This window comes from Agelaius tricolor, unplaced genomic scaffold (assembly GCF_023055355.1).
Source record: "Agelaius tricolor isolate 1412-34295 unplaced genomic scaffold, bAgeTri1.0.p SCAF_4, whole genome shotgun sequence".
Lineage (NCBI taxonomy): Eukaryota > Metazoa > Chordata > Aves > Passeriformes > Icteridae > Agelaius > Agelaius tricolor.
In genome coordinates, this window is record NW_027269264.1 from 46,237,906 (window position 1) to 46,526,263 (window position 288,358).

The 288,358-nt window shown below is 36.6% G+C and overlaps 3 protein-coding genes and 2 long non-coding RNA genes across 15 annotated transcripts; 3 read left to right on the forward strand and 2 right to left on the reverse strand.

Moving 5' to 3' along the window:
- Window positions 1-379: 379 nt before the first annotated feature.
- CPLANE1 (ciliogenesis and planar polarity effector complex subunit 1) lies at window positions 380-59,764 on the forward strand. Its single transcript, XM_071425522.1, has 54 exons — window positions 380-634; window positions 1,430-1,565; window positions 1,751-1,870; window positions 2,707-2,933; window positions 3,263-3,369; window positions 5,040-5,196; window positions 5,948-6,051; window positions 6,210-6,392; window positions 7,757-8,006; window positions 9,099-9,251; window positions 10,496-11,253; window positions 13,591-13,775; window positions 14,644-14,724; window positions 15,575-15,739; window positions 16,602-16,775; window positions 19,629-19,857; window positions 20,097-20,230; window positions 21,750-21,967; window positions 22,290-22,454; window positions 23,457-23,595; window positions 23,929-24,038; window positions 25,097-25,258; window positions 25,411-25,519; window positions 25,878-26,184; window positions 26,618-27,551; window positions 28,717-28,880; window positions 29,877-30,010; window positions 30,571-30,653; window positions 31,489-31,557; window positions 33,743-33,825; window positions 34,690-34,758; window positions 36,772-36,961; window positions 39,015-39,272; window positions 39,443-40,192; window positions 41,043-41,209; window positions 42,413-42,542; window positions 43,468-43,522; window positions 44,619-44,723; window positions 45,206-45,298; window positions 45,944-46,056; window positions 46,310-46,508; window positions 46,782-47,023; window positions 48,406-48,499; window positions 49,140-49,307; window positions 50,254-50,367; window positions 50,736-50,766; window positions 51,987-52,118; window positions 52,970-53,135; window positions 54,775-54,836; window positions 55,265-55,429; window positions 56,768-56,880; window positions 57,212-57,295; window positions 58,606-58,775; window positions 59,185-59,764. The coding sequence occupies exons 1-54, from the start codon at window positions 554-556 to the stop codon at window positions 59,323-59,325; spliced, it is 9,732 nt and encodes a 3,243-aa protein (XP_071281623.1). The 5' UTR covers window positions 380-553; the 3' UTR covers window positions 59,326-59,764.
- Window positions 59,765-70,616: 10,852 nt separating this feature from the next.
- Window positions 70,617-217,781, reverse strand: NIPBL (NIPBL cohesin loading factor). 11 transcript variants are annotated; one of them, XM_071425524.1, is made up of 47 exons: window positions 217,564-217,781; window positions 169,194-169,337; window positions 166,552-166,717; window positions 165,277-165,407; window positions 155,414-155,513; window positions 153,705-153,856; window positions 152,491-152,651; window positions 149,561-149,654; window positions 139,528-140,160; window positions 125,669-127,189; window positions 111,896-112,078; window positions 107,330-107,527; window positions 107,075-107,146; window positions 106,896-106,985; window positions 105,636-105,739; window positions 104,374-104,460; window positions 101,940-102,171; window positions 101,121-101,272; window positions 100,336-100,416; window positions 99,135-99,235; window positions 97,949-98,087; window positions 97,685-97,767; window positions 96,492-96,624; window positions 95,439-95,582; window positions 92,891-92,980; window positions 92,430-92,644; window positions 92,226-92,328; window positions 91,261-91,359; window positions 91,023-91,169; window positions 89,289-89,423; window positions 87,845-87,943; window positions 86,272-86,325; window positions 84,996-85,104; window positions 84,288-84,424; window positions 82,969-83,109; window positions 82,557-82,650; window positions 82,292-82,446; window positions 81,931-82,021; window positions 78,821-78,994; window positions 78,084-78,274; window positions 77,232-77,339; window positions 75,738-75,938; window positions 75,277-75,423; window positions 73,406-73,701; window positions 72,943-73,117; window positions 72,176-72,361; window positions 70,617-71,608 (listed from the first exon to the last, which is right to left on the reverse strand). In XM_071425524.1, the coding sequence occupies exons 2-47, from the start codon at window positions 169,255-169,257 to the stop codon at window positions 71,243-71,245; spliced, it is 8,334 nt and encodes a 2,777-aa protein (XP_071281625.1). In that variant the 5' UTR covers window positions 169,258-169,337; window positions 217,564-217,781; the 3' UTR covers window positions 70,617-71,242. The 11 variants fall into 11 exon arrangements, with proteins under 11 accessions (XP_071281625.1, XP_071281629.1, XP_071281632.1 ...); XM_071425526.1 differs by having other exon boundaries at window positions 71,468-71,608; window positions 72,135-72,361; XM_071425527.1 differs by having other exon boundaries at window positions 71,511-71,608; window positions 72,107-72,361.
- LOC139589449 (uncharacterized) lies at window positions 215,582-219,557 on the forward strand. The gene is made up of 3 exons (XM_071425916.1): window positions 215,582-215,734; window positions 217,776-217,995; window positions 218,092-219,557. Exons 1-3 carry the CDS (start codon window positions 215,582-215,584, stop codon window positions 218,541-218,543), a joined length of 825 nt encoding a protein of 274 aa, XP_071282017.1. The 3' UTR covers window positions 218,544-219,557.
- A 3,817-nt stretch (window positions 219,558-223,374) lies between these two features.
- LOC139589267 (uncharacterized) lies at window positions 223,375-229,706 on the reverse strand. Its single transcript, XR_011678978.1, has 3 exons — window positions 229,621-229,706; window positions 226,803-226,954; window positions 223,375-224,947 (listed from the first exon to the last, which is right to left on the reverse strand). It is a non-coding gene; the product is annotated as an uncharacterized lncRNA (long non-coding RNA).
- On the forward strand, window positions 226,951-239,375 carry LOC139589268 (uncharacterized). Its single transcript, XR_011678979.1, has 3 exons — window positions 226,951-229,069; window positions 230,653-231,009; window positions 238,319-239,375. It is a non-coding gene; the product is annotated as an uncharacterized lncRNA (long non-coding RNA).
- Window positions 239,376-288,358: the final 48,983 nt, after the last annotated feature.

A 288,358-nucleotide genomic window follows, 5' to 3' on the forward strand; every position in this document is an offset into this window, starting at 1 on the left:
ACGCAGCTCCTCCCGCCGCTCTGCCCCGGGGAATGAGCCCGCCCCGGGGGCCGCCCTGAGCCGGGCACAGGCAGCGCAGTTGCCGCGGGTGACGCCCGGCGGCGGCGGGGGAAGCCTGTGCCGCCCCTCGGTCCCCGCGCCAGGCCGGCGCCCCTGCCCTGGGGTTCCCGATCTGCCGCCGGACGAGGCTGCAGGACATTTTCCACGTCTTGTGCATTTTGGAGTTCTTAACGATGTACTTGCGGCTTCTCTCTCTCAATTCCTTCTGAGCGAGCGTGACCCGCTCCGCTGAGCAGCACATCGCCCGTGAGCTGCCTGAGGAAGATAGTTTGGAAGTACGGTTAGCATCAGTGCTCTTTGTGTTTAGCAGGAAGCTGATAGAGATGGTCAAGACTTTCCGTGTAAATTCCTCTCCTCTGCACCTACTCCCAGATAACAAAACCTTCTTTTTTTTTTTTTTTTTTTTTTTTTTCTTTTTTCAGTTTCTCTAGAAATGTGTGGAAAAGCCACTATTTGCTTTTCTGTATAATGGTTACCTAGAGGCTTAGTTAGAATGGAGATTAAGCTAGATGTGCTCGTCTCTACGTGTATCCAGCAAAGAAAACCGTGGCCCCGCATATCATGGGTTGGACAGGTAAGTGTAATAAACTCTTTGAGTTTCAATTGTATAATACTTTGCAGTTCCATTTGCTTTAGGAGGTTTTAAAAACAACCTCAGGAAGTCTTTTGAGTAACGTTAAGAGTTATAAAATAAATAACTTTTATCTTACTGATCTGAGTCTGGAGATTTAAAATTTCTCAGGGAAACTTTGCAGAGCCTTTTTTTTTTCCTACCCCAAAGACTCAGAAGAGCTTAGATGAGATTGTTGTTTTGATGATTATAGTTTTTCATAACATTTTTTACAATACATGGTGGGAAATGTGAATGATTCTTTTTCCCCATTTCATCCTGCATTTCTGGAAAGACACACTTTCTTAGACTTCTTTCATAAAATCAAACTAAATCTTTTCATTCTATGATTTGAATTTAAGTAGGTAGCAATTGAATGCTGATTTTTTTTCTATTGAAGTCACTGGCAATTACCTCACTAAATTAAACAGTACAAGACAAGATAGCTAATGTCCAATTTTTGCAATTTCAGCAGGTAGTTTAGCAGAGCTACCTTGAATAACTTCTTAATAATAACTGTAAGACCAGTTTGCTGTTTTGAAACCTGTGAATCAAATTCATCATCACTGTAGGTCCATGCTGGATATAATATACTGTAAAGCAAATATGCCAAAGAATGAAATTAGTATGGCAATTGCTGCGTTATTGTACTTTTAAAAATTATTTTTTCCCTAATATTTTTTCTCTGCATTATTCTGTATGCCTCTGTAGAAAATGGAATTTTGAAAAATTAAATGCTTTTTTTTATTCTTTCAATAGGAAAAAGAGGCTGTTTTTCTTCTAGATGGTAAACATATAAATGAAATTAACTTGTCGTCAGGGAAGACAAAGAAGAAAATCCCTTCGCTGCAGTCTTTGTTGAAAAATGTGGTTGTCTTAACAACATCAGGAAATGGTTAAGTATAATATCTTATGTGCAATAAGCTCAGGTTATTTTATTTATATTTGTAGCAGTATAAAAAGGCAGATATCTAAAGGATCTGCCAGTTCACTTAAAACTGTGGCTAAGATGGAAGAGAAGTAATTTTAAGTAACTTCACAGTAATATCCTTCAAAACTTCTCTCCCCCAATGAACACAGCTGCTTGGTTGGCAGGAATACTTACAACAGGAGAGCTCTTTCTTTGGAATAAGGATCGGGACTGCTTGAAAATTGTACCAGCAATCGAAGAGTCGAAAAAAGTAGTAGCAGGAGCACAAGGTAGGTTTTTTCAATTAATCCTGTGAAAAAATTGAATAAAGGGAAAGTTATTTTCCTTTCTTTAACAGCTATTACATGAGTAAAACTGTAGTCTTACATTTTTTGCATTTGTATAGCTTGTTTGCTAGCTAAACTTTGGCAAATGTCATTTGAGTGATACAAGTTTTTCATTTAGTAAGCCCTTGTAAATAGTTCATTTTCAGATACTGTAAGTATTTTTTAATGGTTTATTTTGACTGTAAAACGTTCCCAACTAGGTTATCAATTAGGACAGATGTACATTTGATGTAAACAATATATGGATAATTTGAAGCTGATTCTCTGGGTGGGCTTTTATGGAAAGCATGCTAGCTGGAAAGAATAAAGTACGGACACATATTTGCAAACTTAAGTATCAACTATTTTCTTGTATAGGATAGCATCACTGATACCAGCTTCTATAGTTAAGTGTTGCACAAGAAATTCTGTCATTTCAGGGAAGATCAGTAGTATAGATAATAGATAAAAGTAATTAGATAAACCTAATAGATAAAAGTAATACATAGTAGAGCACTTAGGCTGTCTCAGGAAACATTTCTAATGGTTGTGTGTTGTGGGAAAGATAATTCATGGGATGCATAGAGATGAACATCCATCTGACTTTACTGCTGCCCAAGGTCTGCTATCTGTCAGAAAGCTGGAAATTACAGATACTTAACATGACGGCTTGGATTTCTAGTTATAGATGAGAGGAAAAATTTACTTTCTCTATTCTTTTTAATTCTATGTCTAACAAAGGAACAGGAACTATCCTGGCATGTTGTTGTGGTTTTTTGTTGGTTTTTTTTTTTCTCCAGAGTGTTTAATGAGATTGTACTTGTATGTATCTGGAGATGGCAGAAAGGTACTGTTAACTACTCCTACAGCATGTACCTTTTTGTGGGAGAGTACAGAACGTGAAAATACAGCCTTTGGTAAAAACTCTCCTGGGCGTTGGACACAAGTTTTAACTGATGAATCAGTCATATTGCCTTCTACTGAAGAAAAAGAAATTGGAGTGGATGCTGCGTTCATACAAAATGAGGTAAAAAATAAACCCCAAGGCAATAATTTTATTTCCTAATTAAATTAGAGCCACAAAAGCTACAGTGAGTTTTGAAAGCAATGTCTGCCTCTTTGGCATTTTGCATAGGCTCAATAGTTCATGTTATATTTGATGACAATGTAAGAACAGCCATACTGGAGTTCTGGCCCACTTACATTCTTGCTAGCCTTTACATTTCTGAATGACAACATTGTGTTATTTAATTGGATTTGTAATAGCTATTGATCTAAATATGTAGATAATTAAGGAGAAATTTGAGTGTGACAAGCCTTTTGGGGTTGTTTTGATCGTGTTCCCTTTTTTTACAGGTGCTAGGTGATTGCTGCTTGTGTTCTTTTGTATTTTACTCTGGAGAGTGTTTGGTGCTCACATTTCTGATTCTTCGATGGCATGAAAATACCTTTAAAAATGTTAGGTAAGTTCGAAGATACCTGAAGTTACAGCAGCATCAGGAATATTTTATTATTTTTTAGAACTGGAATTCAGAAATGCAACTGAACACATTTACATGGATGTTCCATTAACCTATGGTTATAAGCACCTATTTATGTTTACATATGGATGTTTATAGTATGCCCTGTGTCATTTTAAAGCCATTCTCCCCTGTCCTTTACATGTCCCATGTAAAATGTGTGTTTAATACAACAGCATTTATTTATATATTCCATACTTCATTATTATCTTACACCTAGATAACACTGGGAATATTTACTGGGTAGCTATGTATGCCTGTTGACATGTGTTTTAGTTTCATTGTTTTTTGCATGACGATTATAGAATGTACTTTTCTTGTTTCTTCTTATGTTGCTTATATATATATTTATTTTCTTATATTTCTTGTACTGTGCAGCCATGAATGCCTTGACTACCTCTTCTTTATGTGGGTTTGCAAATTTTATTGGTTTTCTGTTACCCTTTTCATTTCTTTTGTTTGATGTGAAAGTGTGTGTGTGCATTTCTTTACCTGGATTGGGACCAAGTATTGCAATACTGTACTGATTGTGGTTTGTGGTTGTACTGATACAACCACTTAAAAATGCTGTTGAGTAATAATCTGGAGCACATGTATAGTCCATTCCTCTTCCTGGGTGACACATATGTCTATGAGTTTAAATGGATATGCCCTCTGCAGGTGTTATTTTAATAACTTGCCAAAATTTTGCCCTGCACATGATATGGTACAACTTCTTTTGTTGCATGAAGTCCTTTTTATACTTAGTAATGATGTCCTACTTGACCTAATCTTCAGTTTATCAGTGGCATGGTAATTCCTTTCTGATGCTATACAAAAAATGAAACAGAGCATAATGTACCAGTGCAGAAATGCATATGTATGTATGTATGTAGCTAGCTATCCACACCATAGTAATGCAGCCTGAAATTGTAGCTACATTTCTCACACGTTACTCATATTTTCTTATGTCAACTTGCGCTTAGTTTCATTGCTTGCTATTATTTAATTCATTTTTGCATATTAATGCTTTTTTTTTTCTGTCAGTTAGATGGCATACTTCAAGACAGATTTTGTCTTGTGTTTTCTGTCATGTTTTGAATTTTTATGGGATCACAGAATGGTTTGGATTGAAGGGGACCTGTAAAGGTCACATAGCCCCTTCCACTAGATCAGGTTACTGGAAGCATAGTCCAACATATCATTGAACACTTCCAATGATGGGTCATCCACAGATTTTTTTGCTCAGAGCCACATACTGTTGATTTTCAAATTCTGAATATTCCTGTGGCGAATGGTGTTACAAGGTCTGGGGAAGCTGCTTCTGGCTAGAATGCAAGTGCCTCAATTATATGTCATTGATCTGTATATTTTTGCATGTTCTAGATTTATAAATCCCATAAAAGTCCCATTCCATAAAAATAACTCTTAGTGCTCATACATAATTTTTGAACTTGTGTAAGTACAAAATATTTTTTCATTTGTAAGGCATTTGAAGAAAAACAGGTGGGTTTTTTTTACTAGCTCATGCTTTATATGGTTTTGTCTTGCATGGTTTTTTACTGTATAGGAATAATCCCATTCTGCAAAATGAGGTAACCACTTGGTTTTGTTATCTTTTTGTTGGTATTCAGTTCTTTGCCATACCAGATCCAGTGGGTACAGCAGACTTGTTCTGTTGTCAATTTGGTTCCTCAGTGTGTGTCTGTAAAGTCAAGAGGAGCTCTGCTATGTGCATTTGCAAGAGATGGGCTTCTGCTTGCAGTAGCTGTAAATCAAACTGATCCAAAGGTATGTATGACAGTGCATCATTTAAGTTAAGAGTTCCGTTTGAATGAAGTGGTAACAAGGATTTAAAAACACAGTTTTGGGATGATTTTAGCACTTACAAGGGGACATGAAATTATATTTACATTGATATCCCCAGCTAAAAACTTCCACTACAACTCAATTGTTTATGTGTGGTGTTCAGTTAGAAGTTGGTATGAGATCCTGTCATTTCTAAGCTCTAATAAAAAAGAAATTAATTTCAATTACTGCATCATATCTGCAAAGATTCTAGGTGATTCTCAGTCAAGCCTCAGCCTGACATATTTTGGACTTCATGATATTATTCTTGTTAATATCTCAGAGGTCAAATTCTAATGTACTTTTTAATGCTAATGATGACAGAGAAAATTGACCTGTTTTTTTGATGTACCGGACTGGCATGATGCAATCCTTCAAAGCTCCACTTGTTAATTATTAGAAAGACTAAAGAAGAGTGATCTTATATTGAGTTTTAGAAAAAAGTTACATTAAAAAGAATATGTAATTACATATTAAGTATATAATAGTCCTTACTTATATTTCAAGTGTAGAATAATGTGTAGAATTCAATAAATGTTCAAATAGTAATAAATAGTGAAACACAATGTCATTTCCATGTATAATGGTGTTACCAGTCCACCAAATATAATGCATAATTTAGTAGTAGACTTTTTTTGCAATAATGATATTGTAATACAAACATTTATAATGTCTTTATTTTTTTTTTTTCTAGGCAACTCAGGTTTTGTTTCTGAACACTTTGAATTTTGTAACTGTTTCGGGTAGCCTGAAAGGTTGTAGTAGCAAAAGCAGCGTGACCCCATCCAGGTTCATCAGGTCAGTAAATGACAATGTTTCTGCTGCTGTTGTGGGTCTTTCAGTTTTGTGTTATAGTTTGTTTGTTTATTTTATAACCTGTTTGTTTATGTTATATCCTAACCCTCTGATACTGAAGTTTGACAGAGAAAAAATATTTTTTTACCTGCCCAATTTAGATCTTACTGGGTTGGCGATATGAGTTGGACTCCTGATAGCCTTTTCTTGGCTTGCATGTTAAAACGTGGATGTTTGGTTTTATTGACATGTATGGGGGAATTGCTGACCTTAATTGCTTCTGGATGCTCTGTAGAATTTGGACCAGCACAGTTTATTCCATTTCATCCTCTAATAACATACAGGTAAAAGGGTTTAAAAAGGTTTATATGTTTCTGTATTCTGGTCTTATCTTACTTTCTATCATATTTATTATAATTTTGCATAAATGTTATCTTTCAAATTCACACTCTTGCTTTTCATGCGTCTTTCCAATATCTGTTTCTCATTCATAGTTCTCTTCTATTCCTTATAATGCATTTGTCGTGATGAAAATTGACATTGTGACAATGTAAGTATACATAAAGTGATTTGTTTTCCTAAAAGTGTTTGAATTTATTAATAACTAAATTAGCATGTTTTTTGTGATATAAGAAGAAACTAAACTTGCTGAAGTCCTAAAAGTGCAAGTTTATTTTAATACAGTGCTATTTCTCTGCTCGTTCCTTAATTTTACATATAGAATCTGATGTGAGATATTGTAAATAACATATTTGCATGGACAGAAAGTAATTGGTTTTTAAAGTGTTGTTTTGGGATTCTCTGGATCTAAGTTCTGGGATTATGCTGCTGGGTTCATGAGAGAGTAGAAGGATCTTTGATAACACACTTTAGCATAAACTGAAAGTAACACAGTCTAAATACAGAAAACCAAATAGGGTCTAAACTTTAATTTTTTTAATCTTATTAACTTTGCATGCCTTAAACCAAATAGTGTTTAAATATAAAAGCTTGTGAAGACATTCAAAGCAGTATATTACCTTCTTACCCTATCTGAAAAATCAGATACTAAATTATATTAAATCCATGAATTATGATGATACATTGAATATATGTAGCCACTTTTTCTTTTTTTTTAATAAACCCAAACAGTGTGTTATGTGGCTAATATTGGAATACGTGTATTATACAGTTTTCTGGAACTCAGTAAGGAGGGATTTCTGTATAAGAAAAACCATTCTGAAAAAGATGTGTGTGTTTATAAAATTTTTCTATTGAGTATCTGAACTGGTGCTGAAATTATAAGATTCAGATTTTCAAGGGGTTCTTTTCTTTCATATATTACTTTCTTAGCCTAGCCCTTCAAATTTCATCTTCAAGCATTTGTCATACAAAGTACATGCTAGATAAAAAAGTGTGATATAGAAATTTAGACTCTAATTATGAAAAAATACAGTTACAACTAATGAAATAATACATGGATACTTAAAGCTGGTTTTAATTTATTTAAATTGAAAAAAGTTGTGGTTGTAGTAAAATACTAGCATCTTGCAAGCATGAATAGTTTTATCCAGAGTGCTCATCCTGCCAAAGGGTAGACACTTCCCTAGGATTCTGAAGGGATTTATTTGGATAGTAGATTGAATGGTATTACATGTTCTGAAATTATTCTGTTCATGATTATTACATATGATAGTTGCTTCTTAATTTTGATGTATTTCTGTTTTAGACAGCACCATTCTTGTTGTCGAGATTCCAGCCAGTCTCTTGGTTCTTCAGATTCTGAACGTGACCTCCTGAGACAGAGATTCTCTGTTGCTTCACACCCAAGACTACCCTACCTCATTGTTTCTGATGGATACATGATAACACTGCTAAGATTTCCTAACAACTTTTCACCATCAGGATTTATGAGATCCCTTTTGCTTGATTCAGCCCAACAGCTTGAAAACATCCGTCAGAATTTGCTGAACTTCAAGGTAGGGTTTTGAGCTATTTTGTAGGTTTTTAAGTGAAAAATTTCAGGTACATGAAAAAGTGTAAATTGAAGACCAAGTATGTTTGAATTATAAAGTTGATTATAATTATATATATTTTTAAATTATATATAATGATATATAATTAATTATATATAATTAATGTATTTATAATTTTGTAATTCAAAGGTACTTGGTCTTTGTGTTTATAACCACATTGATCTGCAAAGCAATGAATACAGATTTTCTGAAATTTTATTCCTTCGATGTCTGCGTGATATTTCAGTAAAATGTAGAGTGGGACAGTCTGAGCTGTCACTATATTATTGTTCTGAAACTGTGAAAGAAACAGGGATTTCTGTATCTGTAGAGTTGATTTGGGATGTTGACAGGTGTTATGCTGCTCTTGTCAACTTTCCGAGTGATGCAGAAAGAGTTTGGAAATCCTCTACAACTTAGTCTCTATGGTAGTACATAAATTTGTCCACTAGGTCTTCAGTCAAGCATGGCAATTAAAGCTTCTGTTTCATTTTCTGTCACTTCTGAATTGAGCTAAGTCTGGGAGAATAGAACCAGGTCCCTTCCTTCCTTTCAGGGAAGAGGTCCTGCAACTGTTGCTGACCATATAAGATATAACAGATATTTAGTTCAGAATTTCTGGTTTTGCTGATAAAATGCAGCTTTTCTTCTAATTCAGTTTCTATTCTGATTTTTGGAGAAGTGAGCTATCATGGTGTTCCTGCATAAGCTAGAATAGTGAGCAAGGATTTGAGGATTTAAAGAGATATGTTACTAGTAAAAATGCAGAAAAACCCTACATACAGGTAAATTTCTAGGGCTTTCTTAGGCATCAAGAAAGCAGATTCTCACAGTACTAAAGCTCTCTGTGTGAGAGAATTCTGCTTCCCCAAAGCACGGTCAAATGGTAGTTTGTTCCTGTGTAGCAGATGCTTGCTGTCCTGTTCTCCCTGTCCGTCTGGGACTTTTGAACTGAAGCTTTTTACAACAAATTAACCAATTTCCTTGACTTGTTTAGAAACTATCTGTCTTGCAAGAAACTGATAATATGTTTTCTGTTATTGTTATTTCTTTTAGTGTAAAAGGAGATCTCGGTACTTACAATCGCTGTTGTCTTTAAAAGCCAGTCTTTTAAAACAAGTTCAAAATCAAAGTTCTATCTTTTCCACCATTCCGAGATTCCTGGAGGAGAACACAACAGAAATGAACGAGAAAACCATGGATTTACTGGTACTTAATAGCATTTTTCCACTTACTATGAAATTATGTACGTTTAAGGTATTCTAAATGGAAATAACTGGGAGTTTTGAAAAAAAAAATAATAATAGGTTTATTTATCCTAACTAGTGTTTTAAAATCATTCAATATTCTCATTTTCTTTATAGACATGAGGAATATGCTTATTTTCTCAAACTGGTACTTGATTTTTATTTTTAAATAAGTTATTTTTTTCAGCACATGTTGACTTTTTGAAGAATATCTGATGATATACATATATATCGGTTTGTGGTGTTTCAATACATAGAATAGTTTATGTTGGAAGAGACCTTAAGGATTGTCCAGTTCCAGCCCCCTGACAGAATCAGGAACACCTTTCATTAGACCAGACTGCTCAAAGCCCCTTCCAACCTTGTCTTGGACATTTCATGCATAGGGCAGCCACTGTTTCTCTGGGCAACCCATTCCAGAGTCTCAGCACTTTCACAGTAAAGAATTTCTGCCTAATATCTAAACCCGCCTTCTCTCAGTTTAAAACCAATGTCCCTTGTCCTATCACTATGTGTCCATGTCAAAAGTCTCCTGCTCCCTTGTAGCCTCCTTTATGTAATGGAAGGTGCGATAAGATCTCCCTGGAAACATAATACTTTAGCTTCACTTTATAATAAAATGTAACATTAGCTATTAGATGTACTGCGGCTGTAGACTATTTTAATAACAGTCTTAATAAATATGATTCTTATCTTTATCCTGGGTTTTAGAGGATTCTTTAATCAGTTCCAAAATCTGTATTGTCTTTTGGAAGAGTTGCCCTGTGATCATAGTTCCTGAACAGCCTTTCCCAACTTCATTTCATGCTTTTGAGTTTTGGTTTGTTCTTTGAAGCTTTTGAGCTTTTCTTGAATGACTTTTATATCTTACAGGAATCTGGCAAAATCTCTGTCTTGTACTTTAGGTTTAATGAAGTATGGCGTTTCACTTTCTGGTATAAAATCTGCTGCTGTACTGGCAGTGTAATTTTGTTTTTAGGTAATTTAATTTGGCTGCCCAGCTGTTCTGCAAATAACACTTAATTTGAGATTGAGATGAAACTGCAGTTTATTAAGCGTACTAGCATTTAAGCAAGGTAATTAAGCATAAAAACTTCATTTATGAGACTGACTAAATGCTGATTCTTTGCAATCTATATGTGCTCTCTCTGTCTCTCTCTCAGTAAACTTGAATTAAGCTGTTGATTTTTCGCTTGTCTGATTTAGGACCTTGAAGAAGAATCAGACAATGAAAAGCAGTTTTACAGTACCACTTCCAGCTTCTATAACCAAAGAATCTATTCATCTGTTGGTAAAGCTGATGAAGGCTGCTTAGAATTTGCATCAATGTTTGATACCATCCATGCAGAAGATGATATTGAAGAGAAAGATAAATCATCATTGGAACTATATTCCATTCAGAAAAACCTCCTTGGTGCATGGCAGATAGGGATTTCAAAAAATATGGAAGACAAGGATGCATTGCTGAATTATACAGTGAACTGCATTATCCATTTTTTCAGCATTGTTCAGTTTGTGAAATGTACTTTGCTAAACCAGGATGCATCTTTAAACAAGTCTGTGAAGAATACTCAATGGATGCATTTTGTCCTGAAATATTTTCAGCAGTGTTTGACTGTCTTGTACTGGCATTCAAGAGCCAGTGTGACTGGGCATGTGGCAAAGCTGACATTAGAAACTTTAAAACTGATGTTTATACAGCAACAAGATCAATTGTTCTCAAAAAACCTTCTGGCATGCTTCTGTCTTTTGAAAATGGTTTCTCACATCCTAAGCAGAGTATGTGTACTACAGTATGAGAATTTTTTTGCCTCTCCTGACAGTAATACTCTTGTGGAACTTGACTCTCTCACAGTGCCTGTTTTCTTAGTTCTTGATGACAATACTACTCAGCAGTTTAGCTCACTGAAATCTCTGCTTAGAGAATGTCCTCAAGTAAACCATGATGCAAAAACAGAAAAAAGGTATGAATAAGCTTTGCACGGGGAAAAAAATGTAAATTAAAACCAGGTGATCAGGCCTAGCCATCACAGGTTTATGAAAGGCAGATCCTGTTTAACCAGCCTGGTCTTCTGTGACAGGTGACCTACTTGATGGATGAGGGAAGGGCTATGGATACTGTGGATATTGTCTACCTGGACTTCAGTAAAACCTTTGACATAGGCTCCCACAACTTTCTCCTGGAGAAATTGTCAGCTCATGGCTTGGATAAAAGCACTCTGCTGGGTTAAAATGAATTAATGGCTGATGGCTAGGCCTAGGAAGTGATGATGAATGGAGTTACACCAGCTGCAGCCAGTTAGTTGCTGTGGTGTTCCCAAAGGCTCACTATTGGGGGCCAGCCCTGATTAATATCTTTATCAATAATCAGAGTGAGGGGATCAAGAGCACCTTCAGTCAGTTCATAAATAACACTCAGTTGGGTGGGAGTGTTGATCTGCTGGAGGTCAGAAAGGCTCTGCAGGAGGATCTGGACTGGCTGCATTGATAGTCTGAAGCCAATGGTGTGAGGTTCAACAAGGCCAAGTACCAGGTCCTGCCCTTGGGTCACAACAGCCTTGTGCAGCCCCACAGGCTGGGGTAGAGTAGCTGGAAAGCTGCCCAGCAGAAAAGAACCTGGGGATGTATGTTGACAGCAGCTGCACATGAGCCAGTGTAGGCCAAGATGGCCAAAAAAGGCCAATGGAATCCTGGCAGCAGGACCAGAGAAGTGACAATTGTTTTGTACCTGGCACTGGTGAGGCAGCACACCAAGTCCAGCCCCAGGCCCTGCAGTATCTGAAAGGGTTGTCAGGCATTGGACCAGGCTGCCTGGGGAAGTGGGCTGAGTCTCCATTCCTGTGGGTATTTAAAAGATGTGTAGCTGTGGTGTTTAGGGTCATGGTTTAAAAGTGGGATTGGCAATGTTAATGGTTGGAGACAATGATCCTAAGGGTGTTTTCAAGCCTAAGTGGTTCTGTATGGTGGAACAAAAATTGTATGAGTTAAATTATAAGGAAATATCCATTTGATTTTTTTGCTGCCTTTTACTCCATGGAAAGGCATGATAAACAAAGCAGGCAGATTAAGGCTCAGACCTATATTTGAATATAGTTTGGTTATGGTGACTAAACTATAACTGCAAACCAGTTTGGAGATAACTGATGGGTTGACAGCTGACACCAGGCCTGGTAGTGCAGCATCAATCCAGATATTGAAATTTAGATGCTTTAACTGTCTCTTGTGTGTTTCGCTCTTTCCTAGTTGCAAACTTTATGGAGCAAGAGTCTGCTCATATGCAGTATGTCAGTGATGTCAGTTTAGTCAGCAAAGTTTATATTCATTATGGATGTGGTGTCTCAGAGCAATAAGAAAAACACATTTGTAGAAACTAATTTACTTAAACTGTCAGAGCTGTTTCTCCCCACACATAAACTTGACTGAAGTGTGCTGTCCAACTTCTGGGAAAGTATACTGTTATCACTGGAGTATTTCTATTCTACGAAACTCCAGTGAATCAAAGTGTGCTGTTCACATGAGCAGGCTTCTGCTTTCCAGAGATTTAGAACTTAAGTAGCATTGTAACTCACAAATTAATTCCTACTACAGTAAAAGGTATTTCTTCAATTATCCTTAAATATAGTAGTATGTTCACTGCAAATCTGATAGGCAAGTTTCAGTTGTCTCAGAGAAGATAATCCATATTTTTGAATAATTGTGCTCCATTTACTGAGCACTGTGCATCTGTGTTAATTATGAACCCAGTAGTACTTCAAGATACAAATGTGTTGCAGTTTTCTGCAAGCTTTTTCAAGTCTCTAGCAATATGTATTTGCTCGTATTGTTAAACTTACTACATATCTGAGCTGGTACATCTAATAGGACTGTGCTAGGCAACAGGGACTTGCCAGTCCTAAAACTGTATTCTGTAATCTTGTTTCCTTTTCTTTGCTTTTCTGTGTTATGCTTTAATTGTTTTTTAATCAGTCTTGTTTAAAAAGATACTCATACCTGTTCTGAGGTTTCTCTGTCTGAGATTATTTCATTTCCCCATTGTTTAGCTAGCAAGGGGATTAATTTTGGGGGTGTTTAGGTTCTTAAGGTAGATTGCTGTGCTTAAGAAAATTCAGAAGAAATAATGTTTTTTAGTCAAAAATGAGGCAAAAAGGGCTTCATTTTTTCCCCTCACCCAAGTCAAGAAAGTAGTTGATATAATTTAGTTTTTGGGAGCATAATGCAAAACTAAAGAACATAAGAAATTGATGTAGGCAACTTCGTTAACTCTTGCTTAATCTCATAATATTGTACTTCTTGAATTACAGGTTGGCTGTACTATGGCGGTTATTGTATAAGAAAGTGGTTTGGTATCAGGTGCAGCTAAAAAGAAAAGTGAGCAAGAATGCAGAAGAGGTTTCTGTTGTCTCATTGCTTTTAAGTCATATACAAGCAACCATCCAGTCTTCAGGAGTGACATTAGAACAACATCTGAGGATTAATTCTGTATCTGGTTAGTAAAATTGTTAATTGAAAACTAGGAAAATTAGGTCCAACTCAACAATCTGTAACTGACTACCAGATTTTTAAAAAGTGATCATTTGGACTTCTCTTAAATGCTTATCATTAATTCTGTCTTAAATACTTAATGTCCTGGTATGTTTGTAGATTGCATTATAATTTTTAGAGTTTGTTAAGCTAAATTAAAAGACTGAATTTACTCTAGTTTGCTTTTAGCCATGTCCTAAAGAACTGAATGGTAGATTTTAATTCTAATCTCCTGTATTGTTTCTTCTGAAGTAAATCACAATGTGTCCCTTACTGGATTTCTGTGTAGAAAGATTGTTCACTCCCTGTGATCGTTGTGGGCACGATCATGTTATATTCTCAAATGTTGTCAGCTTCAACTAAACATCTTAGTGTAACCTAAGGTGCTTGGTAATCTAAGCATATTTATTTTCCAAACAGTATACAGTTGTAGCCTAATTTCTTACACTTTACTTACCTATGTTCTACCTTTTTTTGACTTATACACTGCTAAGCCCAGCTTCCCATTTATGTCTCCCTTTACAATTCTGTTTTCTTGCCATGTTCTTGATCTCTCTCCCTTAAATGACAATTCTAACTCCTCTTCCTACAGTGCTCCATACAATACATTAGCTCCTCCTGGAGGAGAGCTCATGCGTTACCTCTCCTGGCAAGGAGTGTTCAAAGTCACCTTCTCTCAGATGCTCAAAACTTGGACTTAATTGTGAGAATAGAAGTTTTCTGGGAGCTAACATATTTTGTTCTGCTTTCAGTAAATGTCTGCTACTGAAAGAAGAGTGTATTTTTAAATATAAAAGTAAAGCTTTTAATTTGTTAATATGTGACTTTTATAGGTGAGGAGCAGTTCCTTTTAGGCTCCTACAGAGAATCTCTGGATATTTGGAAAAGATCTCTTTGTGAACTCAAGACAAATGGTAAGGAATAAAATCTTTGAGGGTGGAGGGGGTAAGTTGTATAATCATTTTACGTTTGTGACTCTGTTCAGAAAGAGGGGGTGAGATGCGTAAAGGGTGTGTATTTGAAATTAAGATGGGATGAATTGACACCAGTCAAAACTTAAGTCTGGTTGCCCTCTGAGAAAATTTCTATGCATTTCTCTTTTAATACCAGACCTTCTTTGTGATTAAGTACTTGGTACAGGAAAGCTCTAGACAAATTTGTGAGCAAGAAAGAGACAAAGAAAAACAGATGAAGAAAAATCAATTCCTTAAGTAGCTGTAAAATTAAAAGAATTAGTGTTTGGAGAGTAACAAAATAAAACTTGCCTCAGGAGTTTTTGTAAGAGTTGATTTGAAACAGATATACCACCGTTTCTTTTCCAGGCATCATGAGAAAATTTTCTGCTGGTTATTAGAATAAAGAATACTACATTGAGGAAAAAATTCAGAATATTGGAGGCTTGGTGGGTGTCTAAGCAACTCCACTGTGGTTCAGCTACTCTTTCTTTGAAGGCTAGACTTCCTTAAGCTCTCCTGACTTTTTCTGTGACTTAACAGTTATGCATAGTATTGCTTTGAAAACTGCCATATGTCTTGAAATAAAAATGTTGTGGATGAGCGTTAACTTACTAGGGACTTAAGAGGCTGTGTAGAATGACCATATCCTAAAGGAGCTGCTCCTGGTTTCTACTCCTCAAAGTGTATAGTTTATATAGATGTGTTTCTGGAGAGAAAAGAAATAGTACTTTCATTTGCTACATCTCTTTTTGTGTTTATTTTTTCTCTTCCACTTGCACTTGTACCTTTTTTTTATCTTTTAATGCAGGAGGAAAAAGAGCATGTTTCCTTCAGCGTAGATACTACCTTGCCATATTGTTTTGTCACCTGTATCAATATAATGTGTGTGAAGCTCAGGGACTCTGCGATCATCTGGTAAGAGAGATTCTAAGGCGGTCACAGCTCTCCAAAGGCGAGATGGAAGAATTTTCTGGTATGTTTAATTGCCTAAAAGTGTGATAAGGTATGTTGACACTCTTTGAAGAGCTTAGTGTCTAATTTCTGTGCCCTCACATGCACACCTGATAGATTTTGACACTTTTCACTGTACACTGTTTTCAGTGACTTTTTCTGATCCTCAGATGATATTTCAGCTGCACTTGTTGGAATATGTGTTTAGACAACGCTCATTGTCTACTAGTCACCTGCTAAATATTTTTAGACTCAAATAATCTCAAAAAAGGAATTTGAATAAGAAAAATAAGAGGGAAATTATGTGATTTGATTTTTAATAATAATATATAATACAATATTTTTTATTATTATAATAATAAATATAATAATATATTGTCATTTATATTATTATTTATAATATTAACATATTGTTATATTAATAATATATAATAGAATAATATAATTATATTTATTTTTTCTTTTTTATGATACAACATGAAAAAACAGGAGATTCTAGTTTGGTCACCAGTCCTAATTTGACAGTGGGATGTTTTTGCAGATTCTTGTAAATTTTTTTTTTTTTTAACAAAGTCTGAATCTAAGTGAAATCTGAATTTCCAAGTTTGAAGAAGCAGTTTTTTTTTACTCAGTGCAGGTCTAAATTTAGATGCTAAAGGTCCATCTCCAGCCATTAAAAACCTAGTAGAAAAGTCTTGTAATATTCATATAATGTGTAATTAGTGTAAAAGATTAAGCTCTGTAAATTCTGAAAGTTTGTCAAAGAATTACATAAGTTTGCTTGTTTTAAAAAAATATTTTATAACCTGTGATTAAATAATTTTAGCATTCAAATTTAAAATATTTCTTATTGTAATGTTTTAATTTGATTTTTCTTTTTTTAGATATCAAGTATTTTCAGCATGAACTATGGATGGTAACCAGCATTCATACTGACACTGCTATGGCTGTGATTCGGTCCATGGCACGATTCATGGCTGCTTATTTCACAAAGCAGCTGCTCTATGTCTTTCCTCCCCACAATGTTGACATCCTTCATCCTCTTCACATCAAACAAGGTATTTCCTGTACAAGCTGTTCTAGTTGCTTAAGTCTTACAATTTTTTTCACATGTATCAATGATGTTTGTTATGCTTAAACTTGATGATCAAGTTAGCTTTTCAGTGGAGTAGGAGACAGAAAAAAAATAAGGATGTCTCAAAAAACTGTAGCCGATGCAATTTTTGTTCCAATAGATAGGATCATTTAGGTTGGAAGATACCTGTGTTCAGCCATTAACATTGGCAAGCCCACCACTAAACCATGTCCCTACACACCACAGCTTCACATCTCTAAAATACTTAAAGGAATGGAGACACAACCCACCTTCCTGAGCAGCCAGGTCCAATGCTTGACAACCCTTGTAGAGAAGCTATTTTACCTGATATGCAGTCTAAACCTCCCCTGGCATAACTTGAAGCCATTTCCTCTTCTGTCACTTGGGGCTTGGGAGAAAAGATGGATCCCAACCTGGCTACAGCCTGCCTACCTTCAAGGAGTTGTAGAGTGATAAAGTCTCCTCTGAGCCTCCTCTTCTCCAGGCTAAACATCCCCAGCTCCCTCAGTTGCTTCTCACAAGACTTGTGTTCCAGACCCTTCCCCAGCCTTGTTGCCCTTCTCTGGACATGCTCCAGCACCTCAGTGTCTTTCTTGTACTGAGGAGCCCAAAACTGACGCCAGCATCCAAGCTGACCTCACCAGTGCTGACTACAGAGGGACAATCGCTACTCAAGCCCTGCTGGTCACACTATTCCTGATACATACCAGGATGCCCTTGGCCTCCTTGGCCATCTGGACACACAGTGGCTCATGTTCAGCTTCTGTCAAGCAACATGCCCTGGTCCTTTTCCACTGGACAGCTTTCCAGGCACTCTTTCCCCGGCATGTAGTGTAGGCAGGGGTGGTTGTGATCCAAGTGCAGGACCTGACACGTAGTCTTGTTAAATACCCTACAATTGTCAATTCAGAACCCTCTGCAGAGCCTTCCTGCACCTGTCATAGAAGGAGATCAGGCTGGTCAAGTAGGACCTGCCTTTTTCAAATTCCTGCTGGCTGGGCCTGATCATGGTTGTCCTGTCTGTGTCTCATGGTGGCTCTCAAGATGATCCATGACTTTCCTCTGCCTCACAGTCAGGCTGACAGGTCTGTAGTTCTCCAGACCCTTCTTCCAGCTCTTCCTGTCAATCGTTGTCCCTTCTGCCAGCCGCTGGTCAGCTGTACCTCCCTGGTGAGCCAGGACTGTGGGTAATGATGGAAGCTGGCCCAGTGAGTATTTTCTCCAGCTCCCTCAGTACCCTTTGGTGGATCCCATCCAGCCCAAAAGAAGTGTGCATGTCTAAGTGGTGTATCAGGTTGTTGATCATTTTCCCTTGGACTGGGGTCTTCATTCTGTTCCCCATTCCTGTCTTCAGCTCAGAGGGCTTGTTACTCAGAAAACTCATTTTACTATGAAATAATGAGGAAAGGCATTAAGTCCTTCAGTCTTTTTATCATCCTTTGTTACAATTTTGCCTAAAGATCTGGCTCTGACTGGTTTTGATCCTCACAAAAGTGGGATAACAGCAATGCTGAAGAAGTACTTGAATCTGTGATCTGGTGTGACCCCAGCTGAAGAGCCAGAGGAAAACATTTTTTGCTTATCTGACAGTCAAAAATTCCAAATCCAAATGCTTCAGACACCATATTGTCAAAGCAAACGGGAATGCCAAGTTGCTTGGCGTTGAATCCAGTAGTACTTGGTAGTTTAAGTCCTGCTTCTCAGCTTATTTCTGAGAATTACTGTTCATCACAGTGAGTGGTTTCAAAGAGATTCCATTGAAAGATTTCCTTTGTTATTAAATTTTTATTTTCAGAGCTACTTTTTCAAATGTTTGTGAGAATAAAGATTTGTTTGGAAGCATTTTAAGTACCCTACCAGTAAGTTGATATTGTAATGCCACATAATTTTTTACAATAGTAACTTACTTTTATTGATTAGGTTTTCTGTAGTGTATTTGAATACATTGAGTATTTTTAATGTTTCTGTACTACAGCATGCCCTGGTATCTACTTCTTTCTTCATGGTCTCTTGAATGCTTTATTTGGATAGCTTTCAAGATAAAACCTATAAAATTAAACCTTGATTTTAATACTTGATTAGGCAAAGATCAATGTACATGGTGAGACAATTAGCGTAAAATTACATTGTGCAAGTTGGATTAGTGTGAATAATTACTTAATCTTCTAAGTAATGCCACAGTCTGAGCAAAACAGAAGCTGTGAGAGAAGCAAATAACTCCTTAGAATTCATGTTGATCAGCACCTCTCCAGGAGAACCAGGAAGCAAAACCTTGAAAAACAAATCTAAATCTGAACAAAAAAGGAGATAGTAAATTTTCCTGAACTTTGTATCTATATACTATCTTAAAATCAAAGAATCACTGAATATCATGTACTGTTCTTTCTCAACAATGCATTTTAACTTTCTGTCTTCTGCAATAAGCACAGTGTGTACAAACAATATGGGTACATTAGTAAAACTCTAGGAATTTCCATTTATCTCATGTGTACCCTCTGGTATACCCTACAGATATGAAGAATATTTGCAAATGGTCCGTCAGTGTGATTAAGTCTTTAAGGTGAAAAAAAACCAACCCCACGAGTTTTGCACTTGCTTTTATATCCAACATTATTAAGCAGGAAAATAGCCTATTCTGAACACACTCTTATACCATTGCACTTCCATAGTATACCTCTAATAAAAGTAAATTAATAATAAAAGCAGTTGTACACTGTAACTAATCCACAAGCAATGTGAGCAAATGAATCCTAGATTGTTCATCTGATAGCATGAGGATTTATGTAAACTTTAATATGTGCCTTTCATGTCACAGACTTACCTCCTCGTGTCATTCCACTGCAACACTGTTTGGTTACAAGAGCTGTCAGGGACCAGAAGCTTTCATCTGTGTGGACAGCTGAATATGCTCTTGATTTGTTCTTTATTGGTGGACTTATTCCAGAGGCTGTGTGGCTAGCACAGACACTTGGGGACTGGAAGCTGTCTGTGTCAATTGCTCTGGCCTACCAGCTGTATTGTGAGAACCCCGAGGAGCTCTCAAGGTAAACTTGCAATTGGAATTAGTATACTATTTTTTGTTACATAGTTATTTCCTTGAAGTTTATTGTGACAAGCTATATATATAGCCTCAGAAGTTCATATTCCCAGATTCCTACTAGGTGTAGAACTTAAGGTGTTATGATTAGTTATTTTGGCATAGATATTAGTTTAACAGACCTTCATTGTATTATGTATGGATATTACTTTTTTATTCATGAGCAGTTTCTTGTTATACTTTCAGAATGAAAAAACCAGAGTGTCACCTGCCATTAAGCTTATTACCAATGCAGACTTTTCAGGAAAAGTTACAGTCTTTGTTAGGACAGCCAGTAACTTCTGAAACATCAGGACATATTAAATACAAGAAGTTCACAGGTACTTCAAATGAAAAATAATTGTGGTTATTTTTCCATGTTATTTGACTACATATACAGTGTTATACACTGAGAAAGAAACAATTGCTTTGTCTTCTCCAGTGTGTGTATTACTGTTACAATATATTGAAGCGCTTTATTTCATGAGGGTGTATGTTTTGACTTTGATAATTCCAGAAATGAAATAAATTATCACTCTTGTCTTCTCATTTGTATTGTCTAAACCATATTTGATATTAACTTATTTGGAAGAAAACCGAATCTTCATTCCAATAAATAAACAAAAGAATTTATGTGTTAATAATTATGTGAAGTATCATCACACTTGAAATTAGCTATAATAAGAGGTTTCATTTTGCTTTTTCCTTTCTGATAAAGTGAATCCCCAGGTCCAGCAGCTAGCAGGGCTAAGAATGTATTCCCAGTAGGCACATAAACGGCATCCATGTAGGACTGGTCACCTACAGACCTGCTCAGCACTCACACAGGCAGCACCAGCAGTCCTACCATCCTTCCCTCTCCTGTTGGTCAGGGTTAAGATTGGCATATAGTACAGTGTGTGTCACTCCAGTAGCTAGGCCATTGGCAAGACCACTAGCTAAGTAGATGGCCAGCTGACCCAGTCGCTGAGTGTCAACGTAGCTTATGTCTGTGTATGTAAGCCCCCAAAGCCCCAGCCTCTCTCTGCTTTCTGGTACTCAGAAAACTCACAACACCCACTCACAAACACCCTCTTCCCCCACACACATACACTGTCCATGCACCCCCACAGCAGCTGGCCTGGAGCATATAGTCCTGGCAGTATATAGGATACAGCAGAGTTGGTCTGGGCTCCTCAGCCTGTCCAGGTGCCTGATCTTTAGAGACACGCACATACCAATGTACACACTGTATTTCTGGCATGTGGTTATGGCTCCCTTGGTCTCCCCTTGTCTTGTCCTTAGAGACATGAAGACACAAAAGCAGGTCTCTCACTTATCTCTCTGTCTGTTGGCCAGGTCTTCACTGGACCCTACAGATACTGTGAGCTCCTAACTTAATATTTAAATGCTGAAATTCACAGTTAGCTAGGTCAACCTGACCTTATTTATATTCTATGGAAAGTTTACTTGCACAATCTCTATATTTTATTCTCATTTTGTCTGAAAGCATTTTAAGTTCTTGTCAGCAGGTGGACCGACTTACTGATTAAAGAGTTGCTTTAGTCATTATTAATAATGTACCCACTTATGCCTTTTTGGTAAGAATGATTTGCCAGAATGTTGTGCCAAGCAAATGCCTGGCTAAAAAGTTCCGTTGCCTACCTAGAAAGGCAATAGGTGTCATGGTAATGGGGCAAAACTTAAAATTAATAATTGAATACTAGTTTTTAATGCATGAGATCTTATCTTAAAGCAAGTAGATGAGGTCACTTGTAATATATGAATGCAAATTCAGAGAACATCACTTCGTGATGTGAGACTGAAGATCCATGTATTGACTCAATTAATTTATTGGTTTCTGGGCTTAATATTTTATAGATCCTATTGAAGAGGAAGATGCAGATGTTCTTTACAGTTCAATACAGGAACTACTGAAAGCAGCTGTTATGGCAGATGTTGATATTCTCTCAGAGACATTTCAGCTTTTGATGGATTCTGCGAAGGATCTTTGCAGAAAGTTTTATGGTTTGGTTCCAGCTGGGCTCTGTCTTCCAGCACCACCATTGTACTGTCCTCAACCAGCTTCTCTCAGTGAAGTAAGTCTGTTTCTAGTGTGTTTGTTTCACAGTAAATACTGTGAATACTCATGAATAATGAGCTTTATTCTGGTTCTTTTGAGCTCATTTTTGTTTTCTTCCATGTCTGCTCATTTACCTAAGTAGTAATACTTTAAGTAGTAAGTAGTAATTTACTAAGTAGTAATACACAAATACTTTCTCAGTGATGAGAAAGTATTTGTGCCTCTGTGTTTTTTCCATAAATGATCTATGCTATAAAGAAGATGGGATTAGGACCAGTAACAACATTTAGTTATATGTCTTTTCTAATTTTGAGCTTTGTTTGTCTTTGCATTTTCAGGAAGACAGTGATGACATTCTTTTAAAAACAGAGAAAGAAGTCCGTCAGAAAGTGTCAGGAGTTCTTCAGCGAATTATCTTGCTCTTCCGGGCTGCTCATTGTTCTTGCTCTGCAGCACAGTGGTATATTACACAACTGAAGTGGGCAAGAAAAGTTATGCAGAAAGTAAACATTTAACTTTCTATTTTTAACTTGATTATCAGTTGTAAATATTACTGATAAGTTTGCAACTGCAGAAGCATTCAGTCTCACCTTGGCTTTGATGTCATGCTTTGTAAATGTCATCTTCTAGTTTTACACTTCATTTTTATAGGAAACCAGAACTTAAAGATATAAGATATCTACATCATAAAGTGTTTCCTTTTGGATGTCTTTCTATACCTACTTGGTGACATAGGAATTAATTATTTTCCATTAAAAGAAAAAAGCAGACTTTAATTGGGAGTTATAGCTGTTAGCTGGAAATATGCTCCAAATCACTTAGGGTTGAATATTAACAGAGAATGTAATGCTCACTTCAGGTAAAGGGATCTTAGTGCACAGAACTTGTAAAATCTCATTTTACCTTTGTGCAATTTGTTTGCTCAGAAGCAAATTCAGAATAAATTGATTAAAAGAATCAGTCTTTTCTTTTGTAACATAGTTACTTAAAGAAGAAGAGAGTGTGTATATGGCTCTCTCTTCCCACAATCCCCCTGCACCAGCATTAATGCAGTGATTGAGATCAGGAACTGATCTGACGGAAAAGTATTTACTTCTGTTTGCATGGTCACATGCCTCGTGTTGGCATGGGGAGCTGGTCAGACATTCCAACTGAAACTGGAGGCAAAGCTAGTCAGCCTTGGTGACAGCAACCTGTACTGTGTTGAATCAGTCTGGTTTCTTGATTGTGATCTTAGTTCTTATACTTTGTGTTACTCTTGTATTTCATGGTAATCATGAGTACCGTTCAAACAAAACCGTTCTTTGTGCCATAGTTCATATTAAACATATCCCTTTAAATGAATTTTCAGAATAGTGATTTGAAGAAAATCAAAAGCAAGCTTCAGGCAATTTTACTGATCTTGGCAGTATTCTAATAACTGAGAGGCTGTGCCTTTAGTATATATGTAAAATGTTAACTGATTTTTATTTCCATTTTGATTGTTTATTTACCTGTTGTTATAGATCCGAATGAAAGGTTCTCTTCCTTTGCTGAGTCCATTCCCAGAGACTTTGCTTTGTTACTGCAATTTCCGCACTGCTCTCTATGGATCTACATCTTCTGGAGCCCACCAGTTTGATGACATTACCTGTAAAATTTTAGGTCTGTATGCAGTAACATAAAATAATTTAGAGCTGGAAAAAAGAACGCCAGTGAAAATCCACAGCTGGTGTATTAGGTTGAGTTGGTATATTGCAATGCGTCAGGAACACATTTCATTTCCAGCTTTTTTGTTAGTTATTGAAACTCTTACTCTAAAATGTGCTGTTCTGGATTGGCTGTGGGGGTCGTGTTACAGACCTGATAGATGCGAAAGAACATGAACACTAAGTGTGACTAAGGAGCTGTAGCTCCAGAACAATACTGAAAAATGTCAGGCTACTCTATTTAACTTATTTAAATAGAATCGCATCATACTGCATTTTTGTGTTGTAGGTTGGTTCAGAGAGTTCTGTGCATTGTGTTGGATGTTTCATGTTCGTGAAAAATTATCTGACAGCTGTAGGCGGTACCAAACTGCAAGGGAAAATATTAACAATATCAAGGTAATTGTATTACTAATATAGTAGAGATACATCTTAATTGCATGAAGCTATGAGAAGAATTCTGAAGATATGCTGTATATTTCTGTGAGAACTTCTATTTACTTAACAGAACAAAATGAGCACAGTGTTTGCAATGTGAATTATGTATTTGATGCTATGTAGCAGTGTGCTGTGCCTGTGATCTCCATCTTCCTGACAATATTTCTGTTAGGCTTTTGCTTGGTATTTGAGTCGGAAGAGCTGCCAGGAAAGCAATAGCTTCTACACTTGTTAACCTAAGAATTTACTTTCTGGCTTGTTTTTTTGCCTATTTGGTCAAGGTATTTTGAGAATTTATTGAATAATACATACTTAGTACACCAAAAATCGGGTTTATGGTGTGTTAAATATACATGGTTGTCAGAAAGAGTAATGAAAAAAATTAAAATTTGATCATGTTTTCTCTACTTATACCTTCTCAATTGATGTCAGAGGTCCAGGAAGAAAAAGAAAAAACTACTAACGTATTTGTCATGTATTCTGTAACAAGTCCAAGGTTTTTCTTCACCAGAAAAACCCAAGTTTCAGATAAACAGGATGGCTCTGTTTCAAATGGTGGATTACTCTGATTTTTCTGTACTTTGTCTGACAGTGACAGATGAGATAGAAAATACTATTCAAAATAAACCAATCCATCTTAAAAGCCTCTTGCAAGGCTTAATTATCTTGCTAATAAGAAAGAATTTATGATCACCTGAAGTCAAAGTAGAATAGCTTACTTCACAGTTTAGGCAAATCCTAAGGTTTTACTTGTGACAGTAAACAAACTCTTCAGCTGTGTGCTAATGGAATTATTTCCTAAGCTGATTTTAAAAAGCCCTTTTTTTCCTCTCTCTCTTATTTTTTTAATGTACATTATGATCAATTACAATGTTGATCTGTTTCCTGCCCTCATATACTGCTCTGCTTGCAGACAAGTTAGAGATTTTTATTTTTAAGAAGCATTACTATTTGAAATGTATGAATCATTTTGCTGAAATACATTGTTCATAGTAATTAATTTCTGGTAATTTTTTTAGGATCCGAATAAGAATGGATATGATGCCTACACAGTTGAGCATTGTCTGAATGCAGTGGAGTGGGCTTGTCGAATGCTTCCTTTCTGCAGATTCATGAATGTTGAAGAATTAGTTCAGGATGTAATTTTAAGTCTGCTTGGAGAATTGCCACCAGTAAAAAAGGTAGAAGACCTTAAAACTAGAATAAAAGCTTATAAAGATTATCACAAATATTTCCCCTCCTTGGAAAACCTACTAGTTAGATTTTCTCATGGTGTAAGGTACATGTGATAAGACGATAGCTACTGGAAAAGATGCTTTCGTTTTTTGTGTAGGTGGCAGAGATTTTTGTAAAAGCATTTCCTAATCCTGAAGATGTAAGAGTTCCACTTAGAGATAAATATCATGGACTTCAGCAGCGGCTCAGACACAGTACTGTTAAAGGTAATGTTCATCATTCTTCTGGAAATTTTCAACAAGCTTTGTTTTTTATCCTAGTTATTAGCTTGTGACAGTAATTTTTGTCATACCCCATGCAAAACAATTATTGTCATTTTCAGCTGGAAAACTTTGAGTTTCATCACAAAGTCTGTGTTTTCTTTCTGATACATACGATTTCTATACCATTCACAGGGTATCATGGTTTTCAAAATGTTGATGTTTCTTCACTTTATCACAGTTTCTTGTTGAATTTATAAATGGCTCTAATTTATGATTTTAATTGAAATCTAATTCATGTCTCAATTTGAGACTAAATTAAAACTGAAAATTAAGACTAAAAACTTGGTTTTCTTTCTTTCAGAAGGTCCTGAAAGTGAAGAAATGATGTCTATTATACAAGCTGCTGAAGAAGAGAGGAAGAAGGCCTTGAGACGTGTAGTAAAGAACATAGGCCCTATTGAAGTTAATATTTGGGAGCCAGTAGAAGAGGCAGCATCAAATGATGAGGAGCATTGTTATGACAGATTCTCATTAGGCACTAGTCTAAGCACAAGCACTCTTACTGACGTTGGGAATCCTCAGGTATATAATGATGCAGACGCAGCAGACACACTTTCTGATGCTTTGTTTACTGAAGAAGCAAGACCTCAAACACCTTCATTCCCAAGGTATGACAAAATTGCAGCAGAAGGCTTTTGATTTAAATTGGGGGGGGGGGGGGGGGGGGGGGGAAGTTGTCTCCCACTGATCGAGTAATCTCTTGACCAAACAGGTTAATTGTCACTATGGATGATTTATCAAATGAAGAACTACAGATTTCCCAAATTGTAGAACTGCCAATGGTATATCAGTTAGTATGTGACTAATAAATTATTGAAGTGTAAATTACTATCAGCTATGTCTACATTCATATATGTTACTGCCTAGTTTCTGTCTATGGATTTTGAATTTGATTAACTTGCCACCTATACATTGTCCTAATGTAAATTTAGGGGTTTTGGCTGTTTTTAACTTCAGTGGAAGATAAAGAACTAATGTTGCATGTAATTATTTTTAAAATTGATTTGAGTATTAATGGTTCTTACATCTATTGTCTTACAGGGGAAGTGAGCTCCAACAACAAAGGGAAATAGGTAACAAAAATACCACACACAAGATAAAAGCTCCTAGCTGTAAAACAAAACATAAAGACAAAATGCGTTGGAGAGACAGGCTTAATCAACATAATTTGCCTGTAGTTGGTGCATGGGAATTTGAACGTGATGATGATGAGTATGTTAGATTTTTAGAACTCTTTTTGAGTTATGTCCTTGAGAGAGACCTGATAAAGTACAGTGACCTTGGAATTCCATTTCTCACTAGCTTTTCTGGGCTGCTTCGAGAGCATGAGTTGAACTCTCTCTTTTTTGATGTTCACACAACACTAAAACGTCGACAAAACAAAACTAGAAGTCAAAGTGTGTTTAGAGCAGGGTCCTGCTATACTGTCACCCTGGCATCCTGTGATCCTGGAAAAGTATCTGCCTATAATGAAAGCAAAAATATTTTGGAAAAACCAACAATTGTACAGACTGTTGGGCAGACAACAGAACCTTCTGTGTGTAACCTAAAAAAAGGACTTAAAGAAGGCTTATTTGGTTTAAAGTACAAATCGATATACAGAGCTGAGACTAACAACCAAGGAGTCAATGTTGCACAAGCAAGCCAGACTTTTCATAACCATACTTCCTCTACCCTGCAAACTCAGGCAATTCCTAAATACGTTTACAAAACTCTTGATGTAGTTGGTATTGTACCAGCAGAAGAAGTGCCTATAGATTTGATGGGCAAATTGAGCAATATTTCAAAATTGCTGGAGTGGATGATCAGATGGTCCGATAAAAGACTGTTCTGTGGATCCAATAAACAAGATTCCTTAGAAGAGACTATTCCAATGATACATCTGAAAACATCATCGGCAGCCATCCTTACATCTTTTTGGTTGTTAGAACAGTTATATGGAGACAGATCTCAAACAAGGAGCATAAAATGTAAGGTAAGAAAAAGGATGGGACAAGTGTTAGTGAAGTGTGTGAGTGAGTTATGCCAGTAGGGAAAAATCACATACGTGTTTTACCTTATAGTTCTGTTCTCAGTAAAACACAGAATATTGACTAATAGCCTTTCTTTTAAGAGTTGCTAGGAAAAGGGTAAAAATCCAGAAATACTGAAATTCTGTCAGGAGAAATACTTGAGTTGGAGATGAAAGTTCTATTTGGAAGTTCAAAATATAGGTAATTTATCCAGACACCACATTTTTTGCACAGATTCCTGTAAGTTTGACCACTGTGTCTAGTTTTAGACATCATCTTTGAAAAAACATACTTCTAGAGAGAGAACATGGCAAAGCAAGGCAAAGAATAAAGAAATAGTCCTCTTGCAAGACTTTAAGTTCATTTGTGTTTGAGGACAGTGCAGATACAGTCTGACTGGAGTATTTTAACTGGTTAAAGACCAGTGAAAAATGACTAGTACTGTTACAGAGGTTTGGAGTATATGTGTGGATAGGAAGGAGGAGATTTGCCAGAGAAATCTGATACATATTGCTTTAGTTTATACTTCAGAGACAACTGGATCACTTAGCTTCTTTAATTAAGAATACATAGAGTCAGAGAATACATGAAAGATTTTGAGGGAAGAAGGTTGGGGGATTTAGGTTGAGAAGGCTTTTCTCCAGTCTCAAAAGAGATTTTTTTCTTACTTTTGGTTTGTATTTTCTGTTTTTTTTGATAAGTATTTTATTTGCAACTTAGAAATCTTGTGCATGCATCTAACCACAAAGTTATGTATCTCTTTTTGCCTTTCATACTGTTTTCAGTGGAAATTTGAGAGTTCTATATTGTCTGGATGAGGCCAAATCTTACTGTTTATATTTATCTTGATTATACTGTCATGTAGTGTCTTTGACAACTCATACTCAGTTGACACTGAGAAACCTTTCTTATATTTCCTTTGGATAATTCAGAGGACCATTCTTCAGTTAATGCAAAAAGGGGAGAAACGCATGTTTCTGTAAATCTGTAAATCCAGGATTTCTTGGCTCTATAATAAAGAAAAGGATATGAATTAAGTATAATCATTCTATATGAAAGCATTGTAGTTTTTTTAAAAGCACCTGGTATTTTTTTTAACTAGTGAATTTCAATTATCATTATTAATAGCATCAGGAGGATCAACATCTGAAAGAAATTGCATCTCTATCAGAAGCCCAGTCTAGAACAGAGGAAGAAAGCAGTATGGATGAAGGCTCTTTCACAGTGGTCAATTCTCCTCTTGATGTCCAGATTGTACAAATTTATGATAATCTTTGTGAAAGAGATTTAAGGTAATTTTTTTTTAACCTAAGAACCCTAGTTGGTCATAATTCCTCTACTGAGCAGCATGAAGAGATCTACTGTAATATATGTATAATATACATATTTATATTTATGTATTATATACATGTTTAATTTTGTGCAAGAAGTCAAACTTGGGCATATTGGTTACAGCTGCATGAAGCAAATTAAATATTCTCCATCAGCACATGTACATAAGGTAGTTGTTGCATATTAAGTGAATTGTACATGGTTGTTTATAAGCTTAGTCATGTGGAAATAGAATCTAGATTTCCAATATAACAGGTGTCATGGCTTTCTCAAAGAATTCAGATAACTTCCCCTCTCTTCAGTGTAATTTTCTTTGATTTGAAATGAGTGGTTCACAATGTTAGTTTATTTTCTTCTGGATCTGTAATCTAGCTATGTTCATATGCGTGCATGTCAGAAAAAGAGATGGAAAAAGCAGTAAATATTTTTTTTGTTAATATCTTGCACTATCTTGAATATAAAGAATCCTTAACCTGAATTCCTCTGAGGCATTTCACCTTATATTGCAATAAGAAAAAAAATTGACCTCTCGTATTAGAATATATATAGAGAGTGAGTTATATAGATCTCTAGTATTCTGAAAATAATCTCAAGTATTTTGAGACATGATTGTATGTCTTGTCTGACCATTTCCTATTTTTTTCAATAAACAAAGTTCCTGTGAGGGAGATAAATGTAGCCTTTACCAGATGATTTTAAAGACATAGCACAATTTGTCTGGAAACACCTGTCTGAAAGAGTGTACCATTAATGGCACTAAAACATTACAGCTATGCAAAAAAAAAAATTAAGCTTGGTTTAAGTTGTAGTCAGAGAGAAAACCTAAATGAATATTGGTTTTATCACAAGTGTTTATTTTACAGTTAGGTACTAGCCTGCCGTATGAAAGGAACAGCATACTTGAAGTGAGCCAGATACTTACGTTGTTAATTATGTTTTCTAATCCCTATTACCAGAATGTCTACAAAGTCAAAATATTTTTATAAGAAGAAAATTAATCAGGGAAATAATTCTGTGCCTCATATAACTGAAGACCTGAATGAAGTGGAACCATTTGTTCAGCAAGAGTTGGATGTAACATCAGAACAAGGTTTGTTTTAATGGTATATCCTTTTATTATGGTCTGACATATAAAGCAGTAGGAGTTTTGCATGAATACGATTTTATGTTCCTCTGTTTATTTAGTCAAAAAATGCAAAGGTCTTCATAGTTGTATTGGAATTATTTTATCCAGTTTATATTATAACTAAATTATATAAAATTGTATTATCAAGACTTTCTGATCACTTTTTCGCTATGTCACTTTTTTCTATAGAGATAGAAGAATGTATGTTAACATGTTCTATTCTCTCATATACTTTTACTCTGGAAATATTCACACAAATGTGCAAAACACTTTGCAAATTTTAAGAGCTGAGTATGTATAAATTATCATATTTGTACACTTTACATAAGCTGGGGATTTTTTTACCGCTGTCTTTGGGTGCATGCATCAACACTAGTAAGAGCACAAATTTTGAATTTGCAGAAGCAACTCTGAACTCCACACTATGGAAAAAATGGATTAATATGACCTGCTGTCAGAAATCATGTAACAGTACTATAATCTATGTAGTTTTCTAATATAGAGTAATTGTGTTTATATTGTAGAATTCTTTGAGGAGCCATATGAAGCTTCAAAGAACTCCAATAGCTCTGTCAAGATCAGACCTGTAGAACATCAAAGAGAACAGGCAAGTTGCCCTACAATCATCAGAGATCATAGAAACATTTGGGTTTGGAAGGGATGTTAAAGATCATCTCATTCCAAACCCTCTGCCATTGGCAGGGACACCTTCCATTAGACCAGATTATCCAGGACCCCATCCAACCTGGTCTTGAACACTTCCATGGATGGGACACCCACAGCTTCTCTGGGTAATCTGTTCCAGTGCCTTATCTCCTCACAGTAAAGAATTATTTCCTAAAATGTAATCTAAACCCACCCTTTTTCAGTCTGAAGTAATTCCCCCCTCACCTGTTACTATTGTGCTCTTGTAAAAGGTCCATCTCCAATTTTCCTGTAGGCTCCTTTAGGTACTGAAAGACTGCTCTGAAGTCCCCCTAGAGCTTTCTGGTCTTTATGCTGAACAACCCCAACTCTGACAGCCTTTCCTCATGTGAAAGGTGTTCCAGGCCCCTGAACACCCTTTGTTCTGGACTTGCTTTAGCAGGTTTATGTCTTTTTATACTGGGGGACACAGAGCTGAACACAGTGCTCCAGTGAGTCTTCTGAGGACAGAATAGAGGGAGAATTGCCTCCATCAATATGCTAGCCATGCTGCTCTGCATGCAGTACAGGATATGTTTGATTTGGACAATCTCTCAATATTCCTCACCCTGTACTTGTTTTGATCCTCTGTAGGCTTCATTTTTGTGTTTGACTTTGTCCGAGAACTCCTTGTTCATCCATGCAAGCCTCCTGGCATTTTTGTCTAACTTCCTCTTCATTGGGATGCATCCCTCCTGAGGTTGGAGGAGGTGGTTCCTGAATATTAATCAGCTTTCTTGTGCCTCTCTTCTTTCCAGGGTGCAATCCCATGGGACTCTACCAAGCAGATCCCTGAAGAAGACAAAGACTGTTCTCCTGAAGTGAAGGTCAGTGAGCTTTCTGTGTGCCCTCCTCACTGCCCTGAGGAACTCAAACTTCACCATTTCCGGGCTGCTGGAACTAAAGCTGTCCTTGAACTTCGCATTGCCCATCAGCTCTTCCTTGTTGGTCAGAAGGAGGTTCACCATAGTACCTCTCCTCACTGCCTGTTCTGTCACATGTGGAAGGAAGTTATCATCAATGCCTTTCAGAACCTCCAGAATTGCTTCTGCCATGCTGTGTTGCCCCCTCAGCAGATACTGGGATGGTTGAAGTTCCCTGTGAGGACCAGGGTTTGCAAACATGAGGTTGTTCCTATCTGCATATAAAGGACCTCATCTGTTTCATCTTCCCTAGCTGGACAGCCTTTTATCAGAACTCCACTGTAATGCCACCTGTCCCTGCCCTCCCTGTAAACCTGAGCCATAAACTCTTGGTCAAATCCTCATCCATCCCTAGGCAGAGCTCCATGCACTGCAGCTAGTCACTGACATAGAGGGTAACACCCACTCCTCATCTCCTCTGCCTGTGCTTCCTAAAGAAGGAGCCTGCATACATCCATTCCAGCACTCCAGTCATCAGAGCCATCACACCACATCTGCAATGCCAGTAACATTGTACCTGGCAGACATACACATTTCCAACTTTTTTTTATTCCCTGTGCTAGATATGCTTGCATAGAGGCCCCCGATGAAGCTGAGTTACTGGCAGGAGTAGTTGTAATTCCTTTGTGCAGCTCTTCAGGTGCTCTGTTGGCAAGCAGCTCCTCTCCAGGCATCTCTTTCTGACTCCCTCAGAAAATTGCCCCTCCCCTGACAACTTTAGTTTAAAGGCCTCTTCCCCCTTTCCAAGACTATGACTGAAGGTGCTCTTCCCCTTCTCTGATCGATGAACTCCATCAGCCCTCAGCAGACCAGGCTCTCAAAGCAAGTCCCATGGCTGAAGAAGCCATAGCCCTGGCTGTGGCCCCAGTCCTGTAGCCATTTGTTGATTCACCAGATTCAAACTCTTTCAAACCCCTTCCTTTTGCCTGGGAGGATTGGCTGCACTCCAGAGCCCTCACTCCCTTCTCAACCTGCTCATGGATGTGTCACTGGTGCACATGTGAGACAACAGCAGCAGGTAACAGTGGGCTGTGCAGGCCTTGGTTGTCTCTCAGAGACATCCCTGACAGGAGCCCCAGGGAAGAAGTACTCCAAGAGAGTGTGTCAGGTTAGCAAATGGATGCCTTGTTACTTCTCAGAAGAGAGTTAACTCCTACTGCCACCCATCAACTTTCCTTAATTGTACTGGTTGTAACACAGAGAGCAGGTCTGGCTGCCTTACTCAGCTCCAGCATTTCTCCTGATGTGACAGGATATTATATGGAAACATCGAGTTGTTATGAATACTGTTTTCAAAGTATCCTGAATTCATCAATGTATTTGTGAACTTGAGGACTAAATTGTTTAGGGTTGGTGAATCTTTTTTCTTGCCTAATAATGAAATTACAATTAAAAGGTAGTAAAGTGAGATCTGCTCTGAGCACTTTTGAAAATGTGTGTATGCTTTCATATATTTATATGTAGTATATGTATACATAAAATTGAATTTTTTTTTTAAAAAATACATCAAAATGTTTATTTTGCTTCTGTCTGAAAACTCAGTCTGGATTTATAAATAAGCTTACTTTTTCCATGCATCATTTTTGGTCATAGGTATCTTTTCTTTGAAAGTGGCTAAGGGCAGGGCTGCTATGCTTTGTATTGTTGTCTCCAATTTTTTCAATACATTTTACTATAGTGAATCTATGGCATGTACAAGATCCTACATTTGTTTCATTTTCTTGTTTTATAGATAGTTTGTGTATATGCAATGGGATTGTTTCCAGATTTTCCTCTTTACTAGGGGGTCTGAGATTAGCAGAATATATATCCAGGGTACTACATGAATATGAATTTGGAACTAAAATCTTATAATAATGAGATTGTTTTAGGAAAGAAAGATTCTGAGGTAAATCATTATATCTCTTTGTTGCTGATCTGTAACCATCTTCTGATAAGTATGTAATTTTGATTATTTTTAGTCAGATTTTTGTAATTGGATATTTAATCAAAAATACATTTGTCATAGGCTAAAAAAACTTGTATTTTATTGAAGCAGGAGGGATAGAAAAAATTGCAAGTTTAGATCTTTTTATCTTTTTATATTTAGGAGGTTGCCATTTCAGCTGTAGATAGTGCTCAAGAAGATCCAAACGTGGAGGAAACAAAGGAAGAAAAGGCTAAGCAGAATATGTAAGTGACTTGATTTTTTAAAACTCTTTTAAATCTTTTAACTTTGCTTAAAAATCTAAAGCAGTTTTGTTAATGATTGTATCCAGTGATGTCTTGGGTTCCTGCTGTTGCTTATAGCAACAAAACCATAGTTTCAAGCAGTTTCAGTCATCTCCTATTTCATGTACAGGCATTTCACATATATGAAGGGCTGGGTTGATGAATCATTATTTTAGTCATGGTCTAATAAAACAAGCACAGTTTGTGAGAAGGTGTATTTTATCTAGGAGAAAGACAGTAACTGAAAAAATAGAAACTCTTATTACAATAGCATATAAATAAATGTCCCTATGTATACATAACATTTGTGAAAGACTTTAAAATGACTTTTAGAAAGACTTGAAATCCTCTACTTTTTAAAATTACATGGTTTTGTTTTAACTGAATGTAAGATGCCCCTCAAGAATTTATTATGGTATTGTTTTTTCTCTTCTAGAGATGCCGATTATAGTGATATTAACAGTATTAGTTAAATTGGATTTTCTCTTCCTTTGTCTACCAGAATCAACCTTTTCTTTGCCTGCTGTCTTGAATAGCTGGAACTTTTTCAGTGCTTTTGTTTGAGTCAGTTTCTGATTGCTAGGGGAGACAAAACATGAATGTCAATATTTGCCAGCTCAGATTGCAGTGTAATGCAGTAATTAAAGCAATGTAGATCTGTATAGCTTTTATCGAGTGACCTGCAGGTACTTTATCTCATACTAATTAAAATACTTTTTCAGGAGGTTATATGTATATTTATACACATACATGTATATAAAATGGAAACATACAGCATAACAAATTATTGTAGTATTTGCAATACTATTTTTTCTCCCTTTATAGTATGACTGAAGTTGTTAGTAGCACCGTTTCGTACTCATTTTCTATAAAACAAGATGCAGAAGTTCCTAGGTAAGATAAACCTATGCTATTTTATGTAATAAAACAATATTTGTGATTTGAAGTAATATTGATGTGTAGTTTTGACTATTTTGACTGCAAAATATTTGCAGGTAGAGTGTATTGTACCTACAAACTAAGTAGCTTTTTCTGGAACTTTTTTGTACTATAATCCTTGTGGATCATATACTCTCATGTGTTGTCTGGAATATCTCATGACTCAAATGTTGATTCAGAGCTACCAGATTTCAAGAGACATGATAGTTTTGTTTTCTGGGTCTGGACAGAATTCATTATATAATATTACTATGGAAGATACTTGATTATATAGAACACCTGAACAATTATATTTTTAACTTATATACATTTTAAGTAAAATTATTAAGATGCAGCTATCCTATGGCAACTAATAGATTTACATAAATATATGCAAAATAAAGACAATGTTGGAATTGGGAATAGGAGTCAGGAGTCAGTCTCAGGCTTTCAGTTCTGGAACAGTCCTATATGAGGCTTTTTTCAGTTTAGAGGAAAATATGAACTACACATACTTTTGGGCTCCATTTTTATGTGTATTTAATCTCTCTTACTTCTTGAGTTTCTCATGCCAACTCTTAAAAAAAAAATTTACTCAAACTTTTGGCATTTCAAGTCATGCTTGCACATTCTAATTGCCTTCCTAAAGATTTCATATGCCCCTTCACACATATTACATATCCAAAACTACTCATTATCCATTACTTTATGATCCTGTTCGTTCACATGCTTGGAGGCCATTCTGTACAATTGTAAGACATTCTCTAAGGGTTGCCTGTATCCATAGCAATGTCAGCATTTTTCTTAAACAGTGAAATGTCTTTTGGGTTGATTTCTGTTGGTGCAAGTAAAATCCTTCAGTTTCTTCATAGCTTAATGTAAATCCTAACCATCTCTTCTTCATGTAAGGAATCAACGTACTTAATACTCTTTACCAACTAAAAGATCTTATTATCACTGTGGGAAAATGTAAAGAAAATAATTTAAAATTGGAGTAACATGTACAATACATTACTCTGAAATCTCCTTACTTTTTAAGCCCAAATATCTAAAGGAACTTTGTAAACGGCTGAGCTCTCCCAGAGCTGTTTGGGTCCGATCTGGCTGTCTCTGGACCCTTGGCCCCTTGCAGCCTTTTCAAGGACAAAAGTAAAAGACACGAGGTGCTCTTCTCCTCTGGGCTAAAAAATTATTAAGAAGCGGTGTCCCAGGGGAGAAAGAGGGCAAATGTCTGATGGTGGGAGACTTTTAAACCTGGGGGAATGGGGGTCAGAGGAAGAGGACCACAGCCAATGGGATACAACTGAGGAAGGGGTGAGGAGAGGAGTAAACCTAGGACAAACCAATACCACGGGGGCTTTTGGGGGGAAAAGACCATGTGATCAGTGCAAATTACCAAACACCCAAAACAACAACTAAATAAACTATTTAGTGCAATACAACACCTCACCCTTTTCTGTTAAGAAAAATTAAAAGAAAAGCATCAGCCTATTCTGATACAGATTATGAATTCATCCACCACTCATGATTTGTCAGCTTGTCAGTTTGCTTGAACATTACTTTAAGTCAAAATGAATCTGCCTTCTTCCTTATTTCAACTAAAAATGTCCCTCTTCATTTTCCATCGGCTGTTTTTCTTTATGACTAACCAGGCCTTTTTTCTGTCTTTTTTGTCAAATCATTGTTTTCTGCCTGTATCTCTAGTGATAATAATATTTTAGATACACTTGTGGCTACAAAATCAGATAGAATTACATCTTTACAGCTGTTTTTCATTCAGTATTTTAAGAAGTGTTAGGAAATATGTCCTACATGCTCTCTGGTCAAGATCATGCACTCACTGTTAATTATTCAGTTGCTCCTACAAATTAATTATGTTTTTTAAATACACAGGTATCTTAAATTTTTTTCTGGATTGATTTAAGACAACCTTGTGTAGGTGTTTTGAACTCTGAATGTTTTTCATAGTTGGTTCTTTTCTTTCTTAAGTAGTGCAGACACTGTAAGTGATTCTCAACCTTCTGAGACTGCTGTGTCGACTATGTCAAGTCTTGCCTCCCATACTTCTGTTTTTGCAAAGAAGCAAGAAGTCAAGGAAGAAGTCCCTAGAGAAGAGAAAGCAAGCACATCAGAAACTGTCAGGCAGATGCTGCAAGATGAAATGTTTAAATTAGTTCAGGTGAGAGCATCTAATTATTTTTAGTAGTTTTCTTGGTACCGTGTTGTTTAAAAAATGGAAATAGTTACTGTTTTAAGGTCTTTCTGTGTGTGGTTGGTTCAGTGCTGGCTAAATGCCAGTGCACCCACTAGAATATACCTACTCATTTCCTGCTATGAGATAGGATTAAGAAGAAGGCAAAGCAGGCTCAAAACTTTAAAAGGGTATAAAGAAAATCTTTTTGACAGTAACTCAAAGAAAGAATAATAAGAATCAGAATAAAACCTTTAGAACACTTCTCTTTCCCCTACAACCTTTTCTTTTTCACTCACAACTTACAGAAACAATTCAGTCAGTTTATCAGCTCTAGAATAGTCTTCCATTCCCTTAGGGAGGGGAGTTGCCCTTGCCATGCCATTGACTTCTCCACAAGAAACAGTTCTCTCATGGTTCTTAATGTCCATGAATAGCAGCTCCTCAGAAATCTGCAATCATGGAGTCCCTCCCATCTTTTGCAGCCTTCCCAAAGCTGTGTTTATGAGCCATGTCAACTTATGGGGTTCAAGAGCAAAGGCTATCTTTGTCTGTCTCTGAGATCATCATCTCTGGGAACAGAGGTCTTCTTCTCTCCCTTGGGGCACTCTTTTCTTTCTCTGTTCAAACTTCTCCTGGGATCACAACTACTTCAACATCTGCTTGCTTTAGCATAGATGCCTGTGCTTATATCTACAATTTGAACACTTCATCCCCCCATACTTTCAATAAGTTACAGGGAAAAAAAGTCTGATGTATCAATTATATCTTCTCCATAGCCTTACAAGAGGATTTCAACACAAACCTGAAGCATCTCCTCAACCCTCTTATCTAGGACTTGACTTCTTCTTACTGATCTTCATGTCTCATGTTGTTCTCTACATGTCTTTACTCTGTCCTTTTCTCTCACCTGAGGGAGTATTGAAGGTCTGCAAGTGTTATCTATGGCCTAAAAGAGTTAATATCTCACCCAGGGCCTGCAGATGCTCACAGGATCCCTGCCAAGGATGTTCATAGTGCTCATGGTGGTGGATTTCAGGCCGCACTGGGGCTGTTTCAGAGTCTCGGGGGGCCCAGGCCAGAATGGTGGTGGCCGCTCTGGCTGTTTCCCGTCCCTTGCTACGTTCAGTTCCAGCCACGGGGCTGCTCTCTCTGTAGACTACAGAGCTGCCTCTGGGGATTTTTTTGGCTGCCATGCTGGGATCTCGAGCAGTCCCCGGGGCCTGGCCCGGCCCTCCCCCAAGTGCCCCCGGGCCGAGCGGGCCTGACCTGGCCCTGCAGCAGAGCCTGCCCAGCCTGGCCTGGCTGAGACAGGGCCAGGCCAGCCTTGCTACCTGTTCCCAGGCCAGAAGGGAAAGAGAATTCTCAGGGTTTGTTCGTTTTTACATGTGTGTTCACAGAGGCAGGTCTAGTTTTTAATTGGCTCATTAATATTCTCATTCTCAAAGCTAACCAGCAATTGGTTTTGCTAGGCACAGAGGAAGCTCTCAGCAGCTCCTCTCAGAAAAAATCGCTTCCATGGGTGGCTTCAGTGCAAAACCAGCACAGGTTGTTTTCCTTAAAGAGATTTCTAATTCCATGTTAGCCCCTGTGAAACTTATTTTAGACTGAACTCTTGCTTTTAATTCAAGAAAATGAGTGGTATAATTATAGATCTTTGAGTATGTTTTAGCTCACATAAGTCAATGTCCTTCAACAGTTTACACTTGGAAAAATTCTGATGCTGTAATAGCTTTTCAACTGTGCTAGGATTTAAGTGGTTGTAGTATGTTGAGCCAATTCTCTATGACTTTACATTTATTGAAACTTCACAAAAAATTGAAGGTATTTGTTTTGCTTTAGCATAACCTATGGCAGGTATTTGTTGTACCTTATAAGGAAGTCCAAAACAGTAAACAAGTACACAAATTAATCATTATTGAATCATCCCATTATGTGTTTTGTCACCTCAGTGAACAGCTCTAAGATAGCCTAGACCTTTTTGCTAAGACTTCTGTTAAAGTTATTGGCATTTGTTAACTTTGTTCATGTGTGTATTCAGCTCCAGCAGATCAACTTCATGAGTTTAATGCAATTAGTGCAGTCGTCCTTTACCAATGTGCCTAATGTGCAACAAGTATTGCAGCAGCATCGGTTGGTTCAGCTGGCAGGAAGCCAGCCTGCACACACTGCTGAAAGCAATGCTTCTCCGAAAACACAAGTGCCCACTCAAGAAGAAAAGGGAAAAACTGGTCAAGAGAGCTCTGTTTTTCAGCCAAGGAAGAGTATAGAAGATGAAAGCAACAATGGTCGAATAAAAGTAGGTATATCAAAGCATGGTTCATGAAGACTGTTCAGTATATCTGGTATGTTATCTATCCTGTTGAGTTAGGAAATGTGTCAGTGTATTGGTGTAGACAGAACTATTTTTGTGAGTATTTAGTGCATGGTTGATATGTAACTACTGGTTTGTTTGCTTTTCTCATTTAGAATCATCTGGATAAGAGTGCCTCTTTGACATTATTTGAAAGCAACAGCAAGGAAACAGGATTAATGTCACTATCCCAAGATTTGCATTCTTCAGTGCCTACTAAACCACTTCATCTCCTAGCTTCTTCTTCAGGCATCCAAAAAAAAGTGAAGCTTATTCCTGTTGAAAAAAAAACTAGTTACTCAAATGGATTTCCTTTGCTTAAGCTGGAATCAAGTTGTCATATCAAACCAGCATTTTTACATCCAACAGAAATGTCATCAGCGTTTGCCAAGCTACCCCCAGTACCACGAGTAGCTTGGAGTTCATCAGATTCCTCATGGGACCATCATTCATCATACGCACCGAGAAAGAGTAGGGCAGAGGAAGATTTCCACAGAAGTAGATACAACCCTGAGATTTCAAGACAAAAGCATGAGGAAAAGGAGAGATGGGCAGAAACAGTGTGTGAGGGCCCTCCCAAATATCTGAATTCAGATCAGTGTGAAGGACAGCAAGAAGATTCGCCTCAGCTACAGTTCCCTGAAAATGTGAATATGTTCAAAGCACCACGCACTCAGAACCTAGCTGCTATTCCACTGTTGCACTTGCAACTTGACCCAGTGCCTAGAGTTCCACCAGCTGTAAGGCAGCCAATCACTACTACTTTAATACCTGTTAAACCTGCAGCAAAGGATGCTGACTCCAGAGAAACACAGTGGGATGCAAGAATGTCACTACTTCAGATTAATTTACCTCAGAAAAAGAAGGTACTGGATTTTAATAATATACTTTTCTAAGTTGTAATGTTTTGTCAATTTCATGGTTTCTTAGTCACCACAAGTAATTTCATCTTTACAGACTTTGAATTTGAAATTGTTCAGTACAGATGCCAGGAGGGATCTAGAACTAAGGGTACCTGCTTATTGACATGTCAATATGAGACAGACTGCAAGCCTGAAAGTGTTTATAACTACATTAAATTGATTCTACATTCCATAGCTTATCAATGTTCAGCACACTGGTAATAAGTGTGAAGAATTTACTATCTAAAATACTGGACAATATTTGTATGGTAAAAAAATAGGGTTTTTTCCTAGAGAGATTATAATAGAATTACTTACAGAAACAGAATGTGGTGAAAAATCCTGTTTTGCAGGGCAGAAATAGAATGGTAAAAGGCTTGGTAAGAAAATGTTATGGATGCTGAATACCCAATGTTTGGAAAAATGTTATTTCTTATGGACTTACATGCTTGCATATCCCAGTTGAGAGGAATGGAAATGCTTTTCCTTGAAAGGTGGTTCTTCGGTACTTGTCTACAGTGGATGGTTCATAACTTCACCCTGAACTACCTACATAAGAAATGCAAATATTAGTGAAATATGTTCTGTGGAGAAAATTCATACCTTTTAATTTTCAGAAAATAGTTTACACATATACATATTGGCAGAGGTTCTGTTCTGATGCTATTAATACTCCATTTCCATATTCTTTACAAAATGTTACAGGAGTTTTGTTTGTGTAACTGAAATCCACACTGGACTTACTTTCTTCATCCAATCTGACTGGAGTTCCCCTCCCCATTTTCTGTCTTTCTCTCTTTCTGAACCCTCTTAGGCACCAAATCTCATCCCACTTCGAGATCTCATTGCATTTGAGCAATGCCACAAGCATCATTCTGTGCCCAGTAGCTCCTTTGGACAAGACCAAACCAAACCTATCCAGCTACTAAGAACTGATGTTGAACCATTTGAACTTAGAGATGTGAAGAACAAAAGAAAAAGGCAAGCCAGATTTTTAAAGTGGAACTTCATTTTGATAGATTAACTGGTAACTTGTACTTTCTAGCTTTGGCATCAGAGGGAGTGTATTCTCTCTGCAGAGAATAAAATAGCAAATGCTAGTAAAGATACAGCAGAAGTGTATCATCAGGATGTGAGGAGTTCTTGCTCTTAGGAGATTGATAGGAAGAAGATTCAAGTGGAAATGTTTTTCATTCCACTATCTGTGTTTTGAAGTCTTGTTGTCTTCTGAATGTTTGCTATACACTCTTAATGAAATGCTCACTCCTTACACAGTGAATATTACACAGCACTTCTGTCTGGGCTGCATATTGTCACTGTCATCTTCAAGAAAGAAAGAATTATGTGCTCTTTCAATGTAATTAAATACGTAGGCTGTTTTTAATAGAGACAGTGATTAACAAAATTCCTGCTGAGCCTGAGTTGTAGGTTTTTTTGCTAGGTATGTTATTTATAACTTACAAAATTTGATCTATTTGATGTTAATTGATTTCACAAACAGTTGGAACAGTTGTTTAAGCTGCTTACATATCTTTACTTAGTTCTTATAGAATGCTGATAGAATGTTCTGGAATAGAATACTTGGTTTCTTTCAGTTATGTCATTTTGGAGCAGAGGCTGAAGACGAGTTTTTCACTATTGAAGTGAAAACTTGCCACGCAAGTAACTGCAGATACAGTTAGAATACATTTTAATAGTATCTGTATAAGTGCTTCAAGCTGTAGTTGCTGTCATATAATCTACTTGTCACATATTAAAGAAGAAGCTATAGTTGCTGTTGTGTAATCTATTTGTCACCTAGTCGTAAGAAAATTACTACTGTGTCATTGAAGTTTGCTTCTTATAGATTCCTTATGGGCATTTTGTGCAGTAATTATTAATTATACACAAGCTACAGATGTGAAGTATTATGAGGTTTGTTATATTTAATAGTAGTCTATTAGACAATTAGTAGATTTTAGTGTAATTGCTGGTATTTCTATGGGTTCCAACAACATTTTCAAGTAGTTTTCAAGCAGGCAGAAATTGTGATTTAAACCGATCTATATGCAGCAGCTGTTGATCTTTTCCAATCTTTATTTCAGAGTTTATTTCTTAATAGTAATCTTTCCTAGAAAACAACCATAGGTATTGTTATTATTTCAAAGCACTTCTTCTCTTTACCTGTAATTAATATGTTGACAGTAAAAAGAGACGTGGTAAGAAGCAACTGAAAGAGAAGGAGGAAAAGAAGAAACCAGGCGTGTCCTTCTGTCCAGATGACTCCATCATCAGTATTAGTGACACAGCAGTGCCTTCTGAATCAGAGACTGGGGTATAGAATTACAGTTCTTTCTTAGCTCTTATCTTTTCCACTCAAGTATTAGCAGAAAAGAAAGGAGAAAAATATAAACTAAACAATAATATACTTCTCTTCCAGGCTCTAGCCTACAAACAGTATGCATATTTTTAATTCATATACTTGCATTTTCTGTAAACTGGAAATTGATTTTTATAAAAGGTTCCAGAGTTGCTGTTTTTTTTTCTGGAATGTGAACTTGTTTTGATAGGCTATAAGTCTGCATGTACATTTATAGTAAATACCTATAAAAATGTTAAAAATTAAAAAAAAAATTCCTAGTAGTGACAAAGTGACCCAGGCATTATTCTTTCCATGTAGGCCTGGATGTATGACAATATAAGTGTAAGGATGTGCAGCACTGGAATCTCAGGTTTGTCTCAATCCAGACTGAAAAAAAAAAGCCTTCATCAAGCTGGGTTTTGATTAGGCCTTTTTGATATCTTTTGGAGGTTATCCTAACAAGTACCAAATTTCAAGCTTAGAACACTACCAATTTAATGCTGGATCACTACCCAGAACTGTGTTTCTAGTCCATACCATACTTTCTCTAAGACTTCACTGCAGCACTGCAGCTGGAATTGAGCAGGTCCTCAGCAGACCTGGAGATGTTCAGGATTCAGCAGGGGTAGGATAGACTCAAAGAGGAATAAGGAATTTATGTTACTGCATGTCACCCTTAGGTACCTAAGAGAATGTTACATAGTCAGTAAATTCCACTAAGTTGGAATAGATCAGAGGAATTAAAACAGGCATTGAGGAAAGTAAGTGACTGTTATTTCTTTTTTTCTCCCAAATCATTACTCATATGAGGTATATTGGATAGTTAACATCACCAAGAAAGCCTTTACTCTGCACTGGAACTATTTTTTAAAGATATTTCTTTTTTTCCTTATATTAGGATCACAAACAAAAATTGGCATCTTACGTTCAAGATGGTTTTTTCTCGTCAGTGGGCAAGTACAAGTCTTTTTAATGTTTTGAGTATTCAAAAAAAAAATCAAGGAACATTAGTCTGTTAGAATTCACAGTCAAACTCTACAATAATCTCCATGTTAAAAACTAGGATAGTGTGCTTTGTGGTCAGTAAAGCTTTCTGTCTTATGGGATCTCTCCCCAGACCTTTCAGGATGTACAACAGGTGTCCAGATCCAGAATTTTTGGGAGATACTAGTCTTTTTTGGGATTGGTATGAAGAGAGGTGCAGGCAAATTTAAAATCTTGTGCAAATTATCTGAAGATTCAGAATAGTTTTCACAATAATTTTAGAAGTATTTTGATTTTTCTTCAAAATGAGTGATAATCTTGTATTTATGTTTATAAACAATAGAGTTAATGAAATAATAGCAGTATGTCAAGTTAATTACCTGTGGTTGACAGTGACTTCTGTTCATGTGATTAATCAAAATAATTCTCTAAACATTTCCATTCCTAAATTTTTATTGTATTTTAAAAATATATTATTCCAACATTATTTGCCTGCATATTCTAATTACACAAAATTTAAGGCTCTTGTAAAAGAAACTCACTACATGCAATGTTTCTAGCCTGCAACATGAAGACCAGACCTGTGGAAAGATTACCTTCTTTATATAATATGTTAATTCATGACAATATTCAGTTCTGTCATAGGACAAAATGCAGTTCATTCTCTGAAGTTTGGCCTTAAAGAAATGCAAACTTTGTAGAAACAACAATAAAGAAATGAAAACATATGTGTCATAAATATTCCTCCCCTCCTTTTAGAATGTGAAAGACTGTTACTGTTCAGCGTATTAAAATATTTAATTTAAAATCACATATCTAAACTGAATCTTGGTTGTAATTCAGTGTAACATTGTGTCAGTTGTTTATTCACATAAAATTGGTAGCATGAACTTTTCTTGGAGTAATTTTTGAGGTATACTTAGAGACAAGTGAAAATTATCTGTCATAAATACAAGTAAGAAAATGTTGGAGCCCATAGTTGTGAGTTAGTATCATTGCTTTCAAATATGTCAATTTTTTTTTTTTATCAGTAATAGACACCTATTTTGTATTATCCCATTTTAGATGCAATGGATAAAGCAAGTATTACCTCAGCAGATCTACATTATTTGGCTTCTGTAGGAAAAAAAACAGCAGAAACTCAAGATGCAAGTACAAATACTTGTCCCGGTAAGTGCTACACAGGTAATCTACAGAAACCAACTGTTTCTGGTGTTGATCTTGATTAGTTGTGCTATTTGAGTTTTCAAAATGCAGCAAGTTTGTAAAGAGAAAGCAGGTTTTTGTGCAGTTTTCTTGTTTCTAAAAGAATTAAACTAGAAAAAACCAGAATATAAATTATAAAGCAGTAGTTAAAATAATTATAATTAAAAATATTACTGACACAATTATGTAAAAGCCTCTTCATGCTTCCTGTAAGTCAGCTCTGCTGCAACTTTTTCTGAAAGCTTGTTTTAATTTAACTTGACTTTATCTAAATGCATTTTAGACAATGTTTCACACTTGACTGAAATTGCTTCCTTTCCTCTTCCCCCACTTTTCTTTGACTGTGAACTGGCAAATCAGAAATGTACACTCAGATAATGCCATTGGCGTCTTTTCTTTATGTAAACTCATACATTCTGGTCTTCTTTTTTTTTTTTCCAATCAAGAGCTCAAATCACATCAGGATCATGGGATCAGTGGTGGAAATGAGGTTTCCAAAGTTCAAGAAAACGAGCTGGTCACATCTGTTCCTGTATCAGGTGTGGCTGCAGTCTTTCTCCACTTCATTTGTTGTTTGCGAAGTCTATAAAAGTGTTCTAACATGGGTTTTGTATCTGAGACAGCTTAATGCAGGGTGCAAATAACATGCTAATTTATCTGATTTTCTGAAACCCAATCCTCATTTTGTGGATTTTAGCTTGATTTTTGTGCTCATTTAATCTTTAGATTTAGTGTAATGTAGAACAAATGAATTGATCAGTAGGATGTTAAAACAGATCACACAAAATTGAGCCTGCAGTAGCATTGTTCCATAAATACATTACATAGATTTCAGTACCCAAATATTTTCCCTTTGGTACCAAGACAGCATACTAATTTTTCCATTATTGTAAAATTCAACAATGTTCTTCTATTTGAAGATAATTTCACTACATCACATGACTCATTTGCAGATAGTTTTATTAGAGGTTTCTATCTGAGTAATCTAATTTCTTTGGATTAAGTAAAGATGCAGATTTTTTTTACCTAAGTAGGAGGGACTTAGATATTAATAGCAATCTAGATGGCAGCTTAGTCAAAGCTTTTCTTATCTTCTAGAGAATGCAGAGCTGTTTCTTAAAAGTCTGAAGTTTTTTGTGTCTTTTACTGTAAATATAATACTGACTATTATTATTTCCTTGTAGAATCATCCAGTTCCTCTGAGATACTACTGCCAGACATGTATTTAAACCTGAATTTCCCCACTGAAGTGAATGAGAAACCTTTACCATCCCTTCTGTCAGATGCACCTGATTTGGTTAGTGATCTAATGTACATATGGCTTAAATGCATTTTAAGTATACTGTTTGTCTTCATGAATTTAGGTTCTTTGTATCTGCATGAGTCAGTTGTGTAGTGTGGTAGGGAAGATTGTATTTATTTTGTTCCAAAAACAAAAAGCCTTTCATCTGCAAATGTCAAGAGGTAAACACAGGAAATGGTGAACAATGCACTATAAGCAGCTCATTCCAAACACATACTGTATAATTCTTCATTATCTTGTTGTTTAGCATAAACGGGAATATATCAGTGTGATTGACATTGAAGACAGTGACATCCTTAGCAATTTGCCCACGAAACCTGAGTCTGCAGAAGAGATAGCTGCTGAACAGCAGAATGAGAGGCTTGAAATTCCATCTACTGCAAAACTTCATCACACAGCAGCTTCTGTTACTAATGCAGTTCTACCTGGAGCACTTCAGAAGCAAGGTAAACCATTTCAGTTTTAAATCCAAGAAAAAGTAATATTCTTTTGATGTAATACTTCCACAGAAAATCTGCAGCCTTTTCCCAATTAACCTCAAGGTTTTTTAGTCTTAAACATCAACCTTGATACATTTAACTTCTTTTGTACTGATTCTTGCCTTCTAAAACACCCTATTAGGTATGGCACATTTATGCCTAATTGCATGTAGTATTTAGGTGCTTGTGGCTTATTCAATGATACTGGTGTATTCTTTTTTTTTTAAATTTTATTTTAAGATGATCAGCAGAAGAACGTGTCAAACAAATTGCAAAAGGAAGATAAGTCAGATTCTGCTACAGATATTGTAACTTGGAACATAGCACATGAAGATGGAGGAACTCTTCCTTCTTCAGGGCTTCCACCCAAACTAATTGAAAAAGAATACTTTTCCACAAAGCAGAAGGAAATGGATATGCAATTACGGGTACTAGAGAACATAGTGGAAAATATGGAGCGGGATTTCAGAAATAGCAAAATGGTAAGTGCTAACTGTTGGTTTTTAAACAGTTTATTTTTTCAACAAAAGACAAAACTTCCATTTTGGAACGATGTGTTCTCAAATCTGCTGAAAGATATCTGTTGAAAGATATATATATATATATATATATATTTATTTATTTATTTATTTATTTATTTATTATATATTTGTAACATTATATATAATATATAAAATATTATCTATATTTTAATACAAGTTTTACATATATGTATATACATTCTTTCATATTTAGTGCTGCATTCTTTCATATTTAGTGCTTTCTTTCATATTTAGTGCTGAATCTGTTGGCTGACATGGTTGCTTACAATGGACCAAATGTTGGCCAGAATGGTGATATTAGTGAATGGGCAGAACATACTTAATTTCTGTGTAACTGAGTTCAGGCTGAGCAGGAGACCTTTTTTTGTCAAAGACTTCTGCAGTTGTACCTCTGCAAAATAGTTTGTGACTATTTCTGGAGCCTGATCCAATTTGTTTCATAAAATACTTGCATTTTTGCCATCTTTATAAATCCTGGAATATGTAATTAAAATAAAATTGGGCTGTGATGGATTTTTTAGGTCTCTTCTAACTCATGGTATTCTATGATTCACAGAAATGTAAAGACCTCATTGTGTCACTTACACACAGTTATTACACTCAGTTGGATTATTTAATCACTTACATTCTTCATCAAGGTTGTTATTTAAGTCAGATTTTTTTAAAAGCCTGTAGGGAAAAAAAAATCTTGATATATCCTGTATTTGTTTCAGCATTTCATAGTGCCTGGGTTTTAAAACTTCTGGGTATCTCGCCAAATCCTAAAGAAAAACCCTTTCTTGGTCTTTTTTATTTAAAGTTCATACTTGTTGGTCATTCCTTTTATAACAATTTCTCATTACTGATATGTAATATCAGTTTTGAGATTTGTTCTTTTTGAGACTAATGGTCAGTAAAATGTATCACTCTGGGTTAGTTTTAGTTTTCCTTTTCTAGTTTGAAACTTCAAACTTATGAAGACAATGGAAGTATTTTAATATCTGTGGGTTTTAGATAAAATATATATTGGAAAACTTCAGCTACTTTAAACATAATGTGATTGGTAGAAGTAAAACTGTTCAAACAAATAATAGAGTTTGTATGTATTTTTCTCAAAGTAAGTATCCAGAAGATTGTAATTCTTACATTAAATTAATCTACTTGAGCTACTTTGATTCCTGAACATTTTTGTTTGTTTTCAGTCAGAAAACTGCATTAAAATGTTCAAAAGCTTCTGACGAGAAAAATATATTTAAAGTGGACTTGGCATAAATATGTGTGATATAAATCTCAGAATACCTTGAAGGAAGTATCATTACCTAGTTTTTGGGTTTCACTTACAGTTAGTGAAGCTGATAGAAGATTTTGAAATGGCTGCTGATTCAGACCTTGGTGCTCATCCTGCAGTCTCTGAAGCTGCTGGAGTCATTGGTGCTGGTATGTGTCCAGTGAACAGAAGGATAATAAATTTACCATGGAATATGCATATTAAATAACTTCTAGTTACCACAGACATTTAATGCAATCCCTAAAGGTGTTACTGAAATATAAATCAAAAATACCAGAGAAAGAAATAAAATGAAAGGTAGCCAAGCTGAGTATTGAGTTATCATATCTACTGGTTTTATTAAAATCTTACATCAGCTTAACTGTTTACTAGAGCAGATGTATTGAATGATATATTGTTTATCTAACAAATAACTATGTAGTACCTACTTATAGCTACTGGGCTGTGCCAAGAACATTGTCTAATCCACTTATGGAGTTAATGCAAAGCCAAGTGGTGGAATCAAATCATGGCTATATCTGTAATCATACGTAAGACAATATTTAGGATGTCCTTTAAACTCACCCAGAGCAACTCCTGGTCCAGTAATTTTCTTTGTGTGTGCAGGACTGGTTCACGCAGCACAGCCCAGGAGGTGCCCTTCTCTAGGGAGGCACAGCTGATCCAGGTCCAGGCTGTTGTAGGTGACAGATAGATTAAAAATGCCACTAACCAAGATATACGATAATTTCTGCATTTTGAGGATTAGCCATTGATCCGCACTAAGTACAATTTTGTTTTTTTCCATAGAATCAGAAGATCATTTGATGGGCATGAGTTTTGAAGATGTTATAGATGATCAAAAGGAGAGCTTAAACTTGAAATATCCTATGCCCAGTTCTACTACAGTGGATGCACACTCTTCTGCCTCTTCAGCCTTGGCGTCTAAGTTTCCCAGTGGCCTGAAGTCACCTTCTGGTATAATCTTTATTGTATATTTTTCCTCTTTGCATCTTTTAAAAATAAGTAAACCTTTTCTTCATGCTGTAGTACTTCCTCATGGCTGTTACACAGGATGTTACATAATGTGAATGAGCTCATTAAAGTCAGGCATGAGTCTTTCTAGATTGCATTATTTAGAATGCCTTCATTGATGTGTGATGATGAGTTTGTTACATGACATAACAACATCACTAAGTTTTGAAAACAGTTCAGTACTGAATCATACTTGCACTCAAATTCACTCTTACTGAAAGAAAATAGTCAGCATCGGGTCTGTTTCTGAAACCCATCACTGTGCTGATTTGTACTTATTTACCTAAGTGAATATAAATGATTATGATATCACAGAACACTCAAAGCTTCCTCCAAAAGCTGTCTTGATCATCTCTGTCATCTACCTCTGTCTAGAGAGATGATCTCTCTGTTAAATCCAGCCTACATTGGCAAAATCAATGGGTTTATTTCTCTGTACAGTAACTACTGTCTGTGTCCTAAAAGATCATTGTATGAGGTCTAGTCATTTTGAAAACTGAGGGTAAATTGATTTTTGCAATTACGAAGACTACAGTAGCATTAAAAGGAGGATGAAAAATCATTCTGCTGGCAACCTGTTGCCTGAGGTTAAAAATGCAGTTGTATTGTTTTCTCTGTGTATTGCCTGCACTGCTTGCAGTCAGACTCCCAAAAGTGGTATGTACTTTGTACATGTGAATGTGCATTTGATAGCCACATTTACAACAATCTGTCTTAAAAGGTATTAAAACATGGTTCCTGTGTCTGTATACAGCACTAGTGAATCTCAAATAGTAAACACACCCAGTTAAGTTTTGAAAAGAGTAATCAAGTTTTCTAAGTATAAATTTGTTATTTCCAAGCTAAGAAAACTATAGGTGATACTAAGTTGCAACTATAATTTTTTGAGATGGAGAGATTAGTTTAGGAGAGGAAGCAGTGTTCTTCCTTCCAAGACAACCATACTGCTCTTCAGTTGCATCTTCTGAATTCCAAGCTTCTTCTGAGTACCTGGATTTCTCAAGTAAGTGTCAATCATTAATTTTCCAAGAAACACTTTATAATTAATTGGAACAGACTATTTCCAGTTAGTTGGTCATGGCAGAAAACTGTGAACAGTGACAATATCTTCCCAGCCAAACTACCCACAAAAGCCAGGAGCTGTTAATTAATGCTCTCTGGAGCCTCTGTGCTCACCTGGCAGTCAATGATGTGTTGTTTCACAGGCTGTTAAGCTTATGTACCATATTAATTTATTTTTAATGTCAACTGTCAAATGTCAATTGTTCTTGACATGTTTCTATATTTTATCCCACGGGCTGTTTAACATACATATGATTAGTGTGTGTAAAAGGGCAGAGATATTATTAACAAGGACTGTTTCTGTTTCAGGTGCTCACATAGGCAGAGATCTATGTCCTGGGTATGTATTTTGAGACTGGTGTTATTGACAGTTCACCAAAAAGGTGACTGAAGGGATGGAATCATCACTTTATAAAAATTGAAGCATTTATTTTCAAACTGAGTAAAATCCCTTTTGTTAGCTAATTTCAGGCATTTACTCTGACTTTGGTGGTGCCTGTTAGATTTGCTTCACGCAAAAGCTCTAGAAGCATTCAAAGTTCTTTACTAATTAAAAGTATTGGAGCTGTTAATGTAGATGGTGCTCTTGTCTGTGTGCATTTGTTATTTCTCCTATTTGTAAACGACTTTTTCAGCAAAATACATGCAGCTGCTGTGGGTAGCTTTCCACGAGGGCCAGCTATCACCAGAAGGTTTTTAAAATCTTACTGTGTGAAAAGTGTAAAGCAACAGACTGAAGATTTCAAAACTGGGAAGAGCCTATGCATAAAATAAAATGGTCTGACATATATTATCACTTTTAGCTACTGTTAGTCTTCTGTATCCAGTAGAAAATACTAGCTGGTTTCCTTTCTTCCTGGTCATTCTGCTCCATTACCCATCTTTATTGCTTTGCTTTGCTTGAAGCATAGCTGTAAACTGAATGGTTTATCCTATTTTTCTGGTATTTTAAGTGGAACTAGTTGCTGTGACTGAAGTAGATTGGGAAGTGATTACATTAGGTGGAGTATGGGTGTAAGGCAAAACTTTAGCAGACACTTGATGGCTTGCAGTCCTAAATTATGAGATTTGTTTTTTACTGGGAGAAACTGATTGAAAGAGAGGAAAGAATTTGAGAGAATATAGGTGAAGCTGTGCTCTCACTGACACTGATTCTTGCTCAGAAGGTCATTGAGATTTGGGTACCACTGAAACTGGTGGCACCCCATAACCTTATCTCCTCATGGGCAGCAATACAAACCCTGTGGTGCTCCTTCCTGCCAGGCTCAGCCTCCTGTGGGCCAGCCATATTCACACACCACAGCAGAGCTCAAGCATTTCAGTTGTGGATTGTCCCTCTGTTGGGACAATCAGGTCTTGCTCTTTCTGTCCTCATCAAAGCTCACTCAAGTGTACTAACCTAGTGGAGATGTGGGAAAAGAATATTCAGTCCAAAGGCTCTATGTAAAACAACCTGGGTATTGTTGTTTTAAGTATAAAAGAAAGGGGTTTAGCTTGTTGTTTTTACAGGAATGTTCTACATTAATTTAGTAACAGGTTTTTTTCCTACCTAACATCAAGCTCTTTAGAAGATCTCCTGCAAATTACTGGTCCAAGTGATGGTACTGATGTGGTGAATGATTGTGTGCTAGAAAGTGACACCTCTCTGCTGGAGCTGGGCTTTGCAAGAACACAGGCTAAGAAAACCTTTAGGTAATACCATGGCTGGTTTTTGTTGTGTGTAGCTTAAATCATTTTAACCCTGTTTTTTCCTGTGGTCCACACCCTGTAAACAATGGGAGCAAATATGTGGTTTGGTGTTAATGGGACTAATATTAGAGCTTGTAATTGCCAGAAATCTACTGGTCATTATTGTCAAATGTACTAACTGTTTTCTAGTATTCTGGTTTTGAAATTCTTTCCTTCCTATTTGCTTGTTCCTTCTTCTGCTAGGTATAGGCTAGAGCACTGGTTTTATACAACTGGTTTTATACAGCAGATTCAGTTCAGACCTTCAGGTCTTTTAAAGCAGTTCTGAAAGACAGAACAGAAATTTCTTGCCAGTGGCACAGCAGCTTCAGAAACTTTGAGCCCCAGATTCCAGCTTGTCATGCTCCTCTCCCTGCTGGAGATTTCTACACCTTCCTGACTGTCAGTTATAAAATCAGCTGTGCTCTTTCCTGAGAGAAGTCAAAATGACAGCTGTTTCCTGCTGCAGTTTCTGATATCAGTTGCTGACAAGACAAAAATATGCAGCTGTTCAAGTCACCAGTCTGTTGCATTAGTGACACAGTTCCCACCAGTTTAAGCTCTAGTTCTATTATCTGAATGTAGCTGACAAGTAAAAGAATAGTTTTAGGAAATGTCTTGGAAATTACTTGTTTACCAGGATTTTATTTAGTAAAAGTTTGCAAAAGAAAATTTCCCCTCTTATTAGTTACTTATGCTTCCAGCTGTGTCAGTATTTGAAAGGGTTTTCAGTGTTTTTTGTTATATCATGTAGTTGCCATTGTTAGCAATTTACAGGATGTGCTAGATTATTTCCTGTTTACATCTGCCCTCAGGGTCCTTGATTCTGCTTCTGGGTATTCTCAAAGAACAGAAAAGGAAAGGAAAGAGATCCAAACATGGATGAAAAGAAAGCAAAAGGAAAGAATGAAAGAATATTTGAAGAAACTAGATGAACAAAGACAGAAAGAACATCATCCATTCAACCTGAGAAAGAATGTGGTAAGAATAACAGATGTATTGAAGAGTAACTGTTAGTTATTATACAAGTGTTGATTATTCAGGTTAGATAATGTAAAGGCTGGGAGTGGTGGGGGTTTTTTTCCCTATTGTAATGTAGGGTTTCTACATGTATGATTTTATTTTACTGGAGCTGGCCATAGTTGTGTCAGGTAAGTGAATACACCAGTGTTCTCCAGAGGCTGCAGTGGTGACCATTGGCTGCGGGTGGCTATTAGAGAGTAATGCAGGTGGCCCTCGACTGTGATGGATGCAGCTGCAGCATTCACTGATGAGAGATGAGTTTTCCGGGGAGCGATAGCTACAGCAGTTCTTAAGATATGTTTACACCTTGTTTCATCTTCCCACATGCCTCCCAGAGAATTTAAAAAGCGGCATTCATATGCCAGCATCCTTTACAAACATGGCAGGATACTGAGGGCAGCTGTCACTGCCATTCACCCACACAGGGGTGCATGCAAAAATCATTAGGGATCAGCAGAGATACTAGAATATGCCAAATATGTCATCGTATCGTACAAAATATTTTGTTGAAGGCTGATTTCAATGAACAGTCCACTCTCAGAAATTTTTTTGCATTTTAATTTTATTAGTAAAAACACATTTATGGCCTGATCTGGAAATTTTTCTGTGCTGGAAATAATAGAAAATTTTAAAAAACCATATAAAAGCAGTTCAGAAGACTGATTTTCCAATTGGTATTTACTCTTAAAATATGCATTCACCATCTGGATGCCTTCAGGATCTGAAAAGACCCTCCTGAGTTACAGGAAGCTCTGGAGTTACAGGAGATAAGACCTAACAACACCAAATATATTCCTATACTTTCTACTTGTTGAATTCAGGATGTGCTGGCTTCTTGCAGGCTGAATCTCTACTTGTTTTAACTCCCAAGCAGCAAATATGTAACATACACAAGTTCCCTGTGACTAAATAGTTCAACTGTATTCACTTTCAGAAAGAGGAACAGATCTATGTGAAATAAAGTATTTCCCCTAAAAGATTAAACAATTGAACTGGGGTGTTCTTCTGCACATGCCTGGAGAGAAGTGATTTAAGAAAAATGGGTCCTGCTTCTCTCCCTTTCCTGTCAGCCCATTAATATACACTTGATGCTTTTGCTATGGGCTTTTCTCCTGAAATCATTAGTGGAGGGATTCTCAGCTTTCAGTGGGTGGTTTGGGTTTGGTTTAGATTTTTTTTAAGAAGAATTAAAGACTTCAAATTGTACTCTAGAAAACACAGGTCAAAGTGCAACCTTGTTCTGTTTTATATATGAGTTATTAGGAACACCACTGATTTTTAGGAAACTGGAGGTAAACCCATTTGAAACTTTGAGCTTGACTGTGAGGATGTCTCCTTAGGAATGTTATTATTTTAAGCATGTGAGGTATGGAAGATGTGACTGCAGGATTTCAGTATGTTTTTTGAGACTGGAAAGTTACAGAGACAATCTTTCTTGAATTTCCTGGTTGGACCATATGCTTTCATACTGTGTTTTTTTTCTGAAGAGTTTCTTAAGCAGTAACTTTCAAGTCAAGTAAGTACATTTTGAGAGTGAGAGACTGGAATGAGACCACAGTACATAATTAGTTAAAGATTTTTATACTTTCTTCAACAGCATCACAGTCCTACTTCAAAGGATATTAGAGTCTTCCAGAAAAAGAAAGAAGAAAAAGACAAGTAAGTTGCTTTTAAATCCTTATTTTTGTATTAGTTTTCCAGTCCTGAGGAAGATGTAGAAATCGTTGTAACTATATTGCTTATGAAACTTCAGATATGAATGAAATTTCAACCAAAAGCATGAATAATTCACATTTGCTTTTCACATTACCATTTAGGGAAACTCTGAACATTTTTATCCTTTAACTATATTTGTTGCTTTCCAAATATTATTGTTTGTTTTCTTTCCCCAACATTTACTCATTCATGCTCTCAAACCCTTCAGTAAGAAATGTTCTAACATTTTGCTAATGATCTCTTAAAAGGCTTAGTATATTTTCTGTGAAATCTTGTAAAAATGTTCTTCATGTAGCCTTACAGGACTCATAGGCCAGCTGCAGTGAAGTGAGTGATAGCATGAGGTAATGTGTTTTATTATTTCTCTGCAGAGCCCTGCTGTCTGAGCATCACAGAATCAGAGTATCAGAGGCACTTTCTCTGATGAATGAAATGTTATCTGAAACAGTGGCATCACCAGCAAGTGATCACAGGACCTTGTCCAGCACAAGATCAGCTCAAGCTTACAGAAGGAGGAAGATGGCATCTAGTACAGGGTAACACTTTAAGCATTAAACCTGCTCTGTTCTACTGGTGTCTTTACTACCCTCCAAATTTTGTAGCAAGTTTAGACAGGAATAGCTTGAGAGGAAAGTCATATGCTGGTGGAATCAAAGATACAATTTGTCTGGATCAGAGATTCTCAAGTCCCTGTTCCAGGCTTGATAAAACCAGTACTGCAAATCTTGGAGGGAACCCTAAAAATGCCTTTTAGAGCACTGAATACACCAACTCAGGAGTTGGGCTGTAAGCAGTGTTCTAACCCATTCTACTGACATCAGTTCCTTTACAGTAAGGGTGGTTAAACACTGAAACAGGCTGCCCAGGGAGGTGGTGGAGTCACCATCCTTTGGAGGTGACTGGACATGGAACTTGGGGCTGGGGTCTGGTTGACAGCTTGTAATCCCACCAAAGGCTGTACTTGATCTTGGGAGGTCCTCTGCAACCTTAGTGATTCCATGAGTGCCACTGGACTATAAACAGCAGTCTAGGCCCAAAGAGCATCTAACAGCAAGCAAGAGGCAAATAAAAATTCTACTGTGCAAACTCTAGACTTGTTCTCTTTCTTAATTTTTCATTACTTACGATTTTACTTTTTCTGACTTTTGCACTGTGTTTATTGCCTTTTGGGGAGATGAGGGTATCTGAGTGTTGTGAACTGATACATTTACTCAGTTTGATGGTATTAATGCTACATGCGTATGTATCTAATACAGGTGTATATTGCATTGTAGTTTTTCTTCCTATATATATAATTTTTTTGCTTTTTATAGGAGAGATATGGAGAGAACTTTGGGGAACTTTGTACTTACAGGGTAATAGGGAGAACTTTGTACTTACAGGGTAATCCTGTAATTTAATATTTCTGCTTCTCTTTTTCAGTACAGTACCTTTTTTGGTTACAGTTTCAGCACACAACATTAAACTGAATGTAGTCAGTGCTGTGCAGTGCCTGCTGGGTGTGTTCAAGAGAAGTTTAAGTGCATCAGCCCAGCCAGAATCAGACATGCTAAGGAACATCACGCAGGAATCCACTTAGGAGTGGCAGGAGCTACCAACTAAAAAATTTTGTTGGACCTAAACTGGCTCTCTGTGAAGCCAGTTTGATGTGTCTTCACTGTGATCGCAGCAGTTCTGATTCTGGTGAGGCTTACTGGCCCCACAAGCAGTGTGTGATGCTGGTCCTCAGCTCACTGGGCTGAATGTGATTCCTCTGGCTTTTATGTCTCTTCTGAACATGCCCTGTGAGGTCTGACCTGTGTGGAGGAAGGGTGTATGGTACACAGTAGCAAGTATTTAAGCTTTGTTGCGTTGGTCTTTTTGTCTTGTTGCAGAGGACATCTGCACAGTCCTGTTCTGGCAGAAGGGAGCAGAACTGCTGCCAAACCTGGCTTTGGTCAAAAAGTTCAACGTTTCACCCCAGCTCTTGGTTTAACACAGTCCAGGGGTAAGAACAGAACTTTTTTAATGAAGGCACATACTGAAGAGGATCTTCAGGTGACTGCTGGATTTTTGGGAGTGATATCCGTGTAAAAAAATCAGATTTATAAACCTGGATGTTTCCTGTCTTAAGGCTTTTGCAGTTCTGCTGCTATTGTTTTGCTAAATGATGAGAGTTACCTTTTCTTATCACTTCTCTTTAAATCCAAAGTAGTTTAAATTGCCATAGCAAGAGTACCATGTAATCCAGGCAGCAAACTTGTAGATAAAAATTTTAAGCATCTTTGAGTATATTTGATCAGCATTTAAAAAAGAAAATGCTTACTTTCTCTTTACAGGAAATGCCTGTATGCTTCTTCAGAAAAATATCTCCAGAAGAAGACTGAGAAATGCTACAAATGGTCCTGTTAAGTCCAGACACTGTAAGTTACACAGAACAATGGCATAATGCTGCATAATACAGGGGGTGAATAAGATGCAGATACAGCATTTGTTTAGAAGAATAAAATTCATTAATTTTTCTCCACTTAAAAAACCTTTTGATTGGAAACTTGTGAAATATTTTAATCATCTCTGTTTACCTTCTGAATAGTTTTAGTCAGGTGACAGTTTCAAGATTACTGAAATAAGTGTGCTAGATTTTGGTGAACTCCTGAAACACATGTTGTGAAATCACAAGGGACAGAGTCTTTTATCTTTCAATTCAAACCCACTGAGAGAAAGTTAATTGCAGATCAGGACACAAGAATTATGCCTCTCCCTTACCTTTCTATGCTGCTGAATCTCTGAGCTCTTTAAAATAGGAATTGTCTTTGTTATCTCTTTATACAGTATCCATCTAATATATTATTTTGTCATAATTCCATGTTAGCACAGAAAAATTTGACTAAGCTTACAAAAAATCCCCTTTGGATTTTAGTGGTACTTTGTCCCATGCCTGTCTTTGTAAGACTGGATCCAAAAAAGATTGTTCCTAATCAAATTCTTTAACAGATACAGTACTTGTTAACAGCAGCAGAATTTCTGATCAAAGAATGAGAAGTGAATCAGTCTGAGACTTAGGAAATGCTGTGGCCTGATTCTATTCTGCCTTACACCAGACTTACACTATTGGCATAATTTGGACAGTCAAAGGTCAGTGTATTTGACTTGCAGTATAGGAAATTGAGAGAAGTAATGATAAGCAGAAAGACACATTTCCTGAATCGCCTCTACTCATGTGGAAAAGTAATTTTTCTCCATTCCGTATATTCACTTTTTAAACTCTATATTCAGGTTGATCTTTCTCTGGTTTCCTGGTGCCTTCTTATATTGTTTTTCCAGTATATCACATCACTGCTAAGGGTTTCATCAAAGTTCCATGTCTTCTGAAGAGGCACAAATTCAGAATTTATTTAGTTTAGTTCTCTGCCAAATAAGGAAGCAATGTGCTTTTTGTGGGGGACAGCGCCACACAGCCTGGAGGCACCACACAGCCGTAGGCACCATGGATAGTCCTGTTCCACTTTGTGTTCTGCCCTGGGAAGGCAGTTCAGAGCAGGAGGCTGGGAGGAACCAGCAGCCTTTTCTCACCATAAACTCACATCAGTTCTAGATAACAGAGCTTGCTGTTTTCACAAAGATTTACACACAGCTTCAGTTCCTAGAACCTGAAAGCTTCTATTCCTGAAGGCGTTTCAAGAGATTGAGATGAAAAGTGCAAGAAGTGTTACAGGGCCTGTTTTCTCCTCAGCTGCTGAGTGCAGAGTCAGCAGAAGCTCAACACAAAAGCCTCCTCGAGTTGCCACTGCAGTTCAGACAGAGGCTGTTGATCCTGACACTGATCGAGATGTGGTGAGTCCTTGGACTGTGCCTGATGATATCCAAAGAATACTTCAAGATACTCATGACTCCATCTTCCAGGTAGAGTACCTACTTACTCTATAAACTATTTGATACTTGCCACTTAACACTTTGTTTACTTCTGCTTTATTTAAAATGGGGTTCTCTACTCAAACTATGTGGGTGAGATAGATACAGAGGGGCATAAATGGTGGGGCTTCAGGAGAACAATGTTTTGGTTTTTTTTTTTTACAATTGCAGTCATTCTTGTGAGCCTTGAAATTGAATGTTCTTTTTAACAACTGTAGAGGCACATTGCCTGCCCAAGCAACAGACACCAGCGGGAGGGCATTAACAGGAAAACAGATTGCATTTGTTGCAGAATAATCAGACACATCACTGGATTTGGACATGTTTTAAAAGAGTGGAATCATTTCTGCTGTCCATGAATGAAGCACAATGTTCAGTTCATCCTCTCTTGCCCCAACAGGCCTCTGCAGTGCACAGCATGAGCTTCTCTCCTCTGGGCAGCATCAGCACTGACAGTGCTTCTGAAAGCACAGGCAGCATCCTCAGCAAGCTGGACTGGAATGCAGTTGAGGCTATGATAGCAGATGTGGAAGACAAGTGAATAGTTCAGAGCCACTGTGCTCTTCCAAATACTTGCTGGTGTTCGGGTTTTGGTTTTTAAAATTAGTAATTGTTCTACTTAAAATGGATTGAGGCCTGCATTGGTTTCCTTCTTAAGCAGCATGGAAACTCTCACTGTTTCCAGCCTTGCCTAGATGAAGCTGAATTCCTTAAAATGTAGGTTTCCTTCCATATGTCTTCAGGTCAAGAAGAACTAAATATAGTTGGTAAAGGCAGACCCACAGTCTTAAACAGGTCTGGGTCAGCTGCTTTATATAGAAATATATATAAAACACATACAAAATGTTCTTTTATTTTAAAAGCAGTGTACAACTGTTTTGTATTTAATATTTAACATACTATGAAGTTATTTTTATAACATAAGGGTTGTGATAAACTTGTTGAATAAAAGTGATTTTACTTATTTCTGCTATAAGTGATTTACACATGTAGCACTATTAATTATTGCTGTGTACCACTAGGACTGTATGTGTAAATGTGCACTACTGTCATATTTTAAACCCAGCCTATTTGTGCAGTAGTTTTGAAGATGTTAGAGGAGTTTGAGTAATTGATAGAAAGAGGTACAAATAGTCAGAAATGAAAATGAAAAATAGATTTTTGTTAGGAAAGTCAGGCAGCAGAGTGAGACACAAAGGGCAAGTACTTACTGGGGTAAAAACAATATCACTGTTCCTCCTGCAGGATGCTGCTGTTTAGAGCTCCTCCAGCAACCCCCAGGGGTTTGTAGAAAAATCTCCCCTGTGCTCAGTGACCATCAAGCAGTTGTGATGTCTTTTGCATCATCACAGATGCAGCTGTGGTGGCTTTTTCCCAACAGCTGTAGTTTTTATTTTGTAGTGAAGAAATACAAATTTCTCATGGAAGTCAAAGGTGTATTGATTTCCAGTGGTTAATTACTGTCACCCCAAACTGTAATAGTTAAAAACCCTAAAAATTTCATGTTTCCAAGTGAAGCTGCATCTTGGCAAGCATCAAAAAATAAAGTTCAGAGGGAGACTGTTACAGGATTACACACATCCTGGGATAGAACTGACAGTTCCTGTAGGCTCAGGGGTCCAAACTGGCCATGTTTTTTTTTTTAGCAATCCTCAGAATCTGCATCAGCTTTTCCTACAGGGCTGACCAGAGTGCAAAACTCAGGATTGGGTTTGATCATCTTCAAGTGAAAGGGGCCAGTGCCTTTGAAGAGCCAATCGAAGCATGAAACTGTGACTTTCCCCAAAGTGTAATACTGTGTTTCTTCAGAGTGGCAGCAAACAAATCATCAGGAAGCACTTTCTGTTCCTGGTGGAAAAATACTGTGAAAAATACTGGTTTAGCCAAGTGTGGAAATCTCATTATGCCCATGGCCATCTGTAAGAAAGAAGAGAAAGCATTCAGTCCATCTCATTTTAACAGTGGTAAAGGAAATGCTTTCTTGATGTGGCTCCAGATCCCCAGCATCACAAATCAGTAACACAAGGGCGGGGAGGCTTCAAAGACCTCCCAGTCAGGATGTCAGCACTGAACTCACACCCTGGGCAGGCAGAGCTGCTCCTGCAGAGCCACAGCAGAGAGAAAAAGCACTTGGGACACATGAGAAGATCATCAAGAGTGACCTCTTAACCAAGCTTCTTCCATGGACTCAGACTTTTTTGCACTTTCTCTTCTATGATACCTCTTTTAGGGCTGAAGAGAAGGAAACAGTTTGGAAGGTCTTTTTCTAAGAGAAGCAGATAGTCATGTTAATTTAAAGAAATCTTGAAACAGACATTAAAACACCCTTGAGGAGGTCTGCTGTCATAGAAGTTATGAGGATCAAACTAATAAAAATCTGTTAAGTCATTGCAACCTTTTATAAACAAATTTTCTCTAATATCTTAGTAAAGGTAGTCTAAATATAACTGTATATGTTTTATTAATCCAAACCGGTTTACAGTTTAATTGCTTAGTTTTTCAGGGCTGAAGTTTCTCTTGCAAAGCTGAAAGAGAAGTTAATGCTTATGTTCAAATTTGAACATAAGATTTTCCTCAAGCACAAAATTGCAGAACTTGAAACTTTGGAAAAGGAAGATATTGGTAAATTTTTTTCTTTATTCAGCCTGCCTCATTTCTGCTATTCCTTAGGGGTTTTTTGTTAGTTTTTGGTGGTTTTGTGATCATAGCCTCTCACCTGGCTGTGACTCACTCACTATCTTCAACAGAAAAAAATTCTCTATATCTAGCCTGAGTTGATCTTCTTTCTGTTTAACTCATTGCCCCTTGTCCTACCACTCCCTGCCCTTGTAAAAAATCCTTCTCCAGCTTTCCTGTGAGGCCCCTGCAGGTACTGGAAGGAGTTCTACGGTCCCTCCAGAGCTTTCTCTTTTCCAGGCTGGATAATCCCAACTCTCTCAGACTGTCCTTGGAGCAGAGGTTCTCCATCCCTCTAGTTGTAAGACTCTGTGTCTGGGTGGGCTGTTTGGGTCCAGTCTGGCGAGCTAAGGACCCCAGCCCACGCAATCTTACAGGGACAAAGGCAAAGGACCAGGAGCGCTCTTCTCCACGTGGGCACCAATGTCCTACCTCATTTTCCAAGGTGGGAAAGAGGCCAGCCACCTTCCTCTAGAGGGCTTTAAGAGCTCGGGAAGGGGCTGGAGGAGAAGGACTACAGCCAATGGGATACAAGTGAGGAGGGGCGAGGGGAGGGGTAACCCAGGAAGAGACCCCCAATGCTGACACTTGCCGGGGGGAGGGAAGAAGGGAGAGACTGTGTGGTCATAGGATACAAATCATGTGAACAGTGCAAATTACCAAACACCCAGTGCAAACGACTAAATAACTGCTTAGTGCAATACAACATCTAGTCATCTTCATGGGCTCCTCTGGGCTGGCCCCAGCAGGTCCCTGTCCCTCCTGTGCTGGGAGCCCAGGGCTGGATGCAGTGCTCCAGGTGGGTCTCAGCAGAGCAGAGCAGAGGGGCAGAATCCCCTCCCTGCCCTGCTGCCCACGGGGCTCTGGGTGCAGCCCAGGACACATTTGGCTTGCTTTTTCAGGAGTTTCCAGGATTCCTAAAATACTCAACATTCCCAACCATATGTGTGTTTATACTTTGCAGAGAATAAATGTTTAGAAACAAATTAACTTTGTTTCTCTTAATTTTTGGTTGGTGGCTGGCATGGGAAATCTTCAAAGTAGCCTCTTTAGGAAAATTCTTTAAGAAAAGTGAAGAATAACATCGCCAGACACAAAAAAAATCCTCATTTTTTAGTTACAGTGTCCTCCTCAATGTGTTTGTCAGTGGTCTGGATGCTGGAGGTGAGTGCACCAGTAGCAATTTGCTGATGATCCAGACTGGGAGGTGCTGTGGATTCTCTTGAGGTACAAGAGGCCTTGCAGAGGGATCTAGATAGATTGGAGCACTGAGCAATCTTAAATGGGGTGAAATTTGTCAAGTCCAAATGGTGGATTGTGCACCTGGGAAGGAGTGACACCGGGCACAGGGGTGAAGTGGGAGAGGGGTGGCTCAGGGTGGGTCAGCAGTGCCCGGGCAGCCCCGAGGACAAAGCCCATCCCAGAGCACGGAGCAGGGCACAGCCAAAGCCCATCCCAGAGCACGGAGCAGGGCACAGCCAAAGCCCATCCCAGAGCACGGAGCAGGGCACAGCCAAAGCCCATCCCAGAGCACGGAGCAGGGCACAACCAAAGCCCATCCCAGAGCACCCAGCAGGGCACAGCCAAAGCCCATCCCAGAGCACCCAGCAGGGCACAGCCAAAGCCCATCCCAGAGCACGGAGCAGGGCACAGCCAAAGCCCATCCCAGAGCACGGAGCAGGGCACAGCCAAAGCCCATCCCAGAGCACCGAGCAGGGCACAGCCGGCCCAGGGAGGGGATGGGCCTTGCCTGGGGTCTGCTGGGCCATGCTGGCAGAGAAGGATGGGAAGGTCCTTCCGTGCATCCTGAGGAGGGAATCAGAGCTGGAACCTCCAGTGAGGAGCAACTGAAGTCTTTGGGCTTGTCCACTTTGGGGAAAAGGAGGCTGAGGTGTGACCTCACTGCTCTCCACAGCTTCCTGAGGAGGGGAAGGGCACAGGGAGGTGCTGAGCTCTTCTCCCTGGCATCCAGGGGCAGGATGCATGGGAATGGTTCAGAGCTGAAGCAGGAGAGGTTCAGACTGGATACCAAGAAGTATTTCCTTACCACAAGGGTTGTAGGTGGTCACATAGGAGAACAGGCATCCTGGAGAGGTGGTTGATGCCCCAAGTCTCTCACTGTTCAAGAAGCATTTGGACAGTGCCATTAGCAATAGGTTTTAACCTTTGCTCAGTCCTAAAATGTTCTTTGGATTAGCAAAAAGGTCTTTGGAAGTGGCAGTTGGATTAGATAATTGTTGTAGGTCCCTTCCAACCATAGCAGTTCTGATCTATTCTATTCTATTCTATTCTATTCTATTCTATTCTATTCTATTCATTTCTCTACTGTGATATTGAAATGCCAGGGTAATTTTGTTAATGAAGCAGTGAGAGAGCAGTGCAGCACCTGCCAATTAATGGCAAGATGCTGGGAGAAGTGATGAACTTTTACACCAAGGATCATTATCCCCAGCAGCTCCTTGGCATCTTTTACCACAGTCACTATGCAAGAAACCTCATTTTAAACATTAAAATCCTATTTTCTTCCTTGCACAAAACCATGTAAAAGTACAAATTCTCTTTTGAGTTTTAAACCTGCATATCTGCACATCTGCATGTGCATATTACCCACTAGGTACAGGATCTCCCAGAGGTTTCTCAGCTGTGTTTGAGTTGGTGGCTCTCTGTCAGCTCTGTGGCGATGCAGGGGCGCTGTGCAGGCAGGGTGGCAGCAGGATGCCTTCTGTTGTCACACCTTGGCAGATGCTCCTCAGGGCTGGCGGGGCAGCAGGACCACGACAAGCCCAGCTCAGCTGCCCCTGACAGGGGGCAGATGGTGCCAGGACGGTGCCAGGATGGTGCCAGGATGGTGCCATGGCAACCAATGGCTGCCAGTGGCTGCCAAATCTGCGGCCCAAGGCTGCTGCCATGGATGCTTGCACTGAGATGCTGCTGGGGCTGGGTGCTGTGGCAACCAGCCCCTTCCAAATCTTTTTAGGAATCTCATCCAAGGAGACCTGAACTTCCTTTAGCACTCTCATAGCATGGCATTTCCGTCTGAACGAAAGATAGGGAAGCTTCACAGATTAATCACATGATCACTTTCTTTAGATTAAATCATATATAGAGGCTGTGTTCTCTATGCATTTTACATTTTAATATGTTTTGATCTTTGTTTTCTGTAGTGTTTTCTGCCGGAAAGCTTTAAAAAGTCAAAAGCAATTTATTTCAGGAAAAAGCTTTCTTGCAGGAAGTTTAAAAAATAGCAACAAAGCAAAAATAGAAGTAAAACCAAAAACAAAACTAAAAAAACTCCACCAACAAAACCATGAAAAGAGACAACACCCAACACCAACTTGGAGACAACACCCAACACCAACTTAAAAACCTGAAAAAATACAAGAATTAAAATAAGACGGAAAAGACAAAGCTACAAAAGTAAGAACATACTATTTCAACTATTTTGGTTCTTTAATATGAAATCTTGATTATTAAAGGACTCAGGCAGTAATAAAGTCAATGGTACTTACCATGTAAGTACCTGACACGAGCACCTCCAGCTGAAGCCAGAGCTCTGGCTGAGATATTTAAACTTAGACACTACTAACAAGATGTCAAATTCTGTGAAAAGAGAGATTAAGATACACAGGGCTGTTATTTGTGTTTTCTCTTCAAAACCCTTGGCTAGTGAAGAAACAGAAATAGTTTGGTTTCAAGAGGAACGTGCAAGGGAAGAGAAGGGAAGTTTCCTTTTGGGCTCCCTGTCTCCTCAAAGCCACGCTTACACCTTCTGAAGATGGGAGAAAGGGTCTCCAGCTGTGGAATTTCAAGGATCCTACTTAGGCTTCAAGAAATTATTTGTAGCTTTGGAATGTGTACACAAGATAAATCTGCACTACAATTTGTAAAATTTTGTAGGAAAAAGGAACAAAACTTTATTACTATCCGAACAATAAACACAACTCTAAAACTTCTTTTGAAATAATTTTATGAGTTTGAGATAACACACAGGAGGTAAAGCACCAGAAGACAACCCTGAGCCTCACCTGGGAACTTTTCAAATACACTAAAATAAGGGAAGTTGATCTAGAAAGACACAACTAATAGATGGAAGGAAAGTTCAAAAAGTTCTTAAATTTGAAAAGGACCTGCCTTGTAATTATGTGCACCCTCCTACCACCAATATCTAGTATGACATTTAAAGAAGTGGCCAGAGTGGGTTTCCTAGCCAAGACTTAAAGGTAGGAAAAATTTATACTAACCATGGGGGATTTTGTAATTGGGATCAGTTGTCCAAAGGAAAAAACTCAGTGTGTAGAAGCCTGTACATGGCTGGTCTGGAAAGTTTGGTCTGGATGGCTCAAAGGCTGACCACAGACTTAATAACGACTTCTGCACCAATTATTTCATGTGGATTTCAACACGAAGGGAAGGGATCCTCTCTCTCTTGAGTGGAGCAACAGCAGTACTTTAGGACAGCAAATAAAAAGCCTGGATGAGGAGTGATCCAAATCACCCAGAACTTGGTATTTTGTGAATCTGTCCTGCAGTTTGTCAGTGCAGATGGAACTGCAGGGACTCATCACACAGGTGATGTTCAAGGTTGACCTTGGATCTGAACATGCACCTCCACATTCAAAATAAAAAAGCTATTCAAAATAAAAAAGCTCTCACAAATAAGAAACAAATAGATTTTCTCAAGGATTCATCACACTTTGCCTGTGCTCACAGAATACATTTAGTCTACGCAGGAAACCCACTAAATGTCTCCCTCCACACATATATTTCTGGCTTTCAGGAATTTAAGTGCAGTGAAGGAGTATTTCTGTACAATCACGAATGCCAACAAGAGAACAAAACATGCAAAATAAGAGACTGAAAGAAGACTTGTTCAAAGAAAATGCAAGTCTTCAGTCTGTGCTTGTGGAGTCAAAATGAAAAGCAGATGGCCCCCTATATGGTTTCTCCAAAATAAATTACATGTAGTGACAAAATGGGGGTGTTTCCAGCAAATTTTGTAGCCTTTTATACTTGGGAAGAAAAATACAAATAAGGGATAGGTAAAACAAATTCAGAAGCCCTGAATTTGAGAGAAGAGAAAGGAGGAAGTGCATTGAAAGTGAGGTGATGGACAGACAGTGTGGGGAGTGAGGTGCAGCCAGCGCCAGCAGTGACCCACCCAGCACAGCTCGGCGCTGGTTCTGCAGCTGCCGAGGGGCAGAGGCTGCAGGCACAGCTGCAGCGCCCTGCCCATGGCCGATGCCCAGGAAAGTAGGGTGAAATCAGATCAATCACCTTTCCAGATTTTAGGAAGCAGGATCTTGTTTCAAAACAGAAATATGGGCCTTTCAACACAGCCGCACAAAACCAGTGATGGAGAGAAGCTCCTTTGAAGCCCAGCCGGGTTGCTTTAGAGGAGAGGCCGCTGAGGTACGGAGTGACCCGGGTCACTCGGTGCCAGACTCTGGTGATGTCCCGCGGTCACTGCGTGCAGGAGCCCCTCCCTGGGATGGCTGCCACGGGCACAGCGCACATTGGTTCGCCACCCGGCCGGGGGTGCCAGCTCCGGTCCCCGCAGGACAAACCCTCCCCTGGCCCGCCCGCGCCCCGCACCGGCCCGCCCGGCAAGGAGCGTCTGTCTGGGGGGATCTGGGCAGCTGTGAGCGGGGCATGCAGCTGAATGGCGCAGAAATTAGAAATTATGTAGTTATGTCTGATGGGGGGAACGCAGACTGGCAAGAAGTCTCCCAGAATAATCCAAAAATGTATTCCCTGGATGATTTACAGGTGCCCAGGCATAATTTGAGCACTGTGAGCATAGTGAAAAAGGGATCAACAAAGTGTCTGCACATTCTAGGATTAAAAACTTCCAAGTTTCATTTTGGAAGGGTCCAGACTGAACTCTTAAAACATTTATTTTAAATAAATGAAATATTAAAATACTATGAACTTATTTGTATATAACAATAACACTTTAATATTTAGTCAAGGAACCATGAGATCTAAAAATTTGCTACTTACATTAAGAACTCACCCATTACAACTGAAAACGTCAATGATAAGATGACAAATTCTCTGAAGGATATGGAAATGCTCATATGACCATGGTGTGGCTCTTTGGTGAGCAGAGGAACACTAAGATATAGGAATTGTGGCTTGCACTCCTGCTGTGCATACGGCATGAGAGCTCCGGAGTGCTGGGACACAGGAAAGCACAGAAAAGGTGTTTGTCTGAATTCAGCATCACTGTGATCTGCCTGGGGCTCAGAATCAAAGCAAGGATCAGCTGAACTCATCCATTTGTTTCCCTGGAATGTCATTAACACATGCATGTGGCAGAATGTCCGGCTGTTAACCAGCACCAGATGAGCCAGACCTGATTAAAAACTTTTTTTTGACATGAGCCACAAACACATTAAAGAACTATTTCAGGGCTGCAAGGTATTTCAAGTTAGAGCTACTGTTTAGCACAACCTAATTATTCCACAGTAACAATATTCTTACTAGTGACACCACAATAGCAAAACAAAGGCTAAAGTTTGAGTCAAATTTTAAAAATTTAAATATCTTTTTTTTTTAATGGCCACACCTTACTAAAATACTTATGCTGAGTATTTCCCATGCCTACTTTTGTACACGTTACAGTTGTTAATATAAGCAATAAAGAACCTCAAAAATACAAAACGGTGTTACTGAATCATTTAAAAAAATACTTATAGTTCTATCAAAAACTATTGTGATCTTGAAAATATTCAAGAATTATTCTGCAATTTTACAGTATGAAGTGGAAGATTAAAAAGAATAATTTCATTCTTATTTAGATTGTGGAAGTGTCTGTGTTTTCTTAAATAGTACAATATGGCTAGTCTTAATTCAAAAAGCTTGGTACTCCTTTGTTAGGTAAGCTACTGCAACAAGTTCCATGTACGGATCCTGTACTCAAAGGGAGAAAGCAGGAAGGATAAAAAATTCAATAATCTTATATATGTAAAAATCTATAACCATACAGTGAAAAAATACTACAAAGCTATGTCAATACAAAGGAGTAAAATTGTGTCACCGGATCAATTACTGCACTGCAGCACTTTAAGAATAACCAAAACAAAACCAGACATTTTTTCACACAGAAAAATTCTAATGTTGGTGTGTGCTGTTGCTGCTGAGGTGGTTCCTGGTGGTACCACTGCAGCTGCTGCTCAGGGGCCGAGCCCTGCACTGATGCTGCTGGGGTTGAGACTGGCACTGACTCCACCAGCCTGAGTCTCACACAGCAAACTGGAGTTTGCTTCCCAAAACAGGGCACTGCCACCTTTTCCCTTCACAGCTGGTAACCAGAGTTCTTGTGACGGGCAAAACCAGACTGGGCATCACTCTGTGTACTTCAGGAGGGTAAAATTCAACTCTTTAACTAGTAAGAATCATATTCAATTTATTTAATCATCTATAATCAACTTTATAACTGTAAATTATGTAACAACCATCATATCCCATCAAGGAGCATGTATGCCACTGGCATAACATACAATATAGTAATGGTCTAAATCCTCTCAACTAAGACAACTTTAGACTTCAAATTTAAACTTATATTGTTCAATTATAACTTCTTTCTGATAACTTTATTCCAATAAATACCAAGCAAATTGAAATAACCCCCCATCTTTGCTATTGGAAAAGCCACATGAAATCAACAAGGAAATATTTGTATTACCTATTAAAAATAAGATGCTTTAATATAATTGCATCAGAAATTACTAACAGCCAACTTAATTTTAAACTGCAACTGTATGAAATCCTTGGGCTTATCACTTGGGAGTTCTTGGTGAAGTATTTTCAACTCTGCTTATCAATAATATCTGACATGTCATACAACCCCTCTAGTCTCCAAGTATGAGTTTGCCAGTGTAAAGGCTGCTCTTGGCCCTGAGAAACATAGTCTTTCATTGTTTGCCACAAAAATGTCCTGTTTCCAGAGCTGCAGAGGACTGCCTCCTGCTTCTCCTACTTCTCCCTCCTTTAACAATATCAGTCTTAGCCCAAGAGGTGGTTTTTTGTATGGTGAAGAGACCACTATCAACACTACCAAACAAAGAGGTGCTAAATCATATCTGTTCAGAAAAATTCCAGTGGTGAAACAACAAAAAGGCATTCCCCAACAATTTACTAACTGGATTCTGAGGAGTTATTAATAATTTGTTTAATGGGTTGTTTGGGTTTTTTAACATATCAATATTTTGAAACACTGTTACTATTCCTCACAAATTGAATAATGTATTAGAATTCTGCAAGTTAGTTTCACAAAAACAGCCCCCTATCATATATTAATTTTTAAAAGAAACAAAACGTAATAGAAAAATAACTATGTTGAGGAACACCTGTTTTCGATAAATACATTTGAAAAGACACCAGGGTTTAATAGACTCCTAAAAAGTTTAGCTGTTTTTAGATTTTTTTACTGTTTGTAAACATGCTGCTTTTCTTGCTCTCTAGGAAGACAAACTGCTTATGACATGTTGTGGCAAGGCAGTTGAAGCAGATACTTCCGGAAGATTTCAATAGCATTTTTTCAATTTATAAAATGTGAAAACATCTTTCAATTAGTAAAAAAATTAGTCTAATATACAAACATTTTCTTAAAAAATTCGTCTGTGAAGGAATGTAGTGTAATTGCCCAGACTCATACCCATTCACTCCTCTGACACTGGTAGCTAGCTCCTCTTGACACAAGCCTCTCTACATTAACCCAGAGAAATGCATACATGGCCAGTTCGCCCAAGCAGAAGAGTCATTCAGCCTTCCCCAAATCTGAACTATCATAAATTACCACTTGGACAGCATTAGAAAGAAATTGAAGCATACAAGGAATAAACTATAGTTTCTTTTTATATCAAAATGTACTCTTGAAAATGTGTTTGGCACAGTGCTAAATCATATAGTTAATACTAAATATTGCAGGATACAATAAAACCCTGGAGTTAACTTGTGTTTACACCCTTCTAGGGATAAAAATAAAAAGATACCAATTATTCAGAAGTCAGCCTATACAAACTGTATAAACAATACTTTATGTCTTGTTTTGAAAACCACTGATATAGTAAATTTTACATAAAAGACTGCAAAATAATATAAATGGATTTAAACAGATCTTTACAATAAGAAATTCAAATGGAAACAGACAAGTAACAAAGAGAAGTAAAAAAATTTATTGCAGTATTCGTTCCACCAGATTTGCTGGGGATCCCTTTTCTTGTATTATTTCAGGGTGACCTAATACATCAAAATCTACATTTACAAAAACTCCTCCTGCAGATAGGTCATAGATACTGCATGCTTTTTTTCTTTTTTTTTTTTTTTCTTCAACAGAATAAATTATATATCCAGGAGATTCTGCCACTTTACAGCCTGGAAAAACAATGCTTTCCTGGAAACTGGGCTAAGCTAAAGAAAGCCATCCGCTGCTAGGTTAAACTCCAAGAACACTTTATTAAGAACATTAACAGACTAATTTCCAACATTCACTTGTTTATTTTTTTTAAACAGAAAGGTTTTTTTTTCAAGATATAAACAATTTTTTTGTTAAACTATAATACAGTGGGAGTAAAAATGAACTGAGAAGTTTCTGCTGCACAACAGCGAAGGAAGCTCCCACAAAAATGTTTACCAAACATTTCCTTCTTTTTTCCCCGCGTCCCAGGTTCCATTCTTACTCTTCATTTAACTGATTTTTTTTTTTTGCCAGAAAGTTGATATTTCAAGTTTTTTCTGTTATTTCAATTCCTGTAAATTTGGCTGCATGTACAAATTCATTAGCTGGAAGTTCCATCCTTGGCGGCATACAGCGATCGTAAAGTCTGCACAACTTTATTAGTCAGCTTATTAGCACTCGTTAGAGCAATTTTTTTGTAAATAATGTCTGACTCTTTAATAGTGTCTACCCAAGGCACCAGTTTGCGGCCATCACGGCGCTTAGCCTCAGTCCAGGAGCCACTGTAGGAGCCTGCCATCCACTGAACACTGAAGCCATTGCTGGTTTTCTGTACTACTCTTGCAATTTGTGGTCGGTCTTTGTACTTTGGACAGCAAATAGCGATGACATCCATGACATCAACACTTTCATTCATCTGTGCTGCCAACTCCGTAGAGTCTGAATTTCGTTTTGACCTTCTCAATGACTAAAACATTGGGGGGAAAAAAGACCAAGTGTTACACAAAAGAACTTTAGTGAAATTATTGCTTTTATTGCTTTTAATCCCTTGACGCCGGGAGTTGGGATTCCCCGGCACACATTCCATTGCCGGCAATGAGACGCACCGCGACCGCCAGCGCCAAGGGGTTAACATATCCTTGTAAAACCACATACTCTTAATTTGTACCCGTGTCTTTATCTCTTATTGATATATAAAATTATATATACACATGAATCATAAAGCTACATAAAAACTTGGCAACAATAAAAAGGATAACACACAGTACATTCCAAAGGAAAATTAATAACTTTTTATACGGGATAAATCTCATTTTCTAGTTTGGTTTTTTTTTTTATTGTCTTTTCTGTTAAACTTTCTACAAAAGTTGTATAAACGGTTAAGTAGAGAATCTCTATCTACAAAATGCTTTTTTTTTTCATGTGGATTACATTACTTGGTGTACATTTAATATAATAAACTGACATTTATAAGCACATAAAAATCATTTTACGTAATACGCTGCGAAATACGTTGACTCCTCCTCCGCCTCACCCCTGAAGTGCCTCCTCCTCTATCCTCCCCATCACTTTCATCGTCCTCTGTCTCAGCTGCATTGTTTTTAGGGCTGCCTCCTCCAAGCAGCGAGGTAATTGCTTTGTTCCGAGCATTTGTGCTAGCTGACACCTCTCCATCTTCTTCCTCTTCATCAGGATCCAAATGTTCCATAAGGAGCTTGAACTATTAAAAGAAAAAAGATCAGTTCACTTTGTAACTTTAAACATGGACATTTATATCACATTACATTATATTAGAAATAAGTAGCAAAGTAAAGAAACAGGGTAAAACAAACAACAAACTTGAACAGCTTATATTGTATTCTACAAACTTAACTTTCCGTTTTTGTTTTTGGGTTTTTTTTTTTTTTATGGTAGATATACAAAAGCTTTCTTCCTGAGTTTTCCAAATGGCAAGTTTTCTCTATCTGTTATTGGTGCAGGGTGAGGGACAGTTAACAAACCACAGTCTCTGTTCCCATGATGGAAAGAGTCAGGAATAAAGTGAACAAGTAATATGGGAGAGGTATACACCATTGATATCAGAAATTGGAAAATACTCCATAAAGATGAATACCCTTAAGCTGAAATTAATTATCATTGAGTTTAAACTTAGAAATCTTTGAAGTACAGTCCTCTTAAACATCCTGAAAGGAAGATCCACACATCACATAAGGTAACCAGGAACTTAACATTTTGAAATGTACTTTCAAGTTTATACTGTATTAAAAGATTTCAGACTTTCTGCAAAGCAACTCTACTTACATCTAAGTACTGTTTTACTATACTCCTCTTCACTTCTTCTGTGATCTTGGAATTAGCCATATCACTCCGCAGAAAATCCAAAGTTTGTTTTGGATGGAAATGCACTCCTGTCTTCCTGTTTATAGCTTTATCATAAACTTTTGCAGATTCAGATGGAGAGTATTTCTGAATTTTACTGTTTGAGGAAAATAAAAGAGAAGACCTTTAAAGAAAAGTCCAGAGTAATTTGAACAAAAAGCTTTTAAAACCTCCAATATAAGTATTTCTCTTTGGATCATTCCATATACAATAGATAGCCTGGTAAGAAATCAAATAATTGCGTTTTTTAAGCTGAAGTTCAACATAATAATTTATTTTTTCTCTGTTACACAAATGTATTGCTTAAACAGGTAGTTACAATCAACTTAAACAAATGGAAAAATGTCACTGCATAACAAGTGCCCTATTATCTAAACAGCCTTACCTATCAGAGAATCCACAGAGGTTCTTTAGATGCTGTTTCAGCATCAGAAGTAATAATATGCCTTGGGACACATTAGCAAATTCAATTAAAGGAGCTGAATTTTCAGGTAAACACTTCATCACTGCATTTATATCATTTTCTTCATCAGAATCTGAATCAGAGTCCACTCGTTTCCGTAACCTCCGAGGCTTAGAAGCTTCCGCCTCACTTTCACTCCCGCTGCCACTGTTACTGTCACTTTCGGACTCCTCCCCCGATGAAGGCTTTCTATCCTTTTTTTTGTCTTTCACCATAGACTGCATGAAGAGAAGTTAACACACATTCCAAAATTAGGACAAGTAATATCATGTATGTTCCTAAAATAATCTGTCCAAAATCATTACTATCTTAAATTTAGGAGAATTTGTTGAAGAATATTATTAATTTATAACTTGATACTCTTAAAATTATTTATGGCAAAAATATACTGAAAAATTTATCCAACACCCAGATTTTCTTGCAAGTTACATACAGAAGGAACTGAAGCAACAAGCACTCCCCTGCTATGTTGTCATTAAAAGACTGCTGAAGTTCATTAACAGTGACAGCAAAATACAGTAGAAGGCCAAATGCAATTAACCGGGAAGAAAATTCTGTTTTTCTTTCTGAAAGACACTTTCTGTGTCTCATGGAGATTTCCATAAGTACTTTGGTGTCCAAAGTGGTTTTAAATCCTTGTCTCTTAAAATTCTATGACACTAATTACAGTGCTGACCAAAGTGATCATATTAATAATGAACTGATAATGATTAATAATAATCAGCTGCCGTATGCCTGGCAGTGTTCAAGGCCAGGCTGGGTGGGGCTCTGAGCAATCTGGTCTAATGGAAGTGTCCCTGCCCAAAACAGAGGGTTGGAACAAGGTGATCTTTAAGGACCCTTCCAATCCTAGCCATTTTATGATTAGTTCTATGATTACTTCTAGATCTACAGATCTGATTTCACATATGCATTATTACTGCATATAGTACGATTTTTCAGGACACAGACATAAAAGCAGGATCTCATCCTTTTGGAGCTGGGTGCTACACACTGGTTCTCAACCTGAAGAATGTATTGTCTCTTTCTAGCAGATTAAAAATCAACTTTGGTAGGGTGAGAGTTTAAAGCACAGTACGTTTCAGGCAGTGAACCTTCAGGCATCAACTCTGACTTGTGTTCATTAGTCAAATTGGACATCATAGAAACTGCTTCCTGAAAATTTGCACCTTTGACTGCAACAGTTCTTCAGGAAAGGAAGACACTGAAGTGTTTAAGCAGCAGAGGCCTCTCACTTACAGGATTGTGTGTTGCCATAACGACAGGTACTCTGTCATGATTCGGGTTCTTACCGCTGCCTTAAGAAATACTGCCCACTCCTCTCTTGCAATAAACAATGTATTTTAAATCTCTCAGGCAACACAAATGCAACTGCCATCAGCTACTTGACAACAAAATAACTGCCAACTGGATTTTATTGTTAAAATTTTACAAACAACCACAACAAACTAGCATTCCACGATGATACCAGGTTCATGTGCTTTCAGATGCATACAATTAATTAATATGGCTGTTATTCAGCCATATTGGGAAATTATACAAATTTGATCTCAAAATTCATCATTATTTTTTAATAATATAAGCAGCAATGTAAGAAGAGTTTTTGACTAGTGTCTACCACATAATGGTCAGAACAGACAGTGTTGCTTGTTTTTTGACTATTGTTTACATGCCAAGTAATGCAACTGGTTCACACAATAATAATGGTACTGCATTCACTGAAAAATTGACCACATTATAGAGAAGCTTATGTTTCCACCACCATAAATACACTAAGATATAAATGCACATACCTCTTTAAATGACTGTAGTAGGTTGCTACCAGAAACTGATAGTGTAATGTCTATATGATGCATTATAAAGAGTGGCTCTTCCTGTGTTTGGTAAGGAAAACAGGCTAGATTGTCTGCTATGTACAAAAGCATATTCACCTCTGTTTTCTGGAAGTTAAAGAAAAAATTACACATGAATACATGTAGAAATATCCTGGATTCATACACTTCTGCTGTGTCCCTAAGAATCTAGGGCAAAAAAAAAAAAAAAAAGACCACAATTTTTATTCTATATAGCCCCCCAAAACCACTCTAAACAACTTCTATACAAAATTTAGTCATACCTACAGATACATTATTTCTAATTAGTCCAAACTGAGTATAAAAAGGTACAGAGTGATACAACATATCATAAAAGGAGAACTTAAGCTTTTAATGCTGCATTTTAACTTGTTTTTAAGTGAAGGAAATGTGGTGCTTACTGCAGTATCGTCAAACAGGTTGAGTAAAGAAATTAGAAAGGCTCGTCTGTGTTGACGGTTCCCTCGAATCATGGAGTAGAGGTGTGAACACAGTGCACTGGATGATTCATCGTGTCTAAAACCTCTCACAGGATCTTTTGGGCAGGTATTAATTGCCTGCTGTACTTGGTAAGACATCTTCATACCAGCCACTGCTTTCATCTGAAATGGAAATATATCTCTTTTTATTGAAAACATTGCTTCCAAAACAGTACAACTGAATCCTTTTAAAGGGATGCTCATCTGAAATTTAAATCAAAAATGTGCACTGAGGCAATACTACCTTTTGAGATGGTAAACAGATTTGAGCTATCAAACAGAACCTGTGGCAGAGATCAGAATGTCTTGTGAACTGCTTGGACTCTAAAGTCTGCTAGGAACATACAGCTAATCTGTTTACCCACTATAGCCAGGTATTTCAAGTTAAACAATTTTCAAGAACATTGAAATGTTTTCATACATGAACAGAATATTCTACCACATGTATATGCTTGGTATCCCCTGTAGTGAAAGAAAAAACTGAATCTATATGAGTACAATAGGACTAACAACAGAAAATTAGTATGCATTTTTTGGGGTTTTTTTGATATATCCAATAATTTCCAGTTGATTTTACTCACTTCAATGGTCCTGCTCTAGTTTCAGAACAAACTCATTTTCTAGTTAAGCTGCATAGCCAACTGTCCTCATAGTACCTCTGCTGCTGTGCAGCAAAGTTGTCAATGTGTCTATACACTGTCTTAAATCCTAGCTGCCTAACACAGCAAATTTCAACTGCTAGCCTTCACTTAATGGATGAGTTATCTGTTTGGATGCCATCAACAGTACAATGCTCCAAAGGCACTGGAGTACAAAGAAGGACATGAGAATATACACAGAGAACCTAGACTGGGATCTTCGAAAATATGGAGAATGCTGCAGCTTCATTTTAGATCTTAAGCAGAACTGGCACTATGCCACAACTTCACATCCTCACATAGACTCTAGTTTTTCTTTTCAACAAGATTCATCAGACATAAACAGCTTCTTATGCTTCCTCTGCTTAGATTACAATTTACAAAGCCTTGGTGACTTGCACACTCTAATATATATATTCTAAGGACTTCTATTGAGTGTTACATGGTGTTTTCTTTTTTAGTCCACTGATAGAGGAAAATCAATGCTAAATATTATGAAACACTTGTCCTTACCTCTTATCAAATAAAGGCTTTTAAACACTATTTAGTGTGGAAATTATTACTCTGAATCATAAATTAAAGGACATTGTGGACTAGAAGAGACACTTCAAATTGTATTATCCTTTTTATTTTTCAGGGGAGTCATCTTTACAACTGCTTAGTGTTATTGTTTATTTTTTTACTGTGTACTCTTTTTCTGGAGCTGAAGCACATTCAAGTGTTAAACCACTAGAGAACATAACAGTATTTTGTAAAACGTTAAATTAGAATTACTTACGTGAATGAACCCAGCATATTTTTTGTCTATTTCCACCAACTGTTGGTCAGCTTTATTTCGCATAGAGGGCTCTGGATCTGTGCCCATAGCAATTAAGTATGGCACACACTTGAAAAACAAATGAAATGGTTATTCAGAGGCATTTTACCTCCTTTTTCTCAGTTTTTTTTCTTTCTACTGCAGAAATTAAATAGAAAGGTCTATGCAACTTACTACCCTTTCTTCAAGTAAATAGAGCAAAATACTACGAGACACCAGCATACTAATGAAGTTGTGAGGTTTCAGGTAGTATTTCCCTTTTTCTCAACTCTAAAGTGAATTTGAAATACAGAAAATTGCATTTAAACCCCCCTCCCCCAAAAAAACCACTTATGACTGAACATGTGCAATGGTTGCAGCATCAAAAATTAATTACAAAACATTATGTAAGCAAAGAGTTATGGAGATGATGGTTGAAACTCTGACACTGACTGTGTAATTCCATAGTGCTTGGAGAATATAGAGATTCAGATGGAAGCAAGCTGACACAAGATAAAGAGCTAAACAAAGAAAACATTTTGGCATATACCTCAAATTCGTAACAGAGTTATGCTCCAATGTACATATCTACATGCTCTTTAGGTACTGCCTGGGCTTTTACATCTTAATCCAAAAAACAGATAACGAAGCATTTGGAATCTTGTGGGCAAACAACATAAAGCAGATTTCAAAATATGCCTTTTGTAAAGGCTTCTGGCTACAGTAAGAAACTGCTGTAACGTAAGTATAAGAGAAGACCTGGAAATTTACGTAGCAAGTTCGAAAACCTCTAAAAACATGAATAGAAGAAAGTCCCACAAAAGCCTATCATACCTGAACAGGATGGATGAGACCTTGGTTTAATGTCAGTGCAATGACATTTAGAGCAAAGTGGCGTACACTGGACTGGTTATGAAAGAAAGCCTCAAGGACCTGTTTGAGATATAGCTGCATGATGGAACTACTCATCCCTGAGGAAATATCACCCATTTCTTTCAGGTCTTCCTGTTTTGCTACTTTTTTCCCTGTAAAAAGGATAAAAGCAATAGCATACTCATCATAGTATAACTACTTATTTTGCCATCACTTGATATATGCTTATCTTTCACAATAAATACATACTTCTGCTGTCTTTTAGAATAGGCTTATGATCTCATGAAACACAGAACAGTCTAATGTACAAAGATATATGAAAAAATAGGGAGACAAAATTTTAATTCAAGTCTTAATTCCTTAATAAAGTATTTTTTTAAAATGTTGTACTTATTATTTTTTTATCTACAAATTAAACTTAGAGGGTTTTTTGATAAAAAATATTATTTCCATCATTACAGCAATTATGAATTCTGGATTGCTTCCAGAGTCTGTATTTGTATATCTTGGAAGTAAATAATATGCATATACCTCTTTTCAAATAATTCTAAAATACTTTGGGTACAGTACTATTTTTTTTTAAATTGCAAACAGTATCTGTTTACAATTTTAAGTGATTCAGCACAGGTATATAGTAACTGTATGCAACAAAGTCGGGTTTTGCAAGGCTCATGAGCACAGAAGAACTCAGCACTTACAGTCTCTGTCTGCCTGCTGCATACGTGTATCTTCCTCCTGCAAGTAGGTCTGGAGGTTTTTTAACACCTGGATTTTTAAGTTTACTGAACAGTTCTTATCTGAAAGAATATTGTTGTACAGAGTCTTCACTTCTTGTTCAAACATTAAACTTGGGTGCTGTATAAATGCAAATCCTAAGGGTGGAGAAAAGAGGAAATTGTTTCTCATTATTATAATATAGAAATTGCATTTCTGCTTTTTAGGTTCTTCAGAAGAAAGGTATGAAATGTATCTCCTCCCAGCAGCTTTTTCTAGTCCAAACAGTATCACACTTCCACGTGGACATCACCTGCTGCTAACAAGGAGCTGTGATTGCCATGACAGTTCTATTAACATGACTCTGTTGGATAAAATTGAGTGACCCAGGCAGGGCAGCTGCACAGAAAGTTGATAAAATACCAGTTGATAAAAATTGATAAATACTATAGGTATTTAACATCACAATAGAAAAAATAGTCACCAGGGAACACAGTAAAATTTGTACCTCTTGCTGTCATTATGCATATACTTCTTGTAGTCTTCACCTGAAGATCATCTGAAGTGTTCCCAAGGCTATGTGTTTTGCAAGACACACACTACAGAACAGTTCTTAGCTGTAGTCTTACCCTTGCTAATGAACTGGCTGTTCTTAAGTCTGTATTTAATAAAAACTTTTCTAAATTATTGGCAGTATATACCATTTTAGATAATGTTTGTAGATTTAGGAGTGCTGCTGACAAAGATACTCTTATGGAGTAACTTCAAAAACTGTAATGGGAACATAGCATCCTGATTTAATTTACATTTAAGTAATTAATAGTTTTTAAGACTGTTTAGGAAAAGCAGAAATTAAATGCATTTTCTATGACCACAAAAATTCAGATTTTAAATGAGCACATAGAAAAAATAGGAACATAAAAGAAAAATGGGGGAAAGAAATGAAAGCAAATAAAATTATGCAAGAACTATATATAAGGATAGCTGTAACAGAGGGAAAATTTAGTCAAGTTTTTGAAGCAGGCTCCACACACAGACAAAGGCAGCTTAGGTAAAGGCTAAGTCCAAGGTAAGCCCCCAGTGTGTTTCAGATCTCATTTCAGTCCCAAAACAAAAAGCAGAGAAGCAGGTGAGAGAAAGGGAAAAGAGAAGAAAAATAAATTAGGGTGGTTTTTGGATTATGTGGTCTATACAAGTATATATTGATGTTTGTAACTTGACCACCTCTGTGCAAAGTCCAACCCATTTCTTATGGTTAATTTTAAAAATGAAAAGCACATGGATGTATCTGTAACAGCTCATAAAACTTTTTCTTCATTCACTTTAAGAAATCTAAACCACCAGTACTCTCAGGGAAAATCGTACTTTTCCATCCCCAACTAACTGGAGAAGAAATCTTACTTGGCATAAGAGGCTGTCATAGGAGATGAAGAAAGGCACCTGCTGTATGTTTTTGTAAGGACTGAATTCACATCTCAGAGATGCTGTCACACCATTTCTATTCATACCTTTGTTTTCACTCTGTTAAGAATCTTTAGAGTAAGAACTAAACTTGGTTGAGTAAAACATTAACTATTAGGTACTTAAAAGTTTACCTAAATTTACTAACAAGTTTATATCCTCAACTTGTTTTTCAAGTACGCATCTGGAAGAGAAGCATAACCATAATAATTAACATTAGGATTAGGCGTAATCCCTCAACAGCAGTGGCACATCCTGAGGCAAAGGCTGAAACTGCTGAGTGTCCCTACTAAAGTGAAAGGCTGATAGGAAAGTACATTCTTCACATGACCCTTTTCACCATAAATAAATGCTGAGTTAGCTTGCTAGTGCTTTTCACTGTACTGCTGCTCACAAACATTGAATGAGTTCAACAACTTTGCTCAGTGACCAGCCTGAGGTGGAAATTTGCACTGTCTACCATATCTCCCTACATCCAGCTATCTCCAGAATCAGTACTTGGACGAAATCAATATATCACTAAAACCAGTGAGGTTTAATTAATATAAAGATAGATATTTTTACAGGCAGAAAAAAAATCTGAAGAATGACTACTGACAAAACAGATCACAGTTTAGTCTATAATTTAGAGACATTTTTGGCACATGTGACATACTCCACATCCATGAACAGAGTAATCATGTCTGTGGTCAGGAATACAGACTCTACCCCACATGATATTCTGTAGAGTGCAATTAAACTGGACTGGACTACAGGCAAGTATCATCTACCTTGACATAATGCCAAGAAAAACTGCACAGAAGTAGTCCACAGAATCACAGTACTGCTAATGCAACAGAGGCAACTCCAACACCATTAATTCTGCTCAACTGTCTTGAAATTGTTTCTCACAGAATATAAAATGATTATTCAGTCTTGATCCTTATCCTCAGAACCCCCCCTAGCCTGTATTAGAGTAGGATATCTGAAAAGTCACCTAAAAAGCAACATAAAGAGGCAAATTCTTGTCCACAGTTAAATCATACAATGGAGGCTCTCGGGCCTTGGAGACAATTTATTTTAAACCAAGCAATAACCATGAATTGAGCTCTTCCAGACACCAAGACCTATCTGCCCAAACAAGATTTCCTTGGATGTATGATTTCTGTCCCTAAGTGAGTGGCAGTTTATTTTCTACTGCAAGTCACTGAAATGCCACACTAATCTCACAAAGGCCATCCAGCTACTATAAACAGCTGTTCTCTTGACTCCTTCAGAATGCCTGCTCCTACCCCTAAAATGTTCCAAGTGTTTCCATAATTTTTTACCTTGTGGACTGAAAAACAAGGTTTGGAGTTACAACATACTTGCATGTGGAGTAAAAAAATCGTGTCTTCATTACCTGGGAAATCATCTGTCCTCTACAGCTTGGTGACACATCAAAAGGCATGCACTGTCACAAGCACCAGGCTGCTGCACATTTCTGGAACTAGCAACCCTTTGACAGCTTTGCTACAACCATTTCTCAAACAAAATATGCCATAAATTTTGATTTTAAGCAAACTCTACTGTGACTTACACAAATATATGATTTCCTACTGATATACATGAATTTCTACTAGAGCAGAAAAAAAAAAAAATTAGTATTTCTTACCAAGACCAATAATGGCTTTTGTCTGTACTTCTTCATCTGAATGCTTTGTAAAATACATCAGCAGTTCAAGGACTTTATCCTTAATGTTAACCTGGGCAAATTAAAACAAAATTAATAGCTATTTGAAGATGAAACAGCTGTTTTTAATCTCTTATAGAAAGCATATATATAAAAAAGGAAAGGAGAAATACAACTTTACTGCACAGTCCTTGCAAAATCATGTATTTAAAAACCAGAAAGCTATACCATATGCATTATGGAAAAATATATACCTTTGGGGGATTAGGAATAATGCGCTTTCAAAATTAAGTGGAACAGTCATTATATCTAAGATATGGAGAATAAATGAAAGTTATTTTACCTTACTGTTGCCCTTAAAATCTTCCTGATCAAAATCAAAATGCCGGCACAGTGCTCCAACAGTGAAAAGTGATCTAAGGAGTGCTGGTTTATTGGCAGTAAGTATTGTACTGTTGGGGTCTTCTTGGTGTTGATTTTTTAATTTAGAAAGTGCACCTGCAGTAAAATAAAAGTTTTTATCACAGAGTTTAATTGTGGTGTATTCCTCAGATAAGACTTGTACTCAAAACTGAAAAGTGACAATTACTTGTTATGATTTTGCTTACCATAGTATCTATTAAAACAGGCCCACACAAATTTATAGTTCTGGGTGACCTTGTTCACAACAGCCCCAAGGCAGCTCACACAGTGCTGAACAACCTAGGAACAAGAAAGAACAAATAAGTTATCTTAAAAAAAAATAAAGTTTAAATGGAGATTATTGTGAAGTTATGCACGAAAAAAATATGCTGAACTAAAATTAACAATCTAACAGATATAATGTAATGTCCCTCCCTAGACTACTCTGAAAACCTACTCAAACAGATTAAAATACAGCAAAACCACGTGGAAACCCTGGTAAACCCAGTACGCTGATTTTCATGACTTAAAGGTTATCTTCATAATGAAGACAATACTGTCTTTAAACCAAAGTCATGTGAAATGGAATCAGTAGAACAGTAGCAATTAAAAACTTACTGTCATGCCATATTTGATGATGAGTTTCATGAGGTCCTCCTCAATAGTGGCAAGAAAGGTCTCACTTGGGTGCTCCATTAGTGGCACTACAAGCTCCAAGATTTTTGCAACATTGCAGATCACCATGAAATCATTCTGGGTCTGCAAGAACAGCATTTACAGTATTTAATACTTCTGGCCATGGACAAACTAAGTACTACTAATATGCACTGACAGTTAAAAACTAATTAATTAAGTTTTAAGTTTTTAAGTTTTAAAAACTAATTAATTAAGTTTTTAAAGTTTTTAACTTAATTAAGATGTTTCATAAACATCTAAAAGAATATTTAGATACTTTACATCTGCTATTAAATTACATATTGTTATTAAATCTAGTTCTGTTTACTGCAGGCATTCTGAGGAAAAGAAGTCTGGATGAGCAGAATTACCCTCTTATCAAGGCTGTGTCACACCTGAAAACCTTTGGGTCTGAAAATTTTCTGGAGTCTTACAAGAAATCTAGGAACTCTTCCTGAGATATGCACACTAGAGAAAACTCAACACCTGAAAACAAGGTATCAGCAACAAAATGAAGTTGTGCTATGACTTAATGCACCTTAAACAAAAGGTAATAATGTGCGCAAATGTAGAAATCACAAATAAAATTACTACTGGTTTGTATTATCATAACTATATGGAATCTATGGAAAACATCTGCTAAAGAGACATGCTGCTAGAAATTGAATTTTGACAAATCCAGGTTGCTAATCAGGATAGTATAAATCCTGAATGCCAGTACTATTTGACATGTTCAAGCTGTCAGTGGTAATTTTATGATTCATCTCAACCATGTGTAAATACAAAACAAACCATTTGCAATCCACTAAATGAGCCACAACAAGTAAATATTTAGAGAAGTCTTTCCTATACTGTTTGTTCAGAAGCAGCTCTAAGAGCCTGTTGTAAATGTGCCTAGAGAACATGGAAAATGCCTGCAAAATGCCAGGCTGTATCTACAATCTAAGTTGGTAACAATTACCCCTTAAGCCTGCCCTATTGAAAGGCACTGCTGCCATCCACTCATGCTCATCATCCTTGAGCAATGGGTGCGTTTCAGTTTCATTTGGCTGCAAAATACGGACATAGAATGTGAGGGAGAACATCTTAAAAGCTACAGTGATCTTCAAAAGGATCTAGTAACTTCCAAAGCTATGACACTCATGAAAAAATTCCACAATTTTAAATTTCCTTTTCCTATCTTAAATTTCATCAAGTATACAAGACAGACGTTCATTTTCTTGCTCAATTATCTAGGGAAAAGACTGTATGTCTCTACTTACACTACATTTAGTGGTCAGGTATGGCTGCATGGTCATGGCATGTTTGACCATTAGTTGGGGCCTTATTTTGCTGAACAAGAACAAAGTGGTTATGCAAGCAACCAAGCGACCGGAATTCACACCTTTATTGTCAGAATCTGCAAAAGATTAGAAAACACAAAAAGGACAGTAAGACCAAGTACTGTTTAAGCAATGAAAAACATATGGTCGAAACACTGTTTGAGTATCTCTTTCTGCATCTATTTAAAGATCCAAACAGAACGTTCTTATTAGAAATGGGAACATACTGTGTTAACATTTATATGTGACTACAAAAGACTTGAAAAAGAAGGAAAATGCATCAAAGACATCACCAGCTTTTATACTCCTTACTATAAATGTTAGATTAGCCCAGCCAATGATTCCTATTACAAATATAGAACTACTAATGCAAATACAATTTGCCATGATAGCTTTGGTTTTAGTGATCTGAAAGTTTGAACCAGCTACTTTAATAGTTCTATGATTGTGGTTAGCTAGTGAAGATTAGGGAAGTTTTATTATTACACAGTACTTTAAATTTTATCACTTAAGAACCATGATTTATTACAATCAGCTTTTAACAGGAATTCCAGAACAGTAACTTTTTGCAATAAAGAGATTTCAACAACTGTTATAGAATTATTAAAAAAATTCAAAGGATTTTAGCTGAATTTTAAATAATATTACCTGATAAAGATTCTTCATATTTAAGAATGTGCTCGACCAAATTGTCAACAAGTTGAGTACAGGCTTTCTTCACAGGTTTATATGAGGCATCCTCTTCTGACTTCAACAGCTATAGCAGATGAAACAGAAAATGGTTTCATGGTAAAGCTGCATTCATTTGCATAGAGTATATTCTGGTTTTATAATAACAATTACTACAGATACACAAGGATTTTAGACTACAAAAGTATTTAATTCTCCATAAAACTTCCATGGTGAAGAAAAAATGACAGGAAGTAAAAAAGCAATATAAGTAAAGTAAGTATATTTAAATATAAATAAAATTTGTAATAAAAATCCATAATAGTTCTCCTTATTTTTTTGCATCAGGATGGAAGCTGTTTTATACTTAATGAAATAATGCAGAAACTAGCAGGAGTTAGAAGATTTTTAAAATACTTAGAGAAATAAAGTGCAAATTCAAAACAAATGTTTTTGACACTAAGGTAAAATACCAAATGAGGATCTAACATAGCTGTATATCAACACTTTATTTAAACTTTTTACATATGAGTTTGGGTACTAAGATTGTGTCCATTAAGATTCTTCTAATATCTAAGAAGGACTGAGACCATATTACAGCCTCTTCTTTAGAGAAGAGGCTCTTATTGAAAAGGCTTTGATTTACTTGATAACCTATTTTCATTACACTCCCGGCAAGAGAAGAATCAAAGGATTTTCTTGCTTGAAAATTAACCAGTGCATGCAAGATGTAGAGAATGATAACACAGGTTAAGAGATATAAACAAACCAAGATCAATTCTTAGAAATATTGGTATTAGATATAAATAGAATATAATGCAGAATTAACTTATACTCTGAAGATTCAATGCTTCCATAAATTGTGTAGAAAATACATTGGATGTGAAAATACACTTATCTACTGTTTAAAGAAAACCTGACATCACTAGATACCTTATTTCAGAATTAAGTATCTTGACTGTGGACTTTGTGTTATGTGAGTTGTTTCTGAAGAACCAATGAAATTAAACAAACAAATGATACTCCTTCCAAAATCAAGAAGCATTTTTAATAGATCACTTGCAAGGACAGAAAATAATGCCAAAGAAAACTGCACCAAGAAGGATAGAAAAAAAGGTCAGCTGTTAAAGAGCAGGAATGGAATTTGTCTATTGTAGGACTGCTCTTGGAGTTCCCATTGTATGTGTTTTAGAAGCAAAAGGAGCACTAACATTCTAACAATGATTGTACTATACATTAAAAATTCATTACTTACATTTTGAAGAAGCTGTTCGAACCAATCATACCCTGTATCTCTACAAGCTGCAACCTATAAGTATTTTTGAGAATAAACTGATTAATAAACAAGGCATCTGAGGAAAAATTATTTCAATATAAATATCATCTCAAAAGACCAGCATATATGCATATATTTCTATATGCATTAAGAATAATGGAGAGCAGAAACAGTCTTCTGTATTTGAAAAATAGCTCCCACCATTTTAGCGACTCTAGAATTTGTATTTCATACAACACAAAGCCTACATGCTTTACTGGAGATTGCTGTCCCTAGCGCAAGATAAGCTTCCATTTTGTAGAAAATTTTGCACAAATTTATGCATAAATACAATTCAGACACTTTGAAAGTGGACACGCATGTATATCATAGAACCACAAGAACTCTTGAGTTGGAAGGGATCCACAGGGTTCATCAAGTCCCACCCTGGGCCCTGCACAGGACATCCCAAGAGTCACAGAGCATTGTCCAAATCTTCTTGAACTCTGTCAGGCTGGTGCTGTGACCACTTCCTTGGGGAGCCTGTTCTAGGGCCCAACCACCCTCTGGGTGAAAAACCTTTTGCCTTTACCCAACCTAAACCTCCCCTGACACAACTTCAGGTCATTCCCTTGTGTCCTGTCACTGGGCACCAGAGACCAGAGAAAAGTACACACACGCACACACATTTATATAGGTGTGTGTGTATATATATGTACATGTATACACACACACACACATTTTATATAAACAGAACAAGCCTTCACTGGTATCATATATCAGGAACAGCACACAGGTGGTTCAAATTTGAACTTGCAAGAGAACTGAGAATTAAACAGAAGTCAAATTGACTGACTTTTCAGACAGGAAAAATGCAAACTAGACTATAACTTTTTAAAAATCTGTAAAGTAAAATGAGGTTTAAACCTATAATTTTAAGTAATTAAGTCAGTTTTTAAATTTGAAATTTAGTCCTTTGAATAATTTATATTAAAACACTTCTTCAGCACAATGGTTTTATACAATGTATTTTCACTACAAATTAGAACATTTTTATCTTAAATAGACTTTGCTATTTGGGAGATATGCTATTTAATTTATTACTCCTAAATAGTAAGATACAATTATGCAGACACCAGTTTGCTCTGAGTAAAAACATGACCCTGTATTTATTAAAACAGCTCATTAACTTTGCTAAATAAAGGTTATCAATTGTTTGAGGAAAATTTTCTTTTAAGAGACAAGTTCTTAAGCAGGCTTAACTATACGCTGCCAGCAATTCCTGTAGAATGTTACATACAATAGAAATAGGTTGTGTTTTAACTGAACAAGTACTTAATAGAATTTAAATGTAGTGTGGTCACAGTTATTATTGCCAGCAGATTAGTGAGCATTTAAGATTTCCTACAGCCTGCTCAACCACATGGATATTTTTGATGTACATTTCATGCCAAGAAATATAAAAAGGGAAACCATCTGACATATTATTGTGTTCAAAAGAATACAGAGAATGTTTCTAAGATACTAAAATCAAAACTGAATTTTGCACACAATTCAAATTTGTTTAACATACCACATCAGTGATGTTTAGTATTTTCCTTGTCATTGCTTCTTTGTCATGGTGTGGAGTTGGAGTAAACCAGAGCTTCTGGAATGTCTCATTTACTAATTTCTGAAGGAAAATAAAATATTAACAGAAATAAATAAACCTACATTAGTATTATTTCTAATACATCCATAGAACAGATGTGCTGATGATCTGTGCCTTTTCATAAGGAATTATGAAAATGAGACTGTAGTAGGAAATGTTATCTGAGACAGACCCAGATCTACTGTTACAGGACTTACACTGACCTCATGCCAAACTTCAGCAAAATGAAACAATGGGAACTGATGCTACAGAAAATAAAGTTACCACCTTCCTGCATTAATTGGTATTCCTCAGAAAAACATAGCTGAGAAGCTGAACAAACCATCCCTTCAGCAGAACTGCAGCAGCAGCAGTAGGTTCCTTTAGTTTACAAAACAGCTGTGGCAAGGTGGGAAAGAGAGAGAAGCCAAGTCTCTACACTCAAATATAGGAAGTAGGTTACCTTCCAATGTTTTTGAATGGAGGACAATATAGAATAGAATGCAAGCAAATAAAAATTATTCCGAAATTACTTCTCTTTCATGGAACTGTTAAAAACACATTGAAGTTTATGCCTCCTTTTTTCTTATTGTTAGAAAGGTAAGAGTCAGGAGGGGAGAGAACATGGTCATCCTCCCTTTCCAGCAGCACCTTGGCTCTAGCTGCTCATCTGGTTGTTGATCAAGTCTTCTCAGAAAGCAACTTTACATTAACATACCTCAAGAGGTAAAAATATCTGCTGCAGCTTTAAAATTTTTAAATTTTACTGAAAGTGTGATACAAAATTACAACAGCTGTGTCCCTAATTACTCAACAATTTTTAAATTATTTTGTCAAATTAAGCAAAATAATAATTGTCGGCTTTATGATTTAACACATTATATTAGATTTGTGCCCTTCTGCAAATACACACTGCACAAAGGGTAGATAATGAGCACATAAGCAACATTTCAGGGGGCACAACTGCCTCACTGAACATTAGCACAGATTAATACTTTATAACTTTAATAATTACACATGGCATATATTAATGTCAAGTAGTTAATTTTTACTTAAAAACTATTGATTTGCAGAAATCAAAGTTTTATATGCCAATTTCACTTGTTAGAAAAGAGAAGTACCAGAGAAAATACTTGCAAGAAGAAAAAAAATCTCAGGAAAATATTTAAAATATTTTGATTGTCAGCAAGAAGATACAGAAAACAGAGGATAGAAAGGAAAGAGAATTAAGTCAGAGAGAATTACAGAAAGCTAAAATATCAGCTCTTAAAAATTCATAACTCATAAATATTACAAAGGAGAAATGAAATACTTTTTTAATTTTGTCAAAATAGGGAAATCCTGAAGTAACAATAATTAAAATTCTGAAGGATATGTTTCATTCTACCTTAATGCCTTCTTCATCATTGACTCTCCGAATCATTTTCACACACATTTCTGTAATTTTGGGAAAAGTTGGTTGCTCAATGCAGATATCCCTAAGTATTTTTATGACTCTTTTTCTGACACTGATACCAGTATCCTGTGAAGAGAAAATAATTACACTCTTGAAAACAAATCAGAAACATTAATTTATGTTCTATATATGAATTAATATTTGAAGATCACCCAATTTGACTTGGAAAATTTATTTAGAAAAGGCAACTAAAATCTTCTGGAATTCATTTATACAAAAACTCAGCATAATTTGTTTTAAAGGCTCTGGTTGAGCTCCCAGAATGCTGAAACACTTTCTCCATCTATACCCTCCCATCTAAGAGCTCATGATGTTGCAATCCACTTATTCACTCAAGAACTTACAAGCCAGTTATGGTGATGCTTTAGCTACTTTATTGGAACACACAAGATTCCCTGTAGATTCGGATAGTAGTACTTTAAGCCTTTGGATAAAGATTATGGATAAGATACATGCAGGCAGTCATTTCCATTTTACTAGGCTTCATCTAAGGAGATAGATGAGGAGCTTCACTTCATTTCACCTTGCTCAGAATCTGTTGAATCTGAACATCAGGTTCAACTGCTTTCTGTAGTATTGTATGCACATGACCTACTTCTCTCCAAAAGCCTTCACAAACTTATTTTATCATGTAACTATAGCAAATGTGTAGTAGTTGACTAAAATCCTGACACAGATACTAGAAGCTAATATTATCCGACAGTTAAATTAACATTGAACATCTAGACAAAAAACCCACTTTTTTGTAAAAATCTCATAAACCTTTCAAAACACTAAAAACTAAAAATAGCATAGAAAAGCTGACCTCAATGATCCATATTTCAGACCTCAAAAATGCAGCAAAATTCCTTATTTCACTTTGTCCTGGTTAAAGCTAGGGTAGAATTAATTTCTTCTCAGTATCTGTTACAGTGCTGTGTTTTAAATTCAGAATGACAATAGTGTTGATAACACACTGATGTTTTGGTTTGGCTAAATCAAGGACATTTTTTTCCCTCCTTGTCTCATGTTCCGCCAATGAGGAGGTTGGCAGAAGAAGCTGGGAGGGAGCATACCAGGACAGGTGACCCGAACTGGCCAAATGGATGCTCCACATCACAGAATGTCATGCCTGCTATATAAACTAGGGGGAGTTATTAGAAAGCACAGCCAATTTATGTTTGGGAACGGGGCTCTGGCATCAGTCAGCAGACAGGGAGCAACTGTTTTGTGCATCAATGGTTTGTTTCCTTTTTATTATCATTATTTATATTTTTATTGTATTTTACTTTGTTTTCAATTATTAAATAGTCTTATCTCAACATGTAAATTTTAGTTCAATCCCCTGGTTCATTCCACCAGGGTGGGGGTAAGAGATGTGGGGGCTGAGTGAGGAGCTGCATGATGTGTGCTAAACTTCTACTTGGGCTTAAGCCATGACACAGTTAATTTGAGCACTAATAATGGAATCAAAAGGAATGTAGCCCTGGTCCTGATGCTGTATGACTTTCTGTAGAAGTTCACCTTTCAACGTAATAAAGGCTCCCTAGAAGCATGTGGCACATTTTACAAGGCTGTCCTTAAAAGCATCACCATTCAAACAATTCCAATTTATTAAACAGGCTCAGTTAAAAGCAAATTTTCCAATGCCACTTATTTTACCATAAATACCACAAATCACCGTACCAGTATTCTTTCAATCAGCATGTCATAATACTGCTCAGCAAGCTGAGGACGACAGAGCACAAATCGGCCAAGCAGCTCCACAGCTGCTTCTCGTACACTAGTGGAGTTATCCATTAGCCGCCCATGAACTCCTCGTTGCATATCCAGCTAAAAAGAACAGATGAAACAAAAATTCAGATTAAGAAATAAAGATATATTTTAAGGGTGATATGTGCATGGTAGGTATTTTCATTTTTACCCTGGCTAGAATGCTGGGGTCTACAGCAACAACCTCAGACAAACACTTCATGGCTTTTGTTCGAACAGCAATTGCATTTTCACCAAGTACACGCAGAATCTAGAAGAGAACAAAAACAAGGATTCAGTTGTTTTGGGAAGGTACCAAATAATAATTAAGAGAAAAAATGCAGCACAATAACATACAAATAATACTACTAAAATAGTAGTAACTAAAAGCTGAATTTATCTTCTCAGAGAATAAAAAGGTGCATGTAAGTGATGTTTCATGGCACTGAAAACTGAACATGGGTGTTTACCATGATTTTCTACTTCTCTAAAATTGGTTATAAGGCTCTTAAATTTAAATTCTACTTTTGTCATTCAGGTGTGGCTTTCGCCATGGTTCTTATAAGAGCAAAGTTGGACAAAGGCACTCTAAGAATGGCTCTGCATGGAAATCAATTTAAGTAGTGCAACTTAAACTAGTACTGAATTTCAAACATGTCAGTGTGCCAGTGTTAGTGCCCTTCTCCAAGAAAAAGCAAGAAACTACACTGGTCAAACAGCAGGTTCCAAAGTGACAGCAACAACTGGCAATCTGGCTTTTACTTTCAAATCAAATTAAGCTCCATTTCATGAGTTAATCTTACCAAAGGAATAAGCATCTTACAGAAGCTGTGAAAATTATTTCAACACTTTGCAATGATCCTCTTACTGTGTGCATACAGTGATTTTGCCATAACCATATATGAATAAATAAAATCATGTGTGCACATTGTAACTTACAAAACACTTGCAAGGAAACAAAACCTAATCACTTTTGCCATCAGTACAGAATATGAAAGCACACGGTGTTATCATGACCTGTAAATACCTCTGCTTAACAATGGACAGATAGTAACATAGAGCTGTGAAAGTGTTTGGAATCAGAATCCAACTGTGTCTCACTATACTAAGACTCTAAGACTTCCAGTCACAGTTTACCTGTGTCAAATAAATATCGAAGCTCTGGGCAAACGGCCTCATAGAGGCCAAGTAGCGAACAATCAAACATGCATCTTCATAGTCCACAGTATCAGAATTCATCCTGAAACAAATTCCATGTGTTAATCAGGATATGTTCACAAAAAAATTATTTAAAGCATCAAATGCATGGCTAATAAAGAAGAAAGCGGTACAGAAGCATACTTTAATGTGCTGAACTGAGATGGAGCAGTTTTAATGATGCTGCGAAGAAACTTTTTGCGACTTTCTGCTCTATGCATGATTTGTCCTGTGGTCTCAACATCTTTTGCATGATGAGTTCCTTCAGATGAATCCTCATCCTTCTGAGATTTAATTGCTTTTTCTGTCTCCATAGTTGTATCACGGAACCACTGAGCTACATAAAACTTCCGAGAAAACTGGAGAAATATAGCAGGACGAACAGAAAACAAAACCAACAGATACAGAAAAAGAAAATTAACAGATTTATAATGAAATTTAGGGAATCTAATGCATCAACATTATTTTGGAAAACACAATCAACAGTATATGTTAGGGTGACAATTTAACTGAAGCACTAATATATATAATAAAAAATAATTTTCTTCAGTACATGTTACTGAAATTATTTAATACATTCCTGATGAAAGAAAGCTGAAATTTACCACTAATGATGCATCAATTTCTGTGTTCTCATCCAGATAATCTAGTAAAGCCTTTTGCAGCTGTTGAATTTCATCATCTCCTCCTGAAACCTGTTGGAAGTAGAAAGATAGTTATAAACAAGAATATTGTACAGTCATAATTACCATCTGAAAATCTATATGTCCACATATAAAATACATTGAAGTCAGTTGTTTGCATAATTGTACAGCATTACTAATTTTTTAACCAATTAGTTATAAAGTAGAAAAACATTAAGATCAGAATGAGACTGGTTTTAAAACAGACTGACTGATTTGGTTAGTTTTCTTTCTGTGATCTCGCACGAGGACCCTCCATCACAGAAAAATAAAAGAGGGCAAAAACCAGAAAACACCTTTATTTCCTCAATATTACACTGAAAGATACTGATGCTAGCAGTTGCTGATGTTACAGCAGAAAAAACTATTATTCTTTTACTCCAAAATCAATGAGTTCAAGAGTTGAAAGCATGCCTACAAGACATATAATACTGATTAGGTTTATATATACATACATATATATATATAAAAAACACCCTGATGTGCAAATTGTGAGTAGAAATTCTGGCCTTTGACAAACCTGAAATTCTGTGGATAACTGGCTTAGTATAAGGGGTGCTTGATGCTTAACTGCCTAACTACTATTGAAAAAAACAAAAAGAAACCATGAATCCTTTAAAAAAATAATATCAATAATCAAAATGAAAGTAGGAGAATAATTTTTCGTTTTAAATTCTCCAGTCAGAAAAAAAATTTTCTTTGTCAGCTATGAAACTTCTAACTTAAAATCATCTTCAGTTCTGTACTAACAGCATCAACTGAGAATCTTGACATGTATGCAGCATGTAACATAGCTTGCAAACATCAGCAAGCAGAGAAAAGTAACATTAACAAGTCCAAAACATCTGCGTATCGAGAGATAAAATCATGAAAAGTATGCACAAGTGTTCAAATAAACTGGACTATCTATTTCTAAAAAAAAAAAAACTGTTTGAAAATGTCAAAGAGAATAGATTTTCCTCTAAAACTTATTCTATGAATCATGGATCCAAACCGCAGCAGGGAGCACTATATGCATTTAGCAATCATTGACTAATATTGTGGAAATTATATCATAACACAGAAGAAAATATCCAACAGAAGTATTCAATTTAGCAGGGAAGTATAATCTGTAGAGTTGTGAGTTAATTTCTGAATAATTAGCTTATAATTTAAGTTTCTGATGACAACAGCAAATGGATTTTCTTATTTTCTTGCCATTTGACCAGGAAAGTGAAGGTCAGCTTATTGTACACATTGTTCTTCTCTTACAAATTTATAAGTAACACAACAGTCTACTCTGATTGATGGCACTGTAGAGAACACACTTTCCACAATTATGGATGGTACTGTCTACCTGCAGACACAAGGGTCAGTGAAGGAGGAGGGGGCGGAACTGCTCCAGGCACTGGAACTGAGATTCCACCTGCAGCCCCTGGAGGAGCCACAGCAGAGCAGGTGGGTGCCTGAGAGGAGCCTGAGGGAGACTTGTGGGAAGAGGGCCCTGCCCCAGGCTGGAGCAGCCTGTCCCTGAAGGACTGCACCCCACAGAAGAGTGACCCAATGTCTGAGGGGTGCTGTGGCCCATAGGATGGACTCACACTGCAGTAATTTGCAGGAAGCTGCTGTCCATGAGATGGACTCACGTTGGAGAAGTTCATGGAGAACTGAATCCCACAGGAGGGACCTTACAGTGCAGCAAGAGAAGCCCCAGGTGATGAACTGGTTTATATTGATAAACCCCCATTACCTGTCTCCTTGCACTGCTGGGGAAGAAGGTAGATGGAAGGAGGGAATAGGGTGGAAAGGTGTTTCTAAGGGTTTGTTTTACATTATTCTGATCTGATTTTGCTAATAATAAATTCACTTCACATGTCTAAGTTGAGCCCGTTTTGGCTCTGCTGGCATTTGGTGAGTGATCTGTCCTGGTCCTTATCCCAACCCACGGACCCCTCCTTACATTTTCTCTCCTCTGTGCAGCTGCAGAGAGGAGTCACAGCAGCTTGGGTGAGGGCCAGCATCAACCCACTACAGACACATTTGCAAGTTCAGGAAAAAACACCAAAACACCCCCAAAACCTCAAATTATACCACGTAAAAACTAGCCCTGCAAGACTAATAGATTAACTCTCTAAAGTATGTATTTGAGTGCCAGAAGCTCAGGTTCTTCTTTGCAATACCAAATGCAGGTTCATAGGTATTTTTAAGGCCCCTTAAGATAGAATCCAACTGTTGCTCCATTATTTCCTCAGTATTGTCACAAGAAAACTAACCACAATAATTAATTAACTTACAGGAACACTACAGAAATGGTACAGTCAAGACATGAGTTAAAAAATGTGATACTTATAAATTGTGTATATTTGATTCAGAAACCTAAACAGTGAATTAAGACTGATTCTCCATAATGTCAATTTTTCAAGTATATTTACAAATGTCAAAGATTTGAATGGATAGATCTCCATCCAGCTGTCATGAATGTCTCACACACCTGTTTGAGGATCCTGGCTAAAGATCCTTGATCCATTTTGCTAGTGACTGCATCTTTCCTCAGTCTTGCTGCTACAGTTCCAAGATAGTCAAGAGATGCAACTCTTAATGCCATTTCTGTGGATTTGTTACTGAACTGGTGAACCTAAGAAAAGCAGAATAGACATTTAAAAATGGATATTTATTTATGCCACAGAGATTCTTCTCACAAAAGATTGCTTTACCGTATTAAAATTTCCACCTAACTTCCATATTGCATAAAATTATATAATTTACTATTACATCACACATACATTACTTACTTTATATAAATATTTCTTTTTTATTGGGTCTCTCTTGCTCCACAAATATGTCTGTCAGAGTTTTTTTAAATGCATATTTTCATTACACAAACTGGACAACTAGCACAGCGTATCTCCAACATCAGAGATTTTAAGCACCATAATGCTAGCTCCTCATTATTCACACAAATATAAAGCTACATTTTACCAAGAACAAGACCATACAATACTTTTTCAAGAAGCAGCTCAAATTACTGTATTAATTACATTACAATACTGAAGAGAAACACTCAAAAAACACACTAACAAACATTCCCATTCTGTAAAATGTCATAAGCATTTGCTGTAGTTGTAAAAAACCAAATACTGAGTTGTTTTCTGCTTCTGTGCCAAGGGAATAGTCCAGAGGAGATACTTAATACATACAATTACAGCTGTTAGGCTGACTTTATTACAAATAAATATATGCACTTATAAGATACTATGAAATGACACTTTTTAATGTTGAAAATATAATCAAATACTGAAACTAGACTTCCAAGAGAAACTATACACACTATTTTTAAAAAGTTCTATATGACTGATCCTCTAAACAAAATTCTATTATTTATGTATTGCATAGTAATGTTACATGCAAGGAAATCCTTACATGCTGCATGTGTGTCAACAATCACAAAGCATTCCTACAGTAGTAGTGTTTATTTAGCAGAAATAAACAAGTCTTCATTGTAATAAGAAATGAATTAATATAGGTAAAAACAAGAATCCCTTACCAATAGCCTTCCTAGTAAACTAAGTAGCAACTCTGCAGCTGGCCATTCTGGTTTATTGACTGTTGAAAGAAGATCTTGAATAAAGTTCTCAAACAGTGGCCTGTAATCTTCCTCCCCTTGTTTACTGCCACACCTGTTAACATGAAAATACTTTTTGTAAGCAAATTTAACAGCCATATAAAGTTTTTTATTCTGATCTAAACAGAAATATTTCTATGTTTAATCAGAAAAACCAGCTTTATGCAATTCCAAGAAAACAAATCTGAAATACTAGCAGAAAATTTGTTTTATTCGTTTGTAGAGAAATAGCTTAAACAGTTATCCCTCCAAGTTGCACTGGAAATAAAGTATCTAATCCATGACAGCAGAATTTTGTTGCTAAGATTTTTATTTTTAGCTGTATTAAATCTGTATTAACTTGGATAGACAAAGTAAGTAGAATTATAAAAATGAAGCTAGAGTAGGATATTTAAAAGTTGGTGTGTCTATAGACTTGAAGCTTGGTTTCATTTATCTGATAGTGAAGCACATCTCAGTATTATGCTTCACAAAGGTTACAATCAGAATGCTAAAAGAACACCAGTCAAACAACCAACAAACCAAACCAACAATAAAAAGGCACCAAAAGTTAACATATCTGATACTTTTTGACTTCTATATATCATCCCTAAGTTTAACATCAGAAGCGTGCAATTGCTAGATGGCTTATTAAATAGCTTTTCAGCTTTAGGTGAAAAAGTGTAATTAGTTCAATACCAACCTAAAGACTTGTTCTTTGAAATCTTACAGTTAATTCAGGTACATTTTTTATTCCTCTTCGAGCTATTGACACTCTTAACTTTAGCTCAGTGAAAATAATTTTTGGCTTTTTATATCTGATGACCAAATCAGCATGACTTCACCTCTTAAATATTTGCTCGGCCTTCTCTTCCAGGCTTCAGGTATGTTAGAAAGCCATAATAAAGGAATCCTACATGAACTGTGAGACAGCTTCTTAAATGTATGAAGACCACTGCAGAATTTCTCTTCCATAAACATTTTTGTCTAGGCAAGAGGCTCTCTTAGGCATTTATAAAGTATATTATTATAAATAACTTTATGAATAGGCATTTATCACTGTTCAGTGGTCAGGTTTCAAAGAATTCATTTGGAGCTGGGTTTACCAATATAATAAAGAATGCAACAGTACTTACTTTTTAAGAAAAATAGAAAGGAAATTTTGTGCTGTCCTCATGGCTGTTTCATATGAGTTGGTAATAAGCACATCTTGATCCACCTAAAAATAACAAGACACATTTGTCTATTATCTCAGCATAGATCTATGATTTCCAGATCAGCATTTCTTATGCATCAGAAAATTACAATGCTTGATTACTACAACACTGTAGTAATGTAGTATACCTATGAACACACATAAGTAATTTCTGCATAAAAAGAGGCTTTTAAAAATATCTTACTTTCTTGTTTGATTCCTCCTCTGAATTAGAATCCTTGTCTGCTGATGGTAAGTGCACCACACACTGAATAAGTTGCAGAACTAGTGCTGTTACCATCTGAATGTACATAGGCTCTCCATCAGTGTCACTGCTGTTTAACCTGTTAATAACAAAAGACAGTTTTAACACTAAAAGGACAAAAAGGACAAAATGCAAGAAAAATTTTTGCTCCTAAGTAGAATCTTTCAAAAATTATTTGAAAGATAGATATTTCACAGCTAGAAATCCACATTTAAGACATTAATCTATTAATTTGCTTCTTTTTACGCAGTATAACATTTGACCTAACAAAACCAATAAGTATTGTTCTTGCACAGAAGAGGTGAACTGAAACAGCACACAGTTCACTGGCTGAAACAGCTACAGGAATATTTAATAAAACCAACATCTACCTGCTAAAATACTTAATAATAAGCTCATTATGTATAACATCATATTCGCTCCAACACAACACAACAAAACACACCAAACTGTTGCTGTAATAATTTTTCTGTAGTATTTAATGTATGTGAAATGTATAGGACTTTCAGAAAAGAGAAGATAATGACCATGACCTAGACTGACTTTTACAAGGGCTACACCTACAATAATCTGCAGCAGCATTGCATACTACAAACTTCAGCAGGCAACTATCTTAAGTTGGTAAGAAGACCATGTTTCTCCCTGATGTAACCTCAGAAATAGTATGAGTTTACTGCCCATACACACACCAACGCCATCTTATTGCTACACTTAACAACATCAAAAGGTGGTAAACCCTGATGTATGAGATGATATGGATATGAAACTGATTCCCTTCGTGAAAAGAGTGCTCTGAGTGTATCCTCAAAGCAATTCAGTCAAAATTTTCCTACAAAGATTTAGCAATGAAGAAATTATGTAACTCCATACAAACAGAATTAAAGAATTGACCCACAAAAAATAATCCTCAACACACACTAATATTACACCCATTCACATTTTAAGTGAGAAAAATAATGTTTCAATTATGTTTGTAAGTAGACACTAAAGTGATAGCATAAAATTGAGTAATTATTACAAGATATTTGTTGAACAATTTGTTTTGAAATCTCAACCTGCAAAAATCTTACATTTACAAAACTATAAATGCTATAGTCTACAAGTTATTATTTACATCAGAAGTTACCTGAAGTTTCTCAAACTCCTCTTGCTAGTTGGTAGCCGTGCAAGGGAAGTGAAAATTTCTTCTAATATTAGCTGTCTGTGTTTTTCATACCGGGAAAACACCTATTTAATAGTTACATGATTATTAGACACTGATTTATTGTTACATAAAATATAGCTTTTTAAATATATTGTAAATAATTATATGACAGCATACACTTCACATGACTCTCCAATAAATTACAATACACCTTATTGTTAATGAGTTGCTTTCTCAATGCAAGTATTTCTTTAAAAAATATATAAAAACTTTTCCAAATACAGAATTTAAAAAAATCTTTATATAACAGAAATGTGTAAATATTGGTCTTGAAAATACCTTCTATTTAAAATATTTTTGTCAATGATATAACACACTATACAGGAAAGTCAAACAGTATAATACTAAGTATTTGGACTTGGTATTTATTTCTCTCGGTACAAAGAAAAACTCTGTTGTAACACAATTTATGTGAACACATACTCTGTTGCAGAGTACATTTGAGAAAACAGTTTTACTTCATATGCCAGGCTTTAATGTTAATGCCTGACATGATATGTTCTTTCAATTTTCAGAATCAGAACTGTTGGTTTTGCCTCCCCTTTTGTTTGGGCAGAATACTGAAGTATATAATTTTTACAATGATTAAAATCTCCCACTTGAACAAGGACATTTGTGTTCCACTACATTTTTCCTGAAATAATATTTTACCTATGCTGAGATTTTTTTTAGATAGTCACCTGTTCTGAGGAAAATAATTTGTTCTATTATACAGAAATACCATACTAGTTCTATGACTTATTGCATAAGTTGAAATCTGAACACAGGAAATAATGAAAACCACATAGCTAGGATTCACGTTTTTAAAAAAAGAGATTTCTTAAAATAAAAAAGGGACAGGTAAGAGGAAGGAGTTTGTGTTTACACTTTAACTGACAATCAAAATTAAGAAGCCTCTTGCTTGAAGTAGGCAATTTCTTTCTATACAGTACTCTGCAAATACGAGCAGCTCAGGTAGATACAACACTATTTCCGTATTATCATATCAAACTGTAAAACCATGAAAGAATAGCATTAATTCTACAGTCCAATTCTCTACCAGACAGAAAATACAATCTACATAAATGCCCTAAGAAATCTCAGCAGGACATGCACAAGAACCCACAAATTAGAAAGTACTTACTGCAGTCACTAATTTGATGGCACATAACTGTAGCTCACTGACATTTTCTACAAAGAAAGGTGTTATTCCCATCGATGACACCTATCAATGGATAGAAGTTATTTTAAGTATATGGGACTAACAAACTGGTAATTAGGCAGTTTCACAAGTTGGTTATTCATTCAGCAGGTAAGGAATTCAATAATTACTTCATATTATTTGCAAATAAAGTTATTAAGTTAAGGCACAGGTCTTATGAGGAGTGGCTGAGAGGGTATCAGGCTTAGTGTGGAGAAGAGGAGGCTCCAAGGGAGGCCTTATAGTCCTCTACAACACCCTGAAAGGAGTGTGTAGCCAGGTGAGGCTGGTCTCTTCTCCCAGCTAACAAGGGACAAGACAAAGGAAAGGGGTCATGAGTTGTGCCAGGGATGGTATAGATTGGATTTTAAGTGCCCATGGAAGCAGTACAGCCAACATCCCCGTAGACATTTGAAAGACATGTAGATAGAATGTTCAAGGACATGGTTTTAGTGGTGCACTTGGCAGTTTAGACCTGATGTTCTTAAGGATCTTTTCCAGTGTAGATGATTCTACTCAATACTTCAATACAAGCAGGTTAAACTTTTCTTAAATGCAGAAGAGAAGATGCAAATGACATACTACACAACAAACTAGCTGCTCTGATGTTAAGAATTCAAGAGCTTGTACTGATTTCAAACTTCATGTCCCTGAGACAATTATACTTCACATTTACTTTAGGAAAAGCAAAGCTCACATTTTTGGACAGGAATTCTGAAAAAACCTACCTGAAGAATAGTTGTATCAGTGAGAAGCTGTATCTCCAGCAACTCTGACAAGCTGCTGACAATGTCACAAACTTTGTTATACAACATCACTATAACTCTTTGCTTGTGGGTGGAACACTTGGCACGTTTTGCTTTTGAACTTAAAACACCACCTAGAAAATAAAACACATATTCATTAAAGATGATCTTCCTCACAAAGTGCCCCCAAAACAACTGCATGACTACAGCTTTGCAAAAGCAGTTTGGTAAAACTACTCAGTAGCATCCATCAGCTTAAAAGCAGGAATTTCACATGATAAATATTTTTCATAATTACTCTAAATGCTGGACCTGTGATTTTAAAAAAGGATCTTGAAATTGGAGCCATGCATCTGTAGGTATGTCTATGAAAACAAAAGGCTAGAAGCAAAATAGTTTTCCTTGAAACAAATCATTATATATATGGCTATATATGGCTAGTCGTATTACATATTACTATGAAATCACTTATTTCAACACATAGTAACTATACATAAAAGTTGAACTTAAAACTTCTAAATACTTTAGTCTAAATACTTTGGTTACATTGACATTATTACAGTAAACCAAGGTGCTACATGACTAAGTTCTTCAGAGGACACATTTCATTGTTTTTTTACTCTGTTTCATCCTCCTCAAACTAACAGCGCATTAATTCAGGATACTGTATGTGATAAGAAAGGACTATCAGTATAAAAGCTGCATACAAAAATTCTTATTTCAGAAAGTCATTCATTACCATACAATAGATGACTGACTTTTTATAGCTTTTAATATGGAAAGATTTCTTAGCATACTAACCACCATGAGGATCCACTCTATACACAGGATCATACTGAGGATAGAGAGTGTTCTGCAAATGAAATTTTGTGTACTGAATAACTCTTTCTATTACGTCCTCAATATATACAGCTTTAGGCATATTTGGTGATGTCATAATATTGATAGCAGTAAGACAAGCATCAGCAGATTTTGTCACTCTTTCCATAATAAGATCTCGCCATAATCTCTCCTCATCTTCAGTGTCATTATTCTGCAACAGGCAAGAAAAACAGGAGAGTATGAACAAGAGATCAAATTTTTATTCTGACCAAGTTAAAGAAAATAACATTACATTAATATGCTTACATAACATTAGTGTATAAAATATTGTATTTCCTTTATGATACTAAAATAATTTATTTTAAAAATCAAGTGATATTTGTTTTACTAGCAACAAGTTTGTAATCTCTCTCTAAGCTACTGGTCTTCAAAGTCCTGTATTCTGTATTCTTCTGTTAGAACACAAAGAAGGTTTCTGTGTCTCATTGGGAAGCACTATGAGGGAAGACTGCTGCATGCTCTATTTAAGACCAATGTACATTAAGCAAAATCTAATTCCTTCATCTGGTGTTGTCTTCAGTGGTATCAGTTGCTGCTTTGATCCATTTGATTTCTGCCACTAGAGGGAATTCTTATACACAAAGACTGTTGCAAGTCCATGAAATCTGTAAGTACACAACTTTTTCTGCTTCATGGACCAACACACCTACTATCAACCTCTTATCAAATATGTTCTTTTAGATTACCATAGGATACTGAGTCTCTGTATTACTGTGTTTATATGAGGTACCAAAACAAACACAGATGAGGTTAAATATGACCATCCAGCACAACTTAAATACTGTAATAACATTATTACAGCAAAGCTAGGTAGAATTTATCATAGCTTCTCTGGTACAGACAGAGCCTCCAGAGAAAAAGGGTCTTTACTACCTATATGATACCACACTTCAACACTGTTGGCTTTCCTTGTGAAGATCAGAGGTCGGTGAAACTGTAACAGCTTTTTGCCTTAGGGGTAAGAGAACTTGAACCAATAGAACAGTGCATTATATTCATGATATACATAGAGAATCAACAAAAATCTGCAAATCAAGAGGTCCCTGAAAACTTCCCAGATACAATGGCTTTTTGGAATTTGCTACATACACAAATGACACCTTAAGGGAAAAAAAAGTGTTTCCCCTAATTATCATGGAAATGAAATTAATATTAAAGCATCCTCTGCCTGTGAAAAATACACTGACATGGAGGTAAGATATTTTCACTGCACTGGAAAAGTAGCAACCTTAAATCTTAGGAGAGACTTTTTTTGCCACAATTATTTGAATAATTTTTAATAGTTTTAAGAAAATCTAAAACTAGTTGTTTTTTGAGTTTTTTTAAGTTTCTTTTTTTCATCCAAGTTTGCCTCTGAATTGCAAGCACTGGACAATTTAATTAACTTCTAAATAATTTTGAATTTTACTTCAAAAAACTAAAAGAAAAATATCACTTTAAAATCATTAACATAAAGACTTCATCACAATGAAGTAAACCAGGTAAACCAGTACTTCCTTTTTATGTATTTTTGTATTGCCCAAGACATTCAGAACCATATACTGAAACTTTGAAACCCCTACAAACTATCTAGATGAAAGTATTTAGGTATCAATAATGTGTCTGGTTTTCATGTGCAAGTTCAAATTCTTCCTTTCTGATATAAACTACGACTCTCTTATTTCCACAGATGAGGAGGTTTTTTTCTTTAAAATTCAATTCTAATCCTGCTGCAATATTGCATTCAATAGAAAGTGTATAAATAAATACATTAAATGTGAAATATGGAACATCAGCCTCATAAAACCTCAAAATCTTTGGGCAGTTTTAGGTATACCTGGGAAAAAACCCATCCTAAAATACTAAACTTCCTGTTAATTTTATTTATATTAACATTGTCACTTTGTAGTGTAAGAACACTTAAATCTTAAACTTCCTCCTTAATGCTCAGGAGAAAGAAAGACTCTATATGAAAACTGCAGTATCTCTTCCATTTTGTAAGGATGTTTTATGGACACACAACAAAGAAATGTCCAATAATGCAAATTACACCAGAATTACCATGAATATTTCAAGATGACTATAGTATCTAAAATGAAACAAAAAAAAATACAGTTGCTCCCAATATGTCTGTTAGTTGTCACTGCTATAGTAAAACATAGTAATGACAACTACGAAAATGAAAGTGACAACTATGAAAAATCACAATTAATTGAATTTTGCTTCAAGTATTAAAATTTGGCAAATTTTTATCACAGACATTATATCAACCCTTTCACACACATACAGAGTATTTGAATCTATCACTAAGTAGGACTCAAGTGAAGAAAACTATTCTGCACAATGGAGTGAAATTATGAAATTTCAAACTCACGTGGTTAAGTAAAGTAGAAAGCTTGGATCCATCTTGAATATTCTTCTCCAAAATATTCAGAACTTTTACTGTTTTATCTGTTGAGAGCTAAAACAAATAAAGAAACAGGTCAAACAAGTTCAGGAATAGAAATTATTCCAAATTGCTGAAAAGAACATTGAGGAATGAAGGACAGAGCTTGTACAATCTAAATTGTTTCAACTGTAAGGGATTTGGCATAAGGAAAATGCAGATACTGTAATGGAAACAGGCAAAATATATTCCAGGACTGCAATTAAACTGCATTTTCAACTAACAAAATCCACAGAAACAAATTTTTAAATTGCGTGTCACTAATGTTGTGTAGTTATTTGCTTCTAGAAATAGAAATTTACCAAATCCACGTATGATCTACAAATTCTAACTGACCATATAGAGCTTTGTTAGGAGAAAATCCATACTGCATAATCAAGCAGAAATTAATTTCCTGATACTTGAAAGATAACAAAAGGGAAACATATTCTTAATATCATTGTTAACTTCAAAGAAGTAGCATGTTGAAAAAAGTAAACTTACTAATCTTCCATACAAGTCTGATTAAATAATTTGTGGAATATGTTAACCTTGTAGAGAGCCAGTTTCTCTCATCTGAATACTATTTCACCATTGGAAGCAACAAAAAATTCATTTTATATAGATATGTATGTATGTGTATGTATGTGTGAAAAACATGGAAAAGAGGTTAACAGTGAGAATGATCAGGAAAGAGAAATGGTCACGCCACCCACAAACTACAAAGGAAGGTGGGGAGATTGAAGGAAAATCCAGGAGGAATATCAAAAGTTTGGATTACAGAAGTTTGGAATAATCCAGAGTAATTATAATAATACATGGTTTCACACACACTCCACAAACCTAAGAGCAGGAAAAGAGTTTAATATAAAACTGCCCAAAGCCAAGAGCTCCAGGAAGATAAAAGGAAATCAAGAACACTGTTTCTAGAGGTGAGACATCAACAACTTTGCCCCAGCAAAAGTTCCTCTAGCTGACTGAGAAAGGGCAGGACACAGAGGAGGACCTTTCAGCAAAAATGTCTCAGCTTCAGAAAGAGTAACAGTTAGGATGTTGCAACTACCTAAGCACTTCAGCTGAGTGAGCAGAAGCTCAGCTGTTCTTCTGGTCCATGTGCCTTTGAAGAGGGTGGAATATCATTACAGAAAAAGTAAGTTTTTTATGCTAATGAATATTTTATGTTCCAAAAAAGTTAGAGTATGAAGAGGTACCTTGTCCATAATGCCCATTGCCTTGATTTTCGCAGATTCACTACCCAACTCACTAAGCTGATGTTTGCCCAGAAGCAATTCCTGTGGAATCTCATCATCATCACCTTAAAAAAAAGAAAAAGTAAAAAATTAACAGTCTTATTTCTCCTAAGACTTCTAGGAAATCAGTATTTTTTATTCCAATAAGAATATGCTAACGGAAAAAGAGAGCTGATTGTCCAAATAGCCAGCATCTAATGGCTCCAAGTAATTAGAATCTAACAAAGACTGATAATTACACCTTTTGCTTGCGTTGAAACAATGAATACGTGTTAAGTATGACTTACCATGCCAATGGTTCTGAAACCCCATTTAAGAGCCTAACATGAGGCATGCACTTCTGAAAGTCACAAACTAAAAATTTTTAAAATATCAAACCCCATTTATTGCAGTACTTCTGCCATAATTTTCAATTCAGTAGAATAAATCTTTAACTGTAGCCCTGAAGTTCAAATCTGGGCAAGAGCAATAAATGAAAAACACATATTAAATTAAGCACCTTGAGATAATCTGAGTCTTAACTGTAACCTTAGACAAAAATCACATTACCAGACACAGAAAGATCCAATGACTTCACTTCTAAGGTAGCATAAACTATGGCTTTAAAAACTATAGAAACTTGTTTACTATGCCTTTCCCCTTGTTTTAATCCTGTGACAAAGACGGTAGGAAAAAAAATTAATGACTATTCCATTATCCATTTCAAAAGAAAGTCACCTTTGGCAACATGAACTACTTCCTTAGACACTTAGCTAAGGAGGCTGTTTTTCCACTGAAATAGGTAAATGATTCAGTGTCTTAGCCATAAATGCACAAGGACTCTGCTGTCTTAATTGAAGAATCATATCTGCAAGTAGCAGATTTGTAATTATGAGCCTCAGACATTGCTAGGAAGAGAACCATATTGTTTACATATTTGACAGAAGGTAACACCCTAATGACATCCCAAAGAAGTATCCTTTCCACTCCAAGGGAACTGGGAAGGATACTCATTATGTTTTATGCCCCTTCTGGATTCTGCAGAGAAGAGGCAGAAGGATCTTCAGGCAGGTAAGGTAAAGGCCACCACTCAAGGTAGAAGCCATATAAATCCAGTAGGCCCTAGCAAGTTTTCACATGAAATTAAGTCACCATGAAGGAAGTTCAAAAATACCAATAGTTTTTTCTCGGGTTTCTAATTGGGGTAAAATTTCCAGTTTTGAAATTTTCTGATGCATTTACCAAAAGCTGTAAAATCCATGTCTTCCAGATTTTCCAAAATATTCTCTATTGAAGCAGTAAACCTTTTGAAGGTTGAAGAATCCATCATTTCTGGTGGAAAAAAAAGGAAATTCATAAACAATTATCTTAAATATAAAGCAGAAAATACAAACTGTAGAAAATAAATCTTATAAAATTACCTTCAGGTGTTAGTTTAGGTTCATAAGCTTTCCTCTTCTTTTGTTTTTCTTTCTTCTTCATTTTTCTAGCCACTAATTAAGAGAATAAGAAGTAAAACAAACACTTTCTTAAAACTTCAAGAAAGGATTATTTACATTTCTTGCACTTGTATTCAATATTGCATGCAATAATGTCCACTTTAAAATATTAAACATATTCATGAAAAAAGCACTAGTATTATGGAATAAAATTAAATCCTTATAGTGATCAGTTACCCTCGCTGAGGCTAGGAGGAGGAGAATAATCATCCATATCAGAGTCATCGGGACTGCGATTACGGTAACGGCCACTACCAGAAATCCTCCTTCCTTCGTGGTAATGACCACTTCTCCTATGGTCACCAGAACTTCTCCTGTCATGCTCTTCATACTCCCAAGCTTCATCTCTATCCTTTTTGTGTCTCTTACGAGAAGCTAGAAATAAATGCATTTTCATTTTAAATACAAAACTTACACTTTTAATAGCTCAAAATCAAGCATTTTAAAATATTTGAAAGATGTGCAGATGTAAGATTTAGGGACATGGTCTAGTAGCGGACTTTACATTAGTTGTAGATTGATTTGATGGTCAAAAAGGTCCTAAATGATTCTATGATTTGCAAGTCCAACACTCTTCTATAGCTATTCTCCAAATCAAATGGACATTTAGGTTATCAAATACAATTCTGTTACGGATTACTTATTTTAATGTTTTCTTTTGAATTACAGAAAAACTGTGCTTAAAACTGGCAAAGATACCAGAAAACATTTAAAAATATGGATTTACAGCACATTTGTCTTTTTAAAAGCAGATTAGGCAAAGCTGAACAAATTAAAAAAGTTTCATCCTTTTATAAGAGAATATGGAGATAATTTCCTCAGTTATCAAAATTGTGACTGTTACTGGGTATCCATATTCCAATTCAGTGATTACCTTATCCATCTAACACACCAATGAGTTCCAATGAGACTCGATAATCTATTTTCTAAAAGATATTCTGTTTTGTCAAGACAACTAAAATTTTGCCTTGGTATATACTGCAGGAAATTTGTGTAAAGGAGAAAGCTAGAGTCACAATTCTGGGCCAAACAGCAAGCCTCTACCACAGATAATTATTCTAATTAATTTTCATGAAGGACCATAAAACCCAGCAAAAGTGAATGTTGAAGAAGCTGGAGCAAATATTGCATAGAGATTTGGTGAAAATAAAATGGGGGTGCAGAATGACAGTTCTCTGTTACTTTCAAAGAAAGTCTTGCATGTTTTGAAGTTGACAGAGTGCTCAGTTTTAAAGAAAAGGAAATGGATGAGCAGGTAGCTTTCTCCACGAAATTAGCCAACTTTCTATTTTTTAACATGATCAGCTAATTGAGCTACCAAAGAGATGTCTTACACAGACTGTATTGCAAATCTCAAAATACTTCCAAAATATCACATTCCAGACTGGCAGTGTTTATTCCCAGTTTATTGCTTCTGGACCTGCATATAACAGTCCTGATATTGTGTGTCTCTACCAAAGTCTCCTTGGCATGACTGTATATAAGGTTGTTTCTGAGCAGAATGGCTCAAAGCATTTATACAGAACTGGAACTGAACTGAAAAGTTCTTACCACAAGCCATTTATTAAGAAACGTAGCATACCAGGCTATAGTCAATAGTCAGCCTAGGATCAGAACTAATAAACATAAACCCCTGAGGGAGCAATTCTGTTTTGCAATGAACCCTAGAGGTTTCAAATTCAAAAAATGCAATAGAGGTGGTCCAAGTCTTTAATATAATAACTCAGTTCAGGTTTCAAGATTTACTGCACCTGGATCAGACTTCCTTGTGGAAAAGTACAGTCATGCTCAGGATGGCAGAGGTACTAGCACTGGCTAAAATGGTTGAGAGAGTTCACTGTGACTGAAGCAGTGGTGAGCCATCTGGAACCACTCAGTGGGTAGGAAATTGGCTAGATGGTCACACTCAAAGAGTTGCCATCAATGGCTTGATGGTCACATGGAGACCAATGACAAGTGGTGTCCCTCAGGGGTGGGTGTTGGGGCCAGCACTGTAACATCTTGGAGACACTGACAGTGAGATTGAGGGCACCCTTTGCAAGCTGCAGACAACACAGAGCTGGTGCACTGGAGAGAATGGATACTATCCAGAGGGTGTATCCAGTACCAGGCTCTAGAGGTTAGCTTGTGTGAACTCTTTCACGAGGACATGGAGTCCTAGGACAAGGGGTAGTGAGTTGAAACTGCAAGAGAGCAGGTTTAGATTAGAGATCAGAAAGAAAATCTTTATGTGAGGGTGGTGAGGCAGCGAGCAGGTTGCCCAGTGAAGCTATGGATGCAACATGCCTGGAAATGTTCAAGGTCAGGCTGGACAGGGCCTTGAGCAACCTGGGCTAGTGAGGCATTCCCACCCACGTCAGGGAGGCTGCGAATAGGTGATCTTTAAGGTTGCTTCCTAAACCTAACTCAAACCATTCTATGATACCTGGAGTAAATGTACTGGAGAAGAAACTAAGAGAAAGTATTTACACATCTTAACTGATTCCTTTACCCTGTGAGACAGTGTTTTGTGGAGGCAGATGGCCCTTTCTCCAGTTTACAAATTATCTATAACACTAAGCTCTGTAGGATGAATTCTGACCCCAGTTACATCTCCACAAGAAAAGTAACTTCCAATATTGCTTTCTGGCAGAATTTTAGATTGACCAGTTTATCAACGCTGCATGACAAAACAGAAAGGGTTACAGTGCTATTAGCTCTACAAGACAAATAATGTGAATATTGGAGCACCTATTCACAATCACTGCTCTACAATATTTATTTTGAAGTCAATAAAATTGATTAAAAAAGTAAGCATTAATAACATTTCAAGAGTTAGGATTGATTTTATACATAAATAAATACTATGTGGAATATAAACACCCAATTTCCTTCCAAATTCTGCCGAACATGTATGCAATATCACATTTAGTAATTACTGTAAGATAATGACTTCATCAATCTTTAATTTCTCCTTATTTAGTTTAATGGCATGTCCATTCTTAATGAAATATTCAAAGAAACTTCTCCTTTTCTATACTAATCACTATTTCATATTCTTTTAAGTTCAGTTTAAGACAAACAGAATAATTAAGGAACATGTATTTATAACAATACAAAACTATTCAGTGTACTTGCCATAGATCTTTCACTTCTGATAGATCTTTCTTGCCATAGATCCTTCACGTCTTGTTTTAAATTTAATTCAGTTCTACAGTATTCTTGAAGAAATACTGTAATTTATTTTTAAATCACATGTATTCACTGAATTGATTAGAATGATGGCCAGATCTCTTGAGTGGATATACTGAAACTAGAATTCCTCAAGGCATATAATTATTGTGAAAGTTTTCCTTAACTTGTTCTACTTTGTATTTGAGAACTTCAACAGCCACTATGGCTAATATATAGATTAAGGTATTTGAAAGTGTTTACAATTCTCTCCATTCCCAACCAACTTAAATAACTTTGCTCAGTATTTTTTTTTTAATTCACTGTTCCAAATTATTAACATCATATAAGGGTGATATGATATGGTAAACAAAGAATACAGAATTCCTGAATGAAGCAAGTCATCATTAATCCTTTGCCAATATTTAGACTGATTACAATTGACCTGAAGACATCGCATTCATGGACAGAGAAGCGTTATTCATTTATAATTAAAAGGGAAAACAGACAAACAGAAGGACATTCTTTTCAGCTTTTTTGATAAAGATCAAAGGTAACAGTGTTATAATTTTCATGTGCAAACCCACGGTGTTTATGTTGGATGAAAACTTGAAATATACTAAGAAGCAGAGCAAACAAATCTTTCTCTTTTGGACCTTAAGAAATACTAAACCCCAAAACATTATATTTTGTGAAAGTTCATCAAGATGTTTCTATAAACAAAGGTGCAAAACTTGGGAAAAACATCATTATAGGCAAGATTGCTTCTCAGGCTAACAGGTTTCTCCTGTAGCCCTGCATGGCTACATAGTTCAGACTAGCTGATTCACTTTGTTCTAACAAAGTGCTGGCTAACTGTACAACCACAGAAACTAACCAACCATACTTCTATCAACAACTAGGAAATGCCTTCTTAACTTACAGGCAAACAACAATTTTCTTTTTTCCTTAGGAACTTTGTTCAATTGCACAGCAAAACTCTAAGAGAAGCTTCCTCTCTTCCTTTGAAAACAGTTAATTCAAGAATAGTAGAAGCAGCAAATGGTATTTTGAGAATTCATCAAGAATAACTTCCATTTTTCAAGGAATATGACAAGAGAAATATTTTAAGAAACATCTGTGCAGTAAGATTCTCAATTTATTATGTTACAAAAATTCAAGAGGGGATCTTCCACTTTTCTTATCAATAAAACTAAGAATAATTCAAGAATTTATTTAGTGAAATTTGTCTCTGTGCACACTTGTATGTAAATTCTGTGCTTCTTTAGAGGATATTTTCCCTTATCTGAATAGTTAGAAATGTTTTATGGTAGAAATGAAAACAAAAAAAAAAAAATCTAGGGAGCAGTTTCCAGTAAAGTAATCAGGAAAATAAATTTAACAACCCACTGCTTTTTATCTTGGAAGAAAAATTGCAACCAAGTAATTTTTCTTTTGAAAGAGAAACAAGGGTTCTTGGCCAGGCAGTTACCAGGACAGCAAATTTGGGACTGTATGTTTTAAGGTAGCCAACTTAAAAAAGACGTGTATCTTTTTGTAAAAACAAAATATTAGCTTTTTTCACCTTAAGGAACAGAATTATGTACTACTTACATTCAAAAGCTTCTTCACTGTCATTATCTTCATCAGAACTGATTTCAGCATATTTTGGTTTCTCATTAACTGTGCTACGTTTGCGCTTGTTCATTTTCACACGTTCACAAAGTGGCATGGTGGATTCAATCTCTGCCAGGAGCTCAGGAGGCAACTCCTTTAACACTGACTGATCTATGCTACCTATTAGTGGAGAGTAAGAAGAGCAAATGTGAACCTGAAGACAAAAAAGAGGGACCAATACTACAATCCTGTCTCAGGAACCACTCAGAGGATAACCACTAGCAATCAGTTAGATCACAGTTAGACAGACCTAAATGTATTTGACAGCCCTTTTTTGAAGTCCACATTACAAATAATAACAATAAATTGCATACACATTTCCTTCAATAAAATATTTTCAGTCATAAAAATGAATTACCTTTGAATCACCTTTTCAATTACCTTTGTAGAATGATATCCTTGCTCTGTTCCACAAAGTTTAGTCTTATTTCAGTTCATCCTCTGAATTTATCAGGTTTTCTAACAGTTGTAAGTAAATTATGGATTCTTAGTCCCTCATTAACATTTCTGTTTACTATCATTCATACTAATTAGCGTACCCAAGACAGTATTATTCCCTTTTCCAGTAAGAACAGACAACCTGTGGCAAAACTTGTTCGGTCATGTGCCTAAATACAGGCCAAATCATTGACAATTCAGCTTTTGCTTCAGATTTTTTCTTACCTCCTGCTGGTAGTTTGATGATGCAACGCAAATTGTTGCTTGATTTTTTTCAAAACAAAATTGAAACATTTTTATTGAATACAGACAAATAGCTAGCTGAACCACAAATCAGGTTTCTTTTCCACAGTGATAAATAGGTAGACAATATCACACCATTCTTATAATTTTGAAACCAAAATTAAACCCATGTGCAGTTAGAATGAAAGAAATTTGCAGGCAAAATTTTTCCAATTGACACAAGGAAAACAAATAAATTCAAAAGTATTTCTTTGAGGTTTGTTTATTTGATGCCCTATTTTTATTTATCGAAGAACCTACTATACAGATTTGCAGGTTGTCAGACTAAACTGTTAATCTTTTTCCAGCAACAGAAGAAACATTTTTGCCGTAAGTGCCTCTCTCTCCTTCCCAATGCATACTATATTATTTAGAGAGGAAATCACCTCAAAATTGTTATACACATACATTCATCCAAAAAAAAAAATCGATCTCCTGGATGATAATACACTTTTTAATTACATTCACTACATCACTACAGTAAATTTCTAAAACTTACGTCCATTTTTTTGTTACTATCCTAACTTTTATTGCAAGATGGATTTTTTCTTTCTCTTTTTAAACATCTTTCTTTGGAATTAGAGGAGTATTACCATGAGAATCCACCATCAAAATATACTCTGCAAGTCATTCAATAAACAATTTAACTTCAAATATTGGGGTTTTTGAAGCGACATAGTGAAACATAAACAAAGTAAAGTGATAGTTAAAGTTGTCTCTGCTTCCTTCACATTGTGCTCACTGTTACCTATTTGTGTTAGGTTGCCATCCTTATACATTCAAATTTCTCATGTACCAAAGCTACCTAAATTATCAATATTGCTTTTGAAAATGCTGAAAAACATTTCATGGTGTGGTTGGCCATGTTTCTCAGTTAATGATTAATTTTGTGGGCTATGCACTTGGCTTCAGATGGGTGGAAGTACAGCAGCATGGGCAGACCATTTTCTCTGTGTGTAGCAGCAGCTGCCTGGATGACAGCCAGGTCCAGGCTGGATGCTGCAGAGCTGTGCACAGAGCACTGTGTCCCCATACTTTGTATGCCTATACAGTGCATGAGGAGCTTACACCCAGCCCCAGAACGCAGAAAAAATTATATATACAAGTTTTAAGACAATTTCCACAGACGAAATTCATCTGTAAATCCAGGTACTCTAACAGGTAGTTTCAAGTTTATGTCCATTGGTAATTTCATTAAAATCAGCAGGACAACACACGTAGCATGAAGTCTACAATAAATCTGGCCAAACAAAAACATTGCAAAAGACAGCTACGAGTAAATTAATTAAAGTTGCATTAAATCCTCAAATAAGAAACAAAACTAACAGGCTATTCTATTGTCTCCTAGGAATATCTGTTCTTGCTTTCTTTTCTCACTGACTTTTCATTTTGTACTCATTCTTTAAATATAAATAAAAAAATCACAGCATTCATTAAACATAAGTGAAAAAAAAAAGACTACTTTAAATATTTGTAAACCTAATTTTATTTCTGTCTCAAATTTTTCAAGTTTCTTTTTCTCCAGTGCTAAATTCAACTAGTGCTTGATTTGCATTCTCTCCTGTTACAGGTATTTCAGATTACCGTATAAGTTTACCCATTTTTCTTTTATTAGGAAATAGGTAAAGCTTCCTGTACTCAAGTAGAGGACACCAGAAAAGAGAACAGATAGAATTATTATAAAACTCTCTAAAAGCTATCATTGAAATTTTTCTTTCTGTCACAATGTTCCCTGAAGTAAGTGTGCCACACACCCAGTTTCCTTAGCTGCTGAGGATTGTAAACAACCAAATCTATGGAGTTTTACTTATGCCATATAGAGGAGTTAAGCAAGACTGTACATGTATGTACAATTTTAATATATATGGAGAAGGACTTATCAACCTTTCTGAAGAAAATCAGGGATATTCTGTAATTTTGGTCAAGTCTGGAGCTTGTTAAGATTTATTTTACTCTATTAATTACACTATCTTGAGTCAGGGCAGCTCAAAAGTCACCAGAAATATTTTACTAAATTCCTTCTTTAATATCTTCTATTTTATAATGTAGGCACTATTTTTTTTTTTTTTTTGTTCAGAGTGGTAAAGAAATACTTACAAGAATTCAGCTCACCTAAGAATCCAGTCACATAGCAATAAGAATTAGGTTATAAAACACATGCTAATGCCTTTTCAGTTTATGGGAAACTTTATAAAATAATTAATAGGATATGTAACAAAAACCTTTTTAAAATCGAAAAATCCATGTACAATCGCTTTCAATTTTCAAAACTTTTTGCTAAGTTTGCTAAGACCTAGTAGCTACTTCCATGTCTTCACTTCATTCACTTACATTTAGCTCTCGCATGCATGGCTTTTTAAATAGTAAAAAGGAAGTCACTTTACTAAAAAGTTACTTGATAATCTAATAGAATGCCCAAATATCTTGCTGAAGAACTGTCAGCACCAATAGAAAAACTTCATTTTCTGCAATGTGTGTGATCAGTGTACACCATGTCTCAAATGAGACTATAGGCATATGTATTCTTCAGATGTCATTTACACATAATTTCAAAACTTCTGCAACTGTTACAGGAAACAACTGGGAAAAAACCCAAACAAACAAAACCAACCAACTAACCAAACATCCAAAACAAAAAAACCCCAAAACACAAACAAACAAATTAACAAACAAACAAAAAACAGAAGAAAAGTACCATCACAACAAAATCTTTTTCTTACTGCCAGGAAGAGCATTCTAACCAACTCCACACTGGTGAGACCGAAGGGAAGACACAGAACAATTCATTTCACAGAACCATATACATGAACAGTCACTTCTACAGTGCTTCTCCAAACTTATGCAATGCTGTCCACAACCTACATGCAAGTTACTTCCCAGAGAAGAATAAATTCTTGGTTTTGCTTGATTGCTAGCATCAAAAAGTTTCTAAGGAAAGATGTTAAATGAATCTTCATCTACTACTCAATGTCCACTAACCCTCAAGATAACTTGTTTTCTCACCAAGCATTTCTTTACAAAATATAAGACAGTTAAAATCAGAGAACCTCAGTGAGAAACTAAATAATCTGTAAGCCTGGTCTTCTATCTTATTATAGTCTGGGAAACTTTTCAGAGGGTTTTACTGTGTATAGTAGCAAAATTTCTATAAATATCTAGAGGATATTTCTATATTCTATTACTATATATATATATGTGTGTGTGTGTGTGTATATGTATATATATATAGTAATATATATATATACACATATATCTCATTACTATATATCCTAATACTATTTATATAAGATTTCCTTCTCCACATATGGCTTAAAAAACTAATGGAAAAGAACAGATCTGATTCACAGCTCAGTATTGTGTTTTGCAGCTTCAGCTTTGTAAAACAGCTTTAGCTAACATTTATGCATATGCTATCTTTAGGAGGATCCAGTATCACTTTGTGTTGACTTTGAAAGTCAAGTAGATCTTCCTGATCCTGGCAGATCATCCTTCAAGAGAGAGTAAACATTATAAAAGGTAACATCTTTATGGACTTTCGCTGGGTCCATTCAATATGGACAGCACAATTATTTTTTGACTTCACAATCTGTGTTCATATTAGTTTCATCTGGCTTGATGTAACAACTTTCAAACAAGCACCTATGGAAAAGAGGATGATTCTTACTGATGGTTAGGTGAGCTTTCTACGATCCTGTCATGAAATCAAAATCAACATGAATAAACTCTTATTTTCTCTTGAATGATTTATCTTTGCTTTCCAAACTATGGAACATAACTGCATGGTTTAGATCAGATCTTGGTACAATTTCCTGTGAACTATGAGCCACCAAGATTAAAACATACTTAGAAATCTAAACTCTGAATTGCTATTTTCGTACCTATGAGACAGTTAATACAGTGGAAACATAAATATTTCATATATTTCTGTTTCTGCAAAACTGCAGTTAATGCAAATTCATATTTCTAATCTCTCTCTGTATCTTGATTTTAAAATGCACCTTTTCCAACTATGAAGACATTATATGAAAGAACACACAAGGGTGTGAGAAGGGAATAATGCCACCTGTTTGGGGTGAGGATATGAATCTTCCCATTTCTCAGCATTTAGAAATTGAAGTCTGACCACTGAATTTCTATACTAGAGAATTGTCACTCATCTTCATTTGGACATTAAAAAAAAGCCCAACTGACTGCAGCTCAATTTTGCCCTTATCTTGCTCCTCTTTTGTTACAAAAGACATTACATCTGCCACTGCACTTTTCTTATTTTGCCAATGACTAATGTATCCAGTCTTGTTATTATTTCACAGAGACTAAGCTCACCTTCCTTAAATGTCCTCTCTGAGCCTTTGAGCATTAAAGAATATTCCTCCCTTTTCTAATAAAAGCTTACAGTTATGTTAGGCATATACATGCAGGAAGGAAAGCAGTTTCTTTATGGATTAGCTCAACCAACTTTGAAACCTGTGCTAAATGAAATAAAATTATCCTTATAAGAAGAGTGCTGCTATCTTGTTGAACAGCCATGCCACTGTAGCTAAAAAAGCAGAGACTTGAAGGTTAAATCTACAGCAAATTCTCAGCAGATAAAGTTGTGTATTAGATAAGGAACTAAAGGAAAAAAAAAAGAAAGGACAGAAGTACTTCCCTATGTTATAAACTGTTTAGAAAATAAACACCCTTCTAAAATAGCTAACTATTGTTACAGCATAGCATTCAGGCACTGGAATGCAAAAGGCCACATGAGTGCCTATAAACTCATAAAGAGGTCGCTGGGTAAAGTTGAAAAATCTTTGATTCTTTCTAAAGTGTGCAAATTTAATGATATCATTTTCACCAGGTTCTCCCTTAAAATGCTCCAGTGTGTTCTTTATATGGTGCAGTGAGCCCCTGGTGATAAGTCTGCTACCCACCAGCTTCACACTTGTCAAAATAATTTTGTGCCCTGAACAGTTTTAGGAACAGAAGGGGAAACACAGGGAAATCCCAGTAATTTTTATAAGTGAACTTAAGTTTTGAGGAGGACATTTCTGCTCATATGATGGAAGTTCCACTCGTATCTTAATACCCTATCATCAGCTGAAAAACACATAATCAAATGAATACTGGTGAAAACAGACTGAGTAGGACATTTACACTCTTTCCTCTCCCCTTCCCTGCTGTAAAGCTTACGGAAGGGTATACAGCTACATCCTACAGGATGTATCCAAAAGGATATAACCCTCTATTGAGCACCTTACCCTCATCTTTTGACTACATAGGTGAAGGGATAACTCCAGAGCTCACCTCACATACACTCACGCCAAAAAAAGGGAGATGCCCTCACCACCACCCAAGGGGCTGCACACACAGGGATTCTCTGCTTCAATCAATTCAGCAGGATGGAGAAAGGCAATGTTAGGGAGAAGTATGTCCTACATTTCACGGAACCTGGTCTAACATATTTTTCAAAACAATTCTTCCTCATCTGCCCCAACAGTAGCACAAAGGAAAGGCTCCCAGCCTAAAAAAAAAGGAGTTTCAGACTCCCTGCTTTTACTCCAGTCCTTAGCTCTGGCTTTGAAAGATGGGAGCAAGACAGGCTGGTCAGAGAAGGATCTGGACATGGCAACAGAATAATTCCATGATACAACAGAGGTCATCATTAACCACAGCTAAGAAACATAGATTCAAAAAGAATTTTACAATAGTACAAAATACTCTGAGAAGAAATAAACATTTTTAGAAGGAGGGAAGATATTTCAAAAGGGAACTCTGAAACACCCAGATAGAGAGCAGGGAGTGCATCCAACACACACTCTCCCACGATGCCAAGAGAACTCACACTTAGATTGGCATCAATGATGCTCTCAAGCTATATGATTACTGTAAGAACTTATTGCTGGCCTTATTGCTGACTTTTTGTCTGTATAGAAATTGATAAAAAGAGGCTACAGCAGCCTAGCTTTCCAAGATGCTGTACAAAAAATAAAGCAGTACTCAGAATAAAAAGAAGCAAGGTTGGCAACTGAAATAAATATAATGCTGCACAAACTCCCTTGCTTTTATGAATCAGTGTTGGGAGGGGTGCTTTTGAATTTTGCTGTCATTGCTTTTGAACATATGCATTGAAATTTAGGCCAACTCAATTTATTGTTCTAAGAAGTTAAGGTATTTTGTACAGTTGCAAAACCCTGCATGCAATTATCTGTTAATATGCTTCTATTAAAACTCCCTTCAGTACTCAAAAGGGGCTAACAAAAAAAGAGGGAGGGTGGCTCTTTACACTGCCAGATAGCAATAAGACAAGGGGGAAGAGTTTTAAAACAAAACAGGAGAGACTTAGTTTAGATGTTGGAAAGAAGTTCTTTACTGAGCGGGTGGTGAGTACTGGAACAAATTGGCCAGAAAAGTTGTGGGTGCCCCATCTCTGGCAGTGCTCAAGGCCAGGCTGGATGGGGTTCTGAGCAACCTGATCCAGTGTAAGGTGTCCCTGCCCATGGCAGGGGGTAGAAATGAGATGATCTTTAAGATAATTTCTAACCCAAACCATTTGTTGACCCTATAATGATTAATGTTTGGGATCTGAAATTTATGACTAATTTATTTTTCCAGCCATGTATTCAGGTTGTTTACTGAGCCTGAGACAAAAGATCTCAATAAAATCAGATTATTCCTCAGAATTTCTCTTCTTATAAAACAAAAAACCTTCTATATAAGGAATATAATACAACCAAAATCTTTGCAGAGAATAAGGAAACAAAAACCATTATTTTACATCTTATCTGTGACTTCTAGGTAATCAATGCTAATTGACACATAAATGCTTATTTTTCTTACTATTGCATAGAAACATTCTCAGTCCTTATCACTGCAAATATTGCACGAAGCTACTAGTTTTGATTCTTCAAGATAACAATTACATAACGAACAACAACAAAAGATTGCTGATGTTTTAGCTTTAAATATAAAATAGTACAAGAAAATAGCTTGGAAGATGATTAAGCAGAATGTATATTTAAAGAAAAATTATTCAATGAAAACAACAGTTCAGTAATTTGAAAGACAAAAAAGGTTCCATACTATTTTTTTCTGTTTGCTGGTAGTATTCCCACAGAGCAAAAAATAAACTCCAAATTTTAAGTAAACAGTTTAAATTTTCTTACATGAAAAGAGTCACCTAGAACAGCTGACAATGATGAGCAACAGAAAAGTTAATTCTTCAGAAGCAAAAATGAGGCTTTTTGTATTTAGTCAAATTTGTCCTTTGGCTAGAAGAAAATTCAAGCCAAAAATTTCAAGCACATATCCCAGCACATAAGCCAAGATCAATATCCACCTTTAGATCCTTAGACACATGAAAAGTCTGCATTGCCTACTGTAATTGACATGAGATAAATTGCTGGGCCACATTTACACATTGCAATGCATTGCTGCAAAAATTATTTATGCAAAATAGCCTTAGCTATTCCCAGAAACAAGAGGAACTCAATCAAGTATCCATGTCCATGAACCAAGAGCAGTTTTGGACTTTCAAGAAATTGTTCTGACAAATTAGGTAATAAACGTGTATCACTTACATTTGCCAAAGTAATTTTTCAAAAATCAACTAATTAAACAATGCACTAAATCTGCAAACAGACAAAGCATCATATTTCAGACAAATCAAAGTATAATGAAATTGGTGGTTTGGATCTAATTCAATGGTGCTGCTAAGAATTCCATGTGACATATGCGAAGTTCACTCATCCTATCCAGAAAAATACTGTAGGAGCAAGAATCAAAATATTTACCTTAGTAGCAAAGTCCAAAGTAGGAAACAAATAGCAGGAAAGCAGCCACCAGGCAAGGCTCTGTGCTGAAAATGTCACCTCTATTACCAGTAATAGATCATACATAAGGAATTACTCCAGTGTGCAGTGGCTGATTCCTGCTAGGTACCAATACCAGCTTATCCAACATCTACTTTTGAAAAACTAGCACCGAAAATGAAGGCCCCAGAAAGTATGAACAATGCCCACACAAATCCCAGCTACCTTCTGGAATGGGACAGACACACCCTATCTTAAAATTCCCTGCAAGTAGGAGCAAAACTATTCCAGTGCAAAGTATGTTAGAGAAATCAAATCTTCCTTGACTTTAACAAGTTATATATAATTTAGACTTTTAACTAAGCAATGCTTGGAATATTTTTCAAAATGGAACCTTTAAATCCAGGAAAAAACACCAAATAATCAGGGCTCAATGAACAAAGAGCATATTAAAGTGGATCCTCTGCAAAGCCAACAAGTATCTTGAAATACTTCTAATGGCACAAGGGTGAGCCAGTTCCTCTTCTAGTCTAGTCAAGACGAGAGGAGGTAGTCATTAATATATCAGAAAACAGAAAAAACTGGAAGACTCTAGAACTCTTATGAAAGTCATAGCTGTTTTTCTACAATTACAATTAAATTTTAGTTTGAAGAGGGTTTAAACATTCGAACTGAAAGAGTCTTTATAAATTTTTTGCTGTAAATGCTGAAATACATATTTTTTTTCCTCTGAAATGTGGCATAATTTTCTACAGATCCACCTGGTGCTGCATCCACAGCAAGGTGGTCAGCAGGTTATTACTCTGGCCTTGACACATGCAAATGCAGTTGCTACAGGGAACTTCAGGACAGTCATTTCAAATTCAAGATATATGGAACTGAGGATTTTCACATTGCTAACCTTTACAAAAGCACAATTTTATGGGAAGCAAGCTGAGTTTCAAACTTTTCCTTTCCCAAGGTAGTATGTTTTTAATGCAGTTATTTCCTTGTGGCCCCTCTGATTTTGGGGTGTCTGTCTCAGCATTAAGAAATTGTTATTTTGGAAACAAATTAGTGTGAACTCTAAAATTTGATGTGTTAACATCCATAACCCAATTTTGCCGTTATAGAATTCCTATACATGTAGGATTTAAACGAGGTTTAGAACTGGTACTTCCTTTCTGCCCACAGTTTTCATCTGTACCATTAAGCACCTTTAAGTAGCTTGGTTACACTAACTAGAAATCAGTGAGAGGCACAACAAGTTCACTCAACTGAGCCCACACAATTTGGATACAGCTTTTCATCCTGAAATACTCCCTTTCTTGTCACTACTAGAAGATAACTGATTGCTGTTTCCCAAGGGAAACTATTTCCAACAATGCTAGAACCCAAAGACAGACTGTCATGTTACACAAACACAAAATCAGAGTTACTACAGGCTCTGAAAAAGTCACCTGGAATTAAAAACAAACAAACCAAAACCCCCAAACAAACCATGTAAGCAGAGAATACAGAAGAATCCGGAAGCATTGTTTTAACGACATAAAGATGATTAAGCAGTAAGATTTTTAGCTGATCCTGTAAAGAGTATGTATGAAGAGCACCTTCAAAGAAACATCAAGTCTTTACTCAAATTTCAGATCAGAGCAGCAGGAAACAGTATATTTAGGAAGACTTGTAGTGAGCAGCAAAACCTTATGTCTTCAGTTCTGCATTGTGAAGATAATTAAATCCCACAACCTACACAATGGAGGAATGGCATTCATATCAGAATTTTTTTTTCCCTTAAAACAACAAATTCCTTTAGGTGATATAGGAAGATCCAAAAGACGTTTGTTTTGCAAAGACAATCCTTCAAACATATTATAAACCTACTCAGACATCTTTCACAGATAGTTACAGTTTCTCTCAATATTTATATTTAACAAAGGAAAATTTGTCCTGTTCAGAATGCAGTAACCATGAAGCTGCTAACAGCTCCCATCCCAACACAGCTGATCAGCATAGCTCTAAAAAAGCAGCAGAGAAGGTGTTCACTGAAGCTCTGAAAAGAAAGGACAGCAAACATGACCTCCTCATTGCAGGCAAAAGCTTAAAGGGAAAAGTTTCATGGGTCCCACAACAACATACATTTGCATTAAAACCAATAAAAGACATTAACAGATGGTAAAATCAGACAAAGAAAATGTCACAGTTCATTCTGATGTGGACAAAATTGGCCACAAGACTTCACCACAAGACTCTGTAACAAAAATACTGTGAAAAAAATTCCATAACTTTCCTCTGAGATACAGAATCTTTCAGAAAATGCTCAAAGATCAGGGGAGAGAGAAAAATTACTTCTTCCTTGTAAATGCCAAAAGAGACTCTTGGATTTATTTAATATTAAGGGTCACATACTGTGGCTATCCCTCCCATTCATAACTTGATAAAATTTCAAACATGTCTATAAAATTTGGTGACAATATGACCTTGTCTTTTTTGAGTTCAATGCAAATAAAGGCACAAATTTAAAATTTACTAAAACAATGCAAAAAGTTGTATGGACTTTCAGTTTGCAAAGAATTAATTGTAACTTAATGTGAGTTAATTTTATTGAGTTTTGTAATGAATGGGAATTAGCCCCTTACGACAGGACTACTATCTAAATGGTGTTTCAAGCTAGCTGAACAATGATATTTTAAACTGCATTTCAGATAAATAATAGCAATGATATTGTATATGAGAAAGCCAGTAGAAGACATTTTCTTGAGGGAGGGATGGATGAGAAAGCAAAAACGAAGACAAGAGATACAAGGGTAATGAAATAAGAGAAAGTAAAATATACTAAGCTACATGGCATAAGAGGCATGTGAGAAGTTGAATAATGATGCTAAAAGGCAAGAATTCACTGGAAAAGAATTGCTACAATCTACTAAGTAGTATAGGATGAACTAAAAGAAGATCTATGAAAATTACCGTTCTTAGTGTATTAAAAAGTTTATAACTAAAAATGGCACCAAGTAAAACTGAACACTATTTCAACTGGATTGAGGACACCATGTCAATGGCATGAATACATCTACATCAGCTAGCTGTTAACAAACAGACTTTGCCTTATGAAGAGAGATATCTTTATAAAATTTGTATCTTTTCAAACACAGGAATTCACCTGGTTAATTAGCATGTGTTCTAGGAAGTAAGTTACCAGAAAAAAAAAAAAAACAACAAAACCAGAACTAAATATACACATCAAAAATCTGCAGTTCAAAGACACTTTCTCCAAAATCTGCCTGCTGAACACTCAAAACATGATTTGTAAGATAAAAAGTTACATTATTCTTTTCATGAAACCTATTTCTACTATCATTGTAAGAACCTTATTCTGAATAGAACTGCAAAAAGACTTGTATCAGATTCAAACCATTTTTCCCTGCAAAACATATCCCAAGTTACTTCATAGTGCAAGAAATGCAAGAAAATGATGACTTCAGAAAGAAAAAAAATGCAGAAAAAAAATTGCAGAGAAATTATAAACCTAACATTAAAATCACTGCATTGCTCATCTGTGACAGGTACTAGAATCATACCAAAAGTCATTAAAACCTTTACACATTACTAAAGCATTCTACATACATAACCACATGTAATACAGACTACAAGAAAAAAGTAATTCAGAAACACTTTTGGAAAGCATAAATGCACTGCCTGTTGTTCAGAAGACTTGTACCTGATTTTCTGCACATAAAAAAGTGTGAATTCAAAATCTATCCTACTGAGACTAGACCTCAGTTCCATCAGAAAGTTTTTAGCATTTTCTATCAAGGACATAAGGGTTTCATCTGAATGCTTCAGATTAAACTGAGAACAAAGATATAATTTTATGGCTAACTCTAGATACCTATTATTAAAAATTGAAAGTTTGCCTCTTTTGAACTTCAAAAAGGGACAGGGATAATGTTCTTATTCCCAAGACAAAAAGAAATCCCTAACAAGGAGGCTAATATTTTACAAATATGTAAAATACATCACAAATTGTTATTAAGGCTTTTTAGAGTTAATATAAACTGGTTAGTAGATAAAAAACAGGCATAGCACAAGAAATTAATGATACAGAAAACACCTCTTTACAAGTGCACATAAGATAGTCATACATTCATGAAGATGATTTCTACATAATTTCTTGCCAGATTAGCTACGTAAGAAAATGTTTTAATCTTGAATTCGTTATACACCTGCAAATGGCTTTATACATCATCCTCCATACATTTGTAAACCTCTCATCTGGCATTTATCAGTCTATTTTAAGACACAACAACTCTATAAACATGACTATATAAGAAACTTAAATTTTTTAAATGTTAAATGTTAAAAAAAGGAAATCCAACCAGTTAGTAATACTGATTTCACAGTGGGAAATGATCTACTTCAGTCTGAAACCAATGAAGTCAAAATGAAAGTACCAAGAAAAAAAAGGATCTTATTTTTAAAAAGTGTTAAACCTGCAAAAGAGATAATCAGTTAAATATCAAACCTACAAGCTATTCTAAATTATTTCCTGTCCATATTACTAATTTCAAAATGCCAGCTAATTGTTCAGCTTTCTTCTTTCTGCATATAATGGACACGAGACAATGATAAAAAGAAGTCTCCTACAGACCAAATGTTTTTCTAAGTTACTGTCACAAAGTCTCAATTATGGAACCTCCTCAACTGATTTGTTTCTACAGTGTTAAGGAAGTAGGTGGGACTCTGCAACTATGTTCTTACTAACACCATTTAAAAACATGCTTTGGAAAAACCCATTTAACTTCAAATTAAATACAAAAATAATCGTAGGGCTTGCATAGTTAGTATTTCCCATCATTCCAGCTACAATATTTACAGTAGTGGGAGTCATTTATACTGACAGACCTAATCAGGTAAAATCATACACACAACAGTTACATTTCACCAGATAAATTGCCATATAAACTAATGCAGCTGAAGTACATCTTAAGACCACTAAAGTGTTGCCAGATCAAGTACTTGTACTGAAGTAGATAAATAATTTCAGGTACATTTCTAGCAAGATTTCTGATAATGACAAGTCCTTAGACTAGTTTCACTTTATTTCTCTATAAGCAAGCAGACAAACTATCAAATGTTTGCATTTAATTTCTAACAGCAGAAGTACAAAGTCTACAATAACTCAAGTGTAAAAGATACAATGCAATTAATATTAAAACAATCTTACCTTTATTAGGTTTGGTTGACTTGTTCTTGTTAGGTTTAAAACAAGAGCCCCTTGATTTATCTTCTCTGTCCTTAATAAATTTCTGCACATCATCCAAAGAAAGCTTTTGAAGGACAACTACAGGCTTAGCTCCTTTATTTAGATCTTCAACTAGCCCAATCTTCTCTACTTTGTCCTTATGTTCACCTCTAAATTCAGTTTTCCTTGACTCCTGAGTAACATTGCCATCTTTATCACGTTTGATTTTTGGAATGACAAAATGTTTCAATGCACCAGATCTTGCCCCCAACAAATAACTGGGAAACTCTGCTTTATTGTCACCATGTGCTTTATTACTATCTACTTTACTCTTATTACCATCTGTCCTTCGTTCATCCTTGCTGTTTGGTGACTTAAAACCAGGTTTATCAGGTCTTGATTTGCTAGAATCCCCTTTACTTTCCTGTTTAATACGAGGGCTGTCAGGCCTTGATTTCTGATCCCCAGAAGAAAACCTTGAATCACCAGACTCATGCCTATATTTCCTTTCAAATTTCTCAGGTTTTGAACCATCAGGTTTAATACCATGCTTAGAATCATGTTCATTTTTGTTTGAGGATCTCAAATATTCAGGCCTTCTGATCTTGGATGGATCTCCTCTGTATCTCTCTGACTCCCCCCTGTCCTCAGATCTTTGTTTAAGGCTGTCATGGTCACGCCTTGGTGTATCAGAAACTGAGCGCCCATCAGGCCTTGGTTTTGTTGGATCAGGTCGATTTTCAGGTTTCATCCTTGAAGGATCAGATTTCACATCTAGTTTGTGCCTAGGTATTTCAATTTTCTTGTCTGACAAAGGTTTACTGGAGTCCCTCCTATTATCATGTTTGTGTTTAGGTGTTTCAGGCCTCCCTTCACTCTTCTGTTTCGGTGTTTCAGGTCTGCCTTCACTCTTCTGTTTCGGTGTTTCTGGCCTTTGCCGTATTTCCTGTTTGCCATTATTTTGTTTTCCCTCATTTTGTTTCATCTCCATTTGCCTGCTCTCATTTTGTTTCAATTCTGTCTGTCTGTTCTCATTTTGTTTCATTTCCATTTGTCTGCTTTCATGTTTCACTTCTAACTGCTTGCTCTCATTGTATTTACTTTCCAACCGTCTGCTCTCATTTTGCTGGAATTCCATTTGTCTGTTTTCATTTTGCTGGATATCTGTCTTTTGACTTTCAAAGTCTGACTTTTTCCTAAAAATTTCTGGATGGTTTTCAGGTTTAAATTTAAGAACTCCAACAGTGTCTTCTTGGGGAACACACATAAACCCGTCATTATACTGCTTAATTTCTTCAGGTTTTTTGATGGTGTCCAAATCCTGAGTTACTGTTGCCTGAGAGTCTGCTCTTCCTGCTTGCTGCAGATCAATACTAACCATCAGTGCTGGCCTTGCCCCATTTCCTGCAGAACCTGTCTCCTGAGAAGCTGTTCTATTTCCTCCAGTAGCACCTCCAGCCTCTGGTGGTTTGTTTTCTTGTTTTCGCTTCTTTAAAGGCTTATCTGCAAGTTAAAAGAGAAAAAAATCACAAATTATATATAAAAATTGATAAATGTTCAAGGAAGAATGTCCATTCCCTTCCATTCCCATAATGAATCCTCCACAGCATGGATGTGCACACAAAACAAAATCCACTGAATTTAAAAGCAAGAATAGGACTTCTCTAACTAATACTTTTTAATGTATTCAGATTATCATTTACTGTCCGTTTCCCACAAATGCCAGCTAATCATTAAAAAAACCCTCCCTCAAAACATATGAAAAAAAAAGGTCCTGTGTAATTCCCAAGGGAACCACCTAATAAAACATAAGGACCAAAAAACCCCACCCCATTAAAAAAACTCCCAAACTCCTCAGTTACACTTGAAGCAGAAATCTGAAAAGTCAAAGTCAAAGTTAAGGTGCAGCTCCACAACTAGTTTTTGAGGAATACTACCATAGAAGATATCTTCTGCAGATCCAACCTCTTTATTACACAAGTACTAAGTAAGCAAGGATCTGCAATGATTATGACAGAGGTTTTCCCCACTTGATTCAGTGGATCAGCTGGACTTCACACATATTTTCCTCAGGGAACAAACAAACAATGAACAAAGCTGATAAAGTAACTATTCCACCCATCCATGCTTCTCTTTGAAACAAAGCAGCAAACCAAGGGTTGGAGTCTCTACCTTAACACATGCATATATTAGGTGGGGGACCACTACACACTTAAAAACTTGAATATTTTTCCCTTTGCAATCATAATGCTTTTTATAGATGAAACACAAAGTATAGTGAAAATTTTCTGTCAAGAATCTGACTCTGCAATAAGCCCTTCAGTTTACACTAAAAAACATTAGGAGCAGAATACAGAAAAAATAAGTCAACAACCTGTAATTTGGTAGAATTCATAGAAATGAGAAGCACATGGAAGTATCCAAAAGAGTATATTCTACCCATATAAAACTACAACCCATTTATATTACCAACACAGAACTCTAAACTAAAAATAATTTCTGCCACACAAACTAGATGCTTTACCTGCAGTAAGGCTTATATTCTCATTTCTCAACTACCACTGCATAATTTGTCGAAAAAAAATTTTCTGTGTAATCAGGGAATAAGATTGTAAGTCTAAGGAATTACTAAACATAGATCTATTGCCAAAATGCCTAGACCACAAATGCAAAGCAAGATAAGTACCATTCTTTGTGCCTAGGTTTGTGGTGCCTTATCACCAGATGCAATGAACCAGCTCTCCATTCAGAGCACGTGAATGTACAGTAAGGAGGATGTAATCAAGAAATAGAGAAATAAATGTCAATGAAAAAATCCACACAGTCCTCTGGAACTGTAAACTAGAATCACAACATATGAGTTCTAATTTCTTGAAAATTTTTATAAGATTCTTATTTAGAAATACTTTGAAGGATCACCTCCAAAATTAAAATTAGGCCACAACAACAAGCAATAACATGGTCAATTCCAGTGATGTGAACAGGATTTTTCCCTATCATTTTCATCCTCAAATCTATTTGGATATCTCTAACTTTCTAAAACTCAAAAATTTTGTACAAGATTCAATGGCTGGAAGACAGTAAAGACAGATCCAATAAACTCCATGCAGAAACTGATCAACTGCAAATAAAGAATTTTGCAAAGCTCAACAGAAGCCTGTAGGAATGAATGCCAGCTTTGTGATAGACATGTAAGGCCAAATAAATTTTCCAAATCAAAGATGCAGCTTTTTAGCATGGAGATTTTTGCTTTTCCTGTGCTACAGCAACTGCTGGATTCATATGAGGACTTACATAGACGAATTTTTCTTCACTATGGATTAGAACAAATATGCATACGTCCATACACATCATTACCTTACTTCTCAATTAAAACCCTTTACATTTTGAAATCTAAGTTCAGAAACTTGTATTCTTATGAAAAGTTGGTAAGCCTTGTCATTTTAGTCCAGAAATGCCAGGCACACTGAAAAAGTCCTGAAAAGCTCTGATGGCGGATCTAACAAGAGTGTTTAAGATGTTACTGTTATTCATTATCTGCCCCATATAAATATTCTTTAACTGAAGTTATCATTTGTAGCAGAAGGGAACACACATTCATATTTCCACAACCACTCTCTAATGCATCACCATAAGGCAGTAGTGAAGGTGGTCAGCATTAACCTACCAGGCTGAATGATTAAGCTTTAAGCAAGACAATGCTTTCCTCTCTTATGCCTACTATAGGAGCAGATGGCCATGAGCTGTGATGCCTTAGACAGCTGTAGCTGGATCAACCAAAACTCACCTTTCAGAGCCCTCATGCTGAAGGCACCAAGAACAAACAACCAAAACAATTCAAGTAGGGCCAATTTTCTTGCTTGGACTTCTGTAAGGGACGAGGTTCACCATGCTGCTGCTCTTCATCATCCAAAATGTCAAATCGTAAGTTGAGAACATGTAAGTAGATGATTACATCACAACTTGATACACACATTCCCTCTAAATACATAGCTCTTCTGATGCACATTCTTCATCTATCTTGACATTAGAATACTGATGTTTTAGTAACTTGACATCTTGCCTGAGAAGAAAGGGACACCTTCATAGTTTTATTTTCTTAGATGGCAAGGTGATTGAAGACAGAGTTACAGATCATTCACAGATTTCTTCTTATTTCCAGTACATCTTGAAAGTGAGCCTCAAAACTAAACTCAATCATTACCACTTTGTCTCTATGAGAATTCTGGATCTAGGACTAAAAAAGCTGTCCTAAGTATAAGAAAATATCCAGTTGAACTAGGGCAAAAAAGGTAGGATGAATATATAGTACCACTGCCTTCATAAAGCATAATGAAAAACTTCCATTGAGTAAGTACAAAAACTTTTGAAGTTGAAAAAATAGCTACAAAAATTTGAAAGCTGAAACATACCATTAGGTTCTGAGGGCTTCATAAAATCTTGAACTCACTTTTAGCTATACAAGAATTAGAACAGTGAGATGAGAAGAGAGTAGTGAACCTCTAAAAACAGATGTCTTCAGATCTTCTCTTTCACAGTCGAATATACAGAAATTTGCATATAGCTTCTTCGTTAAGTCATGAGTCCCAAAATGAACAGATGAATTTTTACAATATCCATTGAAATATACTTCATATTCTTCAAGGCATCTGTATTCAAACTTCATTCCATAGACAGTAGTATTTTTTGGGGGGGAAAAATATTGGGATCTGGGACTTCACCAAAATATCAGACTAATGTCTTTCTTTGAAATCTTACTGACCTAGATCTGAAGCTTGTTGCAGTTCCAAATATATTGGCTCACAATCTCTTTAGTCTAATAGAGTGTGATAAAGGATGTTTTTGCTTCCGTCTTTGTAACAGTTGTCATAGTAAAAGGAGTATGTATTAAGTTACAGAAGAGTTTTCTGACTATATTAATGATTGGGTATACTAGTTCATTGTTTTCAGATTCTTTTCAAAACAATAATTCACTCCTCCACCTTTCTCTGAGGTTGTACATATATTCAAAATATACCTACATTTTATTCCAATTACTTTAACAAATCTATGGTAGTTTGGAGAACAGTTACTCTACGTATGAATCCTTTTGACTTAGCAAATTCGTAAGAATATTCTCTTTACCTTGCAACATGCTCACTAAAAGGCAGTACCTTGGAACTCAAAGCAAGATCATAAACTACACTATACACTACACTATAAAATATAGTAGAGCTGTTCTATCAAATGAAATTATTCATCATTACACAAGAAACAAAACATTACTTGAACCACAAGCTTGACATGGGAAAAGAATTAGCTGGATTTCCAAGTGGTAATCTCCCACCAATCCTCTTACGAACAGTATTCCTGGAGAGGAGGTTATGGTCTTCATCTTTGGAAATATCTGTGTATCAAAGTTATGAGTACTTTGGGATTTAGAATTTAATTAATTAGTTACTGTGGAACCTTTGTGCAAAGAACCACATTGCACTGAAATAACCACAGACATCATGAGATACATTTCTGCTGAAACTACAAGGAAATCCTGATTTGAAGACCATTCATCCAGAAAACAGATATGCTTGGAAGCTGAGGAAGTGTTAGAAGCAGCAGGTGGATGAGGAGAGCTGTTACTATAAATGTATCTCTATTCTTTTACTCACCCTGGAATCTTTCCAAAGCAACAGTCAAGATACCACTAGCACTGAAACCCTCTATATTACTGCTTCCTTGCAAACCTGATGATTGCCTTAAATCCCAGAATAAACTCCTTAAACAACTGAGTAAAATTGGATGATACTCAGTTCTAGAACTGCTTGGTCTATCATATTGAAAATGGGCCTTTTGTAAGTATCTATGAAAAGGTAACAAGTCTAAATAATAACCATGAGCAGGGTTGCTAAGCTTCTTTTTAGCAGAATGGTAACACTTCCTTCTATTAATATTGTTTGGTGTACTTATAAATGGACAGATATATTTGTGCTTCCCCATTTTACACCCTGCAAGGGACTCAGTGGAAGACTTCATATTCCAAATGGTCATATGTGAATGTTCTCCTCTTTGGGGACACAAAAAAGATTGATCCTCTTATGTTGAATTCTAGATGAACCATTTAAATGGTAATTGAAAGTATAAATTTTGTTTTTGTAAAGGATAACCTTTAAGAGTTTTAGGACTTTAAACCTCTAACTCTTCTAATCTCTCATATCAGAGATTACTAGGGTATGCTTCCACTCATTTGAAATAGCACTTGTTTAATTATATCACAAGTTAACAAATTTAACTCAAATATTCTAGTCCTTCGATGTTATTACATATTGTCAAATCTCCTATTTTTAAACAACATCAGAGACCAGACAGAGGCCAATTATAAGCTTATCTTATTTAAACTAGCAATCAAGGTTAGAAATTTTCAACAAATGACACATAGCTAAATGTTCAAATAACAAACATGTCTACTGTAAGCTGTTTCCTTTTCTTAGTTACTATTCACAGATTTCTTTGAAGCTAAGTGCCCTGTCCCCCCAGCTAACAGTGCTCTGTAGACCACAAGAATCTAATCTGTATACAAGGAATCTTTAAAATTACTTCAATGGTACCAATGGACAACATATCAGTGGAGTTAGGACAAATATCCATTCTTTTCAACTCTCTCATGTATGCACAATCCATAAGAGTTTGCACCCATCTGACGTCTTATGCCAAATGAAAAAAAGAACTGAACAACCAACAGAAGCCTTCCTTCAGCAGAAGAGATTTCCACACTACTAAGCTCTTGCCCTTGAAGGAGAGATACAGCCAACACAGGGCAAAGATTTTATTCTCACTACTTCCTCCCTTACAGAAGAAATCAAGAAAGTACAGTCATGAACCTCGTATAGAGCTTTATAGAATGGTACATAATTCCAAAAACCTCTGAGAGACCAGAGGACTTTCAGCTGCTGCAGTTCAAAGAAACAGACTTGCAAGACTCAGAACAGAAACACCTGCTACTCTTTAGTGACCTGTTAAAAGACTTCATCAAATTTCTGGTCATTGTCCAAAAAGGAAACCCCACCAGAACAATGTCTAAACTCTTTCAGTTTAAAAAACAAAAAGGCTACCGCGATCCCTGATACGCCTTAAAGTGTAGAAGACTTCATCAAAATTAAGATTAGGAAGTTTTGATTGTTTTCTTAAATATAGCAATAATACAATCATCATAGTGTCTTATGAATTTTTCATCCATCTACTTAAGGATGTCTGGTTGCTCACTATTCTCTGGCAATTATAGTAATACAAAAGAAATGCTACACCAGTAAATAACAAAAAAATTGAACTGCAGAAGAGTATAATCAAATATCTACATTTGTTTAGAGATTGGAAACTAACTTAAGCTCGCTGAATTTAATATTGCTTTCACAAACCATATGACTTTATTTATGAGATAGATTTTTCAGCATAAACACTAGGTTTTACCCATGTGATTTTGCACAAAATTACAGTTTGGTAAACTCAAAATATCTGAGCAAAACCTCAAGTACACTTAGTTTGAAACACCCAGTGTAGCATTCCACAAGAAAAATGCAACACACTAACATCAGAATGAAAACTCTTAAGCATTATGGCTAACATTATCCAATTAGATTTTAATTCATTGGTATAGACAGAAAACTTAAGAAATAATCAGTGACTTTCCCTTCTCACTTCCAGCTGTTGATTTTGTTCTGCCTTGTACTCAAAAATATCATCAATTAACTAGATTAACATTTATATTCCATGACAATGAAAAAAATATTGTGTCTTAAGTTGATGTCAGCATGAACTTAGTGACTGTGAACTACAGAAATGCTGGGCTTAAGCTCTTAATAGGGTTTATTAACTACTCGTGCCATTTCTTTATCAAGATTTAAATCCATTATAAAGCAATGTCTGTCCTAGAATGTAAGCTATTATTGGAATAATGGTATCATAAATCCTCTGATCCACAGGTGCAATCAAGGGTATACATTACATGCAATTTATATTGAATTTTCTAGTCTTAGTTTACAGTGTAGGCAGAAACAAAGAAGGTTTCTTGCTAAACTGCTACAGTTTAGTTATTTTCTACACCTTCTTACAAGAGCAGTTTTCTGCACTACCATACGTAAAGCACAACCCGGTATAAATAGAGGAATTTTGATTTCATTCTACATGTGAGCATAAATAAAAATGCTATTAAATTATATGATCCTACCTTTTTTTAAAAGAAAAACATTTTTCATTTGTAAAGTATAACAGTCTTTATAAAAACTGTAAAAGGAAGCAACTTTTCACAGATAGGTGTAAACATTGCAATATTTCATTGCAATTCCTCTAACAGAATGGGAATCCTTCTTCCCCTTACTTTTCTTAAAACATCTCTGAACACACAAAACCACAAAATCTGTCTTTTATAGGACCTAGAGGCTGCAAAGCTGTGTTTTCTTGGAAGAGCTATATGAGGTGCCAGTTTCATCTATTACATCACACTACAAAATGCAGACCTAATGAAAGCTTGTATACACAAAACTCATGATACCTAAGTCTCACATTCTACTATACAGACACTCATTTATCTTCCACACTCTATCTCTTCACCTTCTGGTATTAATGACTGTAATCTGCAAGACTACCATACAAATCACTACTTGTAGCTCCATTTTTAAGGCAATAAGCTCCCTACAAAATATTTTTGGAAATGAATGCTAATATACTGGTTATAATTACATATTGTCACTTCATTAATTAACTACATAAAATTAGACATAAACAAACTATTAATTCTTAATAGTATTCTTCTATTAGTTTCCTCTTTAGGGAATTTTATGGGGGAGATGGGTAATGGGGAGAAAGGGAGAGTAGCTGGGTAAGAATTTAAAAAGTAAGAGAAAAAGGTTACTTACCTACAACTGTAGTTTTGAGAGTTTTGCTCCGGCAGATTCACACTCTTGGGATGTGTGTCTCTGCTGCTAAGGGCTTGGAAGGAACCAAAAAAAGAAGAGCCCACAGCAGGCATCCAAATGCCCCCTAACTGATCCAATTATTGGAAATAAAGTTATTACAGCTTCACTTCTTCCTAATTCAAAGAATCCACAGTAAGATTCCAAAGAAGTGGGTAAAATGGATCCTCAGGAGTAAAATATACAGGGAAAAACACACATATACAAGTCGGTTTGTCTCAGTAAAAATTTTTTTCTAATCCTTTTAAGTTTAAAAAAATATTAGCCTCCTAATGAAATGGTTAATGATTTGATTACTCTTTCACAAATGCCAGAAAACAAACTTCTGCCTTTTACAAGCAGAACTCCTCAATCTGTTAACACAGCTGTATTATACAAAAGTATCTTTGAAGAAATCTAAAACTTAACTACACAGTCCTGTGTATGGAAGAGCTCAGATTAAAACATAGCAAATCTGAATAAAATAAAAAAGCTAAATCAATTTGCAAGAAAGTATCTGAAAGAGATGGGTTACTTCCTGGGATTTTATGCAATTTTCAAGGTTATCTTCCCCCTTCCGTGTTGCTTAAAGACTGCAAGCTCCGTTTAGCATCAGTGTGTTAAACATTTTTGTTTCACAGTATTTGGAGGTTTTAGAAAAGCATGAAAGATCTTGATGTACAAACTTTGTATCTGTAAATAAATTCTGTAACAGATTTAAATCTCGAAAAAGAAGAAGAACTTAATGTAATGTTCTAGGAAAGGTTTAGTCTAAAAGTGATGGATTAACTTTGAATTACTTAACTACATATAAAAATAAGTAACTTGTACCTGAACAGTGGCAAAGCACAAGTTAATGCAAATAAGTGAGATTACAAAATGAAATTTCTCTCTCAACATCCTCATCTCCCAAAAGAAAAAAAGATGCCTGAGAACAACAGAAATTTCTAGGACAATTTTTAAAACTTAATAGGAATTCCGGTAGTTTCTTGGAGTAGTCAAATTCAGAAAGTGAACAAAGCACAATGTCAGCTAAGGGAACAAAACTGGTTCAGAATATAGACCCCTAGTTGTTTCAAAAGCCTTCAACTGCACCAAGTAGTACAGGAAGTGTGACTACTGGCAGTAGTTAGAAGAGAAGAAAGTGTGAATTAAGTTTCACTACCTTTCTGAAGAAATTATATCATCAAAATATCACAATGTAACCAGAGCAGAAGACAGTTTACCAGTCAATTGTTACGGAAAAAGTCAATCCACTTCTCTAAAATCCCTTTTGAATCTCTTTTTTTCCAATTCAGATAATCTGAGTCTTGACAAATAATAGCTAGACCTATCTGTAATACTACAGATTCTTTTAAAACAGAAGATATGATCTAGTATTGATTAACATATTTCATCTGATGAGGATATAGAGGCCATTGTGAGGGAAGCAATGGAAACTGAATACCTGAGTTATGCCATGTTCCATGGACTATTTAGCAGTACTGAAGCTATTAAATGTAAGAGATTATTAAAATGCAACTTTTGGTGCCAAATATCTAGATCTTCAAAATCTCCTTTCACTAACAGATACAGAAAAATTACTTGTTAAATTAATCAATAGAGAGACTTTCTTAAGGATAGAGTAGAAAGAGGAGATGAACTCCTGCCCTTCCACACAGAGAACAAGGATGAAACCGACTTGTTATTGTTAAACGTTGCACCTCTCTATCATGATATATGAAGGGGACACACTCCAAGAGCCAAGCAGCCAAAAAGGACAGAATTATAAAAACATAGCTACAAAAAGCACTTGGATATGAGGAAGGAAGTCTATATTATAAAATCACTGTTTACACATATCTGACACACAGTAGCTTGAATTTGTCAGATTTTGGATTAGTGATCTTTGCACTAAAGATTCCTTTTCATAAATGAAAAGCATGAAAATCAGATTTCAGAAAGATAAGCCACTTTTCAAAGAAGAAGGTGCTTCAGCAAACCCCTGTGTTGGTTCCTCTTCTGAAACTCAGACTGCTTCCCACCTTGAGAGACTTTGTTTGGAGGAAGCCAAATATTTTAAGAGCTTTATTAGAAACAATGATTTGTTACAGAAAGTAATAGAAGTACCACAAGGCTCCAATCCCTATTTACCACCAGTACCAAATATAATAAAAGGACCTCAGCATTAAAAAAACCCCAGACCTCACCATTGCCTTAGACAAAGTGTATAATTTTTAGCAAGAATGTTCCCCCAAAATCTCTGCTGCTTTTCTGAAATAAACTCTTCCACACTACTGGTTATTAACCTCAGAAGAACATGTCCTATGCAACCAAACCCTTTCTGTTAAAAAGAAAGCATTTGAAAATCTGTGATGGAGTACAGAACTGTGGAAATTTCATGTCTAAAATAAAGGACAGAAGTAATTTATGGAAACCAGTGTGAGTATACACAGAAAACACAGTACGATTGTAATATGCATTCCCATGCCTCTGTTACAAAAGCAGCAAAGATGCTTTCATGCATGTTTTAGTATGCACTAGCATTTTGAGTAAGTTCTCTAAAGGGATGCTTGCTATTGTAAAGCATCAGCTGGCTCTATGCAGAGTCCCACTCTAATTAGACTGAGCACTTGCTACATCCACGCTCTCTTCCTGACATAATGTGATCTGAAGTTACAGTACATGTACAAAAAGGCACAAATGCCAGGCCTTTGTATAAATACACTATGCAGCTTTGCAGAAATGAATTACATATCTAGAAGTTATTGAATATGTTTCTAGCAGACATATTCCTATAGGAAATAGAGGATGCTTCCTCTTGCAGCCTCACAAAACCAAACAGCTCTAACTAGAACAATCCCAGAGTGTATCAGATTCTAGACATAGCATAAATTTAGAAGCAATGGCAAAAGCATTACCAAAAAAATAAGAACTATATATCTCCAAGGTAGCATCTTCAGGAAATCTGTTCCAAGACTGCTAAAAATCTTTCTACTAAATACTATGCAGTTATGGCTGAAACCTCAAGAGCCAGAGTGAAAAAGTGAAAAGTGCTGCTGTCTATCATAGGGGCAACTTAGCACAAGTGAATAAATAGCGATCATCTGTCCCACTATAGGGCAGCAACTCTTGTACCTGATTTATAGCAATTGTAGGAGGTCAGGGAGATCTGAGACCAGAGGATGCAAGTAAGGGAAACCATAAGGTCAGAATCTGTATTTGGGAAGATGGTTATTGACCAGCGGTGAACAGGAAAGGTCACAGTCCATCAAAATCACTCCTTTCCCCAAAACAAACAAATCAAGGATCTGATCATGGATGTGTAATTATCATAAACAAACTTTACAACTAACGATCAACATTTTCTGAAAGCCAAAACAAAACAGAAAGTGTATTTTTAGCTTTGATCAAAGTGTTTGAAAGCTGCTGTGCATTTTTTCAGCTGCTTCTCAGGCAAAACATGGTAGAGATTCTATTTTAAATGTGTGGACATAAATGTAGCTGTTGAACTATTAGACCACAAACCACAAGCTCTCCAACAATAAATTTAAGATTAATGGAAGAGATTTAGGCAAATAAACAAATTCCCCATCTCATTAAATTAAAGACAGTAGAGATCAGTAGAAATCTCTTTTGTGGTGAGCACACCTTTTCCCCTTACATTCATAAATAGTTTTTGCTAAAAAAAAAATATTTAATTACCAAATAAGAAACATCTTAGAAGTTACACCATTTAGTATTGCAACCATGTTTACAAACACACACACACACACACACACACACACACATGCACACAAATACACACAAACTCTCTCTTCCTTTCACCACTCAGGAATCACTACATATAGTGAAAAACCACTTTGAATAGGGAGAAAATTTGCACCCTTTCTGATGCTAAAGACCCAAAATGTGAGTAAATTCATTCCATGCAAGTAAGTCTACATGGGCCATTTTCACCTATGAACTTCCAAAATCAGAATTTTCACCATTTTCCATTCTGCAAGACTTTACTTGACAGTATCTAATAAATCAGGATTACGCTACTAAACATTTTTTTGCTCAGAAGTTAAACATGGTGCAGAGGAAGATTCTGAAAAATACTTATGGTAAATTATTACTATCTAATTCATAAACCATGTCTGAAACCAAAGACCTTCAAACCAGTTAACAACAGAAAAAGAAAGAGAAATGCAAAAAAAAAAAATTTGATAGATTCAATTAACTCCATTAAGACAACAAGTCCACCTACCGAAGTGAAGATAAAACATTTCAGAGGCCTACCTGGTTCTGTGCTACAGACCATAGAGATATATGGTAGTTCTCTAAAGCTTCTAATGCCTACATAATAATTAATATTCAGTTGAACAAACATTAGCAACAATAGAATTGTATCTATTACCCAATCATTATGCTACCTTCAAAAGAACAGAACAGATGTGATTTTAGTCTCACATCTCCTTCACATTAAATCCAAATGGGGATATGAATAGAAATGGGATAAAACAATGTTCCTGCATTTTCTTAAATTAGGCAGCATGGATTAATAATACAACTGTCAAAACTTACTATAAATTTTGATTTATGGTACTGCTGGGATTTTAGAAACTATAAACAACATTAACTGTACTTCATTCAGTCTCATGGTTAAAAGTAAGAGTATTTGAAAAGAATTTCGAAACATAAGAATTTCACTTTCCATCCATTAAGACCCCAAATAAAGAATATCAGATATTCAAAGTATGCATATATGAAAGATTACAGTTCATTGTTGGAAGGGAATGGAGATGAATGTCGTAGAAGAACCTACACTGCATACACAGAATTGAATTATGTGACAATGACAGGAAGTTTTTTTTATATATATATATATGGGGTTTATATGCATATATATATATTTATATAATATATAGTGTATATACACACACACAATCCTTTTACCTTTATCTTGCACTTCTTTTGAAAATCGCTCCCTTTCAATAGCTGATTCACGTTCTATCCGCTCAATTTCAGCCAATGCATCCAATTCTACTTCATCATATGACGTTATAGCTCCTTGTTGCGAAACCTGTTGCTGTGTCTGTACCACAGGAGTTTGAGGTTGTTTTGCAGCAACTGAAGTGTTCTGTTGTAAAACAGGCACTTGTTGTGCCTGAAGGAAAGCTGTCTGTTCATGCTGCGGCAAACACTGAGCAGCGTTTAGTGGGCGGTTAACATCCTGTGGAGTAACGGGTGTTTTAGAAGTCTGTCCTGGGTACTGCACATTAAAAGGAATATCACCCTCTGACACACTGCTGTTTTCCAAACCAGAAAGCATATCATCCTGCTGGTCCATATCCGAAGATCTTACACGAGACAGTCTTAATGTAAGCTTAGTGGAGTCCTTGGAAGGAGAGCTAATGATATCATACATTGCAGCTTTTTCAGTCTGGTCTTTTTCATCCTTGCCTAACTTCATTTTCTTTTGTTTCTTTTGCTTTCTTTCTGGAGAATCTAACAATATGTCTGGGGGAACATCTCTAGGTGATGAATAAGGTGGAGGCTGAGATTGTTGGATTAAAGGTTGTCTTGATCCTAGAATAATAATTCAGAAAAACTGAACAGTTATGTTGTTTCATGTTTATATAAAAACACACTAAATATAACCTGCATACTTTTAATGTGTATCTCTACATATAACTGTGTTCACAAAAGGTCTAAATAAGATTGGTAGGAAGCACATCATTGCTAGATCAAGATGCAATCTAGATAGTTGCAGTGTATTTTCTAGGAATTTTAGCTATCCACTGCAAGTAGAGAAGGGATCATTTCAGAGAAGATGGAACAAAAAAAACCCACCACCAAAAAAGAATAAATAAAAATAGTACCTAAGGTTCAGAATATCAGCTATTAGAAAATGATCAACAAAAGCAAGTTGATGGCAGAAAAAAGGAAAGATCAAAAAGATTCTTATTAAGGTCCAGTGATGAAGATTTAATGATCAGTATATAGGCACTAGCCATTTCAGCCACACATTTTTAATTTAAAAAAACCCCAAAACAAAACCAAAACATACACAACCTCCTTAACTTGGATTCTGACAGTTATTTTAATTTTTTAGAATTTTCTTTATTTTATTTTAGGTAAATTTATTCCAACCTCCCCCACTATTACTATCTAGGAAACACTAATTATCTAAAGGCATCTTTCTACCATTCCCTGCCTTATCTCCCTTTTTTATTTAATGTGTAAATTTTTGCTTCTGTATGAATTTTTGCTTCTTTCCAGGATTTGAGGATATCTACAGAAATTTTAAAGAGAGGACACTTCTAATTAAATAATTTCTCCAATTAATTACATTTGAAGTTCTAATTTCTCTAATGAATCAGCTTCCTTTAACTGTTAGCCTAGAAAAAAAAGTCTGAAAAACAGAGAAGCTTTTCAACCTGTCCCAGTTATAATTTTGAGCTATAGTTCTGGCTTAGAAGGAATACTGTGCAAGGTGGGGAAGACACACAGGCTCCTCTTCTTAAAGCAACCATTCACATTCCATTCATCCATTGGGAAATACTGATCTTCAGAAACATCAGTGACTGATATTATTATCAATCATTCTGGTCAGGTCATCATAGGTCAGCACTTCTAACAAGAAGCAAAAATTAAGCAGAATCCAGGCCTTGTGTGCTTCATTCAAGAAACAACACTAAACAAGAAAGCAGTTTTATTCTGCAGCTTAAATTTCATATTTTTGAAAGTGTTAAAAATCATTAAACAATGTACCAAACCGCAGGTGAAAAAACAGAATGGTTATTTCTGTTTGAAGCTTCAATTTACATGAAAAGTGTGCTTTTACTGATGGCCTCTTTGCACAGACTGCTATGCTTTTGTCTCCATAGACCATTCTGTGAAAGTGCCACAACTTCTGTATGCAGCGAGCAGGAACATAGCTTATCTTAAGGGTTTATCTTAATCCTTCTTGGCCCTCAGCAACAAATCCATATTCTGTCAATAACATCCACAAAGTTGGGAAGCTCTGTTTTGACTCATCCCAATTTTCAAAACAGTTCTACTACTCTACTTCCCTTTCTCAAATCAGATACCACACTCAACCACCAGTACCAAAGTTCTCACTACACCCTAAGAAGATTTTTCCCTTGCTTTTCAACAGATTCCTATTCTTGTTATGCTCCTCCCCACAACTACCATTTCTTTGGGTAATTTGAAATATTGAATGCAATGTGTAACAGGAATCCTTAGCTACTAATTTCTTTTATGGTAATGACTACTACTCAGGAAGCTGCAGGATATTTCTACAAATAGTAGAGGCAACTGAGAACTTTTCAAAGAGATATTACACACATCTAATCTTGATTTTTCTCTTAAATGAATAATTTTGAAGTTGCAACAATGGAACACTTACTATTTTTCAGAGTTACACATCTAAACAAAGGGGACAGACTTTATTCTCTCTTGTCCTAACTTTCTAGATAAATATGACAATATCTGATTTGGTATTATTTGGCATTTCTCATGTTGAAAAGTAAGACTGCAGCAACAGATAAAGTAGCTCTTTTTATCTTTGAATAGACTTGAGGAGGCCAGAAGGATTTCACTGCATTCCATTGAACAGTCTTAGAATCCAGTAAATGAAGAAACAAAAGTAAAGTTTTGCCTCTCCTAGGCAGCACTACGAATAAGTATTTGAAAATATCTTCCTCCTAAAGGAAATTCTTGCAACGTTTTGATTGTAAGGCCTATAAGCTGCATTTTAAAACAACATGTTCCAGCAATAACTTCACATATTTCTGAGATGTTTAATGATGGTTAAGCCTCTGACAACAAGAAGGCTCAGAAGCTACAATGCCTATGTATGGAGGTAAAAGAAATTGAAAAATATGAAGCATTCTTGAACAGTTTCACCCTACCACAAACCACAGCAGTTTTGAACAGATATCACACAATGGACACACAGCACATTCTGAGACTTCAAACAAAAGCCAGCAGACTACCCAGGTGGCCAGGAAGGTCAAAGGCACCTGGCCTGTATCAGCAATAGTGTAGCCAGCAGTGATTGCTCCCCTGTACTCAGCACTGGTGAAGACACATCTTGAATGGTTTGGTCAGTTCTGGACCCCTCACTACAAGAAAGACACTGAGGTGCTGGAGCATGATCAAAGAGGGGGAAGACAGCTGGAGCACAAGTCCAGCAAGGAGTGGCTGAGGGATCTGGGGGTCTTTATCCTGGAGAAAAGGAGATTCAGGGAGACTTTATCACTCTCTACAGCCACCTGAAAGGATGTCGTGGCCAGGTGGGGATCAGCCTATTCTCCCAGGCAACTAGAAGAAAAGCCCAAACTGCACTAGAGGAGATTCAGGTTGGACCTCAGGAAGAATTTCTTCACTGAAAGGGTGGGTAGGCATTGGAATGGGCTGCCCAGGGATGTGGGCAGTCACCATTTCTGGAGGTGTTCAAGAAATGGCTGGACATGGCATGTGGTGCTAGGGTTTAGTTGACATGACAGTTTTTCTTTGAAGGTTGGAACAGATCATCTTGGACATCTTTTCAACCTCAATAATCCTATGAAAACTATAGCCATTATACAGAGAGAGTCTTGTCTATTAATGGTGGAGTCGGTCTGGAGTATTTCCTATGGGAGAAGTCTTGGGCCATTATATGTCTAAGAATAAGTACCTTTACCAAGACTAGACAACAGAAAAAAAAAAGCCAAAACTTAAAGAATACACAGACAATTATGATGAGTTTGCTGAACCAGTTGAGATTCCAAGATGGACAAGGTTTGTTATACAAAATGCTGTCAGTGGAGTAAATAATATACAAATCTTCAGAAACTATCTTTAGGAAATAACCAAATTTCTTATTTTAGAATAGAGAAATATTTAGACAACTTTTGAGTCTAAATCTAGGGCTGGGCAGTAATTCAGGAGAAAAATAAATCTGTCCTTCTGTAGCTGACTTTCCACAGATAGTATCATTAAAAGAACTTTGTGCATGCTCTCTTTATATAGCAGGCAAGTTAAAAGGAGGTTCTCCCCTGATTCAGGAAGGTCACTGTATTGTTACTAAACAGCAAATATTGAGAGTCAACCACATAACACCAAACATAGCTGAGAAGCAGGTACCATAATAGGAAATGAGGTATCTACAGAGAACAAACACAACCAATCAACAATACCTCTCTAGTCTCCCAGCAGCAGTCATTCTGACCACCCATGATAAACCTAGGGCTGGTTCTCTACATTTCTTAGTTCTTCTATTGGTTCTTAGTGGTAGATGGGACTAAGCATGGAAGAAGTTTTATTAACTGCTGTAGCAATTTGCAAACAATTTTTTCTGTGATCCTTGAACCATATCTTATCAAATCCTATATAATGCAATCAACTATAAAAAGAATTCAATTGCATTGACAGAGACTTAGTCATCTTTAAAATGTAAAGTTTTGAATTCACTTCTGGTTTGTTCACCCTGGCTCTACTTGCTCACTGTGTATCACTAGCTTGGATAGCAAACAAAGCAACCATCTGTCCTGGAGATTGCATATATCACTGACATCTCCATCTTATGGTTTTGTCTGTACTTCCTAATCACACCACAATACTCACAACTTCTTTTAAGTTTTCGTGATACCTCCTCTGATGATCTCTAAGCCTCTTCACGTCACTTGCCTTTTGAAGATGATGCAGCAAAGTCACACCACTGATCACACTCTCTGTTGTGATCCACATGGTTTAAAAGCATTTACTATGGTTATCAGGAAGTTAGAACTCACATATTTTTCAGTATTAAAAAATTATTATCTTTCCACTTGTACAATAACAAGTTCCAAAGGGTCCCAGGAAACAGTACCTTATTATTCCTTTAACTCCCTTGTAGGCAAAGGTTCTCAGATGTTGACAAAAGCCTTTCAGCTATCCTACACCCTGTTTCACTACAAGCGTCATTCTCTAAGCATGAAAGCTGGAAAAACTTCTAGAGAACAAATGAAGACTAATGTTTAATATTTGGTTCATAGCACATTGGAGAGAAACTTCAAGAATGTTCAAGTGATTTTTTAAATCCAGAGGAAAGTGATCTTCCACACTCCTAGCATGATTTAAATAGGTACCAAATTGGTGTATAAACCCAGACACAACATTCCAGACATTTTACTGGAAAAGCCTTTGAAAAGAGAGGCTTTAAGAAATGTGTACGTGCTGCATGTGAATTATTAAGATTTTACATATGAGTAATTACACTGTAAACAAGTTCCTAAGGGCAGAAGTTGGAGAAGAGAAGCAGAGCATTCACATTGTCACAATGACATATGTCTGTTGGAAAACCTAGGAACTTTGTGATTACAGAACCTAAGGAACACACTATTGCCAACAGATTTCAAGAGACTGCAGTTAAAATGTGCAAATGAAGTGTGTCTTTTTTTTTCCTTTTTATCCTCACTTAATGATCTTACTTACCACCTTCACATAAAATGGGAGTTTTCATAAAAATGAGATCAGACAAATTCACCCTGGAACTCTGGCTAAAGCAGTCTCAAAATTGGTAATAATCACTTTGAGAATTTGTGCCTCCAGTAGACTCAAAAAGAGAAGAACAATCCCTTCAAAAAGATGGTAAAGGCCTACCCAGATTACAACACATAGTCAGTATGATTCAAGTACACACTAGAACAATTCTTCTGTAAGAACCGAGATAATGAAGAAATGGTATTCCAAAGGAATTTGTTAAGAAAAAGTATGATCAAATCTTGAAGAGATTTAAGTGCCATATCTGGACTCTAGCATGGCTTTCTATATAGCTTCTCATAATAATTTCACTAACAAGCTGAAGAGTGTTAATCCAGTGTAATCTAGACAATAATATGTTGATTATTGTAAACCCTGCTGTGAAGCTATGCTCACACAAATTCAATTTTTCTTAATAAAAATTAAGTGAGTATAGGTGAACAAGTGCAGCTTTCCAGAGCACTGTCATAACAATAATGGTTTAAAATATTTGCCATTAATATCTTGTCACGTAAAAAGAATTAGAAACTATTTTATTAATCTAAATATCATTACTGCTTTAATGTCTTTAAGAGGCCAACCCCTGCTTTTAAAAATAGAATCAAAAGTTTTCTTGACTAATTTGAATAACTTTCTGAAACAAAACAAATTCAGTGACAAGAAGCACAAACTTCTAATTTATCTGTGAATTGCAAATCATAAAAGGAAGACAGAAAAGCTCTATAGAAATACAGTAGAATGCTTAAAACAACTTGCAGCATAAATCTAAGTTATCAGCAAAGAGCAGCTATACTCCCATGTACAACAGTAGTATCACACTAAGTAGTCTTCAGTACTTTCCTGACAACTCATGCTAAATCTTCAAATAGAGATGTATCTACGACTAAGGACAGTAGAACATGAAGACATATGCAGACCAATTAAAAGTCAGTTAAAAACATCAAAGACAATTGGAAGCTCAGAAATGATGACTTATGTAAAGGTAAAAGAAACTGTGCTGTTCAGTTTGTAGATTAGATTAGTGAAAGACATGATAATGTTCTTTGATATGTAAATGTCTGATATAAAAAAAAAGGATGTGTTCTGTTTTTCTTTGCCCATTGGAAAGAAGTAATGAAGCATCATGACTAACTGCAACAAAAATTACTCAGGTTAAGCCTTAGGAGCTTTCTAACACTAAGAATTTTAATAACTTCTATGGCAAAGCCAAGGAAACTCTGTTACTGGCATTTTAAAATACATGGAAGTTACTCAGAGTAGTACTGCTACAGCTTAGCAACATGAGTGTAAAAAGATGGCAAGACCTCAAGTCCTTTCCTGCAGCTTTTTCTAAAATCCTAGAATCTTCCTCTGGAAAGTTTACCAAATTTTGCATTAGATACAAAGAAAATGCTACTTATTTTGATTAGCAGACAACAAGAACATTTATTTTCAAAGAGCATAACTTAATTTAAAATTCAAACCTAAAAGGGATAGCATGTAAGACAGATAAAGAACATACATTTGAGAAGTTTTTAGGGACAGATTATATTCACTTTCCATATCCTCTTCCAATAGTTTTCAGAGAAGAGTCCCACCACTCTACCCAGAGTTTGAAATGCCTCATGAAAAACTCAAGCTTTGGCTATTCTACCTGAGAACAGAAGTATTCAGAGCCTCCCTGCATAAAAAAATTTAGACTTGAAGGAAGAAACAGGAATGAACATTTATTTTGGTGCTATCAAATAAAGTTCTTCTGCCATTCTTTTGAAGGAGAGAAAGGAAGACGGCATTTTTTCTTCACAAGTAGCATTGAAGAGAGAGTACTGAAGTCTACATTATAGATTTGAGAAGATCCCTAATTCTTCTTATCTATTCTATATTCAGAGACCAAATGTAGTGCAATCTGACTGGAGAAATTCCATAAAGCCCTAAGAAAATAAATGGGATCTTTCCAAATTATTCAGAAAATAATAAATTATTCATTAAAAATTTCTAGAGGGAATACAACATATTTGTGAAAAAGAGTGCAAAATTACATAATTTTGTAAGAGTTGTTGCTAGTCCTTACAGATGTCTTCCTAAGGATTTAGACAACTGTGTGGAAACAGGACTGGAAATTATATGAACACACCTCTTCATAAAGCAGTGGACTAAAAACATTATGGAAGCCTTTCCTTTATCCAACTCTTTAGAGGTTTCCTCAAGAAAAAATTAAGAATTAAAATAAAATATGAGGTTGTATAGCAGTAGGAAAGTAGAGCAAATTGATAAAATATTCTGATGAGTAATCAATCCTCAGTAATGGAATCCAGGGGATATTTCATGAGGTCAACAAGAAGAAAACACTCCATGATACTCCATGCTCTATTCACAGAATAAGTTCTTAAAAAATCATCCACTGGCAACAGATGACAGCTTGAAAAGAGAGGCATTATGATGTTTCCATAGCTAAAACCAAAAAAATTTTGGGATTAAACTTCAGATGCTCTTGTACCTTTAGTGAAGCAGAAGTGAACAAAGAAAGTGAAATTTTACTCCACTGATTAAATTAATAACCACCCAAAACACAAAAGTAAGTCCTGTCATCTCTCAAATATTTGCCTGTGTTGCAAATAAAACTTCTCCCTCATTTAGATTCTGTCACACAGACAGCTACATTCAGTGTGAAGGTAATTCAAGACTGTGCAATCATGGTCTCCATTTCTCCAGAAGTCTTGTAACCTTTGGTAAATGTCTCAAACCTCTATGTTCTATAAGAAAGCTCTGGCATTATAACAACCTTCCTGAAATCTCCCTCTGATTATGATTAGTTACACCTTTTGCCATTCTTTTTGTCCTTCCAGACAAATGGCAAGTATTTTGTACATTTTTTTAATCAAGGTTTGTGACCTGCTAACCAAACTTTCAGGGACTAATAAGAGAGCAACAAAAAGCTCAGCATAAATACTTGTATTCATCCCAACTTTCACTAGGAATCATAGGCCAAAAATTCCCTGTAGAGGATCCCATGTTCTTAATAACACTGAAATTATTTACAACTCTTCCATGCATTTCTAAAATACTAGATGGAGCATCAAGAACTGTTTCTCTCAATCAGGGTTCATTAATGTCTTAATGATGGCAAAATGTCAACACCATTAGAAGCAGTATTTGAGTTGTGCAATTTTTCAAAGGGAAAAGTAAAGTTAACATAGAGATAAATCAGAAAGATCTTCTTGCACTTTAATGCTCATGCCAAAACATTACAATCTGAACTACACAATCAGTCTGTTTTCAGAAATAGTCTGAAAAGCTATCCCTTCAAAACTGGGTTCTGAGAAAGCCAATTGAAACGGCAGCAACTTTAACAAAAAAAAAAAAAATAGAATATTGTCTGACTGAATGGTAATCACATATATGAGTGGGCTAACTTAGATCCACAACCTTGTTAAACCTACAAACTTGACAAAGAACGAAAAATAACCACATTTACATGAGTCTTATGGGAAGTCCTTTAGAACAAGACGTCCTGAAATACTGAAGCTCCTGGCATACACATACTTCTCACTTGCCACCTGAACCACAGGATAATTCAGTTAGGAAGGAACCTCAGGAGATGTTTAGTTTATCCTCATGCTCAAAGCAGGGTAAGGCAGGGACACGTTATGTCAGGTTTTATCCAACCTGACTCTGAAAACTCCCAAGGACAGAAAACTCACAGATTCTATGGGCATCTTTTTCCACTGCTTGACTGTCCTGACAGTGAAAAAGTTTTTCCTTAGACCTAGTTAGAACTCCTATTTAAATTTAAGTCCATTGTATTTCATCCTTCTTCCAAAGCAATGAAAAGACTGACTCAGATCTCCCTGATAATCTCCTGATAATCTCTTTTAATTATTGCTCTGTAAATGTAAAATCACTGAAAAAGAAAATTAACAAGAATATGTCCCAACTCCTACCTTACCAAGTGGATTTTAGTATAAAGAATTATTTTTTTCTGTTTCCTCTCAACTGACAGACAGTTCACCCTAAATCTCTCCACAGCTAAGGTTTTCAGGCTTCATTTATGCTATGTGTATTGAGTTCATTTATTTTCATATTTTTAATATTTCATTATTGTAATTAAGACAAGTGCTGCATATTAAAACACTTCTGAGCTCGTTAAGGCTTCAATACTCGTAATGCTGCCTTTAAAACCTTTCTTATGTAGAGCAACTGAATTCTTAAAAGGAATTTAATTTTCAGATTGGAAAGGATTTTAAATCCTTCTGTCCTCCATAAATTTGAGCTTTATTTTGAAGGATGATTGGTTAATTGTTGGACCATCAGAAATTTCTTCTGGATCAGGGCTCAAAATAATTTTGCATCCAAAACATAATGCCATAGTCTGTAGTACTAGTTAAATACAAAACTCAGGAGGAAAAACTGAATTCTTTGAATTCTTGAATTTCCCTGTTCTTTGAATTCTCTGTTCTTTAAAACTGGGAAATATAAATTGACATGACTGCTAGACTACCTTTAAGGGCTCCATCACTTCCAGCTGGAGAGCAGACTGACTGTGGTGACCTCAAGGAAAAGGATGCAGCATTCCTTATTGAAGGATCGCCATCCTAAAGTGAGAATGATAAAAAAAGTTAACATATGAACATAAACATCTGTTAAAATAAAAACTGAAATTAGTACATAAATTGATAAAATGGATTGGGCAAAAAAGCACACAAGAAATACTAGGAAAAGAGTCACTTCCATTAAAACCTTTGTAATTTAGATTGCTATTAGACTATAATATAAGCAATGCTCCAATCAGACTTAAAAGGAATTTATAACCAGAACAGGCACTCACACAAAATCTTTGTGTATGTTTTCTAGCTAGACAAGCACTTTTGGGTTTACACTAGGATTCCATTTAGAATTTTTTCTTGCAAGTACGAGCACATGCATGACCTATACACAATACCATTTGAAAGAAATGGAGTATAAAGTGTAGATTTTTAAAACTCTGGTTTTTACATAATCTACCCTTAAAAGATAATAGATAGATATAGATAATCTTAATCTTAAAAGATTATCTAGAACGCTATCTTGCTCTTATAGTTCAACAAAGTAACAATTTGTATCTGTATCCTCAGTATAGGGAAGCCAGGACTGAACAGAATCTCTACCAGTCCCATTAGAGCAGCTGGGTTAGTCTCATGTAAAACACAGCTAGAGTGATTTTAGCTTGTAAGAGTTAAACAGGAAACAACTCAATGGCAAAATTAAGAACTTCCCCAACCTGCTCCAAAGCAATGAATAATTTCTGACAAACTTTTTCATAATATAATACTAATCGCAATGTAATTATGTCCATGCCCTATTTTTAGCAATGTAAATGTGTAGCTTTTGCCCCCACACTATCCTTATACAAAATGTGAAACGCACTATTCCAATCTCCATTCAGAGTTTGACATGGGTTTTTCCAATGCTTTTGTGGAGCCCTCTGCTGGTCACAACTACTCATTCACACAGTATCCTAACTACAACTATAGAATGGTTATTTCCCACTTCAACTACTGTTTTTTATAAAGCTTCTATGAGAATAGTTGGGGTAAAGAAAAGCTAGCAAATTCTGTATCTGTGAAGAGAAAATTTCTATAATTACAAACAAATTCTAATAATTTTATTCTTCCAAAAGGTACAGCGATAGAAATGAACAAAGTCTCCAAAGAAGTTCTACAGTTATTTCATGTTTCCTAATCAAATTGGTTATTTTAGCAGTTAACATTTTAATGTAGCTCTTCTTGAGATATCTGTATACAGGCAATTTTCTCACATAGCCATTTCTTTCCTTTATTTTTTTTAATCTGAATTATCTGTGCGATAAATACTTTTTAAACATTTTGACCAATATTAACCCAATTAACAAAATAAACGGTTTAATTGTAATTATGTTTTTACATGTCTGCATGAAAGAAATCAGCATCCAGTAGTGAGATAGAAAGCAAAATTGGTATTTCAAGGAGATAGCAGCCTGCACAGACAGACAATCACACTCTGACAATGGCCAAACAGCCAAATTCCATGTGTGCAGCCATAGACTAGGCTGTGCCTTCTGAAGGGGTAGATGGCACTGCTAAAAAGGAGAGAGTTTGAAGTTTATGGACTTAAGGTGACTACAACCCCAAGAACACAAATCCATAAGAAATCAGATTTCATCAGTTTCACCACCCATGCGCACTTACCACAGAACAATATTAGATTTTTTTCTTTTCATTCACAGCACAATAAACCTGAACTTACACTGTAGTGTTAATTACAATTATTTTTTGCAAGAGTGCTTGCAAAAAGAATTGTTGCCTTCTGAGGAAATGCTCATGGGCAAAGGCGTTTAATATTCAGACCACCACAATAAAGTGAGTTCCGTATCAAAAGTATACGATGCTATTTTAAGTGAAACTGAACTGATATCCTAGTGAGTTACTCATTTAGCTACTGCACTGAAATTATGGAACTGATATTTTTTTCCCTAATGGACTTTTCTTTGACTTGTAATAAATCTCAGAAACACACCTATATTGAAAATTAACAATTGTCAAAGACACAGGCAAAGACAGCTTCTTCTAAATTAACTAAACAGACTAACTAGGTATACAACATTTTGGGTAGAGATGTCATTCCTACCACAGCTGACAAATTTTCAGAAAGGTGCATTTACACTTCCTTAGTTTGGAGCTTCAAGAAATGATGAATTATATTCTAGGAAAGCTCTCAAGTTTACCAAAAATCACCCTTAAATTGAGTGAATGTGTAGTGACACATTAAGGGTACATTAAGGGGATACTTGCTGATTTTGTATTTCAGAGAAACATGATGTATTAAAGCAATTATGCTTTATGTTTTGTATATGAAGCAAAACATTTATGTAAGCATTATGTTTTAAAGCAACAAAATCCTAAAATGAATAAAAATAATTTAACTTCTTGAGTTTTATGATTCTTAAAATGCTCATTCATAAAGGTCTTCTCCAAAGTAGAAAAGACTGCAGCATTATTATTCATACAGAGATGCAAAACTTGAATATTCTTCAATTTGTTTTCAATATTCTTCAAATTGTTTTCTGCATCATAGCTTCTAAAATCAGCTTTAAAAGTTATAATTACAAATAAAGCACAGGTAACACATATGCACCATTAAGAAAGTGCACAAATTGATAAAAATGCAAGTTTACAACATTTACTACTTTCTATGTCTAGCATTTCTCCATTTAGACCATCCAATGAGGATGTATTATGTTTTCATAGTCTGTGAATTTTCAAATGAGTCTACACATCTGAAATTGAAATTTATCTTCAATGGTTTTATTCCTCAACAGCATCTTAAATATCTGACTTCTAAGTAGTTAAACACATACTTGCTTTATCATAGTAAATATCTGCTTTATCATAATAAATTGATTAGGTAACATACATCACTACTGAGTCTGTGCACCATCTGTAGGTAGTCTTCATTTGAGCCATGTCTAGAATTATCAGCATGATGATTAGCTGAATTTCCAGGCAACTGACTTGAAACTTTATTTTCATGGAGATTCCTCATCCCAGCTGTGACAATGGGACTGGATACGGAAGCTGGAATACAAAAAAATTAACTATATAGATACAGTCACGCAGTCATGAACTTGAAAAGATTCAGAGAAAACACCCTAACAGTGGATATTAAAATGTTGGATGCAAGAGGTCAGGAATCTGAACAAGAATCCAACTTGCTACAAATACCTTGATTAAAAACACATTATCTAAGATTTTTCAAAAGGATTTAAAATATTAATTCCATTACACAGTACAAATTACCCAAATTTCTCTCCGTATCTATTCTAATTACAGTCAGTATCTTCCTTACTGATGACAGAAAACTTAGCTTACTTCTATGTAACTTGAATTCACTACCTTAGGAACTTTCAAGGTATTCATGAGACATATAACATTACATATAAAACAGCTGTATATATATTCTAAGCACAATGTTAAAATTCATAAAAAAATTATTTAAAAGAATCCAGTAGAATTCTACTTATCAACAAAAAAAAATGCCCTAAATACCTTAATACTGATTATGTGTTCAGGATTGTTTTCAGACAAGGGAAGAACAAAAATCCATTTGTTCTGAAGGTCGTCTTCGCCAGTTACTTCATACCTTGAGCATAATTCTAGTCAACTTGCAATTAATCTAGCCAACTTAGAATTAATCTAACACTAAAAAGGGCCAGTAAGGCTAGAAAATCTCTAAAATTAACTTTAGGTAATCTAAAGTTAAGAAAACTTAACTTTTCTCTAGCAGAAATGAGATTTTCCCTAGTACATGTAAGTGATGCTCACAGCTAACAAATACAAGTTTTGGGTAGCTCAGATTATTTTCATTGTCACATATACAGGGCAACGGTGCAAATTGGACACAAATAGGGCAGCATTGCTACATTAATGTGTTTTATTTTTTCTTCTTTTGTTTATTTTTTTTTAAAACAAAGTAGATACCACCACTTTTTCCAGCCAAAAAAATCAAAGCAGCCTCAAAGACTTGCATAAAGAATGTGACTTCTTCAAATAAATTAGAAACCCATGAAATGTGCACATGAAAGTAAGTTGACATGAACTAGGAGAATAAAATCAACATCACAGACTTACCTTGCTGCATTTGAGGATGAGCTGTATAACTTGGAGGATGTGAATATGGCATGTATCCTGCAGGGCTTTGAGGAGCATATGGACTAGGCACTGGACTGTTCTGTTGTGCCAAAAATCTGTTACCAGAGCTTGTCTGTGGTGGCACAAACCGGCTAAAAAGAAAAAATATTGCAAAAAAGTTTTTAAAATTTGGAATAGCAACTATAGACAAATTCATTATTTCTTTTGGAAATTACACCTTCAAAAGATGAAAATTTCTTTAAGATAAAGAAAGCCTCCAACACAATTGAGAACTTCCTTCAAAAGCAGTATTTTGAGCTATCTATACTTTCCTAATGTCACCCATGTTACTGAAGAGGCAGAAGATAATAAATAGAAAGCTTTCATAAGACCTCCATCTAGGGAAGGGAAGCAATGACACAGATATGTATGGAAATTAGATCTGCAATTTCCTAAAGTTAATCTCAGAAGTTTGAACAAAAGTGACAGCAAAAGCTTTAATCAACTTGGTCATTAGGATTAACAAGGAACCATTTACTCTCTCTTTACTTTTCAGTAAGGTTCCAAATAACTCCATCTAACAAAACTACACTGTCAAGATAAAGGAATGTTGTAGGCAAGTCCACTGAACACAACTTTCTCTTTCACTGGCTTTATCTTAGACTTGTTTTACAGATAAGAAGCCATACAAATAACATTGAGACAATAATACATGCACATTATTACTTACATTCTTATATGAGTTTCTCAAAATTAAAATAACCAAATAAATACATCAGAAAGTACATTATGAGCTATCACAGCCCCAAGTTCTAAACAGGAACTCCATGAAGTAAGCTTCCACAGATAGAAACAGCAAAGTACTTAACATAAGGATTTTGCAAGGATTTCAAGAGAACTTTGTACTATTCATTGTAATATTCACAGCTCAAACAACATTTTTAGATATAAAAGTTTAAAAGTGTGTTGGTTGTTGTGAAGATACAGAACATTTCATTTGCCACTAACAGTAACTTGAAGTGAAACCTGAAATCAGTTTAATAATGATATCTAATAACTGAAGATGGGACCTGTTAAAGCCCAGTACTGGGGTTGAAACTACAGGCAGAACTCTCCCCTCTCATCCAGAGTATTTTAATATATTAATAAAAGCCTAAATTATAGGTAAATGCTACTTGCAAATGCTACAAAACTTAAAAACCCAGAAATCTGATAAGGCGTCTGCTGGAAGATTGGCTAAACTACTGGGCCTATCTTTCTGCAAGAAGCCTTTTGCATAACTGTTACAGTAGTACTCCATCTTCTTTCCCACCATTCTGCTAAACCAGTGCTGGGACAAGCTGGAACGCACCAGCCTATTCTGTCCTATCCTCTTGCCACCAGTCTCAGCCTCTGACACGGGTAGAAGACAACCAGAGGGTAACAGGAGGCAGAGGGACTCCTTAGGCAGGAAAGAAAGTATGGCTGAATTATGGGATGGAGTGAGAGAGATGAGAATTCACCATGAATCCTTAGAATACAGGGATTAGCTCACTGACAGAAAGAGGTTTCTTTACATATGAAGAAACTTACCCTGCTATCAGACAAATGCCAAATTTGTTATGACACTAACCATCTTTCACTTACATATTTGCAACAAGAATTGGCTGTCAGTGTAGGAACAACTTGTAGTTCACACCCCTCCCATCCCACTTAAAAGAAAGGATTACCTGGAAGGGCTATGTGAGATAGTGGTTTGTTGATAATTTGAAGATGCAGGACTACCACGCATGGAATTCTGAGAAATATTAAACTGTGACATCATCATTCCTATTAAAAAAAGAGATAGCAGCATTACTATACACACAATTCCTTTTCAATCAGTGAAGTATCTAATTTCAGAATTTATTACATACAATGAGATTATGAACTTTAATGACATTATAAAATTTGTTGACATTAGGATCATCAACCCACAACTAATATCTAATTTATAAAAAAACTAGTAATTACTGAATCCATGTATGATGTCCATTTTACATCATGACATAAAAAAGTATTCTCTAAAGTTATGTTAATTCAGCTACAATATTAACAGTAGTTTCTTCATCTCTTCCTTAGAACTTCCTAAGTCAAAATCTACTAGTAAAGAGAAACATTTTAAACCAGGTCATATATTCTGCACCCCAGGCTGGTGTGCACAATACTTGTGCCAATAAGCAAAAGATTTCACAGATTCACAAGTCAGAAGAACACAGAAAACTTATCTTCAGTTGTTGGAGCAAGTATAACAATCAGTCACTCCAATAATATTTAGTGGTCTCTTTCTACCCAGAGACAAAAGCTTTCTATTCCATTTCCATTAATCTTAGAGGGAATGTCATCAAAGAAGGTGCTGAAATATTTCAGTTACAAAGCAAAACCAATATCCCAACTGTGACTCCTACATCTAGTAGATAACCATACTCATGTGGTGGAAGTTCAGGTGCTGAACCAGCTGGCAAGCCACATGTATCAATGTTCTTGAAACTAACTAATTTAAGAGGCATTTGGACAATGCCCTGAATTTGACTGAACTTTCAGTCAGCCCTGAAATTGTCAGGTGGCTGGGTTAGATAATCATAGTAGGTCCCTTCCAACTGAAACATTTCAGTCAACTACTCTGACTTACATCATTATAAAGGGGAATTTAAAGGAATCTTTTTTTTTCCTCTCTTCAATACAGGAATAAAGAATATCCTAACAACTACATAACAAAGTGACACAGAAACACAAAAATGTAAATGAACTTGCAGTTATTTTAGTGACAGAATTTAATATCTTACAGTTAAAAAAGTGTTGGAACTCATGAACACACAGTGTCTTGGCAAACTACAGCAAGTGATCTATAGCCTTAGGTAGAAGCTCATTAATAGTATAAGTATTTTAGACAGTTAGACAACAGTCCCCAGTATGAAAATGTTGGAAGATTTTTGTTAATCCCACAGTTGCTATCACCAATTTCAATTACTGCAATAATCACACATGCAAAACTATTTTAAGAAACCTTCAGAACCTTCAGAAACCTTCCCTGTCACCCTCTTTTCTCCTCTCCTTTCTCCAGCAGAGACAGTAATAATCCTGCAGGAATTAAGCCATTGGTACCTCCCAGTAGGTGGCAAATTCTGCATTCCATGTACTACTAATACTATAGCACACTAATACTGGGCCTGAACAGGAGTTAAAGTCCTGTGTTGTGTTAAAAAAGTTAGGTATTTCGATTCCTCAATATAAGTACATTTCAGTGTCTGGAGTAATGGACAGGGACTCCTCAACTTCTACAAAATTTGTTTAAACGGATGCTGGTTGCCTCACATAGAGGCATGTGAACATGAAATCCCAGGCATTTTTTATGCTGGAAGGAGCACCCAGCATGCCCACTGCCCCCTCACCTCTTACTGCCACTCTCAACACAGCTAGGTAAACATTTCAGCCAAACAAGTAACATTACTGTACAGAAAGCTGACATAATGTAACCATATCAGCATGAACTATTGTCCTGGGGTGACTTCATGATACTTGTATCCCCATTCATCTATTTGGCCCAGAAATAAGTTTTGCACCCTTAAGACTTGTTCCAAGAGCAAACGGAGGAGAGAAGAAGCGCAGAGTTTGTTATCAGAAACTGCACTTGCTCCCCTGCATCCTTCTCCTGGACTGCGTTTTCTGCAGCATAGACAGACAGCTGGACAGAGTTCTCCTTTCCTTTTAGTCAGTTTTTAGCTAGCTGATGCAGAGAAGTACCTGGACTGTGCCTTTTCTTTTTCTTGGAACTGTTCAAACCTACTCTAGAGTGAACATCCAGAATGGCACCAGGAGCTCACACCTGTGGCCAACTGGGGCCTAAAGACACTGCATTCCAGCACGGCAGGGACTGACAAGAGACTGAGTGAGCTGAGCCAAAGCCCACAAAGGGAACTCTCTGAGTTTATCATCTCTTCAGAGCAGTGAGTTCATTTTTTTGTGCTGGTGAATGCTTTGTATGTTAAATAAACAGGTTTTTTCCACTTTTCTCCAAAGAAGTATTTTCCCAAACCAGTTGGGCAGGAGCACTGTTTGAATCTGCTTTCTAAAGGAACGCCTTTAGAGGTTTTCTCTCAAATTTGCCCTAAACCAGGACAAATACATTTTTTTGGCACTCAAAGTGAGGCTTGAGAAAGTGGAAAAAGTATCGGGATAAAGTAATCAGTAGCTATGTTGCTTGAATTCATGACGTCTCTCTGGGTGGAAGCCTTTACTTGTTTCTAGTCCCCAGGCTTTTTAAAGTTTTAATACCTTTCCAGTCCCTAGGCTTATTTTCTTATCTGGAAATAGCTCCAGTATTGTCCCTAACACATAGTTTTCACAGTAGAGGGGCATGGATTAGAACAGCTGTTGTGCTGGGCTCAGTGATAATGATTTATAGGGAGTTTACTAAGATACTAGAGTCTATTTAAGACAAGTATGGTTTCTTCGTCCTACCCTGCATTCTAGTTCCAGCATGTTTTGGGAGTTCATTGGTAATTGCATCCAGTTTCTTAGAAGAAGAGCAGGGGATGAGGCTTTTCAGCCTTCCCTTTCCTTCTCCTTTGAATATCTTAACTCACTTTTTCAGAATGTTCAGTTTGCCCTGAATGTTAAAGGGACCACCTTCCTAGTATTTAATCTAGTAAGCTTCTTCTATATTGTCTACAGCTCCTCTAGAATGAAGGCTGAGATGTCCAGAGGAGTTAATGAGACCCCTGACTCAGAAGCAGATCCAGGTGTAGAAAATAGGAGAGAACGGGTCCAATCCTGAAGGAATTTTCTGATCCCCCAGCCTAAGAATTTTCACATGAACAAATTCAGAGCCCAGATGATGTGGGGAAATATCTGGAAGAGAACTGCCATAATGACTTGAAGGAAAAAAAGATCATTGCAATAAGCTGGGCCCTGGCCTATGCTTATCACATGCTACTAGATACTGTAGGGCAGCAGGGAGATGAATCAGCAGCTACCCCAGTCACTCAGGCTGCAGCCAACACCCCAGCTACTCAGGTTGTAGCTAAACCAGACAGTGAGCCTAAGCCTGCAGCTAAACCAGACAGTGAGCCTAAGCCACTGGTAGTCGCTGCAGGAAAGAAGCACACAAGCAAAACTGATCAGGCAGTGATTGATGATGACGATCTGGGGGAAGGACCCTCAGTGCCAATTCCTGACACAGAAGTCAGAGTCAAAGCTACTGACACAAAATCAGAAGTCAAAGCAACTGACTCAAGATCAAAAGTCACTATTGAGTCCCTTTCCCTGAAGAACCTTCATAGCTAAGAAAAGATTACGCTCAATGACCTGATGAATCTATAATTAGTTGGTTAGTCTGTCTTTGGGATGCTGCAGGCAAGGCTACAATTCTGGATAGTACTGAAGTGAGGCATTTGGGATCCCTGCCACATGATCCTGTCATTGACCAAGGAATGATGAGGGGGGCTAACCCTCACAGCCTCTGGGCACAAAGATATCTGCATAAAGATTATCTCTATATGCAGCAAACCCAGTGGAAGACCACAGAACAAGGGATTCAATGCTTGAGAGAAATGGTAGTGACAAAAACGGTCTTCTCAGATGACCTGAACACTGTAAATGCAGACTTGGTACCATTTACATCCGTGATGTGCCAAAAACTTATATGACTTAGGCTACAAAAATACACTCCTGCTTTAGCAATAATGAAGTGGGATAACAGGGAGGAGGACTGTGCTGGATATGGCAAGGAAGCTCCGAGCATATGCAGATGCTGTACATGGCCCAACACATGCCAGAGTCGCAGCTGTGAAAACATGTCGGCAGAAATTAGAAGATAAGATAGAGGAGGATCACGAGAAACTCAGAGAAGAGATTAGAGAAGAAATGAAAGAGGGCTTTCTCCAAATCTCAGCAGTACAGATCAGAAGCTCTAGTATCAAATGCAGATGTCCCCCAGATAGGGAGAGAAGCTACATCCCATGAGCTGAGCTGTGGTTTTTCCCATGCGATTGTGGAGAACACATGAGGAGAGGAGATAGGATGGAAAATCTACTACTGCTCTGGCACCAATTGGTACTTAAATTAAAAGACAGCGAGACTCAGAGAAGAAGTTCCACCAAAAAAGAAGCAGCTCCAGTAGCCTTTAGCCAAAGTACCAGGTATGATGATAATGACGTGTCTAATCCCCTTAAACACCTCCAAGACATACACTCGAGGAAAAAACGGACAACCAAGGGGTTGGGGGCCCTGCCTTTAACCAGGTAGAGAGTAGAGAAAACCATATTTTTTAGACTGTGCAAATTCATTGGCCTAGCACATGAAAACCACAAAAATATGAAGCCTTAGTCGACACTAGTGCACAGTGCACATTAATCCCATTGAGACATGGGGGAGCAAAATCTATTTCTATTGCTGGTGTGACAGGGGCATCACAAGACTTTACTTTAGTAGAAGCTAATATAAATTAATAAGACTAGAAATGAGTGGAAGAAACATGCTATTGTGACTATTCCAAAAGCCCCATGCATTTTACACAAAGATTTCCTCCAAAGTGAGTATTTCAAAAACCCAAAGGGACTCAGGTGGGCATTTAAGATAGCAGCTATAAAGACAGAGAGCGTCAAACAACTGAACACCTGGCCTGGACTATCAGAAAACCCAGCTGCAATAAGACTTCTGAAGGGGGAAGAGCAATGAATGCCAATTGTCACTTTGACAGTGCACTGCTGGCAGTACAGAACAATTATGGGATTCCCATCCATAACATAATCTGTAAGCTGAAGAGCCGAAGAGTGATCAGCAAAAACCCACTCACCCTTCAACATCTCATTTGACCTATACGCAAACCTGAAGGAGAATGGAGACTGACTGTGAACTATCATGCCTTAAACTAAGCGACTCCACTGGAGTACTACTATGCCAGGCACATTAGATCTCCAGTACGAGCTGGAGTCCAAGGCAGTGAAGAGGTATGCCACTATTTTCTCCATTGCTTTAACAACAGAATGCAGGCCTCAGTTTACCTTCAAAAAAAGGAATGCAGTACACCTCAAACTGACTGCCCCAGGAGTGAAAGCACAGTCCTACCATCTGCCATGGTCTAATCCAAGCTACACTAGAAAAGGGTAAAGCTCCAGAACATCTGCAACACATTGATGACATCATTGTGTAGGAGAGCACAGCAGCAAAATGTTTGAAAAAGGAGAAAAAATCATTCAAATTCTTCTAAAAGCCAGTTTCACCGTCAAAAAAAGCAAAGTTAAGGGACCTGCTCAAGAGATCCAGTTCCTGAGAGTAAAGTAGCAAGATAGACTGTGTCAAATTCCCACTGATGTCATCTACAAGATCACAGCAATGTCTTCACCAACAAAAAAGAAACACAAGCTTTCTTAAATGCCGTGAGTTTTTAGAAAACGCATATTCCTAAGCACAACCAGATTGTAAGCCCTCTCTACCTGGTAACCTGAAAAAAGAACTTAGGGCTTTCCAGTGAAGCCCTTAACAACAGCAAGCCTTCACCCAGATCAAGCAGAAAATCGCTCAGGCAATAGCCCTTAGCCCAGTCAAGACAAGACCAGATATAAAGAACGTGCTCCACTCTACAGCTGGAAGCCATGGTCTGCCCTAGAGCCTTTAGCAGAAAGTGCCTAGTGAGACTGAAAGTCAACCACTAAGATTTTAATGTCGAAGCCACAGAGCCAACTACACTCCAACAAGGCAAAAATTTTAGTGACCTACAGCAGAGTCCAAACTGCTTCAAAAGTAATCGGCACTAAAGCACAGCTCCTGGCTCCCTGACTACCAGTGCTAAGGTAGATGTTCAAAACAGAAGTTACCTCTATCCACCATGCTACCAATGCCACACAGAACAAGTACAGTGCTCTAATCATACAGCAAGCCAATATTAGAAACCTGAATCACCCTGGGATTTTAGAGATCATTACAAATTGGCCTAAAGGTGAAAACTTTACTCTCACTAATGAAGAGAAACAAGAAATGACACAGGCTAAAGAAGCTCCACCATACAACCAACTGCCAGCAGAAGAAACACGTTACGCTTTTTTTTACTAATAGTTCCTGTTGCATTGTAGGGATGAAACGAAATTAAAAAGCAGCTGTATAGAACCCAACACAACAAGTCACAAAATCTACTAAAGGAAAACGTAGATCAAGCCAACTCACTAAACTCAAAGCCATTCAACTAGCCCTAGACACTGCTAAAAGAAACAGCCAAAGCTCTACCTCTACACTAATTCATAGAAGTAGCCAATGCTCTGTGGGGATAGTTAGAAAAAAAAGCCAATTAACAGTGTAAAAGAAAACCAATTTAGGCTACTAAAGAGTAAAAAGACATTACTACCAAAATAGAGAAACTACCTATAAAAGTCTGCCATGTAAATGCCCATGTCCCCAAGAGTAAAGCTAATGAGGAGCACCAAAACAATCAACAGGTAAATCAGGCTGCAAAAATAAAAGTGTCAAAAATAGACTTAAATTAGCAACACAAGAGAGAGCTGTTCTTAGCTAACTAGGCTAATGATGCCTCAAGTCATCAAGGTAAAGATGCCTCTTATAAGTAAGCACAAGACCAAGGAGTAAATTTAACCATAAACAGTATTTCTCAAGTTATTCATGACTATAAGACGTGCACTGTGATCAAACAAACCAAGCAGCTAAAACCCCTATAATATGGTAGGCAGTAGTCCAAATAGAAGTATGGGTAGGCTTGGCAAATTAACTACATCACACTGCCCCAGACATGCCAAGGTAAGCACTACATGATCACAATAATAAAAGCCACCACAGGATGGCTGGACACCTACCCTGTGCCTCATGCTATGGCCTGTAACACCATTCTAAGCCTTAAGAAACAAATCTTTTAAAGGCATAGTACCCCTAAAAAAATTAAATCAGACAACAGGACTCCTTTCAAAAACAGCCTTATCAACACCTAGACTAAAAAACATAGCATTAAGTGAGTATATCATATCCCCTACAATGCACCAGCTATTTTAACAGTCTATTTTAACAATAGACTGTTAAAACCACCTCAAAAACACTGAGTAAAAGATCTTCCAAAAATTAAAAGCAACATCTAGCAAAGGCCACCTAATTAGTTAATACCTCAAGTTCCACCAACCAAGCAGGCCCTGCCCAATCTGAGCCCCTGCATATAGTAGACAGAAACAAAGTCCCAGTGATGCATCTCAGAGGTTTGTTAGAAAAGACAATTAAGATCAGTTCTGCCTCAAGTACAAACAAACCCAGTCATAGAGTTATCTTTGCTCAAAAACCAAGTTACACATAGTAGATAATTCAGAAAGATGAAACAACACAATGTGTACCTCAGGGAGATCTGATTATTAAGTAAGAACCACATGTAAATATCACTGTTTACTAAATACTACTGCCATTGTCCAGATATAGCTACATAGTATATATATATATATATATATATATATATATATATATATATATATATATATATATACTATGTATATACTATACATCCCCATTCGTCTGTTTAGCTCAGAATAAGTTTTGCACCTTTAAGACTGATTCTGAGAGCAAAAGAGGAGAGAAAAGAAGCACAGTTTGTTATCAGAAACTGCACTTGCTCCTCTGCATCCCTCTCTCCTAGACTATGTTATCTGCAACACAAAGAGACAGCAGGACAGAGCTCTCCTTTGCTTTTAGTCAGTTTTTATCTAGCTAAGGCATAAAAGTTCCCTAGAATATGGTTTTCTTTTTCTTAGAACTGTTCAAGCCTACTCTAGACTAAAAACCCAAAAGAGCACTGGGAGTTCATGCCTGCAGCCCACCGGGGCCTAAGACACTGGATCCACTGCTGGAAAGACTAATAAAAAAACAAAGCAAGCCTAGGTACAGTCCACAAAGGGAACTTTCTGAGTTTGTCATTTCTTCAAAGCAGCAAGAAATTTTATTGTTGAATATTGTTCATTCTTTATGTTAGTGAATACTTTACCTGTTAAATAAACAGGTTTTTTCCACTCTTCTGCAAAGAAATCTTTTCCCAAACCAGTTAGAAGAGGGGCCACTTAAATCTGCTTTCTAAAGGAACTGCTTTAGAGGTTTTCTCCCCAGTTTGACCTGAACCAAGACAACTATACAGACAAAGTTTCAATTTTGTGGTTAAAGTACAGAGTGCTCTTTTTAAGGACTTAAAAAAATATATCTATTTGTTTTCTCCTCCCTAATTTAAAACATGCTTTGAATCACAAATGTGGTAGTTTCTGGGTTAAAAGAATGACAGAAAACATATAATTAATTTTCTATTACAATTCAAAAAAATCCCCTAATTAACTTAAATCTATGATGGAAAGCTCTCACTTCTTTCTCTTATGGACAGCAGGGGCAGGGGCAAGACATGGAAGGCCCAGTCTAGGTAATGTAACAGAAAAAAAGAAAGAAAAAAACAAAACTAAACTAAACACTCTCCAACAACAAAAGACCAGATTTTCCAAAGCTTCCAGACAAGTACCTATATATGTGATAATGGTGTAATGAAAAAGAAGTAAAAACAAGCCCCAAACATGGGGTCTGAAATGGATTTGAAATTATTCTGTGGCCATTAGCACTACAGTATCTTTTACTTTTTACATTGTTGTCATATTACTACATAGCACAGAAAACACCATCCTTGTAGAAACATTACTAGAATGAGATTCCCTACATATCACTCCCAGTCTTACAACAATTTTTCTTCTTGTAAAAAAGAGATATGCGTAAATCCATTTTAGCATTCCTACCAAATAGAAAAGAATGCACTTCATAAAATCATAACTCAAGTTACAAGTTACATAAAAATTCTTGTACAACTAAACCGTATTACAGCAGCATACATGCTTTAACTAGGATGGCTCAACAACAGGTGATTTTTCAGTTAGATATATATTCTTATTAAAAAGTGCATGTGTGAAGTTTTTTTCCTTTTACACACAGAAGTGCACTTGAGTTCTTGCATAAATGTAAAATAATTATTGAAGTAATTGACATTTATGGAAAGATGCATAAGGTTATAGTTTCCCAAAATGCATAAACAGCTTAGAGCTGTAGGGCACCACAAGTTTCTAAGATGAGGAATGTCAGGGAGGAGCTATTAAGGATGCCTCAGTCAACCTTATTCCTTACTCCAGAACAGTTAAGAACTCTCGCTGCAGTGATACACTATAATCATATAGATTTTCAGTAAGATCAACACATATGTTTTCAACTTCAATTATATACCAAGACGAACATATGAACATATGAAAGCATAAAAAATTCAAAATAAGATTGTTTCAAAATAAAATCCAATTACTTATTCTAGAGATTACACTTTGAGGTGAAATGAAACATTTTTTAGAATAATACCTGGTAGCTCTTATTTTCCATCTTTTTACTATACAATTACTCTTAAAAGATGTTAAGGTACATAGCTTTAAATCAATATCAAACACAAGGCAAGGCATAAATACGACCACTGTGCTCCATATATATTTGTGGTTAGTATCAGTCCCCTAGATTTACAGAACAACATAAAATTAATCAATAGATAATCAAAAATCCTTACCGCTTTGTACCCCGTATCTGTTTTGCATGCTTTTCTCCCTGAAAACATTAGGATTCCTTGCCAGAATAGCCTGCAGCAAGACTGGTATATCTCCTTCTGGATCATCACTGCCAAGGTTATCTTTCAACTCTCTGGAATTGTGGAAGTAAGCAAATAAAGAGGCAAATGCATTTTCAAATTATAAGAAACTATGAGTCAAGTAAAAAAAAAACAAAAACCAAAAAAACCAAAAAAAAAACCAAAACCAAAATGAAAGAAGACAATTTACTGTTAAAATATAGGAAAAATTAAGTCTGCAAAGCACTGCTTCCTGCCTCTAGTTTTTTTCACCCTCTTCCTTAAGGAATGGCAGAAGAAATATTCCTGCAAGTCCTGCCAATTATTTTCTGTTACTAAGCTATTACATATATGTGGCTGTCAGTTTAAGATTCTCATAAGAATTTTCTTAGGCCAATTTTTATATTATGGTCATCTCTACAAAAGAACACTTGGCATAACACCAAGAACATATTACTGTAGGAGTGAAAATAACATATGTATGAATGTATAACATTCAGGTTTCAACTGTGTAATGTTCAGGTTTCAACCCAATGCTTTGAAAATATTTTTATTTTGAAAAGGGGAAATTGGCATATCTTTGAGATCACAGGATTCCCTCTGAACCATAAAGAAATGCAATGGATTTTCTATAAATGCATCTGTGCACTCACTTGTATGCTTTGAGGACTTTAAAAAGCTACTTGCTACTTCCATTTTAACAAAACAGGTAAGGAAACGACAGTGTTGTCAACATAAAACAACTCAAGGGACACCAGGGAGAAATAAAAAAATAACAAAAAGAGAACACATTAGCATACTTGATGGCTCAGTTGTTAACCTACTTAAGTTCAATACCTAATCAGAACTGACACCTAATCAGGTGTCAAAAATTTTCTTGGGTATGCAGTTTGTCTGTGTGCATTAGTGACTGATACTGAATGCAAATTAGTATTGCCCAATCAACACCATAAAGTCTGCACTCTAACCTACCAAGAAGGGAATAAGCCTTAGATCTGTAAAATAACTCCACAGTTAGGCGTAAGGGTTGAGGGACAATTATTAACATTGTCTGAATGAAGCATTTGACTCTTATATTGCGGCCACTTACTAAGCAAGCCTAAGGAAAAACCTGCATATTCTAATTTTCATATTCTCACAAACATCCTTCTCAATCCAGTAAATTTTCATTTCAAGGAGTAAGGATGGCAATCTGATGTAGAAGTTCAAAATACATACATGTGATCTGTTGACACCTGATTGAGACTGTGGATGAGCTGTGAAACCAGATTTTCATCCCTGCAAGCCAGAAGGCAGTTCACCTCTTCAGCTATCCGTCCATTGAAAAGCAGGCTTTTTGTTGTGGTAGCAGGTAAAGGTGATGGAAGAGGCAGCTGGTTCAAAACTGTTAGTAGAAAAGAGGAAGAACTTTAGAATCATTTCATGAGACACAAACACACAAATGTGGACACCCCCTTACTCTCTTACGAGATTAAGAAAGAAAACTCAACAACTAGATTTAAAACACAGGGAACACTTCTGAATTTTTTTAATTCTTAAATTCACAAAAAGAAACACATATCCCCACTCACATACCCATAACTGGACTATCTAAACATTCCAGAATATTAATCTCTTTATTAGGTTATAGTACCTTTCTCCTGGAGCCAAAAGCATGGATAAAAAAAAGGAAATGCAAAATTTTTGTAGTTACATGAAGTACTGTAAGGGCATTGAGGATTTCAGTTTTCTACTCTGATCTCAATATTTAATCAGTGTAACCACGTTATTATAAAGTCTTTAAAGAAAAACAAAAAAAAAAACCCAACTCATCAGAAAAACCAAAAAACCCAACAATCAATTAAACACACTAATTAAATTCACAGTTTATTCTTTTCTTGTATTTATTCTTATGTAAACCATCTTCTCAAGACAGCCCTAGTATTGTTGGTTGGTGTGTTGATTGAAATGTCAATTCAGTCAGAAAAACTTAACGAGAAATCTTATGAAAAGATTTAGTGAAAACACTATTTCAATCAGATTATAAGCACATGTCAATTTCTTAGGGCATTTTTAGATCTTAAGACATAACAAGGAAGTGTACCTATGAGAAGTTTGACCAGATGATTGTAGAGTTACACAGACCAGGAGGAGGTTAAGCCAGGAGAGGCCAAAAGGCTAGATAAAGAGTAAGGCCACCTCAGCTGGTTCAGGAAAACAAGCTGACTCTTGGTTTGGTAAGAATCAGCTTGGCTGACTCGAGCTTACTCTCAGCTGGTAACTGCAAGTTACCAGGCTGATCACATCCCTGAGATCAAGGTTTTAACTGAACCATTACAAACAATTTCAGAAAAAAACCCCAATCAAAGTGAAATATATTTTTTAATTCTTTTGTATTTTGAAATTGAAAAAGTGGGGTGATTCCAGAATTTTTACCCCTTATAATTGCTGTACTTAGGAATAAATTGCAATTCAAATAAAAGTTCATAATATATTAATATCAATAGCTTTCATTACTTGCAGCAGATTACCTTGAATGTGCCTGAAACTTGGAAAAATTAGCAAAATCAGCAAAGCATATTGACTATGTTTTAGTGTCAATTTAGCTAGCCTACTCTACTGCCTTCAGGCATCATATCATCCATGTTCTCAGGGCAACTGGCCTTGTCCATTACAGTTCAGTGGTTAAAGGAACTCTTGCACCAGAATTTGATCAGTGATTTCCACCAGTTAAGCAACCTTACCTGCAAACACTTAATTCTGGAAAACTGTCCATAGCCAGAAACCTACTATTTGCATCCTGATGGTCTGATATTAGATAGATACACATTTAAATACATAACCTGCATCTTTCACTTCAATACTTCAGAATATACCAGAAGTACATGAAGTGGGTTTTTCCTCCAAAACATCTGCCTTTTTTACTGTGAGAAATTAAATTCAAATGCTGGATATATACTTCCAGTGTGTCTTGGAAAGCCTCCAATTTTCAACAGTGTAACAACAGAAGTGCTTAGAAGAAGCACCTAAGGTCACTGAGTCCAATTATCCTCAGACAGACAACTGAGCTACAAAATCTTTCTTACACTACATTACCAAGATGTCTTTCTGTCCCAGCTGCTCTTACTGCAATACCTGTTCTAGGTCCTCACTATAGAATAATAAATCTCCTGTTAGTTTTCACTAGAAATTATTTTTTGGTCACATTATAATGATTTGGTTTTGTGTCAATATCAGCTTGTAAGGTAAATAGTTATTTTTCTTTCCTTGCATTTTTTCTTCCTGACGTACTTAAAGTCAGCATACACACTTTACATGCTCCCTTTGCAGGCTGAACAGCAAAGAAAAAAGACTCAAGTTCAGCTGCTTATTTTTATTCTAGCAGTCATTTTGTGCCCCTACTAACTAGCTCAAAATTAATGAACTAGTTTCAAAGTATATTCAGTATATTCTACAACTCTCTTGATTAGTTGCACATCAGTCTAATCCCGTGTCTCTGTCTTTTTAGTGAAGATGATGGGATGCATGTCTTAGAAGTACTTTATCATTAATATATTTTTCTTTATTTGTATGGTACTCAGATATGTTACTAAATGATGCTGCAAACAAATAATGAATTCCTATATTTTTTTTCAGGTTTCCCTTAAGGGTTTTTTTAACCTGCATTTCACTTTATACTTAAATATGCATGTTTTTTTTGGATAGACTTTTACAATTAAAGCAATAACAAGGCTAACATATTTAATGACAAGTCTGATTTTAAACAGATTTAACTGTAAGAACTTTAAAAATAAAAACTATTTTAGAATTTTGAAAATGCAGATATTTACCAACAAGGTAGAAAAAAACATAGTAAAGATGAGAAAAAGAAGAGTACTTACGGTCCGTGAGACTAGCAATCCCTGCAAGAGTAGTGATGGGAACATGAGGCATATCCCCATTCATCCTGAAGTTCTGGGAGAGTAGTGCCTACACAGATATTTCAGTTCAGGTGCCAGCTATCATTACTTCCCATCTCCCAAGCACTAAACACAAAACAAAAAGAACAAAACCAAATAAAATCTCTCAGTTTACTTTTTAAAAATTTTGCATTCATTAACATAAATGAAACAGACCATACTATCTTTAGCTGCATACTAAGTAAATTTTTTCAAGAGTGGGTAGAACAGTGCAGATTCTAAGTAAAAAGTGGCATTAGCAAATTAAATGGCAAGCTTCCTTCTGGTCTCAGAAGCAACCTCTTCATCAAAAAAAAGATGCAAGATAAGGCAATAAAAAAAAATCCTTCAGGTTATTCAACACTGACTGAAAAACTGGTAACAAAACTTATAACTGTTGTTAGTTCATGCTGGAGTGTAATCACACTTAATGCATAACTAGTTTAAGTAATTAGCTGTTACATTCACTTCCCAGTATTGCAGAAGGAGGCATTTTCATAAAGAGACTAGTGAAACTAAAAGGAGTAATTTACAGATTCAAAAATAAAGAAGCAAACATATTGACAAATACAAAATCTAAGTACATTATAGAAGTAGTAGCTATTTCAAAATTGATTTGACAACATCTCTTCAATACATAACCCTGTATGGTCAAACTACTACCAGAAATTCTAATTACTCCTCTTGGGGAAAAAGCAAAGTTTTGCCACCACTGAATTAGCTCATATCTTTCCTGTAAAACAGCACATTTTATATTCAACAACAGAAAAAGGAATTAGTTCACTTGGATTTCACTAATTATAAAGATCCCAAACGTAAGGAAGTCCACACTGCTAAAAGAAACCCAAAAACTGCAGTTCCAAACCATCAAACATCACACACTATAATCCCCGAGTATATTGTGAAATTGGCATGATTTTTCTGAAGACATCAAAGGAATTTGATATGTGGTTGCCTGTTGCAGACAGGCATTTGTGTTGACAGGCTGGGAAATAGTAAAGAGTCCTTACATAAGCATTTCTCTTATCTACTGAAATGCTGAAATTTACTTACTTTACAAGCCTACATTTTTGAGAATTATATATAAAATACGTACAAACCACTAGGTCCTTATAGGTTTTGATAATTGCATATAAAATACATACGAATCAAGCGATCTTTATAATTTCCTTAGTAATGTTTCTTAGTAACATTCTTTCTTATGCCACACCAACATGGCAACATATGGCAATATATAAAGCACCACTGCTTATGAATACATACAGACTCCAAGACAAGGAAAAGAAATGTTACAAGGCTTTTTGTGCTCAAAGTTTTCATCAGCCAGTGAAACTACTTTTTCAAATTTTCCCTAACGGCATGTTCTTTGAAAAACTGAGGTTAAACAGAACTGACAGTGATGACTTCCTTTGCCACAGCTGCCACAGTTTCATTCTGACCTAAATTACTTTTTTAAAATTAAAAATACAGTACATTGCCAATACAAAAATATAGTCAGTAAGGAAAATGCTACAGACAGATACTCAGTGTGGATTGCTGTGCTTGGGGTTTTTTTTATTTCAGGAGAAAACTTCCATCAGAACAGTTTCAAGTACTACTCAATACCCAAGGGTTTTTTACCCTAAATGAATACAAATATATGCAGAATTTCAGTGGTTGCCTAGTTCCACAAATAAGCAATTCTTAAAAAGAAATTTTAAGAATCAAAGAAAATATGCTAAAAGTGTCTCATAATGAGTCTGCAGCAATAAACCCACAGGAGATAACACTTTTAAAATCCAAGTTTTCACTGAAAGCCTAGAAACTAAAGAACACCCTTCACACATAAATTGTATTTACTATAAAAATGTCATGTCTGATGACTTCTCCCGACTGAAACTGCATCAAAGGAAAGGCCACGTCACTAGCCAGTATTATTGGAAATTTTTATGTAGCACAGAAACAATAAAATATAAGAAAAAAAAGAGTCTATTCACTTTCACTTCCTCATCACATGAGGAAGCTGTTAACACAGAAACTCCTAATTCAAGTTCATTCCTAATACAAGTATTACTGCCATAATAAAGAAAATTATAGAGACGTTATACAGGAATAATTCCTCCAAAATCACACACTTAAAATTAGAAACTTTCTCCACAGATATATGGTAAGAACCTGAACCTGACAAAGTCCAGACCTCAGAGTGGAGCAAGTGCAGTGAGCAGGGGAAAAGTAAACTTTCTTTGTAAGAGAAGAGTAAAAGGGGTTGGTTTGTTTAACTAACAAAACAAAAGGTCAAGAGGGGATGTGGTTGCTCTCTCTAAGGCAGTCAAAGAAGGCTACAAAGGAAGAAAGCCACAGAGCAATGCTAACACAACAATAAATGGGCACATAAATGCAAGCAAAAAGAAAACCAGAGCAGAGTTTTTCACCACCAGAGTGCCAATTTCTCCAACAGCCTTACATTAGTAGAGATAACCAACACTACTACTCCAAAGATGGATTGTACAGATGGTACAGAAGGGACAGGATGTGGTTGCCTGCACCAGCTGGGGGCTAAGCATGGCAATTCAAGAACTCATCTCTAACATTATGAAGTTTCTGTAAGCATGATGAAATGAATAAACAGATGAGAGTAAACAAAGAGAGAAAGAGAGACTGATGGGATTAAGTGATGGGATTAGTTTACAAAACAAACACAATATGAAGAAACCACATAGTCATATCTGGGTCCAAATACTAAATCTGTCGTGTTGAGGGCAAAATTGCATCTGTTATAAAACTGGCAAACAAGGCGTGATTCAAATCCAGAAGCAGAGACCAAGAACCAGTAAAACTACACCTCAAATTTGATGCTACTGAGAACATAAGAAAACCCATTCATTTTAAGATTTTAAAATCTCAAGCAGTTAGGGGAATAAAGATTGACAGCTCAAGACAGTGTAAGTTGTTCCATACAAAACATCAGTACAGCATATAACAATAGCTTGACTGTTAGACAAGTTTTGTTGGGGTTTTTCTCCCCTACCTCCATTCCCCAAATATAAAAAGAGTTAAAAGTACTATTGTAGCAGCTTACTATTAGTCAAGAAGAACAATCATTTTCAATATCTAAAAATTTTCCATTGCCAGGATTGTTCAGTAGTTGTTAAAAATAGTGTAATATTTTTACCCCTTAACTGAAAAAATGAAATATTAGCTGAATTAAGGAAATCAAAGATCTGCAGCAGAAGGCTTTTAACCAATGTATTAGACTGTAGCGTAGCAGTTCAGAAAGAGTACAAGAAATCCATTCTATATAAATGTATGAGGTCCTGTATATTTAGTATATAGGTATTTATGCTCTTGTTTCTTTATAAGAAAGAATCGTTACCACAGAAGACATTTTTGGGAGGAAGGAACTGCAGTGCACAAAGGAAGCAACACAAAGAATCTCTCAGTGAAAGGAAAACTGTGAAATGGCAGCATATCTAAAGAATAACGCAGGATAAAGTTATCATGATAATATACACTAATATAGAAAAGCCAAGCCAACTTAGCAAGGAAAGTAGTACAAAAAAAAGTTTAGGCTGTGGTTAATATGTACAAATTTAAAGTGTTACTTTTGTAAATTATCCTCTTCCCTTTTTTTAAAATTTTTTTTAAACTATCTATATTACCCTTTACTGCAAAGGCAAAATTAAGGGAGGAAGAGAGGATGAAAGTAAGTTGGGAAAAATTTAAGTACACACATTGACATCCAGCAAAGAGAAACTACAAGCATAAAAAGAAAAAAAACCAAACAATCCAAGCAAACAAAAAAAAAAAATTACCCCGTAAAAATAAAATAAGAAATAGAAACAAACTGCAGTTGTATTTTTTCAGATATTGCAGCATTTAACTATCAATTAAATTATGAGAGGACTCTGACTATTGGTTATCATATAATGGTACAAACTCTGCATTTATGAAACATTCCCCTTGGTTGAGAAACTGTCGTGTCTCTAACAAAAATACCAGGTTTTCCGCAGCTTTGCCGTGTGCATGCATGAGAAGAGTAAAAAACAAAACAAAAGGAAAAATCTGTTTATGCAGTAATACAAAAAGGCTCAGCAGCAAAGCACAGATAAGTAACCAATCTCAGTACTGGGCAGTTTCCTATGTACATTTAAATGTTTCATTTCTCATTCTCCAGGGTATTCTTTAATTTATTATATCTTCAGATTTAAAACAATGTATTATATGTAAATGACCTGATATTTTCCAAGAAGTAAAAAGGTGGACTAAAATTAAATTTTTAAAGAAAAGCTATGATATTAAATATCTATACTTTTCTTTTTAAAATACATTCTATTAAGGACTTTAAATAGTCTTGTTTTATTTTGCTTAGATTATGAAACCTTTAATTAGCATTAAAATACTTTAAAAAGCAGTTTCAGTTTCCTATATGTTGAATAATATCATATAGATATAACCACAGCATCATGATCTTGACTTTTTCTCATCTGCATAAGAAAATTAAACTAGTACAACTATGTATTAGCTAATTCATAATTTAGATGAAGAGTGGACATTTTCTTTTCTTTTAAATCAGCAAACCTGAATCACAAATTTATGAATCATTGTCTCTCAGTTTTAACCTTCTACATTTTGCAATAAACTACTTTTCTTGTTTGTTATTACACAAATCTCTGTTATCTATCAGTCCATAAACTATCCTTAAAAATTCTTAAAGAATGAGAATCACAAAGATATTAAATTAATATCCTTTAGTTCTCATTCAGGTAAGATACTGTGACTGAGGTACATCAGACAGATTTATCCACAAGAGGGCAGATTTCTGGTTTCTATTCCAGAGCTACAGTTTTATACAGTGACACTAAGTTTCCAGAACTAAATGCTTTCAAAAATACTTCATAAACATACTAAAGAAGGAGATATAGTTGACAAAACATAATCTAATACCTAAGTATCTGGGGAGGGGCAAGCATACACATTTACAATATAAAGCATTTAAAGCTAATTCAATCTCAGAAAAAGTCAGCATTGGAAATGAACAGTGAACATTTATTAATCAGCTGCCCGACGCAGCTGTCTAAGGTTAAAATAGTAACACAAGAAAACATGAAGCTACTGTATATTTATTTAAGTTGACAGCCAAAGAGGTGGTTGCAGCATGTGGGTGGAGGTAAAGGAAAAGGGAGGGTGCAAGCAGGGAAGAGTGTGTATGTGTGTGTACTAGTGAAATCTATATGTTTCATTCATAAAGTGATCAGACAGCAGAAACAGTGATGCCGACAAAACAAGTGAAAAATGAAGAAGTTTGAGATAAGGATTACCTAGTACAACTTCTAAACCAGTATTAGCATAATGTGTTTTCCTATAGTAGGTGCTCATATCAACACAAACTACAATCATGTTAAGAAAAAAACCCTTAGTGAAAAGTACTATACTATACAATTGTAAGTTGCTTACCAATACAAAGCAATCTTTAGGGAAAAAAAATTAAAGCAGCCAGCTTCTTAATCTGCAATTACTGCCACATTCCTTTGGGCTCTGCTGTTCTGATTTGATAAACAATGACACTGATGTCTCTCCTGCCCATGCAATATCAGTGGCAGTGACACCACAATACACAAGAAGAGCAATCCCAGCACAAGCAGTGAAAGCACAGACAAAATAAGATTGGTCTGTGGATTCAGCCAAAGGCACCCCCTAATGCAGGAGCACACATATTTCTACCAGGGTAAGCATCAGTTGTGCTCTACACCTGTAAAAACTCTTCCTGGGGAAAGAAATAAAGGGAGTTGACACAATTGGACAATGCCCAAATTCAGACCAGGCCATTTGTAGAGAACAGATGCCTATAAGTCATGTGCAGCTTCCCGGATCTGTGGGACAGTGGGACTGAGCACAGCCATGGCAAGTTTGCTGACACTGAGCTGTGTGATGCAGTGCCAAGCTGGAGGGGAGGGGTCATCCACAAGGACCCGGACAGGCTTGACAAGTGGGACCATGCAAACCTTCTGAAGTGGAGCAGTCATGATACTAACCATCACTGAGAAACAAACATGAAGGGAAAACATCAACCTACTTCAGCAGCTCATACACTTATTTCTCATCTGCAGTATATTTTCCACATGCATTTTTTACTCCAATGAAGAAAGCAAAGCTCTTTTGAGTAAGCACAGCCCTTGCACTTGCTCAGGCACGTATCAGTGGCTGATATTAGATATAGTTCACTTTATTGGAAGAAAATAGCTAAGGGATGTATAGAAGAGCAAAAGCAAATCGAAGAGTTCATTTAAATCAGCTCTGCCAAATGGAGAATACTTTAGGTTGCAATATCCATCTTCATTCATAAAATAGTTGTGACAGGTATTAGGGAGGAAGTAGCAGCTTGGTTTTTTCCAACTTTCTGGAATGTCTCATGTTAGCTGTTAGTAGTGCTGCCCTTTCCTAAACACTGACTTTTACTTGTATTTTAAAGACTTTTTGATCTCTTATTCGGCTGGAACTTAACCAGACTAAAAGCCTAGTGATTAAACACTGAACCAAAACCTACTTAATACAGTAGTCTCTTCCAATTTTTAATTTTGCATTTCTACCCTTGAACTCTCTCAGATGCTTCGTAACCTTTACAAAACAAAACTGGTATGAAATTAATCTCTTGAGGCAGCAGCTGATTTTATACAAGTCTTCATGATACACAATTTTTGCCTATTTTATGACTTTGAAAATAAATTAAAATCCCTCCAAACTTCTTCCATATACACTAAGAAAACAGATTCAGCAGTATATAATTTCTTTAGTAATCCACAATAAACACAAACATAAAATTCTATATAAAGAGATTTAGTGAGCTGCATTTCAAAAACACACCAGTGCCTCTTCATACGACAATTAATATTGATCAGTGATACATTGTTTGCCGTAATATTCATCTTGTTGCCTGATTTTTAACTTTAACTTCTCCCACATACAAGAGGGATGCTACACAGCACTGAAGGGAGTTAAGATGCTTCTCTTCTGAATTGCTGTATTACTTCCCCTCATGCTCTAAACACAATGAAGCAGTTCCTCCATGCAAAGACTCTCAGCTAGCCCTCTGTAACATATCCAGTTTCCCTCTCTCATATCAAATCCACTCCCACACGTCTCAGCTGCTGGATGAAGAGAGACAGCACATGTTACAGCCTCTTTCTCAATGGGAACACAAGAATCTCCTCTATTCAACAACCAATTTTCACAAACTAAACTGTCTTGAGGCTTCCAGCCCTTCTAATAATAACTGAAATTTGCTGATGCTTTCCAAAATTATTAGGCTGAGGAACTTGCAGATAAAGAGATGACTAATGATCAATAGGTAGAAAACTATTAAATTAAGTGATGATTTTAGTGACTGTGTGCAGAAACACAAAGAGCTTTGGTTATACTGTCCTACTGTATACATTTGCACAATTATGGCAATGTAATTATTTTTGTCATTTTATAGCATTCCCTACTAAAAATTGGTTCATTTTCATGAGGTATTATATATTGTTTATGCAGCATACAGAATATATACTCTCCAAAGGAAAGAATGCTAACATCTAAGAGACAAAACCCCCTAAATAATCAATGGAATTAAACAGTTTAATTAAGATTACTAATCTTGCAAAAACATATTGCTTCAAAAGGTTGAACACAAGAGCAAAGGTAACTTGCAAAAAAACCCAACTGCAGTGTTAGTGTCTAATAAATACAGTAACTGCATAGGGACTTCAAGAGATTAAATTTTTCATATGTTTGATAGCTGATTTTAGTTAATGTTTGTGTTCTAAAATTGAGAATTACATAAGCCTTTTGAACATACACCATCAACCTAGCAATGCTAAAACTGTAAAGCTTGATGACTTTGTAACTACAATTAGTATCAGGATTCCCTGATGTTTTCCTTTATGGCATTTAAAAAATTATCTTCCTACCCTATTTAGTTCAATCCCTATTAACATTATAAACAAAGAAGTTACAAATAATCCTGTGAAACTGTATCACTAGTCAGCCAAGATAGTCCTTTTTCCCAATTCCACACACACTCTGGTCAGCTAAACTTCTGAAGTACAATGAGTTCAAAAACAGCACAAATGAAAGAAAAACAGAAAACAAATGAAGAATAGCTGGGGAAGAAAAAAAATCAAACACATTTAAAAGGTTATTAATAAACCCTGAAGCATAGTGCATGCAACATCTAGATGTATTGTGTTGGAAAAACTGCTAATGAACTAAGCTCAAATGAAGACCAGCTTACCATGAGCAATTTGGGCTAGACAGTAACAATCTGGCATCTCTCAGCAGCTAGGAAAAATATTATTTTGGTGTTTGTTTTTGGTATTTGGTCCTTGTAGGTCTGAGGATGGGTTCACAGCGCTACCTATGAAAGTGCCCTACGTAATTCTGAACTTCTGTTGCTGCTGCTGGTTCTCCTACAGCTGCAGCAAAAACACAACAGAAGTTTGTTAAACTCACCAACTGTACTGAAAGGAGGGATATATTTAAAAAAAAAATCCTCTGAAGTGGTGTCTCTTTGACCTTACTGACCATCTTCCACATCTTACTCTTGATAGCCTGCAGATACTACAAATTGAAACAAAAACTACACAGGAAATGCACCAAGTACTTAGCAAAGCTGCTCACAGCCTAAGGCAAGCTCATGCCTCCACCAAGGTTAAGCTTTGCAACTTCCAAAGTTTTCAAACTTCTGCCAGGGCATAAACAAACATTCAATCAAGAACAATTAGATGAAATCATGTTGGTTATGGACAAAAAAACTTGAGGATTTTTAATGTGTGGCCTGTCCATTTTAAACATTCTCAGTTTACCTTCACTGCAGCAATACAAAGAAACACAGAACAGCTGTCAACAGTGAAAACACACTTGTAGAAATCATAATTTAGAGCAAAACAAAAGGTAATTATTTATGTAGATAGGAATGCCATGACCCAGTTAGTATAAAACAAGTGCAGTGAAGCACACTACTCTGAAGAAAATCTCCATTTCATAGAAATTCTCTAAAACATGCATCTGACTTTTTTTTCTTTAACAAACTTAACTAACTGAATCCAGTTTGGAAATTTTCTTCATACCTGAGTAGAGCTCACTCAATACAACTTTATTTTACAGTAAAATAAAAACAACTGAATTTAAGCTACTAATTCTAAAAGAGAATATGAACTGAAATGTTTAATGTAGCTCAACTAAGCCATTTTAAAGTGGCTCCTCTTCATTTGCATTAAAAAAAATCTAAAGTACTGTCATGTAGACAAGGATTGAGCAATGCTTTTATTTCCAATTCTTTGAACAAAGTCATACATTTTTAAGTAGTTCAGCTGAACACAAATAATACACCTACAAACTAGCTTCACATTTGTTTTTCCAAGAAACAAGAACAATTTTAAGTTACACATTGTACATTTCCTATCAGAACTTCTGGTACAAACTTCTGGTATCAATCATAATAAAAGTGCACAGAACATAGAAAACTGAAGATTAGGTACAACATTTCAATATTGAACTAGTCAATCTAGTAGCTTACTTTCACCCTAAAGAGCAGAGCAGATCATAAACTGTGACACAAAGAGTCGAGAATTGAGGAGTGGTGAAAAAAATTTCACTTCATTTGCTGACTTTTTCGAAAAACAGAGAACATGGCCCGTCTGTCATGGCTACCTCCTCATTTCCCAACAATTCCTCAAAGTACAAGGCTGGAAGAGACAAGGCCAAAGACCTTTCTGAACAGTCCATGAAATTAAAGAGCCAAACGAGTTCTCTTTTGCTGACCTTTTTCCCACATCAAAAACGGATGTTTTTAAATTTAAGGTCTTTGTACATGTGGTGGGTCTAGCACTGGCCAAACGCCAGTGGACCCACTAGAATATATTTACTCATTTCCTGCTGGGAGATAGGATTAGGAGGAAGGCAAAGCGGGTTCAAAACTTTAAAAGGTGAATCTAGCTTTTAATTGGCTTATTAACATGCTTATTCTCAAAGCTAACCAGCAATTGGTTTTGCTAGGCACAGAAGAAGCTCTCAGCAGCTCCTCTCAGAAAAAATCACTTCCATGGGTGGCTCCAATGCAAAACCAACACAGTACTCTAGTGTGGTTTTGTTCTATTCCTTTAGATCTGTTTCATCAGTTTTACACAATTCCAAGGATGAGGCTGAGTCACAGAGTTAGAAAGCTACAGCTCAGTTGCTCAGACAGGTGGATGTGCAGACACGGCTGTGCACTTATACAGACCAGGGAGATAGACGGAAAAATGAGATAAATTTAAGCAGTAACTCCAACTGGGATTCCCATCTTGTTATGGAATTCGGCTTCTGCTGATGCAGAGGACAGCATAAGGATAAATAACTTAAAAGGAAGACAGATACACTTCCCAAAACATTTATGAACATTTATGAACATTTATATTTGAAAACAGCATCTAGCTGACTGAAGGCACAATACACAAACTTACTGTTCCCTGACCTGTCTTTCTCCCGCTCCAAATGCTTATCATTTAGCTCTGTCCATGATTAATTCCATTACTGCATAAAAAATGGTCTGCCCATGCAGATATTTCTCTAAAGCTCTCCTTTTCAGTGTGCCACACAAAGAACAACAGAAAACAAGTCACTTTAAATTTGACAGGACCACAAACTGCCATCACCTCTGCAGCTGAACAAGGCCTTTCAGTATCAAAGAGATAAACACTTCATGACAACAAATACCAAAGACATAGAACACACATTTGTTTTCCCTTCTTTATTCCCCCCAAATCCTTACCCATTGAAGGAGAAGGAAGGAATAGAGAACTACTACTGTATTTATGCATCCAGGAAGTTACACATTATATCTCAGCACATTTTTCCCCAGAAAAACACAGATGCTGAAGTAAGTGACCTCTGGAGGATATCTTCTCCAATCTCCCACTCAAGCAGGGACACCATGACAACCAAAATATTGCAGGGGGGGAGGGGGGGAGATAAGCCCTCCCAATTAAAAAAAATCTATGGACTCAAGTTGACTATGCACTTTATTTTCTCTGGCTGCAGTATTTATTACAGCTGACACAGAAGTATCTAATTTGCTCAAAACCAAAGCAAATCCAACCATTGAGACAACATACTTTATTAGACTTCGGAAAAAAAAATCCCAAAATCTAAGGTTCCCTATTCAAAAAGTCAAAGTGTAAACAATCCATAGAGCAGCATTATATTAGCAAAATTAGTCTTTTCAATGACTGCAGAATACTCTGGTTTTGAATTCCTACTCTAGCAGTCATTTTTTCCATTTTCATTTTAAGAGGAAGCAGTGAGGTTTTTTTTTAAGAGGAAGGCCCCAAGGAAAGTAAAAGTTCTAATCTTGACAGTGACAGCAACAAAGCAAAAACTTCCCCACAAGTTCAGATTAGCCTCAATCTTTAGACCAAGTAAGTTACAATTAACCACATAACCATACACCAAGAGTACATACAGCTAGAAAAGGTCACCTCAAGTTAAAGGGCATCAGTAATTGAGATATTGTATCAAACTATGCAATTAATTATGTCTACGCTAAAGACTTCCAAAGCTATTCCATATTGTAGTTTTTACTTTTGGCTTTTAATTCTATTCATGCATTACTTTGATGGAATGCAGAAGGTAAGTTACTTGATGGAAGACAGCTAGCATATACAGTAAATAGTGATATTTTTTAAAAGATCCCTTTTACTGTAAATAATAAATAAAAAAACCCAAACCAAACAAAAAACACCAGAGGTTTTTTAAAAGGACCTTGCAAAATGAAATGAGTATCTCAACATCTCCAATTGGAAGGGGGTTTCAAAACAAAATTAGAAATATTTATAATGACAGAGATATTTTTTCCTACATGATTAGTGGATGCAATGAAGTCTTTTTTATTCTTCTCAATTCATGAATTCATGGACCTGTACAAGACTCAGCTTTCAGCTTGAAGTGCTTTTCAATATGAGCCATAGGCTTCCTACTCTTGCTTTGACAAATATGAAGAACTTTGGTTAAACAACCTTTCCACAACCAGATGAAGAAGTTGAAAGAGAAATATAGGGGGATAGAATATAAGAAAATAAAGATAGTGTAGAAAGTAATCTTACCCCTAAGGAGTTGCTGCTGGGCCAATTAACAAAGATTAGGAACAGGCCTGACTTTAACAGGCCACAGCTGTAGCCAATGAGCAGAAGATGCTATAAAAGAGTGGGGTGGCTGGGTGAGAAGGGAACTGGAGTCAGTGGCTGCTTTGTGAAGAAGAAAGAGTCAGTGCTCTGAGGAGATGCCCACGAGAAAACACCAAGGAGGTATGGAACTTTTGTGATAAGGAAACAACAGTATGGAACCCCTGCAACATACTGTTGTCTAAGATGACAACAGAGAAACACAACCAAGTATCTAACTTTTCTATCTGCCTAATCAGAGTGTAGCTGTAGTTTAGATTTCTCCTTTTGCAACAACCCTTCTCTAAAATTACTAAATACAATGCCTTTCAACTGCTGAATTAACCATTATTCACATTCAGTGTACAGATTCACAAACAAAATGTTTGCTTTGCAAGCCTTGAAGGAACAAAATATTTTAGCAAATTGCTCAATTCTTCCTAAGTAACTTTTACATCTGATCTGACCCACCTTAAACTTTTTTGCAGGTTTCAAAGCAACAGTCATAGCCTTTGCAACTGTGACAGAAAATATGTGGCAGACACAATGTCTGAGTTCCCCCAATTTAATGCAGTCTTCAAGCATGACTTTGCAAGCCAGTACCATCTCCCAAGGGAATTATTGCTAATTAGCACACAAAATTTGACAGAATATTATCCAGAGTTTGAATGAATGATGCTGAAAATTGTATTCCAAGTTAATAAATAAAAAACCAACAAACCCCCAAACAAATCAACCAACCCAGCCTTAAGGTATTGGTTCTTAGTAATACCTTTACTAGACCTCAGCTCATCCTGGAAAAAACAAAGTTCTTCAAAATCACTCCTCAGCAGAAATTTCACAACTCTATGCAAAAATAACTGGAAATGACATAGCTCTCAAGCTGATTCCAAGTTCTAAGCTCAGAAGGCAATTTTAGTATCTAGCCTTCATAAACTAAGCAAAACCTCTAATAAAAATGCTATTTCAATGACCAGAGTATTATGTGAGACAAGAAATCTTGGCAAGAGATAAGCAGTCAGTCACTCCCATAAAATTTCCAGTAAGTTTGTCTACCTCTTTTGAAGTAAATTTATGTAGAAATATCTCATTGTTTATTAACACATAATGGAAAAAAAGGAAATATTAAAGGTAAGTCAAGTAACATACATAATGAAGGGTGAATATAATCTAGGATATATACAAATCCTACCTGGAAAAAATTTTGAGATAATAATTTGAAGAAACTGGAAAGATTCACATCACATGTCTCTGAAGTGGTAATTCTCTGTAGTAATTTAAAGCATAGTTCTTTTTGGAAATTATTTAGGGGACCCTGACTACATTTTTTTTCCTAATCATGAATGACAATGTCTACTTAATCAGTAAGTACAAAAATTAGAGAGTGTAGCTAGTCACTTATGAAGCAGAGTTTTTATCAACTGTTAAACTCCAATGAAGTACAACATGAGAGAAAGGCCCATGCAAACCTCATGATGTTCAACAAGGCAGAGTGCAAGGTCCTTGCATGTGTCAGGGCAATCCCAAGAATACACAGAGGAAGAACTTGTGGGTGCTGGTGGGTGAAAAGCTGGACACGAGCTGTCAATGTGAGCTCTGAGCCCAGAAAGCCAAATGGGTCCTGGGCTGCATCCAGAGCCCCATGGGCTGTAGGGGAGGGAGGGAATTCTGCCCCTCTGCTCCACTGTCAAGATCCACCCAGAGCACTGCATCTAGCTCTGGGGTCCCCAACATATGAAGGACATGGACCTGCCAGAGCAAGTGCAGAGGAGGCCACAAAGAGGCTCAGAGGGCTGGAGCACCTCTGCTATGAAGACAGGCTTGAGAGAGTTGGGGCTGTCCAGCCTGGAGAAGAGGAGGTTCTGGGAGAACTACAGCACCTTCTAGTACCCTAAGGGAGCCTACAAGAAAGCTGGAGCAGAACTCTTACAAGGACATGCAGTGACAGGACAAGGGGGAATAGCCTTAAATTGATGTCAGGAAGAAATTCCTTGCTGTGAGGGTGGTAAGGAACTGGAACAGATTGTCCAGAGAAGCTGTGGCTGTCCCTTCCCTGGAAGTGTTCAAGACTGGGCTGGATGAGTCTCTGAGTAACCAGGTCTAGTAGAAGGTCCCTGCCCATGGTACAGGAGTTTGAACAAGATGATTCCTAAGATCCCTTCCAACCCAAACCATTCTTTGATTATGAAACCCAAGGTAAATTTCCAGAGTTCAATAGCAATGCTGATTTTTTCAGCACTGTTCATGACATTTTGCAACTTTCTTTTGAGTTATCAGTACCATTTTATAACTGCATGTTTTCCTATTCGAATTAATGCATCTTCTACCACAATGAAATCAGGTATAAATCTAAATTCAATTTCTAATCATCATATTTATTCTGCAGAAAGAAATATCAGCACACTTTAAACAGTAGTAACACCTATAAAATGTATTTTTTTGGACTCAAAGCACTGTTTATCCTCTATGGCAAAAAGCTGTCATTACAACTTCTACCAATACAGCTCTCTGAAGCTGCCCCCAGTAACTTAGTGAATACTTAATGACTTCCCAAGGAAAAAACAAGAGGAATGAAAAGGATATTTTAATTAGTAAAATTAAGACACATGAAAGGACATATGTTTTACAAATCACCACATCACCTAAAATCTCCTATAGATGATATTGCAAAAGCCTTAAAAGCAAAAAGGTGATAAAGTATTTAGACAATAAATTGCTGGTTCTGAAATAAATGTGGGAAAACAAATTCCAGTTTAAATGCTGCTTTAGAATATTACTGTACAAGGTAAGCTTTTTACCTCTTCATCAAAAATTGTTCTATGCTGCAAGGAAGAGACTGAACATGTATGCTTGCAAATACATGTTAGTGATTTAATTTATTTGTTTACTTTTGTAATTCAGTCTGTTTAAATGCAAGGTTGAAAAACTTTTGTTGCAGGAGTACAAATATAATTTTCATACATTTTTAACACGCATCATAGAAATGCTGAATTTATTGTTAATGTCCTCTAATGTGCACCACAGCCCCACAGCATCGTGTCTTTTCCCAGCATATCCTAACCTATGGTACAGCAGTGTTCCCCATAGTTTTTCAGATTATGTAGTCCTGCCAGACTGCTTTCATCATGCACAATCCTTTCCCTATCCCTCTTGGATATTTGAAAAATACTTATTATACAGCACAAAAATTAATTTTATGCTTGAAGTTTATGATGTCTCAATAAAGGTGAGACAGAGAAGGTGAAGGACAGAGGGACTTAAAGTTACTTTTAAAATGTTCAGTTTTACAATGACAGTGTATTTTGGTTTGACAGTCAATGAAAAATACCTTTCAGTTGTAATTTGTCCAAGAAACTAGGGTGACATGGGATTGGAGTGGGCTACAGTCATCAGGTTTAGGTCCTGCAATGGCCAGAATGATATAATGGATGTCTGCTCCAGAAGAAGCCATATAAGACTCAGTCCATGTAACATTTCAATTTATAACATCATTTCATCTGATAGCATTACCATACAGATAGTAGTATCTTTTTAATTTTCCCTTCTCCCCCCTCTTTTTCCCTCTCTAAGGAGGAGGGGGTATCAGTCATAGGAATTCATCAGGAAGACATGATGATTCTGGTGGGTAATTTCTGTCAATGAATATATACAGAACACATAAAAAATTTGCTCCTAATTGAACATATTGACCTAGGGAATTGTGCTTTTTTACAGCAGAAATTTTAAATGCAGACTGAAGCAGTAAGCAGAAGAAAAGTGAACACTTTCTGACTGCCCAGTCCTTTTTGGTTAGGTTTTTTTTTTTTTACCACTTTGTAATGAAGTATTTCTCTTCCCACATTTGTTTGTACTAGTTAGAAACAAACTGTGAAGTTCTGCACTCTTCAGCAGTAGTTTTGTCAGAGGACTACTCCCTCTTCAGGAAAGTTTTGTCAGATTTTAGCAGGGAAGGAGAGACTATTTCTCTTTCATTTCTACCCCCTAGTCATTAGTTTATAGAAATAATTTGGGGTAATTTTAATTTTATTATTCTTTTGTATAGATCTCAGTAAACTGTTCTAGAAACCACTTGAACTCAGTTGTATGTAATTTACGTCTGTTTTAAGAAAAACAGTCTGGAGTTATACCTACCATACTTAAATAATTGCAGTTAAACTGCCATAACTTGGAATCTTCGTGAGTTATTTTAAAGTTTGCTTTCTGAGTATTGTAATTACATGTTCGTTAGTTTTTATGTTTAATGGGCATTTAAATAACTTTTTCAGATGTTGAAAGTAGGAATTGGTAGAACTACAAGGTCATTCACTGTCCAATGGAAGAGCTATGCAGTTTTGGCCACTATGTATCCCTTGAGAGATTGTTCTTAATACTTTTCATATTCCAGTTTGTTCTTTGATGTTCAGTCTGTTTGAAACTGGCTGATGAAGGTTATGAAATCTTCGTCATTAATGACACTACTCGGAGCAGCTCCTGAATTTTTCTTAGACTCCTGTATTTGTCAACAAAATGTGTTAGGAAGTGGGAAACAGTCTTATATTCTCGTCAAGATTCTAATCTTGGTGCAAAATCTGGTCAATTGCCATATGATAGTCAATTCTTCTTTGCCTGGGGATGTTTTTTGTTTCCTGATATTCTGGGAGTTAGTGGTGGTGCTATTACATAAAATCTAGGGTTATTTCCCTTGGTTTTAACTGGTAAGACTGTGCTGTAGGAAACACTGGCACTGAGGCCAGCTGAGAAGTCTGAAAGCAGTGAAGATTACTCTTGGGTAAAGGAGGATCATGCTAGGCAACATTTAGGCAAACTGGACATGCACAAATAAGTCCATGGGATCTGATCAGGTGCATCCGTGAGTGCTGAGTGAGCTGGCCAACATCGGCGTGAGACCATTCTCAGCATCTCAGCAAATGTCATGGTGGTCAGGGGAAGCAGAAGAAAATCCACTTAGGGGAAAACCTACATCACTTAAGGGTAATCAAACACTGGTGTATGATGGTTTGTGAAAACTGTCGCATTGGAGTTACTCAAAACCAGACAGGACACAGCCCTGAGCAATCTGCTGTAGTTCACACTGCTCTGAGCAGGGGCACTGGACTAGATGGACTCCAGAAGTTCCTTCCCATCCATATAATAGGATTATATGGGTTTTTTTTTAAATACATCATTCTGTTAAGACAGAAAACTGTCTTTATGTTTTGTAATCATCATATCTAGTAAGTGTCACGTATCTACTAAAAGATTCTTTCACAGCATTACTTCCTGGCTTCAGTAACTTACCTTTCAGCTGTATTTTACTGTCAGGAAACATGAAGTCTTCTTCTTGTCCCACTAAACTAACCAAATACACCAGGAATAAATTAAATCACTATCATGTAATTACAAGTGTGGATGTTCATGGTTTTAGACATTATGTTCTTTCTAGTACAGAACAATTTTTGATGAAGAGGTAAAAAGCTTTACCCATACAGTAACATTCCAAAGCAGCATTTTAACTGGAATATGTGGCCCACTGTATCTGTACACTGACTGTTAGAGAATTCAAGCTCATACTACCACCTTGGGTTTTACATATTCCTCAAAACAGAAAGGTAACTTTGCAGGAAGAAGAATTTTGAATAACATAGTCTCATTTCCTTTGTAGTGACCAAAAAGTGCTATGACTCTTCCCACTAAGCAATTCACTCAGCATTACCTGAATTGCAATCTACAGGCTTTAGCCTAAAGGGGGTGAGGTACTTCATTCAAATTGCAAATGAAGTCTTGTATCTTCTGAAGATTTAAGGGGAAAAAAACCCCCAAAACCTAAGCTAAAACTAGAAGTCTAAGCTGTTAGAGTAGGTAATATTTTAAGCAGTCAAAATAACACTACAGCAGAAATAGAGTGTGAACAGCATCTGGAATAAAGAAACTCTCTACAACTAAATGACTGTTTCTTAGGAAAGTTGTGAAATACACAGTACAAAATACTGCTAAGAGAATATTTTACACCTTCTAAACCTGATCTAATGAAGAGCCTCAAAGTGCCTTGCATTCAGTACCCATAGATGATAGTTTTAGGGGTTTTCAGCATTGATTTCAGAAATGAAAAAGGTACAAGGAGGTAGTGATGGAAGATTTATTTAGCTTCAAAAATTAATAATAGGAAGAAAATAGCATGATTTCAGTGTTCTTCTCACAAAAATGTTGAAATCCCTTGTCAGTTAAAACAGCATGAGAATCAACTCCAGGTGTAGACTATGACAAATCATGTAGGGCCAAAACTAATTTCAGCTGAACTTTTTTCTGATCAAGTACAGAGGGAAACCAAGGAACTTCTTTCCTACTAAGTCCCTACTATGACAGCACAAACACATGCATAGGTTCAGGTGGCCCAATTAAAAGAGTCTCTACACATGTACAGTATAATACCCTCCAGCAGCTATCATCCCTTCCTCAATGCCTGAAGAGCACATCACAGCTCCTCAAAACATCTGCACGAGAGTGAGTGGAAGTGTTCTCATACACCTTCTACAGTGCTGATTCAGAAAGCTTGCAAGTGGCAATGATTTTCGAAGATTCAATTCAAGAAGACAAGCAAAAAACTTGCAATACTTACTATCCAGGAAAAAAACTGCTGTCTGAAGAAGAGTCTAAATGCACATGGGATTTTCTCACAATTTCCTTTGTTAATTTGTTTATCAAATTAAAATATCACAATAACTGTCCATAATACAGGGACAACCAGGCTCAGTATGCTTCCTTTGCTCTACACAGGGAAGCAACAATGTAAACTTGATCAAGACAGTAAAGACATAAAGAAAAGCACACAGTGAGCAGAACAACTCACTAGAAAAGCTTAACATAAAGATGAGAGGGTAAATGTCTAAAGCTAGAAGGAAAGCTAAACTGCTATTTTAGTTTACAATGTCCCCATTTATTCCATCTAAAACCAGGACTTTGATTAATCCGAGTACATATTTGGTTGGTGAACTATTTCAGTTTCTCAGATATTTTACAAAATCGTATCAGTACTTGACACACGCACACGCACCAAACCAAACCAAACAAACAAAAAAACCCACAAAAACAAGTAAGTGTAAAAAATAAACCGGAGAAAAAAATCCACTAGCATGCTTTCCTACAGTAAGCTGTAATTTGATGAAAATGTATCACCAATGGATTAGAAAATAAAATTGCTCACTTTACCAGCATATTGGTTATATTAGAAAATAACAAAATCAAATATCAAAAACATTGCAGAAAAAGGCAAAGACTTCTGCAACATGCATGAGATGTCAGGATTTAGTGAGCACTGTGAAACAAATGAAAAAATTGAATACCAGAAACACTGGTAAGGAAAAAGAATCTCATCAAAGTGTTTGACTAATGATATTGACTCAGGTATAATAAAATGCCTTTCAAAAAGAAGCATACCTCAGAAAGTATCTAATTTTATTAATGACAAATTAAACTATGAATTAAAAATTACATTGTCCCATGATTCGTATCAGCTGTTATAGATACAATTTATAAATGCGCATAAGTGAATCTACTCCAGTAATTCTGGCTGGACATACCAATCATCTTAAAGTTTCAGGGTAATATTACTGAATCATCACCATCATCCTCCTCCTCTGAACACTGAAACAGAATTTCTAAAAATCATGAACAGCCAGGGTCTCAGTTTAAAATTTCTTCTGAGATGAGAAATGGTTTATCATAGCATTTCTGCATAACTAAAATCTTGTCTTTTCAAACCTGTATGAAACAGATGATAAATCCTTTAATTTTTTTCACATCTAATTGATATAATTTTCCCACCAAAACACCAAGTGATTCAATATCTCAATGAATGAAGAATGTCTTTTAAGAGGGAAATTATCTCCTCTGATTTAACACTGATCAACAAATAGTAAAGTTTCATTCTACATCCTTCACATGTCAATTATCTAGAGGTTGTCAAAAGATTAAATTCTTGCATCTTCTGGAGAGATGATCCCCAGGAAATATGTTTCATTAAAAGCCTATTCTATACATCACAGCATTGACTCCTTTGGTTAAAGCCATCAGATAAAGTTCAAATGGATAAATTCAGATAATTCTTTATGACAACATTATAAAAAATAAGAAAAGCCTGTATCTATCAAGTAGTCAAGGCAGGAACTATGCATTATCCCCTGACACTTACTTTATATACTTTCTGCTGGTTTCAGTTGGCATTCTACCTCAGAAAGCTAAACAAATACTGACCCTTGCAAAACCGAAGCATATTATAGTTATGTGGTTGTATAGTTTTGCTTTGGCTTTGCCCATTTGTTTTGAGTTTGGGGGTGGTTTTGGGTGTAGTTTTGTTGGATTTTGGTGTTTTTAAAATCCAACTACTCAATAATTAAAGATTTAGTTTTAATGTTGGCTGCAGGGTTTCTGGATGCAAAGAATTACACTGTCAGCTACTGCTTTACCTTTACAGTTACTTACATGTATTTCCAAGTTCTTTTAAGGCTGGACACAACTGAATGTTTTACAAATGTTTAACGTTGTTCAGCAACACTCCGCACAATTTATAAGAAACTGTAGAGCAGTAACCACCTGGTCAGAATTCCCAATAACAAAAGTAGTCTTATATTGCAAGGCTTTCCCTCTCACACTGGTGTCTCAGAATTACTAGGACAGTTTATACCAAACAGTGTTTAAACCCATAATCTGAGAATTCAAACACACTCCATAGAGTCCAAATATTTTGCCAGGGATGGAAGGAATTAAGGCATTATCATCAGAAGCTCTAGATATGACCCATAAACACTTTCTCTGTTTCTCTCTCCTCTCTGTACACAGAGAGTAAAACAAACCGTTTCATGTACAGCAGAACCAAGGAGAACTTGTTTCATGCCGCTTTGTATTCATAACAACTTTAACTTCAGCCTTTAGGCCTTAACTATCAGGTTATAGATATGCTACATAAAGCATACAACATCCCATTCCTAATTCAGAGCTACATGGATGCTGGCCAATGCTATAAAGTGAAGCTGCAACTGATTTTATTCTGAGACAACATGACTGGGAAGAACTAATTAAAGCTTATGCCACGTTTGGCCAAGACACCTTCATGAAGCCTGTCATGGCAAACTGTGCTTCTCTTCAGATGCAGCCGACTGGCAGAAAAGTTTCAGAACTTGGTACAACCATGTTTCTTTCTTTCTAAGAAATTAGGCTAAGGAATTGCACAGCACTCACAATCTTAAGAAACTCATCTTGATAGACAGGGAAATACTAGAGAATGTGACATATTATAGTCAGCAAGTTGAACAGACTAGCAACTTAACTCAGAGGTGGCTTACCAAATCCCTGATTCAATAGAACAGGAATCATGAAATGCTGTTTCAATTTAGTAAGTCATGAAATGAAGGCAGCATAACCAGCAGCAGCTTAGAATATTAAAGTAATATAATCAAAGTCTCACCTACATATGTTTATTTGCAGCTTTACTTCACTAATATATTTGAATCTGCTTGTTCAAATCCAAATTTTACAAACGTAAAATTCTGTCTGGTTTCATGTGAATTTTGTAAACTTCAAGAACTGTAGATATTTAACGTTTTGTTACTGCCATATTTAACTTTCTGGTACTGCCAAGTTTTTTTTCCAAAGCATTTTCAAATGATTTCCAATTAATAAAAAAAATTTTGTGGAAGAGAGCATAACAGAATCAGTTAGTACTCTGCAAGTTTTCATTCTTTTGTGAGTGTGGGGGACTGAAATTGCATACTGGTGATGACAAGTAGTTCTAAACTTTTCATTATATTAACACCAAGTAAAGAATAATGATACAGCCAAGTATCATGATGCTACTCACTCTGTTTACTGCATTCTTGGGATAGGAGAATTCATAAAGTATTTTCTCCTCAGCTAATGATTGCTGATCTTATTAGGTAAAGAAGGAAAGATTTATCGCCATGTCCATTACCATGTTTATAAGGCTGCAGTTCAAGGTGTAGGTTGAACTCTGTGGTCTTTGATTTTCCTATAATGCAGGTTTATCATAATCAACCCATTCTTTGGCTCCAAGCATATGGACGGAAGCCATGGCAAAAATGAGGGACTCCAAATTGGGCTGGAAAGAATATCTTAACAATCAAATAATTTGCTACATGATTTTTGGTCTAGGCAAACTCACCTCTTGATGTCTCAATTATTCTTTAAATTTGTAAAGAAATGGGATGGCACATCCAAGATATACAGAAACAGAAGACAAAAATACTCAGCTCCCTTCATTCTTTCACACTCTTTTCTAAGATTTATCAAACACGGTCATTCACAAAAGCATTCACAAACTAAAGTCCCATCTGAGTGTACATGAAAACAGTACAAAACTATTTTAGAGTAGAAATGAAACATCCAAGTTAGTTACTTTGAAACAAAGAAATGCACTTCAGCAACAGAAACAGTTTTTGTAAAGAGACTAAGTGATACAATATGTATTTAGAAAGCAAGCTTTCCAAAACAGGGTCTCAGCTATGGATTTTTTGTGAAACATAGTCCAATGCCATTCTTGTACCTCAAAAGAATAGCTCCTATAGCAGCTTTAACTGCAAATCAAAATAATTTCTTTGAAATGTACTCCTTTCAAAGAAAAGGAATATGCAGAGCAAGTGCATTTGTTTTTTAAGTGTCCACCTTCAAATGCAGCATCAAATCAGATTCTTCCTTTCAAACACACCAGTTCATTGGTCCTGCATTACAGTTGCACAAATTCTTCAATGAAAACAGCTCAATACTACAAATGTTTGTTTCATTTCCACCTTAAGATACTCAGAAATCTTAATCCTATTAGTACCAGAGGATTTATGTATTAATAGTAAGTTCCAGCTGATTGAAGTGAGGGGAACAAATTAATCTCACCTACTAGTCATACCAATGACTCTACATTCCCAACAGAAAAAAAAAAAAAAAAAAAAAAACAAAACCAAAAAAAAACCAACCTCACAAAAGAACAGAAATTTTAGGTAGTATTGTAAAAATTCAGTATACATTTAGAAGACCACCTGAAGAAATGAGATATTAAATTCCCATTCAAAGACAGCTACAGTCTAAAACTACCAGTAATTCCATTACTCTGAATATGGCTAAATATACAAGTCCCATAATATGATATTCAGGTTCTTGTAACTTTTGTTAGATTTTTTTTTTTTTGTTAGATTGTATATTTTCACACCAGAAATAATTTTTCAGTGTTTTCTTAAAAAATAAGAATTTCCCTGATCATGAAGTCCAGACCATTATCACATCACATAATGTACTTCAAGCATTTAGTAATTTCATAAACATTTTGCCTTCATTATTCTTACTGGAAGGTAATTCCAGTGTCTCATTCTTTTGCATTCTACAGCTTTATATAAATTTCCAGACTGGAATTATTCATTGCCAGTTTATGTTTCCTTTTTCTTGCATCTTCTTGGCCAGTATCTCCTCTACTTTCCAGATGTGAATCCTTCCAGAAAATTTAGTGCTCATTTGTATCATTTGTCTCAAGCCCCTAAAGACAGGGCAGTAGATCACAAGTAGAATATAGTCTTGACAAATTTAACAGCAGGAGAATCACTTAGAAAAACCTAAACCACTAAAAAACACCAAAAAACCCAAAAAAACCCCACACAAACAAACAAAAAAACCACCAAAACACCACCCCAAAACATGATTCAAGCTCAGAAATGGAACAAGAGAGAGAAAAGGCTTGGGAATTGCTGCATGAGTAGGTTGAATATTAAGAGTACCACTTGTAAACACTCTGAGCCAGTCGGACACAAGCCAGCTGTAGCCCAGAAGTCATGTAAACAAATTAGTTCTAATTAGTTTAAATTAGTTTAGCTGCACTGTAACTTATGCTGAGAGCCCTTTGCTACAAAAATAAGTTTTTGCATAAAATAAATTTTCCCAACCTTCTTACTATCCTCCACACTTGATACCATCTCATTATTTTCCTGAGCCCAAAAGGATCACACACCAATACATTGCATGTCAATGCATATACTCTGATACTTGAATACTTCTACAAAGACATGCCTCTTCTGGTAGATTAAAAAAACTGCATATAATAGTCTCTTTTTGCTGATGACTAAGTATTTTGTAAAAACATTAATATACACAGATCTTATGCTTCCTCTGACATGCCATGCAGAAAAGCTGTCTGTTTACAGCATAAATTCTAGTAATAAATCTTCAAATGTACCAATATTTCATACTTGAATTTCATCCCACCTCTATTTCTGCAGCTCTCAAGGTCATCAAATGTTTCATGACAGGTATTCCAAATCTTCCATATTCTGACAATAGATAGCAACTTTATATCCACAAGTGAAAACTTTTTTTGTTCATGGCTTTTTAACAAGTCTCTATTTTACAAAGCTTGTGGATTCATCTTTCAGAACTCTTATTTCCTTATAACTATCTTTTCATGTCTAACACTGCTTTACATTACAGTGCTTTCCTTCTTGCACTAACCTATAAAATTTGATTCTTAACTGGCATGTAACTTTTCACTAGCTAAAATAAAGTATGTCCTTTAGAAAATATTAAATTATATTCTTTAACTATCACTACTGTGAAAGAACATTGAGTTTAAGATACAACAACAGTTTCCATCTACAAAAAAGGTGCATCCATAGGAACTGGAAATAAAGAATAAAAATATTAGGAAGAAACTGAGCTTCTAATTATGATTGCTTTGACTAACACCCAGCAGGAAACACCTCTAGGTAAATTACTTTAGGACAATGATTCCCACTCTTTCTTTCATCATTTAAGCATAGAATTTCAAACACTGGATATGCAATTAGAGTAAATCAGATCTAGAAATTTGAAATTACACCTTAAAAGATGTTAATCTACCTTTTAGATTAACATCTTTATCTAACTGAAATATCTAATTCCATCAAATCCATGAGAAGTACCTTATAACTCACCTCAGACAGGCGAGTAACTACCAAATGTTGTGGTTAAATGAAACTTTGTATCTACACTTGGATTATCTTGAATACATAAACCAAGACTGTACTTGACCAGTATTTTAACAAAGCCTTGTCTTGGTAACTCCTGTTGCTACCAAGTATAGACAATGATTCTAAACAGAAACTGGCACAAAACCAGCCCATTTACTGTCAGAGTAATCTGGTGCAGAGTCATCTGCACCAACCATTTGCTCAAAGTAAGAGCAATCTCAAAGTTATGTCAGGTTATTAAGGGCCATGCCAGTCAAAATCTGCTTTCAAGAATGGGGATTCACTGTGAATTTTTTCCAGCTAAATCCAGTCAGCATTTCCCTTATTGCAACAGCAGCCGTTGCTTCTTTTGTTTTGCCCCTCAGAGGAGTCTGCCTTTCCTTCTACATAAATGGTCATTATGAGCCAGGTTAAAGACAGCATTTTGTTGTAGTGCGTTCTTATATTTTGTAATACTTTGAAGTAGTTTGTTTTGTATTCCCATATTTTTCCCAAATGGTTTATCCCAGACTGTACCCCCCCCCCCCCCCCCCGCTCCTTTTCCCTCTACTTGTGTTATCCCTTTCCCGGGATAAGATCTCCAAAACCCCCACCCTGGCTCTCTGTCAGTCACCTCGACATCCCAGCCCCTTATCCAGAAGTTTCGGTCCAAGTTGTCGAGTGATTAGCCAGAGGCCAGAGGTCAGCCCCCCAAGTCCTGCCCCATACGCTGTTTTGTATGTCTATCCCCCCAGCACCCATCCCCCAGAGATACCTATTGGTTAGTAGGATTTTATCTATGTTAGTTTCCTCCCCCCTTTAAATGTGAGCTCCGGACATCCCCCAGGGCTCTCGGCAGGAGGCCCCTGAGGTATAGGAGCTCCTTCGGGACTCCTTAATAAAACCTTGGAATATCCCCTGCTGGGAGACGGCCCCTTTCCTCTTCCACCAACGTCTCGGTTGTCTCTGCTGCAGCGAAGGCAACCAGCCTGAGTGCCCTCAGCACCCTCGGGGCACAGAGAGTGTCTCCCCGCAGTCGGCCGTGGTGGGGTCACCCCCCCACTCTCTGCCGACCCGGGTAAGGCCCAGGGACATTGAGAGGCCTGCAGAGAGACTGAGACAGCATTTCAATCCCTCTCTTAGCCTTTTCTTCACCACGACAACCAAATCTCAGATTCTACTACTAAATTTCATGCTTCAGCCCCCTAACCATCTCAGTAGCCCTCTGTCACACTTGCTCCACTCAGTCATCTTTTACTCTAGCTGATTGTGTCATTTACATTCTGTTTTCAGACCGGTTTTGTCTTCATGCCCTACAGAGTAATTCATTGTTACAACTGTCATTATGGCATTTTGAGCCAACCTTTTTATCTCCTATCTTCAACCAGCTTCCATATCTACCCCACAATGTTACAGCTGCAAGATTTTGCAGTTTTTCCCGTAGCACTTACACACAATTTTTCTCGCATCACCCTTCATTCCATCTCCTCCACACTGTCAATAAGGCCAGCCTCTTCTACCATTTGCTCCTCTCATACTAACAGTCAAATGCTTTGAATGCTTTGTTCTGTCTTCTGTATACAAAGTAAATTTCCTAGATACATCACAAGCCCTTTGTGTTCTCCACCCTGCTATCTTTTTTGAACAATACTCTCCTTAAAAAGCATAGAACACTTGCTGATTATCCTCAGCAAGGTACAGCTTGTATACACGAAGGTGCTGGTTTCAGGTGGGATAGAGTTAACCATGATAACTATTTATATAAACTTGTAAACATAACTGTATTTACAATAATTGTATTTACCTATTTTATTAACCCACAAATTACCCCATCTTTCCTGAGACTTATTGCAACTTTTTGTTTAGAAGGCAGCCACATAGCTAAGCTACTCTTTCACCACTTCTGAAAAACTACTTATTTCAGGTATGGAATTGATTGTTTTCCTGATAAATTGCTGAATGAACTTATATTGCCAATATTCTGTCTTGGGTCTCTTCTTCAGGCTGCTGTGCACCAGCTGAGATATGGTCATTGCTGACTTCCTACAGCTTTGCAACTCAAATAGAGCAGAAGTGCATACAAGCCTCTCTCTTTTGTTAACAGACAAAATCATTATGCTACCATACTTTGACAATGGATGTTTAGGCCTAGAAAACATGCATTTTATACATCAGGAATATTTCAGTTTCATTTACTTTTGCATTAGTGTGCCAATTTTATAAACATTTTGTATTATAGGCTGGATTTAAGACACGGAAGCTGGAATCTAAATTACTTCAGAATTATTAATATATTTAAAATTTAAACTGTTCACAATCTAAAAGAATTTTAACAATTTACTATATCGTGTAAAAAGCAAAGAAATGGAGCACAAAATAACATTATCGGTTGACAAAAGTTAGTCCCATAGCCTTCTGTAAATTAACATATCAAGAAACAGGAAGAGTAAATAGCATTTAAAATACAAAACAATAAATGCAGGACAACCTGAGAATGGGAGATGCTGAGTGAAAGTAGTAGCACTAAAGGTGCTGACACAAAGCACAGGATAAAGTTCCATGTAACAGCTGAACTGACTGCCACTAAAAGCTACTGCTCTCACAGCACTGTCTGCAATTCATTATTCATTTCAATGAGAAAGCACAATATAGTACATAAACAGGGGGGTAAGAATGAGATGACCTAATCTTATCCTGAAAGGGGGTACTCAAGAAATTTCTAATTTTTTAATTAATTTTCTAATGCGATTAGGAGCTGGATTGAGAAATAGCAGAAAGGTGCTAACTATTTCTTTATCCCCCTTTGCATTTTTCTGTATATTTCCAAACTCTAAAGAAAAAAGCAAATATACCTCCTTTCCTGCTACTGTAGTAACCAGCAACTCTTCAAAATGTTGTTTTACAAAAACATTTTCTCAAATTCAGCTATTTTACTACTTACTGCTTTCCTTTTCTCTCAGTTCTATTCACTAGCCAGGTTTCCTTCCATGCTGTCCCACTGCTTCATGAAAAGATAAAAAGAAATATTTACTGCATAAACACCAATAGAAACTAGGATTAATCCTCCTCCTTTTGCTCCCTCTCAAGACAGGACACCAGCAATATCACCAATGTCAGTGTCAGTGGAAGTAGTGGTGAGAAAACAACATAATGTTTGAGAGCACAGATAGAGGGAATTCTGTCCTATTTATCTGTATTTCCAAATTCTTAAATATTTGAGTAATAATTTAAACCTGAGATGTACACCTGAACCCAGATATATAGGGGAAAAAATTACAAAGAAAACCAAAACTAAACAACCCCCACCAGGTAAAGAAATGAAACCCACACAAAGAGAGAAAGGTCATGGCAACTTTATAATCAATGCTGAAAATTACTCTGATGAAAGGCCTCTCACCTTCAGCTACTCCAGAGACTATCCAGTGATCCAAAGTAGGTAATTTCTATTTCACCTGTTTCTACCATCTTATTGAAACTTGGTCCATATGGGGAAATTGGTCACTTCAAATACTCATATCCCAATGTTCAGTAACTGTCAAACACCCTGACTGTCCCCACATACCTGACAATATATAAATTTATATACCTATAATAAAGCCATATACTATAATCACCATAAAACATACGATCACTAAAATACACCTAGGTCATTGAAGAATTTCTATAATATTGTTTGGCAGAATCCATGAAACTTCACCTTACAGTGCAGCACAGCAGCATAACAACCTTTGCAGCCTCTGGCCATTTTCACTGGTACTACTTTACAGAAAAACACCTAAGACTTCACCAAGTTACTACTACTGCAGACTGGAAAGTCAGCAAAATTATCTTGGTTTCTATTTTTATACTGTAGAAGGATTACCCATGCTGCCCTCTGAAGAACCAAAGTCAAACTCCAGCTGATATTTCACTTGCCAAGTAAACCCTAAGAGTAAATTTGAAGTTAGTTTTGGTCTATTGAATAAACTGACTGAAAACAATTCACAGTGGAACTTCTGTATATATATGTAGGTATTAACCCATCATGCAACGTTTTGAAGAAGAATCTATGACATACTTTCAATTTAATCCTCACTGTTCACTGAAAATGGCTAATTTTATATAGGTTCTTAATTCAGATATTAAGGGCAAGCTCTTTTCTAACTTGAATTATATTCTGTGGACAGACTGACCTCAAAACTCCAAATTAAGCATACAAGCCTTCTAAAGCATAACATAATATAAAATCTCAGGAATATTTTGGCACCAATGCCAATACTGTCAAGTAATATTCTTCAAAAAGCTTAATGACCCAAGATGATTCATGACTCACAAACAACAGCACTAGTAAATACTAGAAATTAAGTAATACTTCATGAAGGGGCAAGTACAGCCTGGGCTTTGATAGAAATATTTCTCAGGAATATTTATGGATCCTACAGATATATTCACTGGCCTGTAAAGTTGTCTTGAGTTTTAAAGGGTGGTAGGCAGACATGCCTGATTAATAGAAGATGTGGTGAACAGGGAGAGGGGCATGTACTAATGCATGCAGTTATCTTCAGCCCTTAACATAAGACTTTTTAAAAGATACAACCTTACACAGAAATTCAGTGAGACCTACTTAGCACACCGAAAATCCAGAGTCAAATGCAAAATATATGATTAAGGCAAGGCCTAACTAACAGAATACAGCAACACATTCTTTAAAAAACCAGTTTGCATGTCAACACAGTGTATTGCTATTCTAGTGGTTAACTTAAAAAAATTTTCTTACTGACAATATTTCTGCTACAATTCAACCAAGATCTCTCAAGCAGTAGTTAGAAAAAGTGTTTCTTAACAATTTTTTGTTCTTAATAATTTAAGTAACAGTTAATCATTCACACAATTTAAAGTGTCAAAAGGCACAAGCTGTGTAAGCTATGGAATGGCTGCACTTGATGATCTACAATTGGTCTCCATCTAGGAGGTCTTTTCCAACCAAAATAGTTCTGTGAAGCTGGGTATGATGCCTAACTAGCCAGGAAGACTTTGCTGAAGGTATGGAAAATTTAAAAGCTGCAAATCTTTTAAAAAGGTTTTTTTTCCCCTTTTTAAGACATAACACCTTCTACATAATTCTACTGTGTTTTCCACACTCTTCAAGCTAAGAACTTGAAAAGCTGAGAAATTATATTCAGAGACAATTTCAAGTACCGAGAAGAGTGATTACCACTAATACTGACATATGGTCTCGTAGTTTGTCTCTCACTGGTTTAGTACATTCAGTTGGATAGACAAATCCTTATGAAAAATAATAAAGTGATTTCCAACACAGTAATGCATGTCCCCCATTGTTTCAGAAAACAGACTGAAAGGCAACTGACATCATCATAGTGAAATAATCAAATATTCTGAAAGGCTGTTTTTTAGGAATCAATACATTTTTTGTTAAGAGTCACAGTTTGACTGCCTGGGATTTTTTCTGCCTGGTACTCAAACCAGTTTTCAAACCATACATTTGTTAGTTCTCTTTGTATTGTAAACAGAAACACACTCATATATAGAATGCAAGCAAGGTTAATGATATCAAGCCAATCATAAAAATTTCTAACCAGTAACACTTTCCAGTAACACTACCTAAATTAAAAACTTTTTTAGTTTCAGTAAATTAAGGCTGTAGTTACAAGGGTAGCTGGACAAGCAATATCAAAATTATGTCTAAGAGAAGAACCACTATAAAACTAGAAAATTATTAGAGGATTGCAGATTTCATTACTGTTTTTCACAGTTAAACTCCTGCATATGACAATCTATTTGGTAATATGATTTAAAACTAATGCAAAACTGTACTCGCCACCTCAAACACAAAACATGGGAAGGGAAAGATAAAATCCAGAAAGAACTCTTCAGTCAATACGTAATGACTGCATGCAACAGTATTACCACAGATATTTCATCTTTTGAAAAACTGTCCTTTTCACAGATTCAAATTAATTGCAGTGTTAAGGAGGCTCTTACCACAAAAAGTAAATAAAACTTGATAAAGAGGTTTTATTCATTAGTTTGAATGAAAAGCTTTTCCTTACTTTTCCAGTTTTGGAGAGTCAGAAGATCATAGCTATACACACCAGCTATTTCTCACTGCAACTCAACAGCTCTGAATCAACTAGTTTAACAGACTCATTTAATCTCAGTAATTGCAAAGCTTCTGCACTACCTATTGTGGAAAAAGTATTGCTCTTCAGATAAACGAAGTACCTATTCTATAATTTAGAAGAGGGTGTGCACTGACTTAGCATGGTCACTCCTAATAAACTTCCTTGATCTGAAAAGAGAGATTTTATTTCACATCATCCATCAAGGCTTGGATTTATTGTCCTTATGCTTTCCCTAGTACTATGCTGTCAAACCTGTATAATTAAACCACCAATTTTATAGTACAGGAAATTGGTAAATTCAACTAAACTTCATTGATTACCATAGCTTACCTAGCTGGTCTTAATATAAGCATCTAGAGTACTTTTATTTAGCTTAGGGAAACTTAAATGTAGCACACTCAAAACTGGGGAGCTGAAAAACGACAGATGCTCATATTACAATTGTCCTGTCATATGAACCTGGCCAAAAAAAAATATCGTAGGCAGTGTTATGGATGAGAGACATCAAACTGAACCATGGACTTAAAACCACCTTAATGCTCTGTGTCTTGTGTTTTCCAAAAACACATCTGGCCAAGAAAAAAAAAAAAAATCATGCTTGTGCCAAGGCAACTGAATCTTCTGCTGAAGTCCTTGGCATCTTCTGCAATATCTTCATGAACCTGCCTATTTAGCAAAACTTTTAGATAATCCATGAGATCAAAGTTGTCTAAGGCTTTCTAAAATGGACCATAATAGGATGTAGAAAAAAACTGGAAAAGCAAGAAGCATACAAGACTGGAAGATATCTTACAGCTACTAACTTATACATGTACAGAAACAGAAACAATTTAATGGCCAGAAGTTTTAGGACATTATTCAGATATCATTACAGCGTATGAGATCGCTGTAAATACAGTACAGGGGGGAGACACTGGTGAAAATCCTACTTGTCTCACCTTTAGTGGCTAGAGAGAAAATATTCATGCTCTTGCCAAACACCCATCCATGAAACTCAATGAGAATTTTTTTAATTAGAGTGCTTCACTGAACACTGTCATATGTCAAAGTGGACACATCTTAGAAAAGATGTCCATTTAAATCAACTTTAATTTAAAATAACAGAACTTACTTGTTTCAACGTTATAACGTTACATTATTTCTGAAATAAACACTTTAATTACATCCTACAGTTGCAACTCTAGTACACTTTGATTTGAATTTTCCCCACAAATATCACTATGTTGTTTTCAAAAGTCAAATTAAGGATTTTTACTAATGTAAGATTTCCAAAAACCAGAGATGCCATATACTGTTTCTGTTTTGCTTTGGAGAAAAGTATCATCAAAAACTGTACACTTCATACAGAGAAAGTCCTCACTAGATCATATAACCGCTAAAACTTAATATATGTAACAAAACAAGACAACACATTCATACATGTTAATCCATCTTACCCCAAAAGCCAAGAAAATAAAAGATCCTGGCAGAATTATCTGTTCTGTTATATTGAAATGTGTAAGTTGTTAATATCTTCCAGTCAGCCAAAACATTTCTCAGGATCTAGTGTAGCAACAAATTTTGAAAGTAAGTATTCCCAAATAGTTTATAAATATTTTAATCAAGCACTGCAATACCACAAAACAAACAATGAAAGTCATTGCAAATCAACAACAAATGCTCCCTCAGAAATCAAGTTTTCTCCCACAAACCTACCCAACTCACTGACATCAAAACACATCCCTCTGTATTTTGCAAGGCGAGAAAGGAACCATCTAGTTCACATCACATACTTGCAAAGCTCCAGCCTCATTCATAATTCACTCAACCAATATCTTCTGTCAATGCTCCAAAGAAACAGGACAAGAAAGATTTTTATTTCACTGGACTCCCTTTCATGATGTGGCTTCTTCACTGGCTTACAAGAATTAGTGATTAAATAGCCAATTGCAAAATTATGGGGGAGTGAGGGAAACGACAGAGGTTGGCAAGCCCTTACTAATGAAAAATGACTAGACTTTTCTGAAAAGTAGACATTTGAACTAATCAGAGACATCATAGAAATCCAGAAATGTAAGTCTCAGTGTAAGAGCAGCTTAGTTTATGTTTAGCTAAGTCTGTTTTCAACTTCACTTACTAAAGTATTTACATGGCCTTTCCAGAAAGTATATTCTAATTATGTGACATGTACAAGCTCTCACTTATAGAAGCAAGGAGTCAATGAAGCTGGCAAATAAAAAACATGCCAAAAACCCATTAATACGTGAAAGAAAATAGTGCTCTTAGCAATACTTGTTCAAAAAAAGGACTGGTAAAACCTGAGAGAGGATAAATGCACTGCAAATGCTTCTCTACTCATTCATATACAGCAACTATTTTTTCCATATTTATATAAATAAGTCACACCTTCCAATATGAGAAAGTTGGTCATCAACTAATGACCAAAACTGAAAAATTTGCATTTTCCCATTTGTGATCTTTATTTGCATGAGCTGCAGATACCATTTAATTGATTAAATAAAAATCCATGTGCATTCTATATCTAAATCTTCAAATTCTAAACTGATGAGCTAACATAAAAGAAGTATGTCTTAGGCCAGGGACACAGTTCCAAGCCACGGGCTGCACAGCTGACTGTGTTGTGGGCATATGGGGAAGGCATAGAAGTCCTTCATGAAGGTTCCATTAGACCTCACAGGGCCACACCACAAAAAATCCACACTGAATCTTTACATTCCTGACAACACACAGATGTTCTTCTTCATCTTTTTTTGTAGAAGAACATAAAAGATGATTATTCTCCAGGTACTTCATTCTAAATGACAACCATCTCTTCTTAAAGGTTTGAACCTCACTACTGTGCAAGAGAAGCCTAATTACAGCTCTCATTTTCACTGAGGCTTTTATACAAAACTTTTGACTAGAATTCAGACACCACTATTGTCCCAGCTGTTGCTAAGGTAAAGGTGAACCATGGCCCATACACTACAAATACAAGGATAATCATAACTGACCATGCAGATAATCAAATGAATGAATAAAGTGAAGACTAGATTAGTGAGTCATGCTTAATTTTTTAATAGAAGTCACACAATTGGATACTGAGTGCTTTATTTTCATAACCTGTTGAACTAGAATAATTTGCAATTACATGTTCCCCTTTTCTAGGAAGGGAGTGGATTTTAAAACAGAGGTATTTAGCACACAGAAAGCATCACAGAATATTCTGAGTTGGAAGACCCACAAGGATCATAATTCAACTCATAAATAAATGGTCCACATGGGGATCAAATCCCCATTCTTGGTGTTATTATCAGCATGCCCTAATCAATTGAGCTAAATTTTACCTATCTTGAAAAAAACTACGAACTCCTCATAAAATTCAATTATTATCATTGTATCTTCTATTTACATTAAAACTAAACATTTTAGACTATCTTAAAATGAGTGTACAATGATTTTCAGCTCACTGTCTTATAAGTACAGTTACAGCTGTTTGCCAATCATAAATCACTGATGCTAATAAATACATACAGAGTAAGATATAAACAACAGCACGGCTAGTAATATATATTTTTAAGGCAGTATCTTCGAGGGAAGACTAAAGCTGATCTTTGCAGTCTTTCCTGAGATGAAGCTGATAATGTGCACCTTTTAGAATAATAGCTCAATCTTTCTGCTGTGAAACATTAACATTATTTCTCAAGTCACAAGCTCATTTGGAGTTTCTTCTCAATTCTCTGCAGCTTTGCCAGAATCTATTTGCTTTTTCTTCCAAACTGAAAGTTATTTTAGCACAAAGGGGACATAGAAACTACACATCTTTTTGGGGATATTCTAACAATTCAAAAGCACCAAAAATTAAGGATGGCACCCTTCTAATTTCACTCACATGTCATCTGAAGAGAAACCAGAAGCATCTCAAACAGATCAGGCCTCAAATACCTTAGATTTGCATCAAGACTGACATATACACACACTAAAGTAGGATTAAGGACTAGCTAATAGTCTTTCATCCTTATTTTGCATGCCAAGGCACCTATACAGGCAGGCACACTAACCACTGGTAGCCACTTGTCCAGGCCATGAAAATACTGAGTATTTGTCCTGTTTTCCAACAGAATAATTGCTAATTTACCAATCTCTGTGATTAAACATACCACAAAGAGTAGGACACCTTAGCAGCAAGGTAAAGATCTGTTCCTGTGTGAACAGGTTGTTTATATCCAGAAAAAAATAAACTCTTTACATTAAACTCACAGGATATGATTGTGGGACACATCTTAATTCACAATCCTTTTTTCTCTTCAAGAGTTGCCATGGGAGACCATAAATTAGAGCCTGCAGAATCTCACAAGTGGCCTTCCCAGGCCAAATGTTTGAGATTATTGTCTGCATGTTTTGGCACACAAGAAATACTAGTGTTGAAGACATAGATTTATCCTGACAGCAGTATTCTGTATAGTACTGAACCCCTTTTCACATAATCCAGCATTCACTTACATTTGTGTCTTCCAGGTTCATATTACAAGGAACTTGAGCTCCCCCCAATGCTAATTATTCCTACTGTTTACTCATAACAACCATTCTCTTCTACATTTTCTAAGACACTAACTGTCAAGTAGGTACTTCTTATTTCTAAAAGATTTTAAGGTGAATTCTCAAAGACAACTCTTCACTTTTTCAGTGGACAAGTATCTGAGTTATTACCCTCACAAATATGAAAGTATTTTACACAGGTGTTTCTATTAAAAAAAAATCTTTCAAGTTATCTGATGCTAATTGACACACCACTGATAAGTGTGTTAGTAAGGTAAATTAGTGCTGAATTTATTAAACTATGTTCAGAGTTCAGAGAGTTACTGCAAAACAATCATAACTGGGAGCCCATCACTACATTTCATCAATTAGGACTCCAGACCACAACCCACTCCCCCTTCATTCCCCCAAAATACAAACATCTTTAACTTACAAAGATTCATAAAACAATTAACAATGATTATGAAAGAAATTAATTAACCACAGAACAATACTAACTAACTACAACAGGATCACAAAGCTATTGTTACCCTTAATGGGCAAATCTAGCCTAAAAATTATCATGTCTTATCTAAAGAAAAAAGGAGCTATTTTGTCTGATGTGCACCCACTATTTACTACTATAATAACTGAATTAATAAAATAAATTTTCTATTGTATGTGAATACCCTAACATTAAGGTTCTTGTTACTTCTTATTTAAGGAAGCAAATATGTTGATATCAATTTCTAGTAATCACATCTGTGTAAACCATGGATTACTGAAAGTAATCCATTCACAAAAGTATAATTTTAAAGCACTATGAATGAACCTGCATGTAAGTTGATTTACAGAATGTTTATAAATCATAATCATGCACAAGAAACTAAACTAAATTCTTCCTATCAAGGTAACTGTCATTTTGAAAATAAAACTTCCAAGTTCTGCACAGCACGTTTAATGTCTTTGGTAACTGATGCTGTTTCTATAGCATCACCCTTAAAACTAAAGTATGTAAATTTTCTAACTTTTGTTTGATTTATTAGAAAATAGCATAAGTATTTAAGAATCATCATAAAACCAATATTTCTGTTCTTGTTTAAAATAATTATCTGTTATATCTATAACAAGCTTTATGATATCTTCTATCAGAATTACAAAATTTGTGTACTTTACAATGAGGATTTCATCCATTTTATTCGTCCTTCCTAAAATACTTGCTCCAATTTACACCTGTATCAGTAAGTAGGGGCAGGTAGTAGACCTTAAATATTTAAATAAGTAGACCTTAAATATTTAAATAATTTAACCTTAAATATGTTTCAGGCAAATACTGTTCTTACCCAAATTTTACATAGGGCTACACAGAGTGACAGCCACACTTGAGCAAGCTGATTAGTCCAAGTAGATTACACTGTCTAGTTAACTATGCATCAGCTGACTTTCAATAATTGTACATAATGCCATGAAAAATGCAAATTAATCCAACCTTCCTTAGCCAGCAATGAAACAGGTTTAAATTAACCCAAGTTATGGTGCAATTGCCACATGCTACATATACACAATTGAACATTCACTCTAGATGAGCTTGTAATAACTTCAGATTTTCAGGACTTGTGTTGAATTCTCAGAAGTCCACCTAGAGAGCTTTTTATGAGACTTCAATGACTAATTGTTTATCAAGACATGATTAGGGATTTGCTTAATTCCATGACATGATATGTCTACTTTGAGTCTAGGAAAAAGATTTGTCAGGAATAAACACAAACATTTACAAAAAAAAAGAGAGGGAATTCCTATTCTAAAGTCTACTAGTTCAAGGCAAGCATTTAATACACCACAAAATTAAATAAATGGTTCTCATTATTCTTTCTCCAGGTTGCGGGCTAAAATTATAGTATGATGTGAAAACTGAGAATGTTTATTTACTTTCCAGTAGTATGATGGCTTGTTCATATGTGAAAACTGAGAATGTTTACTTTCCAGTAGTATGATGGCTTCTTCATGTAATGATATTTAGTGAATTACAGACAAAACAGTCTTTACACCATGCCATTTTTATTTCAATTCCTCAAATATTTTAATTATATTTTCTAGGATAAAAAATAAATTACCTATTTTTGCAAATAACATGACTAAATTTTACATCATACTAGATAGAATGCCAGGGGGAATTACTCCAGTGAGTAAATATGCAGAGTCATAACTCTAAATAACCTTTTATAATAGTGACTCTGGAGTGCACAGTGTGTTCCTACAACTCTCTAAGCCATTAGTCACCTAAATTATCACCAGAAAAGCTCACCTACAACCTTGCTTCAGCATATGTCAGTACCAAGCAGCTCAACACCTGTTTTACCCGTACGTCTGGGCAAGACCTTCAGAGTAAGAAAGTCCAGTCATAAACATGCTTTGAACATACCTAACCTAACATAACCTAATCCATAGAAAATGGATTACTTGGCACTGTGTACTAGCCACTGCCTCCAACACTTCATTTAAAATCTCAGGAGGACAGACATTGAACACTTGCTTGAGGTATCTGACAGATTCTGAAATCCTCCTCAGTAGCAGGACATTCAAACATGCATTTGTCACTATCTCTTAGTGCCTTTGACTGGCTTTTTATTTTATGGGGAGGTGACCATTCCCTTCTCCTGCTGCTGAAGGACTACCACATCACAGTGCAAAGAAAATGAATTAGAACAGGGCAAAAACCAGAAGGAGAGAATATGATTTTCAAATAAAGTGATTCAAACTGAACTCCAGGATGCAAAAATCTCTTCAGTGTTTTCTATCAACTAACCAACCATTTTGCATCTTTCACATCTTGACTGACATTCAAGGGGTGACCTTTTCAATAGCAGTAGAAATCAAGATTGTAAATTTCACTTATTGCACTCTAACAGCTATTTTACAAGACAGTGCTTAGAAATGCATCACACTAAATGCATTGCTGTATGTTAAAACTCTTACTATTAAAAACGTTAGAAGCATGACATCCTCTAAAGCAGAGCATTCAGCACTGAAAAGTTGATATCAACAAATACTAAAACATTACTTTTTCTGAGTATTGACTCAAAAGTTTCTAGACTTTTACAGGAAATCCCCCACCCCCAGGTTGAAAGTCTTTGCAATGTCAATCAAGAGTTAAATGTCCCTTGCCTCCAAGAATTCTGACATGGTCCTTGGATTTTATGTAATTGTGTAATACTTCTCTGCCATCCCTAGGCCCAATCTTCCTCCAGCTTACAGGAGGGATCTGCTCTGGAAATGAATCAGAGTCTATTCATAAGACTGTAAGGTCTGTTGTACACATGACACTTCAAGTCCAAACAAAGCAAATATGAAGGGAAAGAGGCTTCAGATCAGATAGCAGGAAACAGAAAAACACCACTCTTGGGAATCTCATTCTATTTTTATTACCAATGGCAAATATTTCTGTGTTCCTTTTATCCTGCAGGCTCCAAAGCCTAATTTGAACAAGCACTGATTAGTCATATTTGTAACCAAAATTAACAAAATCTGTTCTACTATTACCATATAAATCATGATACAAAAAAAACCCAAAAAAGCCAGTTAATTTAAAAAAAAAAACAGTTAATTTAAAATTAAGGTTCTACACTTGTTCCAGTTAGACTTCCAAGATAATGAAGATCAACTTTTTCATCTCAGTACTCAACTTATGTGATTACATACTACTCTCAAAAACATTTTAAAAATAAGCATTTGAGGAGCTTAATTGTGGAATTACAATATTCCAGTACAGACCACAGAAAAGCCTATGAGGAAATTAAGACTTCTGTCTCTGGAGCAGGGTTTCATGATACAAAACAATTCAGGCAAAAGGCTACACACTGAACACCAAAGAGAATCAAAATGTTTAATCATAAAAGACAGGACTGAAAGCAATCTCTAGTTTATCCCTTTCTCCAAGGCAGAATCAACAATATCTAAGGCAAATACTTGGAGGAAAAAACCTGTTGTATGTAAAAAAAAAAAATTAAAAAACACAATTCAACTTATTTTACACAATCACTGAAATAGACATCCTGTTGTCAGTAAAAAAGGGATTACAGATTTAAGAATACCACAATGCATTCAGAAAGGTGGCACACATACCTATAGAGGTAATCTGAACTACAGAATCTCCTATAATTAGCTCTTAAAAGAAGTAGTCTAAATTTCTGAGCTTTTTTTTTCCTAAGTAATTTTCTGAGTTTAGGGAAAAAAAAAAAAAAAAGACAACTCAAACAATGAATTCCTCTGTGTGAAATAATGCTTCTTTGCCCAGCCAATCCTTGTTTTGTTCTTCTGGCTTCTCAGGCAATTTCTTCTCCTTCCCTTCTCTGGCCTCTCTCAGAACACACTTCCCATCCGTTCTCATCCCTGAAATGCTTTCCTTGAATGTACAAGCAAATCCACAGTATCTTTTTGCCTTTGCTTCTTGATAAGGTTGTTTCATAACATCTCTTCCTTTATCTTTCTTAAGGCCGCTTGTATCTGCCCCACCAGCTCCTTTGTCCAGCCACTACAGTTCAGTCATTATTTCACAGAATAACAGAATGAATCTGGCTTGGAAGGAACCTTAAAGGTCATCCTCCCTGCCATGGGCAAGTACAACTTCCACTAACTCCATCCAACCTGGCCTTGAACGCTTCTAGGGATGGGGCAGCTACAATTTCTCTGGGCAACACATTGTCTCACCACTCTCAAAGTAAGAAATGCCTTCCTAAAACCTAATCTAAACCTTCCCTCTGTCGTCTGAAAGCTATTCCCTGCTGTCCCAGCACTGTGTGCCCTTGTAAAAGATCCCTCTCCAGCTTTCGTGAAATGCCCCACTTAGATACTGAGAAGTGCTATGAAGTCTCTCCCCAGAGCCTTCTTTTCTTCAGACATTCCCAATTCTCTCAGACTGTCTTTATAGCAGATGTGCTGATCATCTTAAAGCTCTGCTCCTTAAGAACTTCAAAGCTCCTACCTTCTCCCAATTCCTACCCTTCAAACTCCATTTCCTCCCCATCCATCTAAGTCCAGGTCCAGTCCACCGCTCTCCTTCTCCATATGCTCATCCTTCCATCCATCTGCAATTTCTCTTCGTTTCTTTTATACACTTATATTAATCTGCATTGTGAATAAGCAGAGAATGGAAACCATAAAACTAAGAGTTTGTACATCTATCTCACTGCTTAGAACTTTTTAGGAAAGCTCTGTTGTGCACACAAAGTTTTTCAACAATAGCACCTACAATCAGAGAAATCAGTTAATTTTTTAGACACTAATAATTTGCCCAATTTTCTGAAAGCTTTTCAAATAGCAAATAAATTTACATCCTTATGTAAAAAGTTATTTCACACTGAAATTCTAAACTCCTTTTCCCAAAGAACAGCTTGAAAAAGAGGTCAGGAATAATTTAAAAGTATTTTTTCTTCCATCACAATCCTTAGAAGCCAGTGAACCATTGAACATTATTCAGATAAGAAGTCAATAAAGGGCATTCACTCAACATAGAAGATTTTGGCCCAAATGACTGAAGTTTATCAAAGTCAGAAGTAAAATCATTGCCTTTAAATAGTACATCAGTAATCAGGAAACAGAGGAGAACCAGTCCTACCTACATGCAAGGAGTAACATGCATTCTTAAAATCAGTTAGTAACTCTGTTAAGCAATGCTTCAAATCCTTGACTGCCAAATTTTAAAAGGATAAATGAAATTGTGCTATGTTACAGGTTATGCCTCAACATGAGTTTTTAAAAGAAACTGCCAGGAAGAGACAACCACTACCGAGCATGTTAGTAGAAGAAAAAATCCATTTTCCATTAATTCAAAAGAAAGGAAAAAAAAAGGAAATATAGCATTCACACAGTAAAAAGCAATTACATCACCTTAGTTTTAAGGAGAAACTTAACACATCACCAAGCAGATTTAAAATTTTTCCTTCAGAAAAAAACATTACGAAGTTTAAAAAAAATCAAAGATTTTAGATCTTCACAAAGAACTCCCCGTAAGTTCTCCCCACAGTCTCATTAGAATCTCATCAGAACTTGTTCAGCTTTTACACTACAAAAAGTGTGTAAAGAATTCTTTTACACTACAAAAAGTGTCATGAGAACCTAAAAAATAATCATAAGAACCCCACAGGTTCTAGATTATTTTTTCTATAGCAATTTTTTTAAGTCAGGTGCTGTACATAGCATCTGGTGAGGGCCCTCCAAATTCTTCCTGCTATTCTCAATAGCCAGAAAACATATCTGAAGAAAAAGAGAAAGCAACACATCTGAATGGAAAATAACATGCAATGCAGACAGTCATATTAAGTCATAAGACTTGAAAATAAAATTTCAGAGATGGAGTATTTGCAACCTCATCCTTTCGGAGGTCAACATAGAGGAAAGACTTAAGTTCAAACATGAGAGATAGAGATTGCATTAGCACAGACATATGTTTGTTATTCAGTGAGCTTGAGGGAAAAAAAAGGGAGAAAAAAGGTTAGTACTACAAAAACAAGCATAGAAGTATTAAGAAATGTTAGCGTTATGGTTGCTTGTACCTATATTTTAGCTCCTTGTGCATTGTGATACTCATTGATTAGATGATCATATAAAAAGTAAAAGGAGGTGCCTTATGTGGAACATGACGCTTCCCTACTAAGGAATTTGAATAAAACACAGTTAATAAAACCAGTTCACTGAGAAGTTTCACATTCAAGACATCTTTTGCCGAAAACTGACTTTTATGAAAAACAACTCTTCTTAAAAACAATCAAAACCAAAAGCAGAAAAACAAAACAAACTAACAAAAAGCCTCCACAAATGTACTCTCACAGAAAATCTGCACAAGACAGAAAGGAAATAAGTTAATAAGACTAAAGGGCTACTTAGCCTGCCTGTTCTGTAATGTACTCACAGTCCCTGAGCCACGCTTTAAGCATGATACAAAAAGCCAAAGGGGAAGAAAAAAGTTCAAGAACTTTTGTGCCTGATACAATTACACACTTGGGGCTGGACTTCCTCTATCCCGAAAGCAATCTTCTGGCTAGGAAGGCACTTACTACACCTCAGAACAGCCTTGCTTCACTAACAGTCTTAGAGGAGCCTGACAACTGACTGACATCACAGTCGTCTGACCACTGGGTGTAGAGGTGGGCTCTGAAGCACTCTCATCAAGTGTAATAATTATCAGGCCAAGAGCCAGAGCTTTATCCCCAAGAATCCCAACCCCATGCTTAGGATACCTTCCAACAGGAAGTAGCAATCCTAGAGAGTAACAGTAACATTTTGTATCTCTGCGTTCAATATTGTAGCCACAACAGTTAATTACTGCGCTATTTGAGTTAATGATCTACCCTGTTCTCTCTTCTCCCCAATACACTTTAAGAGATACAGGGTGATTCTTTTTTAGGTTCTCAGGACAGGCAGTCTGTTTTTTTCCAACTGTTGGCATGATCAAAAGAGTTGAAATTTAATAGATATTTAAGGCCTCCAGTGAAAAACCATTCTACACTCGGGGTTTCAGGAGGAGCCTAACAAGTTGAAGTGCAGAACATACATGACCACAAATAAGGCCAACAAAAACAATTTTATGAACTTCCTAAGTGCTGTAAAGTAACTTTAAAAATCTGAAGAGGAAAGCATGTCACAATAGATAAGATTTATAAGCTTTTAAAATTCACTATTTTGATTCCATTTCAGTCTTTCATCTATAAAATTGAAGAAATCTTTTAGAGATGTGCAAAAACAAAGCTCTCTGAAGTCTGCGCCTTGTTTTGAGATAACTCTACAAATTAAAATATGAAAACACTTCAGCCTTCCTGAAAGACTGGGATGTACACAGCAGGTAATAAGGCAACAGGCTACACACTGAATGATAAGTATATAAACTAGGTTATAGGAGTGGTCAGCTGGCATTTCACATGCACTGGATGAGGCACTGAACTGGGGCTGCAAGGGAAGGGTTGAATACTGTGGTGCAGTTAAAGGCCCAGCTCTCACGTTGCTGTTTCCTTATAGGACTCCCTTATTTTGCAGCCTAGGGTTTTCTGACACTGTTCCTCTAAAATGCATTGCATGTCTACACATACACACTGCTACAAAAACCAGAGCGCTTCAAATCAAACCACAGCAACAAAACAAAAAATTTAATTATCTACTCATATAAAAAGAATCTGAGATCTCTGATTACTTACACTTAAAACTATACAAATTCTAAAGGCCACAAAATTAACTTTTTCTAGAATTTTTTATGACTTCAACATGAAAACTGGTCTTGGATATTTACATTCTTTTGAAGTTATTTGTGCAGACCAAGTAATCACCTTAAAATACAGTATTAACAACCATATTCAATCTGACTGGAATCCCTTTTAGTTTCCACATACAGATGGACCAAAATCCTTTCTTCCCTTCCTTTTGCTGGGGAGATTTTCTATAGCTAACAGTAGGGGCAGGAAGTGAAACACAAATCAGGTCCTGCACAATCTCCTCAAACTCAATTTCCTTACTCATAGGGTGTCATACATGTCAATGTAAAGCACTTCTTTCGCACCTTTTGGGGGTCAGGATCAGCTACTAAAAAGTATGTTTTTAATACAAAGAAAATGAAAATATAAATGTAGATGAGTTATATTAAGGAGTTTGCAATTGTTAAACACTTGTTTTCTTAATTTCAAGAATACTTTTTTATTATTAAAAGGGATCATTATTGTACAGAGTTATTAGCAACAATATACAGGTATAACCAATTTCAAGCATTTCCTTGCAGATATCTCTACAACTAAGTGCTCATTACTGCTGATGTTTCAAAATCAGAAGCTAACCTAACCTGAATTACTTCTAATAAAGGCAAATGAAAAAGATCTAAAATAAGTGTGGCCATTTTAATATGGCCATAAATGGCCATTTTTTCAAATGTTAAATATTCTTAGTGTTTTGTGATACTAAATAACCACCCTAACACCTGAAGACCCACCTCACACCTACCAGTCAAAGAATTCTAAAGCTACAACTACTCATGTTTTTCTGAATAAGTATGTCCATGGTTGTTATCCAAATTACACACATTCATGAATATTGTGCACTCCTCTAACATACTTTCTAGAAATTATAAAGTTGTGAACTTGAAGACTTGATTTCTTTCCTAGATATTCAGGATAAAAGTACATATTTTTCTCTCTAGTTACAGCAATTATCCAGAAACTTCATATGTCTTGTGCGATTTTTATGAAATATTAATATAAATGTAGTATAATCAGTTAAACATTTTGTAATATAACAGACATGAAAGTCCAGTCGCCACAGAACATATAAAAACAGGAACAGGATCCCTAGCTTAAATCAATCCACATTTTTCACCTAGTATCCTCCAAGTTTATTTATATTGTAGAGGACTATATACACGAAACATTTAGGATTAAAGTTATATTACCTTAATAATCACTAACAAACAAATTAATAAAACAACACAAGCAAACAAAAAGTTTCTCTCCTAAGGAAATTACTATCTATGGCCTTGATTCTTCAAGAAGAATTGTATGAACATTTATGTACGTGGAGTCTCAAGCATAAGGTTTCATGGGGTACCTGTGCTCTTATGTAGAATAACTATTTTCAAAAGGACTTAGGTATATAATTTGGCTTCTCTGATCTGTCTGTTGCTTCTAAGTCAAAACTTAAACATTGCAAATTTAAAAAAAAATATTATTTTACTGACATTTCTGTTTCTATGTTTTGATTTTTAGAAAGTATAAAACCAGATTTAATCAACAGCAAAAGATTTCAGGAAGGGATTTTTGTTGGAATAACCTTAGGTAAAATGTTCAAGAAGTTGAGAGGAAAAAAACAACTTGTGCAGAGGAAGTAAATTCAAAATGCAAAAAGCAGGAAAAAAGTACAAAATAAAATGTAGAAAGAAGCATTTTTCTCTTTTTGATAAAATAATAGTTACAACTAACATCTCGAGAATAATTAATTTTGCGTTTCCATAACATCAATAAAATAAATACATTGTACTTAGGCAGCTAGCTGTTGTGATAAACACTTAGTAGAAGCTCCTAACATCAGGGAAAAAGTAGTATCAAAGTGTCACAGGCCTGCTTCACGCATGCACACACACACTCTCAAATATGCTAAAACATGCAACTCAAAAGAAAAATAGGTCCTCTTATAAATATCTCAACTTTAAATATTTCAGTAAAACAATATAAACTGATCAAGCAACTAATTCAAGATTAACCACATACGGCTCATAAGAACAGACCCAAAAAACTAATTACAAATAAAAATAGACATCTTATATTTCCCTTTATAAATACAACTATTCTTCATTTCAGAAAAGTGCATCCGTTCCGGTTAAAAAAAAAAATTAAAAAAAAAAATTAAAAAAAAAAAAAAGGGTGCTGTAAACACAACCACACAACCCTGGCAAGATAAACTTGACAGGAACTGTGTAACTACAGTAGCTCATTTCCTGCTCATATCGAGAATATTTAAAGCAACCCTCCTTAAATGAAAAATCAGTCAGAAAAGTTCACTACTGTTAGCTTAACAAGCACATTCTTCTTGGAACGGCAGCTGCCTGAAACACAGACGCAAGAAATGCTAGGGCTGTAATGTCGCTTCCTGATGATGAAAACTACCCAAGAACTACAACTACTTCTGCAAAGCCCTTTCTTTCCTGCGAAACAGAGTTACACTCGGTCTCCACGTACACTACGGGGCAAAAGCAAACAGCAACTCCGCTGTTACACACCGAGGGGGGGACAGTTAGAGACGACTAGTGGCTCCCTCTGCATTTCACAAAGTTTAAAAATAAAAAGCTGCTTTTTCGAACTGTAAATGGTTCCTCTCCACGCACGTAGGCCTGAGGCCCTGTTGCAAACAGTGTCTAACAGGACCAGGCAGCACAAAGACAGGAATGGGAGATTAGTGGGAGGAAGGGAGGCCGGGATTGGGGCTCAGCAGGATCTTCTGGCTTTTTAAAATTCAAACTGCTCCCTGACCAATACAAATCACGGACACGCTACTGACTACTACACGGATTTACAGCATTAAAAACACGCCTTCTACGTGACAGCTATATTAACTTCATCCTTTTAAACATGTACCAGGGCACGCAGGAGGCACGATAGCAGAGTTTCATTTACAAGACTCTGAACACAATGCATCAGAAAGTTACTCTATTAGATATAGTAACCACGTATTATAACAGCAAATCTACCTGAACAACTAAAAATCTTGCTGAAAGTGTAACAAATTATGTAATATCAACAATCGTTTGCCACTAACAAAATTCCTCTCTACAAGGATGAAAACTTTGTATCTTAAAATTTCCTGCAGCTATGTAATTTCTGTAGAAGCATTTTTATTAGTTCACAGGGTGTTTGTTTAAATGTGCCTGAGTTTTTAGCAACATTTACAACTCCACCATTTATAAGTACAAGATTTACTTTATTGTAAATCAGCTACTATTTATTTATAAAGACCTGAGACTAATAAACAGTCATTTTCAAAACACAGTTGACCTGTAAAAATTACACCTAATTACATATTCAAACATCATGGACACAAACAGCCAATAACAACCTCAGGATCTCAAAGTGATATAGTCTGACAAGAAAAGATGACACTTTTTAAGCATTCCTCACACTTCACTTAAATAAATTTATGCGTGACTCTCGAGTACTTTGGTTAAGATCTCATCTTCACCTTGGTCCCTTAAATGTCACAAACACAGCACTTTACACACGATCCCTTGCCTGTTTTCCGTTTGCTAGAAGCAGAAAATGGAATTTCTTCCTTTAACATATATTCCTGTAGCGTAATCAGGACACAGACACCAAAATTGTGTGGAGTACCTGATACAATATGCTATGCTATCTGTATTTCTTGGGTCTGCAGGTGTTCGTGTTGTGTCAATCATCCTTCAAGCACTATTTTATGCTATAAATATACTAAGTCATTAAAATACTAATCAATAATGTTATTTAGAAATGAAACATCTGCAAATTATAAAACCAAAAGCATTTAAACTTTTGAATGTTCAGAACACACTTGTTTAGAAGAATAAGGTAATAGCAAAGACAAGTGGCATTTTTGTTCCTGAGTATTTACATTGTCTCTCCTCCCCTATGCCTCCACTTCTGCCCCACTTCAGAGGGCTGTCTGCTCTGGGACCCTCCTTCCTTGCCCTAGGTGAAGTTGTAAATATGGAAAAGGATCAGTGCACATTTGCGACTAAATGTATTGTTTCCTCCTCCTCCTCCTGCTCTTTTCGGGTTGAGGCCTGTCACTGAGCAGCCGCTTCGCCTTTCTAATCCCCGAGCTGGAGTAAAGGCGCTGGCCGGCGGGCCTGCGCCCTCCGCCGGGCCTGGGCCTCCCGGCAGCCCGGCACGAACCAACCTCCTCCGCCAAACCCGACCGAGCAGGAAGGGGGGCTGCGAAATAAACACCTCCGGTTGCCACTTACTCCCCTCTACCCCGGATAACAGCTAATCCCCTCTGCTCCCGGCAGTGCTGGGCCGCTGGGCTGAGAGGCCCGGCCCGCTGCTGGAGAGGGCAGGGAGGGGAAGGGGAGACAAGGAGGGGGGATTACCTGAGCAAATCGGCGTCTGAATCCAACGAGAATCCGAGAGAGGGGGAGAGAAATCCGCCCCCCTCCCTCCTCAGAGGAGCCGCCGCCGCCGCTGGGCCGCCGCCGCCGCCGCGGAGCAGGAGGAGGAGGGGAGATAATATAACAACAATAATCCGGGCCGGGAGGGGGGCTGGCTCCTCTTCCGTCTCCTCCTCAGTGCAGCGAACATGTAGAGCCGGGGGGTGTGCGGCCGAGGCAAATCCCTTCCCCCCGAGCCTGCTTCACAACATCAACACGGGTCGGGCCGCGCCGCGCCGAACCGGTTCCGAGCCGCGCTCCGAGTCGGGGAGAGCGGAGGGTGGCCGAGGGGCAGCGCTGCCAAGGGGCCGCCGCCGCCGCCGCTCCCTCCGAGAGTGCGAGCGCAGGAGGGCGGGGAGGGGCGGCCTGGGCACGGTGAGTCGGTACCGAGCGGGGGGGCAGAGGGAGAGAAGGGCGAGGAGGAGGAGGAGGGGGAAGGATCCTGTGTGTGTCTCTCTCGCTCCCTCTCAGAACAAAATGCCGACCGGAAGTGCAGCGGCAGGAATGACTCCCTCCACCGGCGCCAAACACCAGCAACCTCCCCCTTCCCTCCGCTGCCTCCTCCTCGCCCGATCGCTCCCTGGCTCCACCAGCGCCGCTTCCGCCGCTGCAGCTGGAGGGGCTCCCTTGCCTCGCCTCTCCCGGCAGAGCTTCCCCTGCGTAGCTCCTCTCCCTGCTGCACGACCTTCTCTTTTTTCCCCCGTTTTTTTATTTTCCCCCTCCTCCCTGCCTTTTGGTGCGCCGAACGACACCGAAGTTTATGCTTAAGCCTGCGCTGGGGATTTGTGAAGAAGGGATTCTCTTGGAAAAAGAATACACGTTTTGGTGTTTATTTTTCTGTCCTGCCTAAGCATGGTGGAGAGGACGAGGAGGAGGACTGCAAAAGGCTGCCTCGCAGGAGGCAGACCTGGAAAGGGCCTTAAACTGAACCCCCAGAGGCGGCAGCCCCTGGAGGTGGGACACTCGCTGGAGTTACTGTCGCCGCTCATGCCTTCTCTGTGGATGTGAGAGGCCGCGCCGCAGGAACCGAAACACCCGCTGCTCAAAGCATTGCCGGGGCGAGGGATTTCCAGATGGACATACGAAAAGGGAGTGGCTTTCAAAAACAGGCTTTTTGCACCAGCACCGGGGAAAATACTGATGGTTCAGGTGAAATGTCCTTCGCTGGAGGCTGAGGCTCCACCGCCACTAGATTTACTGGAAATGTTTTAATTGTATGTTGTGAAGGATTGTTTGGAGAAAGAGCATGTCCTAATCTGAAAGACTTTCTGGTGTTCCTCTCTACAGGTAAAACAGAATAATCATAACACAGGATAATAATGAAGAAGCATTTATATGCCATGAAATAACTATGTCTTTTAATACTCACTTAATGTCGTTTGCTGCTCAGTACTTGGACAAAAATCCTTTCATTTCTAGAGGAAGCACTCCTTGTCTGTCGACTCCAGGAATCAGCTGGACACAGCTGTAAATACCCTGCGACATATAAACACACCCTTTCAGCGCTGGATAAATGTTATTTGCACTAAGGGATGAAATCTTACACCAGTGCACCTGATCTCTCCAATGCTTAGGAGTTTTTGAATTGTGCTGTCTTTAATATAGACTTCAAATGCTTCTCTTATGCTTAAACTACTACAAAATTCATAATTTTGGATGAATCATAGTTTGGTTTATAAGTGTATTTTTTTTTTGTTTGTTTTTGTTTAAAAGTACAGAAGTGAAGGCGGCACTGGAAAACATGGTAATTCAGTATTGGAAATACTATTATTCTAATGGCACATATTAACAGAGACAGAGTAAACTGGGTTCTGAAAAAGATGTATTACAGATCTTTGTTCCAAGTCAATATAAAAGGTCCCAATCCTATAATCGTTTATGCATTTATAACTTGAAGTTATCAATTCGAAATAAAGGTAAATAATTGGTGTTGCAAATGAAGTGTGTCCTTAAGTCTTTGCACTTAATTTAATACATTGCAACTCTGTAACTCAAGGGGAAAACTATTTACATTGGAAATAAAATATAACTTAAGGAACTACCTATCTGGAGTTCATGTAGCATATATATGTGTACTTATACATCTATGAATTTCCAGAAAAATGTAATTCTAAAATTACAAAGCTCAGGACTACTATTTCAATCTACTTCTAAATTATTGTTACCAACTCATGTTGATGGAGTCTTTCTGTAATTTTAGTAATCTATTTAAATAATTATTTTTTTCTTAGTTGGTGAATTAATATGTAAATAAAATACAGAACACTGAATTTTTAACTTTCAAATGCCAAATATGTTTTTTTATGGTTCTATGGTCAGGCACAACACCTATTTGATTATGTTTCAATGAGAATATCACTAGACCATTTAATGCTTTTAAAATACCACTCAACTAAAAGAACTTGTAGAAATGGCTATTTTACTTGAGTACTATGCTGTATTACCTGCACAAAATAACAACTAATTTAAACCATTAAGAGAGAAGATGGTGTGTAACACACATGGGCAAATCAGGGTTTTATTTTCCTTAAGGGAAATAAAATATTTTTATTCCACTTTTTAAAATGAAAGATCAAATTCTTTGACTGCATTCAGACAAGGGGTTCCTTGTATTCTGCTTCAAAAGCTCACTCACAACAATCTATTGCAGAATGGATGTTCACTATATTCCTAAAAGCACTTTAGTATGCATAGGGTTCATGTCATTATGCCTGAAATGACCAGAGAAGTGATAAATCAAGTATTTCAGATTACCTGATAACTACTGCAAAAGCCTTTAAACCTTATTTCTGTTCCAGGCCTTAGTCATGGGGTGGGGATAGCCCTAATCTTTATGGGAGGAGCTATGCAGCCATGCAACCATGACTGTAGCACACTAAGGAGCATACACTGCATGAACAAAGCTGGTTGCAGTGTGGAGAAGGGCAGAGCTCTCTGAATTCCCCTGGCAAATCCACACCTGTGTAGTCTAGAAAATGAACTGCAAGTTTCAGGGTAAAAGCTTTAGAACCTAATCCTGCTCCCTTTGATGTCCAGGGCAAATGCATCTTTTGCCCAAAACAAATGACTGAGTTTCCATAAATTTAAGCTATTTATCCAGTCTGTTACTCTCAGACTCGTTTTTTGTTCTTCAAAATAAATCTTAATTCAAAAGGCAGGAATTAAAGATCTTCATGGAGAGAGCACTCAACCAATTTTCACAAAATATATGGAAAGCTGTAGGTATGTCTCTTGCTGCTGTTTACAACTGCTGCTGCTGTGTACTGAGATAAGCTTTATAAATGCAAAGATAGCATTGCTGAAAGCAGAGAAGGGACCTCTTGCCCTCCTCACTCTGATGTTAACTTCCCTGAATGCTACATGTTGTTATTCAGCTTCATAAATTATGGACACCATGTAATACTGGAGTAAAAATACACCTGGCACCAATGTTTTCTTAGATATGATTGTTTTAATTTGATTTTTTCTGTAGAATAAATGAAAAATGCATTGTTTTTTACCATTTTTGTCTCTTTAGGGGCCAGTATAACATTCAAGTACCTGTCATTTTAAGTTATGTGATGTGCAAGCATGGTGCATTCTGTTTACCTCCTAGTAATCTACAGGTATGTAGATTACCCATATTACAGTATATGTATTTCTAGGTAGATTTTTTTAAAATAGTTAGGACATGTCAGTAAAATATATTCTTAAATTATGACTGTTTATTTCATATACCCTCTCAACTGGACAGAACTTTCCTATAAAAAGTGCTGCTTTGTTATCTCAATACAGTAACACAATCATTAGCTATCATCCTAAATTTAAGTACTCTGTTTAGAATCTGGTGTTAAGGCTGGATCACACAGTGATTAAGAAGAATTTAATAATGTACACTGTATGACAAGTAATACAAAGTTATGTTCTTTGCATTGTCTTTAGTTCACTGAACAAATAATAACACCATGTAACTGTAAATTGGCTGGGGGATATTCACTGTGAAAAGTAAGCAATCTGAATATGAAACTCACAGTGGTACAGGTTAAATAAAAAGCCAAAGAAGCCTGAGGAGTCAAATATTTGTATGGCTACTTGCTTTAAGTTTACAACTTCATGGAGACTACTGATTTTTATTTATTTTTCCTGGTAAGCCATATGGAGGTAGTATTTTTTCCTTCTTCTAGTTATTTAGCTTAATTGACTAACAGGAATTTCATATTAAATTAAATGGTACTTTTTAATTTTAAGTGACTCTCTACCATGTTAAGAACGAGCTTCTGTTTGTACACAGTATGAATTCTACGGCAGGCATATATATTAAAATGTACAATAATGTTTCTATGGAGAAAAAATGAGAAGACAAAACTCTGGTACTTTCATTTGAATGTTAAAGTCAACTCTTGATTATGCAAAGTACTAGGGATTCTGAATAAAGTTAAAATAAAGACAATTAAAACATGTAATTTATACTATAAAATATATATAAGACATATTATATAATTGAAAAAAGGCCAAAAATAGACTGCTGGACAAGTAGACTGCCCCAGAATTGTTATATCAGGGCCATAAAACCAGACCTAACAGAAGCTGACTCTTTAAGGAAGATAAATGATCAGTTACACACTGCCAATGATGTTCTTTAGGCTCTTTTCTCACCATTGCTGAACTTCAGAAAGGAAGCAGGTATCATTCCTGATACTTGCCATGATTTCCCATAATTTTTGTGGTGGTTTTTTAAAATTTTTATTTTGTTTTTTGGGGGTTTTTTATTTGTTTGTTTGTTCATTGTTATTGTTGGTTGGTTGTTTTATGGATTTGTTTTTTGTTTTATTTTGGGGGTTTTTTTGGGGGGGTGGTTTTTTGTTCTTAATTTGAGCATTATATAACTTTATCCTCTCAATTGTCTTGGTTTGTCTAGGCACTGGGAGGACAACTTACTGTCAGGTTAACCACGTAAGAAATACTGTTGTTTCCTACAAGACTGTTGTTGAGGCCCGCTATGGAAAATTTTAAGACAGAAATAAAAACATTCAGGCTTTTTTTTTTGTTTCTCCACTTTTTAAGAAGTGAAGCTAAATCAATACAGAACTTCACAGGCCTGCAAATAAATGTGGACATTCATCTTCTGGCAAAGGTCCGAAGTTAAAAATTGGCCTTAAGGGCTGTTGTATTCAGCTCTGTATTCAGAAAGTCATACTTGTATGCTTTAAAAAAAGTTGAGAATATCATAATATACCTTGCCATTCCATTTTTAATGAACTTGCCAGAAAAAGAAGATTTAAAACAGAGATATGCTTATCTATATAGCATATATTAAAAAAAGTGTCTTGGGCTCAGGCCTTTAAAAACTGCTTCCTTGGAAGAGAGAACTTTCTGATTCTTCAGAAGTGTTAATTATCCTCAGCCAAATCATGAAATGGCTACATATAAGTATCAGGTTAAACATGCCTGGGACTGTTCTCTGGCATTGGAGCTTGTAGCCACCAAATGTTCCATGTTTTATCCAGGATAGTCACATGCATGTTTTGCCCATTGAGAATGGGTTATGACTAACACTAATGTCCAAATTGTGTACAGGAATTGTCTGGGAAAGTGCAAGCTGGGATGCTTTGAGCCTGTGCCAAGGTCTGTTGGAACACATAGGCAATTTTTAGACAGATTATTTCCAATGTCCATGTATGTTCCATTTATGTTGCATTTTAGAGACACACCTAAAGCAATCTTCTCAAAGTGACTTGACAAAAGGAAGGTAAGAAGAAACTGTAGTTCCCCATCTAGGGATGAATCACATTCACATTTCTTTATTCAAGCAATTAATAATCTTATAATTATTCAGAAACCTGATAAAAGGAAGTTCATTGAAATTTGGCTATCAGTTGAAATATTTGTTCATATGAAGACATTTTAAAAAGTCCTACACAGTGTCTAAACCAGACTTCTAACCTGTAGCAGATGTCTCTCTTGGTTTAGACATCCTGCGGCCTTTACAAAAGGATGTTACAGTGGGACTGGGAGGAGAAAACATATACTGCAATAAAATGAAATAAGCACAAGTAACTTTTGCACTCTTTTGGGTTATGGCTGTCAACATCAATTTGTAATGAAAATTACTTCTGAAGTGTAATTTATTGATTTTAAGATAGGAATAGAAAAGGAGTAATGATAAATAAAACATCATCTGTTATTTTCTGAATGCTGAGTATTCAATTTAAAACTTTTATTTTCTTCTATTTTTTTTAATGTAGCTGGACATATGCTGGAAATTTGCTTCTCAGCATGGCCACAGGGATGAAATAGCACTGCATCTACTTTGTCAGGACTTTAGAAGATGTGTGGATGCTCCATTAGTGAACCAGAAAGCAGTATAAATTTATCACTTAATTTCTCACAAACTTGCAATACTATGCATTCTGAAGCACAAATGCTTTTTAAAATTTTTGGTTTAACTTTCGACAGGGACAATAAGTGGTCCAGAAAATTGAGCTGTTTACCTGGAGAAGCACAAATTAAATGCAAATATATGTCTCTGGCTAGATGATGCAGCTTAAAAATCACATTAAAATGATCTATTTATGAAAAATGTCCTTTTCTGGATCATGATGTATTTAAATTCCTGGTTTTAATGTTTCCATTTCTGTATTTATCCTCCCACAATTTTAAAATACATATTCAACTTCCTCAGGTTTCTTAAACATAATTCATCTATTAAAAGATGAATTCACCATAGGAAATTTTTGTCTCAAAGGTATATGGTTGGAGAAACAACACACTAAGCATAAGCAGTTTCCTTAAAGCTTATAGTTTAAGTGGAAATAATTTAAAAAGTGTGATGATAATGAAAGACCACTAGTGTGCATAGCATTGTAAATTTGTAGTTCTGAATTATTACTGTACATTTTGTAGGTTTGCCAACTTTTTCTACTGTTGATTGCACTCCAGTGCAAGTAGTCATATGAAAAATGATACAGTGACTCTCCTGAGGAGGCTGTGATCTCTATACCTGTGCTACTGCTAGTATTGTTTTCCATGCTGGGTTCAATTTATTAACATGGTCTGTTATGCATAAAATTGCTGTTAGATAAAATGCATTATAGCTAATTGTCATAAGCAGTGCTCTTCAAATCACTGTAAGAAGTAGTTTAACTTTCTGAAAAAAAAAGATCCAGTTTCCACAAGAATATGGGTGCATGTCACCACCAAAAACAAAGACACATGTGGTTGGCACATGTTTTGTTGGATATTTGAGGATAGGCATGTGTGAGAAAAAGAGATGTAAAATGCCATAGAAACAGATGCAGAGAAGACACAGATACCCATACACGGGCCTGAGCAATCGCTGGGAATTTAGCTGTAAGAAAAGCAGAGCAAGAGAGATTCAAGATGACTATCAACCAAGAAGAAACTGAGACTTTGAGTGAAACATTCACATGGTTTCAGAGGAAAAGAATGTACACACAATCTTTATAAACAGAGTGCATCAAAGTATCTGATGCCATCTCTTGTTTCTGACCAAAGACACTACACTAACCAAGTCAAATTAAGTAAGAATACACTGCCAATTTTAATGACAGTTGCTTTCTAAATAGATCCATAAATTACAATAACCCAACAGCTTTCAAAATATGCATTTCCCTGTCAGGAAAATATGTGCAGACACACCACAAAATACTTTATATACTTTCTTTCACTAGACTTTTTCCTAAACTTACTCATGACTTTCTTACCTTCCATTGCTGTTTCCCCTCTTTTCCAGACTTAAGAAAGTCTTTCGTTTATTCCAGGCTACACTAGTGATTACTCTTCTCTGCCCAAAGTGTTTTTTTCCTCCTGCATTTCCTTGGGCAATGTTTATCTTTTCTCTGCCATTAGGCTGTGTTTTCCCTATCGTTTTGGATTGTTTCCTTCTTACTTGCTCCCAAAGGTTAGAGGTAGCATACAAAAGTCCTTACTTTATTTTCCTATTTTGATTTTTCTTCATGCGCAAAATAATTCATGATGTGAACCTCTATCTGCTTCACTTAAAGAATCACTGGCTTAAAAAGAGGATTTTTCTATCTATATCTATATGGATAGAGTCTATATGTCTCTGTCTATCTCTATAACAAATTATCTTACTGGGTTTATTTTTTTCTTATAAATTGTGTTTACAGAATAGCCAAATGCCCAAAGAAGAATGCACTATGAGTAGAAAGTGAATGAAAAACCGACTTTGGTGGGAAAGCCATTTTAATAGCGTAGAAAAGGAATTTATGATTGAATAATGTTTGGAAAAAAAGTTCAGTCAAATAAGGAATAATTTGCTGGCAAAGAGATTATTTGTGAAAGCCATGCTATAAATTTCTGTTTGAATTACAGAATAGCACAAAGAGCACTTACATGAAAAACTGTCACAAAAATTGTTATATATGTGCAGACCTAAAATTATGATCTTTCCTTTTCTAATTTTTTTCACACCAAATATCATTTATACTAGTGAGTACAATTTTTTTTAAAATCTAAAATGTAAATATTCTGCTGTGTTTATGATTGTCTGCAAATAACTTTGCATATTGCTAAACTTGGATGTTGCCTCAATAACTCCAGAAGTACTGAAGTTAACTGTCCAGTCTAGGGGCATGACAGGTAGAGATATCATCCATATCTAAGCTTTTCTTAAGAAATAAATTTAATGAAAAATTGATCATCTAAAAATTAGTGATAGACAGATGTTTAGGGATGTTTTGGTTTGGTTTTAAAAACTAGATTTATAAAGGTAAATGTGTTTTTTTCTAGTCCATCTGAATTTTATTGGGAAGTATGCTTTATTTTACAGTTAGTCATGATATCCTTATCATCCCCTTATTTTTTACATCTTCTCATAAATACCATCTAGAACTTGAAAAGTGAGAGAAATTCTTCTATTTCTTTACTGTTGATGATTAACTCAAAAATATAACATGGCCTATGGGGGAAGGAGTGTCACATACATGTCTGATGGCCTGGCTGTGAGGCTTTGTTTCATTACCATGGACATTGTGTTACACATCATTCCTGTGACCTTCATGCTATTATGAAGTTAGTATAAAACCGTGTAACAGCTGAACATTCAAGATCTACCAAACTGATTAACTTTAGCAGTTACACTTTCTTCCTCCTTCTCACTCCTTGAATAATCTTCCCTCCCAACAATAAAATTGTGTATATTTAAATGAAGATTTTCTTACCAGGCCTCTACCAGCTTTACCCTCTTCTAAAAGCAGTTCAGAGATGTCTATATGAGACTTCTTTATGGCTGGTGTTCTTCACATGTATTAGATATAATCTGTCCAGTTCCCAAAAATTTCATTCAAAATGCTATTTACTGCTGTCAAAATGCCTGAAATAGAAAATTTCACATGTAATTTCTGGGAAGTTATAGAGCTGTAATAACCTGGCTATAGGAATACAACTACATGTTTAGGTAGCTGTAGAATAATATTTAATTATTGCCCTTAGGAATTTTGGGAGGGAGGGGGGTTCCACCTGCAGAAATTTTACAGATAACCTCTTAGAACTCCCTATGTGCCAAGCAAAAATTTACAGTACTGTTAATCCAATAGCTTTTCTCTAGCATATACACTTCCCTTTGATTGCAAAAAACATACTGCAACTTTTTAAATGAAACACTATTTTTTGGTAATGTAGTGCTCAGGAAAGACTCTGGGTTGCTAGTCTAGTGCACTAAGATCCTCATTTAGCCACAAAAAAAGCCAGTGCAGGAGTAATGATTAAAGCACACTTCCCGGTGCTGTTTCACTGTTGCACCCCCGAGGGACGCAGGTTATAATGTAGTTCAATCCCTCATACATTTCTCTGAAATATGTGGATTCTCCATCTATACTATGTTACCACAGTATTACTGAAACAATACTGCTCAGCTGGTACTGAAGAATAATTAGGCAGACAAGAAATCTTCTTATAAATAATACAGAAGAAAATATGTAACAAAAATTAAATTTGCTTCTCGAAGACAATGCCCCTCCTATTCCCTCACTGTAAGCTCCAAATTTGTTAATATTGTGTGGTTTTGATCTACTTTTAAGTTTCAGAGTTTCTCAAAGGAAGTGGGCTTGGCATTTTATAGTTGCCTGGGAAGCACTGCCCATGCTTATGATGCCACAGAAATATTTTTAGTATGATGGAAAGCTCTCTATCACTAATAGCTGCTTTTAAACCAGCTCCTTTATAAGACTTGAAGCACCCTGTTTCCTTCTGTCAAGGTGCAGACCTAAGAATCCAGTTCCTCACTTTCTTAATTCTTACCATTAATAGTAAAAAAAAAAAAATAAAAAGGCGCTTTTTTCTTTTTTTCTTTCTATACTGACATATTAAGTTGATCCTAAAGAACACAGACAATGTCTCTAAGATACTCCAAAACACTGGTGTGAGCAGATGTCTGAGGACGCCTTCCGCCTGTTCCCGAACCGCCTGGGGCGGATCTCAGCCCCGGCTCTCCAACACTGCCTGTGAAATCCGGCCGAGTTACTCGCGTTTGTTCTCAGGACTCCCAAACCTGTTTGTCACATCTCTTCCACTGGGCTAGGCGCGACCGATTCTATAATTATTGGAGCTAAAGAAAGCCACTGACCCCCTGACCGAGCAGCACCCGGACTGCTCCGGCCGCTTCCCGCGCCTTTGTCACCTCAGAACCCTCCTGCCGTCACCGCTCTCCTGCCCGCCCTTCCTCCTCTCCTCCCAGTCCCGCTTAGGCAAACAAGGCCTGTTACGAGCAGCCAGGGAAGAGGAAAACTCTAGCCATGCTGAAAGGAGAAATTAAAGTGTATCTAAAACTCCTAAAGCGCCCTGCGAGCCCCAAACACGCTACCGGGGTGCCGCCTCGCCTCCTCCCTCAGACCGGGCTGAGCGCAACTTGCCCACGCAGGAAAAAAGACGGAGGTGCCCTCAGGATTTTACCTCAGGTTTTCCTGTTTTAACTCACAGACCTGCTTCTCATGCTTTATAATGACTGCTTATAGCTTTTCTTTTCGAGTCTTAACATTATCTGGTAGCGAATAATTAGCAATGTGTAAGTGGGTCCCCCTCTCGAGGTAATGGAACAGTCCGCCGGGTTCCAGGCGCCGCGGCTCCTCGTTTAACCCTTTTCCTGCCGATCCGAAAGAACCTGCCCGGCGGAGGCGGAGTAGGATCCTGCCTCGGGGTCCGCTGCGCTGGAGCACCGCGGCCAGGTCAGGGTAGTGAACACACTTCGTACAGGCGGTGCGAAGCGGGGGCAGCGGCCACCCACCCGCAAAACGGCCTTAAATGCCATCTGATAAAGTCTTCCAACATGTCTTCTTCGTAGTGTTGTGGAAACGTGTGACAATGTTTAAATAGTAATTGGTGAACTGGGGGAGGGGGCGGGTGTTGTCTTTTTTGTTTGTTTGTTTGTTTCCATGATTCCCAGTGGAGAATTTTGTGGACTCTGTATGGACGGCGCCTACCTGTCCCCCAGGTGAGCATTCTCCCCATCCCTGCAGACGGACCATCGTCCCCGGAGCATCGTCCCCACCCTCAGCCCGGGGAGCGGCTGCTTTCCTCCGGTGGGCTCAGGCATGTACGGAAAATCACGCTATGAAAACCCACCGTCCATAAAGGAGACAGAGGAGTCCTGCAACTTTATTCGCATAATGGCAGAGAGTCCACCAGGGCACACGCCCGCGAGGTTTCTCTCTCGAGATTTTAGCGGATGCGGCCTCCTTTTATCCTAAACTCCCGGCTGCATGTTGCCTTCTTCCTTCCCTCACCATCTGAGGTACTGGGAAAGTGCAGCCTTCTCGGGCCACCTACCACATATTCCCCCTTGATTCTGTCATTTTACCCCAAATATCGGAAGTTGAGGCTTGCACAGACCCTTGCCTGTTTCAGGAGCCAGGCTGTCTGGGATCTGTAACAAACCTTCCCTTTGAAGTCAGTAGACGTATTAAGACCCATTTCTAAGACGTTAACACCCATTCCTTCACCCACAGAGTTGTTTGTAAAGATATTAGCACTCATCTTTCCTACCTGTCACCTCTCAGAAGATCTTCAGCAATAACTGGAGAAATGGAGGTGTCCTGACCCTGAGTGCTGGGGTCCCAACCTGCCACTTTCCCAGTTTAAGCACTTAAATATCTAAGATAAGATGGTATGGGGTTTTGACATACAGTCTTTCCCAACTGCAGTTGCTGGAAGATTAAAGAAAATTGTAAATTTTGCACTTACTTTTAAAAATAGTGTTAAGCAAAGAGTCATTTAGCTGAAATTTCCAGGGTTTGTCTTTTTTCTTTACTATTCCTTATTTCTCTGTTCCTGCTTCTCGTTAACTTCAAGTGGCAATTCAATCCCTCAAAAAGTTTTTTAAACAAAATAAAAATATGTAAAAAACCTTATCATCTTCTTTGCCTCTTCAGTCTATTGCCATATTAAATACAAGAAATTCCATTTCCTTTCCTCACATTATCTCCTAGGGTCACAGTACTGGATCCCTGTGTTGTTTACACAGATGTTAATGCCTACAATTAAACATTTTCCTTTCAGTATCTTCCATCTTTCACAAATTTTCTAGGTCAATATTCCTTCTCAGAACCATACTTTCTTTTCTTTTATTCTCTGATTCTCACAGGGTAATGGCCTGAGCCATACTGAACTGTATAGCAAGAGCCATTTACATTTTTTAGGAAGAAGGGAAGGAATATGGCTTAAAGTAAATGCAAGAGGAAACCAGTGATTTTGCTCCAACTTATTAAAGTTAATCCAAGTTATTAATTATTAGGCCTTCATTGGTAACCAGGAACATGTGGAAAGACTTCTGGCAGAAGAAAACTTTTTGCATGAGTGCAGGAGAGCTTTTTCTAGAAACCTGCCAAGTGATATGAATGGATCTACAAATTTGAGTTCCTTGTCTTCTTAAGGCCAGGCAAGGTGAATTACTTGTGCTGGTGTTTGACAAATCATGAATACTGATATCATATTTTCCTTTAACATACTAGACATTAAAATATTTAAATTTATTGCTGCTGCATGACTTCTTGTCTGAAAAGTGTTTTGCACTTTCAGTTTATGTTTCAGCATCAGCCCTGGCTATCTAATCTGGAAAGCACACATGGTGTACAACTGTAAACACGCTTTTCAAAAGTGAAAGTAGAAGGAAAACTAATTTTGCAAAATAACAACAATAAAACGCAAGATTTTGATTAGAACAAAGTGCAAGTAAGTAATGTCTGTTTTTGCTTAGAGTTGGATGAATTCTTTTAAAAAAGCGTAAAGTAGGGTTCTGTACTCACCTAGTGAATTTTGTTGTTTGCTTGTCTTCAATCAAATGTAGGCCCTTCCTTTTCATGCCACAAAGTGTTGTGAGCACTGGGAACTTTTGAAGTGGTGTTTGATTCTGTTGACCTCCTGACCCCTCTCTAGGTAGAAATGTGCTTTTTACTCTAACACTACAGTCTTGCAAGATGGCTACAGTTCTTTGGGGTTTGTGTTTTGTTGTTTGGTTGGTTTCGGGTCTTTTTGTGTGGTGGTGCCCAGGAAGTTCTACTTGAACATGAGGAAGAACTTCTTTACTGTGCAGTTACCAAGCACTGGAACAGGATACCCAGAGAGGTTGTGTAGTCTCCCTCACTTGAGATATCCAAGCCTGGATACAATCCTATGCCATGTCCCCTGCTTGAGCAGGGATGTTGGACTAGGTGACGCACTGTGGGCCCTTCCAACCTGACCCATTCTGTGGTTCTGCGAATGTATTTAGGTATGAAAATACCCAGTTAGGTCAGGAGAAAAACTCTAAATGCTACATTGATCTGTGAAGATAAAAAGGACGCTATTTAATAGCTGAAATCTATTGGAAGTGAATACACTATGATACCTCTGCCCCAGTAAAATTTTGAGAATAGTTACCATGTCCCTCTAATGTCACTGAAAATGTCAATATAGCTTTTAAATATTAGCCCCACTGGATGTAAAATTTGTCTTGGAATCAAATTTTTCCCATTCTGTTTACTCTTGCATTAGAGTTACTGCTTTAATGTCTCAAGAAAGGATAAAAAGTGTTAGAAATCTTTCAATGTTCTCTGAATGCTTACCCCATAGAATGATTTTTCCAGTAGTTCCTTCTTGTCCTTGTTTCAGGAGTTGAGTAAATTGTGCCCAGTTGTTTTATTTCCCTAAAATAATTAGGCCGATTTGGTGACTCATTAATTTTCAAGAAACCCATTATTTGTGATGAATCTTTACTCCAAATGACAGTTAGGGAACACTTTCTAGTTTTTCACCTCCAAACGTGACTTTTATGACACTCAAAAAAATATGCTGAATGTTTTGGTCCAAGGAGGCAAAAGGCTAAAAAAGGTAAGGTGTCCAGAGCTCCTAGGTTGTTGTTTTGAACACACTTAGGTGTAAGTTCCAGCCCCCTGTCTGGAAGCTAGTCGATCCCTGGGCACAAAGATTTAGATAAAGCAGGTAGTGTGCAATCCATCAGTTGAGGTTCAGTCAGGAACCTGCTCTCACACTCGTGGGGCTCGGGAGCTGTGGAATCGGCAGCAGGGCTCTTCTCCACTAGATGGTGATACAGCAGCAGCTCTGACTTCCCTGTTTCTACAGCAGCAGGTTCACCTCCTGCGTTTCGCATCCCCACTCGTGAACAGTCCCGTGAAAGTACTTTTAAACCAACTTCTTCCTTCTTTTGTAAAAAGTGAAGACTCTGGTAAGATTTTAAAGAAGGTTGAACTTTACAAAGAGAGAGGAAGTATTTGAGTCCCTCAATGAATGTGCACAATTTGTTAGGACACTTTGGAGGAATATCTGTTTCAGAAATTTTACATTCTAAATGGCATGAGTTAGACAGTCTTTTGTCTAATTTAAAAAGAATGGTTTAATTCAGCACATAGCAATCTATCAATCCATGCACCATGAATGATTCTGTGGAAGATCTTAGTTATATCAGAGGGATATCTGTGGAACTGCTTTTCATTTGTAAAGACAGCAGCAAAAGTTGAAGCTGTGAATATATTTGGAAACACAGGTAGGTAGTTGTATCAATCATACATTATATAAACTTTAGGCACCTGGATGGTAAAGGCTGTGGGAGAATAATGGTGCATATGACACATAACTGATAGCAATTTAAAGTCTCACACTTGTTTCTCACCTGTGAAACTTCGAATTTTTTTAAATAAACAGGTAAAAATCCTCCTCAAATGAGCAATTTTATAAGTTGGACTGGTTGCAAAGTAATTCCTCCACAGTTCTTGCTCCCCAGTGGTTTCCATGCTTCTTTCTCTTGTTCTCTGCATGTTATCTCAGTGCTTACTCTCCAGGCCTGATTCTTCAAAAAATGTGTGGATTATCTGAGATGCAGACTGCAATCAGGAAAATATAGCAAATGGGAAATAGCAACATTGAATAATAAAGTTAACTTGGAAAACCTTTTTTTGTTAATTATTTGTGAGGGGCTAAGAAAATTGCTCCAAGTAGTTTAGCAAATCAAAAAACTACTTCACTCCCTACACCAAAAAATTTAAATTGGCCTTTGCCACATTTTTTAATGCTCTACCTAGTTTTCTGCTTCTATTCAGTTTCTATCTTTATTTTTATTACTTACCATAGTGTGGTATTTGAGAAAGAATGCATCTAGACAGATCCACGAAGACCAGAAAGAAATAATGTTCCAGAGTTTTGTTTCTGAAGTAAAGAATTTTTGGAACCACAGTCTTACACATCAGGTTTCTAAATATAAAACAAACAGATTTAGCAAAGGAAAAAACAAACAAAAAAAATGGAACGTGAACTGTAGAGCAAGTAGGTTAAAGAAATAGTAAAGCAACAGCATTAAAAAAAGTAGTTAGTATAGAAAGTTGTTAGTGTTGAGCACATAAGTGATTTTTACATCTTTTTATTATGCTTGTCACCTTCTGCCAAATTCATTTGTGCCAGGAATTAACTGACATTTGAAAATATATTTAGTGAAATGCAAGAAATCATACAGAGCATTCTGTGTATTTAGAGTTGGATCCATGAAGATAACATGTAATAGAAAAATTAAGAGGTGATTTAGAGTGGTCCAAGACATTTGTGAGAAATTATTTGACTTTAGAAAGCCAAGTTCATGCTTCTCTTTTATTATTATTTGTCCACTTGTCCATTATTTGTACTTATCCATGTGTCCACTATTTGCAGGTTTCAGTATCATTTTTACTGAAGTATCAATTTGTCTGCAGTGAACATCAGGCTTTCAAGGCTGTAGTTCCAGGTACTGGGAAAAATTTTATATTAGTAATTTTATTTCATGATAGTTTTGTTGTGATGCAAGAAGAATGGGAGTTTTACATGTGAGAAAAAGAAAAATTATTTAGAGTTTTATCTTGAAATAAGCAGGTAATATCAATTCAACTAAAGTGACAAAAGTAATGACTTTATGCAAAATTTATACAGAAATGCACTGAGGAGCAAAGGCATTCAAAGGCATTTAGAATCTAATTTACTTATCATTGTGATATGTAGAATTGTTATTATGTACTTATAATAAATAGAAATACTGTCACTCAGGGCTCAAATCTAATTTATGCTGTTCTGCAATATGACTTGAGTCCCCATCTTTAAGATGGACAGATGTTTATTGTACTTTTTAAATGTATTCTTACAAATTCCATAAATACAACAATGTATTAATTCTCTTAATGTAGTGAATATTCTGTTTTATGTCTAGATATTTGGACAAATTAATAAACCTCCCTATCATGTTTCCCTCCTAAGTAGACTCAATACATGCAATTGCACACATAGTAATTTTCTTAATCAATTAAGAGAATCTGATAATCTGCTGATTATATTCTGTCTTCAGTGATAAACACACATATTATGTATTTCCATTTTGAAACCAAAGCAGTTTTTACTAGTGCTTTTGGCTAGCCTTGACAGAGTAAATTTTTCCATTAAAAAAAAAAGAAATGGATTAGAATAAAAATAGACCTGCCTGTAAAATGACTGTGTTTTAGTGTCACTGTGATATTGCTGAACTGGCCACTGAGAAAGGGAAATATCTCTTTCAGACCCAGTCACTGTTACCTGTTGAACAGTGTTGGTGCAAAACTTGAAGTCTTTTCCTCAACAGTGTTTTGACTTGGCAATTTCAACTACCTGTAAGCTATATAATGTGAAATTTCTAGTTAGAAACCTTCAGCTCTGTTGAATGAGAACTATATTAACATTAGAGTGGTTCACTCCTGTCTCATTTTTAACCCTTTCCAGTACTTTACCAGAAGCTTCCCTTCTGTCTCTTCAACACTTCTTGCTGGGGCTGGAACTGCCAAATTCTCTACTTTAACTCCAGGGATCTGTCTCATTCATTTATTTAATCTCAGCAAATTCCCAGTGTTCTACTCTGAGGTGTCTAAGCCTTACTCTTGATTGTTAAAAAAATCTGTTGTGCTTATATGAAAGAGAATATACATGTTGTTGTTTATAATAGTTGCTTGTTAGTACAGAATGCCAGCAATCTGTATGGACAATGAGTCAGAAAGCAACCCCCTCCCTCTAAATAGCTTACAGTTTAAATAAACAGCCAAGGGAAGAAGGACTGAATGGGAAATAATGGAAGAGGAGAACAACTGAAGAGCTAAGTTTAATGCTTATCTTGTTACGCTGTTTTCTCCTTATTTTTTTACCGTACCTCTCCTTAAAAATGGAGAGTAATTTATTTTTTTGAACTGACGAGGAGATCTGACTTCCATGGGCCTTTAAGGCCCACATACAGATATTAAAGAAAAAAGAACCAACAAGTAAATACATTTAACAAGTTATTATTTTGATTTTGGAGAACAAATCTGTACATGTTAGTAGACCAACGTTGTTTCTACAGATTGTTCTAGTGCACCAGCAGTTGCTTTATTGTTCACTATAAGATTTTTTCAAAAGTCTTCCAAATAAACTTATTCAATATATAAATTTTTTCAAACTCTTCCAAATAAACTACTGCACTTCTAAATTTTGTCAGTTTCTACTATTACAATTTATAACAGATTCATTCTGATGATAAGAATTTTCACAGCAAAGGGTGAAAACAGTCTACAGCTGTCTTAAAGCATTATTTAGGGCCTGTGCCCTAAATGGATAAGACTGCAAATACAAGGTCCATGGCTAGGACATTCCCAGATGTATTTCTATTTAGGGTGGTTCTCATATCTAGACTCTTCTGTAATTATATAAAAATGATGAGGAAAACTTCCCCCCAGCAAAGTCTCAGGGAAGGTTAATGGTGCAAATGCTGCTTTCTCTCTTGCAAAGATAAATCACTCAGTGGGCAAAGTACAGCCTCAGCTGGAGTAAAAAAGTTTAATTTGCATACTGCATGTCTGCAGTGGTGAACAGCCCACAGAATTTGGAAGAACCATGTGTTATGTCTTTTACTCAGGAAAAAGCTTATTTGAAAATTATACATCTTAGTAGCTGCTACAGACAGTGCGATTTTTCTCTATCTGATCAACAAAAAAGCCTATTAAATAATAACATACTGGTCCATTTTCTATTTCACTACTGAAGTGTATATCCTACTAGGGAATTTTGTGGCTTGAAATCTGGGTTTTCAGAGAAAATTCTTGCTCATAGTTCTGCAACCATTTAATTTTTCTAAGTTTCCCTATTCTGACTCTGAGTAGCTGTTGCATCAGACATAACAAGTATACTGTGCTATTACTTCCAAATCATATTGTCTCCTGAAGTGTTCACAATGATTCATTGAACAAGACATAAAAATAAATACAATAATTTATACAACACATTAGAGTAATATTCAAAAACAAGGTGCACTTTCTAGAAAACACAAATTTTAAATTATATTAGTTAAATATCTTACTAAGACAGCAATTAAATGAATCATCAAAAAAGATCAATGGACTTAAAAGGTTTTCTTGTTCATCTGTAGATGATCTTAAGGAAATTTCAATGTATGTAAAATGTACGTGAACACTGTATAATTGTACCAGACAGTCCATTAATTTTTTTTCTGGTATGATTTAGAATTACAGGTATAAAACTGAATTAAAAATATTTTTTCCTAAGGCAATAACAATATAATAATATAAATACACTTTGACCCTGGGGTAAGTATTTGGTGATGGGGTAGAAATTATATTAGCTCAGCTGGACAACTTCTCAGCATTATTGAGCTGCTGAAAAATTTTGCTTCTAAAATTTGCATCAGATACTTCCTATTTTTAGAAAAGTTCTATTACCCTTAATATTATTACTTTTAACATTTTTTTTAGTGCTATGCATTCACTAGGTTTCAAAGCCATGCTGTCATACTGCACTATTGGGAAACCCAGTTGGTAAAACATCCACTTGTGAAGTGAGAACAAAAACAAATTAAGCAGGTAAAAATCATCTGTTTGATGTAAGAGTAGTTAAGTCTCATGATTCAAATATGAATATAGAATATGAAACCTTACTAGGAATGACAATCAAAGAAGAGGAGTAAGATATTATTTCATATATTGAGACACACAAGCTTGCTCTGAGTTGCAGAATCTATGAAGTCCAGAGTGGTGATAAAAGAGAAAACCCAGAAAGGTGCTTTCACAGTCAGGAAGAAACATCAGGCAAAGGTGATGAGGCAGATGAAATAATTTCAGACTAGGCTGAACTTTGGTAGATGTCCAGCATATAGCAAGATGCAAAATATTAAAATATTAAGGTTTTGGAATGCGTTGACAACATTGGTTATTTCAACCTTAAGAAGAAAAACAAGGTGAAATGCATCTGACAGTGAATTATCAGTATAGAGTTCTGTGAGACTTTGAAGATGAAAAGCAGCATGGATGATTGTGGTAATGAAATTATAGAATTTATGATTTCTGGGATAAAAATAAAAATACTATTAGTAAAAAAATCCCATAGTAAAGGATCAACACAGAATAAAGATCTCAGGATGCCTTAGAAAAAATATTAACAATATTAAATACAGAAATATGTTAAAGTGAAGAAACTTGGAATAATAAAACAAAAAACATAGGATAGCAAATCACAAATTTGCAAAGCAGGATGAGAGAATATTACTAGCTATCCTGAATATCCATCAGAATTGTCATACTACAATCCAATAATCAAGCACAATATTTAGATATTTAAATAAAAGTATCTTCAGTAAGATATATGAAATAGTATGTCCACTGTGTTTGAAACAGACTAAAATGGAGAGGGTTTTTTTTTTTCAGTTTTGATGACTGTATTTCATTTTGGACAACTTCAGAATCAGCAGACAAAAATATGCTACAAAACATGATACAGTAATACAAGCTGCTGGAAACCATGCCTAACGTCTTGAACAAAATGAACTTTACAAAAATATGAATGAACAAAGTAACATAAAATTAATTCTGGCTGTACAACCAAAGGTAGGATGGCATGTGTTCAAATATGTAAAGCATATCTGAAAATGGGAAGGCAAACACCAGTGTTTGTTTGAGACAAAATCAGCTCAGTTTGCAGGAAGAAAGATTTATGTTAATCATTATAGAGGGAAAAAAAAGAAAAACAAAGCCAGTATTTTCACAATTTGATAATTAAATACTGAAGTAGATGGCCTGGACAGATTGTAGTATCTTTATCACTGAAGATTTAAAAGCAGGGGTCATGAACAATTTAGATCTTGTCTTTGAGCAAGAGAATGGACTAAAATCAGTTCCCTTTCAATACTTTCTGATTCTTATATTTTATATCTCCTTTACAGAATGAAGTCAGCTGTGAGAAAAAGGCACAGAGAGTAGCAGGGTAAATGGACATGGTTTTTGTCTGAATTATTGTTCTCTATTAATGAATTTAGAGATTTGCGCCGTTATTTTAAAAATAGAAGACCTGCATTTGTAGTCTCCAGCTGGAATATAAGTTTGCAACAAAGAAAAACCAAATTTAATTTCTCTAATGAGACATTGGTGATAATAATTTTGTAATAAGTAATTGTATTCTGGAGCTGATGGGATTTGTATCTTTTGGAATGTATTTCATGTAGTTTCACAGTAACATAAGGAAGGATGGTAAAACCTGAACTCTTTTTGAGAAGGACAGATTTGATGCAGTCCTTTTATTTAAAACTCTTGTGATTGTACCCCTTGTAAAATGATTAATTTCTAATGAATTTGCGTCAGGCATCAGCTGCAGGATGAGATGAGCCCTTGTAGATGTGAGCCCTAGGCACTGCAATGACCTCAGGCTCAATGTCTTGGTCTTGTCTTTACTCTGGGACTACATTTAAAATACTGAACTATGTTAAATGAAATTTAAAGGATGGAGCTACAGTTAAGAAGCCTTTTTTTGCCAATTACACTGTATGCATTAGTCAATAATAAATTTTATTGCCTTTTGATGGTTGGTTGGTTGATTGGTTGGTTGGTTGGTTGGTTGGTTGGTTGGTTTTTTTTGTTTGGTTGATTTTGGTTTGGTTTGGTTTTTTGGTTGTTCATTTGGGTTTTTTTTCCCTCCAGACTACAGCAACTCATAGGTTGTAGAAGTCTTTCTCAAGTTGAGAACTGTAATGGGTTTGTTATCAAAAGTTGCTTCTGATTAATTTAGTTGCTTTTGGTACTTTCTGTAGCGGAAAGCTATGAGCTACATTTCAAACACTATAGGGTGGTGGGATAGCTGTGATGGTTTAGGGACATAAGCAAACATGAAATTTTTCATGAAAATCAGGGCTGTAGATTTTTAACTGCAATGGTGGTGCTGATGACTATATCATGTAGGTGGGAATTGTAAGCAGCTCCCAGTTTGTCTGCCTTCCTTTCTTATGTATTTTGGGTCTATTTAATTTCAAATAACTTGAATGTTTGCTTGATGAATTGTTCAAAAATTATAAGGGGCCCAACCCAAAATCCAATACTGTTAGTAAAAATTTCCTGTGCACTTAAAAGTAAATAGGGGTAGGCTCTAAAGAGGCTAGCATGGCTTTCATGAGCATCTTCTGTTCCAACAAGCTGTTGGAAAAATGCTCTTACGTTATATAACACAATCTCTGTATGTTTGTGGTACTAGCAGAGACAAAGAGCATCGGGGTCACCTCCAGAAAAAAACCTCACATTTTTCAAGTGCATGACTTTTATTTCTGCTACTTAACGTTTTCCAATAAAAGGAAATTGAGACTAATGGGATTTTATTTCTTTGTATATTTGGGCTTTTAGCTGTGGTGATCATTTGAAGCAGTCATCTAAGTAGCAATATTTAACTTATTTTGTATTTTACTTTTCGCAAATGAAGAGAATATACCTTGAATATATTCAAGGATTTATTCCTTGTTCAGGAAAAACATTTTCTATAGAAACGTAGCTACCAAGTGCTGTTATTTTATCCAAAGTGAAAAAGAAAAAGAAAATAAGACAGAATTCTCGTGTAATTTTAATTAAACTTTTAATTAATGTAGTAAACCCAACTGCTGCATATCTCTAGAAGCACCTGCCCTGCTTCACTGGATTACAGATGTATAGGTAAGGTGATTTCTGTCTTCACTTCATCAACATTCACAGTCTTTTTTGCCCAACAAGCATCTATGCCTTTCAGGTATTTGCTTTGTCTCCTTTTGTCCCTGAGAATGGAAAAAATCTTGTGACAAAGCAGTTAAATAGCTTTCTTTTACAATTCTTCTCCACATCATTTCCCATGACATTTACAATAACCATATTTTGCTCATTTTCATCAGCAGTTCTATAGAGAATTTTTTGTATCTTAGTAAACTGTTACTTTGTGGTCCCTTTCTTTCCATTAACCTTATATGTTTAATTTCCTTCTAGTAGAAGATGGCACTTCACTCTTTTTGAGACAGTTAATGAATTTTGGCTCATTATTTAGTGCAAAGGTGAAGATTTTGGGTGGTAGAAAACTCAGCTCATAATAGTAAACCGGAAAAGAGATACTTTGTAGGACTTCATACCTTACATAATTTGAGTATCTGACCTGAGAACTTGGATAATCCTGTTCCTTTGGGGGAAGATTCAGTGTTTTTTCCGGGGACAAAGTTAGCAAGTTTGGGTGAACTAATGCTTAGTTACATTTGGTTGTAATTAATATGTAAATCCTTAACTTGGGTATAAAAATAGTTAGTATCTCTAAAAAATGACATGTTTATAAGTAAGCTTTGGCAAACTTTATAAAATTTTAATTCCCCTCACCATCCCAATTTTCATATGTCCAAATGCTTTTCCTTTAAGTTGTTCTTTCTCTAAAAATCACTTTTTGCATCACTATTCTACTATTAGGTCATTATACTGGTTCAATACACATTAGAAAATCAATTTTAAATGCATCTTCATTAGTTTTTTAGTTTTGAAGCAACCAGCTCACTTACTTTTGTTCAGCTTTGCACAATGGGCACAGAGAAGGCTGAACCAGCTCCCTAAATGTGGCCAAAATGTGATGGTCACACAGAGTCAAGAAGAACACCTGTCCTCATTGCCACTGATTTCACTGCTCTGCCCTGTGTCCCTTCTTAACACAGATAGCACCTGCTTTATTCTTTGATGCATTTGTTCTTGAAGGAATTATTACTGTTGGATGTAACGCAGTAGTTTATGAAAAAATGTGGTTTCTTGTAACAAGAGACGAAAGGAAAACCCTTACTTGGAAAATACCTGAATCAGAAGTTGTAGCAATTAATCTTTTTCTAAAGAAATTTTTCTTCTTTAAATTAATTTCTAAAATAATTTATTGGTGTTTAACTAATGCTATAATTTGTTTGAGAATATTATTCTAACATTTTCCAGTTCATCTTTGCAATAATACTACTTTGAAGAAAAAACAGTTACAGGCAGTGAATGGGGGAAAAGGAGACTGGAAGGCTATGAGCTGAGGGAAGGAAAATTTCAGCTCCTGAATTCTTATGTGTTCCATTGGTATATACTCACAATTCTTTTTTAATTGAAGCAAGATAATTAATTTTGACCATAAAGTATCACCATTTTCATCACATCATCACATTTAAAATATTAATTATAACATCATACATAGCCAAAGAACAACCATTTGAAATATTGTATTTTACTGTAGGACATAAATTTCTGTTTTTCTTTACTGGATTATTTACATTGCTTTGAAGTCCTCTTGGCATGAGAGGTATTATGGAAATTAAGATATCAGTTTTTCCTTCTGCTACATATTGGCATCACAGTACACCTACACAGATGTGATTGGGATTGTGGGATGGGAAACAACATGCCTTGAAATTAAATGATGGAATCACTGTCATGACAAATGAGGTCATGAAATTAATTACTCTGCATGCTCAACGAAGATTTTCTAAATGTACACACAGTATGATTTTTTCAACATAGTGAAATTGTTCCATTTATTAGCAGCTTGAAAATGTTACCTCCTAGATGTAAGTTCTAAACAAGAAAATATTATTTTCAACTCAGTAGGTAGAGGCAGAAATCAGTTCATTTGCTTTAGAAAAGAAAAGAGAAGAGTCAGGAAAAAGAAAAACTAAATAAATTAAATTTTAAAAAAAGATAATATGCTGTATTATTCACAAAACCCCAGGCTATTTTAAAGTGTTGAAATATTACAGACTTCATAGTGGATTTTAAAACAGAAGGTCAACCTAGCCTTAATTGCTGGAGTTTTTATCAGTCATTTAACCTCTATTTGTGGCAGTTGAGAGGTGCATTTATAACTTTTCTCAAACACGTCTAAACCAGAAGGTACTTTCTCCTGATCCAGCTAGGTAAGAATAAGTTCACTGGCCATGAATGGTATCACCTTTGGGGTGAAACATGATAATGTAAGCAAATGAAGTAATGCTCCTTAGATTTCTTTAAAACGAGAATAGAGATGATTGCATCACAGGCTGCAGGGAGAATTTTGCTAGAAGTGATTTTAGTATTCAGGATACAATCTGGTGAAATCATGAAGGAAAGGTGTCACTCTCCTCTTAATGAGATGTTTTGCTTCATGTGCAAATAAAGGTAGGATGTCAAAGAAAGTATAAACCTCTGGAGCAGATATATTCATGAAAATCCTCAATTCAAAGGCCAGCCAGCTTGACTTTAAGTAGCTTCTCATGTAATCTGTTAATAAAGTTATATTCACAGTAATTTATAAAAAATATTACTATTTGCTTGCAGTGATGGGCAGTTCACTTGATTTTATATTTTATAAGAGAGGTCTAGATATGTGCTCTTTGTACATGACTATTCCAATTAAGTAAAGTTTGCCATTATTTAATCCCAATTATTTTTTTTCTGGTTGCTAATAAGGTTTTACTAATAAATACCTCAGAAATTAAGGTTCTGATCTCTCATATCCCTATTATCTCTCATGTCTGAGCATTAATAATGCCTTTGAAACATAGCAGTCCCCCAAAAGTTCTGTTATTCAGAATCTTCCTTGTGTCCATTTGTTTGTTTATCTTGTGGACTACAACTTAAATTTGTGGATTCATGTTGTTCACTTCTGCAATAGTCCTCGGTCATTCCATTTCTACTTCTTATTGTTAACCTTGCAACCTTTAAAAGTCCTTTAATAACCTCTTCCTAAATTTCGGGAAACAAACTACCCAGCTATTTGAAGACACTTAGCTCAAGTAAGTGTAAATAAATAAACTAAAGCATTGGTTTATTTAATCTTCTTGTATTTTTTAGAGTACTAAGGTCCATATTCTGAAAAGGGAAATGACCTCTTAGTTTTTAAAGACTAACATTTTATTCAAGAAAATATGATCCCTGAAATATAAGTTGAAAACTTATAGGGAAAACTCAAAAGTGAAGGTGAAATAACATCATCTGCAGCACTTCACCTCTACATAACAGTTTGAAATTTCCTCTACAGTAATTGTTTACTGGTTTTCTTGAAGGTCAGTCCCATTTCTTCCTATCCTCCCACAATGGGAACTACTGTACACAAGCGCAGGATAACAATGGTCTCTATTCTCCCAGCAGTTACTGGGGAGATTGAACTAATTAAGAATCATACACATTGGAAGCACTTTTGGTTAGGGACTGGGAAAAGCAGAAATCATTCCTGAATAAGAAAAATAATGACCATATTTACCCTTATAAAAATTTGAGTTTGCATCACTGAAACTAGTAAGACAGTTTTCACTCTGGAAGCTTAGGTGTTTTCCTGATTACCCGACTTTCTTACTGATATAACACTTGTGCCAAAAAGTTTGAAAAATTAAATGAACTTCAGGGAAACATCATGACAGAACTATGTTTTTAAGGTAAAAATCTGTGACGGCTTCTGATCCTGGTCATGGTAACCAGAATGACCAAAACTCCATGAAATTCACTGATGTAAGTTAGGGCCCTGAGAACACATTTAGAACACAAATGTACTTGTTGATTATGATTATGGTTTTGTATTTAAATCCACTGAAGATTTGTGTAATTTTCTTATTCAAGTGAAATGTTTTATATCATCACATTCATTGAGTGGCAGCTATCCTAACAACAAGAATGTTAGGAAGTTTTAAGTTGATATAATTTTAATATGAATTCTAGTACATTTTGCAATGTTCACTTCTTCATTCTGTAAGCTAAGAAAATGGCATTATTCAAAATTTTTTACAGCAAGCTAGTATCTTGTAAACACCTAGTCTTTTGAAATAACTCACCTAGCTGATCAAAGGAAGCCAGCTGGTTGAATTTTCCTGGGTTTCAGCAAAGTTTTCTGTACTGTCTCTCATGTGATCCTCCAGCTCTCAGCTGAAAAAACCATCATGCCATGGGTGAGCAACTGGCTCACGGGTGGGGCAAAAAGGGTTACAGTGACTGTAACAGGGACAGTGCAGTTACAGTACAGTTACATCTTCGCAAACTTGGACACAGGGCTGGAAGGGCTACTGAACAAGTTTGCCAAAGAAACAAAAATGTGAGGAGCTTCTGACTTCCTCAAAGGAAGGAAGAACATGTGAAATTCCCAGGAAATGAGTGGGCTGGGCAATCACAAGTCATGTGAAATTTAACCAGGGCAAGTGAAAGATTCTTGCATCTGGTGACTCTGGTTGTGTGTGTAGCCTGGGGAAGAAGAGGCTAAAGAGGAGTGCGGTGGAAAGGCACTTGGGGCTCCTGGTCAACAGCAAATTGAACACGAGCCAGCAGTGCCCTGGCAGCCAGGAGGGCCAACCCTGTCCTGGGGGCATCAGGCCCAGCATCACCAGCCAGGCAAGGGAGGGGATTGTCCTGCTCTGCTCTGCACTGGGCAACCTCACCTTGAATGCTAGTGTTTTGGGTGCCACAACATAAAAAAGACATTAACTTGTAAGAGTCCAAAGGAGGGCAATGAGAATGGTGAAGGGGCAGGAGGAGAAGCAGAGTGAGGAGTGGCTGAGGTCTCTTGGTCTGTTCAACTTGGAGGAGACTCAGGGGAGACCTCACTGCAGTTACGTCTTCCTTGTGAGGGGAAGAAAAGGGGCAGGCACTGATCTCTGCTCTGTGGTGACAGTGACAGGACCCAATGGAACAGCATGAAGTTGTGTTGAGGAGGTTTAGGCTGGAAAATAGAGGTTGTACACTTGTACACCCAGAGAAAGATTGGGTACTGGAATGGGCTCCCCAGGGAAGTGGTCACAGCACCAATCCCGGACAACACTCTGTAGCACAGGGTGTGAATCTTGAGGTGTCCTGTGCAGAGTCAGGAGCTGGACTCAGTCATCCTGGTGGATCCTTCCAACTCAGAACATTCTGTGATTCTGTGAAATAATGTTGAGAAATAGTTTACCTTTCTGTTTATATTCACATGCATCAAAATCTGTCATGCAAATAAGCAAATAATATTGTTTATGAAGATTCTGTAGCTGAACCTATGGTTCTGTGAAGGAAATAATTACTAATAATGAGATAATTCTATTTATCAGCTTCTTGAACATTTCGAAGGCAGCTAGTAAGTGGTTTTTTATTGTATCTAATGATGCAGACAGGAAAAAAAACTTCACCTTGAAAATTGAAAGGAGAAACTATGTTGAGACACTTGAATGCTGAAATCTTGAAGGCAATAATCTCAGCACCTGAATAGAGCATTAGCTTTCTAATCAGACAAGACTAGGTGGGAGTTCAGTGTTGAAGGTGTTGAAGCTCCTCATGATGATTGCAAAAGTCTTCAATTTGCCTTAAGTGAAAATTGATGAAGAAATATGAAGAGGTGCCATACCTATCACACAGAACATAGCTCTACTTCTTCTCAAATAAATGGCAATATAGCTGTTGATACCAACAGGAAGGAGAACTGAGTCAATATTTTTTGAACAGCAAAATTTCTTCATAGAATTTCTTTTACTTTAATGTAGCTGGCACATATAACTACAAAGAAATAAAATTTACAGGAAATATGATGGACCAGTAAAAATTATCTTTGATCTAGGGCCAAAAACATGAGGAACAAACTAAAAATATTTTAGCCAAAAAAATTTCTGATGTTCGTCATTAAAAAAGTAGGACAACACTCTCTCCAAGTTTGAAGGTGACACCTGCTTTATAATCAGTGTATATCTTGTAGTATTTAAGCAGAGGAACACCAGTGCAGACTGCAATAATACTGAACCAAAGTAGCGCAAGACTAAACTGGTATCAGTCTTAACTATGAAAAGAATATTGTGACGTCTCAGTGTCAGTTATTCTTCTGGCAAATAATTTGGATTTTGAAGTATTGTGAGTTTTTGGAGGGAATAAAATGTTGTTTAGGGCATTGGTTGAGATGCTTTGTGCTTATACATTTTGCTGTAGAGCAGAAAGACCTGTTAATTTAATTCAATAAGCTTTACCAATTAATAGGCACATTGTATGAGAAACTAAAACATGCACTTGGTTGCTGAAAAACTATTTATCTTACTAGCTTTTTGAGTTAGTAAGTAGGTTAATTCACAATGTACCAGCAAATACAACATAACATCTGGAAAATGTCAGGTTATAAACTGAAGCAGCGGAAATACCGAGGATTTCTGAGTGTGTTTATGACATAACTCTTGTAGGTGAGATATGGAGTAAACTGAAAGGAGACCCAAAATCAATCATATACACTTTTCAGTTCCTGCTACCCAGCATGTCATATTTATGCAAGCACATATGCAAAATCAGTATTATTATTTCATTTCTTCTGATGTATCTAGGCCACAAGTGAGTACCCTTTCTGTATAACTGCATCATTGCCATTGTAATCACAAGTTACATTCTACTATTTTGGACAACAGCTGACTGTTTTCCTAAGTACTCTTCTGTGGATGCAGAACACTTATTCTCCATTCCACTCCTCCTCAGACACCATCTCAGTAACGTTTCTTTCATCTTCATTCATAAAGATGCAAATATTGGACTTTTCAGAAATAGCAGAAAGCCTACACCAGCGGTGAGAAAGACACTGAAAAAATTGTTGTGATTCAAATTATGCTCATCTTCCTCTCTTTGGTTCTGAAAAAAAATCCACCATGAGTTTCACTGCACAGTTTTGGGGTTCTACAGTGGGAAATGTAACAAGCTTCTGTGATAACAGACTTCTATGCTTTGCTTGCATATATACATTTTCTTTGCTTATTTGTTTCTGTAGGATCTGCTGGGCAACATGGTAGGATATACTTAGGAGTGAAATCTTTTGACAAGTTGAATAGACACAGACAGGTGAAGCTCAAGATCCTGTGAGAGATTCATTTTGCTAATTTTAATCACATTAGGCTATCTGTGCTATGTATCCTAAACTGTGATATTCAGATGGAATGATGTTAGTGATTTATGCCACAAAAAGCTGTGCCAGTTTACCTTTGTATTTGAGATCTATATGTGATAAGGAAGAGTAAACTACTAGGATTATAGCAATAAACTGTGAGACTAAGATAGCTTTTTGCCTTTGTCCACCTGAGAATTACAGAAACTATCTGATTATTGCACATGTTGAAATGACTTACAGCTATTATAGTGAATCATCCTTTCATGTGGGAGAAAGAAAATGAAAACTGAAATTATGCATGTGATGGTCACCTCCCATTTTTAAAATATTTACCATTTGCATTTGCTGTTTGCCAAATGCAGCCATTTGGAACAGAAGTTGTTGCACAAAATTCAGTAGAGGCCTTTTATTTTGTAGCTATTGAGAAGTTCCAAGCAAGGCAAAATGTTTGAGCAGACCACAAAGTGCTGCTGAACACCTTCATGGCATGTTAGTATCTTCTAAATATTATATTGGTTGTCTGTTCATAATCCTTCTGGGAACAGAATCCTGTTCCCAGATCTTACTTGGCATTACCTTCTCCTTTTCTCTGCCTTGTTTTTCCCTTCTCCTGCATGTACATGTTTGCATACACTGGTGCATGATTTCTTATGACCCAGCTGAGCAGGGTTGAGGATTTATACACAACTGGTCAGGAATCAGGATGTGGTTTTCTAAATTCATTGTGTGTGTTTGTCTTTTCAGGGTGGTAAATCAGAGCTTGTGGTTTGCACTGGAAATCTGATAGATGTATTCTGGTGTGATGAAATAGGGTTACATAGGAGAACAGTGCCTGCCAAACCTCTGTAGCTTGGGCTTTCACCATTTACTTTGCAGATTCAAGATCAATTTCTCTCACAAATGGTTGCTCATTGCTCTTCATTCTACAAATACATACATATAAGTTTCAACATGCATTGTACACGTGTGTTCCGTTTTCTGAGAACTAAAGCTGGAGTTTTGCCAGGTCTCTTTACATCCACAAAAGGTCTTGGAGACTGTCTTTAAGTCAGTTTGTAAGAAAGTTACTGACTTGCACAAGAATAAATGGAGCCTTTATAGGATCCTCTCACAGACTCCCATTTTGAGCTTGAAAAGAGATATTTTTGAAAAAAAAAATTATTAACTTTTTCAAGCATCACGGAACCACAGATTCATCCATGTTGGAAGAGATCTTCAAGATCATCAAGTCCAACAGCACCACCATAATCACTCCTAAAACATATCCCAAAGTTCCTCATCCAGATGCCTTCTGAACACTTCCAAAAACAGTGATTACATCACTTCCCTGGGCAACTTACTCCAATGCTTAAGCTCTCTTCCAGTTTAAAAAATATTTCTAATATCTAATCAGAACCTCCAAATATTAACCTTAGAAAGTAGTATTTAACAACTTTCATAAAATGTGCTTAAATCCAAAGATCAAAAGAAATTTTGGCTAAGCCCGTAGTGCACTTACTTGGGGTGATGAGGCATCCTGACCCACCCACCTGAATAGGAGAGTCCCTCTGCAATAAAATCTGTGGGAAACTCTGACCAGAGGATGTAAATTGAAGCTGCAATATACGTTAACATTGAATTTGAAATCAGACTTTTAAAAGGGCATCACTATTTCTTTAAAGCTTGGACCACAATACAGTTATTGGGGTCTCTGTAAAGATGTCACTTTCTGTAGGTGTCCCTGAGATGTACCCAGCCATATTCAGAGCTGAACCTTTACTCTTCTTGAACACTTACTGAGGTAAATTGGTAGAAATGAAAGGGCCCCATGCACATATGAATCTCTGAGACTTGTACAAGTACAAAAGAAATTGCTTTCAAAGAATATATCAGAATTGAAGACAAAAGCAGTTTCAAACTTGTTATATGAAAAATTTAAATAATTAATCAAATTATCCTTGAAGTTCTGTTAACAACTTAAAAAGATTCTGCCCATTCTGCCCTTGTCATGCATCCCAGTGGGAGAAGAATTCTAGGAGTCCCATGTTCTCCATTTGTCAGTCAAAATGAGAGTATCCTATTTTATTGATAATTACACTTTTTGTTACATAGTAGTGAAGACACTTTTGTTTTTGTTTTTAAGTGGTTTACTCTTCCTTATAATTAAGTGGTGATTAAAATACACTTCATATTATGTCACTATTTCTTTAAAGAGTGGCACTTATTTTAGGGGTAGGAGAAGCCCATAAAATAATGACAACCAGCTGTGATAGGATCATTCCTCTAGTCAATTCCTTTGGTATCAAAAGGCCATTTATTTTTCTTTGTTTAGAAGTCACATTGTAAAAAGGCAGTCCACATCTACATAGTATACTGTAGGTTGAGAGCTTAAGGAAGGCATACAAGAAACAGACTTTGTTATTATTCTCTTAGAAAACACAGCTTACTGATACAATGTAGGAACCTTCTTGGCATTCTCAGCTGTTTTATGTGGATAGGAGTTTTCCCATGAATAACTAATTTTTCTGTAATAACTTTTTATAATTACTCAATAAGCGATAATTTACTCATTATCACTTATTGTTACATTTATACATCTTCTACATTCTGCATGTGCTAGATACAAGATATTTCATTTCTCCCTCCCCTTTCCCTTTTGCTGTAAGGCACTGTTTTTAAGTTCAGACAAGATACTATCCTACTGAAATCCTAATAAAGATACATGCACTTGGTTGTGGACTTGAGCTTTCCAGACATTGATAAGCCTCTGATTCAGTCACAGCATAGTGGAGACAATCTACAAAGATTTGTTGGCACTGTACTAACACTGCAGGAGCTGGCAGTGCAGAGGAAGGAGGTATGTCAGTTTTCCCACTCGTCATTCTGCCAGCTAGGCAGATCACAAAGAAAATGTGTGTGGGTATTCAGGGAAAAACTGATCTTGATTTGGTTGCTGTGCTTGTATCTGCCAATAATTTCCTACATGAGCTTGTCACTCAAGGATGACATTTGTAATACTTGTGAGAGTTTCTAATTAAGGTCCTAAGTTCACCTTTCTGAGGGGGATTAAATAAGTCCTTGGTTGGAGAAAGCTAGATGGAGACAAAAATATAGTACGTGTTTGTCTTCTACTGCTCTTCTCATGATTCATATTGTCCTTAGAAAATTTGACTCCTTGCCTAAAAAAGTCCTGTAAGAGTAATTCTGGGGCTCTTGTGGGCTGCTAGATGTCCAATTCCTCATGTTCTTACCACTTCTTCACACCCACAGCCCGTTGATGGGGCTGTGTAAAAGCATGTGCCTAGCTGTCCATAAAGCAGGTGCTTTTAACCTGCATCTCTGAGGAGCTATAGTGCTGGCACAAAGTAGCCTCACCAACCTGATGTGAGATTAATACCTGTCTGGGCTGTGCCTTGGTAGAGGTCTCTCCTCTGCTGGGAAAATTCCCAGGCTATGGTATGAAGATACCAGCTTGAAGTTGGGGATCCTCACATACACTGACAAATACCAAGTTCAGGAAACTCAAGGCTAGTAATGTGTTTGCAAAGAATATAAGGATTCATCTTACCTCCCAGTTTATAAGCTGTATGAGGTACTCAGCAAGGAGCTGAACTTGAACTTCTGACTGTTTAAAACCATGTGAATTTGTAACATAGGGAGCTGACACCAAGGAATCCAAGGATGTAGGGGGAGGGATCCTTATTGCCAAGCCACCACAATTCCCACTGTCATTGTTTTGGCTGTCAGAAAGATTGGAGGGGTTTAGAACTAGGCCCTGCTCTAACAAGAGTCTAGATTTCCTTAGTATCTATTATGGCATCCCAAGAACAATCCTATTCGGGAGAGTGGGTCCTGGCAAGAACTTCGGCAGCAGGTAACTGCAGGCTAGACATGACAGCCTAAGGAACATTAGAGCATGCAACTCCAAGTCCAGTCCATGAATTTCTAGGAAATGTATGTCGGATCACCTGACACAATCCACAGGATTCAAATATCAAATCTATTTCCCAGAATGAATCAAAAACTGCTTTTCTGAAATGCTGAAATCTGGCAAATAGTTTTGAGTGAAGTTTCCCATGAAACTTAGGTATTAATGTAAAAATATAATACATAGGAAAGATGGACATGAATTTGGAAGTACCAACTACTTGCAAGGATAGTAAAAATTCTGTTTCACAAATAAAATTCTGAGAGTTTTAGAAAATAAAGCATTTGCTATTTAAAGCAGAACATGAAAGAAAAATCATTGACTACAAGGACAAATGTATTTCATTAAAAGATCTCAACACATTCAGAGATGTTAGGCAAGAGCATTGTTATGTCATTTTTTTTAATAAAAAGAATGCATAAAACCACTAACTTTTCTTCAGAGTTTTCCAAGAACTGCAGAATTCTTACCAAGCAAAAAGACAAAGTCCCACTAAGTCAACAGCAACGAAGACTTGGCTGGTTTCTTGACAGAGATAAAAATTTGACTGAAGAGAAGCTTGTGACTCCAGAAATAAACTAACTGAAACTGAGGTAGGTGGTTTCAGTTGGCTTGATTTCAGTGGAGAGATTCTTCACTTTTGAGTGGAAAGACTGGGGCAGAAAGATGAAGTATAAAGTATTTACCGTTCCACTATTTACCATCACATCTAGAAACTGCCTAATGACCTTGTACATGGTACAAAAAAAAGCTTTCGTGACTGGATGACTTATATAAATCAAGATACATTACAGATGATGTCTCCTACCCCCATGTATTGCAATAGAATATAAAAATAATTTTGAATGACTGGACTTTCACATAGCACCAAGAAGGTAATTATATTCTTCAATTATTATATTCTAGGTGGCAGGAAGAAATGGATATGCCTTTGTGTTTGCTATGGTAGTCAGATTGTTATTAAAAATATACTGCTGGATTGCTGGACAATAATGATAAAGCCAGAGAAGTTGAGAATTATTACAGACCTGAGTAAGGTCCTTAAATTTAAGCATTACATGATGAAAATTGTTCAGGGAGAGATTTTAAACTCTGCATGCCAAAAAAGTTTTGATAGCATTGGTTATATATTAAAAAAACCCCACAGGAATACAGCAGTTTTCTTTGCTATGTTTCTATTTATGGGACTTTCCTTCAGTATAGCCTTGGTAGTAAGGCACACTGATACAGGCCTTTCAGAGAAAAAGTAAGTATTAGTGTGTTCTTCATTTATGATGAACTTGGTGACAGTGGTGGGCTGTATAATGCTGTGGTAGGTATGAAAGAAAAGAGCTTGCCAATGAAGGGAAGCAAATGCCAGACAGAACTGAATGAGATTAATTTGAGACTCAATTATTAAAAGAAGGCACAAGAGAAAGGTGAAGGCGCACATGTGCCAACTGAGAGGTTGTGAAACCTTCCTGATACCTAATAGCATATTTCAGTTAATTAATCCTTTAATTGCTGAAGCTAAGTGTTTCCCTTAAAATTTGCTAGAACTAAATTTTTCCCTCAAAATCCTTGGACTGACATTACAAAACAAAGTGAAACTGATGAGGAAGAGAAAAGCTGGAAGAAATAATGTTTTAAAAATGGACAACAGGAATGTATTCTGAATTTGCTTCTAAATGAATCCTACTATCTTAATCACATGCTATCTGGAATTCCTTTTTAAAACATTGTCTAATTGTGTTTAAAAAATGCTGAATAAAGGTTTTAAAAAGGTTGAAACAGGAAAACTTTCAAGTGGCTGCTTGGGTCTGTGGTCATTGGGAGTTCCATATAGTCCTGTAAAGTAAAATTTACATTTTAGAGAATGATAATACTATTACAGAATTGATTGTTAAATGTGAAAAGCAAGCACAGACAGAAACTTGTGAGGCATATTTTTGACAAATGACAAATAGTGAAAGCAAGGAACAGTTTGAACAGGATTCTGAAGGTAATACTACCCAAGACACCCAAGTTTTTAGAGCAAAATTTGAAAATCTCAAAAGAAAACCACATAATGATGCAATATGAAGGTCTTTAAAGAGAAATTGTAGATAGTTGCTTAACAGATGATTTTCCAAGCAGCTGGAGACAGGGAAATATTCTGGGGTTAAAGAGATGGAATTGCTCACTAAAATGGCATTCTGTACAAAGTGACATTCACATTTCCTAATTCCCAGGAAATTGTTCTAAGCCTATGTTACAGTCACAAACCACTTTAATTCCATCAGATTTAGATAGGCAAGTCAGAAATTTTCTGTAGCAATGAATGATTCAGATTTATTGGTCTGATTTCTCTAACGGATTCTTATCTCTTCTGACAATTAAACTGGGAAAACTACTGGTGAAGTGGAATAAAGGATTCTCTCTTCTCAAGGTGTGCTGAAAATTGCTCTTTAGAATTTATGTTTGCACTCTTCTAAAAAGGATGCAGGAAATCAGTCAGATGTAAAAGTTTCTGTGTTAGAAATATGCTTTTAAGTTTACCGCTATACCTTTACAGCAGTGAGCCATCCTCAAAACTGGAATAATTGTCATTTTCAGGGTCTTGTTTAGAGGATTTTCTGAACATCAGATTCATCCTTTTAACACCCAATTTTGCCTTTGTTTACAGTATCTACACTTACATCTGCACATAGCAGTATATCTGTATATATCAATATAAATGTAAATTACAGTATCTACAAATACATCTAGAGATATACCTGATATTAGTGAGATATGCAGTAGGCAGCATGATCTATTGCCTCTTGCTTCTCTCTTTTTTTAAAAGTTGAAAATACCATTTTCCATTTATTTGAATGGAATCCACACAGTGGTGAAGGAAATTCAGGGGAAGAACAAATAGTTTATTCTGGGGTCTAAAGTACTCACTCCTCTACCCAGCTTTTCCCTCAACAGCAGTGTTTGGATGTGAAACCCCTCCCCTTTCTCAAGTTTGCACTTCAGAAGTTTCAACTTCATGTTCCTCCTTATTTTTTAGCTGTGTATTAGAAAATGCAAGTGTTCATGAGGAAGGCTGTTCTTTGGCTGATACCTTCCCTCTGTGTATCCTGAAATTATGGCAGCAGGGTGGGGAAGCGCTTCTGCGTTTGGAATACATTAGGTGCATCCTGCAGATTTTCATGCTTAAACTGCTTAGGAAAATACCACAATGCACAGGGAGCACCAACAGAAATAACATGTTTTTTCGACAGACAGGGCATCAACTGCTGTTTTTTATTTTTCACAGCCATGTGCGCTATAGTACCACAGTATATGTGTGTCACATGCTCTTCTGACATTTTGTAAATTAAATGTTTATAAATTTTAAACCAAAATTTAAAAGGTATATCAACTTTTATCTAAATGGTAAGCAGCCTACCACGTCCACATCAGTCCTCCACAAAGGCAACCCTTTAATATGCTGTATGCAGGAGAGTTTTCCAGCGAAAATTCTGCTTTTGGATACTGCTACCATCTCCAGACAATGGAATGCCATGCCACTGATAAGCCTGGGTGTTTGCAAGTCATTTGTTCTGGGAGAGGAAGGCAGTTTCGCCACCTGAGTTAAATGAAAGAGTTAAAATGTAGTCTTGATAGATAAACCTGTTAAGGGAAAAATTGAAAAGTATTTAAAAACCCTGCTTTATAATTATAAGCTATTCTATAGGATTATATCTAAGCTAAATACTCAGATTTTGTAGACAAAATTTCCTCTGTAGGTTCAAAAGCTTCTCAGAGTCTTTTTGTTTTCAGATTATGTATATTTTTTCCTTTCTATTATCAGAGCAAAATATTATATGTTTTTAGGGAAAAAATGGGATTTTAAAGAGAAATACTGAAAAACATTTTATTATTTTTGCTATTTCATTTCAAATACATAGTTGATTTTCTTTCAAATTTTAAGCTAATTTATGACTTTCTTGAGAGTCAAAAAAATGACTGGAAGTTGTTTCTTTCTACCAATTGTAATGAAGGCAAAGCACCTTTCTTAGGGAAGCAAATCCTCAGGTGCCTGCCTGAAGCTAGGTTCTTTTTTTACAGGGGAGCAGAGGAAAGAGGAGCTCAGGAGCTTCCCCTGCCTCGGGCAGCTTGTGAAAATACCAAGAAGAATTGCAATCTTTTTGTGGATGGAGCTGGAAGAGCCTGCTTTGCATTCCTGATCCTTTGGAATGATACAGAAACTATGTTTTAACAGATTAACTCTCAGTGTTACCTGAGAACTATGTCAATACTTGATCTATGCTAATAAAGAATTAGTCAGTATGTAGAAATTACATTATTTTTCAGTACAATTCTGCATTCCTTACTAGAATAATAAAGATTTCATGACTAAGTTGAAATCTGAACAAGAGAATATGGACTTTAAATACTTGAGGCAAATGTAGGGTGTGTAATAAAAGGTACATTTAAAAATAAATTATTTTAAGATTAACAGGAAAAATCTGCTAGTTGTTTAAAACCCTTAGTTTGTATGAGTCCTAATAAAAAGTACTTTTCACATTTTAATGTGTTTCTTTTAAGTACCTTAGTGCAAAATTGAAAACTAGCAATTCATCAGAACAAAAATCCCTTCAAGAAAGATACTACCAATAGAAGGTTTCATGTTTTGTTGTGGAAATTTGATAAATGGAACTTTGAAATATACACTTGAGATTGGGATCAGGTTTTCAGAAGAAGAGTCTCATGCAATTTGGGCATTTGAAATTTGGAGAAGAAAAAATTATCTATACCATATGTGTTTGAGCCCATGTACTTTACATGGGCTCAAAAAAGCTTATTCATGATAGACTGGATTTATTTTACTTTGCTGGATTAAAGGCAGTACTAGAAACAGCAGTCAGAGTTTTTGCAAAGTCAGGTTCTTAGATAGGAAAGCTGGTGTTTTCTACATCATGTGAGGAATAAAAGTGAGAGCTGGGGAAAAAAGGGGAAGGTTGTTCTGGGTTTAGAGATGCCATTCCTGTCATGTAAATATCCAGCATCCGTAGATATAAGCATTTGTAGTGGAAAATGTTAAGATACTGAAAATCAGAAAAAACTTTGGAACAAGAGATGTGAACAATAAGTGAAACTACTTTATAAGAGAAAAACCTGAATCGATGACAAATCAATAGAAAAATAATTTAATTATAGACCCTACAGTTTCTGTATTGCATTCATAAGAAGTATTTTCTCCTCCTCTTCCTCCTCTTTTCTTTTACACTTATGCTCCTTCCTGCTTTGCTTCTTTTTCTTCCTACCAAATAAATATTATTTTCTAATATGTGATTGTTTTGGCATAACATGCTCCATATATCATCTTAGTAATATATAAATGACTATACTTACTGAAGCTTTATATTAATTTTCTTTGTAAAAAACATGTATTGAGAGATGGATAGGAATTTGGAAATTAATGCAAAATTTAGAAATTATTAAGCTCAGAAGAGACTAGATGGAAAGAATGCTGTCAGCATGCTGGGGGATGGCTGGTTTCCAGCAGGAAAAAAGCTGTGGATCCTGAAACCAGAGAGCTGCTACTATAGCCTTCCACTTCAAAATAAGAGAGACAATATAGAATGCTTTTATGAGCTTAAGTGCTATGTTTCCTGCAAACTTAAAGCACAGAGGTATAGCGGGATACACCCAGGAACAGTGGCAAAAATTGCAGAGCTTCAAAGAGGCACCACAGTGTGTGCTTTTCTGTGATTGCAGCTACCCTATGCTTTCACAGCCTGTGCACAGAGGCTGACATGGAAATGGCAGTCTCTTCTCTCCTAAAAGCTAGTTGCAAACCAGAATAGAAAAGGCTCTATTCCTACCACTCTGCCTTCTCCATGAAGAGTGAGATTTTTCCAAGCACTTCAGGCAATATGAGAGCAATCACAGAATTTCAAAGAGGACAAAGAAGGCATTGAAAAGAGGAGTGAGAAGAGCTTCAAGAACACTGAAAAATGAGTGCAAATAAGCTACATTGACCTGTAGAATAAAATGAAGTGATTCAGCTGCTTCCACAATGTATTTTTCACTTCTGAATTGGGGTCTGAAGAGAGGGTTTTTTCAGAGATTTTTGCTTCTATAATGTAGAGCTTTGAGGACCAAAAGGAAGTGGCATGTGTAACATCACTGAAAACATTATGGTAAAAAAGATACGTAAACATTTTATTTCATTGTAAAATAACTCTTTCCAAGTACTTGACTTAGGATAACAACCTCCTCAACAATGATTCCAGAAGCTGCTGTGCCTGCTAGATTTACAAGTTTGTTTCAGTACTCAGAGTGGAGATACTTGGTGCATAAGGGATCTGACTCTCCGGGGAAACTGACACAGATGCAAAAGGTAGGAGTCAGCTCAGATCCTGATAATTTTTCACTGAAAGCCATGCTCTGAATTGTTCATGGTGAAGATCTCATTCTATATGAAGACAATGCAGTGATTAGGAGCGCCCACAAGGCTTTCATAGGTGGGAACACAGACCCTGTGAGCAGTTTCTAAAAATACAGACCTCTGGCATTCTGCAGTGCAAACCGAACACTCTCAAGCTAGACTGGAAACAATATTTTATTGTTTGGTTTTCCTGCTGGAATTGTCTTTCATTGTAGCTAGGGTGAAATTATTGTTCCAAAATACAAGGATTATGTCACTGTTACAATTTTCAACAGATTGCTTGACAGTGCAGTTACAAAGACAGCATGGAAAGAAATGTGTATTCCTTTCTTCCACAGGGAGCAGGGAAGATAATCTAGAACTGGTTGGGAAAGTAAAGTAAAGTGGACACTTTACTTCTTTTTTTTCTTTGATATCTTTATAAAAGTTGTATCAGACCAAAAGTTCAGTTAGAGCTGACTGCTTTAGTTCCACTGAAATCAAAGGCATAACACAAAAGCCTCTGCCTCTATATATAGATATTGTCAAAGAGTCTGCTGTGTTGCTTAGTTGTTTGATGCTGTTTGCCTTATATGAGTGATACACACAATTTACTCTCTTCCCCTGCCCCCTCGGTGGTAAGCAATGAACCTACACGGCCCCTGAAGGCAGAGGCAGTGAGAGATCAGAGGGCTGGGAGTCAGAACCTGACCAAGTGATTGTTTCAATCATTTGCAAATTGTTCCACAGTATTTATTGCTTTTTTTGGAGTTTCTTGGATCTTCTTTCACCAGTCTTAATTTGAGATAATTAACATTTAAGGAAGAGTTTATCAGATTTTGTTTATTTGTTTCAAAACTTTTTCTTGTGGTTGGGGTTTTTTTCTAGTTAAAAAGTTACTTTATTTGTAATATTCTCTATAACAAATGTACATTGGTTTACTTAGTAGAATCAGTGGTTAGCTGCTATTGTATTCTGCCTGAGTTTGCTATACCATTCTGTAACTTAGTATAAAACTACTCATTTTAAACAGCACAAGATGAAATTGTCACCTATAGTAGGGTATTAAAATATCCTAAAAAAAATTAAAAGCTTACACTGGTGCATTTTATCCTCTTGAACTGCTAGCTTGCCCATTACCTGTGGTGCAAAAAACAGGGAGATACAAGACATACATAATTTTAAACTCAGTTTTTTCCCTCTTCCTTCTCTCCTGTCTCTGTCTTTCAGAAGACAAAAGATCAAAAAAACTTACTACAGAAATATAAGCATCTCAGTTAAGAACTTCTGAAGTTACAGCATGAGCAGGAAAAGACTTTGAATGAACTTCCTGTTCTGCTAGTTTTCTCCCAAACAGAGACAATTTTATTAGGATATATCAAGATGAAGGATGGAAGAATCTGGATCTTATCTAGTTTCAAACCAAAGAATTGACTGAATGAATTAACCTTGAAGATACTATAGTGATCCTAAACCATGTATTAAAGCATGACTACTCCAACATTTTATTCCAACATATCAAGGTTTTTCAAGTGAGATAAATAAGGAGAAAATAAGCAGCAACTAACTTACTGAGATAATAGCTGGATGAGACATTTATTGCTGTGAAATGAATCACACAGGAGAGTTTCAGAAGCAGAACCTGGAAACAGGTCTGTCTTCATATACATGGTGATTTATTCGAACGTTCAACTGAATTTCAGACCTTCTGAAAGAAAAAGTGGACTGTTTTTTTCATTAAAGATATGACTGTATGAAGTTATAAAAATAAACTTTTTTATTCACTTATACTAGATTGACAATATACTGAATATTTTCAAAAAGAAATTATTCAACTCAATTGGAAAACCTGATGGAATGGGATGGAAGTATTTAAAAAATTACTATCTGCTATTCAGTTTGTAATAACTCTAATTATTATAATTTTTTAAAAAATATTTGTTGGCCATAAACTTCAGTACCCAAATCCTGTATACATCTATATTCAAAAAACCATTTAACTTTGGAGTAGTTCAAATAAAATGTTAGTGAGTTAAGAGAGATGACACAAGCAAGGCATTTCTATTCAGTTCTTCCTTTCTTAATTTAATAGATTTTTTCTATAATTAAGATAGCTTTTACACATTTTTTTTCACCCATAGGTCTTAGAGGATGTAATAAAACAGTATTATTTATATATATATATATAAAATATTATGCAATTAATTACATGGAAGACATGCTTGGTCAATCACAAATGACTGGACTTAATATAATGGTCCCTTTGGTCTTAAAAATCTTGGTATATTTTTGCTTAGTTTACAAATGAAGGTACAGAGGATGGAAATTAGTCAGCTGAGGGAGATGCAGTACAAAACAGAGCAGAGATGACACATCTCTTTTTTCTGCATTGAACACTCTCAATCTCTTGTAGAATTTTGACAAAAATTGTGTGTTCTAGCAAAAGTTAGCAGCGTGGCTAGGGTGCCTGAGTGTCATGGACAAAATCAGAGTAGGTGCTTCTGCTTACTGAATTAATAACTCTGGGGCTGGTAAGCAGCACCTGTTGCAGTGCCAAGTCCCCCTGGTGACATTTGGGTTGCAGATCAATAACTTAGAAGACCATAACTACTCAGAAGCCATTGCAGTGGATCAACAGAACGTTATTTTCTGGCAGGAGAAATTTTTATCTGTTGTGCCAAAGGTGATTGCAGCACTGACTTTATAAAGTTACCTGAACTCTATCAATCTATCCAGTCAGTGACATCCAGAGATGAATTTTGCTATTGTCCACATATTTGTGCATATTATGGGCTAAATAAAAGATGAGTCCTGGTGCTACCCTGTGCTCCAGATAATCCTTTGCACACAACTATTCTCCAATAGGGCTGTCCTTCTTTGCCCATTTTAGCTACTACTTCCACTACTTTTCCCATTTTTTTAGGGAAATCCATGCTGCTCCATGTGGCAGCTAACAGGCTGCACTAAAAGCCAATTAAGCTTTTAGGATGCTTTGTGGCTAAAGGGGAGAGTTCAGGTTTCCCAGGTGCTCCTAGTATGAACATCAAGGTACAAAATTCAAATTGTCAGAAATGGTCATTGTCAGAGGTGGGCTTATGCATGTAGATATTTTCTTCTTTGTCTTTCCACTCAGTAGTAAAAATGCACAGAAGTCCTTTTTATAGTTAATTATTATTGTTCTTTTAATTAAGCAGTAACTATTGCGAAGAGATACTAATATACTAATAACCTGCAAAAAATTGCCATGCAAAGTAACAAAAGCAACAAGAAGTCTGCTGGAATGCTGCACTCTGAAACTTAGTTGCTTAATTTGTTGAGAAATTTCCTCTATAGTAAAACTCTAAATTGAAAACAACTTTCTTAATTTTTTTTTTCTTTTTTTAAACTTTTTTTTTGTTTCAGGAAAGGATACTGGAATTTAGATAAATCACATATAGTTTGCCCTTTTCTGAGGTAAAATTCCTGTCCAAGTATTTGCAAAAGATAATACACTGAGAAACAAAAGAGAAGTCTCTCACTGAGTTTAGAAATCAACAAAATGTGTTAGTCAATTCAGAAGCTTATATTATAAGTGGGAGTCTTTTATGATGAATAAATGAATAAGAGTATCTTTTATGTCTGAATAGAAAATTAAGTACGTTAAAGAACTCTCTGACTTCATTGTCATGTAAGTTGGTTGCTGAGAGATGATCCCTTTAGACTGTTTTTTAGGTTGTATAGACCAAAGCTTCAGTGTGGAATCAAAAAGGAAATAATTGTAGAAGACAGCAATTGAAAAATCATTGTAGCTTCTACTCATTATAAAAATCATCTAGTAAATATTCTATTGTGTCCCTTTTGGACTTATTGGTTTAGTGTTTTAAATTGCATTTGATGCAGAATCACCTGAAGTGAATCAGTCCAGATGCCAGAGGTAACTAAGGGAGCTCTGTAATGGGAAGGAAATCCTAGAAGAGATGACAAGATGTGGAAATAATTTATGCCACTTTTTATTTGAGAAATAGCTTATATCTAAAATCATATTGCAGCTCAAAACAATCACTAATGGGAGCTACATTTGACAAACTGTGCCCGTCAAATGTAGAATATTCTTCTGCAAACTTACGGCATTGGTATAAATCTGTTTGTCCTATCCTTCATCCCTGTTGTGCCTTTTCATTCAGTCATCCTTAGCAAAAACTTTTTGACTGACTCATTACAGCCAGTCCCTATGCTTTCTCAGGAAAGGAAAAGGTCTGTATTTTAGCTGGCTTGCAGCATGGCTGCTGGACTTTGGTCTGTTTGCAGAGTTCTTGCAGGCAGAGACAATTCATGAGCAGCCACACAGCAAATTGGCTCTATGGAGGTACTGGCTGGTCCAAGAGCCATCCAGCTGACTCAGTGTGGAAGGCAGACTGTCCCAGAAGTGTAATGGATAGACTGTCCCTAGGGTGATACTTATAGTATCTAAAATAACCATTTTAGACACTCATACTCTCTAAAATAACCTATTTAAATGTTCATAAGATCTTAGCTACTCTCCAGTGTACTAGAAATCAGGATTATAGAATTATTTCTGTAAGTAATGGTTGAGCAGTGGCACAAACAAGTTGTGGTAAAACAGGATGACATTGACAGGGAGGAATAATGCAAATATATATCTACTTGGTGTGTTTAACATTTAAAAATATTAATAAAATATTGCTGCTTGTAACGGATAGATATGTCTGTTACCTGGGATCCATCTGTGCATTTCCATCAAGGAAAGACTGACCTCTCCTATACAGCATCTCTCAGACTTCTCTGTTGGCAAGAAGAAAGTAAAACTGGTGGAATATATTGGCCTTTTCTTGCTTAGTAAGAATCTTTCCATAATACACATTCACAACATGGTTACACTTTCAACTTCAAATGCAAATTAATGCTATTTGTTTTTTAGGTTGCTTCTCATCTCTGTTAACCTGTGGAATCCAGCACACACTTTTGTTGGAGCGGTGAATTTTGTCAAGATGTCTGATTGTTGTCAAGATGTATTCTACATCTAATTGTCAATTTTATTATACTGAGCATCTCTAGAAATATTTCCATTCCTCTTCCATCATTTCCTCCTCACTGTGAGGTTTAAGCAAGCACAGGTGAAAATTAAGGCTGTCATTTACAAGTGAAAAAGTTTATGGCTCTTCTTGACACTAGAGAATAGCCATTAAATTGCTCCTAAATGCACAATACAAAGTCTGTGAAAATATATGCTGGTTAGGCAGCTGGAACATTTGCAACATCTTCATAATAGCTTAAAAATTTCATTACTCTGAATGAGAAACTACCTCTATGAAATCCAAACATTTAAATCAGCATATGCTGTAAGCAGGCTTGGCCATGTGGCTCAACCTATTTAAAGCTCAATATCTCTTTCTTCTGGGTTCTAAATCCAAAACCTGTTAAAAAACGCTGTGGGCTACCAAACATCACACAAATATATCAGCAGTACTGGTCTTAGACGTTCTAGGAGAGCAGGCAAATCACTTCCATACTTTGTCCCTCATTCCCATATCTACTATATGTATTCTTTTCCATTACATTTTATAAAAATCTTTTTTTCTAGTAAGAGCTACATTTCCTATATGTTATAAAAAGGAAATACCTTGCAACTACAAAAAAATTGCCCTATTACATGGAGAAAGGTCTTCATTCAGTGTTCCTACAACACATTACCTTAGTGATAGGAGGTGTTACTAGTTAGTTTTCCCAATGATCCCTAGGATGTGGACCTGAATATTTAATCCTTAAAGGGAGGATTAGAGTCTGCAGTTTCAGTGATAAGCAAAAGAAATTAATTATTTCCTTGATTCTATCAGGCTCTTCCAGGATACTCAACAGTAAAAGCAGTTTTGTAGCAAGACTTCTGCAGTTCTCCAAGGGGTCATCCAGATTTCTGCTCAGGTAGCCTGGAAGCTCATATAGCCCATGGACAGAATTCAGATATTCAGAATTCAATTGACAAATCAGAAATTTTTGCTGGGGCACCAAGGATTTTCTGTTACCCATCCATGATGGGTTGTCCCCACTGTAGAGAGGTTAACCAAAATGCTCATTTCTGTGTTTACATCTGGGCCACAGCCTAAGGCCCTTATTCAAAGTGAGTTTGTCTAAGGACTAATTAAGGGCTAAGCTGAGAAAACACTAAAATAACAGGGAGAATGAAGCAAGTTTTCTAAGCCCCACATTTCCTGTCCACCTTATGCCAGACCAGCAAAAGGACTTGTTGTGTTGGTCACATCTACTCTTGTAGCTTTCAACTTTATTAACACTGACTAACTCTTTTTGTTAGCCACAGATGAAATTTTAAAACTGGCAGGTGCAAAACATTCCTTTAACTATGTTACTTAATAAACCCCAAACTGAAATGTTTTATGTCTTGCTGCTCTTGCTTTGGAAATAGCTTAACTGCTCAGAAACTCTGTGCTTAAAAAATATCCAATGCATGGATTGCAAACCGTGCAGGGATTATTTTTCTTCTTTAGCACACTGTTATTCCATTTGAAATAAAAAAATGTTTTTGAAACACACTGGTAGATCTTGTGTTATTGAGTTTTTTAAAACACATAATCTGTTGTTCCATTTAGCCTAGCAGTTTCTCATTAAAAAAAATATTTAATGAAATGTTTTCAAAATTTGGTTGGAGAGGGGAATCTGATTGTTTGGACATTGTTATAGCCATGTAAATGTGCTGAAAACATTTAAAAGAAAAGCTCCTGATCTTGCAGGCATTTAGAGAGCAATATTACCTGAGATAACAAATGTCAAGGCTTGCTGCTGTTGTATGAAAAGGAATAGATATGCTATTGCTCTGCAAATCTCAAAGCTAATTTCTAAGACAGATTCAGGCAGCAAATGTGTACTTTTAAAAGGAACAGAATGAGCTGGATCATTTTTTCATTCTTTCACTCTTTTGTTTATGCAAAGTTCTGAACGGAGAAGTCTACAGCACAGGCCTATGTGAGAGATTCCACAGGAAGATGTCTTGGCTTAGAGGTCACTGAGTATCATTGTTTTTCCCTTTTCAGTCACAAATGCCACAACACAACTCAGCAGCACTCTAAGGCTGGGACTGAAAGAGTGTTCTAAGAAGAAATAAGTACAGGTGGGTTGTGGAAGTTTAATTAAGCTAAATTGATGCCATGGGAGGGCCTTAGAAGTGCATTTCTTAAGTGCTTACTCAAATATCCTTTAGGGTCTGTCCTTGAGAGGTGTGGTGATCCTGTCAAGACTGTGAGAATATGTTGGGAGGGGTAAACAACATCAAGGGACTTAAACATCAGCTGGTACTTAAAGCAAAGCAGTTAAAATCTGAGATAACTCATCATTTACAGCTGCAAGTAGAGGATTTTTGTAGATTTAAAAAATACTAGTTTTGAGCAGAAGAAACTGGTAAGGCTTGTTAGTTTAAGATTGATTAATTTATTTGTTATAAAAGCAGGATTTCAGAATTAAGGTAAGACTTTGAAAGAATTAAGTTCCTAAGTGAAAAAGCAGTTGAGATCCTGTGTATTCCTGGTCATACTATTTGTAGTCCTAGTGTATTTTTTGTAATTTTACATAATTGCCCTCTGAAGTGTAGTACAGAGAGTTACATAAACTCAAGTTTGAGCTACCAATTGTATTAGCCATTGTGGGACATGCATAACTCCCCTCAAGTCAGCACAGTTTAGATGATGTTTGATTGACTGCCTGAGAGATTGCTAAACTTGGAGCTATAAATACATGGTGTGTTTGTATGTGACTGTAAGTGTTGGCTAATTTTCCTTTCCTGCTAACCCCACAATCTTTCTGTCACTGACACATAATCTGTCTTGGAGGCACTCTTCTCTCCTCATACTGGTGCTGTGACTCGAGCTCTGACTACTGCAAGGGTCACTTTGGGAAGAACAGTGCTCAAGTGCAACAGGATCGTGGCCACATTTACAGATAGCAAGTCTTGAACCTTTCCAATTCTGGTGATGGGCTGCTTATGTGGAAAGAACAGGCAATGATGCAAGGTCTAGACCCCCTTTATGAATTAATGGTCTACAATGTGTGTCTTTATTTGGCCCTAGGTGACCAGGCTATGAGAGACCTAAGACATACTTCAAGAACATTGAGTGCTTCAGGTTAGGAAATTGTAGACAGTGTTACAGATACAGATTTTTCCTCCAAACAGACTTAAAATTAATAAAAAGCAGGTATTGTCAAACTAATTCTTACAAAATCAACAACGTATGGAAGACGCAGCAGTTGTGCTCTGCTGAGTTGTGAGAGAATTCCCATTTACTTTAACTGTCCAATACTGCACCCCAGAGGTGAAAGAGCATTGCCAACATTCCAACATGAAAGAAAGGAAAGCACAGTGCTCCAGTGCACTTTTGGCCTTCAGTGTTTACTTTAAGCACCATTGAGGAAAATTCTGATCATTCAAAACCATTCTGTGTATTGCCATTAAATTCCTGATTTGCATTTGAGAGTTAATACTGTGCTTTGTTTGGGACAAAGGAATTAGCTGCTGCAAGTGCCACTGCATTGCTGGTGAAACCCTGACTAACTGGTGCCAGATGGTTAAAAGTGGGGTGTGTCAGTAGCGTCTCATCAAAGTGTGTCCTGAAGATGTATCTCAGCTCTGTTTTGACATCGGCCCGAGTACTCAAGCACCAAACAATTGTGGAATTCCAGCTAGACCTGTGTTTGTAAATCACTTTCATCTTTATTCCCTTCCTCATCACATACTCTTTCAGGGCCTCTGAAGTTTGCTGAGTGGAACTGAAATCCAAAAGCAGCCTGGCGACCAGAATATAGGTCAGATTCACGTTTGAGTCTCAGCAAGTTTGTGATGTTTCAGTTGTTTGTGGTGCTGGATTTAGCTGCTCAGAGACAGATGTCTTCTCCAGACATGGCACTGCAGACTGCTTGCAAGGCCTGTTGGACCTGGTAGTCTGTGCAAGCTCTGCCAAATCTGCTGGAGTTCAGGCAGTGACCAATCTAGAAGCTAAATGCACCTGTGTTACCCCCAGAATTAACTGGCATATATGTATCATACTTACTAAAAATAATAATGAACATATATTACAAATAAAGATGAAGCAGAACCTCCTGATGGATGTGATTGTGGCTGGTGCAAAAGAGAGTTCCAGATTACTCTTTGTGAAAAGACCAGTGCCATGTGAAAACAGTGCTTTTAGCAAGGTAAGTAGTAAACATTGTTTGGGGAGCAGAGCAGGTGGTGGCAGAGGTAAATTTTTGTTCCTAGGTGTTTGATTCACAGTGTGGCCTTGGCAAAATTAGATAATGCCTCTTTACTTTCTCAGGCATTTTCCCTCTTTTTGATAAATAGTCTTCTTAAATGGAAGATATCATCTAAAAGCAAAGTATCAACACTGCTGCAATTCTGTTGTCTTCTATTATTCTTTTGATTCTCTCTGGTGAACATACTTCACTGCACAAAGCTTGCAGTCATTTTCATTATCTGTCTTCCTTTTGACTGACAAGCCATTTTCTAGAAACGTCTGTCTCTACAAAATAAGCACTTACTATATCCGATGTTCATAAAATGTAGTTAATTTTACCAGGATTTGGGAGCCTGCAAACCTGTGGATGGGATGTGCCTTCCATCCTCACTGATAGCATCCTATTCCTGCGCCTTGTGTTGCTCATTTTATACTGCATGCATGCAAATAATGACTTCCTAAGTTTCAGGGAGGCATGCCAGCCAGGTCCTTCTGCCTTAATTAGATAAGTATAAATGTTACCATACTGAAACCAGGGAGAGTGTAATTTCTGTAATAGTTTTCATATGTGGGAAAATAGTCAGTTCCTTTTGGAACTAAACAGTCTCAAATGTTGAAGAACTCCAAAGTGGGGCTTTTGTTCATAATCCTTGGTAACCCCGTGGTTTCAATGTAAGAAGCTGAGAACTTGTTACTGTCATGGATATTGGGGTAAATATCTTCCATTCCTCATTCGGCCTAGATGATTTTAAGTGAATATCAAGACTGTCTAGATACTGGTTTTGCATAAAATCCTATTTTCTGGATTAAGGAAATTCTGTCTTTAAAAGCATCCTCTTACAAATTAGCCTTCAAATGGTATTTCTTTATAATTCACCACTGAGTTTTATTTAAAACCTGAAAAAGTAAGCAAATTACTTGGAAGGAAAATGACATGAAATGGAAAGTCCAGACCTAATTTTGTAAGAATAAATATAATCTCTGAAATTGTCCACTCTTTTTTTAGCTATTAAGTAACGTGTAGCTGTCTTTCCCTCCTTTTTGAACAGCTACACATCAGCCTTCTGCAGTTTAACTCAATTGTCAGTTCTTCAATAAATACAGCTTCTGTATTTATTGTAAGGCATTACTTACATACATGATATAAAGAGATGCTGTATATAAAACTCTTGCCAGCATAGTAAAGACATTGTGTGCAGTTATAGCTGATTGTAACACATCAACAGATGTTCAAAATCAACTGAAGTTTGCCCTTAGTTACAGTCAGTTAAACATTATCCTCTGCCTGAAAAGATACCAAAAGACCGTAGTTCTTTCTCCTTCTAGATCCTCAACTTTCCGCCTACCTTGGGGTAAAAAGTCAGTGAGTCAGAACAAGAAGAATGTTATTGATGGTCTGTGCTCTTTTTTGTAATTTTCTTCTGAAAAGAATGCCTTCTTTCACACATTCTGGTTTTATCTTTGTATTTTTTCCTTTTGTACACTGATGCACAACACAGTTTCTTCCTTTTTTTGAAAATTTAAATGGTGAAAAAGTTGAATAAATGAGGTAATGTATTTAAGTTTTGTTAAATTGTATTAATACAGAAGACAGTTTTAGAGCTCAAGCTTTCTTCCTAATATAAATTGTAGAATCGAACTTATCATATTGCCCTCTGGTGGTGAAACTCCCATGAAATGGGAGTTTTAAAATACCTTTAATACCATGAGGGAAATACCATGTCAAGGAATTAAATTGACAAAACACAATTATTGCCACAATGATATTACAGTTCAATATTAAACAGCATTTTCTGCTCTTGTTGAATACAACATCGTTCAATTGATAGAGATTTGGTTGGAACAATTGCAAATATAATTTTGAGATAAACAGTAGTCATTTTACCGTCTTAAAAACTTCCCGTATGATCATTTGTCCTTATAGCCTTGCAGTATAATCATTTACAAGAGAGGGTTTGATTTTAAAGAGGAGATAACAATATAGTCATCTTTCTCATGACACAAACAATATGTCTGCAATAAAACATGAATAGATATAATGAGAACAGTTTTCTGCTATTTGTATAAAGGGCTATAAACTGTGGTAATCTGGTTTTTGCAGATAGTTTTCCAGTCTCCAGCAGAACTCACTACAGATTGCAACTAGAAGGTCAATATTTTAAATGTACTCACTTGTACTTTCCTAGAATGCATAAACAGAAATAAATGATGAACAACTAACAATAAAGTGCCACATTTCACACCAATATGCATTTTTTACTCTGCTGTGAAGCTGCTGGAATGTGCTAGGCTTTGCACCACTTTAGGGAGCAGGCACCTCTCACTTAAGCAGACTACTTACATTACTTTCTGTGAGAAAACAAAATAGAATTTTCTCCTTATTAGTCAGTGTATAAATTTTTAATCTTGCAGTTGTGTATTTTTACATATTTATTTGCTCCCAGCAGTGGAATTCTCTTTCTGTGAAAAGAAGAACCACAGATGATGGTTTAAACACATCTGAACATGGAAGAGTTTCAAAACATCTGGCTCCTAAAATCACTCCTGAATGTCCACCTCTGATTGAAAGTGAAACCATCAGAGCAGCCAAGCAAAGCTATGATCAAAGAGAGGCCACCTCCATTTTGTACATAGTTCAGATAGGAAATAAGCTTCAGATAAACAGCAAGCTACTTTGGTATGCCTAAATATAAAAAGAAAATTAATGTATCATCTAAATGAAATCTTTAAAGTGGAAAAGTGTGCTGTTTGTCAAAACAGAAAAAGTGTGCTGTGTGTCAAAAGCTTTACTTTTGAGGCTTTTCTGGTGGGTTTTTTGTTTGTTTGTTTTTGGTGGTTTTTGGTTGGTTGGCTGGTTGTGGTTTGCTGGTTTGTTTTTTTGTTTGTTTCTGGTTTTGTTGTTGTTGTTTTATTTTGTTTGGTTGGTTGGTTTTCGGGTTGGGTTGGGGTTTTTTTCCCCTCTCCCACTGTTATTTATAAATATGTATTTCCAATTTGACTTTAAAATTAGAGAAAATGAGGTGAAACGCATGTGATGCTTATGTCTGCAGTCAGGTTGGAAGTTTGGAGCGGAGTGGACTCCAGTGTATTTTGGGGTTTTGTCTCTTCTTGGGTCTCTCACCCATCCAGTCACCACAAACTTTGTAGTGGGGATATGGTCAGAGCAGCCTCATAGCAGGTGGAGGAATTAAATTCCTGCATGCCCTGGTGGAGAATGTGAGCACCAGCCCACGGCTGCTGTTCCTCAGGAACTCTTACACACAGACTCACCGAGGATGTTGTGCTTTCCAGTGTGCTTCCAGTTTAAAGGTTGCAAATCTGAAGGTAATGGAAATATCCTTGAAGTTGCTGGGCATTTTTGAGGGCAAGAAAGGTCTGTTGACGTTCCTCATAAAGCATCAGTGTTGCAATGTAGCTTATTTCCATCTCCCTCTATAACACACATTTGGGTAGTTACAGAGTATACCTGAGGTAGGCTGAGGAACCCAGCAGTGTTGCATCAGATGTAACTAGGAAAAAAAATATCTGCCATAAAGCTAAGCTTTTCAGAAACTCTGTTGAGACTGTTGCTTTAATTTGGAGCATGTCTGAAGGTACATCTTTGCCTGTCTAGCACCTACCACACAGGAGGCATTTAGCCCCTAAGGGAAAGAGCCCAACAGCCGAGCTATACCGTTACACTGAAAGCCCAAGTAAAGTTGATTTAGTTGAAGTTGTACGTGCAAAAGTAGACCAAAATAAACAGCTACCTCAGTGGCAGTCATTCCTTTTTTTTAACATTTGTGTCCTGCTTCATCTGTTTTGTTTCCTCTCCTGAACACTAAGCACCGTGGCTGCCATTGGGCTTAAAGCCAGCAGGAGATTTCCATTGTACAACAACTGGCTGTATTCTTATCACTTGGCCTCTTGTCATTCCTCTCTCCTTCCTCACTCTTCCTTATTTTCCAAGAGCTTTGCTTGGCCTGCTGAATGCTCAAAGCTTTGCTGGCAGCAGAACAGGGGAGCCTGACCCAGCCCCCAGCCTGAGAAACAGCAGTTCCTAAAGGGCTGCAAATGCCAGCTGCCCTTCTTGTGACCCCTGTAGCATGAACATACTGCCTTGTGTCTCATTTCAGCCCAAGTGCCCCAGGATTTACTGTAGCGTGAGATTAATCTTGCCTGTGTGTAGAAAGGCTGGGGTTAGAGTGATCTGTGGTAACAGGACCCTTTGAAAAGACCAACAGAACAAGAAAAACCACATTGTTGGTTTCCTGTACTCTTGGAATTTTATGTACCACTTGCATTGTGTTTGGGTAAGGACAATCAGTCTGACTACCACATTTTGACACTAGGAAATACTTCTATTTTCTTCAGCAGCCATGCAAGAGAAGAACCCCGTGGGCTTTTCCACAAAAGACATATTTGATGCAGTGAGCTGCATGCATTGGGAGTGATGCCTGCCCATTTCTCCTCTTTATGCTGTAAGAACCATGCATGCTCAGTGCCCAAAGGTTACTCACAGAAATTAAGTGGAGACCCAACTGTGGACAACTTGCTATACAGTGCTAGCAGCCATTACTCTGTGGGGCTAAAGATCCCAGAACTGAGTTAGAAGAGAATGACATGTGAAGGAGGAATGAGACAAGACACATATGAATCCTTTCATTTGATCTGAAGCAGACATGCAAGCTCAGTCTGTCTGCATAGTACAGAAGGTTATAGGCAAGAATTTGCATTTTTGATTTTTCTGTGTGTGATACACACATCTTTCCTCAAGGTGTCTTGCATGGGTCTTATCCCTAGTGGAGAAGCTAAAAACTTACAGTTGGGAATCGGGAATGGATTGTGTTGGACTACACTCTGCTCAAACTTTTCAAAAATAATTCTCCCTTCCCATTGGAAACCAGTCTCTCTGTAGCATTCTGCTTACTTCCACAGACTTGTCTGTGGTGTATTTTTCCTGGAGAGGATACAAGAGTTGGAAAGGAATCTGGAGAAAGTATGTGTTGTACATCAAAGGGATTTGGAAGTGACATACAGTGATCATCTAGTCCAGCTGCCAGACCACTTCAGGGATGACCAAAAGTTAAAGCCTGTTATTAAGGGCACTGTCCAATGCCTCTTGAACATTGACAGATCTGGGGCATTGACCACCTCTCCAGGACGCTGGTGTTTGACCACAGTCCCACTAGAGAAATGCCTCCTGATGTCCAGTCTGAACCTTCATAGGGCAGCTTTGAATCAGTATAGTCCTTGATTACCAGTATAGTCCTTGATGGCCTAAAAAGTCTTAGCTTTGAAAGAAACATTTTAGAGTGATCTATACACAGAAACTGGAAATTCTAAATTTTGCGAATTTACGTAAAATTCAACCTCCCCATTTCTAGATGCTGCGGATCACCTTGTTCTCTGATGTGTTGAACAAGTTTGGCAAGAGGTGTCTTTTTCTCTCAGTCTCTTCAAAGAGCTACAACTCTGTTGAGTAAAGTGATAAAACCAGTTTTTTAAAACTGCTCTTTGGGTCTATGAGTACATTTGTGTATTAGCATGGGTTTGTCAGAGCTCTTTTCTGCTAATTCAGATTATTTGTGAATTTCATAAATCTTGTTTCTACAACATAAGAACTTTATAACTCTGGTGAAAGCTCAGCCTGTAGTGAAAAAAGGCAGATTCAGCTGCTTTACCTTACAAATGTTGTGCACTCAGAGCACTCAGACAGAAATTTCCTGTAGTTCACACTGTGTACAAAATCCGCTTTCCTTTGCCCACAAGAATCATATTACTAAAATGTTGATCTAGAGGCAAAGTGTGAATTGTGTTTTCCTGCACAAAGCCTTGGCAAAAGGACTTTCAGGGCAGCTAGACATAGAATTGAAAAGTTAGGCATAGAGCTGCACTGCAATAACTATAGATTCACATTGGGTCCAGCATGAATTTTAGTTTCTCTGTTCAGGTTTTCTAATACAGAAACCAAACCCCCAAGGTGATTATCTGTGTAGCTTTCAATCCCACCATCTCTCTGATGTGAAGTAGCCTACAAGATCAATCCTGTACAGAGGTTGACAAGTAGAGACAGAATAATGCTTAAACCATTATTTGAACAGAACAGCTGATTAAACACCTGTCAGGGCAGAATATATACTGTAATCCCAAGAAAATCAACAGAGGTTGAAACTGAGCTAGGCTCTAGGTGAACTTGGTGTTTTATGTTTGGAACATTCTAATTTCTTAATTACATGAGATGATCTTAGCTCTAAGCTGGCACCTTTTTGTGATCTGCATGCCTCTGCATGTCTTTATACTGATAGATCACAAACCAAACCGAGTCCCTCTGATCCACCCTCCTTGCATACATTCATTTCTCTCCTTGCTCTCTTATGAAATTCATTGATCACATACTCCCACCCAAACCACATTATCTTTGTTTCCAACACATTGCTGAACATTTCCAGGCATTACCACTTCACTACTATTTAACCTTTCACTGGCCCATAGAGGTAGGGGCTGGTTTTGCTTTGCTTTCAGGACTTGTTGTTTCTGGTTCTGAGCAAGGGATGTTCCACCCAGCTAATAACAATATTCAGAATTTGAATATCACCATGTTCTGTTTTGTGGTTATCCCAACTCTTTGCCACACCAGCCACTCCCTTGGCTCCAAATCCCCCAGCCCACTGTTATTTTGAATTTACGTTTGTCCAAAAACCCCTCTTTCGCTCTGCACCTTAGGTAATTTTAAAGGCACAGCACAGTTTTATCAAGCTTTATGCATAATTTAGATTATAGGAGATTAATAGCATCTCCTGTCATATGTGGGATGCAAAATTGTTGGATGTTTGGGGTGAGGCTGATTAGCATGAATACATCATCTGTAGTTTCTTAACATTCAATTCTGAAGCCAGTAATAGGGTTTTTTATCCCCCTAGGGTGAGAGGAAATGCTGCTGGAAACACAGACCTGCTGAGGTCTTTAGGGACAGACAAAGTTGTATCTGCTCCCTTGGCTCATGAGACCTATATATCCTGCCACCCTGAATGCATCAAGGTTAAAAATGGCCAGAGGCAATTTTTGTGGTGATGAGGAGGGTTGCACTTCAGCAACTCCCTGTCTCTGCTGTATGTTTCAGTTTTCCTGCCTTGTTTGTATTTTGCTTCACACTTTTTTAAGGAACAAATCAATCTCTAATGTTCAGAAAGCATTTCAAAGATGCCAGCACGTGACTGGCACCTATCTGTTGCTATTATAAAAATGAGTTTTCCACCTCTGTCAAGCATGGCATAATCAGCCCCCACCCACTCCCAGGGCAGTCCCGCCAGTGCTGGCCTCTCCCAGGTGGCAGAGCAGAGAGCTCTGCCCTGCTGGGCCTGCTCACTGAACCACCCCGTTCTACATCTGACTCATGCATTTTTATGCTGGCTGAATAATTACTCTTTGAGGTTACAAGATTCCAAGCTATGCATGGCACAGATTTCTTACTCCAAGCTGACAATAAATGTTGGATGCATGAATCCTGTATGATCTGGATAGGGAGGGGTGGGGTTGCTTTGTGGCACTTGGTTCCCACATCTGATGATACAAAACTTATAAAGCAGTTGGTGCCAGAAGCTGGATTTTCACAGAACAGCCAAAGGTGTCATGGCTGAGCTTCTCTGTGGGGGAAATGTGGCTGTAAACATGACTTGGACACAGCAATCTATGAAGACAGTGAGGTATTTACTTGAGTAAACTTGAGTGAGCTTGAAAGGATCAGACTGAGCCAGATTTGTTGTTTCTGGCAGAAATAGGTTCCCAAGGTGAATCTAGTAATTTCAAGGCATCTGCTTGTAGATTTAGACAGCATAATTTAGCATATCCTTAGCCTAGAGAAATCTTCCCCACCTGATCTCCCCTGTTATAAATGGCACTTACTTCAGTCAGGAAAACAGAAGAGCTGTGAAATGTGCAAACAGCCTCTTCAAAGATCTAGTTACTTATTGCTCAAGAGGACAATAAAAGTTTAATGGAAAATGTCAGGATCCATGCAGAACAACAAGCTCACTGTGCTGGCTTAAGAAAGGATGCTGGCACATCTGGCATGAGGGCTGTATCTGAGTTTGCTGATGTCTTTTTTAGGTAAGTGTCCTATTGTGAGCAGTTGACTGGTTGATGTGGCCTTTGGAAGCTCACAGGTAGATCCTGCACCTTTAATCCTGTGCAGGTCAGAGCACAATATCCTATTGTCTCCTCACCACCTTGCAGGAATTACTCTGTGTCCAAACCAAGATGATTTATTTCCCTTATAAAATCACTCAGGTGTGAGCTGAGAAGGTCATTGATCATGTGAGGGAAATTCAACATAGTCCACTTCTATGGCACTGACTCTCTGACAGAAAATAAACATAATTACATTCCATATTCTTTCTTGTGTTGGAAGACGTCCTGCAAAATATTACTGCATTCTCTTTCTCACTTTCCCATCCCCCCTCCCTTTTTTCCTCTTCCTCTGCCTGACACTAAAATGAGTTTTAATGAAGATATTGTTTCCAGTAAGATGGTGGGTATAATTGTTTCATGGGCCTGTTCCAATGTGCCATTTAACTGTTCTACTATTTCCTTTTTCAGCCTCTGGATAACAAAATTATTGGTATTTGACAAATTTTTCATCCTTGGATTAAAATATATCAGTAAATACAATGTCAGCTGCAAAGAGGAACTATCAGGAATGTACTGGGATTTAGAGACTTGGTTTGTTTCTTTTTCCCTTTCCCTGAGCAGTAATTACTGAGGTAAGTGAAACTTCTGGGAACTGTTATTTCAGATCGAATTTTAACTACTTGGGGAAGATACCAGGGAAGATATCAGGCTCATGCCTGACTGCAGCATAAACAAGAATAAATATGGAATACTCCTGGGAGTGGAGGACTCCCAGGGAAGGCAGGCAGTAAAGTGTTAATGCTAGGTTTTATGCCCCTTACATTTGGGTAACAAAACATTACATAAATAAAGTGATGGCTACTAATCTTTTTATCTGGGACAGGGCAATCTCCTTCCCTGAGGAGGTATACTCAAAGGACATTTCAGGTCCAATTTTACTTTCCTTTCTGGAGAGAGAGGTGTTTACAGCATAATCACTGGGAAAACAGAGCACAAGTCTTTAAGAGTAAAATATACCCCAGTCCCTATGGTCATTGCTGTGAGACCATTGCCATTAGACCTGGCTCCTATGGTGTGACTGTGGGGGGGCAGGAGGGGAGGAGAAAGGGAAGGGGAAGAGGAGGAAAATCTGATTGAATTCCACCCTGAGCTTTTCATTACACTGAAATCAGTACTTCTGTAAGCAGTTAAGTTCATAGTGTGACCCACAGCGATCTCAAACTGTAAGTTGTACTCAGAAATGAGTGGAAAAAAGCAGCTGAAAGGTCTCTTGGATTTTTGCAAGAAGATGCTTTCAAATAGGACAGATTCTAAATTCTCACATGACAAAGAAAGAGAGTTTCTGTAGCCTTTTAAGCTGCAAAAACCAGAGGTTTTTCCTTCTGTGTTGCCAAGTGAGCCTGGATTCCTAAAACCCCGTGAGACAACCTGTCACTGTTTAACATGGAGTGTCAGAAAGTGGGAAGCTTAAAAGGCTGCCTGGAACTGGAACACACCCTCATTCTAACCTGTGATTGTTGCAGGACAACATCCTTTCTATCTTGTTTCTTTTAAACACAGGGTAGCAGAAGGTGAGATGAGAGCAAGTCACTGAAAGTCCTCCTGTCATTGAGCAGCAGAAGAGAGTAGGGGTGGGGATTGCAGCATTTGCTGAGACAGATAAACAGAGGGGTTAATGTTAACGAGTGGCTAATAAGGTACAGCTGCCACCTGGGGAGTGTCTCTTGCATCAGATATTCAGGCACTTTCATCCTGGCTGCTCAGACAACAAGACTGGAATTCAAGTCTGTAAACTGATGCAACAATGCTTCTGGAGCTGACAGCAAGGGATTAGTGTTACCTCTTTGATGGAAGGGAGTGAAAGAAGAACTCCAAAACATATAGTTTAGTATCTGAATTAGAATACAATGTGGACCTCAGGAATAAATCAGTGTTGCAGAAAAATGTGTGAGATAGGTGAAATTTGCTGTCAAAATGATAAACTGACCTTTTAAAAAACCCCCCAAACCTAGAAAGTGCTTGAATTTTACTAGGGCTTCTATGTGGGGAAAGGCTTAATAAGAAAAACATTAGGAATCCCTTCAGCACAGGGTGGGAGATCTTGAAGCATGACAAGGCTTGGATTTCTCAAGAAAAGTCTCTAAGTGTTTGTATTCTAAATTTTTTTATGTGAGCATTTTTTATGCAATATCTTCTGAACATCTCTTTTGTTTATTGCATATGGAACCATGGGATCAGTATTTATCTTATCTTACATGGAATTATGAAAAATTTGTGGGCAGACAGTGTTACACAGCTGCTCAGCAGCAATTTACAGGGATCTCTTTCCTCTAGAAAAAACAGGGTACTTTGTGACCAAGCAGGCAGTCATGGCTGGTTAGCCCTTCATGTGATGGGTTCTTAAAGGAAGGCTGGAAGTGTAAAGTTGTGTATTAAAATCTTATTTGAATTTTCTTTGAATAGTTTTGGCTGCCTTAGAAACTGTTAGATATTTTGTGCTGTTCATAAATGTAACAAATGTATTAGCTGCCTTATGCACAGCACTATTTACAAAATGTAAATTTGCCTGTGTTAATAATAATTCTTTTGAAGTAGTAACCATGAAGTAGTAATAATGAACTCAGTAGAGTGGTTGAATAGACTTAAGTTTTCAAGTCTGTGGCATCAGGGCTTCAGATATGTAGAGCAGAAGAAAAAAATAAATACTTCAAATGGACAGCTGGTCCATCTATTTGATCAGTACCCAGTTAAATATTTGCTTCATAATAAGGCTCATTTTGTGTATATTTCTTTGTATGAGCACATATGCCCCTGTGCACTTGTTGTACAACAAATATTCACTGTACTAGTTATCATGTTTCATTCATGTTTCAAACAGGAATTACCTGATTTTAGGTAAAACATAATAAATAGATTGCTATTTAAAATAATTTTATTGAATAAATTAGAGAAAATCCCTGAAAGATATGACCTAAAATGCACACTTGTAAAACATGCTATTAAGAGGGGCTGAGACAGTGGGGTTGTTTGAATGTCAAGTAAGAAGACAGTGAAACAGCCACATTCTATCCATGTAGCAAGACTATTACAAAATGTTGATCAATAATTTTCTCTCTTGTGAAAAAAAACCAAGATAAACCAGCACTTTTTGTTGCAGAGGGAGCTTGGAATGAACAGCAGGAGACACTTCTAACTGGAGTGTAACACTGGGTTAATTTTGAAGATTTTTACAGCCATGATAGTTTTTGAAAGCAGGTTAATCTGTCAAAGACAGTGTTGGTTGTGCTGATCTTGTCTAGACAGTACAGATCCCTCTGAAGCCCCATGGATGTGACACCAAGCCCAGGCTGTGCTTAGGAGAATGTAAGACTTGACAAACTTCAGAAGGAAGCCAGATGAGATGAGATGAAGTGTGAAACAGGATAAAACACAGTGTAAACTCAGGAGGAACAGATCAATCCAAACTTGACACATCATTTTCTTTCTAAATACAAGTAATTTTCTTGACAAGAATAATTTACTGGATCTCTTTTTTTTTTTTTTTTAATATTCAACATAATGTCTGATCTTAAAGAAAACTATTAACTGCATTGAAGAAGATTTGTTTGAACTGTGCAGGAGTTTGAGACAGTTTTAAAGAGGAAAAGAGTGACATTGAAGGGGAGGGAGGTACTGGTAAAGTATCTCCTTTGCAACCAGTCTTAACAATTCTGTTACTGACTTTGAGATAAAAAGAATTCAAGTACTGATGCAATGCAATGAAATTCATTTGAGCAAAGTGCAAAGTCATTGCTCTTAGGGAGACGTAACAAGGATTTCTGCTATATATTTGGAGATAATTAGTTGAAAATGTTTAAGGGATGACTGCATGTAAAGAGAATGAGATGCTAGTAAAACAGTAAATGAGATTTTGGGGTGTGTCAGTAAAGTATTTGGTAGCTATTAGAAAGAATATGGTTTTTTGTGCATCCCAAACTTCATCTGAAATACCATTTGCAGTTTTGGTCACCTATATGCAAGAAGGGTAAGGACTCAGAAGCACAATCAGGGGAGCAGAGATAGATGGGAATAATCTGAAAAAGTTTGCTTAGTCCAGAAAAAGGCTGAAAGGGAAACCTGTAAGTCAACAAAGGAAGTGAGAAGAGGTACTTACAGGCTAGAAAGCATACAGAACAGAAGCAAATAATTTTAAAAAATAGGATGTCAAAAGGAAATTCCTAACCATTGGGTACTTTAATAAACAGCTTCCTAATTATAAAGGTGGAGGTAAAAAGTGAAATCCTAACTGCTTTTAAAACACAGCTTGGTAAATTCATGACAGGAGATATATGGGTTGCTATCACTGGTAGGAAGTCTCCTGCTTCCTTAACTTCCTGCCCTCCATTAATAAACAAAAATGTCTTTTGTTTCCCCATGCTGCTGTGGTAACTGGGATGAGGGCTGCCATCCTGGATCAGATCTCCAGGGTCCATCTCATTTGGTAATTTGATTTTGGCAACAATTGCAAGCTAAAGTTTCAGAGAAAGTACAAAACTTCTAAACACAACATGTGTTCCTGGGGGATTTCTCTCCTACTCAGCATAAGGACAATAGTAGATGTCCTGAGGGAAAAGAATTTCTACCTCTAACAAAAACTTATATGTGATTCTATCTGTTGTGAGTAAGACAGTTCTTTGTGCCTTTATAAACTGGAATTTTATGAACATGGATTCAGCAGAGTCCATGGAAACTCCTGGATTCTGCTGAAATCTTCACCTCAATATAATCTGAAGTAACTAACTGCAATGTGTGAATTTTCAGCCTTTCATTTCATGGACTGCAACTTTGCTTCTTCATTGGAGGAGGACATAAATGACTCATCTTTACACTTAATGGAGGCCTTGGCCTCTTCTTTAGTAGCACTCCAGTTAGGTCTACTCCTTCCTATCGGCTGGGAGGAGTCTTTCCATTCCTCCAGTACAATTTCTCTTCATAGAATTCACGGCATCACAGAATACCCTGAGTTAGAAGGGACCCATCATCAAGTCCAACTCCTGCCCCTGCACAGCACACCCAAGAGTCACACCCTGTGCCTGAGAGTGTTCTAGAACTCTGTCAGGCTGGTGCTGTGACCACTTCTCTGGGGAGCCTGTTCCAATGCTCAGCCACCCTCTGAAGAACCTTTTCCTGATACCCAACCTAAACCTCCCCTGACACAACTTCAGGCCATGTCCTTGGGTTTTTCACTACTCACCATAAAGCAGACATCAGTGCCTGCCCCTCCTCTTCCCCTCATGAGGGAGTTGTAGCTGCAGTGAGGTCTCCTCTCAGTCTCTTCCAGGTTGAACAGACCAGGAGACCTCAGCCACTCCTCACACAGCTTCTCCTCCTGACTCTTCAGCAACCTCACTGCCCTCCTTTGGACACTCTCTAATAGTTTCATGTCTTTCTTACCCTGTGGCACCCAAAGCTGCCCCCAGCAGTTGAGGTGAGGCTGCCCCAGCCCAGAGCAGAGCAGGACAATCCCCTCCCTTGCCTGGCTGGTGATGCTGGGCCTGATGCCCCCAGGACAGGGTTGGCCCTCCTGGCTGCCAGGGCACTGCTGGCTTGTGTTCAGCTCACCACTGACCAGGAGCCCCAGGGCCCTTTCCATAGTGCTGCTTTCCAGCACCTCATTCTCCACTCTGTCTGTGCATACAGGACTGCCCTGCCCCAAATGCAGAATCCAGAACTTGCTCTTGTTAAAATAAACGTGGTTGGTGCTTGTCCACCTCTCTAATTTACCAGGTTTCTCTGCAGGGCCTCTCTGACCTCAAGGGAGTTTTGTCTTTCTTGAAAGGCTTTTTTGCTGTTGCATAGTTTTTGAACTAATGTAGTGAAAGATGAACAGTGAGGAGTTTTTATTTAACCCACTGAAAAAAACCCTCCACAACTATTTTCTACTTTTATCCATCTTTTCAGAGTTTGGATTTTTTTGATACTGCATTTCATACTGCTAGTTCTTATTTTTTTTAGAAAATTGTAGTTAAAAAATATATTAATTCCTTAAATCTGAATAATGAAAAGTGAAAATTAGGTTCATAAATTCTGGAGCTGGATTTTCACACATCTCTTGTACTGAGTGCCATGTCCAAAGGTAACACAATTAGTCAGGAAAATCTGTACTTTTGCTACTTTTAAAAACAAGACAATTGTGTAGAAACCATTATTTTGCAGGTCATGTATCAGAGTTGTCCTTCCACAACACTCTTATACACACGAGAAAGGCCCATGGCAAGTAATTGCCTTAAAAATCAATTGACATCTCTATACTTCATTTAAGTTTTTTGCTTCATTGGAAAGATAAGCAGAATTCAGATTAAAAGACTGACACAAATAATCTTCAGAGGAAAATGCTAGGAAACGTCATAAGCCAGTAAATTTTTCTCATGACTGAGCATGTACTATCCAAAGAGGAAACTCGAGGAAAAGCTGTCCAGAACTGCTGACGATGTTTCAGTTTAGAACCACAAGGTGTCAGGCAGAACGCAGAATTCACCCTGCCTGAACAAAGTGAATTTCATCCTGGCAAAGACTACAAATCCACCTAAGGAAGGGATGTGGAAACAAGCTCCCAGCTCTGGACTTGCTTTATCTGCAGGGCTGTGTGTCACATCTATCAAGCTTCCTTTGCACATCTCTGTGTTGTGCAGCTTCTGGATAAAAGCACTCTGCTGAAAGCAGAGCCTCACTGGTTTAGTGAGCTTAAAACCACAAAATCTCTAGCATGTGGGAGCTAACAAATTCTTGTTCTAGCTGCTTCTCACCTCAACCAATTTCATGACACAAGGATAGATATCTACTGCCCAGTCTCTGAGAGGGACTTCCAGGAGCTCTCTTGCTTAACAGGCAATGTACCTTAATGTACAAAACCCATCAGTCTGAGCTCCAGAAATAAGAGTCAGGAGAGAAAACTGTGTAAAGGAGGAGAGAGACAAAAGGGAAAGAAATCAAATGAACAGAGCTGCTATCCTTTGTACTCTGCTATAAATTAGTGCTTTGTTCTGTGATGTCAGCTGAAGGCATGTTTAATCCTGGCTAATCAGGCCAATGAATGATGTCTGCAAGACTGGGTTATAACTATTTACAGCACTCACCTTCTCAGGGGAGGAAATCACAAGTCTCACATTCCCATACACTTGGCACATTGGTTAGAACAGCAGCATCACATTATGTATGCCATTTCTACATATCTTAATGCTAGGTTTTCTAAGTAACCTGCTTTTAATCAAGTGTTTTCAAAGACTTACTACCCAAAGATGAAAATCCACAAAATATTTGAACAAGAACATTAAAATGATAATTTGTGTTGGAAAGTAATAATAATAATTTGGTTTATTAAAAATAGTTTGTATTAATGACATTTTAAATGGAGCTTTTCAGCAATTGGTTCTAACAGTACTTTCATTAAGAGATTAATTACTTCACCAGGTTGCTGTCTTTCTTTATCTATTTGCTTTCTCGAAGCAAAGGAGTGGAATTCTGAAAAAAAATCTGGCTTCTGGAGAGGTTTTTTCCCCACAGTCCCAATAATTTCATGAGTTCTTTAAGAGAATTGCATATTCTTTAAGAATATTGCATAGAGTGGAGGAAGCATAAGAATAACAGAAGTAGTGTTTTGGGAAACTGCATGTAAATGAGCTGAAGTCCCCCTGCTCCAGACTTTGAACTTTGTCTGCATAAATGGACCATCTGGAAAACAGCAGAATATAAATTTACATCTGTGTATTGTACTTAACAGGCTGCTCCACTGGATTTTCTGAAATTGATTAAGGAACTGCAAAGCAAGAGATGAGAAGATGTGATATTTTATTCAGCATCTCACCTGGTATTTCTTGCATAATGGTGCATACTGGCAGCTCTTGGGTCTTGCTGCTCCAAGCCTAGAGGAGAGGTCTGTGCTTGGGGAAGTCATGGCAGTTTTGTAAAAGGTTTAAAAAAGGAATTTTGAAACATGCTGCAAAGGAGGAGGATAGCAGATTTACACATGAGCACACACAATATCACAAGTGGGAAGGCAGAAAATAGTTTTTCCTGAAACATATGAATCATCAATTTGCAGCTCCAGAATGACTACTTTATGCAAGATGCATAACTTTCAGGAATGTGTCAGTGAAGTGGAAAGTGACTGAAGGAATTACTGTGTCATAGAATACTTATTAGCAGATAACAGAATGAGCTGTGCTATGTTGCCTAAATTCTTGCTGTTGTTTGACAGATGGAAAAATAAACACATTAGAAATCTCCTGCAAGATCAGACCACTGTTTTGTGAAAGCATGTGAGCTGCCACTTCTCTGGGTGGCTTCAGTACCTTTCAAAGTTGTTGTATTAAGGGTGCTGGGGCTTGTGTCCTTCCTTAGTACTACTCTTTTAGTACCTCTTTTAGGCCTGTTTCTGAATGTATATAATCTCTTTTTTGAAGCTGTTGATACTGTTGCCTCAGAGTTCACTACCCACTTTGTAAAGCTGTACTCCTTAACCAGTTTAAATTCTATTTTAAAGTACTTGCCCAGGTCCCTCTGTGACTAGTGTTGTTTGATATGGTGATTAACAGTTCTACCTTTACTTTATCTGTTTCCTTCTTGTTTTTGTTTTACTTCATCATACGGCTTCTGCAGTTAAGAACTTTTTTGTATCTCCCAGATTTTTGCATCATCTCTTGTGAATGTTTTACTTTGTATTCATGTCTGTGCAGTTCTCTTAATTTCTCTACATCCTCCTTGAAACATCCTAAGGGATTTGAGGTGTGTCTGCACCAAGGACCTTACCTAGAAGAAAAATTATTTTTTCTTTGAAGGAAAAAGAAATATACTTTTTTCCTTGTTCTGAGTACCTTGGCTGGTGATTCCCAGCATCTTCCTGCCTTATTTTGGCTATGCATTGATTCCAGCAAACAGCAGCAACTCTGAGATCCTTATTTTTAGTTTTGTGTTCAGCATTCTGTAGTTGCCATTTAGAATTTTTTTTTTCCCATAAGGGCGCAATTTTGTATTTTTTCTTAAGGGAAGATGACCTGGAAAATTTTCACCCATTCAGATTTGTGGACCACTTCTGGAATTTGATGCCGTTGTCAAGGAACACACCTACTTTAGAGAAGCAAGATGTTATTTTATCACTTACAGAGATTGGCACTGCAAATTTCTTGTCCAAGGAATTGACAAAACTGTTCAATAAAATTAGTCCCCAAACATTTTTTGTGTGGACTCACTTTAAATGCTTCTTACTGAGAAGTGTTAGTTAAATGCCACCACTTGTTTCTCATCTTATAACAAGGTTTAAATTTATAAAGAACCTATCTTTCAGTTCATGGTAACTTATTTTCTCTACTGGCCTTTGATGTAGGACATTATCTGTAGCTTTCTGAAAATTTAGATACTTCCATCCACTGGTGCAAGCAGTTTCCTTCCTAGTGCACCCAAAGAAGTCCAGGAGGTCCGTGAGACAGATTTTCCTGACACAGTTTTTCTCTTTGTTGGAATTCTATTAGTTGCTTAGCAATATTTTCCTGTTTGCTCATGTGCTGAGTGGGTTTGTGTTAATATCTCACCATGGCAGGGAGTCAGAGTTGGTGCTCTTGTTCCCAATATCTCCCCTGCACCCTTTTACCCTTTCAATTCTCCCTCTCTTGTGTTCACAGCTGAGCTTATATTTGGAGAATGCTTTACCCACCAGACTAAAGTATACTATGGAAAGTAATGAATTGAAAGGAAAGAGGGAGCAAGCGAAGCTTGACTGCAGTTTATTGGTGATGGCTCTGAAACAGAAGAGCTGCTTTGTGCTGGCAGTGAACAAAGTCCAGCCCAGGTTCTTGGAATTATATTTACAATTTTAAAATATTTATTTGTATTTTTAGCAGACAGTGCACTTTTTGATAATTGTGGAGTTTCATGGTAGTTTGATAAATGCTGAACTGTGAAAAACCTGCTGCCTTTGACAAGGAGAGTAATTGCAAGGAAGATCAATATTTTATGGACCAAATTTTGAGGGGTGTAATTTTAGTAGGATTTGGTATTACTGATACCTAATTTTCAAAATCATGACCTGAGTCCTTTTGAGTCTGTCTTAAAAATAGTAATTTTGAACTCTTTTTCTTTGTATTCTGGTCCTTTGTGTCATGGGATGTTTTTAGATGGTGCTAAGTGCTGGGAATGAATCTGAAGACAGTGTAGGCTAAATTCTGCCAATTCTGTCTCTAGGAGTTTGCAATACACTACTAGCACTGCAAGTATTGGCAGTGCTGCTTGTTTGTAAAGGAGCAGCTTAGGTCCCAGCCAGATGCCACACAGCATTTGCTTCACAGAATCACAGAACTGTTCAGGTTGGAGGAAACCTCTATGGCCATCGAGTCTGACCCTTAAACCAGCACTGCCAAGTCCATGGCTAAACCATATCCCCAAGTGCCACATTCACACAGCTCTAAAAAAATTCATAAAGTGACTTCACCACTTCCCTGGCAGCCCTTCTAATGCTTTGCAACCCTTTCCATGGACAAATTTTCCCTAATATCTGATCTAAATCTCCCCTAGTGCAACTCGAGGTCATTTCATCTCATTCTATCCCTTGTTACCTGGGAGAAGAGACCAGTCCCTCCCCTTCCACAAGCTCCTTTCAGTTGTAGAGAATGGAGCCGTCCCGAGCTTCATTTTCTCCAGGCTAAACACCCCCAGCTCCCTCAGCTGCTCCTCACCCTTTTGACATGAGTTGTGTCTAAGGTACACTCTACACGCTTCAACAGGGACATGATTTGGCAGGTACAGATTCCAAGTGTGCAAATCTACCATTTTCATAAAACCTTGGGGTTCATCAGATTACAAGAGAGAACCCTCCAAAGAGAGACAACTGAGACTGGAAGGCAGATTAGTACTGTGTGAAATCTGCTGTGTTGGCAGAATAGGCCTTACACACGAGGGAATGTTTTCGGAACTTTGGCACACATTTTCCCCAAGACACCTTCATCTTGCCTGAGAGGTGCTCAAAGAAAGCAGACACAATGAACACAAAACCCAAAGAATCAGTGTGAGAATGACAGTGTTACACTAAACCTCTTAGAGGCTGTGTAAACAGAGGACAAGATGAACGAGTATATCCTTTATGTGAGTAAGCATAATAATAGTAATAATAACAGCAACAAGAAAGTTCTGCAGCTGAACAAATGTTAAATGTGGTGCTCAATACATTAAGTGCTGTGTTCAAATGATCACCAGAGCATTTAGCTTAATTTTTTTACTTGGATGCAGAATGTGCCTTGTAAGAAACGTTTGCCACACGATGGCAGCATAATCCAGCGAGACAGAAAATTTGGCTGTCATTGCTGGGAAACCGCAGTTTTTAGGCGGCTGATTGTTGCAGAGCCACAGTACATCTCAAAACGAAGTGCTGGCAGCCGCTGAATAGCTCCTTTGCACTGTGCGGGCTAAGTGGCACAGTGGGTTAGTACTGTCGGCTTTTTCTTCTGGAGACTCGGGCTTACATCCTGGCCGAGCCTGCAAATGAAAGCAAGTTGGGTGGTCTCATCCCAGTCCCCATTTGTGCCTATCAATTTGTGCCGAGCAATTTGGCATGGCCAGGGGCTGCTGCCTGGGAGAGGAGCAGGACTGGAATAGGAGGGGGACTGCAGGTTACGAGCAAGGTGAACTGGAAGACCTGTGAAGGGAAGAATGACAGTCACCATCTGCCAGTGTTACTACCATTATTCTGAATATATTTGCAAAGTAGGGCTTGAAATCCAACGCAGATCATTATTTTATCTTTCACTCTTTGCTACTCATGGTGTTTTTGCCAGTGGAAGGAGCCAGGGAGCACTACATGATTTGGCCTGTTTTTAGGTATAATTATGAAGAATTAATTAATCTAATTTCTGTTTTGAAGAGAGGGTAGAGTAAATTCTTACATTCACCCAAGTAACTAGAGCACAGGAGATGGAAGTGCAAGAGTAGTACACAAAACTTCAGGGTCTGGATGATCCCTGAGATATGTCCCAGGTATCTGTGTCAGCCCCGTTGTACAGGCTCTCCACAATCTCAGTTCCTCTGGAACCCTGGTGCCAGGGCAATGCTGTTTCCATATTTCATTGGTCAGGAACCAAAACTCAGAAAGGCTGAGTCGTGTTGAAAACTGAGAATACTCCTGAGACATGAATCTGGGTATGTGAAGACCTATTGTGGGGGACCTCTTGATGGAGAAGCTGTGAAAACAATGAGTAAAGCCATGAGAGCAAGTGGGACAGATGGAAAGAGGAATGTGGTACTGTAGAAAATGGGAAACTGATTCAGATTCTGAAAAAGAAATGATGCAGAAAATGAACACAAGTTTAGGAGGCTGAGAAATAGTAACAATAGTGGACAAATATCAGAAGAGAGTTCATTTTTTATCATTTTAATCAAGTATCAAAGCTCTAAAAAAAGCTAATAGTACAATGAAGAATAAACTCTAAGTAATCGGGAAAACCAGAAAAATGTGCAGTGTCTGGAGAAAGGAAGTTGTAAAGAACAAAGAAAAAGCATGAATATAAAAATATACTGCTGAAAAATGCAGTTTTTGAGGCAAGTACTTGTGAAGCTGTGCCAACTTCTATAAATACAATTGGCTTTAAAGTGAGGAGATATTATAGAAAAGTTGAAACATTTCATTTTGGTATTTTCCTAACAAAATGATTCAACATTTTATTTCCAAGTTCAGTTCATTTTACAGCCGAGTTTGTTTTAATTTAAAAAGAGTAAAAGCAATCTAAAACTGAGATAGTTTTTTTTAAGCAACAAAAAGTTGTTTCAATGATTCCCTGGAAGAATTATTCTTCCCAGTTTTTCAGTTCAATCACTGAAGTGAAAAATCAATTATTTGTGCAGCCCTAGTTGTGTAATGAGGCATGTTCAAGTGAAACTTTGATTAGAGATGTGGGTACTCCTGTCTTAAAATTTTGGAATTTTAGATATGTCTGTGTGTCTCAGAGACATCTGAGGAGCTGGGTGGGGGAAGTGGAAAAGGAAAGGGCTCATCAAGAAGGGTTATATCCCCTGACTACTGCTGTGTTATCTGTAGAAATCTTGTTGCCTCTTTGATGCTGCAAATCTGAGTTTTCAGTTTTGCGTGGACATGTGGAAGTCTTCTTCCACCTTATCCATGTTTCCAGGATAAGCCAGTCCCTTTAGAAAGAGGGAAATTCAAGCAGGTAGTGATCTCTCAGTTAATCTTAGAATTTTTGTCTTGTCCTGGGAAATGGCTGGTCACACCAGAACCAAGTCGGTCATGCACTGATATCCCAACTAGGACACTGTTGATCACATCAGAAGCAAGATACGCTTTTCAGTACCATTTCTGTTGTAACTTTATTAAAACAAGCAAGGGTTAGCTGAAAAAAAACTCTTAAATTTCTAGTCTGTTGTGCCTGCATTGGAACACAAATGTCACTTGTGCGAATTCAGTCCTTCAGAAGAAATACTCTCCTGTGCCAGGAGTTCATTTTCCACATGCATAATCACTTTGCTTTTCACTGGCCACACACC

Excerpts from the sequence above, each read along its gene's own strand:
- CPLANE1 (XM_071425522.1), top strand. The coding sequence starts at position 554 with ATGGAGATTAAGCTAGATGTGCTCGTCTCTACGTGTATCCAGCAAAGA. Across the intron at positions 9,252-10,495 it reads AGAAAACCATGGATTTACTG|GACCTTGAAGAAGAATCAGA; the intron begins GTACTTAATAGC and ends TGTCTGATTTAG. Across the intron at positions 33,826-34,689 it reads GAAAAGGCTAAGCAGAATAT|TATGACTGAAGTTGTTAGTA; the intron begins GTAAGTGACTTG and ends CTCCCTTTATAG.
- LOC139589449 (XM_071425916.1), top strand. The coding sequence starts at position 215,582 with ATGTCGCTTCCTGATGATGAAAACTACCCAAGAACTACAACTACTTCT. Across the intron at positions 215,735-217,775 it reads TACACACCGAGGGGGGGACA|AGCCGGGGGGTGTGCGGCCG; the intron begins GTTAGAGACGAC and ends GCGAACATGTAG. Across the intron at positions 217,996-218,091 it reads GGAGGGGCGGCCTGGGCACG|AACAAAATGCCGACCGGAAG; the intron begins GTGAGTCGGTAC and ends GCTCCCTCTCAG.
- NIPBL (XM_071425524.1), bottom strand. The coding sequence starts at position 169,257 with ATGAATGGGGATATGCCTCATGTTCCCATCACTACTCTTGCAGGGATT. Across the intron at positions 84,425-84,995 it reads ATATGAAGAATCTTTATCAG|ATTCTGACAATAAAGGTGTG; the intron begins GTAATATTATTT and ends AATCTTTTGCAG. Across the intron at positions 78,995-81,930 it reads AAAAGCCATTATTGGTCTTG|GATTTGCATTTATACAGCAC; the intron begins GTAAGAAATACT and ends CTCCACCCTTAG.